Source organism: Cervus elaphus, chromosome 12 (assembly GCF_910594005.1).
Source record: "Cervus elaphus chromosome 12, mCerEla1.1, whole genome shotgun sequence".
Taxonomy (NCBI): Eukaryota; Metazoa; Chordata; class Mammalia; order Artiodactyla; family Cervidae; genus Cervus; species Cervus elaphus.
In genome coordinates, this window is record NC_057826.1 from 25084140 (window position 1) to 25327932 (window position 243793).

Sequence of the window (243793 nt, forward strand, 5' to 3'; positions counted from 1 at the left end):
CCCTCCTCTTGCTGAGAAACACAATGGTGAATGATAAAGGGAAACAGAATCCTACTTCTTGATTCATTAAAGCAAGACAGCGTTTAATAGTGCATGAATGCATGCTCAGTCGTTTCAGTCGTGTCTGACTCTTTGGGACTCTATGGACTATAGCCTGCCAATATCCTCTGTCCTTGGGATTCTCCAGGCAAGAATACTGGAGTGGGTTGCCATGCTGTTCACCAGGGGATCTTCCTGACCCAGGGATCGAACCTGAGTCTTCTGCATTTACAGGTGTATTCTTTACCAACTGAGCCACCAGGAAAGCCCTTTAATAAATAGTATTTGATGATAAAGTTTTGGCAAGACCACTCAATAACCATGATGCTGACTCTGATTCTTATTTCACTTGAGAATCTGCATAAGTCCAGATTTCTGGCTGCTATTAATAGGGGTAATGTTGTGGGCAGGCTGCCTGAAGCAGGTTGGGTGGGTATCCCTAAAAACCACAGTTATTTCAATCTAAGTCACAACATCATTGCAACCCAATTCCATTTCCCTTAGGGGCCTAGCAGACTTCCTACCGTCCTATCACTACTTCCACCTCCTAAATAAAACTTCTTTTTACCATTTTACCATATTAGAAAAGCTATATACACACTTATTCAGGAAACTCAAATAGAAGCATAAGGCCCCCATATCCTACTCAATCTTGTTGCAAATCTTCACATCCTTTTCTAGGCATATATTAATACAGTACATAAGATTTTTAAGTGAGATCAAATTGCTTCATTATATATACTGGGAATACCTCTTTATGATACCCTTATATAGCATCAACTTTAATAAATTCATGCTTTTAATTATATGAATATACCGTAACTTACTTTTGTGGTCCCCTACTGTTGGACAGCTAGATTATTTACAAATGTTACTATTATGGTATTCTCTGGAGACATTTAAAAGTAAAATGAATGCACCCCTGGATAATGGGGCTACAGTAGAGAGCTATAATGGCCAAACAGGGTAGGAAACATATGACCCAGTACAGAAAAGGGACTATAAGAAAAAAAGAGCTGTTTTCAGAAAAAAATGTTATTCCTATCTGACATCATGTAGACCACAGCTGGAATCCTGGAGTTTTTCTGGGCTTCGCTCCCAGCTCAGTGGAATTTTTTATTTGAATGACATAAAGATTTATCCATCTGGGATCCGTTGTTTCCATGTGGTAATAGTGGATTGGTCACTAATTCCATTAGCTTTGATTGTATATGTTTTAGTTAACTAGATAATAGATCACCCCAAAAATTACTGGCTTAAATCGACCATCTTATTTGCTTATGATACTGTAGGTTAGCCAACAGGGCTCTCTGTTAGGTGGTTGTCCGGCTCTATATGCCATTGGCTGGAGTCACTCATCTGGCTTCATTTACTTGGTGGCTGGGCAGATAGGACTAAAATGATCACTCACCTGAGTAGCACCTCAGCACTTTACCCCATGGTCTTTCTCTCTCCCATGGTTAGCTTGGGCTTCCTAACAGCATGGAAGTCTCAGGGTAGCCAGACTTCTTACATTTCCAGTGCACTCTGTCAAAGCCAGTCTTAGGCTCAGTCTAGATTAGACTGAGTAAGCTAGACTGAGTCTAGATAGACTCGACTCTTGATGAGAGAAGAGGCAAAGAATTTGCATCCATCTTTAACCTACCACAGTAAATATGATGAAAACAAAAGGTTATAGGGTTTATCTGTCATGAAGAAAAAAATAGAGCATTATGGTGTTGCAAATTACTAAGTCCCAAGTGTAGACTCAAGTGCTAAGAGATTTCCCCAGGGAGGCTTCTCTGGTGGTTCAGTGGCTAAGATTCTGCACTCCCAGTGCAGGGGGCCCGGATTTGACCCCTGGTCAGGGAACTAGATCCTACAAGTGACAACTAGGCATTTTCATGCTGCAACTAAAGATTCAGTGAATCACAACTAAGACTCAGTGTGGCCAAATAAATCTTTTTTTTAAATTTTAAAAGAAGAGTTTGCCCCAGTTCTGAGCAATAAGCCAAAGAGTCTATTACCAGGGTGGCCTGTGGGAAATGGAATCCCTGACAGAACTCACACTCAGGAGACAACAGTAACACTCATCCTGACCCACAGCACTGGATCTTGGATTTCTCACCCAGCTCCTCCCTCTGCTGCAGAGCTTATTTATTCCTAGGTTCTAGCAAGGCACCTGCTTCTCCTTTTGCAGATCCCTTCCTCATTTCTTAAATATAGTAATTCATTCCTTAAATACAGTAATGTGAGTTTTGAGATCTTAGTGAGAACCTTTCTTGTTGAAATTACAAATACTGGTTCTGTAAGTGTAGATACGCTTCCTTAGATTAGCAAAATAAAAGAAGGTATAAGTTACCCCATGAAAATAATGAATTTTCTATGTAACGATAATAATATTTTTAAAATAATATTTTTCCATATGGGAGCCTTGAAAAAAACTAAAATCCCCCTCAGGTCATTGGGTCCTAGAGGTCTAAGTGAATCAACCAGATGGAAGGAGCCTGGCTCGCCCCATAACATTTATTGGGATGGCACAAGGAGTTTCTTGGTCACTCCCACTTCCATCTCAGAGCTAGTTTTACAGTTTCTTATAGGTCTGTCTAGTGCTGGTCTAAATTTTATATCAAGTCATTTATTGCCTGATCCCCACTTGATTGATAAAAAATGCTGCTACTTGGTATACAGTAACTTGGAAACAAAGCCAGCCATTTGAGGTTAGTATGTGGACGAATGGGCCATGCAGTGGCAGGAAGTTGGATCCTCTATAATCTATGCACAATCTTGGGCCCAGCCATGGAGGTCTAGCTTCTCTGCAGAAACATACAGACTGTGGCCTCTTTAAAAAGGTCTTACACATAGTGTCTGCTTTTCACTCTAAATGGATCAGATTAGAGCTGACCAGCTCTTAAATATTTAAAGTTTCTTTTTCACAGTCCAGCCTGAAGCCTTGTGCCTATTTGATTTGTATAACTCATATCTGGCTGATGGTAGATTGAGACAAATATCATCTTTGCAGAACTGAAAATGACTCCATTTTTTTTTCCCTTCCCTGTGCCTCCCTCCCACCACAGGGCAGTGTTCTAAGAGCTAGGAGTCATACAGATGCCCACTTCCAGGGGCATCTATCTCTACCGTGTACCCCACTTCCACTCTACCCACTTCCATCTCTACCCCACCCATTCCTTAGGTTTTAGATTCTCTAGTTATTGTCCCTAGACCTCTGGGAAGAAATCAAGACATTATTTCATTTGATCAGGATCATTTAGAAATAGCAGAACCACTTTCTGCTTCACTGCTACTCACAGTATTGAGATGAGTGAATTAAAGTAAATGGCTATTAGAGAAAGCAGGGGAGTGAATGTTAATGCAGCCCATGGATGACCTTCCTTTGGTATCTTTCCACATCATGACCATCATGTAGACACTGGGGTATGTGCTTTGGAACTTGTAGGCCAGGTTCTTGGCCCTGGATACAAGCTCTGGATGGGCTGGACCAAATGTAGGAAGATGGAGCACAAGGCCTCACATGGTCCTCCCGTCCACATTGCCACCTTCTAAGCCTAAAGTTAGCAGGTTTCCACACACTGAGCTTCCTTCCATGGCCTCAGGGGAAGAAAGCGCCCCCTTTGGTGGAGAGATGTTCTGTCCCTCATAGAAAGGGCTCCTTTACCAGCTACCAGAGTGTTCGGAAAGATTCTACAAAATAAGAGGAAAGAGATGGGGAGGGGTGGGGAGGCATGAAAGAGAGAGAGAGAAAGAACAAGGATTCATTTCTGGGCTTTCTCACATCATAGGCTGGCTCTCAGCTCTAACTGAGCTGGGTCAGTACATCCCGCCCAGAAACCTGAAAGGAGTCATCAAGGGGCCTTTGACTTCATTCCCTAGCCGGATCTGGGCATTGTAAAATGACTTGCTCCTGGCTTCATGTTTGGCCTCTGGTGACACCCTGAGGGAGACGTTGCATTTTCCTCAATCACACACAGGCACGTACACACACCCTCCTCACACTCCCTCATTATGGCAGGATTCTCCTGCTTTCTGCAGGAACTGTGAGGACTAAACTCTATAGAGGAGGATCAGTGGGGAAAACGGGGGCAAGGAGAATGGGAAGAAAATTTACTTAAAAGGACTTTCAGTCTGGAGATGGGTTATTTTTTAATCTTTATTTTGAAATCATTTCAGACTTATAGAAAAGTATTTTTTACAGAAAAATGCAGGGAATTCCTGTAAACCACCTCATTTGCTTATCATTTTCTATCTATCTATCCATTTATCTTACATACTTTTTTCCTGAACTGGTTGAATGTAAGTTACAGATATGATGCCCTTTTATCTCTAAAGACTTGAGTGTGAAATTCCCAGGGGAGAAAATGGACATTTTCTTTTATGACATCAATACATGATCAAAATCAGGAAATTATTTTGATATAATACTAGTACCTAACCTACACATCTTTCCCAAACTTCATCAGTTTTCCTAGCAATGTTCCTTGCAGCAATAAACAGAAAAGTATTTGATCCAGAATCCAATCCAAGATCTCCTGTTGTCAGGTCTCTTTTTTTTTCAATTAGGTTAGTTCGTCAGTTTTTGTCTTTTGTGACATTGACATTTTTGAAGAATAAAAGCTGCTTATTGAATAGATTGTCCCTTACTTTTAGACCTTCTGATGTTCCTTCACAATTAGATTCAGGCTTTGCAGTTTTGTCAGGAATACCACAGAGGTGATACTGTGCCCTTCTTAGCACATCACACCCAGAGAGGCATGATACTGATGTGTCCCTTGTGATGCTAACTTGGACTGTTTGTTTCAGGTGGGGTCTGTAAAGCCTCTCCACTGCAAAGTTACTGTATTTCTTTTTGAAATCAATGCATATTTTATGAGGAGAAATTTTGAGATTATATAAAAATACTGCTTTTCATCAAATTCTTACCCACTGGCTTATACCTCCATTGATAGCTCTTGCCTGAACCAATTACTACTATGAAGGCTGCCAATTGGCAATTTGGCCAGTGGAAGCGACTTCCAGCTCTCTCTGTTGTCCTTTTGACATGTTCAGGCAGGGCTATTTTTGAAGGAGGATGTTCCAGAACTTGTCCAGAATATTCCTCCAAACTATGAAAATTTCAATATCAATCAGGAATCTCGTTTTTAACATTATGACAAAATAAACATTATGTACCAATGAATTTTAGAGCACCAATGGAATAACAAAATGCTTATTAAAGTGCATTGTATTTTCTCTCTCTGTACCAGACTCATATTTTAAGTTAAGGCTTGACTCCTCCCATCTCCTGGCCAGACCATGTCACAGTGGACCTACTGAGGAAATAACAGAGGAGAGAGAAGAGGCAGGGAAGTGGGGGAAGGAGAAAGCCAGGTGGAGAGGCGAAGGAAAGGAAGAGAGAAGGAAAGAGGCGGACTCCTCCCCTTCTCCATTCAGACCAGCCTAGTACCAACAGCCTCCTCACGTGCCCATCCAAACTGACTCCTCCAGGAAGTCAGCCCTCTGCTGCCACGGGGATTCGTGTTGGCAGGATGCAGGATGTTTTGTCAGAGGTTAGAAACAGTCACCTTCACCTCACAAAAGGCACTGGGAGACAATCTGGGTTGCAATGGAAGGAACTCAGGTTCCTTCACCACAGAAATACCACCGGAAGGGATGGAGGAGAGAAAGCACTGGATCAGTGATGTCCCCATCTCTCTCCTCACTGGGACTCCCACCACAGGCTAGAGGTGCTTCTGGCAGAACTGGGTGCTGGGGAAAGCCAGCAATAAATCAGCTCTGTCTTTACTAGCCGGGGGTTGCTATGGCAATAGGAATACACTGTAGGGTTTAAGAGATGTAATTTTCTGTGATTCACTGTATATTTTTAGCCATTTTTCTTCCTGTATTATCTCCCTGTGGCAATTGCCTATTAATGCTGGTCCACACCAAGATTGGACTAAATGGTCCCTTCTCAGAAGTGATGAAAGTCCTGGAGACCAGTAAGTACCAGGGGGTTATCGCCCTTGGACCAGGGGAAACCTAGGAGAACAGCCAGACTGGTTAAGGACCTGGGTTAACAAGCATGTGTCATGCCACATCTAAGGAAGAATCATGAAGCATGAAAGACCCCAGAAATGCAGCTCTGGGTGGCTTGGAATGGGAAACTGAGTTGCAGTACTCACTGTCGTCAGGGTGCTTACAAGGTGTCAAGGGCAAAACCTTTACCAGTCAGGAACGAAAACCCTGAGGAGGGAAGCTAGGACCCCTAGGGAAGCTAGCAAGTTCTGGACACAGAAGATAAAAGCAAACCAATCTTCTGTCAGACTAGCTCAAGTCTCACTACTGTGTGTCATTCTTTTCTTCTCTCCTTCCTTTAACGTTCTCACTTTCTCGCCAAAAACTATGGAGGACGGACTGAGAGGAGCTGGAAAACTCCATTGGTCTACTCGGCTATCTGTTAATAGTTATATGAGGAGTCTTTTCATTTCAGGCAACAGAAAATCCAACCTAAACTGTTGAAGCAGAACGAGAACTTACTGTCTCTATAACTGAAAAGTCCCAGGCTTTGGGCTAGCCTCAGGCACAGCTGTCCTCATGGAGCCAGATGACATCATCAATATCTGGGCTCTCTGTCACACCAAGTTCTTCTGATGTTTTGGTGTTTTGACTGTAATAACATAAAACTCAGCTAATAGAGCCTTCAAGGAAGTGTGGTTTGTTTTTCTCATATGAGAAATCTGGAGATAGGTTTATTTTTCTCATCTAATAAGTAGCCCAGAATAGGCATAAATGACATCACCAAGCAGCAGTTCGGTAATATCATCAAGAACTCAGCCTCTTTCTTCCTTTCTGTTCCACCATCTTTAGAGCCATAGGAGGACAATTCCAGTTTCAGACATTCAAGGCAGAAAGAAGAGACTGCACCTGATTCTTTTATCCAGGGAACAGCAAGAGGAACACAGCACGGTCAGGAAACGCCTCGGCTCTTGGGCTTCCGATCAGCCTGGCCAAGACTTTCTTGGAGCTGAGCTCCAGTCTAAGGTTCTTTCTACCCAAATCCTCTTTCCTGTCCTCTCTCCTTTGGCAAGTCTCAGGCCTGCCGTGTTGCCTGAAGGCTCTTCTCACCAACATCTGCTCCCCTGCCCTTTATTCTTCAAAGGTGTCCTGCCAGGACTTCCCTGATGGTCCAGTGGTTAAGACTCCATGCTCCCAATGCAGGCAGTCCACGCTCACTCCCTGGTCAGGGAAATAGATCCCACATGCTGCAACTAAGATCCAGCACAGCAAAATAAATAAATCAGTGTTTGTTTGTTTGTTTGTTTAAAAAAAAAAAGGTGTCCTCCCCAATTCATCTGTTGCATACTACATTCTATCCTGGTGTCTGTTTCTCAAAAGACTCAAAATGACATGCTTCTTATGCCTGCTTTGACTCACTGTATGGACTATACCACAGGTATGCATGTTTCCAAAGATTCTTGAGTGTTAAGAAACAAGCAAGCAATGAAAAGAATAATTCAAAGTTAGGGGTGGGGCAGATCAAATGTAGACCAATGAGGGGGCTCTTGGCCTGACACTCAAAAAGTGGAGCCTCCTTCCCTGAGCAGTTTCTGAATAGAAGGAAGACAATAGCCACTGCTGATCTTAAGAGAGTGGAAAATACTGCATTGCCTGTATTGGAGGTGAGGGAGGGTCTGAAACTTGCCAGGAGTCACACTGCAAGGCTGCAGACAGATTCTATTCATTCTAATTTTCATCCAGAAACTTCCAACACTACTTAAGCGAGGAATTGATTCTTTATAGAAAGAGCAGACTGCTACTTAACTCAGCCCAAGGGAGAAAATAATCAATTATGCGAAATACACTGGCTTTTGACAAGGCTCTCCAAAGGATCAGTCATGGGATTACCCTTGCTGCCCCCAGGAGCATGTGCCACAACCACCCAGCCCACCCACCTCACCCACTACCTTAAGGCTTATCCAGTGATTGCTAACTGGTAGTACAGGTGGATGCAGCCTACAAACATGTTTGACTTCATTCCTACAGTGTTTTGTTTGTGTTGCTTTTTATAAAACTTAATTCATGTCCATTGGATGGCATCATCGACTCAACGGACATGAGTTTGAGCAAACTTCGAGAGATAGTAAAGGACAGGGAAGCCTGGCAGGCTGCAGTCCATGGGGTCACAAAGAGTCAGACACGACTTAGCAACTGAACAACAACATTAGTTGACAAGATTTATCAACTAGGATATTTCACATAAAAATCTGGAGTCCTTGCTTCTCTTGAAAAATCAGATGATCTGGTTATATTCATTCTGTACATCTATTCCTGCGTCAGACAGGGCCGGAATCCCCACTGTTTCTATCTTATTACACCTGTTGGCCCTGAAGTCTTTTGAGCTCATGGTGCCAGGGTTAAACTGCTCAGGACAGGAAACCTCCTTGATTTTGAGCAATCAGGTTCAGATCATGAGGCCTGGAGGGCACTGGGCTGAAGTTAGCTGTGAGTTCCTTAAGAAAAATGAGTTACTAAGCAAATTAATAGGTAATAAACCACTTATTACCTGCAAAACAGTCTAAGTGCTTTATAAGTCTCCTCCCATTTCACACCAAGCTTGATATTCACACCAAGTCAAGCCCCAGAGTTATCCCCAAAGCACAGGAAAACTCCATGACCTGTCCAAAGTCAGAGAGTCCATAAGCAACACAGTCAGAATGTGAAGCCCAGATGCTGACTTCAGAGCCCACACATGCATCCACTACACTGTGATGCTTCCACCTCCATCACAGGGCTGTCCATGAGAATTATACAAGATGGTGTAGGCCAGGTGCTTTTTGTAAACTGTAAAGTGCTACAGCAATGTTCACTATTATCTATCACTTGATCACTGCAATTTTTTTTCAAAACTGGTGTTTCACCTAAAATTCACCCAATCAGTTGGGCCCCTTTCTGTTTCTTTCAAATTAATGATTTTTCCTTTAAAGAGAATCAGAGGGAGCTATAGGTCAAACATCATTAGTCCTAGAGTGCCCTCTGCTGACCACAGCCAGGAAAACTGTGAAATTCTAACAGGTGATAGTCATTCCCTTGGACCCCCTTCCAGAGCATGTACTTTGTCTCAGGCACTGTACAAGCTGCCGTGTGGCCTAGAGAGACTAGGAATAGAGGACACAGGAGGTCCCTTTCCAGCCAAGCCTTCCCTCTGTGATTTGGGTATAGGAAAAGGAAAGCCAAGGTCAAGGGTGACCCCATGTCCCATTGTAACATCACAGAGAGAAGCTCAGAGTCAGACATCATTGTCACTGTCTCCCTTAAAAGGCCAAAGCAAGCCCAAAACCATGAGGTAAATGGTGCCCCTATCCAGGGGAATGCAGGTAAATCAGTTCTCTGGCAGGCAGAAACTCTGATTTGTAGTGTTTGTCCATTTTCATGGTGGAAATACTCCCCCAAGACCAATTTCAAGCTGTTATCAACATGATGATTCACAAGATTCTTGAAAACAGAACAACTGGCCTCTTGAAAGCTGGCAGGAGCTGACTCTAACGCACCACTTCTTTTATCTCTTGAAAAACTAGGCTTTCTCATCTTCCTTCGCAATCAGCTGGACTTGAGAATTTTTCCAGCTGGTCCACACTGATGAGCAGGGACAGACCAGCCTCACCCCAGCGAGGCTGACACCCAACAGAGAAGGAAGGCTGCGAGCTGCAATGTTCCCTGAGCACCCTCTGATGGCTCTGCCAATGGTCCCACTTACCTTCTCTCTTTCCAGCTCTGAAAGAGAATCTGCTTCACCCTCCACCTCCCTGTCTTCATCTCTAAACTCCCTGCCTCAGCCTGGAAGCCTCTACTCCATCAGAGGGCACCTCCTGGCTCCTAGAGGAGCCCAGGACTAGGGTGTAAAGAGGCTGGCCAACACTGGATCTTGTGCCTCTCACTTTGTCCAACACAAGGAGGAAGCCCTGCCTTGGGCCCAGGAAAGGAGGAAAGTATGGGGCCATGGGTGACTGGGGGAAGCAGTTCCCTAAGTGTCTCCAACTAGAGTGGTGAGCTGCGCAAAGTAAAACCCAGCTGCTGGGAGCTCCAGAGGACCAATACCCTGAGGGCATACTTTCTACTCAGCTCAGAAATCACCACCAAAGGAAACCAGAAAAATGATGGCCCCAGTTCTCCAAAGAGCAGCCGCCAACCTCTACCTCCCATGAGGTTAGCATTTCCCTCTGCAGCCTTTCAATCCTCTTATCCCAAGATTCTGGAATCCTAATGGATGAGGGAACCTATAATAAGAAGACCAGGTTCCACTCTGGCTTGTACGTGTCCTTGAGAAAGTTTTTAAACCTCCCGAGGCTTGTGTTCTGAAGCTGAAATAGAAATCGTCATCAGAGAGTGCTGTTGAGAGGATTAAATTAGAATGTATGTGAGAAGGACTTTACAAATCAGGGTGTTCTATAAATGTTTGTTATTTTTCTACCTGAGAGAGGTAGTTATGTGGGTTTTTTTCCTCTCCTTATTAAACAAACACATATTCTCTGTGGGAATTCTGAAAAAAAAATTTAAGCATTAAAAAAAAAATTCAAATCACCTACAGTGAATCACCATGCACATTTGGTGTTTTCCCCATCTTTTCTTCTACGTGGATATAGACACACCTTTGTTAAAAGAAAGGATGCGGATATTTATGACTCAGGGGTAGTGATCTCTCCCTTCTCCAGCCCACAGGCCTGACAGCAGTGTTTCTCTCCACCCCTGAAGAAGGAAAGAGGGCAATTAGTCCCTCACTAGAAACAGGGCTTGCTGGGATCTCAAATAAGGAGACCTCGGAAACTGAACCTGTTCTTCCTGATAGAGGCTTTCAAACTTTTTGCCCTGCAAGCCATTTTGGAAAGACCACATGCCCTTAGGGGTCTCCTTGCCTGCTTACCCTGATTTGTAAAATCAATTTTTAAAAATTATCTACTGTACACGGGTTTGATCCCTGATCTGGGAAGATCCCACATGATGAAGAACAACTAAGCCTGTGATCCACGACTGTTGAGCCCAGGAGCCACAGCTCCTGAAGCCGGACTGCCCTGGAACCCGCGCTCTGCAACAAGAGAAGCCACCACATTGAGAAGTTCATGTACTACAGTGAAGAGTAGCCCCTGCTTGCTGTGGCTAGAGAAAGTCCATGTGCAATAACAAGGACCCGGTGTGGCCAAAAACAGATAACTAACTAACGAATGAATAAAATAATGTCTAGAACAGGGAACTCTACTTTAGTGCTCTGTGCTGACGTAAACGGGAAGGAAATCCAAAAGAGAGGGGATATATCAGCTGTAGAGCTGATTCCCCTTGCCTCACAGAAGGAACTAACAACATTGTAAGGCAGCTAGACTCCAATAAAAAAAAAAATTTTTTTTTAATCGGGAAGCCTATCACCTAGTAAAGCATATACTGCTGGAGCTGTGCTGTTCAAATGCTCGTTCTTGGGCTCTTTTCAATGTGGAACTGAATTTGCTGTAGGAAATACTTTTGAAAACTTCACACATTTTTCTGTGGCTGGCCCATGAATCACCAGAGGAACCCATGTAGAACATCAATGCAAATCTGTTCCGCTGGGTTCTTTCTCGGTATCAGACAAAATGTCATGCTTTCATCAACATTACCAAGACCCTATCCCTCACTTCAGCCCTAAAACAGGTATTTCTTTGGCTGTCAGAAACAACCTGGGTCTTTCCCTCTCTGTTATGATAATGCTTGGGGCCCTCTGACTGAGTCCACCTCACCATGACTTCTCCAACATTACACTGAGAAAACGAAAGTGTTAGTCATTCAGTCGTGTCCGGCTCTTTGTGACCCTGGACTATATAGACTGTAGCCCGCCAGGCTCCATGGAATTCTCCTGGGAAGAATTCTCCAGGGAATTCTCCAGGGATTCTCTGTCCATGGAATTCTCCTACTGGAGTAGGTTGCCATTTCCTCCTCCAGGGGATCTTCCCGACCCAGGGAGGGAACCTGGGTCTCCTGCATTTCAGGAAGATTCTTTACCATCTCAGCCACCAGGGAAGCCCCACAATCCACTTGGGAGTAGGAGGTAACTTCAGGTCTCTGAACCCTTGGGAGGGACCTCAGATGCTTACACAACTTAAATGCACTGAGATGAAAGAATGTGTCCTAAGAGCCACGTCCCAAATGCCACTTCTCTGTGGCTTGCAGGTACCAGAAGAGCTTATGACTAAGTATTTCCAGATGTTTCAGGCTAGATGGGGTGAAACCCAGGGCAGGCACTCTTCCCTTGAGTGCCTACGACAAGCCCAGCAGCCTCTTGCTACTGCTCCTCTCCAGACACACATAAATGCAAGGAGCAAAGGACACCTCCTCCACTGGTCCTTTCTGCTGCTGCCACAACAAAAGTCTTGGTGATTTCTGTCCCCTAAGAAAATGTGTAGCCCCACCCAGAGTGCAGGTCCTGCCATATTCCTTCAGGGTCCCTCACTGTGTATGAGAGGTCCCCTAGTGTCCATGGTAAAAACCTGGGCATGCATCCTGTCTCCACCACTTCCCAGGGAGTTTGGCCTCAGGAGAGGGTCTCTACCTTATGAGCTTGAAGAAGGGGTTGTGAGTGTGTCCAGCGGTCATTCGTGAAAGACTGCTTTGCAAGAAATGGTGATGAGAGAGACAGGGCTCCTGAAACAGGCAGCTCAACACTTCACTCCCAAACACAGCTGCAGCAGTAGGAGGCGCTGGCCAGGCTCAGCAAGGGTGGTCTCACTGCTCTCACACGCCTGTCGGCACCTGCCTGTCTCCACTGAACTTTCATAGTGCCCCCACAATCCTCCAAAGACAGCACCGACCAGTCAGGACTCTCCTCTTCTCTCCGGTTGAGCTGTGCTTATGAGTGGCCAACCCTGAGGCCTTTCCCACCTCTTAACCAGGACTCCCTTCCTCAGCAGGTAAAGGTAAAGGTGGGCTGTCTCCAGCTCTCAGGAAAGCACATCACCAATGTATGATCTCCTCTTTGTAGGCTCACTTCCCAGCACCTAAGGACAGCAATTCTCTGATTCCAGTCCAGGGTTCCAGAACCTACTGCAAAGCAGGGTTAGACCTCTCCAGCTCCCCGCTACCCACCAGCATGCCCGCAGCCTCACTTCCAGGGTCAAGAATCAATATAGACGTGGGAGCTCCAAGGCCTAAGACCATCCAGATAGCTTCAGCTCTCACCACCAGAAGCTGGGACACCTTCCCTGATCCTGACTCTCTTCACTGTAAGACTCAGATGTCACCTGTCACTAAGGCCACCCCTGAAAAAGCACACTCCCCATCATATCCCATTTCCTGTTGAACGCCAAGCCTAATTTTCCATGTGGAGAAGTTTTAGAAAAGCACTTCTCCTCCCAAATTCTCTCGAGATGTGACTCAGACAGCGTCTCCCTGCCAACTTCTCAGAGTCCTTCCTAACTCTCAGGAAGCCAGACTTCCGGCCCCTCCCCCAGCCCTGGGAGCAGCCGGAGCCCTGTGGGTGCAGTCAGATCGAGATGGGGACCAGCCATCACATCTCTGCTGGGTTCACATCTTTGGGGCCAGCACAGCAGTTACAGCAAAGCACTCTCCAAACATTCTGATCTGACAAACAGGGAGCCCCGTGGGCCTGTGGAATAGTCCCTGGGGTTAAGTCCTTGCTGGTTTCCCCACCCTAAACAGTCTCTTTGCCCCGATACAGACAGTACCGCAGGCCTGCTAATGGGAAAGCTGCAGAACCAAGGGCAGCAGCTTCTGACTGGAAAAGTGAAAGGAATCAAAAGCCAAAAGGCTCAGATTACTTGTAGAGGCTGGTCTGGGAGGCCCTTGTCCAAGCTCTCAGCTCAGAGGAGATGACGAAGAGACTGGGGACAAGGAAGGTGAAATCGAACCTGTCCTGGCAGTTGCTCATCCAGTCGCCACCCCAAGGAGGAAGTCACTGCTGCATGTGCTTCCAAAACTTCCAGCCGAGACCCAGAATCACAGAGAGGGGCCACAGCTTCTGCCAGGCCGGCCAACAGGCAGCTGGGAACCATGGGCGTCGGCAGGCTGCCCTGGAGCGGAAGGCAGGACCCCTGCACCTCAGGGCTGCCGGCAGCACCTGGAGGACTAAAGACCTTGGTAAGGACCAGGAGGCCCATCCTCTGCTGGGTTTGCCTGGACAGCTGAGCCGAGTTGAGGACTCCCACTCACATGGGCTGGCGGGTTTAAGGGAGAGGAAGGAGAAGGGAGTTTAACCTGGAGATGGACAGAGAGAGGGAAGGGAAGTGGGGGACGGATGGGGAAGGGATGGAGGAGAGAAGGGAAGAGATGGGAGGGGACCTGGAAGGCAATGCTTAGTTTTAGTGGAGTAGAATATTTTCCCAGTGTAAGCTACCACACAGCTGCCCACCATGTTCACACAGTTATCCTTAAAAGCTGTACAGGAGAGTCATTTTTTTCACATGACCTGGTAGTTAAAAGTCGGGGATCTGGAGTTAGTCATATAGATTCAAATCCATGCTCTGCTCCTTCTCCCAGGGGTTGACTTGGATAAACGCCTTAACTCTTCTACACCTCCATTTCCTCATCTATAAAATGATGACAGTAGTCCCTACCTTTAGGGTTGTTGTAAGGATTAAGTCACCTCCAACTAATAAAAGTAAATGGAAAAAAAAAAAAAAAGAATTAAGTCAGGTAATGTTTATAAAACACTTAGCACAGTGCCTGGTACATAGAAAACGCTCCCTTGCTACTATCGTCACAAGTGATAGACAAGCATCTGGATGAACAAGGTTTCCCGAAGCAAAACCTTATGGAAGATGCATGTCTAGCCCCAGGACCACAAAGATCAAAAAAAAGAAATTTCACAATAGCCAGTGGTAGGGTGCTAATGGTTCCATCTGTGGTGCTCAGTGGCTATGGCTTGATCTATGAAGTGTGTAGCCAGATTCATTGTAGACATGCTCCATTGTGACAATAGCAGACAATTTGATTTCCCTATTTCTTGTTTCTTATACTAAATTTTCTCTGCCTCCCTCCAAGATGGGATCTGCAAGGCCTGGGGACCTTATTAATTCACAGGAAGGGCCAACAGAAGCAGGGCCCAGTGCCCCCTGACCTGTTCATGACTGTAACTTGGGCCATAAGCCTTCCTGCTCCTGCACAGAGTGTGCGTGGAAGGTGTGGAGATGCCACGACACAGTCCACATCTCGGGACATAACCAGTGGTGTCAGGAAACGGACTCAGTGTAGCCAGCTTGAGGCTACAACGTTTTAGCTCAGTTTTCACAAGGTCACCTAATCTTTAAATTGGAGAGGATGGCAGGTGCTTGAGCTACCCAGGTGTGATCCTCGCTCCATGGCATGAGCTCAGAAGTGCTGCAAACCATGGCTCTCAAATCTCCCTTCTACACTCCTGTCCCAACACCTGACATCTAGACCAAGAAGGTCATTCCTTGAGTCACAGGGTTGGCAAACAAGTATTATTCCAAGTGCCAACTCCACGTTATTGACATTAGATTTTGTTTCAGAAAGATCCTCAGGCCTTTTCTGGTCTCAGCAGGATGTTTCCAATCAATTAGCAGTGTCTGCAATGGACACTGGAAAAGAAGTGCCAATGGTTTTATACAGAATTACTGTCCTTAAAAAACATTTTCTTTTTATATTTATAGTGCCACTATATGGCCAGTAGAGAACACATGAACTTGTAATGACTCACAACCATATCAGGGCCTTGAGGGCATAGGAGGCAGAACAGGGACTTCTCTTATTACTGTTATTATCATTCAAACTTTTATTTTACATTGGAATATAGTTGATTAACAGTGTTGTGATAGTTTCAGGTGGACAGCAAAGGGACTCCGTCATACATATACATGTATCCATTCTTCCCCAAACTCCCCTCCTATCCAGGCTGCCACATGACATTAAGCAGAATTTCCTGTGCTATATAGTAGGTCCTTGTTGGCTATCCATCTTAAATGTAGCAGTGTGTACATGTCCATCCCAAACTCCCTAACTATCCCTTCCCTCCAACCCCCTGGTACCATAAATTTGTTCTCTAAGTCTGTGAGTATATTTCTATTGTATAAATAAGTTCATTTGTATCATTTATTTTTAGATTCTGCATATAAGGGACATCATATGTATTTCTCTTTCTCTTACTTCACTCAGTGTGACAATCTCTAGGTTCATCATTACTGCAAATGGCATTATTTCGTTCTTTTTAATGGCTGAGTAATATTCCATTATATATATGTACAGCATTTTCCCTAGCCATTCTTCTGTTGATGGACATTTAGGTTGCTTCCATGTCTTGGCTATTGTAAATAGTGCTGCAATGAACACTGGAGTGCATGTATCCTTTCAGACCATGTTTTTCTCCAGATATGTGCCCAGGAGTGGGATTGTAGGGTCATGTGATGGCTCTATTTTTGGTTTTTTAAGGAATCTCCATACTGTTCTCCATGGTGGCTGTACCAATTTACATTCCTACCAACAGTGTAGGAGGGTTCCCTTCTCTCCATCTCTCTCCAGCATTTATTGTGTGTGGATTTCTTGATGATAGCCAATTTGACTGCTATGAGGTGATATTTTATTGTAGTTTTTTTAAATGTTTTATTTAGACATGATTTTCTTGTTTTGGGGGGGGGTGCTACGCTGAGTCTTCATTTCTCTGTGTGTGCTTTCTCTAGTTGTAGGCGGTGGGTACTCTTGTTCCTTTGTGGTCCATGGGCTTCTCATTACAGTGGCTTCTCCTGTTGTGGAGCATAGGCTCTAGGTACAAAAGCTTCAGGAGCTGCAACATATGGGTTCAGTAGTTTCGGCTCCTGGGCTCTAGAGCATGGGCTCAGTGGTTGTAGCACATAGACTTATTTACTCCATGGCATGTAGAATCTTCCAAGGCCAGGGGTTGAACTGGTATCCCTGCACTGGCAGGCAGATTCTTATCCACTGAGCCACCAGAGAAGCCCCCTCATTGTAGTTTTGATTGGCATTTCTCTATTGGTGATGTTGAATATCTTTTCATGTGCCTCTTGGCCATCTGTTTGTCTTGTTTGGAGAAATGTCTAAGAATACAGAGTTTCTTAGAGGGGATTTAAGAATGGTATGCTGCCTGAGACCTGGTATTCATGGTTGAGGAGGACAAGCCCAGATGGGGGTACAGAAGGGAAGCTGGGATGACTATGGAGCAGTAACAGACCTTGGGTTTCTTGGGAAGGGACCAAAACATAGGTAAGCACCTCCAAATGGGTCACCAAAGCAAATTCTAGTGCAGCCCTTCGAGTTCCACCCTCCTGCCAGTCTAGGGCACCCCATACCCTCTGCCCAGAGGGAAGCATCCAATTCTAACTCCAATGTAAGTAGCAGCTACCATGTACCTACCTCTGTGTTCCAGAGGCAAGCTTGGTGCCTTCACACACACTGTATACATTGAACCCACTCCCAAGTGGTAGGATTTTCCAAATTCCACAATATTATATGTTATTGATCTATTTATTATAAATATATCATGTTCTCATAGTTTTTTTTTTAATCAAATAGTACAGAAGGGTCTGAAATGAAAAGTAAGCCCAAGTCCTACTGTTCAGAGATAACTACTCCTCAAAGTCTCTTATTGGACACCCATGATTGTAGCAGCATTATTCTCAATGTCCAAAAGGTGGAAGCAACCCAAGTGCCCATCAACAAATGTGTGGATAAACAAAATGTGGCATGTATGTACGGTGGAATATTATTAGATGATAAAAAGGAATGAAATGCTGACAAATGCCACAGCATGGATCGACCTTGAAGACATTATGCTAAGTGAAATAAAACAGACACAAAAGGATTTGTCCTCGTATGAGCCCACTTATATAAGCTTACCTAGAATAGGCAAATCCATAGAGACAGAAAGAAAGGTGGTTACCAGAGGCAGGAGGAGGGGCAGAATGGGGCACTACTGATTAATGGGTACAGAGCTTCAGTCTGTGATGATGGAAGTATCCTGGAGATAATGGCTGTTCAACATTGTGAAAGTACTTCATGTAACTAAACTAAGTACTTAAAAACATTAAAATGGTTAATCTTATGTGTATTTTACCACAATTTAAAACAACAACCAAGAAATAAAAGAAAAAGAAGAAAAAAATAAATAAATAAAAATAAAACAACAACCAAAAAATGCTATTCTGTACTTTTCCATGAGGAAGTCAAGGTAATCTTGCTTTGCACAGCAGCACAGGACCATAAACATAACCATGCAAGCTGACACCATTCAAACTGACCTAAATAGTCAAAGGGAAAAATGAGGATTGTTCCATGACCTTTAAATTTGTTGTCAAAATTAAAACCTTCTTACTGTCAGTTATAAAGGTAGAGGGAAAAATAGTAACTATTATTTATATAATACATTATTATTTAAAACATTAGGAATTTTGAGAGTGTGTTCTATTTCTTGGTTTAAAAAAAAAAAACTTATCAAGAGTAGTTTGAACAGTGCTTGCCTTCTTTTTCTCTTCACATAATTCAGAATACAGGGCAAGCATCATTTACATGCCTTAGTGAATTTTCATGCTCCTTTGGACCTTTTCAACATTTATCCACTGAACTTTCAATGCTGTGAAATAGCTCTAAGGTTTTCTCTAATGTCAAATGTTTTTCAATGTCACTTTTTCTGGGACATCTTCCTCCTTTTTGTCACAACCACTTTCCTCATTTATACCAACAAATCCACCTTCACCAAATTCCTCTGTCCATACATCTAAAGTCTCAGTAATGTCAGCAGTGTCAACATTCCTGTGGCCACCTATTCTTTTTTCCTACCTTCATTTACATTAGATTCAAATCCTGCAAGGTTATTTGCACAGTGGAGTAAAAGTTACTGCCATACTGCACAGAATCCAAAGCAGAAGTAAATGCTCCATTTCAACTATGACCAGCTTTCAGTTCCTAGTGCAATTAAATTGCAAGATGTTGAAGGGACTTGTGCCTGTATTTATAATCACTGGACTTTTTCAATACAACTTGCACCATGGCTATACATTTAGATCTCATATCTTTGCTCTGATGTTGCCATTTTTCAGATCTTTTGGTCACATACAGTTCTACTTCCAGTCTTATCACTTTTCATTTATTTGCTGCACTTACGTCTTTGTTGGACAATCCTCTTTTTTGATTAACCATCTCTATAAAATGGCATGTGGGTTTATCACTGGAAGACAAGGAAGCAAATTAACCAAGTGCTTCGCTGTCTGTGCATGAACCCAATACAGGTGTGTAGTTACCACTACCTAGTAGGCTTTAAAATAAGTGGCACGACTAGTTACTCACTGATCATGGTGTGTATCTGTTGTTTAGGTGGTGATTTGTGGACTGAAGAGCTAGCAGCAAGTTTGTACTTTATGCAGTTATATTTAACATACAATGGTAACTGAAATATAATCTGTGTTACTAGGGGACTAGTGTTTCTTAAAATGTTATAACAAGTTTGTACATATTGGGGCTATGCAAAGCAAGGACTGCCTGTAGTAACAATGAGTGTTTGACAATTTGTTACATAACAGGTCTTATTCAGGGCCTCCCTGATGGCCCAGACAGTAAAGAATCTGCCTGCAATGTGGGAGAGCTGGGTTCGATCCCTGGGTTGGGAAAATCCCCTGGAGGAGGGCATGGCAACCCACTCTAGTATTCTTGCCTAGAGAATCCCCAAGGACAGAGGAGCCTGGCAGGCTAATCTCCTAACTCCCACTATTAGTTCCCACTTTACAAATGAGGAAACTGAGTCACAAAGAGATTAAAAGGCCCAAGGTCACACAGCTGGCAGTGGTGGAGCTGAGTCTGTGTTTTAAATTTATATGCTATACTTCCTTTGGTAGAGATAAGGAAGAATGATTTGGGGTAGAGATGTCATGTGGCTCATAAAAGAGGCTGTGTGTAAGCCAGTCCATCCCAGCTGCCCCTCCCTCCCAACCTACTTAGGAAGATTATTACTCCAACATGAGTGCCTTTCACCACTTGCCCTGCTCACCAAGGAAGAGAGGTACAGCCTCAAATACCACCTTTGTTTCTTCATTTTTCTCCATTTCTTTTGGAATAGGTAATACACTCATGTAAGCACAAATTCAAAAGATACAAAGGACTACATCATCCTCTCTCATCCTCTCCTCCAGCCATGATTTTCCTCCCAGAGACAACCCAACCAAGGACACCAGTGTCTTCTCCCTCCACTCCAAAACTATCCCAGAATGTCTCACACCATCTGCCCCTCATTTCCTGTATCTACTAAGACTAAAGTTTGGACAGGACCAGAATCCTGGGTTATAGAAAATCTTGGAATACAAAAACTAATAAAAGCACTAAAATTCTTTAAAAATTATTTTGGATTTGTTTGTTTCCATGGAGTTGAGAACCATTTGGATACCATGAAGAAAAAGAAAGTCTGTCTGCTTTGGAATTTGAGAAGGGAGGAGCAGTGAAGGACCAAGAACTCCTGGTAGGATGAATGGGCCCATAGGAGTGCTCAGAGAGGGCCCTGACTCCCGAGGGGAGGCGGGGGGGAGGGGAGGCAGGTGGGGCCCTACCCCACCTCGAAGTCACTAATCACTCATGTTCAGAGAGGGCTCTACATGCAGACTGTGAATCTCACACAGTCTATTTTTAAAAGGATTTAAAGGGCAAAGAAAAGAATATCTTCATCTACTATGCTGGCTTTTTCAGGATAATATTGATTTCAATGGGCTTCCCTGGTGGCTCAGTGGTAAAGAATCCGCCTGTCAATGCAGGAGATGTGGATTCGATCCCTGGGTCTGGAAGATCCCTTGGAGAAGGAAATGGCAACCCACTCCAGTATTCTTGCCTGGAGAAGTCCATGGACAGAGGAGTCTGGCAGGCTACAGTCCATGGCGCTGCAAGTCAGTCTCGACTTAGGGACTAAACAACAATAAAACTGATTGCAAATATTCTATCCTGCTGTCCCCTTGAGGTACCCCAGATGTTTTAGAAATTCCAGCTTTGGAGTCTCTAAACCATACCTTCAAAACTGCCTCTCCCCTCTAAACTTGTTACCTTCTGCAACACAGAAGCCTTTCTTTGAACATATATTTCAAATTTTCAGCTCAGATAATAAGGTAATCGTAGAATATTTGAACAGAAGGTATTGGCAATTTAAAGGAAAAAGGAGGAGTAGTCAATGTAAAAACACACCCTAACCCATCTTTATTGACAGGCTGTTTAGTGTAGCACTGATGAGCATGGCTGTTGGAGCAAGTCTATCTGGGTTCAAATCCCAGCTTTGACGCTTACTGACTGTGTGTCCTGGACACAGTGATCAGCTTCTCTGTGCTTCAGTTTCCTCATCTAGTAAAATGAGGGGATTGGTACTTGGTTCTGAGGGGCTTTGTAAGGATTAAGTATGTTAATACAGAACAGTGCCCAGGGCAGAGTATCACACTCTATGGATCTGGTCTTACCACTGGGCCTTCACCCAGGGTTGGACGCTAATCTCTTTACATGCTTGAAGTCATTTAACCCTCACACCAGCCCTCAGTATTTCTAATCAGCATTTGAGGTAACAGACCTACAGAAGCTGAGTTGCCCAAGTCACCCCCCTCAAAATAGAGAAGCCAGAATTCAATCCCAGCCCCCAGATGCAAGCTTTTGCCCCCACGCTGTACACTATTATGAACACAGTGGGTGTACTGCAAGAGAGATGTTTTTAAGTAGACCAAGGTCCTGCATCTCTGCAGCCTTGCATTTCACTGTCTGCTCAACTGGTGTTGCTCAAAACCACTTTGGTTGCCTCAATCTAGTCGCATCTCAGTATCAGCTGCTGATCAGTCCATGTCCACCTGACCCCAGTGAAACTCATCACATGGGAGAGTCAGAGGAAGACCTTCTGATAGGAACAGCATCTTCCAGCCACTTGAGGTCTGGGGGAATGAGCTTCTCGGGCTATCCTATTCTCTCTCCAGCACCATCTCCGGAAAATACTATGACAAAATATACCCACATCAGCTTCCAGGAGGGCTATGGCAATGTGGGAGGAAGAAAAGGCTGTGGGAATGTAGGATAGCTTGGTAAATGCTTTGAAGTCTTTGGAAATTGTAATTGCCCCTGTTTGGGGCCACCTTTCACTAATTAATCAATATTGCTGATTAACTGGGATCAAATTCAGGTGAGTTATTAAAACACACATAAAGTTCTCACACAGGCACTTGATGACTGTTGATAAGAATACTCATTGGACAATAAGGTAAACAGGATAACATAAAGACCACCAGACTTGGAGTTGCCCAAACAAATTTAACAAATGGGCTGCATATGGCTATACGGATGGTTAGGGGCTATGTGACTTTGGGAAAGCCACGTAATATCTCTGTGACTGAGATTCTTATTTGAAAGGAAAGGGTTTGGCCAGCCTGTCTCTTTTAGCTCATCTTTTTCTACTCAGCCCAATCCAGCCAACTGTTTGAATGTCTCTTACATGCCTGCCAGATAACACTCCTCAAAGCACCCTGTTTTTCCTCCATGACACTTCTCACAACATATAATTATGTACTTATTTTCATATTTAATAACTGTCTACCCAGCCAGACAAATTAAGGAGCACGTCTGACTCAATCACGGCACCTAGCACACTGCCTCACACAGGTGCCTGAGTGAGTTAATGAATGAAACATGGGGAAGGCTGGGCACTCTAGTCACTAGGACATAACGTGATATTTACTAGAGCAAGTATGTGAAGAGTCTGAATGTGCAAAGGGCCAGTGATTAAATGTAAGAGAGGGTAGAATTGAAAAAGATTTTCTAGAGTTTTGTTTTAGCTGCTCTGGGTCCCAGAAAATCCCTAGGCAGATGTGTATGAGTTTGTGGAGTTGGGGGGGGGGGATTCATAACTGGGAGGATGGAAAGGGGGAACCGTGTGTATTGATTATCAAGGAGAGACTTCCTTGGTGGTCCAATGGGTAAGACTCCATGTTCCCAGTGCAAAGAGCATGGGTTTGATCCCTGGACAGGGAACTATTAATAGATCCCCCAAGCTGTTACTAAAGCTCTTGTGTGCCTCAACTAAAACCCAGTGCAGTCAAATAAATAAATAATTTTTTTAAATAAAAGAGTATCAAGGAAAGGCAGGAAATATAAAAATACATGTTTGGGGGAAACTTTAAGCCATCTGATATTTCTGGAGCATAGAGTAGGAGGCAAGAAAAAGCAAGGATAAAGAGAAAGCAGCATCACTGATGATCAAGGTACCAGAGGAGACCAGGGAGTGAGGATCTGTAACATGGGGTTTTGCAAGCCCAGGGCCACATCTTGCTCTGAGGCAGGTAGTAAGGAGGGAAAGACCGGAGAAGGAGCGGCTGAACTCTGAGGGGGAACAGTTCTGAGTCTGTCCCTATGTTCCTTTGACATAGAGGTCAGCAAACTTTTTCTATAAAAGGCCAGATACCAAACCTTTTTGGCTTTATTAACCACAAGGTCTCTGTTACAACTACTCAGGTCTGCATGGGCAAGGCAAAAGCACCTACATGCAATACTTAAGGGGTTCCCTGGTGGCTCAGATGGTAAAGAATCTGTCTGTGATGTGGGAGATCCCTGGGTTCGATCCCTGAGTTGGAAAAATTCACCCAGAGGAGGGAATGGCTACCTACTCCAGTATTCTGGCCTGGAGAATTCCAAGGACAAAGGAGCCTGGTCCAATACAAGTATATGGGGTCACAAAGAGTCAGACATGACTGAGTGACTTTCATTTTCATAATACTTAAAGGATGTGCCTGTGTTCCAAATACATTTTACATATGGACACAGAAATTCGACAGATATGAGAGATACTTCAATAATAGAGCCTAACCATGGGTGCACGTGGAGCTTGAAGGGAAAAGCAAATCCCAAGTTTCTAGGCTGAGTGTGAATGGCTTCTGTCGCCTCAATGAAATAGCAGGCAAGTCAGCTGCAGAGATCTGGGTAGGAGACTCAGACTGGTTACTTGTCCACTGTGGAGCTGTTACACTGCTACACAATGACAAGGGTGAGGTAGACTTTTTTTTTTAATGTTTATTCTTTCAAGTCATTTTTACCTATCCTAAAACAGCTGTTTATCATGCTAGCTACCAAAAGTTTCAAGAAGTTGACCACCAATCTCAAGATTCTCCTCGAAGCATTATGTTCTCCAGCATTTATTGAGTGACTGCTATACGTAAGGCCTTGAAGATAAAATGAGGCATGAAAGAGACGACCTCAGTCCTCAATCTAGGAGGGTTGTATGTATGGGCTCAGTTGCGTCCGACTCTTAATGGCCCCATGACTCCTCTGCCCGTGGAATTTTTCAGGCAAGAATGTTGGAGTGGGGCGCTATTTCCTACTCCAGGGGATCTTCCCCACCCGTGAACCCATGAACTGTTGTCTCTTGCATCTCTTGCACTGGAGGGTGGATTCTTTACCACTAACGCCACCTGGGAAGCACCAACCTTGGAGGTAAAACATTTCAAATCAAAGAAATAACATTAGATATCATGCCATCAATCCCCTTCACTATTTTTATGTCTCCTGTTTGGAAAAGTGATTTATCTTAGGTTACTACAATTAACAAAATATCTAAGCAGCTTCAGTACCTTCTGGACATGGACATTTAAGAGTAAGACAAGTTTTACTATTCAGCAAAGGCCAGTAGAAATTCATTTTCTTAGACTGACTTTCTTAGACATGACTAGGTTGGGCTAGACAAGCACAGACCTGGGTTTAAATCAGAGTTCTGGCACTTACTGGCTGTATAATTGTACATAAGTGTAACTTCTCCAAGCCTCAATTTGTAAAACAGGGGATAATGGCCTGATAGAATCTATTAAGTGAGATAGTACATGAGAGTGGCATGGCAGAATGTCTGATGTCTGACAAGTGTTCAATAAATAGTGACTGATATAAAGCTGGAATCTGTGGGAGAAGGTGACGGTGGGATGATTTGAGAGAATAGCATGGAAACATGTATATCCCCATATGTGAAATAGATGACCAGCCCAAGTTCGATGCATGAAAAAGAGCACTCAAAACTGGTGCACTGGGACACCCCAGAGGGATGGGATGGGGGGAGGGGAGGGAGGAGTGGTTGGATGGGGGGACACATGTACACCCATGGCTGATGCATGTCAATGTATAGCAAAAACCACCACAATATTGTAAAGTAATTAGCCTCCAATTAAAATAAATAAATAAATAGTGACTTATCAGTCAGTCCTGATTTACTCAATGTTGTCAGCTGATCAGGTGAGAAAAATAATGGTCATTGCTTGTCTTCCCATGTTCTCCATCACTCAATTCTGAGCAAAGCCAGGTTGGCTGGGCAGAAGCAGCTCTGCTCCTCCTTGCTTTGAATTTTTGTTTCTGGAAAAGATGCATTATATATTCTTTACTTGTTAAGAGTATATCTTGGCCTATGGCCAGTTTCTCCCCCAAGTCACATGGGAGTTGAGGTATGAAGTAGAAACCACGACTTGAGTTAAGATCTATCACCATCCTTTGCTGCTGGTTTTTGTCACTGGTGATTAATAGTGATAAATTCAGGCAGCACAAGACCATAGTTAGATTTACTTCTAGCATAGGGAAATGCACGCAGTAAAAAATGGACTATTAAGTATCCTCAGATGATTTTTACATATTTTCACCATGTTCCCCATACAGCATCAGTCATACTATGGGAAACCCAAGTGTGGGCCATCTGGCTGTTTTCAAGCCTTCCAGCTGGCTCTGGTCACTTGCATGCTTGGAAACCAAAAATGTCCGCATGCTCCCAGTGGGACTGCGTTCTCACGGCCACCTCTGGTCCAATTTCTTGTTTATGCTGAAATGTGAGTCTCCCTAGCCCTGCCTCCCGACTACTGTTTTGTTCCCTCCCCTGGCAAGGACTCAAACAAGGAAATCAGTTCCTTTTGCATGTAATTTGCCAAGGCAACTGCTGACCCAACAGTTGGGTGTGGAGTGAAGGCGTGGAGTCGCTTCTTTTCAGAAAGTAGAAGTGATTAGGCTGCACCAGACCTGGCTTCACATGCCCGACCAACGCGGCCTCACAGGCACCTGTGCTCAGGGGGCCTGCGCTTCGGGTTTCATGCTTCGTGCTCACTGTCTTGAAATCCTTGAGTTTTTTCTCTGAATTTGTGCTTTTTAAGTGAAGTCTGACGGGTCAACAGAGTATGCGTCTGGGACTCACACTCAGCCCTCTTGTCAACAAGCCCTCTGCCTTCAGGGGCAGGTTGTCTTGAAGGGGGGTGTGTTGCACCCCTACCCCCTTGAACTACCTCCCACCTTTGCCTGGTACTCCAAGCCCGCTTTCCCACCCTCAACCTGTGACCTACCCGGAGCAGCTTGCCTGTCCCAGGCAGGTTGGGATGGCCAGCCCGGGGGGAACTGGACCAGTCTGGTCTGACTTTCCCACTGTGGCTTAGGCAGGGCATTTAGCCTGGGGGCTGGTGGCAGAGGGAGCTTGCAGATGGTGGGTGGCTTGCGCATGCCCAGAGCCAAATCCCAGGTGCCTACAAGGATCTGCCCTTGTGGAGTCCTTATGCCTAAGGGAACAGGAATTAAATGAATTAAAACCAGCATGACAGAGAGAGACACTGCAGTCGAAAGAAAAAAGCTTTATATTCTAGTGCCTCTAATGGCACCTTTTGCTACATGTTGAACATTTTCATTTTGCAACGGGCTCCACAAATTATAAAGTCTGTGCCCGACCCCAAACCCCAAGTTGTCCTCAGTCTACAGTGCGGAATTATTTTAACACTCTCTTTGTTTCCTTTTTCCACCTTCCAAATCGAGTTCCTGGAACCTAATTTTGCATGGCCAAATGACCTAGAAAATGTTTTATGAAACAAAAAAAATTTCCCTCTGAGAGAAATTCTACCACCAGTTTTCTAAGTAGCAGGATTTTCCCCCTTGCCTCAATTGTGTATGTATAAATCACCAATTACTTCTCATCAGTATTTACCAAGTCATGTTCCATGGAACATTAGTACCACAAAAGAGCCCTCTAAAGAACAAGAGAGAGAAAGAAAACATTCCAGGGACAATAAGTTTAGAAAACACCAAAGACTTTGCTTCTCTCTCCCCAACTCTTTTTTTTCTTTTCTTTTCTTGGTAGAGTTCTGTGTCACATTAGTTTATTAAAGAACCATTTGATTTTATTTAAAATAGCATTTGCTGATTTGTCAATGGAACTCATTTCTTGGGGAAGAGCTACTAACTGCCTAAATTGAAAGAATTTCCTTAGAGCAGGCAAATTTTCTCTTAAAAGGGCAATTAGTAAATATTTCAAGCTTTGAGGGCCAGTTAGTCTCTGCAATCATTTACCTCTGCATCCATAGACAATACATAACTGAATGAGCATGGCTGTGTGCCGATAAAACTTTATTTATGAATGCTGAGATTTGAACTTCCTATCATTTTCACAAGTTACAAAGAATTCTTTTGACTTTTCTCCACCATTTAAAAATGTAAAAACCATTCTTAGCTCAAGGGCCAAACAAAAACAGGAGGTGTGGGTGGTTCTTGGCCAGTGGGCAGTAGTTTGCCAATTCTTGACTTAGAGGAAGACCAAGAAAAAAAGTTACTTGTGAACACAAGTTGGGTACAGTTTTTCTACCTTAACAGTTATAGACTCTGAATCTTTTTTTCTAATTGAGCATTTTATATTTGGGCTATTTTTTTTTAATGTTTTTGCCAGTTGTGGTTCAGATGGTTCCAGTTCCAAATACAGTCAGCTCCTGGTAAATACTTAATTACCTCCTGTCTGCTACTGTCTCTCAGCGCACACCCTCTGGTCCGAACTGGTTAGCTATCTGAAACACTTGCCTTCTGCCTCTTAAATTCACTCTTCATTCTGCATTCTGGAGTCACTCTTATCTTGTCAAGGATGGTGTCCAGATGCAGCAGAAGTCATGTTCCTTGAACTCCTCCCATTTGCACATTTTAAGATATGTATACTTCCCCAGAGCCCAACACCAGAGCCAAGGAACTGGACCACAAAGCAGACACCCACATGCTTTACAGAGTAGCTCACTCATTCCCAGTCTTCTCATAATTACACCCACAGACACACGTTCTTGACTTCATGACATGTCCCATTCTCCCTTAGAGATACATGGGCACATCTATTTTTGAAATAAGGGTGAAGTAACATTATTTTCTGAGAGGTTCATAATTAAGATTATCCCCTAAGATCACTGAAGGTAACCTTGGAGCTGCAAAAACTTGGTTTGAAATCACATTGCATGACATACACTTTGAAGTTCTAAATACATTTATGTTTTGTCTCCCTTTTAAAATTCCTTTACAGTGGGTATGTGATGAGAATAGAATCAAACAACGAAGAAATTATAGAGCAGCATCTGTGGGCAATGATGAAAAGGAAAGATGCATGTGATTACTTCAGTGTTCGTGTGACCACTTGTCTCTATTTTAGACACAAGCAGAAACTGAATGACAAAAAGTCACCTGTAAGTTTGAGAAACTCTATCAATTCCTAGAGGACAAGGGGAAAAGCCTTCTGTCCCAACCGAGGGAGATCAACAAAGCCATTTTAAGAAACAAACATGAAAATATGAACAATGTCTTAAATGAGAAGTCACTCCTCAACTACCATAGTCAATAGAGTCTTAAGGGTGGGGTGTATCGGAGGACTGAGAATCAGGATGGTGAAGCAGGTGGGTGGGCAGCCGGTGATACTCATCCCTGGGCAGCTCCAACCATGTGGTTTGGAAGATACATGAGGAAAGCCATCAAAGCAATACTCCAGGAGGAAACCACTGGTATCGTTCATGGCTAAAAGCCCCCTAAAGACTCAGGCCTCGCTCTAAGGAAGGAGAAGTTGATTATCTGACTCCCTGGTTATCTTTGACATAACACTCTTAGGATAATTACCCCTGCAGCAGTCAGAGCCAGTGGCTGGGCATCAGGTGGCCAGTCTGTCTTCTTGGCCATGCCACAGACTTGCTGGGTGAGCTTGAATTTGCTTCTCCAAGTTCTTCTTCTGCCACAATCATTACCAGATGCTTACAAGCACATCAAGGCTTTAGAGTCAGTAGCTGAGAACAAGGGCCCTGAAGCCAGACCACATTGGAATCCTATCTTTCACCTACAAGCTGGGAGACCTGCTTCACATTCCTTAACATCTATCTCTGTGCTGAGTTTTCTCTTCTTGGCAAATGTTACTTAGTGAATGTTAGTCATTATTGGGAAGATGAAGAAATGTCCTGAACCCCTCTTAGCCCTGCCTCAGGGATTGAGAGAGAGCCAGGTCTAGCCCAGAGGGCAGTGAAGGTCTAGGGATTTGGGGAATGATAGCGGAGAACCCTCATCTGATGCAATGAGACACTGACAGTAAGGAGAAGAAATGTGATTTTTTGAGGGCTGATGATGTTCTTCGTGTGTGGTACTGTGTGCACATAACAACTCCATGAAGGCTATTATTCTGATTCTTATTAGCTCCATTTTGAAGATGAGTAAACTAAGACTTGGGCTTCCCAGGTGGTGCTAGTGGTAAAGAATCCATCTGCCAATGCAGGTGACGCAAGAGATGTGGGTTTAATCCCTGGGTCAGGAAGATCCCCTGGAGTAGGAAATGGCAACCCACTCCAGTACTGTTGCCTGGAAAATTCCATAGACAGAGGATCCTGGTGGGCTACAGTCCACAGGGTTGCAAAGAGTCAAACTTGACAGAGCGACTGGATAAACTAGAGATAGGGCAAGTTGTTCAACATCCCAGGCCTCGTAAGGGACAGAACAAATATTCCAAGTCAGTTCCTTGGCTCTAAAGTGCATAAACACTGCACAAACTAAGGATCAAAATGCCAGGAGATGGGAGGTTATTGCTCGATGGGTACAGAAATGTTTGGGTGATGAAAATGTTCTGGAAATAGTGGTGATGGTTACAGACATTGTGAAGGTAGTGAAGGCCACTGAATTGCACATTTAAAAATGCTTACAATGATAAATGATCAGTTATGTAGATTTTACACACACATGCATGAAAAATGCCAGGAGAGAGGTCAGAAGGGCCTTGAAAACTCCCTGAGGTCAAAGACAGTTATGGAAATCAGGGACCAACCTAGGAGTCAGTGATTGAGAAAAGCAAAAACTAGAATGTACTGTTGTCTCTCCCTTGCAAAGAAGATAGTTTATAAAACTCTGGAGCAATAATAAACTTGAGTTTATTCCTTGAAGAAAGCATTTTGCACCTTTGGAAGCCCACAAACTCAAACACACCACTTTTATGAGTCATTTCTAGGGCTTCACAGAGAAACTGTATCGTTAAAGCTAGAGAACCATCAAGGGGGAGAAACCCCAACTTTTAAATGAATAAAAACTGAATCAATATAATAATGGCCATTTCTGTTGGACAATATTTCTTTCTTATATGATTAAGACTTAGAACACAAAATGTTCTTCCCAAGTAATGAATGAATTTAAATAAATGTGTGAAAGAGCCAGGAAAATAGAACAGATGATACCTCTGTAAATCCCACAAGAGAGATTTACAATAAGCAGGTTATTTCCAGTCATAAAACAGCCTATAAAACAAAAGCACAGGATGAATGCTGGTCCGCTTTGTTAAGGACGCTGTGGATTATCTAGGAAGTCAGGAGCCTCATGCAGGGCTGACTTGGGCTGGCATCTGGGAATTACCTGAGTCCTCTTTTTTTTCTTTACAGAATAGTAGGCATGTCTTAAACAGGCATGTAAAGGCAGGTGGGCCAAAGGGGAAACACAGTGGTATCATCAGATGCCTTACTTATGCTTCTTTATCCAGAGAATAAAATGGTCTGAAGATAAACAATTAGCCTGGCAGGCTCTGACATAACACCACCACTCCCACCCCTGCCCATTTCCTTTCTCTACAAGGCATTTGGGTGGATCCCATAGAACCTGGGAATGGCCATTTTTTTCTGTTGGGTTAGTAGCTCCAGTTTAATACGTTGGTCATTAGCAGTTGCTGGAGGCCTGGGAGTTGGTAAGAAGGCGGTTCCCTGAGTTCCTTGTAGACTTGCATCCACGTAGCAGAGAACTCTGACCACGTTCTCCTTACCGGCCTCTTCCCTGGTGATGCAGAGCACATGGGAGGGCAAGGTCTGGGAGAAGACTCTGCATAGAAGAGGAAGGTCCTGATCGGGGGCTGGTTATTCCTGGCAGCACTGCCCTTGCACCTGATCCTGTGAAAAGTCCCCTCTCTGGCCCTTCCTCAGGGCCAAAGTAATATTTTCACAAACACACATCCAAGCCCCAGGTCCGTCTTCTAAACAACAGTCCCAGAATTTCCTGCCCAGATAGCTCTGAGCTTACCTCCAGGGCCTGCATTGTCCTCTTTTCTGGGTAATGCTCCCCAAACCGAAGGGTGGCCAAGAGTGACGTATGCATGCAGCTCAGACATGCAGCCCGGGTTGTTCACACATGTGTGCATAGGCCCCTCATAGTTCAGAGCAGAGCCATGGCAGAAAGAGAAGGGGGTGGCAGGGGTGGGGATAGGAGGAGCGAGGCAGGCACTCCCTGGACTGCGTGTCCCTGGGCAGAAGTCCAAGAATTCTCAATTTGAACTTGACCTTTTAGGTTATTATAAAAGTAAATGTATCAAGGTAGGAAGATCCACTTATTAGGCAGTTCCCTAGTTTGAGGTATGACTTTTGAAGCTATAGATCTATGATGTGTGGGCCTCCATTTGTCCCCTCATCCCAGGCCTTGCAAATGTGAGGGGCAGGCTTGACCCCAGGTTGCAACCCTCTCTTCCAGATGCCACTTTTGGGAGAAGACAGTGTACAGTTTGCCCTTCTCTTGATTATTCCTGAGAAATAAATCAATTCATCCTTGCAAAAAAAACTTGTTTATTCCTAGGAGTGAGAACATTAAGGTTAAACCATTAGTCTCCAACTTAACTAACTGGGTGAGAGAACCGATGCTTTCTCCAGGCAGGGTGAACTCAGTGACCTCCTGCACAAGTTCAAAGATGATGAGAGGTCCTGCTTCCCCTGGGTGGTTACTGTTGTTCTAGAAGCGGAGGAGGGAAGCAGCCTTCTCCCTGCGGCTGGAGAGCAGCCCTTCTCTAGTGTGGAAGGAAGATACACATGGAAAGAACCTTTTGGCTGGGAGCTCAAAGCCTTTTTCTGTCCCTAAAGAACCTGTTGACCCCCCTGGAGGAGATGGGAATAGCTCATGATAACAAGCCCGGTGAAGCATCTAAATGGGCACCAGCCGGTGTGACTAATGGAAGGGAGAGGAGATAATATGTCCGGCAAACCCTGGAGAATGAGACAGGTTTGTCAACAGTCAACTAACTTGAATGTGCAGAGAGGGCACCAGGCAAGGCCTCTGCTTACATTTCTTGTCATCTTAACGCATTTCAACACACGAAGAAAGCGTCTAGGTAGGGTTATTGTCATTCTCGTGAAGAGGGAGGAATCAGGCCTGGGAGAAGGGAACAGTGAGGGGGGGAACTGTGAGCAGTGGGTCTGGGCAAGCTGTTAGGCCAAGCTTGACCAGCGGCCTCAGGATGTCAATAAAGCTTAGGCCTAAAGAATGCCAGCTCCTCAGCACATAGCCCAGTGCTGGGAGAGAGGCCAAAAAGCAGGGAAGGGGGCATTTGCCCAACCTGAAGCTCGAGCACCTCCTTAAACTCTATGCCTTTGGCACCTCGTTCACCTCGCCCTCACCAGGCCCAGTGTGCTGACTACACACTCACCAGCAACGGGGTCACATCTGGGCCTCCCAAGTTTTCCCTGTCTTGAGAGAGGAAGAGTAAGGCCTTCCACAGATATGCAGTCCTCTAATGGCTAGTGGGCTTGCCCAAGCCTGGGGCAGGCAGGCTCCCCTTTCTTGGCAGAGATGTAAGGAGGCACCCCGCAGGCCATAGCCTTCTCTGGGTTCCAGGCGGCTTCCCCAGAAGCTTTCCTCATCCCTGCTTTCAGCATCCTGCCCAGCACTCCCTCTAGTCTCCCCTGATGATGTGACCCTGGACCCAGAAACTGCCAATCTTTACCTCCAAGCAGTAGGTAACATGAGCAGAATAAACACAGGCGAAATTATCTGTGCCTTCCAACCCAGAGAGGCTCTCCTTTCTCTGTGCCCTGGGCACTGTGGGGTTTCATCAGGCAGGCACCACGGGCATATGCAGGTGGCCTTTGTGGCTACTGGGGCCTTGGTGTGGTCAAAGAATCTGGGAAAAAGAAAAAGGGGCTTAAACCAAAACCTGAAAAAGACATCTGGGCTGTAAGGATCTATCAAAGTCACTATCAATCTTTCACCCACCTCTGCAGTGACATCTTCTTAAAAGACCCCGGAAGGTTCTAGCATCTTTGGACTATGAAGGGGGTCACGTGTTATTCCTCAATGTGGAGATTTGACTTCCATTTTGCCTTCTTAGCGTGTTTACTGAAAAAATCTTTTTTTCTGGTTGTCCTCAAAGGGGGCCAGTACAACCCTTCGTCCCTAATAGGAAGCCCTTCCTGAGCACGTGTCTTTCCAAAAAATCCAGGATGTGGGGCAGAAACAGTTGGGAGCTGCTCCTCTAGCCGTCTTTGCTGATAGCAGCAGAGCATGGGCCTTCAGCTGCTCATGGGACAGTTTGTGTGGTCGACTACACAGTAGAAATAAAATGAACAGGATCGCCTGAACCATGCACCTTATCCTATTTTTGTGTGGTAGTCAGATTTTCAGAGCTCATACTTTTCTTCCACTTCTGTCTTTATCAAGTGCCTTTAAAACTCCACTTCAGCCTCTCAAATAAAACCCAGCTCACCTGCTCTAAAGACTCTCCTCCACGCAGTAGTGAGGAGAATAGGTAAAGATAATTGTGTAGCCCCAGAAAAGCCTTTATAACAAGGGCATTATCAATAATCATATTTAATATGTACATGTTATTTCCATAGTAAGAAGTAATGGGAGGACAAAAATTATGACTCTAAACGTTCTGGATACTGTCTAAAATATATTTCAGGCTGTGCAGCATGAGTATACACCTCACAATAAAGGCTTTTCTTTCTCAGTTTCAACATATGTGCAGCTGATGTGTTCAGTGTGGCTTTTTTAAGGACTGGCAAAATTAGAGGCACTACTTCTCCCTCTGGTCCAGATGGTGCTTCCATTTCCATTTATAGCAATAAGGAAATTATAGAGCCTTAAAGACAAAGACTGACCAAAATAATCTTACTTTGCCTTCATTCCCTATTAAATGCAGTCCCAAGCAATATCCACATTGTTCCCTATGTTCTGCCTGACAGTGGGATTCTTCCATTACCTGAATGCTCTCTGACCCCCAAACTGGGCAGCTCACTGGGACTGGGGGTGGAAGACAGAGGGACCGGCCCGTACCCGTGGTGGGGCTTCTGTCAATGAGGGAAGATGGTCTGCCTGTTGTTTATCACATTCCTCAGTGCAGAAATGGTCCTCCCACGGCACTGTCCTGTCACAACGCTCACACCCTGTTGGGACCTGAGAGGATGTGAGTCCTATTCTAACATATAAAGCATGTGTGATTTCTAAACTGAGAGTTACTTTAACAGGAAATGTGTGGACTTTGTTTGTTCTCTTTATGGCAACTATCAGCCTATCTTCCGGGAAGAGTGTTCAGATCTTGGAGTTCCACTGCTTAATCCCAATAGATAAGCACCACAATGCCAAATGTGAAGAAGACTCTGAAGCCTGACCGGACTAATGCCTTCAAATCCTGATTCTGCCGCTTTGGAACTGTGAGCTTTGGGGTACATCGCTCAGCCTCTAGGTGGCTCAGTGGTAAAGAATCCACCTGCCAATGCAGGAGATTCAGGAGACATAGGTTCAATTCCTGGGTCGGAAAGATCCCCCTGGAGTAGGAAATGGCAACCTGCTCCAGTATTCTTGCCTGGGAAATTCCATGGACAGAGGAGCCTGGCAGGTTACAGTCCATGGGATCACAAAAAGTCGGACACGACTGAGCACGCATGCATGCTCAACCTCTCTGTGCCTCAGCTTTATGGGACTAATGATAGTCTTGCCTCAGAAGGCTGTTAGAAGGCTTACATGAGTTACTACTCATGGAATACTAAGCACTTAGTAAGTAAAAGAGTTTGTAAAATAAATGTAGAGTTATAAGTTGATTCATCTTATATGCCTACCAAGATGAACATAAAATCATTTCTTCGTGGTGTTAGGAGGTCTCAGGTCCCACAAGGGTCTTGCATAAAAGAAGCTCAAAGATTGATATTGGGCTGAGGCTCCACCTGAAGTAGACCCTTATCTTAAAAAAAATGTATACAAAAATCAAACTGAAATAAGCCCAGTACAAAATAAATTCCCCCCTTGGGTTGGCCCTATCCCAGGATAGCCCAAACCATGCACTTTTTCCTATTTTAGTGTGGTAGTAAGATTTTCAGAGCTCATACTTCCACTTCTGTCTTTATCAAGTGCCTTTTAAACTCCACTTCAATCTCGCAAATAAAACCCAACTCACCTGCTCTAAAGACTCTCTTCCATGCAGTAGAGAGGAAAACAGGTGAAGATAACTGTGCAGCCACAGAAAGCCTTTATAATAAGGGCATTATCAATAATCATATTTAATATGTACATGTTATTTTCATAGTAAGAAGTAATAGGAGGGCAAAAATTATGACTCTGAAGGTTCTGGATACTGTCTAAAGTATATTCCAGATAGACTGTGTAGCACGAGGGTACCACCTCATAATAAAGGTTTTTCTTTCTCAGTTTCAATGTATGTGCAGCTGATATGTTCAACATGGCTTTTTTAAGGACTGGCAAAATTAGAGGCACTACTTCTCCTTGTGGTTCAGAGAGTAATTCTATTACAAACAAAATTACTTTAACCAAAGGAATTTAAACTACTTACACATATTTTTGATTTCTTATTGGAGTATAATTGCTTTAAAATGTTGTGTTGGTTTCTGCTGTACAACAGTATGAATCAGTTACAAGTACACATATATTCTCTCCTTCTAGAGCCTCCCTCCCACCCATCCCCATCCCACCCCTCTAGGTCATCACAGAGCACTGGCTTGAGCTCCCTGTGTTATCCAGCGACTTCCCACTAGCTATCTATTTTACACTTGGTAGTGTGTGTATGGGAGAAGGCAATGGCACCCCACTCCAGTACTCTTGCCTGGAAAATCCCATGGACGGGGCAGCCTGGTAGGCTGCAGTCCATGGGGTCACTAAGAGTCGGACACGACTGAGCAACTTCACTTTCACTTTCCACTTTCATGCATTGGAGAAAGAAATGGCAACCCACTCCAGTGATCTTGCCTGGAGAATCCCAGGGACAGGGGAGCCTGGTGGGCTGCCGTCTATGGGGCCGCACAGAGTCGGACACGACTGAGGCGACTTAGCAGCAGCAGCAGCAGTGTATGTATGTCAGTGCTACTCTCCCAATTTGTCCCACTCTCCCCTTCCCCGCCTGCAGACACAATTTTTAAAAGTAATTTATTGAGGTGGAATTCACTCAATTGTTTTCTTAATCTTTAAACCACCTAATTGAGAGAATAGCCGGAAAGATGACCCCAAGCTTTCACCTGCTGCAAGGCTACTCCCAAGTCTCCCCAACATGTGCCCTCCAGGCGAGATTTTACCACCTCACTTGCTAAGTGAGAATGACCCTACTCCTGCTGTAAATGTACTAATTCATACTGTGTGAATGGTATGTTTACTATGTGGTTATTATCGGGTTGTGAAACTATAATAGGCGGATTTTACAAGACCCTTCCTTGGTGTAGGGACTCGAGTGAATCATCACAGAATGTTTCTAAAGTAGGTAGAGCCAAAGATTTAAGTAGGAAGGGCTTAAAGATGTCCAACAGCATTTCCTGAAAGCTCAGCTGTGAACTAGGTCTGCCCTTGTACTATCTTATGCTAGGAAAGAATAACAGGCGTCCAGAGGTTCCAGCAGGTTGAGTTTTAAGGAGCTGAGATTTACCCCTACATGGAACAAGATGTATTTTCTGGACCAGCTTCCCTGGAGTAGGAAACAAGATGGCACCCAAAGAACACACAGCTAAGAGGCAGGCACGGGGACCTGGGAGGATCAGAAGCCAGACCAGATGCCCGCAAATTTATGCTAAGACTTTAAGAGTTATTGTGAAATTATCTCAAGAGCAGGGAAACAGGGATATGTACAGATCTTTGATATTTCACAGAATTCTTTAGAATAAGAAACCAGATGTAGGTGGCTTAATTGTTTTTACATTGTACTGTCAGGCATTATTTTCTTTACATATTCCCTAGGTTTTTCATAAAATAACTTATTTTTATTTACCTAAGACTGTGCTGTGTGTTTGTTACCGCACAGTAGCTTTCTCTAGTTGCAGCCATCAGGGGTATTCTCTAGTTATGGTGCGCAGGCTTCTCACTACTGTGGCGTCTTGTTGCAAGGGCACTTGGGTGCATGGGCTTCAGTATTGCAGTTCATGGGCTCTGGAGTGTGAGCTCAGTAGTTGTGGCACACAGGCTTAGTTGATCCACAGCATGTGGGATCTCCCTGACCAGGGATTGAACCGGTGTCCCCTGCATTGCAAGACGGATTCTTAACCACTGGACCACCAAGTGAAAGTGAAAATGTTAGTCACTTAGTTGCGTCCAACTCTTTGCAATCCCCAGGACTATAGCCCTGGTGGGGACAGAGGAGCCTCTGTCCACAGAATTCTCCAGGCAAGAATACTGGAGTGGGTAGCCACTCCCTTTTCCAGAGGATCTTCCTGACCCAGGGATAGAACTGGGGTCTCCCACATTGCAGGCAGATTCTTACCATCTGAGGCACCAGGGAAGCCCCATCAGACCACATGGGAAGTCCTATAAACTAACTTTTGTTCACATTAACTCTATTAAGCGTGTTTTGCCAGGTAGAACTAGTGGTAATCAACCCTCCTGCCAATGCAGGAGACATAAGAGATGCAGGTTTGATCCCTGGGTCAGGCAGATCCCCTGGAAGAGGGCATGGCAACCCACTGCAGTATTCTTGCCTGGAAAATCCCATGGACAGAGGAGCCTGGTGGGTTACAGCCTTTGGGATCGCAAAGAGTTAGACATGACTGAAGTGACTTAGCACGCACATGTTTTCCTTGGAGTGAAAGGGGGGCATGTTTTACCCCTAGGTCCCTGAACAGTGGGGAAGGAGGAATCAAAAATAAGAGAAATTAAAGGAAATACAAAAACTCAGGAAAGAAAACTGCCTATCATGCCAGCTAAGCATCTCCCTCAGCTCCCTACTTGGCTTAGATCTCTGAACTAGGTACCCATTTCCCCACTCTCAGAAAACAGCCTGCCCTCGGCTTGCCATGACCCTCTCTTCTTCAAAATCCACCACACAGCCAAGACCTTCCTAGTTGTGCCCTGTTCCGTCTCCCCAGGTCCTCTAAAATCAGTCTTTCTTCTTTCTCACATCCTCATTCTTTTTTATAGCTGCAGCTTGCCTCTAAATTTGTATCTCCTCTTGCTATATGTATTCTATACCATATATGTAATTTTTACATTGTCCTATTCGTTTTGAGGTTCCTTGAAGGTGAATGACTTCTTTTTAAGTCTCTACCATATTACTTATATTAAACAATTCTTCAAAAATAAAATATCTTTATTGTGTGTTTTAATGCATCACTCTAAAAAAAATCCAAACAGTAAAGAAGAAAATTCATAATTTCATCCCAAAGAGATAATATTTTTTAACATTTTGGAATATACCCTTCACTGCACTTGGTCTTTGTGTGTATAAAAATTGATGAAGAGGGGATCTTCTATTCTATTTCACAACTTTGTTCTTTTAGTTTTGTGTCATAGAGAAGCACTTCATTCCTCTGAATAGCAATATAACATTCCAAGGCATGGGATTCCTTGGTGGCTCAGTGGTAAAGAACCTACTTGCCAATTCAGGAGACATGGGTTTAATCTTTTGATCAGGAAATTCCCAGGAGAAGAAAATGACAACCCACTGCAGGATTCTTGCCTGGGAAATCCCATGGACAGAGGAGCCTGGCAGGCTACAATCCATGTGGTCACAAAAGAGTCAGACACAACTTGGCAACTAAACAATTCCAAGGCATAGATGTTTCTTATTATCGATCCATCAGTAGATATTTAGGTTGTTTCAAATGGACTTTAACATTATAAGAAAGATATCAAGAATGAGTCTCTTATTACAAGCTTGAATTTCTGGATATATGATGGTACACCAATTAAGATGGAGAATACTAGAGAAGTAGCAGGATAAATAGCTGTTTCTGTTCTCTGATTATTTCTCTTCACAATAATCTAACCATCAAAATCAAGAACCAACATTAATACATTACCGCTATTGAATCTTCTTGCTTTATTCAAGTTTCACTAATTATACCAATGTCATCCTTTATAGAAAAAGAATTCAATCCAGGATCATGCATAGCATTTAATTGTCATGTGTCTTCAAATTGTTTCATTCTGAAATAGTTCCCCAGTCATTTCTGGTCTTTAAAAGCCTGAAAACATTTGAAGGTTATAGGCCAGTTGTTTTCTAGACATTCCTTTTTGAGGATTTGTTGTTTCCTCATGATTAAGTTTAGTTTATGCATCGTTGTCAGGAATATCACAGAAGAGCTGCTGTGTGCTTCTCATTACATTCTATCAAGAGGTGCTCGATATTGATTTGTCCCATTGCTTGTGATGTTAACCTGATCATCTGGTTAGATGATAAGTGCCTGCTTTCCCACCACAGTCACACTTTTTTCTTTTGTAACTATCAAATATTTGTTGGGAGGTACGTTGGAATTATGTAAATATTCATTCCTCATTCATCTTTTACCTACTATTACATATTCTTTTGTGCTTTTTGACTGAATTATTATTATTATTATTTTGGTGGCCAGTGTGATTTTCTAATTCTATCATCATTTCAAATTCATTTGTTAGCATCCCATGGTAAAAAATAAAGCGCTTTCTCCTCTCTCCATTTATTACTCATTTATTTCAGTATAAACTCATCAACTCTCATTTTATTAAGTGGGGTATAGTCTATAACTTGTCATTTACCTTGATGCTCAAATTATCCCAGATTTGGAAAGTGGGGTCTCCTCAAACTGTCTTCTCTATTCTTTTGACATATTTCCATTATTCTTCTATAATTTCCTTAATTTCTGACAGAAAAAGAATTCTAGGCTTATCTTGTACTTTCCTTGACCCAGCCTTGAAATCAGCCATTGCTTTAAAGAATCCTTGTTTCTTTTAGTGGAGAATGATATTTAGAAGCCAAAATCTGGGTACTGATGTGTTCAATGCTATTAGAATGCTGCTCCTCTCTGAATTTTTGAGTAAAGAGTTAAGGAGATCTATATATCTGTATAATAACTTCTTTTTCTGATAGGGTGACATCTGTTCTTAATCATTCTTGATACATTTATTTGATCAAAGCCCCTGTATGTAACCAGTCACACCCCTGCCATCATACCCCTGCTCAAATGCCCTCATCATATCACCTGGCCCACCTTCACCCCTACACTGGCATAGAGGCCCTTCTCACTCAGTTTATATCCTGACAGCCCTGCTGGGCCATCACCACACCTCCATTCATAGATTATGCTTTACTACACTTGGGTTCCTATATCTGTGACAGGCCACTGAAACTTCCACTACCCACACTTCACTGGTGCATACTTTGTTTTGGCCCAAGCTAATAGACCAAAATTATTCAGAAGGAAGGAAGGAGATAGGGGGAAATTTCTCCTGATCATTTTTCAATTAAAAAATTAATGCAAATATCATTGCAGACAGAGACTGAGGAATTTTTTTTTTAAAGAATAGAAATGGAGGAGACATGACAACTAAATGCAGTGTAGAATCCTAGACGAGAAAAAGGCCATTATTTGGCAAGTAAAATTTGAATGGCTTTCCTGGTGGCTCAGTTCTTCTGATAAAGAATTAGCCTGCCAATGAAGGAGACCTGGGTTCAGTCCCTGGGTGGGAAGATTCCCTGGAGGAGGACATGGCAACCCACTGCAGTATTCTTTTCTGGAGAATCCCATGGACAGAGGAGCCTGGTAGGCCACAGTTCACAGGGTTACAAAAGAGTTGGAATAACTTAATGACTAAACAACAACAACAAAAATTTTAATAAAATCTATAAATTCATTAATAACATTTTATCAGTGTTAATTTCCTAGTTTTGATCATTACACTATAACTATGCAAAATGTTAACATTGGAGAATCTAGGTGAAAGGTATAGGGGAACCCTCTGTATTATTATTGTACTACTAATATTTTTTATAACTATAAAATGATTTTTAAAATAGAAATTTTAAAATACAGTTGACCCTTGAACAAACTCAGGTGTTAATCTATTTATAACTTAGAGTTGGCCCTCTGTATCCACAGTGCCTCTATATTTGTGGAGTCAATCAACCATGGACCATGTAGTACTGTGGTATTTACTATTGAAAAATATTTGCATGTAATGCAAATGGACTGAGGCAGTTCACACCCACGTTGTTCAATGGTCAAAGGCATTATATTCTTTTTAGAAAAAAGTTTAAATGATATAGAAGTATTCAAGCCAAAAAATAAGAAATAGTATACACATTTACCCAGAAAATAGATTTTGCACAAATTTTACCAGGAAATTTATTTTGGACTGCAAGGAGATCCAACCAGCCCATCCTAAAGGAGATCAGTCCTGGGTGTTCATTGGAAGGACTGATGCTGAAGCTGAAACTCCAGTACTTTGGCCACCTCATGCGAAGAGTTGACTCATTGGAAAAGACCCTGATGCTGGGAGGGACTGGGGGCAGGAGGAGAAAGGGACAACAGAGGATGAGATGGCTGGATGGCATCACTGACTCGATGGGCATGAGTCTGAGTAAACTCCAGGAGTTGGTGATGGACAGGGAGGCCTGGCATGCTGCGATTCATGGGGTCACAAAGAGTCGGACACGACTGAGTGACTGAACTGAACTAAACTGAACCCAGATTTTACACAAATTTTACACAAATTTACCCAGAAAATAGAAGAGGAGAGAATACTTCTCCCCTCACTATCCTGATACCAAAATCAGAAAAAGACACCACAATTAAAAAAAAAAAAAACTGTGGACCAATATCCTTATTTCTTCTAAATGTGACAATTCTTAATAAATATTAGCAAATCAAATCCAAAAATATATAAAAAGCATAATACATCATGACCAAGTAGCATTTTTATCCCTGGAATGCAAAGTTGGTTTAACTTTTAAAGAAATCAACAGTGTAATTCCCCATGTCAGCAGACTAAAAAGAAAAACCATGTGATCATCTCAAAAGATGCAAAAAAAAGGCAGAAAACATTTGCCAAAATCCAGCATCTTTTTATGATTAAGAACACTGAGATAACTAGAATTATCAAACTGATAAAAACATCATATTTAGTGGTAAAAAAAAAAAAAAAAACTGAACCTTTTCCCTCTGAAATTGGGAACATGGCAAAATGTCTCTTCTTACTCCTTCTATACAACACTGAGCTGGTGCTCACTGCCAGTGCAATAAGGCAAGAAGTAAAAGGCATACATTTTGAAAAAAAATAAAAATACTATCATCTACATAGAAAATCCCAAAGAATTCACAATTTACACAGCAAAGAGAACAAATAAGTGAGTTTAATAAACTCATGGAATACAAGATCCATGTGCAAAAAGCATATCTTAAGATACTAACAATAAATAACTAAAATTTTAATTTTAGAAGTAACATTTAAGCATAAAAACCATGAAGTTCTTAGGAGTAAGTTTGCTAAAACATGCAAGATCTAACACTGCAAACTAAAATATTACTGAGAAAAATTAAAAACCTAAATTAATAGAAATGTATACCATGCTCATGAATCAGAAGACTCAATATGGTTAAAATGTCAGTTCTCCCTAAATTAACCTAAAGGTTCAAAGCAATCTGCATCAAAATTCCAGCAGGCTTATTTTAGAAACTCACAAGCTGATTCAAAGACTTATGTGAAACTTCAAAGGACACAAGATAGCCAGAAAAAGAAAAATAAAGTTGGTGGACTCACATTACCACATTTCAATTTTTTTTATGAGTCTATTGTAATCAAGACAGGGTGATTTTGACATCTGGATAGGCATATAGTTCAATGGAATAGAAAAGAGAGTTCAGAAATAGACTCACACATGTAAGTCAATTGATTATGGACAAAGCTGATAGAGTAGTCCAGTGGAGAAAAATAGTCTTTTCAACAAATAGAAATGCTGTAACAGTTGGACATACATGTACCAAAAATATGAACTTTAACTCTTACCTTTTTTGCCTCTTCATACTGTTCACAGGGTTCTCAAGGCAAGAAGGCTGAAGTGGTTTTACCATATATAAAAATTAACTTAATAGGCAAATCTGTAGAAACAGAAAATAGATTAGCGGTTGCCTAGAGTTGAGGGGGTGGGAGGGGAAATATGAAGTCACTACCAGAGAGTTTGAGGTTTCTTTTTGGTTTGATGAAAACGTTCAAAATTAGAGTGTGGGGATGCTTGCGCAATTTTAAATACGCTAAAAACCAGACTTGTACACTTTAAGTGGATTAAATGTGTAGCATGTGAATTATATCTAAAGCTGTTTAAAAATCAACTCAAAATGAATCATAGACCTAAATGTAAGAGGTAGAAGTATAAAGTTCTAAAACAAAATGTGGGAAAAATCTTTGTCACCTTGGGTTAGGCACAGGTTTCTTAAATAAGACACAAAAAGGAAAAACTATTAATACATAAGAAAATTAATTACATTTCATCAAAATGAAAATGCTTTGCTGTTCAAAAGACACTGTTCAGAAAAATGAAAAGATGAGTCACATACTGTGAGAAAATATTTGCAAAAATACATCTCTGATACAGAACTTATATCCAAAATATGTTAAGAAATCTTATAGATCAATATTAAAAAGAAAACCCAATTTTTTAAACGGATGAAAAGCTTGAAGACATGTCACCAGAAATAATATACAGATGGCCAATAAGTACATGAAAGGATGTTCAATATTATTCGTCATTAGGGAAATACAAATTAAAACCATAATGAGATAACACTCTCTGCCTTCTAGAATGACTCAGATCCAAAAAATCTGCCAATATCTAAAGCTGGTGAAGAGGTGGAGTGGCTGGGGTAACCATGGTGGGAATACAAAATGGTGTGGCCACTTTAGAAAATAGTTTGGCAGTTTTTTATAAAAATTAATCACATATTTAACACATGACCCAACAAACCTCCTAGGTATTTACCCAAGAGAAAACTTACATCTATACAATGACTTATACAAAAATGTGTACAACAGCTTGACTTATGATTGCAAAAAGCAGAAAACAAGCCACACTGGTAAATGAACAAACTAAGGTACAGAGGAATACTACTCAGCAAAGAAATGGAACAAACTACTACAAGCAACAACATGGATGAATCTCAAAAAATTTATGCTACACGAAAGAAACCAGGCATGAAAAGCTACCCGCTTGCTATATGATTCCATTTATTAAGATTCTAGAAAAAGCTAAGCAATAAGGACAGAAATCAGATCTGCAGTCACTTGGGGCTGGGAGTAAGGGCAGATTTCCTACAAAAGGGCAGAAGAGAATCTCTGGGGGTAATGGAAATAGTCTACATAATTATTGTGATGATGCTTACATGACTATGTACATTTGTCGAAATTCATCTAGCCATACACTTTTAAAGAGTGATTTTACAATAGTATATGTATATGTATAATTACTATATAATGATGTGCTGCCTTTACTTCAATAAATCTGACTTTTAAAAAATCATATTGTAATAAATACCAAAGAATACTGGGGGTGAGTGGAAGCAATGCATTCTCTTTAGAAAAAATCAAATAATCTCAAAGTATACATGATAAAAAAATGAAAATTCCCTCTCTGCCTTCTTCTATCCCATTTCTATTGTTTGTGTATATTGCTTTTTTTTAAAGATTTTTTTGACATGGGCCATTTTTAAAGTCTTTACTGAATTTGTTACAATATTGTTTCTGTTTCATGTTTTGGTTTTTTGGCTAAGAGGCATGTGGATTCTTAGCTCCCCAGCCAGGGATTAAACCCTGCATTGGAAAGCAAAGTCATAACCACTGAACTGCCAGAGAAGTCCCAACAGTTTGTGTATATTTTTCAGATATTTTTATGCATACTCATATTTGTAAAAATACGTAAATGGGATACCATGTTATGCATTGTTTTGTAATCTGCTTCACACGTGTCACTTTTCATTGCTGTTTACCAATACATAAAAATCTCTCATCTCCCACCTCATCACACCTTGCTGACAAGGATATAGCAGGCTTTCCATAACTGTTGTTGATCATCTTCACTAATCGTGAGTCAACTTGCCAGAGAGGGTCGGCCTGACCGGCAAGATGAACAGACTTATTCCAGCAGCTGTCAGTGTCCAGAGGACACTATGTTCCTTGGACCTATTACCAAACCAGCCAGGTCAGTTTCTCCTCCTATTTCAAAGCAAATTTCCTCTCATACTTCTTGAATGGCCACGGCATTTGGCCTGTAACTATGCTGCAGGGGTGGGGGAAGAAGGGACTCTGGCCTAGAAGAAAACTTTCCTATAAACACAGAACATCATCATTCCTCATGATTTATTTTAATCAATGTGCTTAGAGCTTAAACAACTCAATTGATCCTTGAGAGACTTGTTCGAAGTCAAACAAGCCACTGGCAGTGACGGGAAAAAAGAGGGTGAGAAGGCCGTGCTGACCGCAGCCAGCAGACAGGCTCTACCAGCACTACTATCCCTACCAAGCCCAGAGGGAAATGCCAGAGGCTCAGGGTTTGCTGTTGGCAGTTGGAAGAGACGGCTGGATTTTGGAAAAGCACAGGACAGCTTAGGCAGTGTTTTCTCCACTCACCCTAGGAAAGAGCACCTGAGTGCTCTGGACACATAACTGTCTACTCCATAGCCTGAACCTCTCAGATGACTGCCCTTCATTCCCCTAATACCCTTCCCCTCCTTGATAGTCAAGTGCATGGCAACTTCAGACTGTACTGATCACAGAAGGGTCCCACATAAGGAGTTTGCAAACCAGGGTTCTCCAACTTACTGTGCTATCAACTAGAGAGGACAGGGAGCTTATGTATCAATAACTTGGTAGAGGCAGCAGCAACTGTACTGAGCTTGGTTAAAGGAGTGGTTTGGGGCCACATGACTAGGTCATTTCCAAAGTTCCCTTCCCTTCTAAAGTTCTCTAGTATGGTCCCAGCCAAGGCAGCTGTGCCGTGCTTAAAAGCACGCATTTCAGCATCAGAGGGGCTTTCCAGGTGGGCTGTGTGCTTATGCGTGCTTAGTCGCTAGTTGGTCTGACTCTGTGACCCCATGGACTGGGGTCCCACCAGGCTCCACTGTCCATGGGTATTCCCCAGGCAAGAATCCGGGAGTGGGTTGCCATTCCCTCCTCCAGGGGATCTTCCCACCCCAGGGATCAAACCCAGGTCTCCCGCATTGCAGGTGGATTCTTTACCGTCTGAGCCACCAGGGAAGCCCCAGGTGGCAGAGTGGTAAAGAATCCGCCAGTCGATGCAAGAGACGCAACAGACGCAGGTTCAATCCCTGGGTCAGGAAGATACGCTGGAGGAGGAAATGGCAACCCACTCCAATATTGTTGCCTGGAAAATCCCATGGGCAGAGGAACCTGAGGAGCTACAGGCCATGGGGTCTCAAGGAGTCGGACACAACTGAGCGAGCACACACGCATACGGGGCATCAGAGAGGCTTGGGTTCAGATCCTGGCTCAGCCCTTTATCAGCTAAGTGATGTTGGGCAAGTGACTTGACCTTGCTCAGCCTCAGTTTCTTCATCTTCACTGGGCTATTGGGAGCTTCTGTGACACAATGCAGGACTTAGTACAGCACCTGGCATAGCGAAAATGCTCAGTACTGTGGCTGCTATGCTATGCTTAGTTGCTCAGTGGTGTCCAACTCTTTGCAAACAACCCCATGGACTGTAGCCTGCCAGGCTCCTCTGGGATTCTGGGGATTCTCCAGACAAAGATATTGGAGTGGGTCACCATGCCCTGTGGCTACCATCATTATTACTATTTTAAAATGTCTCTTTCTGGGAAAACACAAAGTTTTTCTAAAAACCAGCATCTTTCCTTTTGAAACTGAGTAGAATAAAAGAGGATGTGGCATTCTGAAGGTTCAGGTGGTTCTTTTTATTTTTTACTTTAAAAGGTCAGAGGGATAGCCATAAGGAACAATCCTCAGAGGTAATTACTGAAGGAAAGTGAGAGGGGAGGCTACATGACTGCTCAAGGTCACAAACCTAATTAATTGGCCAATCTGCTCTTAATCTCAGATTTCTCCTGTGTCCCAATCAAGCATCCTATTTGAGCACCACACTGCCTAACTCTAACTGTGCTCTGAGATACCTTGGTATTAGAAGTATCACTCAGAGTCTCTGGGTTGTATTAGTATTAAGCTACCCTGGTGGCTCAGAGGTAAAGAATCCTCCTGCATTGCAGAAGACACATGCAGGAGAGGCAGACTCAATCCCTGGGTCAGGAAGATCCCCTGGAGCAGGAAATAGCAACCCACTCTAGCATTCTAACCTGGGAAACCCTGGCAGGCTACAGTCCGTGGGGCCGCAAAGAGTAGGACACGACTTGGTGACTGAAAAATAACAATAACCATCTAGTAAGCACTTGTGATTTGCCTGGCATTGTACTTGAATTCAGTCCTATTCATTCAGTCCTTAAAACACCCCATGTATAAGCATCACGTCCCTAATTTATGACAGAGAAATTCAGGCACAGAAAGGTTAATCATGTTGCCCGAGGTGCCACAGCCAATAAGTGGCAGAGTCAGAATTCTGGCAGCGATTTAATTCAGTGGATCCAAGGGAATCAGAAGGCAACAGAGTCCCTGTCAGCTCTAAATCACACTGTATGGATCTGAGGAGTTAGGATTCTAAGGCACTCTCAGGCACCCAACATTTGAAGCACACGATAAGCCCCCTAAAACTCTGTCTCTTTGTGCTTCTGTGTGGTGTTGGGAATGACCCACATCAAAGCAAGAGCTGGAGAGAAAGAACCTGACCCGTGCTTGGCAGCAGACCCAGCCTGACCTTCTCAAACTGGAAGAGAAAGGTCATTCCATTGGACTTCCCCACATTCAATGGCAGGAGGCTTTCTTCCTAGAATATTCTCCAAATCTTCTCCAAAGACACAATGTGCAGCTTACAGCAGGATTCAGAGGAAGCCAGTAAGTCTGAGAGCTGGGAGCACAGCCTGGCAGGGTAGACTTGTGGGTTTGGATTGAAGGAACAGCAGCAGAGCTCAGGGTGAGCTGGAAGGAAGTTTCGTATCTGCCCATGTTCCAGCCTGGTGTCTGTGTGCACAGAAATGCAGAAGGTACAATCTGAGGAGCATTAATAACTAGTAGTAACTCTCAGCAGCTAAGAGGCTAGCACAGGGGAGCAGTTATAAGGGTACAGTGTCTGGAATTCAGCACACTTGGATTTTATTGCCTGTAAGGTCTCTTATGAGCTGGGTTGTAATTGGGATGTCATTACCTTCTCCGGGCCTCATGTCCTCACGTGTAAGGTGGAATCGTAACCGCAGTCAGTGTGAAGATGCATGTAAAACAGGAAGCCCAGTGCCCAGGACAGGGAAAGTGCTCAACAGATGTCTGTCCATATTAACTGGGATTCTAAATAAACACTCTCCTTTGCAGAATTGCCCCAAATACTCAGTCAACCTTCTCAGCTAATTTCTGGCCTCTGTTTGCTAGTTTGGCAAACAGATTTATTAGAGTTGTCTCTGAAAATTCCTCCCAATACTGGAAAAGTTACCTTATACTTGCCTTTAAAAGTGATGTGTAGAATTTTGATTTTTCAAAATATTGTCATACAAACTCATATATTGCTGCTGGGGATGCAAAATAGTACAGTCACTTTGAAAAACAGCCTGACAGTCTCTTATAAAATTAAACATACACTTACCATACGACCCAGCAATTCCACTCTTAGGTACTTATCCAAGTGAAATGAAAACTTATGTTCACATAAAAACCTGTATGCAAATGTTTATAGCAGCTCTATTCCGAATTGTCAAAAACTGGAAACAACCCACATGTCCTTCAGCTGGTGAATGGGTAAACAAACTAGTATATCCATCAATGGAATACCACCTCACAGTAACAAGAACGGACTGGTAACATATGCAATAACTTGAATGAATCCCAAATGCAAAGCAAAAGAATCTAGACACAAAAGGCTACATACTGCATGATGCTGTTTCTGTGATATTCTAGAACAGGTAAAATTATAGATATAGAAAATAGATCAGTTGTGGTTTTCAAAGGCTCGAGGTCATGGGGGTTGTTGACTAGAAAGAGGCACAGAAGAATTTGGGGGGATAGCAGAACAGTTCTATACTTGATTGTGGTAATAGGTTGCATGACAGTCTGCATTTGTCAAACTGGCAGAAATGTCACTAAAAACTGAAGTTTACTTTATATAAATTATACCTCAATTCTTAAAAAACAAAAGAGACTATTGGCACATGCGTAACCTCATTTTATCTGCATAGCTCCATCCCCTAGGGCAGGTTCTCTCCTGTTTGCTCTGGGACAGAGGCTTGTAGAAGCCTTGGAGCTCCAGTAGAATCAGGACCACCCCTTTACTTAGCTGCATCCACTATGATTGTGGGGGACTCCGGGGTAATAGCCCCTACAGTCATTTCTTTCTTGCATCTTTCTTTTTCCATAAATGTCTAATGTTTTGAGCCATCCATTTAAATAACACCAAGAATTAATCACTTTATTTGTTAATTAAATGTTTGGTGGTGGCTATTTAAATTCCACAAAGCTTCAGAGAGACGTATTCCTTCCACAGTCCCCAGTTTTGTCACGGGCAGGAGACAAAGGACATCTCTTTGAAGAAACCACGTGCCCTGGGGCATACATGTTCCTCTAATGTAAAAGGAAGTTAGAGTTGGTAGGCAAAATATTCTTGCCACAGTCAGCAAGAAGCCAGATCAAAGTTGCAAAATCTGTCATATTGATACTTAGTCGTGATTTCCAAATTGCCTTGAGGAATACATGTTGCTTTTGGAGAGCCTCACAATGAAGACTCTGACTGAATTATTATTTAAAATAAAAGCTGTTGTCCCATTCAACCTCAAACATCTCCATGAAAGATCTGTAATTTCTGTTTGTTTACTCTTTTTAAATTGGGCTTTGATTATATGATCAAACATATGAGAAATATTATTCCATTATACTAAAATTTCTCCTACCTAATAAACTATTGTATTCATATACCATACCAGTAGCAAAAGTGATCAGTGTAACAACTTCCACGAGCAAATACCAACGTCTATAAGGAAACTAACCCTATCAAACAAAACATCCTCTGCGGGCCCTTTCTTAAGAAAGCTATGAACAGATGCCTTTGCTTTTCTGACAAAGGAGTCAAATTAGTTCAAGGACTACAAGTAAGGCATAGGCTAAACACAGACTGGCCCTTGACTTAATCTCCTCCTCTCCATCCTGACCCCTAAGTCCTCAGAATTGTTGAAACACATTTTGAGAAGAATTCAGAGCAGGGCATTATTAGCGGGGACTGCCCTGCCAAGCGCAATATGTGGAGCAAAACCCAAACAAATAGCCTCTTTGTTTTCTATCAGCCCCAGGGGCTCAGGTCAGGTAGGGAAGCTCTACTTAGCTTTCTGGCAAAGATGAAACCATTTTCATAATTCTTTCTCCAGATACTTCTAAGAATGAATTAACATTTACTGATGGATTCTGTGGTGTTGGAGAAGACTCTTAAGAGTCCCTTGGCCTGCAAGATCATACCAGTCAATCCTAAAGGAAATCAGTACTAAATATTCATTGGAAGGACTGGTGCTGAAGCTGAAACTCCAATCCTTTGGCCACCTGATGCGAAGAACTGACTCATTGGGAAAGACCCTGATGCTGGGAAAGATTGAAGGCAGGAGTAGAAGGGGATGGCAGAGGATGAGATGGTTGGACGGCATCATGGACTTGATGGACATGAGTTTGAGTAAGCTCCAGGAGTTGGTGATGGACAGGGAAGCCTGGTGTGCTGCAGTCCATAGGGTCGCAAAGAGTCAGACATGACTGAGCGACTGAACTGACTGACTGATGGAGTCTATAAAGTATGATGGCCTTGAAATAAACAATTCTTAGGTTCAGGTTCACATTATTTATTGTGTACTTGCCACAGGCCAGCTACCATGCTAGGTGCCAGGGATATGATTAAGAGCAAAACAGGCATGGTCCCTGAACTCACAGAGTTTATGGTCTAGTGGGCTGATAGTCCATAAACAAGTAAGTAAACATCAAATAAAAACAGATGGTGATTGTCTTAGTAGATTCATGCTGCTCTAACAAAATACCACAGACAGGATGGTTTATAACCACAGACCTCTATTGCTCATGGTTCTGGAGGCTGAAAGTTCAAGGTACTGAACAGTCTACTCTATTCTGCAAAGAGAAAAAAATATAGTAGGAATACTGTGGCTTGTGCTTCCTCTTTTATTACACCCTAGAGGAGGAGTGACTCATTAGCTTGGAGAACAAGAGAAGAAACTGATTGCCTGTGGCTCACTCCATTCCCACTAATCCAGCTCTGGAGAATCCAGGAGGACTTCCTTGAGGAGGTGATGGCAAAGTCCCAAAGGATGAGAAGAAAAAGAGAATAAGTGGGAATGGTTTGGGGGAGATACTAGAATGTGGAAATTCCTGGAGGCAAAAGAAAACATGGTCATTTGGGGGAAAGGCAAAAAGTTCTGCACAGTTGGAGTATAGAGGGTAGGAGATTAGGAGCTAAGAGATAAAACTGGCAAAAAAAAAAACAAAAAAAAACAAAAAAACAGGCCAGATCATGAAGAGCATTATGTGCCAAACTATAGAGTGTAAGCTTTATCCTAAGGGCATTGAGAGGGATCGCTAGCTCAGTCTCTCAGTCGTGTCCAACTCTTTGTGATCCATGAACTATAGCCTGCCAGGCTCCTCTGTCCATGGGATTTTCCAGGCAAGAACACTGGAGTGGGTTGTCCTTTCCTTCTCCAGTGGATCTTCCCGACCCAGGGATCGAACCTGGGTATCTCACATTGCAGGCTGACTCTTTACTGTCTGAGCCACCAGAGAGGGATAGAAAGGTTTAATGAAGACAGTGAAGATATACCATTCCTAGATCAAACTGGCTGGAGGGCAGAAAACAGAAGAAAGATTGCAATTCTTCAGCCCTCTCTGAAAAAGTGAGAAAAGGAGGAAAGGGTCCTTTCCTCTGCTGTGTCAACTTCCTTTTGGCCCTCCACATCAGACTGGCCTGAGCCCCAGCTCTGAGCTCCTGTCAGAGAGCCCTCCCCACACAGCCCTTGTCCCAGCTCCAATAACCACTCCTTCCCTCTCCCCTGCAGGCCAAGCGGTGGGCACAGACTGCTCACGGTGCTGTCCGATTCCTTGTAGTTTCTTTACACCCTGCCCACATATTTGTAAACAACTTCGTTATTAATAACCCCTCAGATGATCCTAATTTGAGTATGCCAGCTGGTTCCTGCTGGTATCTTTGTGGTTACACCCTCCCTCTCCCCTGCAAATAAAGAGAAAGCAAGCGTAAGTGGCATGGAAAAGGAGGAGGCCTCTTCCTCGAGATTATGGCTTGAGAAGCTTGCTGCTTAGTAAAGATAACTGACTTACTGAGATAGTGGTTGTCTTTTAATAGCCCTACTGTTTGGGTGAGAATGATGCTGCTCACTTAAAAAGAGAAGAAAAAGAAAAATCTCCAGAAACCTCACCTCCCAGAGGCAAATGCAACTAACATTTTTGCTGAATATTCTTCTACACATTTCTCTATACGTACATACTCAGATACATGCAACTTTATATAAATGAATTCTACTCCAAATGCTGAGCCAAACCTACCTTTTCTCATTCATAAGCCTCAGGTTCTGAGTTGCCTGTGGATGATTCCAAGTAGACCTGTTGGGAAACAAACAGAATATAATAATCTAGAGTTCAAGTCTTGAGGCTGCCGTCAGAGAGAAGAAAGACAACCATGAAAGCCTCAGGAGACAGAGGATCCTGTCAGGCAGAGAGTAGGAGGCGAAGAGGTGGGGGCCACCACAGAGCCACTGGAACTCAAACACTGACAGGGCAGGAAGAACCGAAGGATACAGAGAAGGAGCAGCTAAGGAGGTAAGGGGAAGCCGGAGAGTTCTTGGCCTTTGAGAAACAGGGGCGGTCCACAGTGAAGAAGGCCGCTGTCAGCTCAAAGGACGTAAGGGCTTTGGATTTACCAATAAAAAGGTGGCTGGTAGCCTGGAGGAGAGTGATTTCAGGTGCAAATTCCCTGGCAGTACCATGGTTGGGACTCGGTGCTTTCACGGCCAGGGCCCAGGTTCGATCCCCAGTTTGGGGAAGTAAGATCCGGCAAGGAGCACAGTGTGGCAAAAATAAAAGGAAAAAGAGTGACTTTAGTCAAGTGGTAGAGTGGAAGCCAAATTGAAAAGAGCTGAGGAGAAAATGGAGGTAATCTACTCCCCAATTTGCTGTCCCCTTCCCCCTCATCAGAGCTTTTTCAGACTCTTATTAGTTTGAAACTCTGTGAATCCACCTGAGTATACTGTTATAGTTCAGATCTGACTTGGTAGGTCTGGAGTGGGCTCTATATTTCTAACAAGCTCCCTGGTGATGTGGATACCACTGAACCAAACTTGAAGTAGCAAGGAGTTAGACTGGGCTGCCGAGTCAGTGTCAAGGCCCAGTCTTGATGAGCGCCTTACCAAAGACACTCAGGTGTACAGAGATTAAAATGAATTATTAGGGTCTTACATTATTATCCACATCAGAAAAATACTAAAAAGGAAAACAAGAGGAAATTTCTGCACTCTATGTCTGGTTCTTTCCTGTATAGGTGCCATCCTCATGAAAGTCCGTTCATTTGAGTCACTTAAAACTTATTAGGATTTCTTAGTTATTATTTCTATTTTAATTGCATTAGGCTCCAGAACATGCTAAAATCGCAGTCCTTTGAAATGTGTTACTATTTGCTTCATGGTTCAAAGCATGATGAATTTTTGTAAATGCTCCATGAGTGCTTGGAAAGAAATTATTCCATAATTGAGTTCAAGGCTTTATGTCTATTAGGCCAAACTTAATAACTGGGTTTGACAGGTCTTCATAATCTATCAATTACTAAAATGAAATCTGTTAAAACCACCATTCTCTCTCTACCTGGAAAGTCTTTCCTCCTCATCTCTCCAACTCGCCCAGTCTTCCATCCAACAACTGGGGATTCATGGTGACCAAAATCTGACCAGGTCCCTGCAGAACCAGTCCTTCCCCTCCTGAAGCTGACAGTCTAAAAAGGTTTATCTGGTCAACACCACCTCCTCCACTCACCTCAGTTGTTGTCGTTCAGTCACTCAGTCATGTCTGACTCTTTGAGACCCCATGGACTGCATGCCAGGCTTCCCTGTCTTCACTGTCTCCCAGACTTTGCTCAAATTCTTGTCCATTGAGTCAATGATGCCATCCAACCATTTCATCCTCTGTTGTCCCCTTCTCCTCCTGCCTTCAGTCTTTCCCAGCATCAAGGTATTTTCCAATGAGTCGGTTCTTCACATCAGGTGGCCAAAGTATTGGAGCTTCAGCATCAATCCTTCCAATGAATATTCAGGGTTCATTTCCTTTAAAATTGACTGGTTTGATCTTTTTGCTATGCAAAGGACTCTCAAGAGTCTTCTCCAGCACCACAGTTTCAAATCACAGTTTCAATTCTTCAACATTCAGCCTTCTTCAGGGTCCAACTCTCACATCTGTACAAGACTACAGGGAAAACCATAGCTTTGACGATAATGACTTTTGTTGGCAAAGTGATGTCTCTGCTTTTTAAACACTGTCTAGGTTTGTCATCTCTTTTCTTCCAAGGAGCAAGAATCTTTCAATTTCATGGCTGCAGTCACTATCTGCAGTGATTTTGGAGCCCAATAAAATAAACTCTGTCACTGTTTCCTTTTTTTCCCCATCTATTTGCCATGAAGTGATGGGACCGGATGCCATGATCTTAGTTTTTGAATGGTGAGTTTTAAGCCAGCTTTTTCACTCTCCTCTTTCACCTTCATCAAGAGGCTCTTTAGTTGCTCTTCACTTTCTGCCATTAGGGTGGTGTCATCTGCGAATCTGGGATTATTGATATTTCTCCTGGCAATCTTGATTTGCTTCATACAGCCTGGCATTTCCCAAGATGCATTCTGCATACAAGTTAAATAAGCAGGGTAACAATATGCAGTTCTGATGTACTCCTTTCCCAGTTTTGAACCAATCTGTTTTTCCATGTCCAGTTCTAATAGTTGCTTCTTGACCTGCATACAGGTTTCTCAGGAGGAGGTCAGGTTGTCTGGCATTCCCATCTCTTGAAGAATTTTCCACAGTTTGTTGTGATTCACACAGACAAAGGCTTTGGTAATGTAGTCAATAAAGCAGAAATAGATTTTTTTTGGAACTCTTGCTTTTTCAATGATCCAACGGATGTTGGCAATTTGATCTCTGGTTCCTCTGCCCTTTCTAAATCCAGCTTGAACATCTGGAAGTTCATGGTTCATATACTGTTGAAGCATGGCTTGGAGGACTTTGAGTATTACTTTGCTAGTGTGTGAGATGAGTGCAATTGTGTAGCAGTTTGAACATCCTTTGGCATTGCCCTTCTTTGGGATTAGAAGGAAAACTGATCTTTTTCAGTCCTGTGGCCACTGCTGAGTTTTCCAAATTTGCTGGCATATTGAGTGTAGCCCTTTAACAGCATCGTCTTTTAAGGTTTGAAATAGCTCAGCTGGAATTCCATCATGTCCACTAGCTTTGTTCGTAGTGATGCTTCCTAAGGCCCACTTGGCTTCGCACTCCAGGATGTCTGGCTCTAGGTGAGTGATAGTGGTTATCTGGTTCATGAAGATCTTTTTTATATTGTTCTTCTGGGTATCCTTGCCACCTCTTCTTAATATCTTCTGTTTCTGTTAGGCCCATACTGTTTCTGCACGAAATGTTTTGTTTGTATCTCTAAATTTCTTGAAGAGATCTCTTGTCCTCCATTCTTTCCTCCCTCCTCTGAGCTCTTACATCACTCACTGCCTGTGTAGCTAATGTAACACTCAGTCTGTCTTCATTGCAATGATTTGTGTTCATAATTTACTCCAGCTTTTAAATTCCGGGTAAGCCAAGATTATCCTGTTTTCTATATAACTGCTTTATTGAACTATTGACAAACCATAAAATTCACTCTTGTAAAGTATAAAATTCATCAAAGAAGAACATCTTATTTATCTTGGCATCCTCTGTAGCAGTGGTCCTCCATCTTGGTTGCATGTTGGAATTACCTGTAGATTTTTTTTTTTTTTTTTTAAGAAACCCATGCTACCTGGTTCTCACCCCCAAGAGGTTCTGACTTAATTAGTTTGGCATGTGGCCCAGGCATCAGAATTTGTAAAACTTCAGAGTGATTTTAACTTGTAGCCTGGGTTGCCTTATGGTGCTTTGCACATAACTACCACTCAATAATTGTAATCATGAATTAGTCCTAGGTTCCAGCTAATTAACTCACCCAAGAACTACCTACCTTCCCTGTTTCCCTCTAGTCCCACAGCTCTTATAATGATCTGTTTATGTCTATCTCCTCCACTTGGTGTGAAAGGAAGACTGAGACAAAAGCATTTAGAAAAGATAAGTTTACTTGCAAAGACATGCAGACTTCAAATACAACAGATACTAAAAGGAAAAATGTAAAGATTACCATGTTTACATCTATCTCTAAAGCATAGATAATATGCTTACATGGGGAGATATATAACAAATGACATATTTCCAAATTTCTGTATTTAAAAGTCAGGAATAAAATGGTTCTCATTACAGATTCAGTAATTGATAGGGGAAAACTCAAGATTTCATTCATTTCAGGCACCAGGCATAAGAGTACTTTGGTAACTGTCTTAGGCTTGAAAGTGTCTTGCTCTTCTTCCTATTTTTTCCTCCTGTGAGACTTAATGTACACTTTTTTTTTTTTTAAGTCCTCTAGGTATGTTTTTATTTCCAAAGCAGTAATGTAACCATCCTATTTTAATTTTCAGTTGTCTCCATTGATGACATTAGACTATAACGAATTTTCACTTAATCTTTCTTTCCACACTGCAGTAAAAATAATCCTAACATACAATGAAGACAGCTTTAATATAAAACCTATTTCCAAACTGTTTTTGACAATTTAAACATTCTAAGGTTTTTAAATTAAGGATTTATTGTAAAGGTACACTTAAAATTGCAGCAGTTTTGCTTCCACAACTGTGAAATTCACAAAGAGAGGGTCCGTTCCAGTCTTACACATTATGTCATTTCCGTGCTGGCACACATTGGATGTTCAATAAATATTACGCTGAAATAGATACGATCACACCTCATGCCACAATATTTAAATAAGATTTTAACTAGATAGGGAGCTGCATCAGTTTCCCATTTTGATACTTCTTGCAATTCTTAATTATGGTACTCAACTGGGGCACTCCTTAAATTTCTTACTCTACAACAAATTTAGAAGGCGCTTTTATTTCCATGTAAACGGTTGCTGAGGGTCGGGTGTCTGAAAGGATGACCCTCAAGTGAGGAGCAAGATGGTCAGTCCCGGATGAATGGACACTAGATTCTCCTGACTGGGAGAGATCCCTCAGAGAGGCCGGTGGTCGGTCATTTTGCCAGGCCTGTATCATCATTTAACACCTGCCATTGACAACTCCCCACAGCCAGATCCCAAGGGTCTGCGTGGGCATGCGGAGCCGCGCCCCCTAATTCGCTGCTGTAGCATCCCCCAGCAGGAGGGTCACGCCCCAGGGCGCAACGCAGAGCGACTCAGTCATCTAGAAGACAGAGTAAAACCAGTCGCACCAAGGAGAGGCAGCGTTATTTAGGCAGCTGGCTACTCCTCCAGAGCCTCCACCCTATCCCCTGGGCCCGGCGCCCGGCGCTCAGCCTGTGCCGGGCTCCAGGAGCCCCAGCTCCCTCCACGTGTCCTGTCTTCCCAGCAGCCACCTCTGCCGCCTCGGGAGGAAAATCTCCTGACAACTCGCGGTCTACGGACTACGACTCCCAGCAAGCACCGCACCACTTCTCTCTCCGCCCCCTCCACGGGGCACGCAGGCGCTTTGGGCTCCGTCAACAAGCCGGGCTGGCGAAGACTGGATGCAGTTTCTTATGGGATTTGTAGTTTTTTTGGAGTTAGTTGGGCCGTAAGTCAAAGGGACAAAGACTACAAGTCTCGGCGGCCCCAGCGTGACGAGCCCGGTCACGTGGCAGGGGGCCGACCGGGCGTGCGTGCCGCCGTTGATCCGGTGCTGCAGTGAGGAGGTGGTTCTCGCCCGTGTTGTGTGTGTGTGTGTGAGTGAGAGAGCGAGTGAGTGAGTGAGTGAGTGAGTGAGTGTGTGTGGGGGGGGACTCGGCTTGTTGTTGTCGGTGACTTCCCCCTCCCCTCCACCCCTCCCCCTTCCCCGCCGCCGCTGCAGTGGCCGCTCCCTGGGCCGTAGGAAATGAGCGATAACGATGACATCGAGGTGGAGAGCGACGTGAGTCCTGGGGCTTCTTCCTTCCCTTGCGGGTTGTCAGGCGGGGACAGCGGCCGGGGTTCTCAGCAGAGCGACGGCGGCAGGGGGCCGGGCAGCCGCCGCCTCCTTCCCCTTCCCCCGCTGGGCCGGGACCCCCCCTCCGTCGCGCTCCCGGCTCGCTCTCTCCGGGCTCTTGGCCGGAGCGGCCTTCTGGGACTGGAGGTGGGGAGGAGACACGCGGCCTGTGGGACCCCAACCTCCCCCGTGGAGGAAGGTGCTGCGGCCTCCCGTTCCCATCCTATCCCGTTCAGGATCCGGGGGACAGGGACGGGGTGCCCCGGGGATCCCATTGTCCGGATCCTGGGGAGGGGGGACTGCGCTTAGGACCTGCCCCGTCCGCGCGCGACCCCTTGCTCCCGTGACCCGCGGATCCTGGGGAATGAAGGAGGGCGGAGAGGAATTGGGAGTGCCCAGATGCCATGAGCTGGGTGCGAGGAAAGGAGACAGTGCTCTGGATCCCCTTCTGTCCCAGATCGGATCCCGGAAGGAGGGGCGGCGCTCGAGACCCCCCTGTCCAGCTACCCGATCCCGCTAGGGGGGGATGGGGGCGTAGGATGGGGAAGGGGGGGTAGGGCTGACTCCCCACCCGCCACTTCCTCTGACGCCGGCATTTTCTTTCTTATTATTGAATGTGAAGTGTAAAAATAACTTCTATATTTTCTATTTTTTTTTCTCTCTTATTCCAGGAAGAGCAACCGAGGTTTCAATCTGCGGTACGTCTCCTACTCTCCATTTCATTTTCATTTCCGTTCAATTCTAGTCCTTTTTGGGGTCGGAGAGAAAAAGAGATTGTTCTGTTACTTTTAATGTTGTAGTAAACTCACCTGTTAACCGCTAAGGTGAGGTGGGGCCTAGCTCTGGGGATCTAGGTGGTGGTGGGGGGCTGGTTTGCGAATCTCATAATTCTGGATTCTCAGGTGGTGAGTTTCCGTGAATGTAGGTGAGTGAGAGAAGTTGTATGCAAGGAAATGAATCCTTCCGTAGTTTTCAGATGGGGGCTCTAGCTGTCACTATGTAAGTGGGAAATGAGAAGTGCATCATGCTAAAGTAAGTTGAAGTATTACTTCAGGGAAAAGTGGTCAGATTGACTTAGGAAGAAGTAGGTTCTAAACCATGGCTGTGTGAAGTTGAAGCCACATGCAGTAATCACCTTTAACCAAAAGTCATGTGACTGCTGTAGACCTATGGAATCTCACACAATCGGGTGTCACTCTAATGCAGACATTGGAAATGTAGAGGAGCCAAAGGTTGAATCTGAAGGTGTCACATTCAGCAGCTTATTGTGGTCTGACTGTATTTTAGTTGAAGGAGCAGTATAAAGGCAATAAAAGAATTGTTGAAGAAAAGTGGCATTGCAGAGAGAGGTTTGCTAAGAGGTGATGGTTGAGACTATACAGTGTTGTCAATAATTTCTCGAAGTTTTGTTATAAATCTTCTCAGTAGATGATTCTGTGGATTTAAGATAGACACTAATCTCATGTCCTTGAGACAGTACTATGGGTGTTCCATGAATAGAACAGAGGAAGGAAAAAAGAATAGATACAAAATAAATCAGAATCAGGGAGGAAGAGACATAAGTAAATTATGCTGTCTAACATTTGACAGATGGGAGCAGTAGGGAGTAGATAGAATGGAGCCCCAAAATTTAGATGCTTCCAGAGGATCCAGGCAGTGAGATCGTCAGGAATGAAGTAGAGAGCAGAGGTGAGAACTGGGGGACTAAAGAACATAGGCGTCTTCTGAAAAGGCAGCCACTGTAGTCCAGTGGGTTGTTATGTGAGAATCAGGCTAAGTGTTGTCTCATCTTCCTATTTTGGAAGAAAGATTAAAAATCCAGACTTTTATGTTATTTTTCTGATTTTTAAAATGATGTGTGAGACAATCAAGTTGTTTAGGGGCTTGTTAGAATTTTAAGGATGCCACTTAGAGACCTCTGGTCTAAGAATTTATCACAGAGTAAAAGCAAGCCCTCTTGTACCTGCTCAATTCTGAGGTTATCAAAGCAGTTAGATATTGAGAAAAAGTGTACTTGTTGAGAGCTGGTATTTGCGTAAAAACCCAACAATGCAGTTGTTCCAAATAGTCAGTGAAAAAGAATTTATTTTTCCTTGGAGTATTTGAAGACAATACTTTGAATATTTGCAGTATTGTTAGATACTTAATATCTCTACATACATTTGGAAATTGAATTCCTTTTATTCAGCTACTATTATCCTTAATAATGTAAACATGGAATTTCGTGTTTGAAATCTGGTCTGTTTTCCTCCAAGTCTCCAGTTATAAAATCTGCCCTCGGGCTTGATCAGAATTGGAGAATAGGGGTTGTTTAGGCTTCCATTGAAGAATTATTATTTAAATTGAAATTATATCAGCTTTCCACTGTGAGAAAAATTTTCTTTATGAAATTTTGGTGTATAGTTCCTGAGAGTTTTCTGCTTCTCAAAATATCCATGCACATGGCTGTTGATGTAAATTGTTTTATTAAATTATTAAAATGTTTCCACTCTCCTAGAGTGCTAATCTCATTGTTTTGTCTAGATAAATTTTAAGTTTGATGTTAAAGTACTTAAGCTTTTCCCTTTGATTTTGGAGGGTGGGCAGAGGGAGTGGGTTTGACCCTTTGTTTTTAATTTGACATACCTACTTGCTGAGAAGTTTAAATGTGACCTGTTGCAAGATAATCACACTGGCATAGAGAGAAGCAGCAGTAGACAAATTTTACAGCATATCAAGCAATTATTGTGAATACATAGGGTTAAAAGGATTTTTTTTTTTTCCGGATGTGACTATGTCTGTCTATCTCCTGACATTTAGTATAGATAAATATATTTTTTTAACTTGGGGGGAAACTATTAAGCTTTGCCTTAGTTCAGAAAAGGATATGGACTGTGAACAACCAAATATTTAGGACTACAGAAGAACTTTTAAGAAGTTATTTTGAAAAGGTCCTGTGGGTCCTAATACAGAAAGAGAAATTCATTCACGTTTTATAATGTAACTATAATAGCTACGGCTTTACTACATAAGAAATGTAGGATATTCATTCAGCAAGAACAGAGGCTTGAAGTAACAGAAAGTGAAACTGACTTGACGAGTATTTTTTATTGTTGCCTGAGTGCAAACGGAAAACAACTTCTTCGGTGACCAATAAAATTTGTTAAAGGAAGTAATCCCAAACAATAATTTTTATTAGTAAATTCACTATATCTCATAATGTCACTGATATTATCTTATTTTTATTATTCTTTGGAGGAAAAAAGTTGCATTTCAAAGAGTTTTATTGGGCAGGTATATTTCATGCAGGGTAATAACTTGTTTTATTTCTGTTTGGGTTTTTTTCTTTTTTTCTTTTTTTTTTTTTGAAGGAATGAAAGTATATGAGAAACATAGGGCTAGGGTTAGTGTGTTAGAAACCCACGGTCTTTTTCAGCTTATTCTTAATGACAGCTGCACGTGTTTCAGTTACAGCATACCTATCTGGGGGGTGGTTAGAAACAGATTTGTACAATTCTGTTTCTGGACCTTTCTGGTATGAAATATTTTTAACCTCTCAGAGCTCTTTGTTTTTTTAGGAATTGCAATGTATTCAGAGGGGAATGAGCTTGGTTGATCACCTTTGAGATTGAAATTTACTCAGGAAATTAGTATATTTTACCCTGAATTAGTTGCATGGCAAAAGTGCTACATGATACATGTACTTTGTGTCGGCTTAGAGTGTTCACAGTGATGTGGATGCCAAGTTTGGTTCCTAAAAATACTTACGGAAGGGTGATCTTATATTTAAGTCGTTTTCCAGGATGCCAGTAATAGTAACATCGTTGATCAAGGAAAATGGCTATAGAATGATGGCGTATTTATATGATATGTTTCCCAAGTTTTTTAAGGCACCAAGTGATTTTTTGAATACCCTGGAAAACACACATATGTATTGGATATTAAAAACGTATACCAGGCAGTTGGCCTGAAGCTGGAGAGGTGTTGGGAAGATGCCATTTATATCTCCTATTAAGGACCTTAGTGAGTTTCTCATCCAAGCTGCCCATAATTTCATGTTGCAGATTTCATGTTGATTAAAGTGAATTAAGTTGCTTAGAAGTTCAGTTTTATTTATCCTATCTACTTCCCATCAGAAATAGTAAATAGATCTTTTCTGATGAGAATTTTGAGCCTATGTATTTCCAGCATTAGTGTTTAATAAGAATACCTTATTGAGTAATCATAAGCAACACAATCTTCCTTCTAAAATATAACTTAAATTTCTTAAAGGCAGTAAATGTTTACAGATCAACTCTTAATCCCATATATGGTGGGAGTTTTCTTTATTGATTTGAGAAGACTCCCCTTATAGATGGAATTAGGTGTCAGGTAATCTGCAAGAGATGGCATTGCTCTGGAGAACCTTAGGCATCCTTGCATAATGGAACATTCATTTCCCCATGCGATTTGCCTCCCTAGAACTTGTGGGAAATAATGCTGCTGTCTGATGTAATGCCTCAAAGGAAGATGTATTCTCTATGCAGTAAGTTGGAAGGAAGTAATTTTTAAAAATTCCCTCAGTTTTGAACAGCCTTCCTTAGCTTGAATGACCTGCTGCCAGTTTAGCAACTTCTTGGCTAAGGAAATAATGTTTGCCTTCAACATTTAACAACACTTAAGATAACAAGTCCTTGTTAGTGTCAGAGATGGACAAATTGTAGGTGAAGACTCGTGTTCTGGCTGCCAGTATGGAAAGTTTGGGGGAAATAATACTGAGAGGCTGAATAAAAACCTTGGCAGAGATATCAAAGCTGGAATCGATTTGGTGTTGGAGTTCCTGTTGAGCATCTGTGGGCCACTTTTCAGTATCACACGGCCCTTTAGTGTTTCTGTTAGCCTGGGATGCCCTGAAGGAGGGCTTGTCTGGCAGAAACTGCAAATCCAGCTTGCTTAAAGAGTGACAGCATCCGGCCACTGCTCCTGTAGAAGGTATGGGGAGGTATTTGGGGGCCTGCTATACAGCCCAAGAATGCCTCTTTTGTCTTCTAGAATTTGTCTGGTAGCACCTGTTTTCATTATCAAACATCTTCCTCAGTATAGGTAAGAGAAAGCTGGCTCATCTGAGTTGAGCTCTATTTGTCCAAGACACACAATTGTGTGGCCCTTTCCCACCCCCCCCCCCCTTTTTTTTCCCTTAACTAGTTTTGAGTTTGTGGAAGGATCTCAGATACCTTATACTGGGAATCTTCACCCAGTTTTTAATTCTCAGTTCCGAAATCTTGGCCCTTTCAAAAAGGGTTGCCAGCAAGTGAAGATAGTTAACAAAGCAGTGATAAGCCTGGCAACTGGCCCTTCATTTGGGTGAATTGCAGGGGAGGGGAATTCATCTGGCTAGACATTTGAAAACTGTTTGCCAAACAGAATTCTCAGTCTCGTGTAAAGGTTTTTCATATGGTCTTTCAAGCCACTAGAGGTATTATTTAATCAGAGTTGCCTGGAATTAGGCATGTTAGTTCTGCATGTTTTTAACTTGCTCTTTCAAATGAGGCTTGAGAAGAAGAAAAAATACATTATTGACATTGTCTCAGAGAGCTCTAAAATGGCCTCTGGTTAAGTGGAGCAGCTTGGGGATGGACATGGCAGCAGGGATTGGGCTGAGATTCCACTCTTCTGCTGGTTAAATGGGCCCTGGAACCACCACAGAAATTCCATCCACTGCTTTGAGAACAACAGCCCCAGCCCAGGCTTTCTACCAGGCAGTGGACTGCTGCCTTTCCTTGTTGAGCCAGCTTCTCAAAGTTGGCCGGCTCCCCAGATGAGAAGCCAAGATTTCTGCTGATGGTCCACAGCCAAGTTCACTTACAATCCTCTAACCGAAAGACTTGTCCATTTGAGTCCTTTCAGGGCTCAGTGAATGGGAAGGGGGTAATGCATTGTGGGGATGATTTTGGTGTTAGATTATACTTAGCTCCACCCTTCTAGTGCAGGCCTGAGTGAAACCAAGTCCAACTTGATTCTAGCCATCTGAGATTTGCAGGGCTCTCCCAGAAAGAAAACAGACAATTAGAATTTTATTTGTATCAACAAGAAGGATTGTGGGTAACTGGTGTCACTGCCTCTGTGCACAGCTGGGAGAAGGGCCAGGAGTCAGGGTGGTTTAGTAGGCAGGAGTATCTTGGGCTGCTGCTGGATACCAAAGCTGGGCAGTTAATTTGCATGTAAATAAACCATCCTAGGGAGTGTGTAGCAAACACACGGGAGACAGATAGGTGCCAGATGCCATCTCTCAGCCCTCTTAAGTTTTAGGTCTAAGGACCAGCCCACCAGCCCAACTTAACTATCTTATCAATAGATGACTAGAGGGAATGGTAAGTTAGAAAAGGACTAGGTACTTAAGTATGTTTAATTCCTTCAAGCTATTCATATAACTGACAGAAGGTACCTGCAGTTCTCTTGCTCTAATGCTGTATGATACCTTCTAGGCTCAGGTGATCTGGTCATTCCCTTAGTTTCCCCGTGAATTCCACGTTATCACTGAAGTTCAGCAGACGCTCATTTTTACAGAAAATCCAGATGTAAGATGAGGAGAGCTTTAGCTGTGTTCCAGGCATCTGCCCTAAAAACGAGTGCTATGCCATGGAGAAGCGTGGCTGTGATGGGAACCATGTGTCCTGTTGAACAGAGCTGTAGGTGAGGTGTGCTTGAGAGACCAGGAAGTGACTAAAATTACCACAACTGCTCCCAGCCTCTTCTTCCTCTGTCATGACTCAGACTTTTAGGATTAGATACTAGAATTTCAAGTCCTTTCATTCCCATAACTCGTGTCTTTATAGACTTCTATCTGAACGTCTTGTCTAGTACAAAGATTCATTGGAGCCTTTCTTGTGCTAAGCCAAGTTGTTTACTCCTGTTGCTTCATTTTTAAAATTGCAGGTTCTGTGTCTGGGTAGGTTAAAGCTACCTGAGCTTCCTATGTCCAGATGTCCTCTTTAGGTTAGCTCAGCGCAACCTCATGTACTGGGGGTAAATTCTCAGAGTACAGTATTTCCACTAATTCCCGAAGTGCCGATATGACGTTCCTGCTTTAGCTTAAGTCAACATTTGTGCTCCACTGGAGGGACTGCCCCTGTAACGGGGGTCTGCCGAAGCTCCCTTGCAGCTTTCACCTGCACTGTCTTCCATCCGAAGCCAGTGTGTTTTGCCATCCCTGATTTGTTGACTGTCTCTGTCCTTCTCAGCTGATTGTTCTTTGTGATTCTCAGCAGGACAGGATAAATTCTTTGGTCTGTGGGTATTTAGCTACTGCCAAATAAGCATGACCTGCCACAGGTGCCTGAAGAAATTTATTCAGAGTATGTGGGTGTCAGAAGGTTTGCTGTCTAAGAACTACCTTTCTGGCAGCCTGTGAAGGGAAGGCCTTGGCAGAATAGCACCTTGGATGCACTTTAAAAAAAAAAAAAGGAGCTCAGAATGTAGTTGTCGTCTATATCAGCTTTGTCATGGTGATCTCAGATTGATGCATCTAGGTTTTCCAGAGGTTTTAGTTTCTCATATATGATTTGGCAAGCAGGTCTTAAAACTAGTACCCTTTAGCACGGTGGAGACCAGAGCAGACCCATGGTGATGTTTTCACATGAAAGAAGTACTGTACCAGTGACCTGACTCCTTTCCTGGGTCCCCACCAAGGGGAATCTCTTACAGTGGGGGTGATCACCTCTTAGGAAGGGGCCCACTGCAGCTTTTCCCTGGCCACCTCCTAGCCATGGGACTGGCAGCTGTTCTGTCACATAAGTAAGTTGTGGGAGAAAACTGATGTTACAGGAGTCACGCTTTGTCCCCATGAATAACTTTTATTTTACCTATGCATGAGCTGGATGCATCGAGCTACTTTGGATGTTCCTGTCGCAAGCCTTGCTCACCCCTTTCTCCCCCTTTAGCAGAGCCTAATTCTGGAGACTCCTAACTGCCCACCTCGACAAATCCTTCCCAGTCCAGTCACCTGGGACTGCGCTGACAGCATATACTTCCAGGCTGTCCCCACTCACCTGTGCGTTGCAGGAGGAGTGACTCTGCTAACGTGCTGTTTTTCCCATTCTTCCAGGCTGACAAACGGGCTCATCATAATGCACTGGAACGGAAACGTAGGGACCACATCAAAGACAGCTTTCACAGTTTGCGGGACTCAGTCCCATCACTCCAAGGAGAGAAGGTGAGTTTATTGAGAAAGCTGATGAGCCACCACGAGCTTAGAACGCACTGTGGGGCTTAGCAGGGTGCCCACCTTTCCAGAAAGAAATGGAGTCTGGGATGTTTGGGTGGCATGGTTTCCTTCATCTTTGATTCTTCAGGGAGTCATCACACACCTTACCTACTCTCTAGTTTATCCGTAACAAACCATGTCAGATGTAACGGAGCTGCTTGTTAAGACATCAGTAGGAGCTATCTTTTAAAATTAATATTACATATAATAAATTACTCATTCAAGAAATTATTATAACAAGAAGCATACAGTAGTTTGGGATAATGCTAAGGATTTCTGAGGTCAGTGATTCTCTGGACCTCCATGGGAATTCCTTTCATATGGTTCCAAGTGGTACTTATTTTAAATGAAACCTCCCAGGAATGTATGTAAACCAATCTGGACACCAGTGATCTCCCAGTCTAAGAGTAGTTATTATTCCAAAGGCATATATATAAAGAACATTTTAAATGTGAACTTGAGTAAAGAGACATGTTCACATGAAATGAAAGAGAAAAAGAACCACTCTTCTTCCCCCATCCCTCTACCCCATTGGTGGCCTTCCAGAAACTTTTTTCCCTGGAGAGGTAGGCACCAACTGTTTCTACGTTTGAAATGCAAAGTCCACAGCTTTGACTGAAAAGCCTATAGGTTAGGGTCAATCCTTGAAATTTGGAGAAAATATGTGTTTGCACACAGTTAGTTCCATCCTTGACAATATAACTGGCTGCTCTCTGCAGCTGGTCAGTGGTGTGAGTGACAAATTTGGAAGAGGACCTGTTTTTTTTTGTTTGTCTGTCTGTCTGGTTGTTTTGTTGGTTCAATAATGCAGTGTTTCAAAAAGCAACCATGTTAAGAAAAACCATTGCTCTCAGGTGTGCTTTGAATGGCTCTCCAGATTTAGCTCTATGGTAGGAGTCTTGGGTTTGTTTGGTTATCCAGAATTAAACTTGGGCCAATGAAACTGGATGCCATGATGGTTTCATTGTATTTATACTGCCACACTGGTAAGCCATGTGCTGTATAGCTTATCTAAGGTGTGACTGTGTGGTTGAAGCATGAGATGGGTCTGACCTTTATGAAAAACATAAAACAGGCCATGTAAATACCTAGTATTGCAAAACCAGAATTTGCCATGGGTTAGGCCTACTTAGTGTGGACTTGACTTAATGGCCTTGGTCCAGGTGCTTACCTGGAATAACAGCATTCCTGGGTATAGCACTGTCAAAGCACCAGAGGAAATCTGCGTGATGGGGAGAGAGGCTCACCCTTTAGTCAGAGTGCACACGTGCAGAGGATTATCTGTTGCGCTTACCTGAACTATTTAGGTACGTATTCATGTGCCATGATATCAACTAAAACGGCTTTGGTGAAATAAATGGACAAGAGCTACCTTTTTCTAAGTCTCACATCTAACCAGGAGTGGTGCCGGGACAGTATATCCCAAGAAATGGCCTGAAGACCACCTCCTTCAGAGTCACTACTGAGTCTGTCTTTCTGGAGGCAGGCCTAGAGATCTGTATTTATAACTAGCTGTCTGATAATTCTTAAATTTGGGATCACTTTGGGAGAGATCAGTTATTAAGAGCTCAACTCTACCTTTTTCTTACCTAATCTTTTTTACATTATTATAACATTCTTCCTTAGGTCCTTAAAAATCATATTACCATAATCCTGTTGTCTCATTTCTTCAAGGAAGTTGACAGTTTGAATTTGGTAACCTTACAAACCTTACAAATAGTTGTCATTCATTGTAACCCATTCATTTACTCACTGACTCCATTCACAAACACTGGGGATCTGCTGGATGCTAGGCAGTCTTAGATACTAGGAGTACAGCAGTGAACAAAGCAGGTGAAAGCAGCTCTTAGTCTGGTGAGGAAAAGATTGAAAACGAACTAATAATTAAATATATATACGTATTATGTCAGATAAGTGCTATTGAGAAAATTAAACAAGGAAAGAAGAGTTGCAGTTTTCATTGGGGCGGACCAAAAAGACACACACTGGCAAGGTAACAGACTTCAACCATGCATCTGTCTGGTGATGAGCATTCCACGCCAGGGGAGGCAAGTGGAATAGCCCAGGGGTGGAAGCCTGGGAGCATTCCTGGGCCTCTCAAGGAGACAGGCCGGGGTGGCCAGAATGGAGTGAGTGAAGGGCTAGTGGCAGGAGATGAAGTCAGAGAAGCAGCAGGAACAGGGGAGAAGAGTGGTCAAGGGGCCAGGTTTCTTCAAGCAGATGAACAGAGCACCAGTGGCAGTTCACCAGGTTCCTTCCCAATTTCAGGATGCTTCTGTGTGTTCTAGTCCACATGTTCGTGTTGAGCATGAATGAAGGAAGTGTATTACCTCTGGTTGAACCCCAGCCCTTTCCCACTAAGTGTCACCATCGTTATTGTTTTCCTTGTCTGCTGACGCTGTTCACAGGTGCTGCATTGAGTCTCACAGAATGCTGTAGTCCCTCAGACTTCCGAGTGTTCACTAAATGTTGCAATTTTTTTTTTTTAAGTGGTGTTAGAACCAAAGGAAATTGGCTAATTCTTGATTTGGATTGCAGCAGTCAAGGTTCTGACATGATGTAAATAATCCTGAACTGATCATTTTGCCCTGTGAGTTGTAGGGGTGCTTAGATCAGTTTCTTGAAGGGAAGGCCCCCAGTCTCCTTTGATGTGCGCATCTGTACGTTCCAGGTGACTTCTCTCTTAGTGTTGGGACTATTTGACCTTCGTGTTCTAAGCCTTTTGTCTTTTAAAGGGAAACTAGTACTGATTGAATTGGATCCTAACCAAGAATGGGGGATACTTGTACTAAAAAACACCCCCCGAAAAAATAAAACAGCTTTAAATGTGAGACCCAAACCCTGTCCGTTGTTTCCTATATTTTACTATAAAATATTCACCTTTTGTTTAAATAAAATGTCAGTATTAACTAATATCTGTATTGCAATATAAGATGAAGTCTGCACAGTAGTTCTCTGAGGTGAGTATTACACTGTCATAATTGGAAAGTTACTACTGCTAGCTCCTGCCATTATTACATATGAGAGATGAGGGAACAGGCTCAAGATCATGATTCCAGTCCATAGCTAGACAGGGACTAGGACTCAGGACTGCCGATTGCTGAGTTAGTCTTTCTACCACACCCTAGGGATAAACAACTTTAGAACATTTTAAAGACATTTCCTTAAATTTTTACGCCTTGTCTTCATATTGGGAGCTTCCCCTGGAAGTGTGTCATACTAGGGTTACTACTAAAATGTTCTTCCCTGAAGTAGCATATGTAGGCAACACTGAAGTGCAGAGTTAAGGGTCACTGAAGTTTATACATTTGTCTGGGTCTGTATTGCTGCTCTGAGAAATAGATGATTATGGTTGACAGACAATCCAGTTGGGTTTTGCCATAGATCGCATTGTTTGCAAGGGGCCTCTTGAGCTCACGTTGCTTGAGTCTTGTTTCCCGTAGGTTTTCAGCTGGACTTGGAGCCCACAGGAAAGATAGAATGGAATTAGGACTATAAGCCAGTCAACCAGAGTAAGGAAAGTGAGTGAAAGTGAAGTTGCTCAGTCGTGTCTGACTCTTTGTGACCCCATGGACTGTAGCCTACCAGGCTTCTCCGTCCATGGGATTTTCCAGGCAAGAGTACTGGAGTGGGTTGCCATTCCCTTCTCCAGGGGATCTTCCTGACCCAGGAATCAAACCTAGGTCTCCCACATTGCAATTGCGGGCAGACACTTTACCGTCTGAGCCACCAGGAGTAAGGAAACAAGGGCGAAAACAACTGTGGCCCCATTTTGCAAAGGAAGACACTACTGTTTCTTGAACAGAATTATTCTTTGTTTTAAGGGTCCTTAGTTGGGTCCTAGGGAGTGTTGCCCAATGGCTTGCTGGCTCTGAGCTCACCCTGTTGTATGTGTCTGGGGTGGGAGGGTGGGGCGGTGGGGAATGGTATACCTGGTGGTGAGCATGTCAGTTTGCCTTTCATGGCGCCCTAACTCTGCCCCCACCCCCAATAAGTTAGCCCCAGCCCCTGCACCAGAGAGATTACCTCCAATCACAGTGTCTGCTTGGCATGGTTGACTTCAGTGATACAAGGTTCCGTTTCAGCATTGCCATGTGTAGCTAAATGGTGGTTTATAGTAATTTCTCATCTTCTAAGTCTCTTCCTAAATGTCTGTTTATCATACTTCATTGCTCTCTTAGGCAGTGGTGCTCTGGATTTCTCCATTTTGGATAGAGCTATGTTAAAAAGAGATTATAACCTAAGATGAAAATAAAGAAAAACAGTGTTTCTTCTGCTCAACAATTGAGTGCTCTAGGCAGTGAGTCAGAGTCCCTTCTATTTGGGTGAGACTCTGAAGGCACTGCCTCTGCCAGCTGCTGTCACAGACTCGGCTCGTGGTAGGTCCCCAGAACGGAGCTGAGGAGTGAGCGCCAGAGGAAACAGTGGGCTTGCTCAGCTCTTTGACGAAAACAGCACAGCCAGCACGATTGTGCTCATGTGTTTAAGTATGAGTGTCGTAGAGGTTTAATACATGGTGTCTACTCTTGAGGATCTAGCTCTCTTGTTAGGGAAGAGGATTATACCTAACAACAATAACAACATACTGAACATCAAGTAAGAGGTCAAAACACAGAGCTAATTTGTTTCATCTTCATTAAAGCCCAGTGTCCTTAACAAGTAAATGTTGAAATCAAATAGCTCCCTTATACCAGGAAACCTAACAGTTCTTATATCTGAAGGTCAGTATCCCTGTTAAACTCACTCAGCCCTGTGGCCCAGGCACTTATCCCAGGTGTAACTGTACATGTGTTTGTGTAGTTACTTAATGGCTGTCTACCCATCCCCCATACTTCAGTATAGTAAGTACTGAAGGCCTGGAGAATATCTTTGGTCATATTTCTCCCCTTGGAGCCTTGCACACAGTAGGAAGCAGAGTGAGTGTTTATTAACTGAAGGAAGCCCCCTCTCCACCTGGCCTTGTTCCATTGGGAGGGGCTCACTCTGGTGGACACCCTTGGAGGCAGGCAGTTCATTTAGCAGCACTATTTCTACATCATATCTGGGCTGCTGAAAGGATTGTCTTTTAAGGGAGACATAAACCACAGCCCTGCCCATTTCACCTCATTACCCATGGGTTAGTATCTGACCGGACTCCAACTTGGGCATTTCTTCTTAAAATTTCTACATCTCAAGTTGTTGTCCACAGTTGCCCAGATCTCCCTTAAGCTCTGGGCTCAGTAACTGTAAATGTACAGTTTGTATTTGACTTCTTCATACTTCTGCACTGCGAAAGCCTCCAAGGGTTTTTCAGTGCCCATCGAGGTAAGGACTGGTATTCATGTTCTCTAAACAAGGTTCCCAACTTGCCCTCCTGCTTTTTCTGCCGCTTCCCTTGCTGTGGAGCAGTGCACACCCTCCTCTGTGCAGGAATGTCATCCTCAGGTTTATCTGAATTCTCTCTTTCCACCAAGGTCTCAACCCCAGCCTTACCACCCAGATGACTTTGGGATTTCACAGTGAGGAGACCCACTTACAAGGACTCCCCAGCTCCCTCGTTTCCTGCTCTTGTGCCTTCCTGTGTTTCCCCCTGCCTGGTCCTCCCCTTCCAGTCAGCCTCCACCTGCCCATTGTCACGGCCCACATTAAAGGCCTCAGCACCCTGAGAACCCTGGGGTATCACCATCCCTGACACCCCAGTGGACCTTCATGGGGCCTCTCCTCTGTCTTCTTTTTTCGTGTAACAGTCTTATCACCTAACTGAAGGGTGCACTCCCTGAGGGCAAGAACTTTGTCCATCCTTCTGGAAGTCTGTGCTACACAGTGCTAGAGGGCTCACCACATGGAGAAGACTATAGAGCCATGAAACTCAGTGACTTCAAAGGATAGGAATTGGTTACTAGGCCTTCCCTCTAGCATTTCTTTTTCTTTTTTCCCCTCTAATAAAATTGCAAAAAACTTTGGAAAAATGAGAAGAAGAGGAACAGCCCTTCCATTCCTATAATACAACTACAACCTTTGCTTTATTCTAAGATTCTAAGATAAGTGGTGTCCAGTGAAAGTTCAATGAGAGCCACAAATACATTTGAAATATAATTTAGTTTAAATACAAATAAATTTTCTAGTTGACATAGTAAAAAAAAAAAAATAGCAGATGAAATTAATTTTAATAGTCTGTTTTATTTACGCTTCCTGGGTTACTCAAATAGTAAAGAATCTGTTTGCAATGCAGGAGACCCGGGTTCAGTCCCTAGGTTGAGAAGATCCCCTGGAGAAGGGAATGGCGACCCATTCCAGTATTCTGGCCTGGAATCCAATACCACCAATTTCATGGACAGAGGAGTCTGGCGGTCTACAGTCCATGGGGTCACAAAGAGTCAGATAGGACTGAGCAAGTAACACAACACAAAAATAAGTATGACTTCCATATGTAATCTATATATTAAAAATTACTAATGGGATTTTATATTATTTTCTTGCACTGTTTTATAATCCAGTGTGTTTTATACTTATAGCATTTCTCAGTACAGACTAGTCACATTTCAGTACTCATTAGCCACACATGGCTAGTGGCTGTCATACTGGACAGTGCAGTTCAGAGATACACTCTCCCCATCCCGCACCCCATTTTAATATGACTGAAATTTGACATCTCCAACTGGGTGTCAAACAAAGCTGGCTCCTTTTTCCTATCTCCCTAAAGCTGCTATTATTCAATCCATGTGTTTACTGATGGAGTCTCAGAAGCAGGAGTAAAATGGTATGCTCCTGGTCTTTTCGTATGCATGCTTCACTTGGGTAAAGGGTGTATTTTGTTGCTTTCACATAACATGTCCTTTCCCCAAGTGATAGAATGTTCATATTTAGACATCGGGTATGTTTCTTTGGGCCATTTAGGTTGCCTCCAGTTTTTTTTTTTTTAATATATTTTTATTTTGTTTTAAGGAAGAATGTTGCTCTTTCAGTATCTCTCCAGAGTCTATTTTTAATTAACATCAACTATTAGGTTTGCTAAGTTTATATTATGAACACAAACTTTATTTCATCTACCCTGTGTAGTTAGTTAAGTCCCTCAGTCATGTCTGACTCTTTGTGACCCCCTGGACTGTAGCCCACCAGGCTCCTCTGTCCATGGGATTCTCCAGGCAGGAATACTGGAGTGCCTCCAGTTTTTTAACCTAACAAATAATGTGATGATGCACATCCTGGTGCATGTGGCTGTTTCCATAAAATAGGTTCCTACAAGTTGGGTTGTTGAGTCTAGTGGTAAGAACACCTGATTTTTTGCTGTGTGTTGCCAAAATGCTTTCCAGGAGGGTAGTTTTCATGTGTTCTTCCTTTTCTTTTTCAAGTAAATTATAAAGATTAGTCTTTTGGTATTGTTTTGAGAGTACCGATTCTACCATCAATGGATTTTTTTTTTTTTGAAGGGGGTGACTAATTTAGTAAGCCAAAGATAGTTAATTTTGTGTTTTGTCTGTTGCCTGTGAGAGTAAGTCCTTTTCCATATGTTTATCTACTAGTTGTATTTCCTCTTTGGAGGAGCCCAGTGCTCCTGTCCTACATGATCAAAGTTTGATGGGACAGTGTCACATCTTCATTTCAAACTACCACGGGCCCAAGATAAAAGAATACAGGGTTTGAAACGTGACTTGTGTTGACCCTTAAACAGATGTCTGGCTCCCAGCTTTAACCAGTCCTTTGTGGGGTGTGAGACCTTTGCCTCCTCTAGTAATCAAGAACATGGTCCCTGGGCTGGGAGGGGCTGGCACAGGAGGCCTTGGAGGGGCCTCACGGCTGTGCTGGTTCTGACCCCACAGCCTTCTAGCCTCCCTTGTTGGCACTGATGGTGGTTCCATTTTGGAATGAGCTAGTTTACTGCAGACCCAAATTTATTGTGTGGGTGCTTTAATTTTTGTTTCCAGAAAATGGCTTAATCAGTTGAAAATGTATACCAGCTTTGCCATAGCCCTCCCTTTCTTTACCATGTGTAAAAGTTTGTGCCGGTTTCAGAAAATAATGGTTTTATTTTCTTTAAAATAACTAGTGCAAAATAAAACATGTCAGCTGGTAAGTCAGCCAGTGGTTTTTCATTCCCCAGGATATGGGGTTTTGGTTCTTAGGAGAACAGGGCAGCTGTTACATCAGCCCAGTAGGGTCTGATTTTGACAGGAGGAAAAAATGATAAATTCAGCACAGATGACTGTTTCTCAGATCAGCATTAGGACCCTAGGGAACAGCAATGATGTTTCTGTTGTCAACAGTCTAGTACTTCTCTTTTCTTCCTCACCTTTTACCACCTGCTTTCTAAAACAACTTGGGCTGATATATAAACACAAAGATGTACAGCTCCAGAAATGTATGGGACTCTTGCCCTGTATGAAAAACTTCGAGAGCCACTACCTTAACTGGGATTTAATAACCGTAGATGTCATTCTAAACATCAGTGTTAAGTACTTCCAAGAATCATTTGGGACCTTTAAAAGGTACAGATTAGAATCAAACTCTTGGGTTTGGGGCCTCTGGTGAAATACGTAGCTGATTCTTGCTGCAGCGCATGAGGTGAGTATACTCTGTTCCCAAGCAGAGTTCTGTTCAAGTGGGTGCCTTTGGAGGCTGGGGTGGCCTTTTTCTCCATCTCTTTGCTGCTCTGGGCATAGATGCAAACAGGCAAGCAGCTGCGGACGAGCAGGAGGAGGCAGGACCCACTGGGCCCCTGAGCCACGCTGGGTTGTCTCCTCTGTCCATTTTAGGTTTCTCCTCTTAGGTGGTAAAGCCAGAGCAGTGTGGGGAGCCCGCATCTCCTCTAAGCCGGGGCCCAAGTCCACTCAGTTCTCTTCCAGCTAGCTTGCATCCTCTGGCTTTTCCTCTGCATTTGCTGCTTCTCTGCTAAGGAGACTCTGTGTTTCACTTGCCTCTCAAAAGAAAAAAAAAAACAATCTTCCTTCTATGCTGCTATTATTATACACTACTGTTTGTTTGTTTGTTTTTCCATTTCTTACTTTTTCAACCTCATTCTAAAAACCAGTCTTCATCTTTGCTTCAGCTTCAAGTCACTTTTGCACCTACTGACCTATATGAAGATGATTTACCTAAATTCACTTCTTCAAGGAAACCACCCTCACCAGGTTCTTCATTGATGTCCTTATAGACAAATTGGGTGATTCTTTTGTAGTCCTTGTCTTCCTGCTCTGACTCTCCAAATTTCATTGATCTTCTTCCTTAGTTCCACAGTCTCCTCTCTAGGGTGTCCTAGAGGCCTGGGTTCAAATCTTGACTGTATTACCTACTGGTTATTTAACATCAGGCGTTACAACTCTGTGCCTCAGTTTCTTCATGTATAAAATAAGGGAACTAACACATCAGAACTAACACAACAAAGGTCCGTCTAGTCAAGGCTATGGTTTTTCCAGTAGTCATGTATGGATGTGAGAGTTGGACTATAGAGAAAGCTGAGCGCCGAAGGATGGGTGCTTTTGAACTGTGGTGTTGGAGAAAACTCTTGAGAGTCCCTTGGACTGCAAGGAGATCCAACCAGTCCATCCTAAAGGAAATCAATCCTGAATATTCATTGGAAGGACTGATGTTGAAGCTGAAGCTCCAATACTTTGGCCACCTGATGCGAAGAACTGACTCATTTGAAAAGACCCTGATGCTGGGAAAGATTGAAGGCAGGAAGAGAAGGGGACGAAAGAGGATGAGATGGTTGGATGGCATCACCAACTCAGTGAACATGAGTTTGAGTCAACTCCGGGAGTTGGTGATGGACAGGGAGGCCTGGCATGCTGCAGTCCATGGGGTTGCAAAAAGTTGGACACAGCTGAGCAACTGAACTGAACTGAACACATCAGAAGCTCGTGTGAGGGCGCCTGGCATTGTGTAAGTCCTCAGCTGCTGCCATTTTCCTCATCATTGATACTGCTGTGTGCAGCCGTGGCTCTGGATCACCATCTGGCAAGGGTGTCCAGTGTCCTTTCATGTGGCTCCCAGAGGGAAAGAGAAGCCTCAGTTGCTGTACATTAACTCACACAGCTACCCAGAAGGCCCAGTGCCGCTTCGGTGCCACGGCCACAGGCCCTCCTGTGCTGGGACTGTGTCCAGACCATTGAAGGGTTCTGTTTCTGTTGAGAAAGGCAGAGTAAGAATTAGTGCCTTCTAATTGTAAAAACTAGCGGAAAGATTATTCATTCAGATCCTTCCTGGATACCCAAAGGCCAACAGTCAATCTGTGGATATGTTGATCTACCAAGTGTTATCTGCTCAGGGACACTCACATGAAGATTGCCAACTCAGCGACTGGGCACCATTTAGAAAACAGAAACCGAAAGCCCAGGGCCACTGCATAGTCCAAGCCATAAGGCCCAGGATTCTTGCTGGCTTCACATTTACTGTTCATAGTATAAACTCATAAAGGCAAGGTCCTGCCCACACCTCCCCCCTGTGGCTGGTCACACGATCTCATATGGTTTGTTAAACTGGGGGTTTGGTTTGTAGAGAGGGGGTTTTCAATGAGTCTGTCCTGTTCTGCCTTCAACCTTTTGCTTTTTCTTCCCTGGACTTCATGCACTTGTAAATTTGGGGGAATTCTGTCATTTGTCCTTCAGATTTTTTTCTTGTGGGATTTTACTTCTTGTTGAGAACACTGGAGAAGGCAAAATAAAGTTAACTGAACCATGTTTTTGGACATGCTCATGGGGGGTCAGGGACAACCTGAAGTAGCCTGGGTACTTCTGCTTAGCAAGGAGTGGGTATGGAAGAAGGGTGGTGCTTGTTAGCATTCTAGAGGGTGCTGGGTTAATTCTAATCTCTCCTTCAGTGGAGACCTCTTGATCCCAATGCGTCCTGTTTGCCGTGCAGCTATGAATTGTATTTTCATCCAGAAACTGCCCTGAGGTGGAAAGACTTCATCTCTCACAGCATCTTTCTCTTTACTTTGTTGCACTATGCTCACAGCTCACATTTCACTTTGTGATTTCATGTATGGACCCCTCGTGATTTCATGTATGAATGTGTGAAGAAGAAAGTGGTAGCACTCAGGCTGCTACTCAATGTGGTCATTTGTTAAAAATTATCACTAAGCATATGCAAGTGCTCTCCTGTTCAGAGATTTTGCTTTTTTCCCTTGTGCTAGATACAAATGAGGAGTTAAATAAGGTTAATGTTGTATTCTGGGAGCAACAGTTAGTCAGAAAAAAATAGGCAAATTTAGAGAGGCTGTGATGTAAATATGCATGGCAATTAGATCAGTGATGGAATGCATAGCATTTGGAAGGCTCAGTGGGGTCAGAGAGTTTCTCGTCAGATAAGAAATAGCCACGCGAGAGACTGTGTCTGCGGTCACAGAGCACATTAAGGACAGGACTCCAGAGGCCCCATCTGCTGGATTCCTAAACTCTGCTCCCCACCCTGCCATCCTGGCACGTATCCTACTATATGTGTTTTTAATCCCCTCTCTAGCAGCCAGAGAGGCAGGGTATTTTAATTAGTCCCTTCTAAATATGTGCCCTTTTGTCCCCCCCATTTTATCACCCAGTAATTAACCCTAATAAGTCTCCTTTGGCAGAAATGGGAAACAGCCTCTGAAGTGGCCTTGTAACCCCATCCCCCCACACCCCATTGGTAGGTGCCCTCACTCTTTCTACATCAGCTGACTTACTCAGCTGAAGACAGAGACCTGGGCCTGTCTCCACCCTCCTGCCCTTGCCCGTGCTGTTCTCCTCGCCCAGAGCAACCCTTTCCCACAAATTCCGCCTCAGTCTCACCCACCCTGACCCACTGGTTCAGATGGGAGCCTGTTTGTGCAGAGCCAAGGCTAATTTCTGGCACACACACAAGGTGACCACCCCGGCCAAAAGCCATCTTTCCCGTGGCCTTTGTAATCTGTACTACTCAAGTTACACTTGCTGGTACTGCCCTGTGATTTGTCTGTATATAGATATGTTTATCTCCTCAACTAGATAGTAAGTAAGCATCTGGGCAAAGAAGCCATGACTAATACATTTTGTTTCCCCACAGTGTCTGCTCTGTGCCCCACACATAATTCACACCAGATAAAAATGGTTGAATATGAACAGTTTCCTTTTGAGGAAATTGCCTTAAGGATGCCATAAGAGGAAAGCCTGGAGACTCTAGTACTTGTGAGAACTGGTGAATACACCTAGGCCTTCCAAACCTCTCTGATACCCAGCCATGCTGGAGTTTGTGAGTTGAGATTGTCAGGGTTTACTACAAGTGGGTATTGTTTTGCTCGCCCAAGTGTGGCTGTTTTCTTTGCCATTTAAGAAGATGATAACGATACAGATCACCAGCCCAGGTGGGATGCATGAGACAAGTGCTCGGGCCTGGTGCACTGGGAAGACCCAGAGGAATCGGGTGGAGAGGGAGGTGGGAGGGGGGATCGGGATGGGGAATACGTGTAAATCTATGGCTGATTCATATTAATGTATGACAAAAAATAAAAAATAAAAAAAAAAAGAAGATGATAACGATAACCCTATATGCAAAACAGAAAAAGAGACGCAAATGTACAGAACAGACTTTTGGACTCTGTGGGAGAAGGCGAGGGTGGGATGTTTCGAGAGAACAGCATCGAAACATGTATATTATCTATGGTGAAACAGATCACCAGCCCAGGTTGGATGCATGAGACAAGTGCTCAGGCCTGGTGCACTGGGAAGACCCAGAGGGATCGGGTGGAGAGGGAGGTGGGAGGGGGAATCGGGATGGGGAACACATGTAAATCCATGGTTGATTCATGTCAATGTATGACAAAAACCACTACAATATTGTAAAGTAATTAGCCTCCAACTAATAAAAATAAATGGAAAAAAAAAAAAAGAAGCTTTGCTCCTGCTCAGGAGCCTCAGTGGCATGACTGCCTGACTTCAGCTATTTATTAGACTAGCTTGTCTTGGGCTTCAGTTCTGTGGGCCTTGTACCATTCTGCCAGTTCAGTCTGTTGACTGCTTGGTCATGAGTAACTCAGGCCGTGTTTGCAACCCTGCAGGGAATCTCCCAGACACGTTTGACCTCCAGGGGCCAAGTAACCTGACATCCATTTTATTAGCTCATTAACTTGTTTCTCTGACAGGGCAGTGCTTAGGCTACCCCCAGCCATGGTAAAGGTGTGGTTGCTTCCTGAAATGGCCCAATCTCATGTCCTTCCTGTGTTGACACCAAGCTCTGACAGCTTTCACAAACATCTCTTTAGCCAGAGAGGTTGAAATAGTGACTCGGTCACATGGCTTAGTTGGAACTAGTTAACAACAGTCTGAGCACTTGTCTGAAATCTCGAACCTTGAGGAAAACCTTTGTACCCATCCCCATCCTGAGGCAGCTCCAGCTGAGATCTTGATCTTGTCTTTCTGGACCAGCTGCCTGCAGCCAGGCCCAGCAGTGAGTGAGTGACCTTAGCTCTCAGTTAAGTAGTCTTCTAATGTTTTCAGAACAGCCTGGTCGAAGACCTGAAAGCAATCTAAAGAACCAAAGGGGTTGTGTGGGAAACAAGTTCAGGATTGAGACAGACCTGAGTTTGAATCCAGGCTCTACACCCTTTAGCTGGTGATTTTGAATAAACCGGTAAACTTCTCTGAGTCTCGGGTTCCTGGTGGAACCACCTCTGTCAGAGTGCCAGTGAGGTAAGCTGTGGAAAGCAGCTGGTGCCTTGACCAGCATAAAGAAGATTCTCGACAGCACTTAGTGCTTCGTGCCCTTCCCCCTCCTGCTTCTGTCCCCTCGTGTGGCCCTCGCTGAAAGGAATGGTTTCCTCGCTGCATGGACTAGGTCTTTATTTTGTCCCCTCTGCTTTTTCTCATATTGCAACAGGCATCCCGGGCCCAAATCCTAGACAAAGCCACAGAGTATATCCAGTATATGCGAAGGAAAAACCACACACACCAGCAAGATATTGATGACCTCAAGCGGCAGAATGCTCTCCTGGAGCAGCAAGGTGAGCAGCGGAGCTCGTGGGGCAGCTGGCCCTGCTGTGCGCCAGCCAGGTCAGGGCCTCGCGCCGGGGCCTGCAGAGTCAGAACCAGTGACGGAGCCATGCTCCTGGGCAGCTGCAGTCGCTGCTTGGGCCTGTAGTCAGGTGTAGCCATCCTGAGGAATGACCTGAGCCTTCGGTGAGGGAGCAGTGGAGTCTAGGCTTAGCCCTCTGGAGACTTTTTTCTGACCTACTCGCTCTCCTCTTCTTGGGGCTCAGGTGTTTCGCTGGTAGTAGGGATCACAGCTGGCCTCGGGTGCCTCCAGAGAGCTGTGAGGTCCTTGGATTGGAGTGTGCTGTGGAAGTGCCAGAGACTTCAGGTGTTCAGGGACAGTGAGCGCTCCCCGAGTCAACGGTAGTCCACTCAGGGCAGCACATGGGCCAGGCCCATGCTGTTCTCCAACGCTCACACCCGCCTTTTCCTACAACCACAGGGGAAAGCGAGAGCTGATCAAGTTCTTTGTTCCTGGGGAATTCACTTCTCTTCCTCCCTCATGGAAGATGCAAGTAAAAGGAAATGCAAGTAACCGTCTGGGTTAGAACATCTCAAATAAAATAAACTAAACCAAAATAAATGGGTTGACCTTCCAGGCTCAAGACGAGCTGAACCGAGGGATGGGCAGCGGGAGGCGGCAGCGGGTTGGTTACCGGGCCGAGCAGCCTGCATGTAGGGGCTCCGTGTTGGAAAGCCCAGGTACTCTGTGTATTGGTGACTTGCGTCCAAGTGTCCAGCTTGTCTTTCCAAGTGGATCTTGTACATGAGAGCTAAACCAAAACTTTTCTTTGGCTGGTACGCCTTCTGTCGTCCTTCCCTGCTAACGTGTGACCCTCACACCCTTGTGGAGCCAGGCATTGCCGGGCCAGCTGCGCTGTTACTGCATTGCTGGGTCCCGCAGGGAGCTCGTGGTCTTCTCTCTGTGCTGGGCTTCCATGGCAGGACGGTGACAGCACACGCCTTCTCTTTAGGGTTGGGTGGCATTGCAGAGTGGCTGGCCATACCCACTGAGCGCTCGTGTCTGGCTGGGAAAGGCGAAGGGGAGTGAAGTGTGCAGGTGGACCAGCCACCAGAAGGGAGTTACTTATGAGCCACCCTGAGCCTCGGAGGCCAGCATGCCCTTCGGAAGAACAGGCTGGACCCCAACCCGAGACTCGGTTCCTCCCCCAGTCTCCAGAAGGCTGTAACCCGCTCGCTTGGTTGCCTTTCAGTCCGTGCACTGGAGAAGGCGAGGTCGAGTGCCCAACTGCAGACCAACTACCCCTCCTCAGACAGCAGCCTCTACACCAACGCCAAGGGCAGCACCATCTCTGCCTTCGATGGGGGCTCGGACTCCAGCTCGGAGTCAGAGCCCGAAGAGCCCCAAAGCAGGAAGAAGCTCCGGATGGAGGCCAGCTAAGCTCCGCGGGGCAGGCCAGCAATAAAAACTGTCTGTCTCCTCCGTCGTCTTATCCTCCTTTCAGTTCATCTTTAGAACCCTCAGAACCATTTAAGAGACTTTTTTTTTTCCTCTTTCTCCTTTTTTTTTTTAATTTTATTTTTACGTAGAAGCTCTTGGACAACAGCTCTCATTCTCCTTCCCCATTTCCACGTTTTTTTGTTTTTTTTTTTAAACGTTTCCCTTCAGGGATTCCCTGTCCCCACCAGGAATTTTTAAACCAAAACACCCCAACTTGGCAGCTTTTTCTGTGGAGGACAGACGGCCGGCCAGACCTCTGAGCACATGGTGTCCTGACCACCCACCAGCTCCTCCAGCCCCGCCGGGCACGTGCCCGGGGGACTCCTGCCCCACCCAGGCCTCTCCTTCCGGGCCATCCTCACCTCTGTTTGATAGACTTTGTGAATCTGTGGACTGCTCTACTTTCAGAAGATGACCAGTTTGGAGTAAGCAGAATTATTCCCCCTTCTTTTTAAGGATTTTTTTTCCCCCCGCTAAAAGGCTATTTATCGCTCCTATTGAAAGACCAGATCCTTGAAGAAGTTTGTGGTATAAAAGGAAGTGGGGACACACTTGCAGCGCGGAGTCTTGGCCTGTTTCACTCCTGCTTCTCTCAGCTAGCCTTAGGGAGGCCGTGTGACGCTTGTGTGGTGTGAGGGGACGGCAGCAGTGGAGCGGTAGCCGCCAGGGGGTGGTAGAGGGTGGGTGGGCCAAGGAGGGAGGATTGGGTGGGGTAGAGGTTTTGTATTGAGGGCCAGTGATGATGTTTTGATATTTATTTCCTGCTGCTGAAATTTGAACCTGAGTGAATTGTCCCTATTTCTGATGATGTCGGTATTGCAAAGCGACAGATTCATAAAGTAATGATCAAATCTTCCTTTCTTTCCGTGTGTATTTCTAAGAAATAGAGCCAACTGATTTTGTATGTAAATACCAAGAGCGGTTCACCTCTTACTAAACCCGCACCCCAGTGCGGACCCCTCCCCACCCTCACCCGCCCTCCCCTTCCGACTGTCCTGGAACCTGTCCCCATTATGTGATCCAGCCCTGGTTCTGGCTGCGGTCAGCAGATCCCAGTGAAGGGTTTTGTGTGTTTAGGCCTCATTTCTTTGTCTTTTTCCTACTCTGTTCCCGGCATTTGCTGATTTCTAGTGTATACTCTGTAGTCTCAGTCCGTGTTTGATTCCATTCCATGGAAATAAAAAGTATGTTGTACATACTGCTGAAGAATTGTCTTGCAAGTTAAGGCTTTCCCCTTTACTATAAAACTATAAATAAAAACTTATTTTATCCTTCTTGGTGGTGGTGTCTTCTTGCCCTGGCAAAGGCCAAGATGGTGGAGGCCAGTGGGCCCGTGTGGCAGCCTGAGAGAGGAGCCCGCAGGCTGGGAGCCACCATAGCTGAGTGGTTCCCTCTGTGTTTTAAGGGCTCAGCCTGGCCCAAGCAGGGCAGGGGTGGATAAACCAGTGGTGGTGACTTTGCTCATTGGATGGAAGCTTTGAAAGTTCCAGCAGGGATGGGGTTATCCAGGGCAACATTTCTGGATCCAGCTATAGCTAAATAGATGACCCTTGGGGAACTGGTAGCCCAGAGCTGTAGGTTTGGGTTTCTTCTGGTAATGAATGTCATGTCCAGTCCAGGGGTGACTGGTATTCTCTAGGACTTTCCAGTTTCTAGAGAGTTCCAACATAGTAATAGGCAGCAGGGCTGCCACGGGCTGGAAGTCAAAGAGGCTTCAACAGCATCCAGTTAGCTCTCCTCGGGCTAGGGACCAACCCTGGCTTGAACTTGTTTGACTTTGAAAGAAAGGATTTATGGCCAGAATACAGCTCAGCTTTGGTTTTCCTGTCTGGTTGACAGGAAATACTGCTGTTCCTAGACCAAGGGAGGGAGAGGAGTCAAATCATTTCTTTGATTTGTCACTCTTTCGAGTGGTGGAGCCGGGGCTCCTGTCCATTGGATGTCAGATCTGTAGCACTCCTGTTAGTTAATGGGAGTTGACAGGTTGTGGATTGTGTTTCTTTAAGAGGCATTTTTACAATGTTGTGTACAGCAAAGTGACTCAGTTATATATATTCTTATTCATATTTATAAGAGGTGTTTTGTAACGTGACAAGCCAACTCCCAAAACCATGATCTCAATAAGGAAAACAAGGATGCGGGGAGAGAGCAGAATCCTGTTTATTAATGGCGTTCCTTTTCAAGACAAAAAGAGACATGAATAAGGGAGAAAAAATAGGGAATGAGCAGTCTGGTGTTTTCTTCAGCCCTCAAAGTGAATGTGCTTTCTTCCCTTCCCTTTTATTGCCTTTTACTACATCCCTTTGTATATCCAGACTTTTAATTATAGATTCCATATTACACAGAATGGGCTTGGTCAGGGTGGGCATTAGAACCAAGCTGCAGGTGCAGCCATGTTGGTGAAGCGAACAGTCTAGCCATCCTGGAAGAGGTGACGTTCCCGAGATCCAGTCCCCGGCTCCAGGATATTGGCTGGAAAAGGAGTTGAGTTTTAGGCTTCTCGAAATTCCCATAAACCAGTTGGAAGAAAACAGCTGGAACAGGATAGCAGGTTCACCTGGGAAAATCCAAACCTGGCTGATGTGCTGACAAGCAGTGGAGAGGAGGAGGTGCTGCTGGGAGCAGCTGTCTGAAAAGGAGAACCAGGTAAGAGCCCCTGGGCTGGAGGTTGTGCTCACTGAAGGGAAACCGGTGAAATCCGTGGCTAAGTTCCTTCCGGTGTACGTATCTAGGAAGCCAGTGTATGTCCCCCAGGTCACCAAAGTGACCACGGTTCACTTCCAGCTTACTCTGTGGTTGGTTCTCAAGGCACTGCACTCTGGACAGCCCAGCACAAAGCCAGAGAAACTGCCAAGGACTTGGTCCTGTGAGAAGCCACCTCTTTCTCTTGCCATGGGGAGAGCTTGATATTTTCCTCCCTTACAATTTTCCCCAAGGGAAAGGGTATTAATGGCCCAGTTTTTAAAATTCTTAATATGCTAATCCCATCTGTAGAGTAGCTACCACTTCAGCAAAGAATTGCCTAAAGCTCACAAAGCTATAAACTCGGAAAGACTTAAAAACTAGAGCAGATGATAGCCCTGAGCTAGGACTGAAGACAGCTGAATTCCATCTCTAATATTAGAGTTGCAGTGTATTAACTCTTGGGCTCTGAAGTCTGGTTGCCTGAGTTCAAAATCCTGGCTCTTGTTCGTCGCTGGTAATTTTGGGCAAGTTACTTCTCTTAGCCTCAGTGTCCTCATATATAAAACGGAGATAATAATAGCTTTAACCTCACAATGTGGTTGTGAGAACCAGAGGAAATAATTTATAATGCACTTGATCTCAGGACCAAGGGAGACTCAGGTGCCAGCAGCCCTTATCTACACAGAACATGTGACCAGGGCTGAATCTGCAAGATGCAAAAAACCCAGCTCTTCCCTGGACTGCATGAGGGTGGACTTCGCGTCTCACAACTGCTTCCCACCCTGAGATGTGTCCTCGCCGTACAAGCCAGGGTGAATAAAGAGGGGGCACGTGACCCCAGAACTGGGGACACAGTCCAGTGTTCAAAACCAGAGAACGTACCTTAATTCTGTTGTCACCCCAAGTGAGGTGTCATCCCCTCCCTCTGGTACTCGGTGTCTCTAAACTTGGGACACTCAGTACTCTGCCTGGCAGGATTGCCCCCATGGTGGTGTTACTTAAAGTGGACCCTTGGGCCATGACCCAGGGGTGCTTGTTAAGAGGGTTCTCAGGCTCCTGCTCCCCTGATCAGCAGCCCACCATGGCCCACCAACGAGTCGGGCTATTTAACAAGATGGTTCTTGTGCACTCAGGTTTGACTCCCCAGAGCAAAATAACCCAGGGAACAAAAGGAAACTGTTGAGACAAGTATGTCAGCTGAGTTGAATTAGCCAGGTGGGTCTGAGACCAGGCTCTGAAGGCTTGGGGAAAGGGGGCGGAGAGACGCTTGTTATAAGTCCAATGGATAGACCTACCTTGACGGTGTTTCCCTTCTCCCGGTGGGGCTCAGACGCTCATGAGGGCTGCCTCGCCACTTGTTAAAGCCCCAAACAAGGGTGATATCATGGGGCAGCACCCATTTTTATGCCACACACTGACTGTTCTGTGTCACCAAGCTGGTTTATAAGCCAGCTAACTCTCAGGCCCGTTTGCCAGGCTCCATTCTGCACACCATGAAACTGAGCTTTTCTTTGCTCAAAACAGTTTTTCTAGCCTGAGGAGGAAACCCAGGTAGGCAAGAGGAGTTTGCCAGCCTCTACACTGGATGCACAGTGGAAAAATCATGTTAGGAACTAGGACCCTCTGACTCTCTGCTGGGTCATGAATGGGCAAGACAGAGCATCCTTCAATTTTGAGGTTCGATAGTTTGGGGTTTACTAAAGGCATGGGCTTAATTAATACATCCCTACACTTTCCCTGAGAAGGGGATAAACAAAAATATTTTCTAGTTTGTTTCTCAGGTAGAGAATCGAATTGGCCAACTCATTCCCAGACCAGCTTGGAGAAGCAGGCTGAGGTGGACACAGGACTGACGGCGCTGGGCAGGCCCCTGCTTGCCTTCTCTGGAGGCCTTCCCAGCAGACGTCATCACCCAGTGGGTAAGTGTCGTCATCGTTCCGTTAGGTCAAGCTAGGGACAAGGAGCCTGAGAGCTTCAGAACCAGTGCCTGGGTGGTTTAGGTCACAGGCTCTGAGCCCACCTGTCTGGACTGACTGGCTCTGGGTGACTGCCGTGGTTTCCTGAGGCATGACATGAGGACAGTAGTAGCACAAAGTGCCGCTGTGAGGCGTGGAGGCGTAAGTTGGAACGTCTGGCACTTCGGGAGGACATGCACGTTAGCAGTTCTTAGGTCTGTCTGCCAGCATAGGTCCTGGCCGTGCAGCCGTTTGAGTTTTGTTGAGGTATGGAGTCAATCAGCTCTCTCCTTCAGTATGTTAAAATTCTCACAAGGAAGGGGCAGTAAATACATGTTGAATACCAAAGGGCATGGTAACAAATAGGTTTGGTTTGATTTCTGAAGGGACTCTAGCAAAACATGGTCTGCTATCATTTGAAAATATCTCAACTTGGGAAATGAAATACACCCTTGCTGGCTGGGTCAGAACCATTAGCCATGACCTTTCTGGTTTCTTCACCCCGTTCTCCATCCTGGTTTCAGTTCATATTTCTTCAGTGCCTTCCTGATGACCTGCATTGAGCTAGCCACAGAGACACTGAGAACCATCCTGTGCCTGCCCTATGTTTCCTGCTGGGGCCTGGTTACGATAAGGGTGGAACCTTGGTATTTACAGGGCCTCTTGAGCAGGGGTGAGGTGGGGACAGACTCACCTGCTGGCTCCATGCGGTCTGATGACTGGATCCAGGGCCCACGTGCTCTGGCTCTCCCTGGCTGACGTGTGTGCCCTGCATGCGCGCACACACACACACCCCCAGCAGGACGGGTGTGTCTAGAAAAGAGCCAAACAGGTGGGCCTGGACAATTCACAACCAGCCGAGCCAGTTCCTTCCCGTGCCCATGCGGGATGCCAGCTGCACCAGCAGGCCCAGGTCTGACTGCCAGGCCCCATCTAGGGTTGTTTTCCTCTGATGTCCATTGCACGGGTGGGGCCCTTGTACACCTACAGCCTCCTCTGGACCAAATTATCCAGCACAATCTCTGCTATTAATTTTTTCTAGTAAATTAAAGGCCAGAGGGGGAAAGAAAAGGAAACAAAGAATCAAGGATCCAATGTTAAGAAACCTGTGCCAGAACCTTCCACTGCAGCGCTGAACATGGTGAGGGTTTGAGCCTCCTGCCAAGAAAAACAAAGCTGACAGCTCCACTGCAGGCCCAGAGGGAAAGGTAAGCCCTTCACAAGCCGGTTCCTGCAAGGCCTCCATGAGCCACGCAGAGTCTGGTTCAGAAAATAACCAAACAGGCGTGCGAAGCTGCCGCCCACGCCCCCGGGCACTCATCAGCAGAGAGGAGTCCAGCTGGCACTGTGGTCCCATGCACAGGCTTGAGAACCTCATTGTTTCGTATCTCCCGGAGGCATCAATGGCTGGGAGGTGGCAGGGACAGATCTGGGGCTAAAGGACAGTGGCCAAAGGCTTTGGGCCAAAAGGCCACAGCAAGGCCAGCCAGCTGAGAGGAGGAATGTCACGTCCACAGCAGATACCTACCGCAGTGGAGACTTCGGGTACAGGAACTCTGGGTCAAATGACTTGACTGTTTCCCAACCAGGAAGTGAGTCCAGGGCCCTGTCCTTCTCAGAGAGCTGCCGTGAGCCTTTCAGCAGGCCTTCTTTCTACCTGGTAGCTCCCACGAGCCCAGGTCTGGTCCTCATGTTTGCCACCACACCCCAAGCACAATGCCTGGCCTGTCACAAGTACCCCACACATACACAGGAGTGTGTGGGCCAGTGGACTCCGGCTCTCTGGTGTATGTCCATCTCTGAGCACTGATGGGTCAGTCCTGGGGTCGCCTCTGCATAAGTTCAGTCCATGGGTATTTGAGTAGCCTATATTCTCATCCCATCACTGTGTCAATCACTGGGGAGGTTCGGGGCAGCTGATGAAGACTGGTCCCTGCCTCCAAGAAGCTTAGAGTAGGTGGAGAACAGATTTATGCACATGGCACAAGTGTGCTTGTCCAGCCTACAGATGCCAACGGAGTTCAGAGGCTGGGGCCCTCAGTCCAAAGAGGGTTGGCATGTGGGAGGGGCAGGGAACAGGGCCAGGTCATCACTTCTCAAGCTCTTGCTGTGCTCTCCTTCCTGCCTTTCCCCACCACAGTGCCAGCCTTAGGCCCCCGGTGCAGCCGGCAGAGGGGCAGGGTGGAGGCTATGGGAGGAAGGAAGGTGGGCCAGAGCCTCTACCCTGCACGGGCGGCGGATGGCAACATGGAGTCCCGCATCCAAGGTAACCAGCACACGCAGTACCTTTTATTTTGAAAAGAATTTAGTTGTGACCAAAGATCGAGAAAGGAGTCTACTGAACCCTAAGGTACCCATTTTCCAATGTCGACAATTACCAACATGCAATATCTCTTGAAAGAAAAAGAATAGAAAAATGCATTATTATTAAAAGAAAGAATGGGTATGAAAGAGGGACACAGGAGCCAATTGAAAGAGCTCCTAATGGCCAAATCTGGAACAATTTGAGCAGTAAAATAAACAACACAGTATTAAAACATTGACATATAACCCAAAGTATAAAATAACTATTCATGATATAAATGATTGAATGAATAAATAAATAGAACATAGATAAACTTCCCAAACAAAAGAATTGCCAATAATTTATGTAGCTACTCCACCCTCAAGGATGTGGGGTATAACTCCCCACCCTTCAGTTGGGCTGTGTACGTGGGCTTCCTTCTAAGGGAACAGTGTGGAAAGGGGAAGAAAGAGGAGCCTTACGGGGGGGACACCTCACAAAGCTCAGCCAGGTGGCCAAGGTTAACAGCATCAGAGAGAAGTCATGTTGATAGCATGTACCATTGATAGGATGGGATGAAAAGGCACTTGACCTTTGTGGTCTTTCTCCCCAAAACCCAGTCTAATCATGAGAAAAAACTGACGCAAATCCCAGTGGGTGGGCAATCTACAAAATACTTGATGGGTCCTCTTCAAAACTGTCAAGGTCACCCGAAGCAAGGTAGGTCTGAAAATATCACAGCCAAGAGCAAGCTAAATGTCATGAGGTAATGAGGTATCTCGAATGGGATCCTGGGGCAGAGAAAGGGCATAGGTGAAAATGAAGGAATTCCAAATAAAGTATGTGCTCAATCATGTCCAACCCTTTGCAACCCCCCAAACTGTAGCCTGCCAGACTCCTCTGTCCATGCGATTTTCCAGGCAAGAAACTGGAGTGGGTTGCCATTTCCTTCTCCAGGGGAAATAAAGTATGGGCTTTAGTTAACAGATCAGTATTTGCCCTTAGTTATGTTGAATGTACTATATTAATGTGAGATGCCAACAAGAGGGGAAACTGGCTAAGGAGCAGAAGGGAACTCCGTGAAAGTTTATTATTTAAAATGTATTACTGTTGTTCTTTCTCACAGCTGTGTGTCTGCAGAGGGCAGAGAAAGCATCCCATCAACCTGAGCTGGTGATAAGCCCTCCACCCGCCTGCCTGGTTCTGCTGTTGGACGTGCCCAAAAAGCAGGAACGAGGAACAGTAGCTGCTGGGCCCCGTGCTCTGAACCTCCTGCATCAGCTGGTAAAACGCAGAGCCAAGGTTACCGCTAGGAAGTGAAAGAGGATGTCCAGGAACCAGTTAGGTGTGCCAGGCTGGAGTGGAGAGGGCTGGCTGTGGTCAGCTCCCGGGAAGACTGACTCACCATGGCCTTGCCTCTGAGTCACGCAGTGCCACACTGCACTGGGTGGCCCGCACGTGGTGCAGAGAGCGCTGCTTTATGCCAGGGACTGACAGTTGGGGGTGGCAGGGGGGCTGGTCAGAAGGGTAAGGTAAGCCTGCCCCGCTCTTCATCATCACCATCCTCATCCTGGTGAAAGACGAGAGCAGGCATGGTCGTCCACGCTGGAGGAAACTCATGCACGTTTAGTCTGCTCCCCACCCCAAGACCACCCATTTCAGAGACTGGGAGTGGTGGGAGCACGTGGCCTTTGGAGGCAGCAGACCTGGGTTCAGGTCCAGACTCCACTACTTGATGGCTGGTAAGTCCTGGGTGAGTCACTCCAGCTCTCTGACCTGTTTCTCCAGCTGTAAAATACAGATAACACACCTGCCCCACCCACCTCATGATACTGAATCAAGCCATCAAATGACGAGAGGCAGTGACCAGGAGGCTGTCTCCCTTGGGTTCTTGTTTGGATGGAGGTGGCAAGGACAATCAGCATTCTTTTTTTTTTTTTTTTGGCTGCCCTGGATCTTAGTTGCAGCATGTGGGATCTAGTTTCCTGACCAGGAATTGAACCTGGACCCCATGCATTGGGAGCACAGAATCTTAGCCACTGGATCACCAGGGAAGCCCTGACAATCAGCATTCTTCAGGCAGCAAGTGAGGGCTTCATGACTCGGGGGCTGATCTGGGATAGAGTTTTCTGTGTGTCAGGATGCTTTTGGTTGCAAGCAATAGTAAATAATCAGTCCAACTCAAATTGGCTTACCCAACTGAAAAGTCCAGAGGTAGATCCAGGCTGCAGGAGCAGTGTGACAGAGCTGTGGCCGTGTTTCTCAGTAAGTCTCTCAGGGAGTCTGTGTGGACTGGCCTCTGAGACAGGCTTCCTTCTAGGTAGGAAAATGGTTGTTGGAGTCCCAAGCCACACATTCCACCATCCCTAACAGGAGAGAGCTGCTTTCCCCAGTCATCAGATGTCTAGGGCTTCCCTCTCTTTGGTCTATTTTAGGCCACATCCTTGACTCTAAATCAGTCACTGAGGCTAGGACAAACTATGCTGATTGGCTTAGGCCTGGGTTATTATTAAACCTGAACAAGTTGCTGAAGCAGAAGGATCAATTAAAATGATTGGCTTGGGCCAGTCAGGACCTAGCCTGGACGGTGGTAGGGGGACACTCACACAAGCCTTTTGACTGCCACAGCTGGGGAGGGAAGGAATGGATGCCACAATGTCCATGACAGGCTTTTAGAATCCACCATCACGGAGAACATAGTGATTTGCATTGCTAGCATCCATCTCCCCCTTTTAAGAATCCGCCTGCAATGCAGGAGACCCTGGCTCAATTCCTGGGTCAGGAAGATCCACTGGAGAAAGGATAAGCTACCCACTCCAGTATTCTTGGGCTTCCCTGGTGGCTCAGACGGCAAACAATCCACCTGCAATGCAGGAGACCTGGGTTGGGAAGATCCCCCTGGAGAAGGGAATGGCTCCCCACTCCAGTATTCTGGCCTGGAGAATTGCATGGACAGAGGAGCCTGGCAGGTTATAGTCCATGGGGTCGCAAAAAGTCAGATACAACTAAGCAACTTTCACACACACACTGCTAATTTGTACTGAGGCTTCATTCTGTCCCCATTCTTCGTCTTTGTGCTTCTGATGGAGCCCCATTTCCCACTCATGGGAGGAGCATATGATCAGTCAGGGTACTGTAGTCTCCTGGCCATGGGATTGCGTCTCAGAAAAGCACTTGTCTTGATCAAAGCCAGTGAAATGCAGTGATGCTCACTGGGAAGGACGTGCCTGCTGCTCTTGTCTGCTGAACTTGACCCTAAGGGTACGTAAGGGCTGAAGCTGTTGCTGCTGCCATTTTAGAATCACGTGGAGAGAGCCTGAGGCCAGAGCCGATACAGAAAGATGGAGAGAAACCCACTGAAGCCACTCACAAAGCCACGCTAATTCCTGAACGTTTCAGTTTATGAGTCAACACAGTTCCTCTTTGCTTTAAGCCAGTTTGGGTCCGGTTTCCTGTCAGTTGCGACAGTTCTTTACATCATACAATTCTCCTTCCTCTTCAAGGGCAATGAATGACCTGAGCAATGCACATGGGTGGTTAAAATGTTTGGGCTGAATGTTAACAAGTACCTTTTGTCATTTAACACTAACATCATGTACATGGAAATCATCCCAGCCATGAGAGATGTGGAAGAATGTTGAATGGATGGGATTTAGTCTAGATTTAGGGGTAGGCAAATACAGCCCATGAGCCAAATCTGGCTCACTACATTTTCATAAAGTTTTATTGGTACATAACCATACTTTGCAGCTGTCTTCTACTACAATGGTAGAGCAGAGTTGAGTAGTTGCTTGCAAAGCCTAAAATATTTATCAATAGCATTTGGCCACGTGATGCGAAGAGCTGACTCATTTGAAAAGACCCTGATGTTGGGAAAGATTGAAGGCAGGAGGAGAAGGAGACGACAGAGGATGAGATGGTTAGATGCCATCACCATTCATATCAAGCCCTATTCAGGAATAGAGATGCAGAGTAGAGAATGGACTTGGGGACACAGTGGGAGAAAGAGAGTGTGCTACGAATTGAAACAGTAAGTAGCATTGACATATATACACTACCCTACTGTGTGTAAACTAGACAGCCAGGGAGCTCAGCTCAGGGCTCTGTGATGGCTTAGGGGGCGAGGTGGGGGGCAGTGGGAGGGAGGCTCAGGAGGGAGGGGGTATGTGTGTACATGCAGCTGATTCCTGTTGTTGTACAGCAGAGACTTAACATTGTAAAGCAATTATATTTCAATAATAAAAGCAAAGGGGAAAGCTCTCCAGAATAGAATGGAAAAAACATGTGATTCAAGCCCTCCCATCAGCGTTAGGAAAGCAGAGTTTCCCATATTTATCCCAGAATGATGTGTCCTGAGTCTGTTAAGATGTCAGCACTGTTATCTATACATATGACTTTTGAAGCCAACGGATTCCATGTCTACCAACAATAAGCACACTTAGGGCACTGAAGAAGCTCCATTTTTAATTCCCGGCTATCAAGCTTCTGCCAGAAGTGCAGCATAGTTAATACTGATGAAAACAGCCAGGGCTATATAAGCCATCACCCTGCCAGGAGTTTATAAACTCCACTTCTCTGCTAAGTTAAATCACCAGGAGTCAGCATATCAAGATCCAAGGCTAGACCTCCGTGGAAGGCCATCACAGAAATGTTATTTAATATTATGGCCTCTGCTTTTGTGTGAGGTTTTCCAGAGATGGGGCTTCATGGAGGACACTCCTGCATCATTACAGCACAGTGGCCATAATCCAACTTGCAACTTCTCAGAAATTATACCAGAGGGCAGTTTAAGAACACTGTTGACTTGTATTGTCATCTCAGTCAAGTTTGCACTGGCTTATCCATGAGGACCCCTTTCTGCTCATAGTAGAGTCTGGCAGGCTTCCCAATTTACATAGCATTCAAGATGGGTCTGGGATAGGTCCCAGGGGGGGTGTTGGGGCCCATCTGGAGATAAGAGATCTGTAGTCAATTTCTTTATTGATAGAGGAAATATTTGGGGCAACCTACCTTGAATGCTGTGGAAGTGCCTCTAACTTAAGGATCCATGATAAATCTGAGGACCCACTTGGAATGCTCTTTAAGTCAGGAAATCCTCCAGACCCAAACGGGAGCAGAGAGGTCTCATGGACACACCAGTCTAGACTCTCTTAAGGTAAGAATATCAGTGAACGATCCTCTTTTTTTCTACCTTGCCAAATTTCCCTACCCTTTGGGGCCTGGCTCAAATCCTCCCTCCTTGGTATAAAGCCAGTATAGACTGAAGCAATCCTTTCTCTTAACCACACCAATTACTACTGCAATTAATCTCTTAATACCTTGAGGCTACTAGTGTTAGAGGGTTGGCCTTTCGTTGTAGTGATGGGAGGGTGCATTTCAACATGTTGCTTTGTAGCCTGAACATTTGTTAGCCTGGCAAAAACAGCACAGGGACAAGAATTACAAGCCAGGATGTGGACCTGGTCGATGCTCTACCTCTGTAGGCACCTTCTTCTTTCCCATCAAGGAGGGACAGGCCACAAAGCACCCGCCTTCTTGGCTTCTCCTTGGGAAAGGCTCTCTGACCAGGTGAGGAACACCAGGTTAGCACATGATTCCAACCTGCCCCTGCAATAGCTGCCCTGCCTCTCGCCAGGATGTCACCCCCTGCCGAGTTCCTGCATGAGGACTCAGGAACAAGGTCCCTGCTCATAGCCAGGCGAAGGAGACAGACACAGGCCGTGAAACCTGTGTGTGTGGAATGCAGGACAAACCGAAGGGCTCCAGGGAGCTTGGGGCGCACAACTTCTCCCCCTCCTTGCTAGGTCCTCCCTGTCCTCGACTGGAGAAGGTGTGGGCAGGAGGAAGCCAAGTCACACCTCTTTGTAAATACTGACTCGCCCAGTCTGGAACAGGAGGAGACAGGTGACCCACAAGCAACTTGCAGAACTAACGCTGGACACTCAGAAGGAATTTTCTTGGTACCAGTCACGAATGAGAGACATCATAGAAAAGGTTATTTTTTTATTATTTCAAGGAGGTAATACATAGCTCAATACGCCAAAGCACTAGGGAATTAGAGGCAGCAGATGGCCAGAGTTTTTGAGATGAGCCTTAACGCTGCATCTCTGGGTCCCCATCAGCCCACAGCCCATGGCTGATTACAGGAAGGCCAGACCAGCCACATGGAGCTTGCTGTGACCATCGGAGTGGACAGGTGAGCCAACGCCACCCCTACTAACCGAGAAAGGATTGTTCCGTGTGGGCAGCAGGGGCCCTGCCTGTCTGAACACTCTGGGCAGCGCTCAGCCCTGCCCTGGTAGCGTCCAGCTTATCTAGCACTAGGTTTTCTTTCTCTGAGCCTGGAGTAGGCAGGATGTGAATAAATCCTGAGTCAGAAATGAAGGTGAAAGACTTAGTAGTGTTAATACTACTACTGAAAGAAGACAACACTGTCTTTCAGAAGGGTGAGCAGGGAGTTGGGGCAAGAAAGACGGAAACAGCCTGGCCAAGGGCTGCAGGCGCTGCCTTGCAGTCCTCAGAGGGGCTGTTCGGGGCACGTGATGGGGTGGCTCTGGGGCTGCTTCCTCTGGCTCAGAGTTGAACGAGAGATTCATTTTCCACTCATAATTGGTTCCTGGGTCTAAGCTACCACAACTGGGGCCGAAGCAAGTCCTGCCCACGCAGCAAGCTGGCCATGGAGATGTGTGGTCAGTGCCCAGTCTGGAGAGGGAGGGACTCACACCTCCCAAGCCCTTCTACCTCAACCCTAGCTCCTTCCACTCACAAGTAACCAGGCTGGGAGGCAAGAACCTTGGGCACCTCTGAGTGAAGCCCCACCACGTTTTTTTCCTGGAGAATTCATTTTGGTGAGACTCAAAGCCCCTGCCTAGGCATGGAGCAGACTTCTTTCCACCCACAGGAGGCCATCTTCCTGGTGACGCAGTGGTGGCACACGTGAGAATCGCAGCAAAAGCTCTGAATGCTGTAATACTCAGACGTCATTCATTTCAATGGGTCATTCATTTCAATGGACGGTCGCGCTGGCCAGCTGGCGGGGCGGGGCTGCTGTCCCAGCATGCACTGCTCCCCAGCCAACCCTGGCCGGACCAGACCTGGGTCCAGATGCTACACAGCTGGTAGGCTTCTGGTAGGATGGAAGTGGAAAGAACTTTTTAAAAAACCACACCACTGTGTTCTCTAAACCAAGAGCCATCAGTTCTGTTTAACAAAAAAGGACAAAGAACCAAGCTTCACAGCGGCCAAGGCTTATGCAGCACAGAATGCAGTATGTATCGACATGTATAAACCTTGGTCTGACTGGGGAGATGGGTAAACATAGAACTGCGGGACCCCAGGTCCCCTAGTCAGTGGCAGGTTCTGCTGATGCTTCATCCTCATGCTCCTCGAAGCCTGGAACCGGCTTATGCAGAAAGTACATGGTAGCCTGGATCACCTTGTCTGGTCCAATATTGTACACAGGGTGAGTGGGCTGCTGCAAAGAGAAGAACAGATGCCAATCAATCACCCCATGGTCCTTGGACATGTGCACGGCCTTTCCCCATTAAATGCACTTGTAAGAATTTAACAAGAAATCAGATCCGCACATGGAGATTTATCTTACAAGGCCCTAAGGTTCAACAACAGGGTACTGATAAAAACATGTTCTAGCACATGGGACACAAAGGAATTATAGAGCCATTAAAAAAATATACTTCCAAATATTTGATGGATGACATTGGCAAATACTTAACATTAAATGAGGATAACAGTATGTTTGATATCCCAAACTTACTTTTTAAAGTGTTTGTAAATGTGATGTATATGAATAGGCAAAACTGTAATATTCCAAAATAGCAGTGACATGACTATTTAAAAATTTCTAATTTATACTTTTATATATATTCTAATTATTAAAACAATGAACATGCATTTATATTTATAATCAAGAAAAAGGTACACAACCCTAACATTTAAGTAAATGTGTCAGACCACATATAAATTATTTTATCCCACTGCACCACAGAGACTCTGGTTTGAGACAGGGTCCAGTCCTAGGCCAGTATTCAGGATTCTTCCACTCTGGGACAATGAAGAAGGGGACATAATTGCAAGAGATTTAAAAACTTCAAAGAAAATACCATGACCAGCTTCATGCCAAAATATAAAAATTTTGATAACCTGAGCAGCTTTATAGAACAATATGAATTTTCAAAGTTGCTCAAGAAGAAATTCTTTAAAACCTATATGAATGAGTTAAATAACAATTGTTTATTCTGCTACAACCATCCCCCCCCACCCCACCAAATACTAGATCTACCTGTTTTCTCAAGCAAGTGTTGGCTTATAATCTCTAACTTACACAAAATTTTCCAAAGAAAAAATAGGGTAGGAAGATAGCTATTTAATTTTATGAGGCTATATTATCCTGAAACACAAACTGGAAAAGAACAGTACCATAAAACAAAAATTTAGATCAATCTTTCTCATGAACACACATGCAAAAAAAATCCTAAATAAAAACACTAGCCAAAAATACCAGCAAGGCAAATCCAGCAGTGTAATAAACCAGTGCACGCACACACACACTCTCTCTCTCTATTATGACCAAGAGGGTTTATCCTTCTAATGTAAAGTTAACATCCCAATGTGTATTAACAAAACATATAGATTAAAGGAGAAAACCTAGATGTGGAAAAAGCATTCAATAAAATTTAACACCAGATTATGATTCAAACAAAAAACAACTCAGCAGACCAGGTAAAGAGGGGAATATCCTTAACTTGACATGAAATATTTATCAAAACCTCACAGTCAGCATCTTCCTGAATGGTGAAATTATGGAAGCCTTTCCATTACAATCTGAACACTTTCTATTACCACTTCTGGTCAACACTCCATAGACGGTTTAACCAACATTACATGGCAAGATAAATAAAATTCTTAAGAATCAGGAACAAAATGGCAAAACTGTTCTTATTTGAAGGTGACATTACGGTCTAAATAAAAAAAAATCCAAGAGATTCTATAGACAAACTATTAACAACCATTAGGAGAATTCAGTGGGAATTCTCTGGTGGTCCAGTGGTTAGGACTCCCTGCTTCCACTACAGGGGGCCGGATTTGACCCATTATCAGGGAACTAAGACCCCATAAGCTGCTTGGAGCAGTCAAAAAAAGAGAATTCAGCAAGGCTGCTGGGTGCAAAATTAAACTACAATTATCAATAGCATCTCTATACATTAATAAAAGCCAATTACAAAATAGAATGGAAAAGAATACTCCAGTCACAATAGACACAAAAACTATAAATTTCTTAGACATAAATCTAATGAGATACGCTAGTCCTTTGTGGGAAATGAAAAAAGACCATTATACGTAAAAAACCTGAAAAATACTAAGGGAAGCCTTAATATTAAAGTCAACTGTCTCCCATTAATATTACATTCAATGCAATTCAATGTAAAAAAAATTCCACTAGCTTTGTGTTTGTGTGTTTGTGTGGAACTTGATAAGCTCATCCTAAAATGCACAGGAAATCCTAAAATGCAAAAGGCAAAGAATAGTGAAAACAAAAAGAATGAGGTGGGTGAGTGAGAGTTGCTTACATGCATTTAAGATTTGATAAGACAGTGAAGATAATAAAACAGACTCATGGAACAGAGTGTCCAGAAACAGAATCAACTCATAAACAGAAACTTGAGTATGTAACAAACATGTGATACACATCAGTAGGAAAGGCTGTAAACTTCAGTAAGTGGTAACTGGTCAACTGGTACCCAAAACAGGAAAAAGATAAAATTATATTCAATGCTCACTACAGATGGAAATCAATTCCAAGAGAATTTAAAAAATTAGATGGGAAAAGCAAAATTTACATTGTTTAGAAGAAAATATATTTATGACATCAGGTAGGAAAAGATTTCTTAATTAACCCCACCCCCCCCCAAACCCTTAAAAACCAAAAAGGCAAATAAAATTATTCACTTCAGAGTTAAAATCTTCTATTCAGCAAAAAACACTAATAAGAAGGTGAAAAGTCACAAACTGGAAGAGATTCACCACACACATACACACACCATTGACAAAGAATTAGTATCAAGAACACACAAAGAACTACAAAATGTTTAAGAAAAGAGCAAACAAAATTACAAATCAGTAAGAAAATGAGCAAAGGAAAAGAGTGGCTGGCAATTTACAGAAAACATAACACAAATGACCAAAAAAATGTTTGAAAAGATGCTTAGCCTCACCAGTAACTAGGGAAATGCAAAACAAAACAGAAACCACTAGTCACGTTAGCAGAAAGGAAACATCTAACTATGGCACAACTCATCTTGGTGTTGTGTGAGTGAAAAATAACCCAAGCACACAGGAGCAGGGTTCAGGGCCATCTAGAGAAGATGAAGATGGGTCTCTTCCAGAGAAACTGTAACGAGAATGTTCACTGCAACACCTTACGTCATAGCACAAGCTGAAACCATCTCGATGGCTGACCAACAGGAGACTAGAAAACTCAACTGGGGTACGCCTAGACAAGGGAGTACCATACAGTAGGTGAGATGAATAAATTAAAGCAACATACATGAAGACGGCTAAACCTCAGGGTAATGGTCAGTGAGAAAAGTGATGCAGTAGGTAACTGTTATAAAGCAACAAAAAGCATACAAGACAACTCTATTATTTTGTGGATGCATACCTCTGGAGTGATAGCACAAAAACATCTGCAGGCATGATCAGTGATGAATTTAGAATGGGGTTACAATGAGGCAGGAGGGAGGGAAAGGAATGGAAGAGGGCTGCATAGCAGGCAAACACATGAAAAAGCTGAAGGGCTGTTACTTGGATTTTCTCAATTAGTGAGGCTGAGCATCTTTTCGTCCACCTACTGGCCATCAGCGTTTCTTCTGCTGGAATATTTCATGACAGTCTGCACAGGCCCATCATCTGACGGCCATGGACAGTCTTAGTTGGAGTCATGTCTCAGGCTCCTGACTAGGTTGAGAAGCATCGCCTGTGGCCAGGCTGGCCTGGGGCTGGATGCCGCGGTGAACAGCCTGCCCACGGGGGGCTGATGGTTTTTAAGGGAAACAGACAAAACCCAGTTAAACACACACATGACAAATTGTGCTGGTGCTATGAGGGGCACAAATCATACTCTGGCCGAGCGTTTCCAGGCATCTCATTTATAGACGGTGGTCTGAGAGGGTTTCTCTGGATGCACGGCTGCACGTTGAGAGCTCCAGGAGAAGACATCAGCTACACAGGGAGGGCTGCTGCTGCAGACGCAGAAACCACTGCCCCTGAGCCGGCTTCCTCGGAGATGGGGACTAATGACAAGTGGTCCGGGTCCTAGACTCCGGGACACACCCTCCGCCGCAGGCTGGATCCCTGCTTAGAACCTCGAGTTTGCCGGTCAGGTGCTCACCAATGGGGAATGGGCTGCAGACAGGGGGTGTGGGGATGGTGAGCTCACCAGCCCGTCCATGGGGGACACTCGTGCCGTCAGTTCTGGAGGCCCCAACAGGCTGCTCTGCCCTCCTGCCAGCCCCGTCCTGGGGGCCCTGTGGAGAAGCGGTGGTAAGCCCCCCTTCCCCCCCACATCACGCCTTACCAGGGCATTTTCGGGTACACCCAGGACCACATCATGCAACATGGCTCCGCTGCCAAAGTGCTGGGCTATGGACAGGCCGCTCAGGCAGTAGCAGGTGTGGTAGAAGTCCCGGGACCTGCAAGGATGAGGCAGCTCTCAGCAGGTATCCTCTGCTCCCCACCCGCCCCAGCACAGCCTCCAACGACAAGGCCATAGATAAAGCCCAGGAAACCCGCCCTCCACACGCCTAGAAGCCTGGCTTCCCCCAGCAGCGTTTTTCAGAGCTCCATCCTTCCACCCTGCCTGACCACAGGAACTGTCCATCCTCTTGACTTCCTTCTAAGGAAGGGCTCTCCAGGGTAGTGTTGCTAACTCCATAGAGTACATTAAAAAAAAAAAAAAAAGCTATTAAAACCCACACCAAAATTTCTAGAAATGGGTCAAATTCTTTCTTCAAATGGGCCAAAATTTACAAATGGGTAAATTGCTGGGTGCCAGCCTTCAGCTGAGCCTTCCCCTGGATGCATGCAGAAGGAGGCAGGACGTGTGTGTGTGCAGGGGGCCGGGAGGGGGTCAGGGTGGGGAGTGAGCAGCAAAGGGAACAGGACTTGATTGGCTTCCCTTTTTCTTTCAGTATAGCAACTAAAGGTGTTAAATCTACTCTATGAAAGCTGTGATTATAATCTCTGTTTATGACATTCTTGAGAGTCCCTCAGACAGCAAGGAGATCAGTCAATCCTCAAGGAAATCAACCCTGACTATTCATTGGAAGGACTGATGTTGATGTTGAAGCTGAAGCTCCAATATTTTGACCACCTGATGCGAAGAGCCAACTTACTGGAAAAAACCTTGATGCTGAGAAAGTTTGGGGGCAGGAGGAGAAGGGGGCAACAGAGGATGAGATGGTTGGATGGCAGCACTGACTCGACGGACATAAATCTGAGCAAACTCCAGAAGATGGTGAAGAACAGGGAAGCCTGGCGTGTTGCAGTCCATGGGGTCGCAAAGAGTCGGACTCGACTTAGCGACTGAACAACAACATGACACCCAGGAGTTTTAAAACCCTGTGTCCTGTTCTGTTTAGGTCAGTTTGGTTAAATAAAAGAGGAAAGAAACGTTACCCACGCAGCAATCTCTTCACCTAACTGGTAAGAGCTGCAGGAGGGAGCTGGAAGCGCAGGATGGACGCATGGTGGACAGGGCTGCTCCGGGCCCGGCTGCTCCCACACCACGAGGGCCCTAAGCAGGATGGGCTGCCCCGCCCGGGGCCGAGCAGGCCTGCGTGCTCAGCGCCCCCACCCCGCCCTCCCCAGAGACCAGGCACTCACTTGCCGGGCTTGTCCAGAAGCCCCCCGGTGGGGCACTGGCAGCACATCAGGATGTACTCCTGCAGGGCCTGCTGGTGAAACATCCAGCGGCTCATGCTGAGGGCAGGGTCACCTGCAGAAGACAAAGGGTCAGCACGCCTGGGCCTGGGAGACGTCCGGCGGAGGATCAATGACTACTTTGTATTTTATGATTCAATAGGAACAGTCAAGGTTTCCCCCCATTCTGCTTGGACTAATCTTGAAAATCACCTTCTTGGGACACATCCCTTCTCCAGAACCTTAAAATGGGTCAGAGAGCAGCAGGTCAGAGCAGCACTTGGATTTGCCTGAAGAGTCTCCTCCTTACCCTGGATGGCAGTTCTAAACCACATCCCCTGCAGGCACAGGTGAGCTTTTTAGCTCAGCTTTCCATACAGACCTCTGTTACTGTGCCTGACGGGGTTCACAATTCCTCCCCTTGGGCTTCTGAAGACTTTTCCTCTAGCACATCTCTGAAACTTGTTAACCAGACTCTAATTAGCCAAGAGAACTCCAACAGGGGTAATACTGTCTGTTGCTTCCACTTCTCTTAGCCCGAATTTAATCTATCTCTAAAGGGAATTCTCCAGCTTAGTCTCTTAGCTCAGAAAGTTTCTCTAAGAAGAATTCTAATAAGTGCCCTCCTGCATCATATGATAGTCTAAGCAGAAATTGGGATTCTGGTGATAATACTAAAGTACTGGCCAGCAACTGAGCTTCTTCACTCTGAAGTTCAATCAGCAGCCAGAGAATCTGTGGACACAGTTATCAGGGGAGGAGGAGGGACAAATTACCATCCAGCAGATGTGCATGGAAACATTTATATGAGAATTGTTTTCAAAAATACACATATAGGATGTGCATTAAGTCTTCAGTCAATTTTATACTTTAATACCTGGGCTACAAAGGTAGTGAACAATCTGTAAATGGCAACTGAAAGCTAATTTTTCTGTCTTTTTTTGTTTTATGCATTTTTCTATATAGGTATGATACTTCCGTATCTTATGTCTTTCATTTAACTCTAGAGGCATGCACTTTTCTGTTCTGCTACATAACCTTCATAACCATCATTCTGAAAGCCACGGAGTATTTCATTAAGTGAACACACATAATGACATCATTATAGGCACTGGACCCAAACTCTCATATATATGAGTAGAGAATCTTCTATGGTAAAAATTCATCAAAGTTTATAGCTAATGTGGTACATAAAAAGAACTTTCCAAAAGAGTTAATTTTGGAATATTCATATACATAGACTACTACAGAAAATAATCATTTCCAGATTTCTTAAATGAGAGATGGGAGGAGAGATGGGGGCAGTCGGAAAGTGACCGCCATCTCCCGGGTTGAGCCCTGGATGACGAGCACGGTTGGCTGATATTTGGGGGCCATGTACAAAAACCACTCATCTTCAACACTCAAGTCCCGCCCAGCCCCTGAGATGCTCACACTGGAAGAGGCACACGGGAACTGAGCCTAAGGAAGAGGAGCACAGTCAGAGCCCCCCGCTTGTGCTCAGCCCAGGACACATGCTTCCTGAAGTGCTCACAGTATTGCAATTACTTTCCTCTTTGTCCTTTCTCCGCCTGTGAGCACAGCCCTGTAGGAGATACACACAGATGTGATGGGACTTCTCTCTAGTGTACTTGTTGCCAAGGCTGTTTCCAGTTCCTTGCAATCATAAAAAAATGCTGCAGTAAACACCTCTGTGAATCTTCTCAATGTTTAGGATTATTTTCTTGAAATAGATTCGAAGGAGTGGAATGATTCAGTTAAAAAAGAATAAACATTTTTTAAGGCTTTTCATAGATACTGATAAACTGCTTTGAGGCTTTATATAGCTGCCAGTAAAATTTAAGATTTTTTCTGTACTACCTCCAGCGTTGGTTACTTTTAAAAAGTTCTCAGTGAAACATGTATATGTATAACTGAATCCCTTTGCCATACACCTGAAACTAACACACACTGTTAATCAATTATGCTTCAGTATAAAATAAAAGTAAGATAAAACATCATATATGGAAGCAAGTTTTTAGCACTTAAAATGCTAAAAAGAAAGAGTACCTAATCATTTATCTTGCTTTTAACTACTAATTAGGGTGAAGTTTTTTCATAACTTGCTTACTAGTTGTGTTTCCTTTTGAAAGTATCCTCTGTCTTCTGAGATACAAGAGTCAATTTTATTAATCTAACGTTTTACTATATTTACCCTTTATCTGTATCATATGGTATCCTTATTTCTCCCTTTTTGCTCTACTTTTTGGCTAAATGGGTTTTTTAAATTACATAAATATAGTTTACCTATATGCCATAATGACACTGTTGATTTTTCCTTTGTGATTTCTTCTTTTAAGAAGCACATTGAATGCACACAGGGATTGTGGTGGGGGGTAGTGAATATTCTAAAACTGACTGCAGGGGTGGTTGCACAACTCTGAAAACACTAAAAACTACTAAATTGTACACTTCAAATCAGTAGATTGTTCAGTATGTAAATTATATCTCAAGAAAGCTGTTATTTTAAAAAGCATATTTATCAAACTTTAGGATTAACTGTATGAAACATCAGTATAAAATATACCTTTATTTCATATCCTATAATAAATAAAAGACTGTTACCTTAAGGTAAATGATAACCTACCCCTAAAACTGGAATCTGAGAAGAAAATGCTATGTTTATTATTAAATAGATTATAGTGTTGCAGTTACCTCCAACATTTCTCAAAGTTCATAAACTCAACAAGAACTTCCTGGCATCCTGAACTTGCACATCAACACACATAATCACAGAGGGATAAAAGGAAATATGATTACAGAGTGATAACAGTGCCTTTTAAATCCTTTATCCCTCTCCCTTAAAATACAGACCCCCATTATAATGTCATTTTGCATTTCAAAGGTTCCTTTTATCTGAGAAATCAAAAGTTTTTCCAACAGTAACTGACAGGTACAGCCACTCGGAGCTCAGTCTGCAGGTGGACAAATACGGAGTACGTCCCAAGCCAGCAACTCGTAACTACCAATCCAAACAGAAACTCACAGGCCTGCTGTGGTCTTATTGCTCCACACAAAAAAAGTGACTCAGTCAGCATTGGACATTTTAAATATATTAATAATAATTCATTCTTCTACTCAAATACTGTCTTCTATGCCTAAGGCAGCCACCTCATGGACTATTGATGGCCTGACGACCACTCGCCGAGTCAGGGATGGCTTGGGTTCATGTGCCACAGTGTGCTGGTCCCACATCATCATTTTAATTATCAGTGTCAGCATCACCACCTTTGAAAAACATATCTGTTCACTTACTAAAATAAAAGTAATACACAAGGTAAAAGAACTGTGGTGTTGGAGAAGACTCTTGAGAGTCCCTTGGACAGCAAGGAGATCAAACCAGTCCATCCTAAAAGAGATCAGTCCTGAATATTCACTGGAAGGACTGATGCTGAAGCTGAAACTCCAATACGCTGGCCACATGATGCGAAAAACTGACTCATTTGAAAAGACCCTGGTGCTGGGAGGGATTGAAGGTGGGAGGAGAAGGGGACGACAGAGGATGAGATGGTTGGATGGCATTACCGACTCAATGGACATGAGCTTGAGTAAACTCCGGGAGTTGGTGATGGACAGGGAGGCCTGGCATGCTGCAGTCTATGGGGTCGCAAAGAGTCGGACACGACTGAGCGACTGAACTGAACTGAACGGTAGGATATAAAACTTTAAAAGTATGTTTCCTGGGACTTCCCTGGTGAATTGCATACATACTACTTTGAAACCTAACTTTGACTACAGTATATTATGAATATCTTTCTACATCGCATCTCCTTCTGACTCCCAACATCAGCATTTTGTCTACCACTCAAATCTTCTTCCCAGATCCCTGCCTGGTCCAAGTCCACTATTTACTGAGAAGTGAGCTATAGGCCTAATATGGGCCTCCTCCCATGAAGTGAAAAAAGCTGGAAGCACCAAAATCCACAGACAACTGACTTTCTTCCACAGGCAAATGTGGAAGTAGGACCAATCCTCCAGAACTTGTGCTATAATAAGCAAAATATGAAGCAGGGACCCCATGAAGACTTGGGCAGGTAGGGTTCCTGTTACCCTCTCACCAGATTTTCCTGGCAGCTACAGAATTTTTGCATCTTATCCCTTCCAGGGACAGGCTTGTGAAAGGTGGAGGGTGTTTCCAGAGGTTTGACCTCACCAGTTCCAAAAACAGAGATCACTAAAACCCCAAGTTACTTCTTGTTTTGAAACATTGGACTCTCAGGGAATTTCTGATTTCCTACTACAGTGTTCAAAGCAGAGACCATGCAGGCTCCAGAGTCAGTGGGAGGCCACAGCTCAGCACCTTGAAACCGGGGCTCTAGGCAGAGGAATCTAGGCCGCGACAGGGAAGGTGGGGTGATGGGGACACAGGAGAGAGCCTCTGTTGACTTCAAATAAGAAACGAATGCAAGGGGCTCAGGAAAAAAACAGTCAAATAAGAGAAAGTTGTGTGTCTGGCAAGCGGGTGGCGGGAGGATGGAGGGCAGTAGAAAAGAATCGTATCTCTACATTTGAGCAAAGAATAACCCAGCTACTAAGCTTTCTTCTGGGCCAAGGGATCGTACTCCAAGACCGATCAGCACACCGCAGGGCCGCCATGACCTTCCCCTCTCCCACTGGTTTCCTTCCTGTTCTCACACAAAGTAAATGAGAAAGATGATCCAGGAAGCAACCTGAGATTTCAAGAGGTAAAACCAGGGAAGTCTCCCAGGAATTTACTATTTCCCTGCTTGGATTTGCATTCCCCTGTCTGAGGTCCCACAGAGATGACCAACCCAGGTGTCTCTACTCCAGGGTGTGGGGGTTGGGGGTGGGGAGGCAGTACTAACCTGCATCCGGGATTCTTCAATGAATCTAAACTACGGCACTTCCAATGGCAGCCACCATGCAGCCCGCCTGGCATGGTGGGTCTTTGCTCCAGGGGTTCTTCCCGCCTTTTTGGCACTGTTGTGACCATGTGCACAATACGGGTTTTCAGTCTGACATGACTCACACAAAGCTCTGCATCGGAACCTGTGGCTTCACACTCAGCTGAGGGAGCAGTCACCATGCGGCCAGGCTCCCACCGCCCCCACCTGCCACAGCCAGGGTGAAGCAGCGGTGACCTCTGAACCCAAGGACGAAACCCTAGCTGGCACACGCGTGCCTGGGGGGGTAGGGTCCACACTGGGCGCTCAAAATCCAGGATGGACAGAGCCTGTCTCAACTCCTCTAACCAAGCGCCCTGGCCTCTGACTCGGTCAGCAGCCGAGGGCAGCCGCCAGCCCCGCCAGCACCCCGGGCTCACCTTGGGCGTGCAGCGCGCGGTGAAGCAGGGGCAGGAGACCCGCCTGCCAGAAGGAGTAGCAGCCGTCCACCAGCTTGTTGCAGCGGCCCTGAAATCCACCTTCAAACCTCATCTGCCGGCTTGTCACCCATTGCTGAGCGGGAGACAGAGAAGAGAGAGGCGCCAGAGGTTAAAAGAGACACGTGATCCAGCCAGCTCTCCAGAGGCCGGTCTGGGAGGGAGCGTTCCCAGGTTCTGGCTTCTCAGCTCCCGTTCCCGCGCTTTGACCTCCAACTTCCTCGCCCTCAACGTCACAGAGGGCTCTACACTGCAACAGCACGTTTAACCCTCTGGAGGCAACCCACAGGAATTCCTGCTCGGGGCCTAACAGACAACTAACCGCCTTTCCTGGCTTCCAAGAGGGTTCTGGTGCTGAAAGAACAAAGGGGCCAACCTGGCCAGGAAGGAGACCTGCAATAACGCCTCCTAATAAACAAGGTGTAACTGGGAAGTTTCAGGCCAGACCACCAGTGGCTCATTTCTATTCACTTTCCTTGTTCAGGGAAGTTTATGAAAAGCAAATAAATGGAATTTTGTCCTACAGGTCATCAGATGATTTCACACGGTTTTTGGCAAGGAAATTCACCCCAGGTTTCTTAGCACAGCCCTCGGCCCCTGCAGAACCAGGGGCAGAAGCCACTAGCCCTGGTGAACGAGGATGGGCCTGTGCATCTAGCCGCTCTGCTGCTCCAGGGCGAACTGGCTAGCTGACAGAATAGCCTTTACTGTGAACCTATAAAATGGCTCTTGGTGTCACTCAATGGTCACACGTGATACATTCCTCCCTTATCTCCAAGTTTTCTAAACACACTCTGCTTCCAACATCAAGATAGTCAAGGGCTTGGCCTCGAGGAACGAGCAGACCAACTGGCTGAGCAGATAATATTTCCACGTCCCTCCCAGCCCCTCAAGACAGCTCCAGCCACCAGCCAGGATCTCAAGGAGCTGCTTCACCAAACTGAAAGGTACAGAGGAGGGCATTCCCCTGGACCTACGTTTTACTACGCTGAGTTCCTGAAACGAGTCACTGAGGACCCCCTTTGGAAGAACCAGTCCAGCCCTCCTTTAATTAACAATTGTAGGGTTTAGATTATATCCCTGTTCAAGGCAACACCACCCATAGAGTCACAATCCTAAAACGCTTAGAAAGACACACACAAAAAACTGCACTGCAGGTACACACACTAACATATCCCCGGTCAGTCTTACATGAACCAGTGCTTTAGGACTGATGCCATCTAAAGAAAGTAGGTGAAGCGTTACTCCAGAAAACAGGCACTAAAGTAGGGAGTCCATTCTTCATTTTTGCTTACCCCACAGATTAAGTGTTTATAAGATAGACTAAATAATTTTTTTCAGTGCCTAAGCCCATGGATTTATTCTGTTTCCCTTGGCTATGTGAATTCATAAAATCCCTCAGATATGGGCCCTAGTTCTCCCAGAGCAAACAGGAGGGAGTAGTTTGGGTAAGAAGGATGCCCCTGCTACAGACCAGGCTGTTTTATGTATATTATCTTCTCTGGCCTTCAAAGAACTATTACCTCTACCTTATGGAGAAAAAGAGTTGAAGTTAAAATGGATTAGACAATTTTCCCAAGGTCACAAGGCTATGAAGTGGCAGAGAAAGGGTTCAAATCCAGAACAGAACACTGTTACTGGAACTGAGACATCTGCTTATTTCTTATTTCTGCCTGGGAGATGGGGCTTTTATGTTTCACACCTTGTTAGTGATCAGGTTTTTAAACGTCTGATAAACTCTAAGTCTATGCATAAAGTTAGCCATTTGGGCATAAACCCTTCAGGCTTTAAGAACCTTCACGAAGAGTATGCTACAGGAGGCTTCCTAAAGGCCAAGACAAAATGCCACTGGTCATATCTGTACAGGGAAAAATATAAACTCTCTTGGGACACCATGATGGGTCTCACAAGTTTCTACAATGCAACCTGACATCTGAACTTAGGGAGAGGAGATGAATGTCAGTTGCAGCTGATTTGCTTTGAGGTCATAAGGGAGTAAAAGCTGCACCGAAGACAGCTCCTTGGTGGTTCTGTGTGTGTGTATACCAGGCCTCCAATGATAATTTAGCTACAGTCTAACAAGTCCCTGAAGCTGACTGCACCCTGGATAAAGAGTTCACTCTGAATAATGGGCAGGAGCTTGGAGTTGAGACATAAATGCCTGGGCCACCCGCTCTGTGTACCAGAGCTGGGACCAGCTCATGTAAAGGTAGCTACTAAACATTCACATAGTGCAGTGGGTAATAAAAGCTTGGCTTCAAAATGCTCAAGGCTCTTCTCATAACTTCTCCCAGGAGAATCTTCCTAAGACACGTGAAAACCTCTAGTTTTAAGAGACTGAGGCTATACTTGCCTAGAAATAAGAGGCAGGTACTGTGGCCCTCCCCAGTTGTCTGAGGGACTCAAGAAGCCTCTGGGGTTGGCCTAACACACGATGTAGAAGGTTGAGAGCAGGAGAAGGAAAGGCAGGAAGAAGGGAGCCGAGACTGAGAGCAGATGTTCACCCCTTGCACTCTCTCGTAACAGTGCTAGGCGATCCAACAACTGCATCTGAAGCTTTGTTACAGGACTGTCAGCCCAGAGCTCAAGGTAGGAACTGCTAGCTCTTCACACAGACAAACATCCCTGAAACCGGCATGTCTGAGAGGTCACATCCCAGGGGCCTGGGGCCTGAGGGGAAGACAGATCACCAAGTACTTACTAGTAAGCTCTTCAAGTTCAAGGAGCGCTCCTTCTTGAGGATGACCAGCGCAGCCAGGCCACAGAATGTGTAGCCGCCATGGGCTTCCATTCCTGGTACCCCGCCAATCCCACCTTCCCAATTCTGACACCTGGGAGGAGGTCGAGAAAACCCGACTGAGTGTCAACCAATGAGCACCCTGGATGGCACAGAGTGAAGTGGCTCAGCTTAAGGCATAAACTGCTGCAACTATATTCAGTATCTTGTGATAAACTATAATGGAAAAGAATATGCAAAAGAATATATATATATAAAATGGAATTAATTTGCTGTACACCTTAAACGTAACATTATAAATCAACCCTTCTAATTTTACTTTAAAAATTGCAACTATGAATGGAAAGATGCCAGCGAATTAACTTTTAGAAATGCCTTTTCCTCCGCCTGCAATGTGGGAAAACTGGGTTTGATCCCTGGGTCGAGAAGATCCCCTGGAGATCTTGTGATGGCTACCCACTTCAGTATTCCAGCCTGGAGAATTCCATGGACTGTATAGTCCATGGGGTTGCAAAGAGTTGGACACAACTGAGTGACTTTCACACTTTCCTCAAAAAAAAAAAAAGAAGGAAACATAGTCTACTAACAAACAAACAGTACCTCAAATCATTACTTTTTGGAAAGAGTTATAAAATCATATGTGGTGGTGGTGGTGGTGGTTTAGTCACTAAGGCGTGTCCGACTCTTGCGACCCCATGGACTATAGCCTGCCAGGCTCCTCTGTCCATAGGATTTTCCAGGCAAGAATACTGGAGTGGATTGCCATTTCCTTCTCCAGAGGATCTTCCCGAAATCATATGTACACTGTGATAACCATCAGTTTAAAATAAAATTGAAAAATAATTGCTAATTATGGTTATCTTTTAACACAAATCTATTGCTGATACCTTTCCTCTTTATTTTTCTGTGTTTTCAAAAAGATTCCAGAATGAACATATATACTTTTATAGCTATCCAAAGTAAACTTATTTTTCCAAATTAAAAGTTCTCATATTTTCAAATTATTAATAATTATTGGGATTATAAGATAATTAGATAATGTAAGCTAATATAGAAAATATGACTGTATTTTCTAGTCATAGAAACTCTTTGGCCCAGCAATACTAGGGTCATTTCTAGGAATTAAAGGGATTCCCTGATAGCTCTGTTGGTAAAGAATTCACCTGCAATGCAGAAGACCTGGGTTCGATCCTTGGGTTGGGAAGATGCCCCGGAAAAGGAAAAGGCTACTCACTCCAGTATTCTGGCCTAGAGAATTCCATGGACTGTATACTCCATGGGGTAGCAAAGAGTCAGACACGACTGAGCGACTTTCACTTTCACTTTTCACTTTCTAGGAATTAATCTTACAAAGTAAGTATGAATGTGTCCAAAGACTGGATTATAAGAATGTTTCTTTGTATCCCCATTTATAATAGTGAAATATTAGAAACAACTCAGAAACTCAATAGTAAGGGAATGGTTATATAAATTATGCTATATCCATATAACAGAATACTATATGTCATTTAAAATGACATTACAGAAGTATACTTTAAAGTGTTCCAAATACATTACATGAAAAAGTCATAAAATGATAATGTACTGCATGATTTTTCTGGAATTCTGGAAAGATAAGAAACAAACGAGTGGTTGGTGACTTTAGATTTTCTTTTTGCATGCCTTAATAAACCTGTTTTATTTGTGTGATATAAAGAAATTTTCCTTTCTGTGTATTTTCATATAACACAGAACTTTACTTCCAATGATCTACTCATATGTATATAGAGTCACATTCCCTACAGGCGTGTCTGCCTCACAAATCCTCACAGGTGTACAGGTCAATGAGCACTTAATCCAACTTTCAGGTGGAAGAAAAAGGAGTCTGTAGTACTTCCTGTCTTCCAGGCACCTCTCATTAGAGGAGAGGCCTTGGGAATTCAGAGGCCTTTTTCAGAGAGGCCTGATAACCACAGATACGCAAATGACACCACCCTTATGGCAGAAAGCGAAGAACTAAAGAGCCTCCTGATGAAAGTGAAAGAGGAGAATGAAAAAGTTGGCTTAAAACTCAACATTCGGAAAGCTAAGATCATGACATCTGGTCCCATCACTTCATGGGAAATAGATGGGGAAACAGTGGAAGACTTTATTTTGGGGGGCTCCAAAATCACTGCAGATGGTGGCTGCAGCCATGAAATTAAAAGACACTTGCTCCTTGGAAGGAAAGTTATGACCAACCTAGACAGCATATTAAAAAGCAGAGACATTACTTTGCCAACAAAGGTCCATCTAGTCAAAGCTATGATTTTTCCAGTAGTCATGTAAGAATGTGAGAGTTGGACTATAAAGAAAGCTCAGTGCCGAAAAATTGATGCTTTTGAACTGTGGTTTTGGAGAAGACTCTTGAGAGTCCCTTGGACTGCAAGGGGATCCAACCAGTCCATCCTAAAGGAAATTAGTCCTAAATATTCGTTGGAAAGACTGATGCTGTAGCTAAAACTCCAGTACTTTGGCCATCTGATGTGAAGAACTGACTCATTTGAAAAGACCCTGATGCTGGGAAAGACTGAGAGTGGGAAGAGAAGGGGATAACAGAGGATGAGATGGTTGGATGGCATCACCAACTCAATGAACATGCTGCTGCTGCTGCTAAGTCACTTCAGTCGTGTCTGACTCTGTGGGACCCCATAGATGGCAGCCCATCAGGCTCCTCTGTCCCTGGGATTCTCCAGGCAGGAATACTGGAGTGGGTTGCCATTTCCTTCTCCAATGCATGCTAAGTTGCTTCAGTGGTGTCCGACTCTGTGCAACCCTATGGACAGCAGCCCACCAGGCTCCTCTGACCATGGGATTCTCTAGGCAAGAATACTGGAGTGGGTTGCCATTTCCTTCTCCACAATGAACATGAACATGAGTTTGAGTCAACTCCGGGAATTGGTGATGGACAGGGAGGCCTGGCGTGCTGCAGTCCATGGTGTCACAAAGAGTTGGATGTGACTGAGCGGCTGAACTGAACTAAATCGAGGCCCAGCGAGTTCACAGCACAGAGTCAAAAACTGCCTGCTGCCCCCTGAATAGCTTCTTCAGCATCCTCCATCCCTCAACCCTATGGCCACCCAAAGACACACAATCCAAATTTTCTTTCCAATGCATCTGGCTTCTTGGAGCATAGCACAGCTCAACTTTGAAAGCTCTGATGAGTGAAGAATATGCAAGGGACCTCTTAATGTTTTTTCTTAACTTTTCTTAACTCAGCTTTAAAATTTTTTGAGGTTAAAAAGAAGTATAAAAGAATAAACAATAAAAAGTTATGATTCCTGCTGAGCCTGAACTCTTAGTTCCTCTTACCAGCAGTAACCACTGACAGTTTCTATGTCTCAGTCTCTTTTTCTGCACGCACATGCGCGCGCGCGCACACACACACACACACAATATGCATTTATTTACATATTCCACTTTCCATCCCTTTGTTTTCGCATGCATGAGAGCAATTTAGCAAAATTCTTTGGGAGTTTCTTCTAGCTAAGTATAATGGATTGAAAAGAGCCCAGTAAAATGAAAGAAAGTAAAGGAATTTTAAAAAAAGGATAAACCCATAAGGATAAAGAGAATAGGAGAGGATATGAATACAGAGAGGCGATAACAAAATTGTGAAAGCTGGAAAAGGATGAAGATAAGAAGTAACTGACTTAACAGAGCCGAGAAACCTACACCAGCCCTGGGAGGGAAGGAGGGATGAAGCAACAGAAAGCAAGGTGATGTTCTCCGATGACAAGCTGAGGAACGCAAGCTACCCCTAAAGTGGGAAGCTTTTTAACTGAGTTGACTGGTGGTAAATTGATAAAGAGACTCAGTTAGACCTCCAGGTACCCAGCAGATGGGAGGTTGCAGGGGCTGAATCAAGAGGTGTGAATTCCAGGATTTCCAGCACAGCTGGGAGCAGGTGGAGGTACTGTACTGAGCAGAAGGATTAAGTGGAAGTCTATGATCTGAGCAAAAGCACTCCCAACCCCTTACTCTGTTGTTGTTGGTGTTCAGTCGCTATGTCGTTGTCTGACTCTTTGCAACCCCATGGAATGCAGCCTGCCAGGCTCCTCCATCCATGGGATTTTCCAGACAAGAATACTGGAGTGGGTTGCCATTGCCTTCTCCAAAGGATCTTCTCGACCCAGGGATCAAACCCGCGTCTCCTGCATTGGAAGGTGGATTCTTTACTGCTGAGCCACCAGAGAAGCCCCCTTCCCCGATTAGAGTTCACAAAGCTGGCTGCCAGCTTCATACCATAACCAGGAATCTGGAAGGTTCTCTACATAAATAGATAAGCCCAAGGGAAAAATCCTATGGATACTGATATATGAGAATTCCCCCATGAATGGCTGGATCCCAGGCCACTCTGGCAAACATAGCTCTCCATCAGCTTTCTAGCACCTGAGTCTTAAATATGAACATCAGACATTTGAGCAAAGGCTCTTACGTGAAAAAGATTTTTATGTAAACATGACATAGAAATAAAACAAAAATAAACTGGAGGAAATAACATAAGGAGCAGAAGTAAACTTTTTAAACACTGCAAGGACAAAATATCCCTGAAACAAGAACAAGAGAGTACATAAAAAAGAAGTATTCTTTTTTTATATAAATGGAGATTAAAAATAAGCTTTGAAAATTTTTACATAGAATTACAGAAATAAAAACTCAATAGAAGGATTAGAAGATAAAAGGTAAGGGAACCTCTTAGTAAGTATGGAAGTAAAGTACATGCAATTCTAGACTGAAGATACTTGTAGAGTACCCAGCACCATGAACAACAACAAAAAGTCCTATCATGGCTCATCATCATGAATTTTCCAAACAGCAAGAATAAGAGAAATAAGGCAGAAACAGACAGTGGACTGGGAGGCAGGAACACACAGTGGATACCATAAGAAGTTTTACTACTTAAATTTCTTTGTATTTCAGCTTAATATCAAATTCAATATCTCATCATTTGACGCATATGGAGACTATGACATGGAGAATTTAAACAATTTGACCAAAGCACAAAGCTAATAAATGACAAAACTGGGTTTCAAACCCAGGCAGTCAGAATCCTGCAAACACTAATAACTACATGCTCTGGACAAAACACACTAAAACTACTTCCTGAAGTCTCAGCAAACGAAAAAAGGTTGGGATTTGAAAGTTGGAAGTCAGTCCCTCCTCTCCCCCATTCCTCCCTTTTCTTTTTTTCCTGATTTGCCCTGAGGATGGCTACAGCTGCCCAACAGTGGCAAGCAGGTCAGTGGAAAGGCAGCTGAAACTGAAAGCCCCATATTTCTGGCAAGAAGAACCAGGATGACAGAAATTGATGAGGAATCCCAGAAAGAGGAGAGTCAGAGAAGGAAAATACCAAATTCCATGTTTAAACTCCGCTCAGGTTTCTACCTGACCCTGAATCATGCATGCACTGGACCCACTGAAAGCACTTTCTAACTAAGAACTGACCCAAGAGCTGAGCCCCTGCCCACTGCAAGCAACTAACCAAGATGACTGCCTGCTAGAAGAAAAAGATCAACACTCTTTAAAGCAATCTAATGACTCCAGTTTCTACAACATAACATCACAACGTCCAGCGATGCAAGCTAAGTCATTTCAGTCATGTCTAACTCTTTGCAACCCTATGGACCAGAGCCCACCAGGCTCCTCTATCCATGAGATACTCCAAGCCAGAATACTGGAGTGAGTTGCCATGCCCTCCTCCAGGGGATCTTCCTGACCCAGGGATTGAACCCATGTGTCTTATGTCTCCTGCATTGGCAGGTGGGTTCTTCACTACTAGTGCCAACTGGGAAGCCATGATGTCCAGGGTACAAGCCAAACACCACTTGACACAGGCACTCAGGAAAACGTGACATGTCAACTCCAAGATAGCCAGATGTTGAAATTTCCAGGCAAGAATTTTAAAACAGATATTATAATTTTATATTTATCTTTATGAAGAAAAATATGCTTGTAATGAATGAAAAAATGGGAAATCTCAACTGAGAAACAGAAGGTATATAAAAAAGAACCAAACCCAGGCCACCTAGCTTAAAAGGTTATATTCTCAATGTTTAAACTAGAGCTCTCTTACTATTAAGTATTACATACCAGGTCCTCAGTAAAGGTTGGCTATCATTATGATCAGCCTTTTAAACAATGACACTGGAAGCCATAAGATAATGGAGCAATGCTTTAAAAGTCTGAAGGAATATAATTTATAGTTTTCAATTTAGAAGTCTCTAACCAAATAGCCATCAAGTGTGAGACTAGAATAAAAATAATTGCAAAATCTTAAAAATCTATCTCCCAAGTTCTCTTTTTTGGGATGGATCTGTTGGAATAAGTGATTCATTCAAATGAGTAAGTAAACCAGGAGAAAGGAGGACTGGGGCTTTAACAAAGCAGAGAAGTGAAGTGAATTTCATGCTGAAAGGAAGCTTCTGGATACCAGCTGAGCTGGTATTCTGGTGCAGCAAGCTGAGATCAATATGTCCAGACTGAAGCAGGAGGGCAGAGACCCCGGGGTAGACAACTCAAAACACACGAGCACACACATGTACACAAACACACATACACAAAAGAGAACTGATAACATTACCTGAATTGTTTGACCATATTGAGAGTAATTTTATAGCTCTGGCAGAAAATGTGTGAATTAGGAGGTAATGATTAATTCCAGAGGGAAAAAAAGTCATACAAAAAAAGGTAAATATGATCATAGTATATCATTTGATTTAGCTGAAAACTATATTTTCATAGCAGTAAGTACTACTTTGATAAAAATTAAGATATAAAAAATAAAACAATACAGCTTGGATATAATCTAATCCCTCAATAGTATGTATAAACCTACTATACCTTTTTTTTTTTTAATTATGAAATAATTGGAAGGATCCAAGAAAGTATAGCAAATAATACAAATAGACAGTTACAGATACAAGTGAAGTCTCCTGAGTACAAGTACGCACGTGTGCATGCTAAGTCACTTCAGTCATGTTCAACTCTTTGCGACCCTACAAACTGTAGTCCACCAGGCTCCTCTGTCCATGGGTTTTTCCAGGCCAGAATACTGGAGTGGGTTGCTGTGCCCTCCTCCAGGGGATCTTCCCGACCCAGGGATTGAACCTGAGTCTCCTGCATTGGCAGGTGGGTTCCTTACCACTAGCACCGTCTAGGAAGCCCGAGTAGAAGTGCAGACTTGCTATAATCTCATTTTGTTTGCTTTCTTCCCAGAAGTAACCACCATCCTAAGTTTGGTGCTTATTCTTTCCAGCATGTTTTTATATCACTACATGTGATTCTTCCCATAAACAATGCAGAATTGTTTTGCATGTTTTCAAATTTCCAGTCAATGTGCTAATCTGCGTGTTTTCTTTAACACTTTTTTTTACACTAGTTTAACACTATTAAACTCAATAGTGTTCTGAGATTCACCCATATTGATACATGCGGCTTTAGTTCATTCATTTTAATTGCTATCTTATATTCCAATGTGACTACATCACAACTCATTTATCCATCTCATGCTTATGAACGTTTAACCCGTTTCTAGCTTTATTTACTATTACAAATGTTTGTCTCTCTCATGCATGTGTGTGAGTTTCTGGAGAAGTGGAATTTTGGGGTCATCAGCAAGAACATTTTTGAGATATTTCCAAAGTTCTCTTCAAACTGGTTTAAATCCATTTAGACTCTGACTAATATTGTTTACCCAGAGTTTTGATCCTTGCCAATCACATTAAAGAAAATTGGAAAAAAGAAAACTTTTAAAGTATTTTTGAAATGTAAAATCTTTCAACCTTAAGATGTCTTTTGTAATTTGACATTCCCTTCTGGTTCTTCTGCACTTCCTTTATTTTTTAGAAGTCTTGACCGCCTGCTGTCTAAGAAAGAGGACAAATCCCAGCATCTCTCACCTTGCAATCCATTCAGCAGTGCCCTCAAATAGGTCTGGGGTGATGATGTTGGTCAACGAAGCTACCGAGGCAGCACAGTACGCACTTCTGGAAGGACAGAAATAGAGGGGCAAGTGTCACACTCTCAGAAAGAGCTCAAACAGGCTCACTGAACTTCTTGGGTGCATTGCTCTCTGCCTCATAAGCTGTAATCACCACCTGTCCTCACTCCTGTCCTCACTCTGGTCTCCAACCAGGAGCTCTGACATTCCATTTGGATCAAATTCCTCACAGCATGGTCTCAGACAAAGAACATGACATTCTATTCTCCCTACCTCCACATAGTCAAATCTCTACACCAGACAAAATAACAGCCGTATCAATTTATGTCAACAGTGAATTCAGCTCTTCTTTCAAAGATCTACAATGGCTCCCAAAATTCCATGCTGTCGTTCAGGTATTTCTGAGATGCTCATTCATTCAGCTGTCAAGACTGTTCTTAGATCCAGGACGTGCCATGATTATGGCATGGACACATTAAAGGTTAACCGTATTTCTTTCAAACAGACAACCTCCAAAGCAGGCTGCCAGACCACATGGCTGCGTAGACCAAGTAAGAGGGACCAGAATAGATGAGCTACTCAGATCCATTCCTTAGACTTCTAGAGCGAGAAAAGAGTTTTGATTTCAAGCACCCCTCCAGTACACACACACACACACACACACTTTAAATAGAAAAAAGAACATATCCTACTTGATTTAGAATAATTCTTGCCATTCTATCCTGCCAGCCCTAATTCTTCTCAGGACACATTTTATTTCAGCTTCTCCCTCTAGTATAGAACACATCTACAAACTGTCTTTTCTTTTCCACTATGGGCTTCCCAGGTGGCCCTAGTGGTAAAGAACCCGCCTGCCAATGCAGAAGATGCAACAGACACAGGTTCGATTCCTGGGTAGGGAAGATCTCCTGAAATAGGAAATGGCAACTCAATCCAGCATTCTTGCCTGCAGAATCCCATGGACAGAGGAGCCTGGCAGGCTATACAATTCATGGGATTGCAAAGAGTCAGACACGACTGAAGCGACTTAGCACATGGTCTTTTCAAACATCCAACATCCCAGTTTCATTTTATGTTGAAGACAAACCTGTTTGTTCTAATTTTCTTTCAAGATCCTTTATCTAAGGGCTCCTAAGGAATATAAAAGAAGAGTCGAGCTTCCATATTGTTCTATATGGACATAATACTAAGTCAAGCATACTGAAGCATTCCAGTGAGCTGCAGGTATTATTCCCCCAGCATTTTTTTTTTTTTTTTTTTTTTGCGACCCCACGGACGGTAGCCTACCATGCTCCTTCATCCATGGGATTTTCCAGGCAAGAGTACTGGAGTGGGTTGCCATTTCCTTCTCCATCCCCCAGCATTTTAATCAGCCTGCTCACACTGGCCAAAGGCACAGCAGAGGCTGAGTTAAACCAGCAGGCATGAGAAGCATGCAAGAGTTTTTTCTGCCAACTGTAATCATCTACCATAAGCTAACTTCGAAAGTCTGACCTAACTCCTCTCAGGCCTTGAGTCTCACAAAGGGGTTCAAAAGTGTTTGCTCTTGAATGTGAATATAACCTCTGAGGTAGGGAGGCAGTCGGCAGTGTGGTCTGTTTCATAAACGGAAGACCTCAGATCTGCTGCCAGATCTCACACTGAGACAATGAGTGAACAAAATACACTTTTCCTGAGCATCAGCTTCCTCTGTCCCTCTATCCAGTCACTGTATCTCTCAAATTTGTTAACTACCCTCTATCCTCCTGCTGTCACCCGAATCCAAGTCATCCTTAATCTGGGTCAGTTTCCTGTCCAGTCTTCTTCCCTCCAGCCTTGAAACCAGAGGATTTTCACTAAAACACCATAATGCATTCACTTGTTCGTTTTAGCCGCTAAGTCATGTCTTTGCGACCCCATGAACTGTAGCCTGCCAGGCTCCTCTGTCCATGGAATTCTCCAGGCAAGAATAGTGGAGTGGATTGCCATTTTCTTCTCCAGGGGATCTTCCCGACACAGGGATCGAACCCAGGTCTCCTGCATTGGCAGGCGGCTTCCTCACCACTGAGCTACCTGGGAAGCCCAATGTATTCACTGTAGAATTTCTAACAAAACACAAATCAGATGATGTCACTCCCTACTTAAAACTTGTCAGTGGCTTCCCGCTACCCTTAAAATAAACTCCAGACTTTTCAAGGAGACTGCAGTGCTCCTCGGGCTGCTCCCAGCCTGGACAGCCAGCTTCATTCTCTGCCTGCCCCCCTCTGCACTTCAGCAACACTGACCTCCCCCTTCCCCAAACACACGCTACACTCTGTTGCCAAAACTTTTGTAAATGCTGGGTCCCTATCTTCCCACTACCCTGCCAGAATACTCCAGGCTACATAACCTAGATTAGGAGGTCAGGAATAAATAATTGCTCCTTTCTTAAGAGCTGAGGGGAAAGACGGTGCTGGCTACAAGTTGACTTGGATTAGTGGCAGTCCATGGGAGCTGTGAATGCCTGAGTAAGCTCATCTCAGAAATGAGGAGTTGTGACAGACCTGAAATATCAAGAGATCGGTTCTAACCCAGAAGGAGACAGGCTAGCCTCCAGATGCCACAGAGTCCCCGTCAGCTGCTGCTTCTCTTCAGGTCAAATCCACCTGGCAGCACTCAGGAGCAACTGCTGATGCTCCCAGACAAAGACAATTCAAGGAAAATCAAGTGAAAAGCGATGGAACTGGGGCACGAGAAATCACGCTGAGCGGGGGAAAGGGACGCAGACTGTAGGCTGCATCCATCATTCACATCTTTAATCCTCTGTAAATGTAAAGCATGGCTCCAATGGCAGGATGTTACCAGAGGAGGTATATGGTTACAGAGCTCCTCAGAAACAAACCTATTTTATTGGAGGAGCTTCCTTGCATTTGTCTGGCAGATATGAATAAGAACACAGAAGGAAACCGGGACCGGAATGAATAAGTTAGAGAATAATCATATCTGAAAAAGGTAAGTGATGAAATGCCAAAGCTATCTTGCCAGGGTTTGCCTGCTTTCACCTATAATCTCAGGAAACATTAAAAGGCTACATTTGGAGTATCTGCAGAACAGGATGAAAGTGTAGTGAACAAGAGGGGAAAAACACCCTTTAATTTCTTTCTAAAGATGTCAACACAATACTGCTTCTCCTCAATAGTTATATTGACTTCACTGGCATCGTGATCAGTTGCTAAGTTGTGTCCAAGTCTTTGAGACTCCACAGACTATAGCTCACCAGGCTCCTTTGTCCAGGGAATTTTCCAGGCAATACTGGAATGAGTTGCCATTTCCTCCTCCAGAGGATTTTCCTGACACAGGGATCGAACCCACGTTTCCTGCATCTCCTGTATTGGCAGGTGGATTCCTTACCACTGAGCCACCCAGGACGCCCTCACTGGTATATACAGTGCTAAAAACAAGACAAGAGGCCCCAGAAGGAGTCCCTTATGCTAAACTCCACATCGCCAAACCAAGACTTCATCATGGTTTCTGCCCTCCCAGAAATGGGATCTTCAACCAGTCAGTCAGGAACCATCTGATCAGCACTAGTGAGATGCTCTGCCGGTCGACCCCTGCCGGCCCCTCAAGGAAAGTGGCTTTGCAACGGCCAACCCACGCTTTGGTAAGTGCCTGATGTTATTTCCTTGTCCCGGGCCCCTTCTGCCTCCCGAAGTCTCTCATTGTGCACAGCTCTCCTCAGGCTTCCATCCTATCTGCGAGATGGGATGCTGCCCTATTCTAATCAATTTTTGCTCAAATAAGTTATAAAATTTTTAACATGCCCCTGTTTATCTTTTAACAACAGATACTGGGGTATTGTGATATAGTAAGAAACATATATTTGGTCATTTTGGCACAGAGATCTTAAAACTAGTGGAGTTTCCTGAGTAATGGGGTGAGAGTCTTGTAATTCATAACAAGTCCCGTTCAACCATATCTGAGTTTATATTACCGAGGTGACTCCTGGAGGATGGGGGCTGGCTGCCAGAGGAACCAACCATGGGATCAGAGGGTTGGAACTTTCTGCCCCACTCCCCAGAAGACTGAGTTAGTCACCAACGGCCGATCAGTTAATCAATCATGCCTACAAAATGGCTGTGGCTGCTAAGTCGCTTCAGTCGTGTCCGACTCTGTGTGACCCCATAGACGGCAGCCCACCAGGCTCCCCTGTCCCTGGGATTCTCCAGGCAAGAACATTGGAGTGGGTTGCCATTTCCTTCTCCAATGCATGAAAGTGAAAAGTGAAAGTGAAGATGCTCAGTTGTGTCCGACTCTTAGCGACCCCATGAACTGCAGCCTACCAGGCTGCTCCGTCCATGGGATTTTCCAGGCAAGAGTACTGGAGTGGGGTGCCATTGCCTTCTCCATTACATAATGGAACCTCTATTAAAACACTCTAGATAAAGAAGTTCAGGGAGCTTTTGGGTTGGTGGACGCACCCAAGTGCCTGTCAGGAGGGTGTCACACCCCATCGTCATGGGGACAGAAGTTCTTAGACTCTGGACCTTTCCAGACCTCATCCTATATGTATGCCCCTTCATGTGGCTGTTCATTTGTATCCTTTATGATATCCTGTATAATAAATGGTATTAGAAAAATGTTCTCTGAGCTGTCCTGGAAAATTACTGAACTGAGAAGGGACCCCTGATTTACAAATCAGGCAGAATTGGTTAACCTGGGAACCCACTACTTGTGACTGCTGTCTGAAGTGCAGACAGTCTTGTGGGACTGAGCCCTTAACCTGTGGGGTCGGTGCTAACTCTGGGTACTTACTGTCATTAATATGAGGATAAACACCCCCACATTTCAGGTCAGAGGTGTTATGAGCAGAAAAACAGTTTTTCACATACCCAGGTTTCCAGATACCTAGTCTTATTTTATGGTTTGATCAGACAGGTTACAAATAGACAAAAACCATTCATGAAGGTCTCTGCAGATAAAGGTTATCTCCTTTTATCTGCAATGTGTCCTGTGCTCCACAACCTTCATGGTTTTTCTTGCCCTATACTTTCAAACCAATAAAGCCAGAGTATTTATCTACTCGTGTAGAGGACAACACATTTACAAATAGGCAATAAGATGGCTTTGCTATAAAAACCTCATAACAATTTATTTATCAGACTAAACAATAATAATTTGGTATATATCTCAATGATCCACTGCTTGTGAGAAATGACTAATTAGGTGAATTCCCTAGACATTTTATAGGGAACCTCCTGCCAGGTGAGTAAACGACTTGCCAGGTACATGAGACAATTCTTGAGAAAAAAGGATTATTTTGAACCACCTGGTTCCAATCAGTTAATGCCACAGTTTTTCATAGACTCCACTGGCCCCTAAGGGTTTCTGCACTGCCCAAAGCAGTTCTCATATAAACATTCTCACGCTTTCATCAAATACATTCAGAAAATATTTACTAAGTCCCAACTGGGCCTTCTCCTCCCTTCCCATACCAGAGAGATGAAAGATTATATTACACTATACAGTTACATCCATGGTATATCATCTCATACCAAACAAATGCAAATGTATTTTTCATTTTTAAAACAAAAGTATTTGATTTTGTTTCTGTGTTACTTGTGTTTGGCATCTACATAAAAGAAGTCAAGTGACAATGAGCCCTGATGACATCTGTCCCATTTTTGCAGGGATTATGAACCATGTCACTGACACATCTCTCTGTGTGACATTCAGTGAGACAAGGTGGCGATTTCCTGTGTCCTTCCCCGGGTTTGGCATCTCTGATGGCAGATAAGCCTGAGAATCTGCTGATGCAGCAGCCTGAGAAAAACCCCACTCACCTCACGTCCACCTCACCTCCATCGTGCATGAGAAAAGAGCCATCAGGCTGCTTCAGCGAGTACAAATACTGGAGAAGCTTCTCTCTGAGAAGACGGGGAGGGGATGGTCAGCGCGGTGTCAGCAGACGGGAGCCCAGCTGGGTGTCCGGTGCTGCTGGCTTTGGCTGTACCTGTTAATGACGTCATAGGCCTCCTCGGTGCCAATGATGCACAGCGCGTTGACCGCTGCATACGTGGGTGCAAGGTGTGGGTACTGGCCAGGGCCCCCTCCAAAGCCACCTTCTGGGCTCTGACACAACTCCAGGAACTGACACACGCTAGGTACATGGCCAAATGGAAAAACAAAGACAGCATTAATTCCAAAACACCGAATTCTACCAGAGTCCAGGCCATTCCAAGGCTCCGAAGGCCCAAAGAGAAGATACCCCCCTTCCCACCTAGTGAATATATATTGAATACATCTGCTGCTGCTAAGTCACCTCGGTCGTGTCCAACTCTGTGCGACCCCATAGACGGTAGCCCACCAGGCTCCCCAGTTCCTGGGATTCTCCAGGCAAGAACACTGGAGTGGGTTGCCATTTCCTTCTCCAATGCATGAAAGTGAAAAGTGAAAGTGAAGTCGCTCAGTCGTGCCCAACTCTTAGCAACCCCATGGACTGCAGCCCACCAGGCTCTTCCATCCATGGGAGTTTCCAGGCAAGAGTACTGGAGTGGGTTGCCATTGAATACATCTGTAAAGGACCTAATTCTCTACCCCACCTTGATCAGCTTTGTATGCCCTCCTTTCTGAGCTTTGTAGTTAAGCATTTGCCCAGTTGTGAAGCCAGGAACAGAAGGCCGGGCAGAAACATATAGCCCTTCATAGAACTGGAGTAAGTCTCATGCTTCTTGACCCACTCCTTTCCATACTTTTCTCTCAATTTGCCACCCCAGAGCTATGGAACCAGTCCCTTCTCCTTGCCTTTTGGGTAGCTCCCAGGTTTTGGATTTTGCCTAAATTGTGGTGATGCTCAATTACTTTTTCCCCCACTAACTATGCTGGTCTAGAGCCCTCACATAGGCCTATCAGAAATATCTAAAGAGTTGCCTTCTCACTCTCATTGAAGCCTAAGCCCCAGTGGGCTACTGATATTTATTCATACCACTGACAAGAACACAACCAGTAACGCTGAAGAAGCTTAAGTTGAACGGTTCTATGAAGACCTACAAGACCTTTTAGAACTAACACCCAAAAAAGATGTCCTTTTCATTATAGGGGACTGCAGTGCAAAAGTAGGAAGTCAAGAAACACCTGGAGTAACAGGCAAATTTGGCCTTGGAGTACAGAATGAAGCAGGACAAAGGCTAATAGAGTTTTGCCAAGAGAACACACTGGTCATAGCAAACATCCTCTTCCAACAACATAAGAGAAGACTCTACACATGGACATCACCAGATGGCCAACACTGAAATCAGATTGATTATATTCTTTGCAGCCAAAGATGGAGAAGTTCTATACAGTCAGCAAAAACAAGACCGGGAGCTGACTGTGGCTCAGATCATGAACTCCTTATTGCCAAATTCAGACTTAAATTGAAGAAAGTAGGGAAAAACCACTAGACCATTCAGGTATGACCTAAATCAAATCCCTTATGACTATACAGTGGAAGTGAGAAATAGATTGAAGGGACTAGATCTGATAGACAGAGTGCCTGATGAACTATGGACGGAGGTTTGTGACACTGTACAGGAGACAGGGATCAAGACCATCCCCATGGAAAAGAAATGCAAAAAGGCAAAATGGTTGTCTGAGGAGGCCTTACAAATAGCTGTGAAAAGAAGAGAAGGGAAAAGCAAAGGAGAAAAGGAAAGATATTCCCATTTGAATGCAGAATTCCAAAGAACAGCAAGGAGAGATAATAAAGCCTTCCTCAGTGATCAATGCAAAGAAATACAGGAAAACAACAGAATGGAAAAGACTAGAGAACTCTTCAAGAAAATTAGAGATACCAAGGGAACATTTCATGCAAAGATGGGCACAATTAAGGACAGAAACAGTATGGACCTAACAGAAGCAGAAGATATTAAGAAGAGGTGGCAAGAATACACAGAAGAACTATACAAAAAAGATCTTCATGACCCAGATAACCATGATGGTGTGATCACTCAACTAGAGCCAGACATCCTGGAATGTGAAGTCAAGTGGGCCTTAGAAAGTATCACTATGAATAAAGCTAGTGGAGGTAATGGAATTCCAGTTGAGCTATTTCAAATCCTGAAAGATGATGCTGTGAAAGTGCTGCACTCAATATGCCAGCAAATTTGGAAAACTCAGCAGTGGCCACAGGACTGGAAAAGGTCAGTTTTCATTCTAATCCCAAAGAAAGGCAATACCAAAGAATGCTCAAACTACCACACATCTGCACTCATCTCACACACTAGTAAAGTAATGCTCAAAATTCTCCAAGCCAGGCTTCAGCAATACGTGAACCATGAACTTCCAGATGTTCAAGCTGGTTTTAGAAAAGGCAGAGGAACCAGAGATCAAATTGCCAACATCTGCTGCATCATCAAAAAAGCAAGAGAGTTCCAGAAAAACATCTATCTATGCTTTTTTGACTATGCCAAAGCCTTTGACTGTGTGGATCACAACAAACTGTGGAAAATTCTGAAAGAGATGGGAATACCAGACCACCTGACCTGCCTCTTGAGAAACCTATATGCAGGTCAGGAAGCAACATGGAACAACAGACTGGTTCCAAATAGGAAAAGGAGTACCTCAAGGCTATATATTGTCACCCTGCTTATTTAACTTATAAGCAGAGTACATCATGAGAAACGTTGGGCTGGAAGAAGCACAAGCTGGAATCAAGATTGCCAGGAGAAATATCAATAACCTCAGATATGCAGATTACACCACCCTTATGGCAGAAAGTGAAGAGGAACTAAAAAGCCTCTTGATGAAAGTGAAAGAGGAGAGTGAAAAAGTTGGCTTAAAGCTCAACATTCAGAAAACGAAGATCACGGCATCTGGTCCCATCACTTCATGGGAAATATATGGGGAAACAACGGAAACAGTGAGAGACTTTATTTTGGGGGGCTCCAAAATCACTGCAGATGGTGATTGCAATCATGAAATTAAAAGACATTTACTCCTTGGAAGGAAAGCTATGACCAACCTAGATAGCATATTAAAAAGCAGAGACAAAGGTCCGTCTAGTCAAGGCTATAGTTTTTCCAGTGGTCATGTATAGCTGTGAGAGTTGGACTGTGAAGAAAGCTGAGCACCAAAAAATTGATGCTTTTGAACTGTGATGTTGGAGAAGACTCTTGAGAGTCCCTTGGACAGCAAGGAGACCAACCAGTCCATCCTAAAGGAGATCAGTCCTGGGTGTTCATTGGAAGGACTGATGCTGAAGCCGAAACTCCAATACTTTGGCCGCCTCATGTGAAGAGTTGACTCATTGGAAAAGACCCCGATGCTGGGAGGGATTGGGGGCAGGAGGAGAAGGGGACGACAGAGGATGAGATGGCTGGATGGCATCACTGACTCGATGGATATGAGTTTGAGTAAACTCCAGGGGTTGGTGCTGGACAGGGAGGCCTGGCGTGCTGTGATTCATGGGGTTGCAAAGAGTTGGACACAACTGAGCGACTGAACTTAACTGAACTGACAAGAAACAAGCTTCCAGTGGAGTCTGCGTCCATGGTTAGGAAAATGAGAGGTGGGCTTCTGCACACTGAGCTCACGGTGGCAGACTTCAGCACTGCCAACTCCTATCACAAGAATGCATGCCAGGGACTTCCCTGATGGTCCAGTGGCTAAGACTCTATGCTTCCAATGCAGGGGGCCCAGGTTTGAACCCCAGTCAGGGAACTAGATCCTGCACACCACAACTAAAGATCAAAGATTGTGTGTGCCACAACTAAGACTTGATGCAGCCTAATAAGCAAATACTTTTCAAAAGACAAAATAAGACAAGAATGTATCCCCAGCTATGGGCTTTTGAAGAATTTTTCAGAAACTCCAGTGTCTTCACTGAGGGAAACTGCTATATTGAGGGTTGGCCTCTAAGCCCTCCCTTCCAAGCATGGTGTCAGTTTGCCCAGAAGTTATCTTCGTGCTTTAGATGAAACCAAGAGACCCCCTCTTTGTCAGAAGGTCCTCTAAGTTCATTGGAAAGGAGACCCCAGGAGAGTTCTCAAGCTGTTTCCCCAACATAGCAGGATCCCAGCTTCCTATTAGGACAGGGCCTCAATTAAGAGCATGTGTGTGTGTGCAAGCTCAACTGCATCCCATTCTTTGTGACCCCATGGATTGTACGTAGCCCTCTAGGCTCCTCTGTCCATGGGATTTTCCAGACAAGAATACTGAGTGAGTTGCTATTTCCTCCTCCAGGGGATCTTCCAGATCTGGGGGTCGAACCTGCATCTCCTGCATTGGCAGGCGGATTCTTTACCACTGTGCCACCTGGGAAGTCCCTAATTTAAGAGAACCAGGGGCAAATCTGAGTCCTTTTAGTGCTCAGACAGCCTTCTTTTCCTGGGCTTTTCCATCTCATTCCTTCTTATCCATGATGCCAAAGAGATCACACAGTCTTCTTGATCTCAACTAAGACATGAGTTAATGACTGCTCTCCCAGGTCGTATTTGATTACTTTTGATTTCAGACCTGCTACATCACCTGGGCAGAGGCAGCCATAGAAACTGCTGCTGATTTCCTAGTAGAGTCCTGAAACTGTCACAGGTTAAAAGCAATACACACTCACTTCATGTTCCACCCACAATTTTACTGTAGGAAACACACAGATTGAAACTAAAGTTGATGATCAGAGAAGGAAGACAATTCTGTGGCATGTTTTTAATAGCCGTTAATTTTTGCAAAGAAAATGAGCTTGTCACTAACATTTCCCAAACCTTCATCAATTCTTATCCTATTTCCCAGAAACAAATGGCAAAGGAACTCCTGGTCTAACAAAAGTTGGCTGCACAAAAAGTTTTCTGTATCACAAAAACAAAATTTTTTGACTGATAGGAAATAGCACATGTTAAAAAAAGAAAAGGAAAAGGAAAAGTCATCTAGTTATCCATTCCCTTCCCCATCTCCCATTACAAAACTACACCAAATGCAATACTCCTGACCCTATAGCCTAAGTCTGGAGTAGGCTGGGATCTGAATGTACCAGAAACATCATTAAATCACCCTTCCATGCCAACTGTCCCCAGCTGACAGGCGACATCTGAGTGACTCTGAGGCTGTGTTGGGGAACTGGGCTCGGCTCTTCTGAACTCGGAGGCACTTCCGAACTACAGAACATTTTGATCCACAGGCTTTCCAACTCGTACCTTAAGGAACTGGCAGACTGACCACGAAGCTACCAGCTGTCGTGGGCACAATGCCGAGCAATTCTGAAAAGCAAAATGTGAATGACACTCTAACTCTTCAAAGGGGGAAAAAAACTTATCTTAGAGACCAGAAACGCACCAACTTAATTTTAAAAATCGCAAGCAGGAAACATTGAGCCAACACCAAGAGGGGCACACTTTGTGAAAAACAAGTATTCATAAATCACTTGTTCGGTCATATGACTAAACAATCTAGTAGATCAATTTTCTTTCAAGTCAGCAAGGCATTTCGTTCTCACTTACGTGACAATTTCCAAGAAAGTAGGAAACTATCTTCTAGATCGGGGTTCTAAATAAACCCCAAATGCGTATATTAGAATCACTGCTGCTGCTGCTGCTAAGTCACTTCAGTCGTGTCCGACTCTGTGTGACCCCACAGACGGCAGCCCACCAGGCTCCTGTCCCTGGGATTCTCCAGGCAAGAACACTGGAGTGGGTTGCCATTTCCTTCTCCAATGCGTGAAAGTGAAAAGTGAAAGTGAAGTCGCTCAGTTGTGTCCTACTCTTCGCGACCCCATGGACTGCAGCCCACCAGGCACCTCGGCCCATGGGAGTCACTGGAGGGCTAATAAAGAACACAGAGACCCAGACTTGCTGAAGCAGGAAAGAGCTGGGCCTCTGTATTTTTACCAAATGCCCAGGTGATGTGGATATACACAAAGTTTGAATACCACAAGTCTTTGTTGTGTAATTAGAATCACTTTGGGGATGTTTAAAAAAAAAAATCCCAACGCCCAGGCCACACCTACTAGCAGTTAAATCAGAATCGCTGAGGGTCGGCCCAAGCGGCAATAGTTCTAGAAATTCCCCATGTGACTCCAGTGTACAGTCAGGTTTCAGGGCTTCTCTAGCTTGAGTGTATACGGACACCACCCAAGGATCTCGTTGAACTGCAGATCTATTTCAGCAGAACTAGAAGGACCGGAGATTCTGCATGTCTAGCAAGTTCCCAGGTGATGGAGATACTGCTGGTCTGGGGACCACATTTTGGGCAGCAATGTGATACATCTGCTCTATCCAACAGGTAGCCACTAGCCACATGAGGCTATTTACATTTTAATTATATTAATTAAAATGAGCTCCTCAATCACACAAGCTGCACCGCAACTGCTCAATAGCCACATGGGATTAGGGGCTGCCACAAAACATAAAACATTTCCATTGCTTTAGGAAGTTCTATTGGACAATACTGCTCTATCACCCAGCTACTAAGAAGTACATAAAACCTATAAGAGGATCAAGTTCAAAGCAAGAGTATCAACGATTTACTCAGACTTTTAGGGGATGATCAAGGACAGATCTAAAGTGGTTGATTCTGGACATCACTGTCACCAGCGTGGATGAAGGACTTAAAAGCATGCATAGCATGTAAGCAAATATTCAAAACAAGCAGGGAAATCTCTAAGGAGAGGAAGTCCAGAATAATATAAACAAATCAGAAGTCAACAAGAACAAAACAAATGAGGGAGTTCCCTGGTGGTCCAGTGGTTGAGAATCCACCTGCCAATGCACGGGACACGGGTTTGATCCCTGGTCCAGGAGGATCCCGCATGCCTTGCAGCAACTGAGCCTGAGACCCGCAACTATAGATGCCCACATGCCCTAGAGCCCATGCTCCTCAACAAGAGAAGCCACCACAATGAGAAGCCTGAGCACTGCAACGAAGAGTAGCCACTGCTCTCTGCAACTAGAGAAAGCCCGCATGCAGCAATGAAGACCCAGTGCAGCCAAAAATAATAAATAAAGAATAAAACAAATGAAGCAGATATAAGTAGCAAGTAATGTACTCATGGATGGCAGGAGTGGGGGACAAAGTATATAAAGTGGGAAATAACTAGGAACACAGCAGAAAAAGGACCAGAAGTGAGGGTTCATGAGTTGTGAACACTAATGAAAATGCTTCTTAAAAGCATCATAAACACAGTATTGGTCAGAACTATAACTGGTTCAAGACTCCGTTTTCCAACTCAAAGGAAGTTGAGAACAGAGTTGTAAAAATGTCTCAATACAGAACTGATTCCAACGTTTACTATTACAGAATACCACAGTGAGGGAGCTACCCAGCAAAGTACCTCAAGTATACCAAGGATAGGGCTTCCCTGGTGGCTCAGATGGTAAAGAAACTACCTGCAGTGTGGGAGACCTGGGTTCGATTCCTGGGTCGGGAAGATCCCCTGGAGAAGGGAACAGCTACCCACTCCAGTATTCTGGACTAGAGAATTTCATGGACAGAGGAGCCTGGAGGCTACAGTCCCTGGGGTTGCAAAGAGTTGGACACAACTAAGCGACTTAAAAAATACAAAGGATAATTTCACAAATTTTCGGTAAAGAAACAAAAATTAAAGCTACTCTGTAGCAAGAAGAATTTAGTTTAAAGAAGAATTTAGTTTACACTTAAGAAAAACTAAAGTTGGTTACTTTAGAGCAGAGTTTCACCACTGTGGCACTATTGATACTTTGGGCTGGATGATTCTTTGTTGTAGGGACTGTCCTGTGGAGAACATTCAGCAGCATCCCTGACCTCTCCCTATTAGATGCCAGCAACACCCAGCCAAAAAATGCCCAGAAGACAAAAGAAGACACAAGCTATCTTCACTGAAAGATAAGGAAACAGACGCATTAAATTTAAAATTAAAAGGAGAGATATTTAAGGAGCTATTCAAGGGACAAGCTACTGATAAACTTCCGAAAGGGAAATAACAAAACACTGGCACATGAAAATTTAAATTTAACCTTTGGAAAAACTTTACAAATAGAAAGGTCCTAAAACAATTTTTAAGTTAAAGATAATTCTCAGATCTTATAGAAGCTAAAAGACCTAACTTAACACTGCCAAGGTTTCCCTGTGGTTTTCATTTTACTCCATGTGTTTCATTAAGTAGCTTTCAATAACGAAGCATGGGATTCTCATTTAAAAAATGCTTCCTTCAGTGCTAAAGTCATTAACAAGGCAAATGCACTTCGTGTGGCTCCAAAATATTAATTCATTTGAGGTAAACACACATGTAAATTTATGGATACAATCTCTTAAGAAGAGCACACTTAATTCCTATAAATATATTAGTATTGAATATATTATTCTTGAAATGAATGTATTATTCTTGGAAGGTCTGACACCAGCAGTAAAAGCCTGGCTTTGCTGGCTCCGGTCAGCAGTCACAGGAGCTAACAAAAGTGGTTTGTCCACTAGAGGGACCTCAGCTTGTCATATTGTTCCCAGGACAAATAGAAGCGCAAATGTGAACAAAATAGGAAAGAGAAAGAAACCCATGTGTGTGACTGTGTATGTGTTGCACACTAGCTCAGGGAGTGGGGAGAGAAGACAGTGGAAAAACACACTCCAGAGCTAAACACACCCTCTATGTCACCTTAACATTTCTATAAAGAAGAAGGAAAAAAAAAAAAACCTGACCATATTTTCAAAGCATTTCTTCTCCCTGTGCAAAATAAATAAAAAGGCAATCTCCAAAATTAGGTAGTCTTTAAAAAAAAAAAAATCCCCATATTTTAATAGAAATCATTAAAATTTCTCAATTTCTTACTAAAAAGAGTTTATCCTCTTATAAGTCAAGCTACTAGGCTCTGTTCATAACAAATATTATTGGCACCTAGAATTAATTGCCTGCTAGGCATAGAACAAAGTTCATTTATTGGAAAGTCTAAGTAATTCTTTAAACGTTTGTTAAATCGATGTTCAGAAGAACCACAGGTAAAGCTTTGAAGGTGGCTGTGAAACAGAAAATTTCAGTCATTAACTATCAAGTGGCTCTTGCAATCAGGACAAATCAGCTTTTAAATTTTAAAACATTCTTTTGATTACAAAGCAATAGATTCATTGTAGAAATTTTAGAAAATGCAAATAAGATTAGAAAAGAAAAAAAAAATTACCTTTAACCCCATCATCTACACAAATAACTCTTATCATGTGTATATATACATCCTTCTGTTTTTTCCTATGTGTAGAACCACCTTTAATTTTAATCTATAAAAAATGAATCTTTAACTACCTTTTTCCATTTAAATCATGAGTATCTCTATTAACACACACATTTTTATATATAAATATAGTACAGTATAGTGAAAGTTGCTCACTCGTGTCCAACTCTTTGCGACCCCATGGACTGTACAGTCCATGGAATTCTCCAGGCCAGAATACTGGAGTGGGTAGCCTTCCCCTTCCCCAGGGGATCTTCCCCAACCCAGGGATGGAACCCAGGTCTCCCGTACTGCAGGCAGATTCTTTACCGTCTGAGCCACCAGTGAAGCCCATATATAAATACACACAATTATGTATATATACAGATTTTTAATTGTGGTACAACTGACACATAACATTATATTAGGTTCAGGTGTACAATGTTATGATTTGATATTTGTATATACTGTGACATGATCATCATAGGCCTACCAAACACCTGCTAACTTTTTAATTTTTAAGTGGCTGCATAATATTTCACTGTATGTATCATGACATACAGACTTCACCTAAACTTTACACTTATGGCATCCCCAACTGTTGATATTTAGGTTGTCGCCAATTGTTTAGTGTGAAAAGCCCTTCAACAGGGCCCTCTCTTCCTAGCTGATATTGCCACAAAAGCTGCTCCAACATTTATTTCCTCAGAAAAGCTTTACCAATATAACACCATAAAGCACCGAAGAATTGATGCTTTGAAACTGTGGTGTTGGAGAAGACTCTTGAGAGTCCCCTGGACTGCAAGGAGATCAAACCAGTCAATCCTAAAGGAAATCATTCCTGAAAATTCACTGGAAGGACTGATGCTGAAGCTGAAGCTCCAATACTTTGGCCATCTGATGTGAAGAGCTGACTCATTAGAAAAGACCCTGATGCTGGGAAAGACTGAAGGCAGGAGGAGAAGGTGATGACAGAGGATGAGATGGTTGGATGGCATCACTGACTCGATGGACATGAGTTTGAACAAGCTCCAGGAGATGGTGAAGGACAGGGAAGACTGGTATGCTGCAGACCATGGGGTCACAAAGCGTCGGACAGGACTGAGCGACTGAATAACATACAACACCAAGTATACAACCTAGAAAAAATTCAAAATTGATGCTGATCCAAGTTCTTCTACTTCAGGAAGCCCTTTATCATCTTCCCACTTCAGATCACTTGGCATTCGCAGGAGGCCTCCATCCTGCTCCAAACTGCTGATCCTCTAGGGGGCGTCTGTACTTCACTCTCGCCGACTCCTCCCCAGTCTTTTGTCTTCTTTCACATCCGATTTTCCCATTCCATCAATCCTGACTGTGTATGTGAGGGGTGGGGGGAACTTCCCAAACAATCCACAACCCCCAACTGGTATTTCAAAAACACACAGGCCTTTATTTTGACAATTAAATTCCTGTTACTGCAGAAACTGTGTCCAACTCTACATCCAGAGCTAGAAGCAATTCGGCTTGCAGCAGCCCTGTGATGTGGAAGACAATGCATATTTCTCCTCTCCCTCTGAAAGCACTGTACACATCACAAGGGTTAATGGCCTAATTCTTTATTATCTTTCCCATCCACATTCATCACAAGACACCCTGCCCAGGAAGGCAAGAATGAGACGTTATTGTTAAGACGGAATGAATGAGACAATGTGTGGTTCTGTTCTTCTGACCTGACAGCGTGACCCAGGCAGAGGGACTGTGGCCAGGGAGGAGCACGTCTGGCCTCCATGCATCCCGGGACAGCTGCCCCTGTGCGCTGCCAGTAGACAACCCTTTATATGTATATGAAGTGTGAAAGGATGAGGAGCCACAGTAAGGACACCCTCTGCAGAAGCGCTTTGGGAAGAATCTTATTCAATAGTTGCTTAAATCTCTAATCATTAATGAGAAGTTTAGGAAAACGATGTCCTGACATCTGTACACCAAGCTGATAACACATCCACTGCCATCAAGAGTCATAACATCCCCCAGGCATTGGTGAGGAGGAACTTCTGGGCAGGTATTTACGGAAAGCAAAGGCATTTTTGTCCACTGGGTTGCCACACGCTTCCCCACAGAAGCTATTCAAATATATACTGTACTTTCTGGAAAAATCAGGTTTCTCCAGCATTGATGAAGACTTTTCTCAAAGACCAGAGCAAGAGCCCAGAGAAAAGGCCACAGAAGAAACAGAATCCTTCTCTTGGAAGTTCAAAGTCTTATTCTACCCACGAGCACACAACGGGCTTCTCAAGTGGAGGAGTTTCAGGAAGTTACTGGAGGTCAAGAGAAGGGCAACGATTTTCTTTGCAGCACTCTTGGGTTTTTCATTCAAAATAAATAAAACAGAAACTGAACAAAAAGAACCCCCGAACTCAAAACCCAATTTCAGGGGACACCCGGGGTGCCCCAAAGCCAGACTCACTCTGTGGCCACCATCTGGGGGATGGGCTCATCCAGGAGTTCCAGGCTATGCAGGATCCAGTAGCAGAGCCATGGGCGGCTGGCATCCAGACACTGTGAAAGGAGCAGGGCAGAAAACACACCCCTTATTCAGAATCGTTCCAAGACCCTGCTGACAAGGCGACATCTGTCTCCCTCCCAGCCGCCTGGCAAGGAGGAGAAGGGCCACCTCAGAGGGGTGAAGGACACTCTTCCTGGAGGCCTTAGCCCGGAGCTGCAGTGACCATATGTGAGCAAAGGACAACGGACAAAGGGGTTTAACCTCAACCCAATGGGTCCTTCCCTGGCAGGCACTGAAAGAAGCCAAGCAGAGGACTTCTCACACGGCAGAAACTCAAGTGCTACTGTTTTCTCGGTGTAGACCCAAGGAGAGCCACAATTACAGGGAAGGATTTCCTGCGTTAACTCGTTTATTGATTTAACAAATATTTAACAAGTATCTCCTCATGCCCAGCACTAGCGGCACAAGAGTGAATAAAATTCAGTTCCTTCTCTTGAGGTGCTTGGGTTAGAATGTGTGCGCTTATCTGTAGAGGAAGAGGGCATTAGACAGACACAGAAGTACAAGTGTCTTTCTGGAATAAGGCAGAACAAAACAAGTACATACACAGAGCTAGATAAATGCTACAATGGACACATGGGAGAAACTGGTTAATTCTGCCTGAGCAGTTGGAAAATGTTTCCAAAGGTGACCTGTGAACAGGTCTTGATCTTAATTCAAGCCATAAATATTAAAGCATTCAAGCCTAGGCGGGCTGGTAGCATTATTGCCCCAGTTTTATGAATCTGAAGTGTATAAATGGTGTATAAATGAGATCCAGAGAGATGAACTTTTTCCAGATGACAAAGACAGTAAATGTAAGAGACAAGAATCCAGGTTTCTAGACTCTCAATCCAGTGCTCTTTTCATTGGCCTAAGCTGCCCTCTTCATAAACGCACACATAAATATGCTTGCTCACCACCTAGGGGCAGCTGGTGTGTGGACAGAAGATGTTGCTGTGGGTTTCAGTGCTAGCTCCTTCTCCCATTAGCTACGTGGTGGTGGTGGTTTAGTCACTAAGTCATGTCCAACTGTGACGCCCATGGACTGTAGCCTGCCAGGCTCCTCTATCCATGGGATTCCCAGGCAAGAACACTGGAGTCGGTTGCCATTTCCTTCTCCAAGGCATATTCCTGACCCAGGCAACGAACCCACGTCTCCTGCTTGGCAGGTGGATTCTTTACCATTGAGTCCCTTGGGAAGCCCCTCACTAGCTATATGCCTTTGAGAAAATTAATTAATTAATCTTGCTAAGCCTATTTCCTAATCTAGAAAAAGATACTTACCTGCCTCCTGGACTAGCTGTGAGGATTAAATGAGACAATGAATGACAACTTGTAGCACACTATTCGGTGAACTGTTAGCTGTCATGGTATTAACTGTATCAGGACTGACTTGACCCTAACCATCGAGGATTGATTACTGAAAGTCCACAGGCCAGATGTAGCCCAGGGATGTGTTCTATTTGTTCCCTGTAGTGTTTTGTTTAATTAGAATTAGTTGTAACAGCTACAAGTTGAGAGATCCATAGAGAAATCTGAATTTCTGGCTTCATTTGAAAGAACAAGAAGAGATCTGGCAATCCTGGGTCTGCAATGCTGTTTGACAGCAACTGGCAGGAACACAGTAAAAACATGGCCCTCTGGTTTGCCTCAGTTCTGCTCCCCCCACCATCACCCACCACCACAACCAAGCCCACATTCCTGGCTTATGCCACCTGCTTGAGTCTATAGGCCCAAATCCCTGCCATAAATAATCAAATGTGGCCCAAATAAAAAGCAAGTTAAAAGCAGAGTTGCTCTGTGGAAAGTGGGGCAGGAAGACTGCAGCCTCTGGTTCACATTTACCCTCTGCCTGTCACTCAGCCCGTAGTCCCAGCACCCTCGCCCTCCACCTCGGCTGCCCTCCCCCGAGCCCCTTCGTGGACCCCGAGGGCTCTAAGGAATATTGACTTAAAATCCACTTCATGTCTGGGCATTTTTACCATGTTAAATTGTAGAGTACTCTCTGGGACTTATATACTGGTGCTTTGGCCAGTAGAGAAATTAGATCTGCTTACAGGGCAATGGGGTGAGGATTAACAGGTGAGGATATCTAGACTGTCTTTGAGCTAATGGTCAAAGAGCATCTAGAAGAATGCACACAAACGCCCCTCAGCCATGATGTGAGTGGAAGGAAGTCCCCCCGCCCCGAGCTGGGGGCTCCAGTGGCTCTGAGCAGGGGGAGACTAGAGGAGCTCCAGTTCTGTCCTTTCAAAAGTAGGCATCCCAGCTATGTGGGGCCAGGCGGCTGTGCACCCAGATTGTACCAGAGCCACGGGGACAGTGAGTGAATCTGCAACAGGTCAAGCTCATACATGCCTTTTACATCCCAACAGAAAAAAAGAAAAGAAAGATTAAGGCAGATAATCTGGAAGAGAGAGCTCCTGGGCAAGGTGTTTACCTCATAGGCATCTGTCAGCTGTCGGAGGCCTCTTTTCAGATAATGGAAGTGCTTCTCTCTCTGCAAAATAAGCCTGGGAAGACAAAGAGCTTTAGTAAAACCACTCTCACAGCCCCTGCTTCCCCCAGTACAGAACACACGTGTGCACATGGGCACACCCGCACACTCACACACACACTCTCACCTTCTGGTCACCCCCCACAGTCAATGAGCAGAAAACAGCAACATGTTCAGCTCCCCGGGGCACCTACACCGGAGAAAAGAGGCCAGCCTCTGAATGCCCCTCAAGTGTCTGGAAATCATGCTGATGAATGTTTGAGGGGATCCTCTCCCTTGGGGCTGGTAGCTTTGGGCGAGAAACACCACCATAAGCACACTTAGCCAGGCAGAAGAAACTACCCAGGAGGCTCCTCCGGGGTCCAGCTGAGAACAGATACGTTGCGGCACCCCATCCTGAGCCTCGCCACGTCCCTGACTTGGTTCACCTCTACCATTCCAGTCATTTCTTCTGGGCTCACTTCTCTGAAGTCTGAGGTTTGTACTCTGCCTGCCCCTCACTCATCCGTCCGTTACTGTGCTAAGTCACTTCAGTCGTGTCCGACTCTGTGACCCCATGGACCATAGTCCACCAGGCTCCTCTGTCCATGGGATTCTCCAAGCATGCATACTGGAGTGGGTTGCCGTGCCCTCCTCCAGGGGATCTTCCCAACCCAGGGGTCAAACTCGCGTCTCTCATGTCTCCTGCACTGGCGGGCAGGTTCTTTACCACTGGCACACCTGGGAAGCCCTCGGTCTATTATCCCCTCCCCACATCCCACCTCCACGCGCTGCCCCACAGTCCCAGCTGGAGGATCATGTCTGCATGCTGCAGCCAGCCGCTCTCCTTGCCCTGATGTCAGCAGCACTGGCTCTAAGACGGACTGTGTCCGCCGTGACCACCTGCACAGGCAGGCAAAGGGCAGGGTGGGGGGGGGTTGCTTTTTGCTGGGTCTTACAGAAGGGGTCTGTCTGTGTGGTCACAGAAGGAAAGAAAAAAGCAAAGAATTTGAGACATTCACTGTGCTTGCTGATTCCAGAAAAGAAACGAAAGAAGAAGCATTCTCTTCCCTAGGTATTCAATTCAACAATTGTTTATTGAACTCCCACAGTACTGAGCACAGAATAAGTAGTCTTTACTTCAAAAAGGCTTCCAGTTCAGTACTGGAAATGAGATAAAGACATAAGTTACAAGATGATGAAAAAAATGGGTAGGTTTCATAAAGAAAAAACGTTTAAAATGTTGCTGAAGCTCTAAAGTGGCTGGGGTAGGCATCTCATTCAGAAAGAAATGATCAGGGGAGGCTGCATGAACAGGTGGAACTTGAGGTGGGGGCCCTGGAAGAAGGAGAATGTTTTACAGGTAGAGGAGAAGAGGAGGTGAGGCGATGGTGGGAAGACATCAGTTCAGCCAGAAGGAAGAGAAACAAAAGGAACCAAACCAGGGCCATCCAAGAGAACTTTTAGTGATGATAGAAGAGTCTTTGGCTGTACTGTCAAATAGCAACAAGTCACATGTGGGTACTGAGCACTTGCAATGTGGCTACTGTAACTGAGCAACTAAATTTTAAACTTTATTAATAATTTTAGTTAATTTACGTTTAAATGGCTACAAGCAGCTAACAGCTTTACTACATCCTACAGATGAGTATAAAGCATGCAGGGGAGTGACAAGTTGGGGACTTGGCCTGGCTGTTAGGAATGAAAGGGGAATGGTCAAGAAGGGATCTGGGATGCCAGCTGAGAAATTTAACTCAATTTAACACTCAAAAGGAACCTGCAGTAACATGGGGAGACTTGGAGGACATTATGCTCAGTGGCATAAGTCAGACAAAAAGAAGAATACTGCACAATCTCACTTGTATGTGACACGCTAGGGCTTCCACCAAAAAAAAAAAAAGCTGTGAGCTCATGGATACAGAAGACAGACTGGTAGCTGCCTAAGGTGGGAGGTGGAAGGGGAGGGCAGTGAAATGGGTGACGGGGGTCAAAAGGTACAAAGTTCCAGTTATAAAACGAGTAAGTCATGACGATGTAACGTGCGGCATCGTGACCTTAGTTATAACACTGCATTGCGTTATGTGGCAGCCTGAATGGGAGGGGAGTCTGGGGGAGAATGGATACATGTTGATGGACAGCTGAGTTGCTCTGATGTGCACCTGAAACTATCACTACTTGTTAATCAGCTATACTTCAATATAACGTGAAGTTTTTTTTAATTTAAATAATAATACTGTATTGCATATGAAAGTAGCTACCAGAGGACGTTGAAACTTCTCATCATAAGAAAAATAATTTGTGAGTATATATAGTGCTGAGTGGGCTTCCCTGGTGGCTCAGATGATTAAGAATCTGCCTGCAATGCAGGAGACCTGGGTTCAATCCCTGGGTCAGGAAGATCAAGAAGGAAATGGCTACCCACTCCAGTATTCTTGCCTGGAGAATTTCATGGACAGAGGAACCTGGTGGGCTACAGTCCATGGAGTCGCAAAGAGTTGGACACAACTGAGTGACTTTCACTTTCACATGGGGCTGAGTGTTAATTGGACTTATTGTGGTGACCATACTGCAGCATATACAAATACTGAACCATTACGTTGCACACCTGAAATGAATATAATGTTGTCAGTTATACCTCATTAAAAAAAACTGGCATAAGAAAACTGAGGATTTTCAGCTGAGAAAAAATAACTAGAATCATGGCTTTAGAAAAATTATCTGACCCCACTAGGGATTCGGTATGTGTTTACAAACTGGACTGATGAAAGCACTAAGTGGGAAAATAGATGAAGCAGGAAGACAGGGTAAGACCCTGTTTAGAGTCAACCAGGGGGTGGTGGGGTGGGAGCTAGGTTCAAGAGGGAGGGGACATATGTATGCCTATGTCTGATTCACACTGTTCTACAGCAGAAACCAACACAACATTGTAGAGCAATTAGCCTCCAATTAAATTTTAAAACAAACAAACAAAAAAGAATCAACCAGGTGGGAAGAACTTAGTTCTTCCACCGTGTCCAGGAGAGGCTGACTGTTCAAAGCACTCGGACGTTATTCAAGTGAGGATGTCAGTTAAACCACTGGAAACACGTGTGGGACTCCAAAGAGGGATCCAGGGGACACAGATGAACTGGGACTCACTTATCTGCACAGAGATGACAGGTGAAGCTGCAGAAGCAGAAGACGGGGCAGAGAGAAACGTTTAAAGGCAGAGCCGAGGGAAGACGACACATTTAAGGGCTTGGAGGACAGGAAGCCAGAGGAGAGAAGTAAAGGGCAGCACACGCAGGGGAGGGACCGAGGCAGGGTCGTGTCACAGGCAGAGTGGGCGGAGAGCGTTTCATGCAGGTGTGGACATGTCCACGGTTGACATGTCGCACCTGCCACGGTGAGACTGAGGAGAGGACGCCCTACAGAGCGGCTGGTAAACATCAAGAGAGTTCGGGGGGTGGGGAGGGCAGATTCAGATCATACAGAAGAAACACAATTTCTTTTTTCAAGGAGGTCCCGGGTGAGAGGTGGGGTTTAAAGCACTGGCAGTGTAATCAGGTGAGGATGTCAGGAGGAGAGGTAAGGTAAGCCTGACAATAATGAATGAGGATCCATTCTCCGAAACAACGGGAGAGTGTAAAGCCAGACACAGGAGGCTGAAGTAGGGAATAGGGATGCCAATGAAACATGTGGGATGCCTCAGTTTTCTCATGGATGAAGACGCAAGACCATGGGAGAGTGTGGGATGGTCATCATGGGGAATGTGTTAGGAAATCTACCCAAGACAAATAAGGAATAATAAACAGGAGTGGAGGCCCAGCTGAAGCTGAGGAATATGAACTTCTGATGAAGCCACGCAGAAGGCACTGATGAGTAATTTTTCTTGGCAGTCCTGCTAGGACCCTTTAGCATAAGCAGCAACAATGCCATGGTGAGGGCTGGCGATCCGGGAAGAGTGGAAAGGCAGAGGTGGGAGGGAATGGAATGAGGCCGGCACACTGCTGACAGAGCTCATCACGCAGGTATGGCCAGGATGGGTGTGGTGGACAAGAAAAACCAGGAGAGTGCAACAGACCATTAACAGAGCAGGTGGGGACTCACTAGAGAACTGACAGGAGAATTAGAAGCCCAAGCCAGGTGAAGGCAAGCCCAGAATTTGCTCCCAGCAGGACCAGGTCCTAGGTCAGCCTCACTCACTCTGTTCCAAGAGCCTGGCAGGGCCTGACCCCCTAGAAACTGTTTCCAGATGGGTGAAGGAACGAATGACTTTCAATGAACATGGCAGACTGAAGGAGAGCAAACACACTCCCTCCTCCTAAACCTGGACCATCCCTGAGCATCTGTTTGTGACAGATGAGAGAACAGGGATTCGGTCCACTGTTGGCCTCTGGGAGGGTTTTGAACCCACTAAAGTCAGTGGCTTCTCCAGTCAAAAAGTACACTTCTGGCACATAAGTAATAAGTCATTCAAGGGAGGGTGGGAGGGAAGATGAACTTAATTTGTAAGGACCCTGGATAGAACAACAGTGTGAAGGACCACATCTTCTAACTGCGCAGGATTTGGGAAGTGCTAAAGCAGCATCACACACAGAAAAGGCAGAAGACATGGAAGCTGAGCAGATGCCCATGTGAGAAGTGCTTTGAGAGCTTAACCCAGAGTAGTCTGGCTTCAGAAGTACTGCCAACACTTAACCTTCAGTGCTCTGTTAGCATTACCAATTACTTCCCCCTTCCAAGCAGCAGCAAGCTACATCCCCACCACCACCACCCCCCCCAGGAAAATTGGGGTTTCTTTTCTAGTTTTTCTTTTTTTTTTTTGCCATGACACATGGCTTGAAGGATCTCAGTTCTCAGATCAGGGATTGAACCTGGGTTACTGGGTTATAGCAGTGGAAGCCCAGAATCCTAACCACTAGGTCATCATGGAACTCCCTGACAAATGAAAAATTTTATGTGACTATGTGAGTGTGTGTGTGTGGTTCATGAATTTCAGGTTTGTTACTAGAGCTAATATATAATACATGGAAGAAAGTAAATCCGTAAGCATATGAAACAGTGAGAATGACTAACCAGAGGGAAGGAAAAATTAACTTTTATGGGAAAGCAGGATGCTGATAGACAAAACTGTTCAAAGCATGGTCCAAAGGCTTCTTGGGATGGACCACCTCACTCCAGAGAAGATGCATGTTTCACAGTCTGAGAGCAAGAAAAATCATTTCTGCGATGAGGAATAAATGGTAGGATGTAACAACATTCAGCTTCAGCCTTGAATTTCAGCCAAATCTACTTGGCAGTGGCTCTAAAAGGCTGAATAGACGGATGCCTCCTCAGCATCATTCCTGACATCCCTGGACCAGGGCATGGTCAGTGGTCTCGGGAGTGTGCGTGTGTTTCTATCACATCCAATCAACATCATGACCTCAGAGACACAAATGAGCTGTGTCACCTAGATTAATCACTAATATCTGAATGCTCACTTTAGCTAACAAGGAAGGTCTGTTCCTGCAATATAATACCAGAATTTTAAAATCTGACTGATGAAATGTTAAATATATTGTAATTGTGATAGCAATTTAAAATGCTGATTAAATTTTCATATTTCTTCTTATGTCCCGGAAGTTCATTCTACAGTGAAAATTTTCGGCTCCAGCCTTATATTGATAAGCTGATTTACATTCTCAGTTACTCACCCACAATGTGTAATGTCTCTAATATTAATTAGCATGCTGTGACATAAGATGCTAATTAGCATCCTTTAAAACACTCATTTTCATAGGCAACAATGATAAAATGGGAAATGTCAGATTCCTGAAATAAACCCAGAGCTCTGATGTATTCTATATCCACAAAGGAGGAACATTTTTTGTTTTCTACCCACATCTGACCTAAAGACCTAAGAATCAGGGATTTCTCTCATTTACTGTCCTCCACTACCACTCCCCAAACACAGCTTCTTCTCAGATTATAAATTCCCATTCTCCCTCCCATCTCAGTGAGGATAAAAGGAAAGCCCAAGGCCTCTACTCTGATGGTGGGTGACAAGGGAATGTCAAATGATCAAAGGTCCTTTGGGGAACACAGAGGACATATGTCCACAGTGGACAGAGACTCAGAGAACAAGTGCAACTCTAACCACAAAACCCCCCTGGAGCCACCGTGCCCCATACCATTACCAAGTCCCACCACCTCCGGGAGAACAGCCTGTCCTGGCCAGAGGGCTCCTTCTCCCCGAGCTGTTTACATAAATGGTGTCATTTGCTAAGCTCCAGCTGCCACTCATGACAAGAGCAACAATTCATTTTCTGAGGTCGGGGCTTTGGGTTAATGCAGAGATCTAGGTTAGCAGTTTGGAAAAAGACTTCTCTGGTTAGCTGATGCTTTCCTTCTCCGGGGAAGGAAGATGAAGAGAATTTTTCCACCTAGCTTTCCCTTTTTCTGATTCTTTTCTGTCTTGGCGAATCAGAGTTTTCTAGCGAAACTTCTTTTTTAGGGAAATAGGGACAAAAAACACAGACACAAAGTTAAGTGAGGCTAGAAATATTTGTAATGCTCAGTAAGTAAAAGCACCCAGAGACTGACTTGCCAGGAGTCAGTGTGTGAGGAGGTGGCAGGAAGTCGGGAGACGTGAACAAGGTCAGGCCAGATTTTACACCAGTAAGCTTCCCAACCAGAGAGAACCAGCCAGCAGCCCAACTACTCTATGTTCAGAGACTGTCTAGGGAAAGTACTGTAACATCAAAATAAAACGATGAGCAAACACAATTTGAACTACTGATGAGGGAAGATGGCACAGCGTGGTTTCAGAGAAGCAATCTGTGATTAGAAGAGAAATGCCCTTACGAAATTCTAGTGTGATACATGACGAAACTGGGCGGGGAGAGAAAATGAAGGTTCAAATTAATAAGTTTCTGTTTGTAATCCCCCTTTTGTAATCTCTGCCTCAAAAGAGCTTAGAAGGCTTCAACTTGCTAAGCACCAAGGATAACAAAAGGCATTGTATTTCTCACTTAAAATGTGGCCCTGAGAATCTGCTGCACAGTCACCAACAAGGGCCAGGCTGGGAGAAGCTCAAACGTCCCACATTTTCCCAGTCATGTCCTAACATACACCAAAGGAATCCATCCTTTGCCATCCCCCTGACTCTATATCTGATTCAAAGTGTTATATGAAAAAGAAAACCTGAGAGTTCTGAACACCAGTGCAGAGGCTCAGAACCAAGCTGCAGGATCACAAGCTTTTCTCTCTCTCCATCCATCATCAGAGCTCAGAGTTCAGGCCCTGAGGGGGATCCCCATGCAACACCTGATGGCTCAGCTCAAGTGCACAACTCCTCCAGTCGGTATTCTAATAGCGGCAGGAGCTGAGGTCAGGAGCATCTCCAGGGAGCCGCAAGGTGAGGAAGCCCCAGCCTCACAGCTGCAACACCCCAAGGTTGGCCAAGCTCAAGGAGGAAAGAAGAAAGGCTCCCACGGGAGATGGTATTTCCCAGATCCACTCAGACTGCTAACCACAGCTTACCTTGGTACAAGGTGGTTGAACTTGTAAGAACTGAAGACCTCTTGGATCTTTTCTTCTACTTTTGCCTGGTAAGGATGTAGCAGATGGGAGAGAGAAAACAAAAACAGGTAAGACTTTTATCAACTTTTTGTTCCTCTTGCCACAAACGCCTACTGGCTAGAGTTCCTTGGTGTGGCTTGGTGCCTAACAGCAGGATATGACTGCATGCAGGAGCTCTGCAGGATGACAGGTTTGGGACAAGGACAGAAAGAATGATCTGTACCACATTAACATCACAACCCACTTCTCCAGTAAACTAACCCACAATATCCAAACTAATGGCAGTTCTGGGGTTTGGCATCCCGACACCAGTTACTCGGAGTTAAGAACAGAGCCCTTTTGCTTGAAAGATCTGTTCTTGTCTGCTCTATGAAGTTGTTTAGGTGTTCGTTAACTGGTCGTTCTCAAATACTCAATTTCTGCCAAGGGTCCTACTTCTTACCGTCAGATTTAATAATTTAGATACAGATTGAACAGTACTAAAATTCCTGAAGGGATTTACAAGAATATCGATCATGGAAACACCAAAGAAACAGCACATCTGGTCATTAGACCTGTGTCACACGCCAAATCCACAGTCCCATAAAACGTAGAATCTCAGACAGTCAAGTCACAAAGGAAATGAGATGACCACTGTCCTCTGAAGACCACACCATGATGTGGTCACCAGCTCAGCTTCTATAAGGAAAGAGCACAGTAGTGCAGGAGTGGACTGGCCAGCAGGACACAGGGTTTCACCTTCACAGCCATCCTTGCTTTGTGATTGGCTGTGTTTGTGCACTCAGCCAGTCCTTGCTGGGATTACAAGATATGTAATAATGTCCTCTCGTTGTTGTTGTTCAGTTACTAAGTCATGTCCAACTCTTCGCGACCCCATGGACTGCAGCACGCCAGGTTTCCCTGTCCTTCACTCCCGCCTGCAATTTGCTCAAATTCATGTCCATTGAGTCAGTGATGCTATCTAACCATCTTGGGAAATATAAAAAATGCATTTATTTCATATTTCTGAAACACCCACTGAGAGCTTCCAACTCCTTTGACAAGTGTGCAAGAATCAAGATGAGGGGAGCAGTGATGTGTATCAGCTAAAATGGCAGCCAATCTAAAATTCATTTATATTTGGTTTCAGGATATGCTTTGGTATTTGCCTTTGAACATGAGTTTGAGGGATTGTCTGGCTAAGAATTTACAATACTTCAAAAAACAGACTGAAGTCACTGTGAGATTGTCTCATGAGGAATAAGAAAGTTGTCCCAGACTCCTCAGGATTCTTTCTCCCTGCCAGACACTGATATGGGATTAATGCAAAGCACCAGGCTCGGCGGAACACAGACTGCATTGTCAGTCATGCCTTCCTTGGTATATGCTGAACAAGATTTAAAAAAAGGAAAGAAAGAAACATATGTCAGTAAGATCATTAAATAAAAAGATTTGTGTACCATATACTGGGGGGTTGTTGTTTTGTTTTTCTATAATATACTGCTACAGTTCAAGTGAATTGATGAATTCTGAATAAAATAAAAAGCAAGTAGGAGGAAAACTCACTTCCTGTGCCTAAACACAAGTCAATTCACATCCATATGACTTAATAATATTCCGAGGCTAATAGATGAGCATTCTAACTGACACTTAAGACCCCCAGGAGGCAAAGCTTCCAGCCAAGAACTTCTTAGGGAAGTCCCACCTTCAGTCACCATTTGGGCAACATAAGCAGCCAGGAACCAGATGACGAAAATCGAGGTTTATTTCTAAAGTAAGAGACCTGACAGAAACACAGGTACGTCATACGTGCGAAGAAGAAAATGCTTAAACCATTCCCAACATAGTCTCATTTCTCTTCTGGTTTCCTAATCACCCCTCTTCAGAATGAACAAGTGATAGTCCAATGAAGTTAGTAGCTGACCTGTGTCTGAAAATATCCGTTATAAATTCTAATAAATACCAGAATATTTCAGATAAGCTGTTCATGATAATGAACAAATAATTCACTTTATTTACTCTTAAGAATGGGTACATTTTTCCAACAGCTTTATCAAGATATAATACACAGGCCACTTAATTCACCCATTTAAAGTGTATTATTCAGAGGTTTTTAGTATATTCACAGAGCTGTGTATCATCACCATAATCAATTTTAGAACACTTTCACTACTCCAAAAAGAAACTCGGTATCCCTAAGCAATCAACCCCAATCCTCCCAGCCCCTGTCAATCACTAATCTACTTTCTTTCACTATCCATTTGGCTATTCTGAATATTTTATATAAATGGAATCAGTTGATGGGCATTTAGGTTGCTTCTACTTTTTGGCTATTATGAATAATGCTGCTATGAATATTCTTGTCCAAGTTTTTGGATGGATATATGTTTTCATATGTATATACCTAGTGAAACTTCCCAGGTGGCGCTAGCGGTAAAGAACCTCCCTGCCAATACAGGAGACATATAAGAGATACGCATGCAGTCCCTGGGTTGGGAAGATCCCCGGAGCATGAACTGGAAACCCACTGCAGTATTCTTGCCTGGAGAATCCCATGGATGGAGGAGCCTGGTGGGCCAGAGTCCACAGGGTCACAAAGAGTCAGACACAACTGAAGTGACTTAGCATGCACGCACGCATGCAACTGAGAAAGACCCTGCGTGGCTCCTGGGCACAGCAGCCTTTCTGTGCCAGCAGCCCTCACCCATGCCTTGTTTGTAGGGAACAGACACCAGCCTCCAAGATCTTCCCTGATTTCCAAAAGGCAGATTCAAACAGTTGCTAATCAGGGAAGGGAGGGGACGCGGAGACACGGAAGGGTTAGCCAGGAAACGACAGTGCAGCCTTGGGGCAGGGTCCTGGTGCTACCTCAGTTCAGTAACTCAGTCATGTCCGACTCTGCAACCCCATGAACTGCAACACGCCAGGCCTCCCGGGCCTACACCAACTCCTGGAGCTTGCTCAAACTCATGTCAAGTGAGTTGGTGATGCCATCCAACCATCTCATCTTCTGTCATCCCCTTCTCCTCCTGCCTTCAATCTTTCCCAGCATCAGGGTTTTTAACAAGGAGTTAACTCTTCACATCAGGTGGCCAAACGATTGGAGCTTCAGCTTCAGCATCAGTCCTTTCAGTGAATATTCTGGATTAATTTCCTTTAAGATTCATTGATCTCCTAGCTGAGAAAAGAAGAGAAGTTAAAGGCAAAGGAGAAAAGGAAAGATATACCCATCTGAATGCAGAGTTCCAAAGAACAGCAAGGAGAGATAAGAAAGCCTTCCTCAGTGATCAATGCAAAGAAATAGAGGAAAACAACAGAATGGAAAAGACTAGAGAACTCTTCAAGAAAATTAGAGATACCAAGGGAACATTTCAAGCAAAGATAGGCACAATAAAGGACAGGAACAGTATGGACCTAACAGAAGGAGAAGACATTAAGAAAAGGTGGCAAGAATACACAGAACTATACAAAAAAGACTGTAATGATCCAGATAATGATGATGGTGTGTGATCACTCACTTAGAGCCAGACATCCTGGAGTCTGAAGTCAAGTGGGCCTTAGGAAGCACCACTACGAACAAAGCTAGTGGAGGTAATAGAATTCCAGTTGAGCTATTTCAAATCCTAAAAGATGATGCTGTGAAATTGCTACACTCAATATGCCAGCAAATCTGGAAAACTCAGCAGTGGCCACAGAACTGGAAAAGGTCAGTTTTCATTCCAATCCCAAAGAAAGGCAATGCCAAAGAATGTTGAAACTACCACACAGTTAGTTGCACTCATCGCACACACTAGCAAAGTAATGCTCAAAATTCTCCAAGCTGGCTTCATCAGTACATGAACTGAGAACTTCCAAATGTTCAAGCTGAATTTAGAAAAGGCAAAGGAACCACAGATCAAATTGCCAACCTTTGTTGGATCATAGAAAAAGCAGAGAGTTCTGGAAAAACATCTACTTCTGCTTTATTGACTATGCCAAAGCCTTTGACTGTGTGGATCACAACAAACTGTGGAAAATTCTGAAAGAGATAGGACTATCAGACCACCTCACCTGCCTCCTAAGAAACATGTATGCATGTCAAGAAGCAACAGTTAGAACTGGACATGGAACAACAGACTGGTTCCAAATTGGGAAACGAGTACGTGAAGGCTGTATATTGTCACCCTTCTTTTCTAACTTATATGCAGAGCACATCATGTAAAATGCTGGCCTGGATGAAGCACAAGCTGGAATCAAGATTGCCGGGAGAAATATCAACAACCTCAGATATGCAGATGACACCTCCCTTATGGCAGAAAGCCAAGAGGAATTGAAGAACCTCTTGATGAAAATGAAAGAGGAGAGTGAAAAAGCTGGCTTAAAACTCAACATTCGAAAAACTAAGATCATGGCATCCAGTCCCATCACTTCATAGCAAATAGATGGGGAAACAATGGAAACAGTGAGAGACTTTATTTTCTTGGGTTCCAAAATCCCTGCAGATGGTGACTGCAGCCATGAAATTAAAAGATGTTTGCTCCTTGGAAGAAAAGCTATGACCAACCTAAAGAGCATATTAAAAAGCAGAGACATTACTTTGCTGACAAAGGTCCATCTAGTCAAAGCTATGGTTTTTCTAGTAGTCATGTATGGATGTGAGAGTTGGACAATAAAGAAAGCTGAGTGCTGAAGAACTGATGTTTTGAAATGTGGTGTTGGAGAAGATTCTTGAGAGTCCCTTGGACTGCAAGGAGATCAAACCAGTCAATCCTAAAGGAAATCAGTCCTGAAATTGGAAGGACTGATGCTGAAGCTGAAGCTCCAGTCTTTGGCCACCTGATACGAAAAACTGACTCATCTGAAAAGACCCTGATGTTGGGAAAGATTGAAGGCGGGAGGAGAAGGGGATGACAGAGGATGAGATGGTTGGATGGCATCACCGACTCAATGGATATGAGTTTGAGCAAGCTCCAGGAGTTGGTGATACACAAGGCAGCCTGGTGTGCTGCAGTCCTTGGGGTCTCAAAGAGTCAGACATGACTGAGCTACTGAACTGAACTGAACTGAACCAACCTCCTTGCTGTCCAAGGGACTCTCAAGAGTCTTCTCCAACACAATTTAAATGCATCAATTCTTTGTCACTCAACTTTTTTTTGTTTTGTTTTGTTTTTCAATTTCTCCTTTATGTCACTCAACCTTTATGGCCCAACTCTCATATCCATACATGACTTCTGGAAAAACCATAGCTTTGACTATATGGACCTTTGTCAGCAAAGTGATGTTTCTGCTTTTTACTACACTTTCCAGGTTTGTCATAGCTTTTCCAAGGACTAAGCATCTTTTAATGTCATGGCTGCAGTCACCCCAAGATCCACAGTGATTTTAGAGCTCAAGAGAATAAAATCTGTTTCCACTGTTTCCACTTTTCCCCTTCTATTTGCCATGAAGTGATGGCACCAGATGCCATGATCTTTTGAATGTTGAGTTTTTAACCAACTTTTTCACTCCCTTCTTTTACCCTCCTCAAGAGACTCTTCAGTTCCTCTTCAATTGCTGCCATTAGAGTGGTATAATCTGCATTTCTGAGGTTGTTGATATTTGTCCCAGCAAACTTGATTCCAGCTTGTAATTCATCCAGACCAGCATTATTTTCTACTTCATCCAAAACTCTGCTTCTGAGATTCAATTTGGCCCTAGTACCCAGAGGCCAAGTTTTTGGCATCACTAGGAGTGGAATTGTTGGATCATATGATATATTAATGTGTAATCATTTGAGGAACTGCCAGACGTTTCTGCAGCAGTCATACCATTTTATATTCCCATCAGCAGTATATGAGAGTTCCAATTTCTTCATATCCTCAGCAACATGCTATTATGCATTTTTGATCAAAGCCATCCTAGTGTTTGTGAAGCGATAACTCACTATAGTTTTGAATGCCTTTCCCTGATGGCTAATGATGTTGAGCATCTTTTTACAGGCTTATTGGACACTTGTAGATATTGTTTGGAGAAATGTCTACTCAGATCTTTATTCATTTTTTAAACTGGGTTATTTGTCTTTTATCAATAAACTGTAATAAATACGTATTCTAGGTACAAGTTCCCTGTCCTACTCCCATTCTGTGGGTTGTTTTTAGGAACTAGTGTATTTTTTAAGAGAAAACAATTACTTAAAAGCACAAAGTATGATTTTTAGAGTACAACTTTTAAAATAGTACTAGCAAGAAGCCTGCAGTTTTTTGAACAAATAGTAGTGGATTAACACAGAAATTAAAAACTAGTCATCTGAGGATGAGAAAATGAAAGTAATCACCAAAGCATGCAACTTCCTTTTCTGCTTCCCCTTCTCTGCATGTCATCTGCCAGTGTTATATAAATCTGAGTAATTTTGTCACTGGGAAGATATAAGCATTCTTTCAATGTTCTGATTTGCATAGCAGAAGGAAAGGAAAAAAGCTAGTTGTACATAAAAGAGTTAACATAGCAGGCCTGAGACTGCTATCCTTAGGAAGGCCTCCTTGAAAGGTAGATCCTCACTGGAGTCTGGGAGCCTAGATCATGCGAGGGTCCCCACCATTCCCAGAGCTGATAAGACTGGCTCACTGAGCCTAAACTGTATAAACAACGTAGTTTATGCTGAGCAGCTATTCTCCTTCTGGGAGCCTGAAATTATTCTAAAAAGAGGGTGCTGGTTTTTAGTGATCAGGCCCACTAAAAACCATGAGCAACAAGTCTTTAATGGGCTTCCCTGGTAGTTCTGCATGTGTGGTCACAGTTTGATACTGGAGAAATTAAACTCCTTCTCTGTGACTCCACTGGGAGAGGACTCTTAGAAACTTGTCCTAGTTTCCTGCAGCCTTCACCCCATGAGCCTTCTCCTTTGGCTGATTTGCTTTCTACCCTTTTGCTATAATAAATCATCACCTTGAGTATAGCTATATTCTGACTACTCTGTATCTTTGTGTAAGCAGAAACGGTAGAGGTCCCCAGAGAAAGAAAACCAGACATGACTTTCCTGACATAAAAGCCATTTTTGGCCTAAGCCATTCTGGGATCTAAGCCTGGCCACAATACTTGCCCTTGAACAGGTCTCAGTAATCAATGATCTTAAGAGAACAAAGAATGCAGAAACTATCAGGCAAGAAAAATAACAGTAGCAAAGATAACACATCAGTTGTGAAAATGTCTAGTTCTCTTTTAATGGTAAAGAGTAGCTTAAGGCCTCAACCACCAGATCTACTGGAACCAAAAGGCTGACAATGCTGACCTTTACTGACCATTCTGACTTTAATCACCTAAAGCTTGAACTCAAGCCTCATCACGAATATGCATGTACCCTAGCTTAAAACTTCCCCCGCTTTGCTGTTAAGGCAGACACTGCCTTGGGAAAGATTCCCCAGTGTTCTCCCTATTTGTAGTAATAAATCTTTCCTGCTTCCAATCTTTGACATGGCTGTGTCTTTTGGCTCAACATCCACCAAGAGGGAAACCCAGTTTTCAGGTAACATTAGTAGTGCTCAAAATTCTCCAAGCTGGCTTCAACAACACGTGAACCGTGAACTTCCAGATGTTCAAGCTGGTTTTAGAAAAGGCAGAGGAACCAGAGATCAAATTGCCAACATCTGCTGGATCACTGAAAAAGCAAGACTTCCAGAAAAACATCTATTTCTGCTTCAGTGACTAGGCCAAAGCATTTGACTCTGTGGATCACAACAAACTGTGGAAAATTCTGAAAGAGATGGGAATACTAGACCACCTGACCTGCCTCTTGAGAAATCTGTATGCAGGTCAGGAAGCAACACTTAGAACTGGACATGGAACAACAGACTGGTTCCAAATAGGGAAAGGAGCACGTGAAGGCTGTATATTGTCACCCTGCTTATTTAACTTATATGTAGAGTACATTATGAGAAACGCTGGGCTGGATGAAGCACAAGCTGGAATCAAGATTGATGGGAGAAATATCAATAACCTCAGATATGCAGATGACACCACCCTTATGACAGAAAGTGAAGAAGAACTAAAGAGCTTCTTGATGAAAGTGAAAGAGGAGAGTGAAAAAGTTGGCTTAAAACTCACCATTCAGAAAACTAAGATCACAGCATCTGGTCCCATCACTTCATGGCAAATAGATGAGGAAACAGTGGCAGGCTTTATTTTTTGGGCTCCAAAATCACTGCAGATGGTGATTGCAGTCATTAAATTAAAAGACACTTACTCCTTGGAAGGAAAGTTATAACCAACCTAGACAGCATATTAAAAAGCAGAGACATTACTTTGCCGACAAAGGTCCCTCTAGTCAAAGCTATGGTCTTCCAGTAGTCATATATGGATGTGAGAGTTGGACTATAAAGAAAGCTGAGTGCTGAGGAATTGATGCTTTTGAACTGTGGTGTTGGAAAAGACTCTTGAGAGTCCCTTGGACTGCAAGGAGATCAAACCAGTCCACCCTAAAGGAAATCAATCCTGAATATTCATTGGAAGGACTGATGTTGAAGCTCAAACTCCAATACTTAGGCCACCTGTTGCGAAGAGCTGACTCATCTGAAAAGACCCTGATGCTGGGAAAGATTGAAGGCGGGAGAAGAAGGGGACGACAGAGGATGAGATGGTTGGATGGCATCAATGACTCAATGGACATGAGTTTGAGTAAACTCCGGCAGTTGGTGATAGACAGGGAGAGCTGGTGTGCTGCAGTCCATGGGGTGGCAAAGAGTTGAACATGACTGAGTGACTGAACTGAACTGAACTGAACTAGTAGTGAATCAGTGAACCTAAGAGTGGTCTTGGGGGCCTCCAAACATTAGTAAAATTAGAAATTTAGCCTTTGAGACAGAATTAAGGAAAAAAGTCACATCAACTGCATGGTGTCTATAAAAGAGAATTATAACTAAATTCTTTTTTAAAATTTTATCAAAATTCTCACTTTAAATATAGGAGAATTGAGGGTAACTATTTAAAAAGAAAGTTACCTAAATCATGAAGAACTCTAACACTGTATAGCTCTCAAGTCAGAACTAAGAAGGAAGGGAGTAAGGAAGAAAGGAAGATTCAGCTTCAATATAGAGATGCTAAAGCATGTCCACTTTCCCTGGCCTCTCATTTTATCTTTAATTTTGTCTTTAATTTCCATGTCTCCTTTTTATCTCAAAGCAAGAGACTACTCTGTTCTAGTTAGTCTCTCCTTTCTGCAGGAGAGTCCCACAGGCAAGGCAGCTACCAACTGGATACAATACAAAAGGTTATTAACAGCACTACAATAAAAGATAATTTTCTCTTGTGTAAACAGCAAAAAGCTCATAGGTTCATTTCCCTTGAGCGCAAAGCACACAGTTCGTGACCATGTTAATGAAAGTCATATGGCTCTCTTTGGAGGAGGATGACATCCGAAAGCATCTGTTTCAGAAACACTGCTACATGAAATGTTACAAGAAAGGTCATCAGAATTAGTCATCAGAAAATTTAGTGCCAAGGGATTAGATCTTCAAAAATTTTAAACAACCTGAAATAAAGAATCTTTGATTGGCTCCAGATTCAAAACACACCAGAAAGATATAAAAAGAATCTTGAGAAATTGGGGAAACTGAAAAACAAATTTGAATATTAGATGGTATTAAAGAACTATTTTTAATCTTCTTAGTCAGTTCAGTCGCTCACTTGTGTCCGACTCTTTGTGACCCCATGGACTGCAGCTCACCAGGCCTCCCTGTCCATCACCAACTCCTGGAGTTTACTCAAACTCATGTCCATTGAGTCAGTGATGCCATCCAACCATCTCATCCTCTGTCGTTCCCTACCCCTCCCGCCTTCAATCTTTCCCAGCATCAGGGTCTTTTCGGATGAGTCAGTTCTTCGAATCAGATGGCCAAAGTACTGGAGCTTCAGCTACAGCATCAGTCCTTCCAATGAATATTCAGGATCGATTTCCTTCAGGACCGACTGGTTGGATCTCCTTGCAGTCCAAGGGACTCTCAAGAGTCTTCTCCAACACCACAGTTCAAAAGCATCAATTCTTTGACACTCAACTTTCTTTATAGTCAACTCTCATATCCATACATATACTGGAAAAACCATAGTTTTGACTAGAGGGACCTTTGTCGGCAAAGTAATATCTCTGCTCTTTTATATGCTGTTTAAGTTGGTCATAGCTTTTCTTCCAAGGAGCAAGCGTCTTTTAATTTCATGGTTGCAGTCACCATCTGCAGGGATTTTGCAGCCCCCCAAAATAAAGTCTCTCATTGTTTCCCCATCTATTTCCCATGAAGTGATGAGACCAGATGCCGTGATCTTAGTTTTCTGAATGGTGAGTTTTAAGCCAACTTTTTCACTCTCCTCTTTCACTTTCATCAAGAAGCTCTTTATTTATTTTTTTTTTAAGAAGCTCTTCAGTTCTTCACTTTCTGCCATAAAGGTGGTGTCATCTGCATATCTGAGATTATTGATATTTCTCCCGGCAATCTTGATTCCAGCTTGTGCTTCATCCAGCCCAGTATTTCTCATGATGTACTCTGCATATAAGTTAAATAAGCAAGGTGACAATATACAGCCTTTCCCTATCTGGAACCAGTCTGTTGTTCCATGTCCAGTTCTAAGTGTTGCTTCCTGACCTGCATACAGATTTCTCAAGAGGCAGGTCAGGTGGTCTGGTATTCCCCTCTCTTTCAGAATTTTCCAATTTATTGTGATCCACAGAGTCAAAGGCTTTGGCATAGTCACTGAAGCAGAAGTAGATGTTTTTCTGGAACTCTCTGCTTTTTCGATGATCCAATGGATGTTGGCAATTTGATCTCTGGTTCCTCTGCCTTTTCTAAATCCAGCTTGAACATCTGGAAGTTCATAGTTCACGTACTGTTGAAGCCTGGCTTGGAGAATTCTGAGCATTACTTTGCTAGCGTGTGCAATGAGTGCAACTGTGCGGGAGTTTGAACATTCTTTGGAATTGCCTTTCTTTGGGATTGGAATGAAAACTGACTTTTCCAGTCCTGTGGCCACTGCTGAGTTTTCCAAATTTGCTGGCATTTTGAATGCAGCACTTTCACAGCATCATCTTGGATTTGAAATAGCTCAACTGGAATTCCATCACCTCCACTAGCTTTATTCGTAGTCAGGCTTCCTAAGGCTCACTCGACTTCACACTCCAGGATGTCTGGCTCTAGGTGAGTGATCATACCATTGTGATTATCTGATTATTAATCTTCTTAGGTGTGATTTTATTGTCTTTATGTAGAATGTTATTCTTAAGAGATGCATGCTTTATTGTTTAGTGGTTAAACTGTCAAAATAACTTCATCTTCTTTCAAAGATCCAGGGGAAAAAACAGTCGTATACATATAGACTCATACACACGCAAACACACACACATACACGCACATATCATTTAAACATACAGACACAACCCCCAAAGGAAAACTGTGTCCTGGCAAGATGATCCATTATTGGGTTATCTCTACTAGGTTATCTCTAGTCTAGTTGTGAGACTAGACTACCTCACAACTCTGTAGAGATAGAAGTTAGTTTGCAGAAAACTGACAGTAATGCAAATAATTTCTGTCCACAGAAATGCAAATTGTATCAGTAAAGTGCAACTAGCTATCATTCTATGACTATTGACCAGTTTTGAATCCATTTGCAAATCTCTTTCCGCATTCCTATCTGACTATAAAGGTATGGCATGTTGAGTTCTTACCTGAAGTACTGGGTTCATTCATGAGGCAAATAAAATCTTTGACATCTGCTCATTTTATATTTGTATGAGTCATGATCTTATCATCTTTTAAAATCTAACCTTGAATAGTTTATGGGGGTCGGGGAAATTAGGTGGAAGGCAAACAACTATTATCAATTTTTCTGTATATTTGAAATTTTTCTTAATAAAAAGTTAGAAATTATTAAGAATCAAAACAAAACACTTAATATCAAGATTCTGGGCTTTCCAGTGGTATAAAGAACCCACCTGCCAACGCAGGAGACTGGGATTTGAGCCCTAGGTCAGGAAGATACCCTGGAAGAGGGCAAGGCAACCTACTCCAATATTCTTGCCTGGAGAATCCCATAAACAGTTGAGACTGGAGGACTATAGTCCAAAGGGTGACAAAGAGTTGGACACAACTGAAGTGACTTAGCACGCACGCACCAAGATTTTACCACAACTACTTTTTTGAAAAGTCAAATACATCTGTGCACACACACTGTACATGTATTTATATGTATAGTAGTTAAATAGATGTTGAAATCAATTAGAGACTGCTTCTGTCAATTTAGAAGCAAATATTCTACAATGTAACACTGGCAGAGACTCTATTGTTGTTGTTCAGTCACTAGAGGTGTCCAACTCTTTGCAACCCCATGGACTGCAGCATGCCAGGCTTCCCTGTCCTTCACTATCTCCCAGAGTTTGCTCAAACTGATGTCCACTGAGTCAGTGATGCCATCCAACCATCACATTCTCTGCTGTCCCCCTTTTCTTCCTGCCTTCAATTTTTCCCAGCATCAGGGTCTTTTCCAATAAGTCAGCTCTTCACATCAGGTGGCCAAAGAACTAGAGTTTCAGCTTCAGCATCAGTTCTTCCAATAAATATTCAGAGTTGATCCTCCAGGATTGACTGATTTGATCTCCTTGCTGTCCAAGAGACTCTACTTAATGAAACTTTAATTATGCTCCTCTGAATCCTCCTCCCAATCAGGCCTTGACTTTTGTACTTCTGTGTCCATCTTTGCAGTATGAAAATGCAAAAAGATAAGACACTGAAAGATGAACTCTCCAGGTCAGTAGGTGCCCGATATGCTACTGGAGATCAGCGGAGAAATAACTACAGAAAGAATGAAGAGACAGAGCCAAAGCAAAAACACCACCCAGTGGTGGATGTGACTGGCGATGTCAGTAAAGTCTGTAAAAAACAAGGAACCTGGAATATTAGGTCCCTGAATCAAGGTAAATTGGAAGTGCTCAAATAGGAGATGGCAAGAGTGAACATCGACATTTTAGGAATCAGTGAACTAAAATGGACTGGAATGGGTGAATTTAACTCAGATGACCATTATATCTACTACTGTGGGCAGGAATCCCTTAGAAGAAATGGAGTAGCCATGATGGTCAACAAAAGAGTCCAAATGCAGTACTGGATGCAATCTCAAAAATGACAGAATGATCTCTGTTCGTTTCCAAGGCAAACCATTCATATCACAGTAATCCAAATCTATGCCCCAACCAGTAATGCTGAAGAAGCTGAAGTTGAACGGTTCTATGAAGACCTAACACCCAAAAAAGATGTCCTTTTCATTATAGGGGACTGCAGTGCAAAAGTAGGAAGTCAAGAAACACCTGGAGTAACAGGCAAATTTGGCCTTGGAGTACGGAATGAAGCAGGGCAAAGGCTAACAGAGTTTTGCCAAGAGAACACACTGGTCATAGCAAACACCCTCTTCCAACAACACAAGAGAAGACTCTACACATGGACATCACCAGATGGTCAATACCAAATTCAGATTGATTATATTCTTTGCAGTCAAAGATGGAAAAGCTCTACACAGTCAGCAAAAACAAGACTGGGAGCTGACTGTGGCTCAGATCATGAACTCCTTATTGCCAAATTCAGACTTAAAGAAAGTAAGGAAAACCACTAGACCATTCAGGTATGACTTAAATCAAATCTCTTATGATTATACAGTGGACATGACAAACAAATTCAAGGGATTAGATCTGATAGACAGAGTGCCTGAAGAACTATGGATGGAAGTTTGTGACACTGTACAAGAGGCAGTGATCAAGACCATCCCAAGAAAAATAAATGCAAAAAGGCAAAATGGTTGTCTGAGAAGGCCTTACAAATAGCCGAGAAAAGAAGAGAAGCTAAAGGCAAAGGAGAAAAGGAAAGATATACCCATCTGAATGCAGAGTTCCAAAGAATAGCAAGGAGAGATAAGAAAGCCTTCCTCAGTGATCAATACAAAGAAATAGAGGAAAACAATAGAATGGAAAAGACTAGAGAACTCTTCAAGAAAATTAGAGATACCAAGGGAACATCTTCTTTATTGACTATGCCAAAGTCTTTGACTGTGTGGATCATAATAAACTGTAGAAAATTCTGAAAGAGATGGGCATACCAGACACCTGACCTGCCTCTTGAGAAACCTGTATGCAGGTCAGGAAGCAACAGTTAGAACTGGACATGGAACAACAGACTGGTTCCAGATAGGGAAAGGAACACGTCAAGGCTATACATTGTCACCCTGCTTATTTAACTTATATGCAGAGTACATCATGAGAAATGCTGGGCTGGATGAAGCACAAGCTGGAATCAAGATTGATGGGAGAAATATCAATAACCTCAGATATGCAGATGACACCACCCTTATGACAGAAAGTGAAGAAGAACTAAAGAGCTTCTTGATGAAAGTGAAAGAGGAGAGTGAAAAAGTTGGCTTAAAACTCACCATTCAGAAAACTAAGATTACAGCATCTAGTCCCATCACCTCATGGGAAATAGATGGGGAAACAGTGGAAACCGTGAGAGACTTTATTTTGGGGGGCTCCAAAACCCCTGCAGATGGTGACTGTAACCATGAAATTAAAAGATGCTTGCTCCTTGGAAGAAAAGCTATGACCAGCCTAGACAGCATATTAAAAAGCAGAGACATTACTTTGCCGACAAAGGTCCCTCTAGTCAAAACTATGGTTTTTCCAGTACATGTATGGATGTGAGAGTTGGACTATAAAGGAAGCTGAGTGCCAAAGAACTGATGCTTTTGAACTGTGGTGTTGGAGAAGACTCTTGAGAGTCCCTTGGACTGCAAGGAGATCAAACCAGTCGGTCCTGAAGGAAATTGATCCTGAATATTCATTGGAAGGACTGATGTTGAAGCTGAAACTCCAATACTTTGGCCATCTGATGTGAAGAGCTGACTCATTTGAAAAATCCCTGATGCTCAGAAAGATTGAGGGCAGGAGAATGGGATGACAGAGGATGAGATGGTTGGATGGCATCACCGACTCGATGACATGGGTTTGGGTGGACTCCAGGAGTTGGTGATGGACAGGGAGGCCTGGCGTGCTGCGATTCATGGGGTCGCAAAGAGTCAGACATGACTGAGCGACTGAACTGAACTGAAGAGAACATTTCATGCAAAGATAGGCACAATAAAGGACAGAAATGGTATGGACCTAACATAAATAGAAGATATTAAGAAGATGTGAATAAAACTCCTAGAGGAGAACATAGGCAAAACACTCTCTGACATAAATCACAGCAAGATCCTCTATGACCCACCTCCCAGAATATTGGAAATAAAAGCAAAAATAAACAAATGGGACCTAATGAAACTTAAAAGCTTTTGCACAACAAAGGAAACTATAAACAAGGTGCAAAGACATCCTTCAGAATGGGAGAAAATAATAGCAAACAAAGCAACAGACAAAGGATTAATCTCAAAAATATACAAGCATCTCCTGCAGCTCAATTTCAGAAAAATATATGACCCAATCAAAAAATGGGCCAAAGATCTAAACAGACATTTCTCCAAAGAAGACATACAGATGGCTAACAAACACATGAAAAGATACTCAACATCACTCATTATCAGAGAAATGCAAATCAAAACCACAATGAGGTACCGTTACACACCAGTCAGAATGGCTGCTATCCAAAAGTCTACAAGCAATAAATGCTGGAGAGGGTGTGGAGAAAAGGGAACCCTCTTACACTCTTGATGGGAATGCAAACTAGTACAGCCACTATGGAGAACAGTGTGGAGATTACTTAAAAAACTGGAAACAGAACTGCCATACGACCCAGCAACCCCACTCCTGGGCATACACACCGAGGAAACCAGAACTGAAAGAGACACGTGTACCCCAATGTTCACTGCAGCACTGTTTATAATAGCCAGGACATGGAAGCAACCTAGATGCCCATCGGCAGACGAATGGATAAGGAAGCTGTGGTACATATACACAATGCAATATTACTCAGCCATTACAAAGAATACATTTGAATCAGTTCTAATGAGATGGATGAAACTGCAGCCCATTATACAGAGTGAAGTAAGCCAGAAAGATAAAGACCATTACAGTATATTAACTCATATAAACGGAATTTAGAAAGATGGTAACGATGACCCTATATGCAAGACAGAAAAAGAGACACAGATGTATAGAACAGACTTTTGGACTCTATGGGAGAAGGTGAGGGTGGGATGCTCTGAGAGAACAGCATTGAAACTTATATATTATCAAGTGTGAAACAGATCGCCAGTCCAGGTTGGATGCATGAGACAAGTGCTCAGGGCTGGTACACTGGGAAGACCCAGAGGGATGGGATTGGGAGGGAGGTGGGAAGGGGGTTCAGGATGGGGAACACATGTAAATCCATGGCTGATTCATGTCAATATATGGCAAAAACCACTATAATACTGTAAAGTAATTAGCCTCCAACTACTAAAAATAAATAGGAAAAAAAAAAGAAGATGTGGCAAGAATACACAGAAGAACTATTCAAAAAAGATCTTCATGACCCAGATAACCACGATGGTGTGATCACTCACCTAGAGCCAGACATCCTGGAATGTGAAGTCAGGTGGGCCTTAGAAAGCACCACTACGAACAAAGCTAGTGGAGGTGACAGAATTGCAGCTAAGCTATTTCAAATCCTAAAAGATGATGCTGTGGAAGTGCTGCACTCAATATGCCAGCAAATCTGGAAAACTCAGCAGGGGCCACAGAACTGGAAAAGGTCAGTTTTCATTCCAATCCCAAAGAAAGGCAATGCCAAAGAATGCTATCAATTCCCAAATTTCCTTGATGTATTCAGACTTGAGCCCAATCTCTCTCCCCCACTGCAAAACACCATCATAGTAGTCCTCCTTGAATAAAGTCTTCTTTAACATGTGTCATGAACAGTTTTTTCTTTAACAATACCCGTCCACATCCACTAGGAGAATGACTAAAGTTGAAAAGAGGGACAACACCAAATGTTAGCAAGGGTGTCAAGGAACCAGAGCCCTCACACACTGCTGGTGAGAGTGTAACATGTACGATCACTCTGGAAAAGGCCAGTGGTTTCATTTAGAATTAAACATACACCTACCCTGTGATCCAACAATTCCACCTGCAGGTTTTTAACCCATGAAAGCACATGATCATAAAAAGACTTCTATGAGAATGTTTATAACAGCATTATTCATTATATCCCAAATCTGGCAACGGCCCAGTTGTCCATCATTAGGAGAATGGAGTTAAAAAACCAACAATGGAAAAAAAAAAACAGAAACCAACAACGAAGTCTTTAGAGCAAGTAGCTCAGAGGCATTGTACCTGCAACCAAGCTGAACTTGTTAAAAATATAAATTTTCAGGTCATAGATTTATAGAATCAGAAACTACTGGGATGGGGCCCACCCAGCGGATTCTTTTTAACAAGTCCTCCAGAGGATTCTGACACATGCTTATGTTTGATAGATCAAAAAGGTTTTCTTTAATAGTCACGGTGGATTTCAGCACAGAGGCTGATGCTTGAGTTTGACTCCAAATAGGACTTTCTCAATTTATAACTATCTTTTTTTTCAACTGCTCACCACACTTTTCTTCTTCTGAACTAGTAAAGGTTAAACAAAGGTGACAAGGTAAAACATTCCTCTGAACAAATATCCTAATACTTTGGGTACAAGATTCAGCGGGCAGTCAAGAGTTGACTGAGTCTCTGTAACCAGCTGGCATTCCTCTCTACCAAGGCTGAGATCCTTTATGAATCCTTTATGAACCATGGGTTCTCAACCCTGGCTGCCTATTAGAAGAGCTTAAAAATACTGATGCCTGGGTCCCACCCCCGGGGGTTCTGTTTTAATTGGTTGGGGGTACAACCCTGGAGGAGGGGATGGGGAGACCAAAACTCCCCAGGTGATTCTATTGGTCAGCCAGGTTTGAGACCCACTGCCCTCACTGCCAATTCCCTTTTTAGAAAACCTTGTTTTAACATCAGGTGTTCCAAAAGTAATGAAGGAAAATTAACTTTAAATCATAAACGAAAATGAACACTAGAAAAGAGTTCCCAGTGGCCTACAGATCCACAGCTATGTTACCAGTAGTAACCCACATCATTCAAAGGTCAGATGCACATCATTACTGTGCTATAATGTTCAGGAAATGTCCTCAAGTAGCATTTTTTTTTTTTTTTTGGCCATGCTGGGTCTTAGCTGTGTTTAGCCACGGCATGTGGAATCTAGTTCCCTGACCAGGGATTGAACCTGGGCTCCCTGCCTTGGGAGTGCAGAGTCTTAGCAACTGGACCGCCAGGGAAGTCCCCTTTGCAGCATTTTTCATTAAAGAATTCCTAACAGCCCATATACATACGAAAACTTGATTTAAGGCAGAGATGGGAAAATCCAATATTAAAGGAAAAAACATGGACAGTAAGTGTTGCTAATAAAAACTGCCTTCCAACCTCACACCCTAAAGGTAAATAAGTAAAATCCAGGTTGATTAAACTCAAACATGAAACTTGAGTCAAGTGATTAAAACAGCATATAGGAGAATATCTTTATATTCTTGGAATAGACAAAGATTTCTTCTAAAAGTCCAAACTGTAAGGAAAAAGACAAAGAAGAACAATAAAAATAAGCAAGAGTAAAGGCAAACAAGAGCCCAGGGGAAGATATTTGAAATGTATGTAAAAGATACTATTTTCCCCAAATTAAGACTGCTGACAATAAAGTCTTAGAGAGGGTGATGGCAAAATAGAACTCCACTAATTAATCACTCAGTCATGTCCATCTCTTTGCAACCCCATGGACTGTAGCCCACCAGGCTCCTCCATCCATGGGATTTTCCACCAAGAGTACTGGAGTGGGTTGCCATTTCCTTCTCCAGGGGATCTTCCTGATCCAGGGATCAAACCCAGGTCTCCTGCATTGCAGGCAGATGCTTTCCTATCTGGGCCAGCAGGGAAGTCCCACTAATTGTAGTACACCACTAGCTGCTGCTGCTGCTGAGTCGCTTCAGTCGTGTCCGACTCTGTGTGACCCCACAGACGGCAGCCCACCAGGCTCCCCCGTCCCTGGGATTTTCCAGGCAAGAACACTGGAGTGGGTTTCCATTTCCTTCTCCAATGCATGAAAGTGAAAAGTGAAAGTGAAGTCGCTCAGTCGTGTCTGACTCTTAGCGACCCCACGGTCTGCAGCCTACCACGCTCCTCTGTCCATGGGATTTTCCAGACAAGAGTACTGGAGTGGGGTGCCATTGCCTTCTCCGAGTACACCACTAATTAATGCTTAAATTGCTGAAGCCACTGTGGAGGGCAACACGGTAGCAGGTGGTAACACTGAAAAGACAGAGACCCTACAACCCAGCAATTCTAACTCTGCAATGGAGATATACCTAGAGAAACCCTTGTCTGCCCTCCCAAACCTCTTTAATGTACAACATAACTTAGTCCAACAATACATCTCTCACTTCCTCCAGTCGTGAGGCAATTGGTCACTTAGGATATGGCAAAAAGGGAGCACAAGAGTTCAGAGTTAAGTCTACTCATTTGTCAAAAGTTTACCCCTGCTTCTGACAGGGCACAGGCTAGGTGCTTCTATGGACAGAATGGTTTTAAGTTTACTGAAGTCAGATTACACATATTGAGGAGTCCCAGAATATGCCATCCCAAAATAGACATTTCTGGTATATGGATTATTTTGAGCTAAAGGCCACTGATAACCAGGAGACGAAGAAAAAGCTCTAAAAACAAGGCATTAAGTTTCCTTTTGTAAAGATGTCTCCCTCTCCATACCAGGGAGTGGAGGACTCCTAACAACTCTAATCAATGGAGAAGGCACTGACTTAAATCTGAATGGCAAACCTAACTAAACAACTCTTGCTTACCATACTTTTCCTGGATCGTTCCCATGAGTTGTCTCCCCAGCACCAAAGCCTAAAACCCTGTCTTTGTTTTATCCTAAGGTGGCATATAAGGGCATATAATTACCCTTTGGGTGACCCATCAATGGGTGTTCCCATGTGTACATACACAATGCACATGTCAATAAATTTCTGTTTATTTTTCTCTTGTTAATTTATTTTTGACCAGTCTAATTTACAGGGCCCCATCAGGAGAATCTAAGCTGGGTACTGGAAAAGATTTTTTCCTTCCCTACTATATATTTAAATGGATGTATATGCACATGTAACTTTATATAATATGAACTATTAAATATATATGTGTGTGTGCATAGTCTATGTACATGATATAAACTAATATGTGTATCAGTTTGTGGTTTTCAACAATGGAGAGACTATGTGAGAATCTAGGGGTCAGAGATGCAGTGACTGCCCCCAAGTCCCCAAGACTTAGGTGCCATGGCAATACAAATGCAGATCTAGCCATCTGCCTGCATTCTCGACAGCTCTGTCTAAAAGACAGCTCATGGAATTTTTCTAGAAGTTCAATCGGAAGCACAGAATAATTTCCATTCATAGCTGAGTGGTTAAAAAAAACAACAACTCATACATTTGGTACTTTCTCTTTCACAGCTTCTATCTAAAGCAAACCTCATGCTGCACCAACTTTCATATCATAGATCATCACTTCCCTTCTCCCTACATCTCCCCCTCTCTCCCAGAGAAGGCCCATTCCAGAAAGCAGAGTTGCTGCCTGAGATTCACACAAATGCTAAAAAAGTGGTAAAAGAATCATTAATAGATTAAATGTAAGAAAAGGATTCATCCTAAAAAAATTATCCCTCAGACAAAACAAGTCACCTTATAGGAAATACTTACAAAGTAACTCTTGCTGGGGGAAGTTCTTTCAATTCTTTATTTTGAATATGAACCAGTTGGGGTTGATACATCAGTCTAAAAGAACCTCAGTTAAGGTTGGTTTTGGCTGCCTACAGAAGTCAGCTGATGGTATCAATGAAAGAAGACAAATCAAACACAGATTTAATGCCTGGGGATATGAGCTCACATTTCCATGTGTAAATTGCCACTGTAAACCCTTTCAAAGATCCCTTTAAAAAGTAATAAAGCATTTAAATTGTGAAGATCAAAGACATGCACCAACTGGACACATTGTAAAATAAAAATAATTGTAACTTGTGATAAAATATTCAGTGTCTTTTCCATATTCAAAAGGGATGTGTCTTGAAAAACTAAAAGTGTGGCCTGCAAAAACATATTCATAGATCTAAGATGTAGCTCCAATGATAATAAAAACATTAAGGTCAAAAATGGATATGAAGAATTTGAAGACAATGTTTTATGAATATAAGGAGGAGAAAGAACAATATTTCTAAATTAGTGTTAATAATGTGATTTAAAATAGTATAGATACCTAAATTTAAAATGTAAGTCTTGTCAGTAGGCTTTTGGTTTGTTTTGTTGTTGTCCAGTTGCTAATTCGGGTCCAATTCTTGGCGATACCGTGGATAGCAGCACGCCAGGCTTCCCTGTCCTTCACTATCTCCTGGAGTTTGCTCAAATTCATGTCTCTTGTGTCAGTGATGCCATCCAATCATCTCATCCTGTCATCCCCTTCTTCTCCTGCCCTCAATCTTTCCCAGCCAGCATCAGGCTCTTTTCCAATGAGTTGGCTTATCCCATCAGGTGGCCAAAGTATTGGAGCTTCAGCTCCTACAAGTATGTGTATACAAGTATACTCCAAAAAGCACTTTAGGGAGCTTTTAAAAAGGAAAACTGGGAGATTTTGATATTTGCACTTTCTTATAGTTGAGCAACATGATATATGCTGAATTTCAATAAAATAAAATTGATTCACATAACTAGCCTACTAAGCATTGAACAAGCAAAGCTCTGGTCCCTTTTATCAGAAGCATAAAAAACTAGTTAGTTTGACCATATGTAGGAACTTGTTCCACTTCCACTTAATAATCTTTCAGAGACTAGAACTTGAAACAAGTCATCAGCAGGAGTTCAGGATTCATTCCTGGATTCCCAGTGCTCCCTCCTTCAGGATCTGCAGTAGTGCAATGCCTGTCACTTGCAGCCCGCTCTTCGGCCTGGCTCTCTTCATCCCATTCCACCTTTCCCTCTTCCCCATCTATCATTAGATCAGCCCCCCACAATCCAGTTGACTTAATTCCCTACTGCAGCCAACCTGGTGAGTCTTCCCTCTTAAGGGATCCTCAAACTGGCATGGCTGCCCCTCAAACTCCATCCTTACAGTCTGACCCCATCCACATCCTCCATGAAGTTGTTCTGACTCCCTCAGCCCACAACAGATCAGCTTCCACTCCCTGAAACCTCGCACAATGCAGTCAGAATTGAGCACTTCATTACATGCTTTTGTGAGTCATTCTATGATTGCTTCAGGAGTAATCTTTTTTTTTTCCTCTAAGAGAAAAGAATTCATCACTGACTCAACAGACATGAGTTTGCACAAACTCCAAGACATAATGAAGGACAGGGAAGCTGTATATTGTCACCCCGCTTATTTAACTTATATGCAGAGTACATCATGAGAAACGCTGGGCTGGTAGAAGCACAAGCTGGAATCAAGATTGCCAGAAGAAATATCAATAACCTCAGATATGCAGATGACACCACCCTTATGGCAGAAAGTGAAGAACGAAAGAGCCTCTTGATGAAAGTGAAAGAGGAGAGTGAAAAAGTTGGCTTAAAGCTCAACATTCAGAAAACTAAGATCATGGCACCTGGTTCGGTCCCATCACTTCATGGCAAATAGATGGGGAAACAGTGGCTGACTTTATCTTTTTGGGCCCCAAAATCACTGCAGATGGTGATTGCAGCCATGAAATTAAAAGACACTTACTCCTTGGAAGAAAAGTTATGACCAACCTAGACAGCATATTAAAAAGCAGAGATATTATTTTGTCAACAAAGGTCCATCTAGTCAAGGCTATGGTTTTTCCAGTAGTCATGTATGGATGTGAGAGTTGGACTATAAGGAAAGCTGAGCACAGAAGAATTGACGCTTTTGAACTGTGGTGTTGGAGAAGACTCTTGAGAGTCCCTTGGACTGCAAGGAGATCCAACCAGTCCATCCTAAAGGAGATCAGTCCTGGGTCTTCATTGGAAGGACTGATGTTGAAGCTGAAACTCCAATATTTTGGCCACCTGATGTGAAGAACTGACTCATTTGAAAAGACCCTGATGTTGGGAAAGATTAAGGGCAGGAGGAGAAGGGGACGACAGAGGATGAGATGGTTAGATGGCATCACCGACTTAATGAACATGAGTTTGAGTAAACTCTGGGAGTTGGTGATGGACAGGGAGGCCTGGCGTGCTGCAGTCCATGGGGTTGCAAGGAGTTGGACACAACAGAGCGACTGAACTGAACTGAACTGAGGGGAGCCTGGAGTGCTGTGGTACATGGGTTTGCAAAGCGTCGGACACAACCGAGCAATGGAACAACAACAAATAATTCTAGATTTCCCTCAGAATTGACTGTTACTTGACTGAATGTCATCTAATGACATCATGCCATTTCAAGGGGAGAATGCTTTTGCCTCTGTTCAAGGGCTGTCTAAAAGGAAAATGGGAGTGGTATCTTCAGTAGCAACTGTTTTTGGTCAGCCTGCTCCCTCTGAGACTGTACCGATACTACCCTACCAGCCTGAATTATGGAGCATTTGCAGTGGGGTGGCTGCAGGTGCCACAAAAAGGAAGACAATCACTAATAATACAACAACATCTTGCTTTGTGGTCATAAAGGGTCCTCTGAACATCAAGTTCATCAGTTTGCTGGGAAGTAAAACAGCTTGTCAAGACAGAGACCTCCAAAAGATACCCAGAATCTCAGCACTGCTCATTACCTCCACCACCACAGCCCTGAGCAAAGCCACCATCAATATTGCAATAGCCACCTAACTGGTTTCCCTGCCCCCACGCTGGCCTCCTCACAGTCTACTCTTGACAGGGACCTAAATGGGCCTGTTATAACGCTCAAAAGATTGTGGCAAAATCCTCCAGCCACAGATCGGTCTGACTCCTGGTAGGAAACAGAGGGCACATTCAAAGTGGGTGATCTAAGGAGAGTTCCTATCACGACACGGGGGCTAGCAGCATAGGGGTACCTCACCCCCTTCTAGACCTGAAGTACAAAGACAAGGCGTGGAGAAGGAGACGGAGAGCTCCATGGAGGAGACACTTAATTAGGAATTGACCTTAAGCCTAGAGACAGCCCTGCCCACACAATGCCTTGAGAAGAGAATCCATACGCCCAGCTCATCCTTCTCTCTCACTCAGCCCCGAACACTCCCTGTGGGCAAATGCAACCAGAAGTCAGAAAGCAAGGCTGCCAGTCAGTGCAGGCCCACCTCCTGGGGCACATCTACAGAGCAGGTTAGAAAAGGGTGGAGTGACTCCGGGGAGGTAAATGGAAGCTATTCAGCCAAATGGCTTCCCATCTCAACCAGAATATCTGGAAGACAAGATCCAACTTCAGCCCCTATTCCACTTGCTAACCTCTCTGCTCAGTGGCCCTCCACTCACCAGGCACACCCCTGCCTCAGCTCCCCTGTACCTGCTGCCTTCTCTGCCCAGAATGCTTTTCCCCCAAACACAGGAATCGCTTGTTCCCTCAGCCAAAACATCACATCAGCAGCAGCTTCCTTTATTACCACAGTATATAAAAACCTCCCCTGCTCCTACCCTATCCATCCCTGACACATTCTATCTCCCTTATGGTGCTTAATTTTTCTTCACAGCACTTCTCTCTAACATTAGATAGAGATGGATGGACGGACACATTTTTTTTTCCTCCTTTTTAATTGACTGCTTTCCCAGCCTAGAACAAAAGTTTCATAAAGGCATCAACTCGGCTTCTTTTGTTCACTCCCTTATGTCCAGCGTCTAGAATAGTGACAGACACAAAGAAGGCACTCAAGTATTTGTTGGGTGAATGAAAAAATGAATGAATGCAATGAAGAACTCAGAGCTAAGGACTCTTTCCACTGTTTAGAAGTTTAACTTCTCTTCTCAAATTATTGTTAAGCAAATAGTCTCCTGATAATCAGATGGGAAGCGGGTGACAAGGACTTGTTTTTACTGGCAATGGCACAAAATTGAGCTCTGTCAGTAAATCCCTAAGTATAAATGGAATCTTCAGGCAGAACCAAAGGAATAACAGTAGTATCTTCTGTAAACAACTCCTAGCAAGGTTGTTTTTTCTATGACTATATAATCATTAACCTGCCAACCTGGTCCTTCTCTAAGACTCAGTCTTCTCATCTATAAAATGCATAAGAATTGAATGATATAGTGGGTATGGAAAATATACGCCCAATAAATGGACACTATAGTGATTATTAAAACTACTGAGACAGCTATGAAAATGAGATACTATGTTATCTTCCCAGGATCTGGAACTGTTTATCCTAGACTTGAAACCTGAGCTGGAATAACAACACGGAAAAGAAACGTAAGACGCTTTATTCTCCACCACACAGTTGGGCCTAGATTTGAAAGACATCCTAATAGTACCAATGTTCCATATCAGAACCTAGTTTCCACACCTGGTCCAGACCTCAGCCAACACTTGTGTAGACCAGTACTGTGTTGCATCCATTTCTGCATCAAGCACTTAGAATGTAAGAGCTGGTTTTTCCCTGATAGAAACTAAGCAGGGGCTCAACTGAAAAAAAAAGTAGTGCAGGTAAAAGGGAAAGCACAGATCAGTAAAGTTCCTGAGAATGTTTCTTTTTTTTACTTACCCCTCTAACCATGGATGTCTCTGTTCTCCTCTGTAAATTAGACCACATTCTGATTTCCTTTTCTCCACTAACATCTTATCTATCCATAGCCTTATCTGCTGGGTCAATTCAATTAACTGCACAAAAGGTGACCCTTCTGTATAGTCTTAGGTCAGATAAAAAGAAAAAGGCTTGACCTGGGTCAATTCAACAATCCATTACTTAGGAATACTGCCAAGATCCTGGAGCTTTTTTGTTGATGGGAGATTGCTCTTCAATCTTTTGCAAAAGACTTCTGTAGGAGGACATAAGTTCCCTTTCTACCCTAAAACCCACGAAGCTTAGATCTCCAGTGAAAATATTCCCTCTCCTACTGAATGTATAAGTGTGTATTCAAACCCTTGTTTTGTTATTATAGTCAATACTATATAATACTTATCATTACTAATTTTACCAAAAATGAGGCTTCCAACCTCATGTATGAAAATCAAAAGTTAAGCCTGGAGACTAATGTTACTAAGAGATCTTATTTTAGTAAGCAGCCTGATGCTTATTTGTTGGTGCTAAAAAGAATCGTTCTGATCATTTCTAGTGACAGATGGGTAAGCATTTCCACAATAACTAACTTGGGAACAATTCCAATTGGAGGATGAGAAGAAAAACAAAACCATAGTTCACTACTCATTCCCCAAACACTTTTCAAAGTGACAGGTTCCATCTACTTTAAGGCTTCAGTGAATGGCCAAAAGTCCAAAATTCATAGTCTTATTACAGTACTTCCCAAACAGTATTCGGAGAAGGCAATGGCACCCCACTCCAGTACTCTTGCCTAGAAAATCCCATGGATGGAGGAGCCTTGTGGGCTGCAGTCCATGGGGTTGCTAAGAGTCAGACACGACTGAGCAACTTCACTTTCACTTTTCACGTTCATGCATTGGAGAAGGAAATGGCAACCCACTCCAGTACTCTTGCCTGGAGAATCCCAGGGTCGGGGGAGCCTGGTGGGCTGCCGTCTATGGGGTCACACAGAGTTGAGCACGGCTGAAGCGACTTAGCAGCAGCAGCAAACTGTATTATTCTCCAGTCTGTCCACCCTAGCCAGGCTCTGCGGTGCTCAAGATCAGTGACTATTTTATTTCTTTGTATTTCCAGCATTCAACAATTTGTCCAAGACATTACTGGTGCTCATATGATAGAAAAACTACTAAAATGCCCACCCCTGAAGCAGGCCTCAAATCTGGCACTGCAGCTCAGAAATTAAACAGAACCTGGAACTGTTAGGGAACTGTTGACCAAAATCACCCACCTTGGCCAAGCCCATTTGCCCAAGCTATCTCACAAAAGGAGGTCCCAATAAGGCACATGGTGCTTCGACCAAAAACTAACTGGGAGAATTCAGGAGGGGCCAAAAGAGGAAGGAGATGGCCAGTCTCCCAGAGTCCTTCTCCCTGGAATCCACCTTGGCTGAGAGATGCATGTGCCACCAGGAAGGACCCTAAATCAGACTACGGGGCAAGCAAAATGATTAGCCAGACAACCTGGAAACTAACCCCATGACCATAAAACCTGAGACCACGAGCCACGTGGCAGAGCAGTTCTTCTAGGTTCCTTGACCCTACTACTCTCCACCCAGATGCCTCCTCCTAATAAAGTTTCTTGCTTTGTCAGCAGATGTGCCTCCTCGAACAATTCATTTCTGAGTGTTAGATAAGAGTCCACTCTCAGGCCCTAGAAGGGATCCCCCTTCCTGTAACAACAGGCAACTCTGGTGGGACCCCTTTGCTATGATTGACAGCCTGACCACTTGGGGAACTCAGGGACCAGCTCACTCGCCCACAAACCAGACCCAGCAGCTGCTACCGGAGCCCTTTTGTCCCTGGTCTCCCCCTGATGCAGATGACTGGCCAGAGTGCCCCAACCAGGTAACAAACAAGAAATTTTGTTGACCTTTTTTCTCTTCCCTCTCTCTTTTCTCTTTTCAATCCCTCCTATCCTACCCTCCTTTCTTCTGTCCTGGTACTGGACACAGAAGTCTGTTGAAGGGCCTCAGCCTGAGCTGAGGGACGGAGCCTGATCACCTCTGGTGGGCAGAGAACTCCAATGATCTTATCTGGTTTCTGAAAGGGCCAAGTTCCCATCCTTCCTTCCTATAAGCCTAGGAAAAGTTCCTATAGTGCCTGGGCATCTGTAGGTGTCAGGAGACATCCATAAGGCCACCCCTTTCTGTCCCGCCTCCTTCCCCTCTTCTTTCAATCTGCCCTCCCTTTGAAATCTTTGACAACCTAAGATATCTCCATTTACTGTTTGTCAGTACTGAAGTTTTGGGTCTCTGCAGGAGGTTTTCTGAGATCTGAAGTTTTGTGTCTCTGTAGGAGGTTTTCTGAGAGACTGCAATCTTGTGATGAAGGAAGTGTCTGATTACGAAACTGCGCCTATGTGTGTTTTCTATTTTGTGTCCTGTGTTGTGATTTATGATGGCCATTCTGCTTTGTGACATGGGAAAGTCTGGTTCTGTCCACTGCAGAGCCCTCTTAGATGAATGCTGTCTGACTAGAAGGATTTTACCTATGAGCCTGTGAAGAAGACAATATTTTATTAAGATTTTATTTTAATTAAGATGATACTTTATTATAGTCCTGTGTAGCCACAATATTCTTCAGACTCCAGAGAAACTGGTTTAGGTGAAACTCTTAAAATTCCAGAACTGGTTACTTTTGTATATATGGTTAGAAAAAGAAAGTTTGATAAAACATCTTTTCAGAATTCTGACTTTGCAGGAACAAATTCTTCTAGGAGAACTTGCTTTTCTCACCCTGTGCCTTGAGACCATGGCTCTCAGGATTATTTATCTTATCTAGATGATCACTAATTCTTGAGACTTAGGGTGAAGAAAAAAAAGAGGAAAGAAGCTACTGAATTTTATGTTGTTAATACGTGATTCATGACTAAGTTTAAAAAACGAATCTATGAGTTCCCTGGTTGTATCTGTCTAAATGTCAGTGTACATTTTATATATATATGTGTATATATATATATATACATATATATACGTCCTTACCTTTGGATGATATTATCAAATACCATCCAAATTATCAAATGGTATCAACAAAATTAATCTGTCAATGAGCTCTACTTAATTGGCTTAAAGAAAATTAAGTGTTTATGTAAGTTCTAAAAAATACAGAAAATTACTGGTCAGAATTAATTTCAGGTTTACAAGAACTGGGAAATATTCAGTATTAAATTAGTATTGGGTATTAAACCTTGTTTGTTGATTTAATTAATACAGACAAGTCTTTTGAGTTATTAAAGTATAATGCCCCTATTGTACCTAGGTTTGATAGAAGTCAAATAAATAGTAAATAAATAATTTTTTAGTAAATATTTTAAAAAAGCAAATGTTTTTAGAAACTTTCACAGGCATTTATGTTCACCAATCTACAGAATATTAATTTAGAAGACATCATAATTGGTTACTTTCTCAGTTTTCACTAGAAATTAAGGTTTTTAAGAGTTGAGGACTCTATAATTTAAATACGTAATTAGGGAAGAATTTCAGTATATAGTAGGAAAGTAGGATGTGTGTTTTCAATGAACAAGGTATGAGGAATGGAATTGCATTTTATTAGGGGAAAAGAAAGTGAGTCTGTCTTAGAGCTGGTTGTTTCTGTACAGAGAAGAGCATGGGAAACAGACTAATATGGATACAGACCATCCTGAGGATGGTCAGGATTGGCTACGTTTAGACTGAAGTTAATTGAATTTTGTTGTTAAAAGCAAGCTGGTGCAAGACTAGATTTGCTTTTCACTCTCTATTAAGAAAACAAAGTTTCCTTTGAATCTGTTTTGATAACAGGTTGTGTGAGTTTCTGTGCCTTTAAGCAGCCTGCATTTGCTGTTGAAATCTCTTGCAACTTTGGTTAGGGAGTAAGTATTATCTCCCAGTGACCTATGCTCTTACTTGACCAAATGTTTTAAACTTTTTGATAAACTTCCCAAATACCAAATTTTGATGAAAGTTCTTTGACCTCCAGCTAACTTTGGGACATTTTAGAGGGTCTCTGAGGTATCTTGGAGATAAATATTTAACTAGTAGTATTTGATGTATTAGATTACATGGAAAGCATTGTCACATGAGTGATAAACCTACTTAGAATATACTGTATGAATAAATACTGTTAATATAGACATTCTAAAAATTGTATAATTTTTAAAAATTTGAGTATGTTCTGATATCGGGCTGCCCAGGTGGTGCTAGTGGCAAAGGACCCACCTGCCAATGTAAGAGACGTGTGTTCGGTCCCTGGGTGTGGAAGATCCCCTGGAGGAGGGCATGGCAACCGACTCCAGTATTCCTGCCTGGAAAACCCCGTGGACAGAAGACTCTGGAGGGCTACAGTCCATGGGGTCAAAAAGAGTCAGACATGACTGAAGTGACTTAGCACAACATCCTGATATCATGTTATAATTTAAGCTGTTATTTTAAAATGTGTATCACAGCAGTAACTAAGTTTCTCTCATCAATTACATTGTGATCAAATGTTTAACCATGACTTTTTAAGTCTTTCTCTCATTTATAGACAGTTATTGTACTCTGATAAATCTCAGATTATACACAGGAACTGGGTAAGAGAAAAAAACCTAATTAAAAAATCTGATGGCTTCATAAAAAGTTAACAAAAAGGATTAGTTACATAGGTTTGAGTAAACTAATTAACATCGTTATAATTTTTATGGTTTCTGTCTGAAACATTATTAGTTTTTAATCTGTGTCTTCCAGATATAAAGAAACACTCTCAGACTTCTCTGGTGGTACAGTGGATAAGAATCCGCCTGCCAATGCAGGGGACACAGGTTCAGTCCCTTGTCCGAGAGGATTCCACATGCCATGGAGCAACTAAAGCCCATGTGCCACAACTACTGAGCCTGTGCTCTAGGGCCCATAAGCCACAGCAAATAAGACCCAGCATGATCAAAAATAAATAAATTAATTTTTTAATAAGAAACTTTTTATTAAAGTTTTAAATTAAATTTTAAATTTTAAATTTAATTTAATTTTAAATTAAAAAAGAAAATTTTTAATAAAAAATAAGAAACGCTTTCAAACTAATTATGACTTAGAGCAAATTCGTAAATTATACCTTTATAAGCAGAATTAAAACACTTTTCTCTCTACCTGAGCTCTCTAGAGATTGGAAACTCTCAGGTTCCTAGCAACTTCATCAGATAAATTAGGAAGGCCACCTCCTAACAGGTGCAGGAATCTCAAGGTATTATGTGGACCTCAAAAAGGGAGGAATTCACTTAAATCTACAAGGCAAAATCTGTGACAAAAGCCCTCGGTGTGGCTTTCCTGGCCTCGGGAGGACTTTTATCAATGAATCAGATTTAATTTGAGGACAAATTAATTTTGATTTGGCTATATTTGATAAAAATGAGAGTGATTTTAGAGAAAAAGATGTTCCAATAGATACTAAATTCTGTTTATTGAGGCCTATATTCACTAAGATTCACTTATCAGATAATTCCTTGCTGTTATGTTATATTGCTGCAAAGTTTAATTGAATTATTAAAAAGGCACACTTTGTTTCTGAAGCGTTAACTCAGTAATCTATCTTTCAATGATGATTAGACGTTCCATGATCTTCAACCAGAAGGTTAACATCAGGTTATGGTCATTAAATGTAAAGGCTCCCTTATTTTGGTAACAATTAAAGGTTTCCGAGGTGGTGCAGTGATAAAAACTCTGTCTGCCAATGAAGGAAACATGGAAGATGCGGGTTTGATCCCTGGGTCAGGAAGATCCCCTGGAATAGGAAATGGCAACCCACTCCAGTATTCTTGCTTGGAAAATTCCATGGACAGAGGAGCCTGGCAGGCTACAGTCCATGGGGTCACAAAGAGTCGGACATGACTGAGCATGCACACAATGCACCACCAAACTACTAGGGATAACCAGACTAGTAATACTAGGAAATCAGGCTGGGTGCTTTATGGACAGTGCCAATATATAACTTCCCTTGAAGATAAAGACTGATACAAAGCAGATTAAATCAGATGGCCTGGGATATACTGGGCTGCACCTAATAGAAGTTCTTGACTTAAATTTTAATTTGTGACCTTATTAATACTGCTAGCTGTACTATTTTTTTATATTGCCTGTTTTACAAAACTGTTGTTTCTTGCATTTCCAAATGTGTGACTGAGCCTCTGATAAAATGATACATAGTTCCATGTGAGATCACTGATTATAAAAGTGTAACTCTAGATATAGAAAGAAGCAACAAGAAGGAATATTTTCCTGGACCATAAGAGACCTAAGGTGGTCTAGAGACTTTAGGCCACTGTTAATAAGGCCTAGTCCAATAACAGCACACTGAGTGGCCCATCAGTGAAACCTTCACCAGACCTGGAAATGAGCATTCCAAGCACTGTGGGACAAAATGGTCATGAAATGCCCCCCAAAACATGGTCGAACTTATGACCCTGAAGGGGCCCTGCCAACTGAAAATTGGCACTTGCCATCTGCCTCTGCAACAATTAGGTCAGTGAGCACTGTGGCCACTGACCTTCAACACATCCTGAAAGGAGTTCGGTGTGATCAAAGATGAGGTGCTCTGGGCTCTGGAAAAACTGACAGAACAGGCCTTCAGATAGTTATAGATTCAAGAGATTTTATGAGCCCAAATTCTTACATCATCTCATATCTAGATAACACTAAAGTTGTTATCAGTGACATCTGCTTTGGCCAATTAAGGAGAAAAATGAAACTGAAAGTCAAAATGGAGTAGCTGTGGTTAAGACACCTAAGGTTATTAGTACTAGGAGGCATTATGGACGTGATTTCAGACAAGGCCATGTACTGCTGAGAACTTGAGTTTTCTGAGCTGTGTCAGACATTGGATGCCACCGGCATTTCTCAAAACAATGTCCGCTGGTGACTGGTAGCTGCAACCTTATGGTTTCAAGGTATCCTCTTGTAACTAAAAAATGAAAGTGCTTTAGATCAGATATTAACAAAAAGAAGAAACATATGTGTAGCGGCCAATAGCTCCTGTTATGTGTATGTTAATACTACATCAGAAGTTAAAACTTACTTAGGTACAATTAGACAACTGGTTACAAGTCTCCCAAAGGTGCAAGGTCCAGAAAGGGTTTCAAGCTTATTCTGCTAAATACCTCAGGGAATGAGATTTATTTTGTCTATTCCAGCTTTCACTCCTCTAATTACTTCTAATTAGGTCTGTTACACCAGAATGGTGGACCAAAGGATTGAGATCTTAATAAAGAGAGACTCAGATCTAGTACCTGGAACTCAGAAACATTTCCAATTCAGTGTCTAGTCCCTAAATAGAGACAAGACTATGCCCCATTTCAACAGGATTTTGCCACAGTTATTGTTGTCCCATTCCCTGAAAGACTGAAGAGTATCAAAGAGGGGACTGAACCTGAGCAGGAATCTGTGGGGCTCCCGAGTACAAATCCCTTCTGTGTTTGCCGTTTCTCATTTGTAGGTTATAGGTTTCATTCAGCCTCCTTGACCTTCACTGAGTTCCAAAGGGCAGATTCAAACAGTTGCTAATCAGGGAAGGGAGAGGATGCAGAAACAAGGGAGGAACAGCCAAGTGGTGGGACAGCCTTGGGGCTTGGTCCTGGTTCCTACTTTAGGAGCATGCATAACTGTATCTTTTGAGTTCTTCTGACAAACTGCCCCCCCTACCCCGCCCACACACACCCAAGTGGAGGATGGTAACTTCAGGCTGAGCCCAAGATTTCTGGAGCACCACCCAGTTACCTCACCACCCACCAATCAGAAGAAAGTCACACACTGCAGACCTCACCCCAAATGTTGCCTTTCTTTTCTGGGCCGGGCAATGAACACCCTGTTAGGCTTCCGGTTTAGCCCCTGTCTGTTTCATCTGCTTACAAGGTTTATCTCTGACAGATACAAACAGTTTCAGGCCAAACTGTTGTTAACTATGAGAGTCGAACTCAGTTTCAGACACAGAATACCTAGATTTAGATCCGGCGGAGAGAGATTTCTACTCTACTAGATAAGACGGTGCCCACTCCCAATAGGCAGTAGCTACAGAAAAAAGAAACCTCTGCCCCAATTCCCAAGAAGTATCTTGAGTATGAAGTGTCTCAGGGGGGAGTTGTTAGGGAACTGTTGACCAAAATCACCCACCTTGGCCAACAAGAGGTCCCCATAAGGAACGTGGTGCGTCAGACAAAAACTAACCAGGAGACTTCAGGAGGGGCTCAACGATAGAGAAGACCAACCTCCCAGAGTCCTTCTCCCTGGAATCCATCTTGGCTGAGAGATGCATGCCAAAAAAAGACCCTGAGTTAGGCTATGAACCAAGCAACATGACTGGCCACAGACAACCTAGAAACTAACCCCATTACCATAAAACCTGAAACTGTGAGCCACACGTGGCAGACCAGTTCCCCTGGGTTCCGTTACCCTGCTGCTCTCCACTCAGGCACCCCTTCTCAGTAAAGTCTCTGGCTCTGTCAGCACACGTGTCTCCTTGGACAATTCATTTCCGAGGGTTAGGCAAAAGCCCACTATCAGGGCCTACAAAGGTCCCCCCCTTCCTACAACAGAACGGCATGACCACATTCTGGCCAATTCTCTTCCCCTTCTTTGTCCCACAACTACAATCAGGCTGTAGAAAGTGAACTCTCCATCAGAGAACCTCCCAATGTCAGGCAGAAAGAAGTGGGCTGTAAATCCGCTCGGGCTGCTTCAATCCTCCAGGTACAGAACAAGATTCTCTCTGCTCCCCAAGGCTTAGGTACTGTTCTCTCGCTCCAGCTTTGACATCGACCCCTCCCCAACCTGGCCCAAAAAACCTCGACTCCCCCAGCCCAAGCCTGGGCGCCCGGAGCTTCCCAAAGGGGAAGCGCCGCGGTGCACCGTGGGAGCTGTAGTTCCCAGGTGAGTTCCGCGCCCCGGCAGCCCTGAAGACTGGACTCCCGCTCCCAGAAGCCCGCGCGCGGGCGCCTCGCCCAGTCAAGCCACCTCACCTGTTCTATGGACGTGACTGTTTCCACCGAGTCGTCCTGCAACCGCTCCCGCGCGTGCTCTGGCCTCAGACTGTACAGCGGCTCTGACCAGACAGGGGAGGAAGATGGAGGGCAACAGTAGGTGAAGGAACTCGGAGAAGCCATGATCCGGAAAGCAGCGGGCGGTGTATAGGGCTCCGCTTCGGCAAACCACAACGCGCATTGAAACTCGAGCGGGCTAAGGCGCTACGGTGAGCGGGTAGAGTCAAAAGATTCTGAACGCGAATTGCTCCTGCCACCTACACATCCTCAGGGAGTGGGATGCTGCCGCCCCCCACTGGGCAGAGGCGTTGCTGCAAGAAGCTCAGTTTCCTAGCGGCAGGGAAGAACGTGCGTCCGAATTTCATTTCACACACACCCCCCTTTTCAACATTCTGCTCATTCTCACTTAATTGTTATGTCAGTAGTTTGCAGCTGCGGGTGCCCAAGAGCCCAATGAGTGTAACTCTTAAAGCATTTCTGATAGCTCTTCTGACTGTCTCAATCATGCTATTACGAATAGAATTATTGTTCACCTTTGTGTACATGACAGCCGCCCAGGAGAAGCCAGCAAGTAGCTTCTCCACAAAGGCATCGCCATCTGAGCACTCAGTGATGGAGGGAAGGGGCACTATAATTTTCTTCTATCTCACTGGGGTTACAGTGCAATAGCAGAAACTAAAACGCCGTAGAAGGAACAAGTATAAGTGAAACAACCAAGAAATATTCACTCATTTATTTAGAAATTTTAAATGAAGTACCTACTATATGTCAGGGCACTCGTGCTAGGTCCCAGGAATACAAAAGTGAGCAAAACAAATAAGGTCCTTGCCCATGGGAATCTTACAGTCTGGTAGAATTGACAGAATTAAGTGAATGAACATAATAAATACATGAAGACTTGTGATAAATTGTATGAAGGAAAATAACAGGATCTGTGAAAGTGAAGGAGGAGGGGACTAATTAGACTGGCTGGTCTGGCCAAGCCTCTCCGAGTAAGTGACATGTAGAATGAGACTTGAAGCATGACAAGGAGCCATCCACATGAACAACATCAAGAAGGGCCTCACAAGAGAAAGGAGCAGCAAGTTTGAGAGAACATGCAAGAAATATGCTCATGTGTGTTTGTATTCAATCTGACATTTAATCTGAAGGTATTCCAAATAAAAGAAATTCCCCTTAAGTGGGGTTAATCATCATATACGTCTCCATTAAATGTTCAAGTTGTGTTCTTAAGAAAACCCTGTTACCTTTGGGCAAGTAATAGAAGAGACCCTCTTTCAGGGACCCACAACAAAAAGACTACTCCAAAATTATAATACCAAGAGGTTAAACTATTTAGAGTGGGGGTGAGGGCTTGGGGGTTTGACTTGACCAGATGATAATAGACTTTCCAGATAGACTTGGACACAAGATCCATTTCCAGCTCAGAGGATTTTACTCTGTTCCCACTCAATTCCAAGTCACCTGTCTAGGACCCAGGAAACCGTGGTATGATATTTCACAACTGGCCATTCCCCTGTTCTCAACGTCTAAAGATGAGGCCGGGATGGCCCAGAGGCCCAAAATAGGTAAACACTATCACCATGTCCATTTTAGAGGTGCTGTTGTTGAGTGACGTCCTGGAGGTGCCAGAATATTTCTAAATCTGGGAATAAGTAGGACTGTGTGGCTTAGAGTCATGGATATAGCTGTACAACATGAAATGGTCTCTATCCTTCCCTCTGTATTGGCATCTTATTGCCTTTTATTTGTTTTGGAAAAAATGATCTGTTAAGGTCTGGGTCAAATCTAAGAACTCCACCATCTTTGTAAAGAGTTGTTTTGCTACCTAAAAATGTTAACTGTGCTACTGAAAGAGTAACTGGAACAATTCTGTAACAAATTGCAACATCTGTTGCAAGTGCATCTAAAGCAATTGCAAATTGTATTCAAGAAATAGAAATCTTATTTCTGAATGCAGTCTCCTCCTGCAAGAGCCTCCTGCAGGATAGTGTCTTGATGTGCTGCTCAGTGAACTAAGTGATGAGGAGACAGTGGTGAATAAGCCACACACGTGCTCAGCCCTTATGGGTCTCAAGATTTACCAGAAGAAACAGACATTAAACAGTCATTACAGAACTGACTATTATTATTGCAGTTGGGGGAAATGGCATGCGGGAGAAAAAAGCACAGGGTATGGTGAGACTGCATGGCAGGGGAGACTGAAGGTAGTCTGGAAGATCAGGAGGAAATGATCACGGTGGGAGGACAATCCCAGGCAGAGGAAACCCAGTGGCAACAAAATCAAGTGAAACAAGGAATGGAATATACGAGGAGTTTATACTCTACGTGGCATTGAGAAGACTTTTCAGCCTTGGATCGGCGATGGCCTACAAGTCATCTTTCCTCTGAGTTTAATAAAATGATTTGTTCAAGAAGCAGAATGTACATAAATATTGGCGGTATGGCAGAAAATGATATGTTTACAGGAGAAAGTCTTAGTAATGATAATAGCAACTCCAACTTGGACTACAGATGGTTTGGGTTTATTTAACTCAAATGTATGACATTCTTCTAAATTAAACTGAATTGTAATTGTTTCTTTTAAAAATAAGATGTGGATAGTGCTATTTTCTATTAACACTTCTATCTAGAGCAATAAGAAAAAAAGATTACTGGTCTAAATGAACCACTAGAGGGCCCTTCTGCCCCTAGAGTAGCTTCCAGCTGCTCCTGCTAAGTCGCTTAAGTCTTGTCCGACCCCATAGTGGGCAGCAGACCAGGCTCCCCCGTCCCTGGGATTCTCCAGGCAAGAACACTGGAGTATTCTTCTCCAATGCATGAAAATGAAAAGTGAAAGTGAAGCTGCTCAGTTGTGTCCGACTCGCAGCGACCCCAGGGACTGCAGCCTACCAGGCTCCTCCGTCCATGGGATTTTCCAGGCAAGAGTACTGGAGTGGGTTGCCATTGCTTTCTCCCAGAGTAGCTTCCAGAGAAAGCTTTAAAACTGCTCTCACTGCATTACTCACAGAAGCCCATATGTCAGCATGAATTGTTTCTTTTAATATCTTGCAAATCTATGTAATAATACATATTTTGGAAAGAACTCATCTATTATCCTCCTAGGTAATTAATTTTCTCCCCCACAATGACTTCTCTACCAGCATCTGCGGTCTTCTATTCTGCCTTCCCTGTCCCTGGCCCTCCTGTCTCCTCGGATGGAAGGGTTACCCAGCTCTTACCTAGGGCCAAACTCTCCCTCTCCCCTCATGCCCATCCTCCCTTACCTCTCGTAAGACATCTAATTGTTCCTGTACTTGATCATGTCCATCACCCACAAACAGGCTACTTCTCCATTCACTGGAGGGGTGGGTGGAGGCACTTTTAAGCCTCTTGTTTCACTCCTCCTTCAGCTACCTCCCCATTCCTCCTTCCCTCTCTACCAGTGGCTCCAGTTCCTCTCCTCCTACTGTCTCCTGAACCCATTCCAATCTGGCTTCCCCACTGGCTCTTGTCAAGTCCCCGTTAAACTTTTAATTGCTAAATCCAAGGGCCAGTCTCAGCTTTTACCCTGTCTTCCTCCCTGACCTCCTAGCAGCATGTGACAGGGTTGATCATTCCCTTCTCCTTGAAATACCTTCTTCTGACAATGTCTAGCACCAGCCTTCTCTATTTCCTCATCTTTCTCATGCTGTAACTTTGGAGTCCCTTGGGGTTCTCTGTCTACACTCGCTCACCTGTGAACTCAGTCAGGTTCAGTGTTGAAAATACTGCCAGTAGATTGAAAACACCCTCATGTACATCCCCAACCTGGATCACTCTCCTGAACTCACGTTCGTATCTAACATCCTATTTGCATTTCCACTTAGATATCTAACATGCATCTTAGCATGGTAAGTGTGTTCACAGCAGAGCTGCTGGTTTCTCTTCCAAACCCATGCCCTCAGCCTTCTCCCCTCAGTTACCGTAAGTAACTCCATCCTCCCACTTCCCTACAAATCTCTTGGAGCCATCCTTGATGCCTCTCTTCCACTCACTCCCCGTAACTCTTGGTGAAAATACATCCAGAATTTAACCCCTGCTTATGAAATCCCACAGCTGAGGTCCTGGGCCGAGCCACCACCATCTGCCACTTGGATTCTTACTCTCATCTCTTAACTGTGCTCCCTGTTTCCACCCTTGTCCTCCAATAACTTAATACAAACTCAAAAGCCAGACTGAACTTCTTCAGTGTAAGCAAATGACCCCTTCATCTGAAGACTTCTGATTATCTCAGAGTCAACCTCGAGGTTCTTAGCCTAGAAAGCCCCACAACTTGGCCTTTTCTTGCACTTGCCTGATTGCTCACTCTGCCCACCACACTGGCCGCCTGCTGTTCTGTGTGCACCCCAGGGCCAGCTGTGTGCACCCCAGGGCCAGAGCAAGGGTGGTGCTTGCTCTCGCCTCCCACACAACCAGATGTAGACGGCCTGCCCTCTCACTTCTGCTCTTTACTCGAATTTTAATACTCTGTCCCACTCTCCTGTTTTCTTTTTCTCCAGAGCACATATCGCCAGCTGACAAACTCTATACTTTATTCATTTGTTTACTGTTTGTCTTCCTCCCACTAAACTGTAAGCTCTCAGGACAGGGATTTTTATATTGTTCACCGCTTACTCTCTAGAACATAATAGGCACTGAGTAAGCTTAATGACTCAAATGATTTCCAGTCACTGTAATAAACATTTGAGTGCTTATTTGTGTAACATACTGTAAAAAATGATGACAATGAACATAATATTATATTAGCCTTATCCTTCAAGAGCTCACTAGCTAATAAATACAGAACCTGTATAAATATAAATAAATATAAACATACAAAATATAAACATAAAATATATATATATATATAGACATAAAATAGGACATAACACACACACAGAATTCAGTGAAATAAAATAGGAAAGGAATAATTCATTCTAATCTATGAAGATGGCCTTTTAATATATAACATTAGTGTTTAGTTATATTTTCAATAGAGTAAATATTCTCTGGTAAATATTTTAATAGTTAATAGTAACTATTTAATAGTTAATAGTTACATTTGAAGGTGGAAACTGTGAAGTTCTAGTTTTTATTCTTATTTCCTGTAGCACATACAACATATGGCTTCCCTGGTGACTCAGATAGTAAAGAATCTGCCTGCTGTGTGGAAGACCCGGGTTCAATCCCTGGGTCGGGAAGATCCCCTGGAGGAGGGCATGGCAACCCACTCCAGTATTCTTGCCTGGAGAACCCCCATGGACAGAGAAGCCTGGTGGGTACAGTCCATGGGGTTGCAAAGGGTCAGGCATGACTGAGCAACTAAGAACAGAAACAGGACTACAAGCTTCTTTGGTGGCACCATCGTAAAGAATACACCTGCCAATGCAGGAGACACAAGAGACATGGGTTCAGTCCTTGGGTCAAGAATCCCATGGACAGAGGAGCCTGGCAGGCTACAGTCCATAGGGTCAGAAAGAATCGGACACGACTGAAGCGACTTAGCACACACGCATACATACAACATATACAAATATTGAATCATTTTATTGTGCACCTAAAACTAATATAATGTTATATGCCAATTATACTTCAATAAAAAAAGGAAGAGAGGACGGGAGGAGGGGATCATTCTATTTACAGCACGCTGCCACTTGCTTTCTTCGGTGGTGATTATTACATTCACCTTTCCATGTCAGCCCTCCTCCCTGCTCCTAGTTCCTTCTTACCGCTTCCTGGTCTCTGTTCCATCCTAGATTTTCCATCTGCAGCAACAACATTATCCCAGCAGATGCCTGCATCTACTACTCTCTGAAATTTCGGAAGGGGAGCACTGGGGAAAAATGTTTTTCAAATCACTCCAAAAAGAATAGCTTTCTGAACAATGATTTTATGGCATTGAGAACAACTGTGAGCTTCTCAGAAATCAATGTATCATCAATTATACATACTTGTATCATTGTGTCAAATATTGAGGCAAAATTAACAACATTATATATTACTAATCATTACATAGACTCTACTACTGAAAACCTGCACAAAAGTATTGACTTTTAGTCCTACTTGGGATTTATTATGGTGAAAACTACTTTACCTGCACATACACAATTGAAGCCAATTAGCATTGTTCACATTGAGAAATCGGAGAAATGGTTTTAAAAACTGTTGAGAGGCAATGCCAGACACGTATGCTCCAGAGTTAACAAGAGACCTTCAACATCATCTGTGCCTTTAAAAATACAGATATTCCTGGGCATCCGTGCAGACCTACCCAATCAGAATCTCTGGGGCTGGGTCCCAGACACGTGCATTTTTTAAAGCTCCACACGTGACGCTGATACACAGGCAGGGTTGGGAGCCACCCCAGCCTTCTTTTTATGTGACAGAAATGCTGGCTATTCACTCGAGTCCTGCTTCCCTTCCACAGCGGGCATTGCAGCTGCAAAGTGACAAGCCAGCACTCTCCAAATGCTTGCAGGCAGAGCCTTCTGATTGAGTTCTGGCCACTGGAACATGGGCAAAAGCAACATCAACCACATCCAGACCTGGCCCTTTACCACCTTCTACTCACTCTTTCCTCTCTTCACCTCTGAGTAGGTGGCTAATGCCTAGGGCAACCTTCCCTAGGCTGTTAAAATTGAGACTTTTTAACTTTCTAGGCCCTCCCTAGAAAGTTAAAAATATCAGTTAACAAAGAGATCTTCATGTTTTACTCCACCAGATAATGGTAAAATAGATTCAAAATGATTTTCTGGATGAACGTTGTGACTTCTCTTAAATGTGTATTAATATCCCACTCCTTCCAAACAGCCTTTTTGAAGCTTGAAGCTTGTTAATTTATGACTGGGCTTCCCTGGTAGCTCAGCTAGTAAAGAGTTCGCCTGCAATGCAGGAAACCCAGTTTGATTCCTGGGTCAGGAAGATCCCCTAGAGAAGGGCATGGCAACCCACTCCAGTATTCTTGCCTGGAGAATCCCCATGGACAGAAGAGCCTGGCGGGCTACAGTCCACGGGGTTGCAAAGAGTCGGACATGACTGAGCAACTAAGCATAGCAATTTATGACTACAAGCTCCCTTGGGGGCCCTGTAGTAAAGAATCCTCCTGCAATGCAGGAGACACAAGAGACATGGGTTCAATCCTTGGGTCGGGAAGATCCTCCGGAGTAGGAAATGGCAACCCTCTCCATTATTCTTGCCTAAGAGTCAGGCATGACTGAACGACTGAGCACACAATTTATGACTATAGGATCAACTCCTACATCTGTGGAGTGTCCCAAAATTTCACCTTCCCCACCCAAGTGTCACAGAGCCCCTCCTCCCCGGTCATCTACAAGGCAACCTCAGAGGGGGTTTAGGTGTATATGCCCTTGTCTCCGACAGCTTAGCTTGCCCTGTCCCCTCTTCCCTTGTCATTTCAGAGTCTCTTCCTTTTCCTATTTCTCAGAGACAGAGAAGAAAAAGGATGTGAATAGAAGACGGTACTGAGACAATCAGGGGGTATGGTGTCTGTCTGTTTCTTCTAATCCTGAGATAAGGCAGAAATCCTTCTGCTAGGTGAGCACAGTACTTACATTCACCCAGAGCTGGGAACCCGAGTGTGAATCTGGAAGAGGCATGGGATGTTGCTAACCTGGAGTCCCACGGCCCACCTGTGTTAGTTGAGTCTCGGCAGCGGGCTACCTGTTGGCTCATTTCTCCAGTTAATTCAGCCACTGTTACAACAGATCCCACGGCGGTGCCCTTGCTGGCTGTTTAAATACAGAGCATGCTCAATGTGGCTGGGGTGGAGGTGGCGGGGAGTGGGGAAGGCACTTGTCTCCCTGGTAAAAGAATCAGTTCAATGTACTTTAGAGACTGATTCTTGGAGGCTCTTTGCAGGAGAAACATCCAGCAACCATTCCTCGAATGTCGCCCAGCTCTACTAAAGACTGCCCCAGTCCAAACTGACCTCTCCTGGAGAGGATGTCAAAATGTCCCACTGAGTGATTGCGGTAAGGGGAGAATTAAGTATTTTCTTTACAAAGACCATGGTTGAAGCAGGCTTTGTTGTCTTCACTAGTTTTGTGGTTCTTTTGCTAACACTGTTCCCAAATCTCAGCTCTTCCACCTCAGAGTGTGTGCACAAGGGCGCATGCCCATGTGTCCACACACACAGAAAATAGAGCTCTTTCTGTGACAGCTCTGAAAATAGGTGAGCTAGAAGTTTAGGCTTCTAGACTATTCCACTATTGATTCTGCTTTTTTAAAAAAGAAATGTAAGCTCCCGAATTTGAGGTCAGCCTAGTATGATGAAATCTCTTCTATTTTTTTATGAGTCTGGGCATTCATTTCCCTGGATTTGTTTAAGAAGCCGCACTCCCTTGCCTGTCTTAACCTATGCAAAGCCATTTCCTTCAAAGTGAAGTTTCTTCTTGGACAAGGAACTTACCTCAAGTTTCATTTTCCTTACTGTTCCCCTAACAGAAGCAAGCAGAGAGCCACTAACGTCCCAGTAAGGAGGTCTGTGGAAGTACTGACCATTACAGTGCCCATCCATTGATGGGAGGCCAGCTGCAGTGCTCAGAGGGGGCCAGGCTGAGCCGAACCTTTCCCCCCTCGCCGTGTGTGGTGGTATGGGTGAAAATCACAGCAGGACGATGGGAGTGCCTTGAAAACATCCCTGACCATCTGTGGGATATGCTTACCACCTACGTGGTGGCTCAGACAGTCAAGAATCTGACTGCAATGCGGTAGACTCAGGTTCAATCCCTGGGTCGGGAAGATCCTCTGGAAAAGGGAATGACAACCCACTCCAGTATTCTTCCCTAGAGAATCCCATGGACAGAGGAGCCTGGCAGGATACATGGGGTTGCAAAGAGTCAGATAAGATTGAGTGACTAACAAAAACACACAACATATGCACAGGGAAATCAAAGAAGAGTGATTTCCATTCCTCAGCATTTACTGAGTCCTGGGGTTCAATAACATGCTCAAGACTGCACAGCTGGTGAGGGGAAGAGCCAGGACTGGAACCCAAGCGGGCCCAACTCCAGAGCCCATGGCATGTACTTGAAAGCCAATGTAAAGCCAGTGACAAGAATCACACCTGAACATCTTAGAGGGTTCGGCAAAATAGGTTTCCTTGGCTTTTAATGCCATCTAAGTAACTGTCAGTTCAGGACTTCTTCCCTCTTTTTTAATTTATACCCTTTGCCTGAAATATAGCTCTTCAAGCCAAGTAAATGAACTTACTGCTTTCCTTGACCTACTACTGAAAAACACATGCCCATCCAATACTCAGCCTGAAAACAGTCAAACACACCCACTTTGGTATCACTTTTTAAAGATCTAATGGGCTAGATGTGTTCTCCCTTTGTACTTGTTCTCAGGAATAGGCCATTTTCTAGACTCCAGAGAGCATTTATTTGCCTCTCTCTGGTGCTAACACATTCAGTGGTAGTAAATTGGGTCTTGAACAGAGGTCCATTCATTCTTTGGAGCCATTGGTGTGCACCAGCAGAAATACTTAGTGGGTTGAAATAATATATTGGCATCCTGAGCACCGACCCTAAGCAGCTTAGACTCAAAACAGAGCCTTGCCTGCACAACACTTCCGAAGGATTGTGCATTTGGAAGTGTTTTTATGATCCGCTGTCTTTTCAGCCTGGTGAAGGTCAGCAGACATTTCCCCCGTTTAAAGAAAAGCTGGGATTAGTGGGGGAGGGGGAGATTGGAGGGAGGACACAGTCACGCAAGGTTATGGAGAAGCCAGATGGCAGAGAGGGAGAATTCTAGCAATACTCTCCAGGGTTTCTGGACGCCGCGACTTCTAAGGGGAGACGGGCGCTTTAATCCAGACCCAGACCAAGGCCTTCCGACCCGGGGTGAACCCAGGTGAGAACTAACCACTGTCCCTGTCGGCCCCTCTCCCCGGGCCCGGTAAGCTCCCGCGGAGGGCGGGCGCTCGGCTAGGGCGGAGCTTTCAGAGCCAGGTTCGGGATGGGATTGGGGGACAAGTGAGGAGTTTGGTGGAGGTGGGCTGGGTAGCTCATCCCAGCATCCCAGCCTCCCAGTCCACTCGGAAGGTCTATAGGAAAACAAACACGTTCCCCAACCCCCTCACCCCTGAGTCTCGGATCCCCGCCCAAAGCGGGCGGGAGGGGGTCGGGCCCCGGCCAGGGCAGCGCACCCTGGGGGCGGGGAGCGCGCACCGGCCTCGCCCTCGCCCCCGCCGAGGGGTCGCCTCCCCGGCGCGCGCTCCCCGCCTCTTCCCCGGGCGGCGGCGGCGGCGCAGGGGAAGGGGCGGGCGGGGGCCGGCTCTCTCCTCCCACCGCGCTCCCGCCGCACACGCTTCCCAGCACCGAGCCAGCGGCGGCCAGGCGGCGGGGCCAGCCCCGCTCCCTTCTCGCCGCCGGCGCCGTTCTCGGCCGGGCGGGCGCGCGCCGCGATGGCCCCGGCGGAGCAGGGCTGAGCCCGCCGCCCGCAGCCCCCGGCCCTCTCCGGCCCAGCCATGGCGAAGCAGTACGATGTGCTGTTCCGGCTGCTCCTGATCGGGGACTCTGGGGTGGGCAAGACCTGCCTGCTCTGCCGCTTCACCGACAACGAGTTCCACTCCTCGCACATCTCCACCATCGGTAAGGGGCGCTGGCCGGGGGGCGCGCCGCCCTCCCCGCCGCCACCGCCGCCTCCACCTGTCCGGGCGGCTGTGCGCCTTCTCCATCCCGGGAGCAAGGGTCCGCCCCTCCGGCTAGAGGCGGGGGCGCCAGGGGCGAGGGCGCGGGGATGAACCCCGGGGTGCGGGACCGCCCGCTGGGGATTTAAGCCTGGATTCCTGGAGGTAACAGGCCGCCTACTGCTGTCGGTGACTAGGGTAGGCGCTCGGGCCTCAGGCTGGGGCGCTTCCCCGCAGAAGCGGAGAGAATGGAGTGGCCTAGGCCTGGGTACCCCAAGGTGGGGCAGTGGAGAATCATAGCCACCAATATGACACCCCACACCCCCAGGTGCAGAGGGGGAGGGGAAGGACGAGGGGTTCAGAGTAGGGGGAGCCGAGGCACTGGGTACCCCTCAGTTCAGGGGTGACCCAGTGTGGAGCCAAAGCGGGGAAGAGAGGAGGAAGGGAGGGGCCAAAGGGGTTGAATTGACAGGGCGCAGCTGTGAAAGTAAGCCACAAGGTGGGGAACACCTGGGGGAGGGCGTAGGTAAGCTGAGAGCCCGTGCGCGGGGGGACGAGCTCCAGAAGAACGTCAGTGGAGGCGTTTTTTTTGAAGGAGGCTGAGGGGGATGAGGACCAGGAGGGTTACTCGCCAGGCCAGGGGCTCAGAAGGCAGGCGGGGTTCAGAATACATCTCTGCTCTCCAGTGCCCGAGCCCGTGCTTAGAGGGGAGGAGGCCTTGGGGCATATGCTGGACAGGGCTGTTATGGAATCACTCATTCTGGGAGGGAGTGGGTGGCCTCCCCTCTGAGCCCTCGCCTTTCGCTCTTGGGTCCTGAGTGGCCGCCTCCTCTGAGAGGCCTGAGTTGAGGGCGTTTCACCCATATCTAGCAGCTTCTCTGATGACGCCCTGGAGTGGCCTCAGCACTGCCCAGGTCCTTCTCCCGTCAGGAAGGGCCCCACACTCCGCTTCCACTTGAGACTTCCACCCTTCCTCCCCACACCCACTCCTTGCCAAGAGGGAAGAGGAGGCAGGTAGAGCCAGGAAGAACAAAGCCCCATGGTTCAGAGGCAGTCTTTGTTGTCAGACAGACCTGGGAACCTCACTTTGGGGCAGGGCGACCTTGAATATCAGGTAAGTTTCTCATCTGTAGAATGGGAAGGATAACGCATTCCTGCCTCTCCAGATGCTGTAAAGATTAGATGAGATGACGATTGTAAAAGCGCTTAGAACAGAGCCAGACACCGAACCTGGAAAAGGCTGGTCATTACTACTGCTGTCATCATCGTGGAGCTCCTAGGGTCTCATTCTCTCTTTGCTTCATTATCCTCAAGGGACTCAGGGTCGGGGACAGGTGCACTCATCTTCCTCAGGGGAGCTGTAAGCCTAGCTCCTTGGATGTCCAGGAGCTTGGGCTGGGCTGCTGTTTGAATGAGAGACAATTAGGAATGGAAAGGGTCTGGAGGCCGAGGGAGGGCTACAGGCCTCTGGGGAAGGCGCAGGGAAGAGGAGATGTTGGGGAAATGCCTGGGCGTGGCTGAGGAACCAGATGGGATGTGAGGATGGGTTGCAGCAGCTGAGGGTTTCTTGAATGCTTTCTTGTTTAAAGCTTACTGTTGGTTTTGTGATTTTGCGTTATCTTGGTCATGTTTTTCAGCTGTAACTAAGAACCTAGGGGAAAAGTTGGATGGTCAAGAAAAGCTTTCCCTTCTGTGATACAGAAAGGTCACCAGGGAGATTGCCAGGAGACAAATCAAGGAGCCACAAGGATGGGTACTACCAAGTCCTATTCATTAGTTTATCTATCCCCCTTCCCCCCCAAAAAAAATCTGTCCTGTAACTAGGCTCAACACTGCAACCTGAAGATTCTCAGATGAATAAAGCCCGGCGTCACCTCTCCCAAGCTGCTCCTTGTCTAAGACACATTCTCTTACCCTCGTGGACATTGTTCTCGGCGCCTTTCCCAGGGCTGTTTCTGTGAATAGGGAAAATGGGGCAATTCTCCAGTTACTGCCAAGACGGAGTTCAGATTCTTGGACCATGTCGATTTGTGATTCACTGTTGAGGTCACTTACTGTAAGAGCATGTGACATTCCAGAGAAGAGCCTGCAGGGGGTGACGAGGAGACCTTCCAGGTAGGCAGAGGCACTGACCACCCCTCTTTCCAGTCCGCAGGTGGGTAGGTGGCCCTGAGTTGGCATTTCTTTCCCATGCAGCTCTGCTGACCTGGAAGGGGGCCGATGCAGAGGCGGGCAGTCAGTGCCAGGCTGTTCCCTACCATTTCTTCACCTGTTAAACCAATTCATTAAGCATTCACCACGAAGTACAGTGACAGGCGTGTTAGAGACAGACTGCAGTCCACCTTTGCCTGCCCACAGAAGCCTGTGATCCAGCTGGGGAAGCAACACAGGCCAAAAAAGAGCCTTGGCCACAGGGAGAGAATCTATCTGAGAGCACGCGGTGAAGCATTCTTCAAATGTAGGGGAGGGATGACAGTCCTTATCGTTACTGGTAATGAAGGTATCACCAGCAGCTCAATAACCCTGGAAGACTTGCCTGAGGCAGCCCGCGAATGGTGAAGGGCCCGTGCATAGTGCATAAATGCTGATGCTCCCCGAAGCGCTCAATGGAGGAGGTCGCGGAAGGAGAGGAGGCCGGGTGGATGGGAAGCGGCAGGAAGGCTCAGTGGGGAGGGGAGGCTGGAGCGAGGCCTTGCAGTGTGGGCTGCTTCTCAGTTCCTCCTGCAAGGGAAGGAGCAGATGGAGTGACAGGAGCAGAGATGACAGAGGTGGGAATTCAGTGGGTGTTCACGGAGCTCTGGGCAGTCTGGCTGGAACAGAAGAGAGGGAAGGAGTGAGAACATTCCTCTGTTTATCTCTCTGTCTCCCAAACTATAGTACAGGTGCCTTGAGGGTCAGACCAAACATCATTCCTCGTTGTTTTCATCGTCCTAGTACAGGGCCGGGCACGCTCTCCATAAATGTCACACTGGTGAAGGAAGAAGGGTAGGGGGCACGGCGGGCCTGGCTGAGGAGCTGGCTGAGCCCCTTCGCAATGGTGTCAAGGGTTTCTGAGCAGGGGGATGACAGGAAGAAGGTGGCAATTAGGATGTTGGCCGGGAGACCAGTGGTAGTATCTGGGCACGTCGGGCCCTCTCAGCTCATCCTCTGGCACCCACACCTTGTTCTGGAGCCCCACACAGTCACCTGTTCTTGCTTCCCTCCAGAACTGGGGAGTAGTTCACATCCATCCACCTGGCCCCTTCCGAGAGGCCTCGTGTGGCTGTCACTGCCTGCCCAGCAGGGAGACAATGTCCCGTCCCAGTGGACATCTCCGTGCAGAGACCTTTGACTTCCTTTCTGCGTGGCGACCACATGTCAGCCACGCATGCAAACTGTAGGGATGGCCCATGAGTTGGCATTCTCCCTCCAATCCTTGGTCTTCCCTGAGTAGACCTGTCACCCGGTCTTGAGGCTGTTTTGTCTTAAAGGCCACCTACTGGGCTTGTAGGAGGCTTTGGCCTATGATTTTCCGGTTTGACTGGTTGAATGGCTGTGGCTTTGGGCCTGGTTCCTCGGCGGGCTTTGCTGATGCCATATCATCTTTCTCAGGAAGTTCTGTTCTCTCTCTGCCTGGGGCAAGGGCTTGTGGCTAACTGAAGAGGGGAGAGTGGGCTGGGGAAGGACCAGCCGGGAGAGACCTGAGCCTGCTATCGAATAGCCTAACAAACATGGGGGCCAATGCTTGGGCACCGCAGTCCTGGGGTCTCTGGGCTCCCAGACTGTAAGGCGCTGTGTATACGTGCTGTGTGAACTCTGGGAGGGTCAGGAGGGTCTCTGTGCCCCCCAGCTCCCCCAGACCCTGAAGAAGGGGAGGGGAGAAGCTGAGTTGAACAAAAAGAGCACATGTCTGAGATTCGCCATGGCCTTACAGACAGTTAACGTCTCTGTCGTTAATTTCCACATCTGTAAATTGGAGATAGTAACAGACTCTGCCTTAATGCTTGTGAAGATTACAGGAGCTAACAGATACAAAGCACTTGGCAGAGCTCTCAGAAAAAATGGCAGCTGTCCTCATTGTGTTATTATGATCATTCCTAGTTCACAAGAACGTTGGAGATGAATGATACGTGCTCTGAGGCCCTCCTGTCCATCACTCACGTGTTTGGTCATTCAGGCACTATCTGCGGAGCACCCACCACTCCAAGCCAGGTGCCAGGCAAGGAGCTGGGGAGACACCAGTGAACAACACAGGGGAGCACATGTGTAGGCTCTGGGTTTTATTACAGTTTTGGTGCCAGTTCCCCGCTTGCCCTGGCAGAGCCAGGGGCTGAGAATGAAGAGTGAGTTTGTGAGGACATGCAGAGGTGAAGGAGTGGGGCGAGAGGTGACCTTAGGGGACAGGGCGGCTCCGCCTTAAGGCTCCGACCTCAGCCAGCCACGTGTTGCTGGGCTCCCTGGCCCTGCTGCACACCCCCCTCCCCCAAGGACGTGATCCCTGAGCGCAGCTGGAAAACCCTCTTTTCGGCTGCTCTATGCACCTGTGCCAACCTGCACAGCTCTGCAGATTCACCCACGGCTTCGAGTGCCCCGGTGCCGCCTTCCTCCCCCTCTCCTCCTGCCTGCTTCCCAGACAGCTGGGTGATGAGCTTTATAACGTCCAAATCGATATTTGGCCATTACCCTTCCACCCTGATTGCCAGCTCTTCTCAGAGTGCCTTCTGCTGTAATCTAATATTTGTGCCTGTTTCCCTGTAAAACTGCCAGTTTTCTGCACAGGCCTCTGACCTCTCCTTGGCTGTTGTGCCCTGGGCAATGTGCTTTGTCAAGCGGATCACAGAGCTTCCTGGACACTTAATTCCTCCCACTGAGGAGGAAAGAATGAATCATCGCCCTATTTTATTACTAGGAAAACTGAGGCCCGAGAGAAGTGATGACTCACGTCTTACACGCAGGTGACCCCAACGTGAACCATTTCCTCTCCTCCACTTGCCCCAAACTGCACTGGACGTGCCCCTGCTCACCCCAGAAGGCCCTCCAAAGGTGCCAAGCAGAGCCTCTCTCCTGTGAGCCAAACGGGAGACAACGTGCTTCCCTCACCTGCTCTGAGTGCTCCGGGCTGGAGGGCCAGTTGTGTCTCTGCTGTTAGATGAATCTGGGGGACTGTCAGGGGTCATGATTTAGGAGTCTGGCTGGGGGCACCTCTGAGATTGAGATCTGAGTGTTGCCCTCATGTTGCTATTCTGAGAACATATTTATGGAGAACTCGGTGACTGGAGCCCCCTGTTCCACAGAGAGGGCCAACAGTTGGCTATAAAATATGGGTCATTCCCTGATCCCTCTTCTCTGATTAAAATTTTCTCTCCACTCATCTTTTCTCCTAGAACGTAGTGACTTCATTCATTCACTCATTTATTCCCTCACTCACCTATGTGTTCTTTTTTATTTTTTTTCTTTTACTTATTCAATTTTGTTGAATAATATATTACTGAGTGGACATCCTTGGTGGCTCAGACGGTAAAGAATCTGCCTGCAATGCAGAAGACCTGGGTTCGATCCCTGGGTCGGGAAGATCTCCTGGAGGAGGGAATGGCTACCCACTCCAGTATCCTTGCCTGAAGAACTCCACGGACAGAGGAGCCTGGAGGGCTACAGTCTATGGGGTCGCAGAGTTGGATACGACTGAGCAACTAACACACACACTCATGTATACTGAGGGTCTGCCTTCTGCCAGGCCATGAGAATATAGAGTGAAAAAGAGGCTGTGCTGCCCTCTGGGAGCTCACAGTGCTGTTGAGGAGTCAGACATCCAGAGAGACAACCAGGATATTGTGCAAAAGCAATATCAGAATGCTTTGGAATCACAGAGGAGTGATATATTCCCCCTGCGTTGGTTGGTGAAGGCTTCACAGAAGAAGTGACATTTGAGTGAGGCCTCTGAACTGAGCAGGGTTTCCAAAAGGATGAGGGGTGGAGGGAAAGGTGTGTGGAGAACACCTCACGACTTGGGGCTGCTGCTGTTCTGTCCGGCCGGCCCAGCGGGTAGCGGCTGGTCATGGCTTTGTCAACTAGATCCTGGCTGGGAGCCTGCTTTGAGGGCTCTGTGAGTGGACAGACATGTCTAGAGGTCCAGTCCCCTCTGAGATGTTTGCTCCTGAGGCTCCAGGCCCTTGTTTCCTCCCTGCTTTGCCTTCTGCTTCTGGGCCACATTGACAGGCCCAACCGGGAAGAGGCTTGGCAGAGGGTGGAGGAGTGGGTGGTCCGAAGCCTGGCAGACCTTGGCTGCCTCAGCAGTACCCACCGACCACTCGGCAGTCTGCTTCCAGAGCAAGGCCCAGGTCATGTGAGAGTGGGGCAGGATGGGGTTGGCTGGAGCGCACGGCACATTGCCTGGAGGCCCTATGGGGGTCTGTGCATGCAACAGTGGGGAGAGCAAGGGGACCGATGTTTCCTGCACACCCACTCTGCACAGGAATGGGGCCCTGTACACCCATGAGCCTTTCGGGTAGAAATCTCATCATAAAGTGGGCGCGAGGAGTCTCCAAGTGGGCCTTGCCAGCATTTGAGGGGTTTCTCAGTGTGTCCTTCAGTTAGAGCCTCCAGATGAGTTCCTGTGTACACGAAGGTGTGTGCGCACATGTGCATGATGAGGGTGGGTCCCAAGGAGCCCCCTTACTGAGCTTCCCCTCTTTATAACACAGAACAGAATGATGTAGCCCCTATATTTTTCCTCTTCGGAGGCACTGTGAGTTTGACTGAAATGTGTTCCAGCCTGAGGGATATTTGCCGCCTTTGCTGCCTGGGGCCCTGATCCTTCAGACCTTCTCCCGGCTGGTGCCTTCTTGTCATTCCATCCTCAGCTCAGGTGTCACCTCCTTTCAAAGGTCTTCTCTGACCAGCCAGCCTAAAGCAGGCCGCACCTGGGTGTCCTCACCCTCTACTCCACAATTCTGCTTTTGCCTCAACACGTCTCACTCTGGAATGACTGGTTTCCCTATTTGTTGTCTGTCTTCCCCACTGCAATAGAAGCCCACTGAAGACAAGGATATTTCTGTGTTATTCAAGGCTGTGTCCCCTGGCTTTTTAGTTCCTGGTAGATGAACTAATAATAACAGTTTGCTATGAATAAATGAATGAATGCATAGGACTTCCCTAGAGGGAAGCTGCAAGTGGTATTGGTTTTTTGGGGGACTCACAGACAATGAGAAACTCACTCCATACTTATGTGTTTGGGATTGTGAGAAGATGGGGAGAGTTCTGTAAGTGGTGAACAGTTTCCAGTAAGTTCTCTGCTCAGATATATGCCACAGGAGAGGCTCAGACATAGCAGGGAGCACGAAGGCAGCTCCCGTGGTCCCTGTGTGAATGGGGTCCTCTCTGATGAATGCACACTTGAGAGGTCAGTGTCTTAGACTAAGGTCAGTATTGCCTGTTGCTCAGGGTCACTGCTGGTGTCGGACAATGCCCAGCAACTTAGCCAGGCTGCTGAAGTGGCCCTCCAGGATTCTGGAGTAGGAGCTCCCTGGGCTCAGGCACTGGGGCACGCATTCCTCCCAGCATCACGGGAGTTCATGTTTGACTGGGAAACCCTTGTGTGTGGTAACAGCCCTTGGGTTCCTGCGTCTCCAGAGAATCTCAAGATCTGATGTGAAAATAGTAGCCTCCAGAGTTGTTGCCCGTATCATCACGTGCACTGCATCTGATTGTGTCTTAGAAAAGAGAGAATGTTGTTCTGACATCACCAGTCTGTCTTGTGGGTGGGGACGGGTGAACTAGGGCCTTTGATCTCAGGTTGAATCACAGCCTTGGGAGTTAGAGGATCAGGACTCTGCCAGAGGCCCTGCTTCCCATCCCTCCCGGAGTGCGATGGTTCAAATGCGGCCTGATGCCCTTTCTCAGAGAGCCTGGGGACACCTTTTCCCCAGCATGAGGGACAGTCATTCCAGATCTGGATAAGGGAAAGTCAGTGGTGTGCAGCCCCACAGACAGGGAGGCTGGAAGTCTCCAGACAGAAGGGAGAGAGGAAGGGGGATGCAGCGAGTGGCAGGTTTGGGGCAGAGAATGCTCTCCCCTGCCCTGAACCCAACTGGTGTGAGGCCCGTTGTGTGGCCTGAGCCTCTGTCTGGAACCTTCTCTCAAGCTTTGTCTCAGCTGTCCCTCGTCTTCCGCCTTTCCTTGTTCTTCCCCTCATTTGTCCCTCAGCTGGCAGGGACATGGTGTTACACTTTGCTCTCTTGCTGAGGGAAGGGCATCACTCTGGTGCCTTGTTTGGGTGGCAACGTCAGAAAGCCACAGCCCCGCAGGGTCTGCCCTTCCCTCCAGACGGCATTGGGGTTTCTCAGAGTGACCTCCTGCCCCGTCCCCGGGGAGCACCATGCGCCCAGCACATGCTGGTTTCCTGCAGGGGACGGGGCTGGGGGCCTTCCTGGGACTTGAGCTTTGTAACTGGAGCCACCACGGCTCCAGGGATTGGGTGTCTGCCTTGGGTTTCAGGTGTATTAAGTGATTCCTGTGGTGGCATCGCATTGCTGAGGAAAAGGCTCAGGTCCCCATGCTGCTGGGCCTCTGGGCTGCGGTTGATCACGATGATAGCATTTGGCACAGAAAAACCCTGTTTCCACCTGACGCCCGTGGCACCGGGCGGGCAGGCAAGCTGGCACCTGACATTAACACATGAGGTGCTGGCCTGCCAACAGGCACAGCTAACTTTGCTGGACTTCAGGTTGTAGCCAGACTCTGGGGGCCGTCTGGCTCCCACGGTGGGCAACATTTTCACTTTTTGTTGAAACGCTGCGGCTTAATGTGGCTGACTCCCCTTTTGGCACCTGTCTCCTTCCTTGTCCCAACACGAGCCCCTTCCAACTTTCTAGGGCTCTTTCTATTCCCCAATCTGGGACCCTAATCTCATCCCCTGCATAGGACACTGATAGCTTTCTCAACTAACATTTAATAAAACTCGATGTGCCAGGCTCTGTTGTGGGTTTCATAGCTTATCTCATAATCCTCACAGAAATCCTCTGACAACAGGGAGTGTCATCCCCATTTTACAGGTGGGGAAACTGAGGCAGAGAGAAGTTGAGTAGCTTTCCCAAGACCACAGAGGTAATTAGTGGTAACGGCAGGATTGGAACCAAACTCTGGCCCCACAGTTGTGTTCTTAATGGCCTCGCCAGTCTGTTTCTTGAGCTGCACACTCCTGTGCTTTCCAGGGCTTTCTCTGGAGGCAGACAGGGACAAGGAGTGCCGGTCCCCTGGATGTCCCCTGTCCCCTCCTTTGCCTGGTCTTCACAGGCCCTCTGCTGCTAGACTGGGCTGGCAGTAAGCCCCTAAGCTTGTCTTAGGAGCAGGGGCAGTGCCAGCGCCATGCCCCCGCCTGGTCCCTCTGTTCCGAGCCCCAGTACCCAGAGCAGGGCCCCCAGTCCTCTGACGGCAGCGCTGTGACTGTGCTCCAGGGCTCAGGGGGGGCTTGGCAGGCTCTGCAGTTGCTGCTGAAGGAGTGAGCCCACACCCAGGACCCGGGAGGGGCCAGAGGCCACCAGGGTGGTGAGGGCACCATCACAGGTGCGTCGGGACCTGGCACTGTCGCGTCACTGAGGCGTTTTCTTGTCGCTGACTGCGAGGTGTTCAGACAGCAGGACACACGCCCCTGCTCTTGAGCCATGGGCACCCGTCCTTCCTTCCACTCTCTGGGGCGGGGGGATGCTGCCAATGGATTGCTACTCTCTGCCTGGCACCGAGCTGGGGTGGAGGTGGAGATTTCGAAAACAGACACAGAATTTTGTCCAATACAAACTTTCTCCCCTGCCTCATAGGTACTGTGCATCTAGTGGGGGCTGGAAGACCAGAATGGGGAGATGATGAGGAGCGGGGTACATTGTCCGTTCCCGGGCCTGCAGCTGAGAAGACCGCCAGCCTAGAGGAGCCATCGGCAAGCAGAGGCTGAGGCTCTTCTGGCATCCTGAGATGTGCTCTAAGGAGAGGGGGCTGTGCTGTGAGCACACCCACCGGCTGAGACCTGGAGCCCGGCATGGACGGGTGGCTGTGCTGGGACCTACGCCGCACATCTGTCTGCCTCCTGCTCCTCTCGGTGCCAGCTGGCTGGTCCCCTCTGCACCACCCGGAAGGCACCGTGCTGGTCGGCTAAGCTAGCTCCCCTGCCCCTGTCGGCCAGGTCATGCTGTGGGTCACTGGCAAGCCCGTTGATGGCCCTCTTTGGGGTCAGACGTCCACACTGGTCCAGGCAGGAGCTGCTTCTCCACAAAGAACATGCTGCAGCCAGCCCTGCTTCCCCGAGTGGAGACTTCGGGCTGTGCAGTTCCACCCAGAACGGGATACTGGGTGTGGCAAACACCACAACTGACGGATCTGAAGTCCCGGGAGGAGACAGTCAGCTGCTTGTCATGCTTTGGACCCTTGGGTGGGAGACAACCTCATCTTCTTGACTTTCTTCTCCCTGGACCTCACGGTCTCCAAGAACCTCTGCCCACTCTGTGTGGAGGGAGCTGCTGGTTCCTTCACACCCGAGTGTCCCCTATGCCTGGGAAGGAATGTCGGCCCGCTTGAGGAAACTCTGAGTGGCCCTGTCCAGGGCAGTGCCTCTGGGCTTAATGGAATCACGAACTCTCGAGGAGCAAGGGGTTCCTTGAAAATAGGTTACGGTGGGCTTGCTCCACGTGTGCCCACTGCCTCACTGCTAGACGCGTCGTAATACAAAACAGGTGTGGGGAAGGTGGGGCTGAGACAGAAAGGCAGTGAGATTCCACAGCTCGGAGGGTGGGGAAGCCGCTGGGCAAGGGAGGTGGCCTGGGCTGGTCTTAAGCGGCTGGTTTGCAGCTCTGGCTCGGCCACAGGATGTGGGAATGGGAGCAAGTTACTTGGCTTCTCAGCACCCCACGGTGGCAACCCCCGCCCTGCCTCCTCTGTAGGGCTGGCATGAGAACCAGGGGCTCTGGGTCCTCCAGCCAGGGGCTGTGCTGTAATGCTTAGCAGTATCGTGAGCCGTGCATGTGGTTCTGCCTGGAGATGGGCTAGAGAGTGGTTCTCAAGCATTAGTGTGCCTTAAGTGTAGTAGGTCTGGGGGGCCCAGAAGACTGGCCAGGCTTCTAACAGGCTCCCCAGTGATACTGGTGCTGCCAGACAAGCAAAGGTAGAGGCGTAGCAAGAGACTGGACTGTGCTGTCTCTCCTGACAAGGTGTTCTGGGTTTGTTTTTCTGGCTCCTCCCCAGGAACCTCTATTTAGCAAAGGGAACTATCTTCTATCTACTAGGAGGTGCACATATATTATCTAATTTATATCCTACACCAACCCTTAGGAGGCCAGTGGTAGTCTCATTCTTGCTGCTGTTCAGTCGCTCAGTTGTGTCCGACTCTTTGCAAGCCCATGGACTGCAGCATGTCAGGCTTCCCTGTCCTTCTCTATCTCCTGGAGCTTGCTCAAACACAGGTCCATTGAGTCGGTGATGCCATCCAACCATCTCATCCTCTGTTGTCCCCTTCTCCTCCTGCCTTCAATCTTTCTGATGAGTCAGCTCTTTGCATCAGGTGGCCAAAGTATTGGAGTTTCAGCTTTAGCATCAGTCCTTCCAGTGAATATTCAGGATTGGTTTTCTTTAAGATTGACTGGTTGGATCTCCTTGCAGTCCAAGGAACTCCCAAGAGTCTTCTCCAGCACCAGAGTTCAAAAGCATCAGTTCTTCAGCGCGCAGCCTTCTTTATGGTCCAACTCTCTCATCCGTACATGACTACTGGAAAAATCTAACAGCTTTGACTGTATGGACCTTTGTTGGTAAAGTGATGTCTCTGCTTTCTGCAGACAAATAAACTGAGGCTCAGAGAAGTTGAAAGTTCCCCAAAGTCACATAGCAAGTGCCAGAAACAGGATTCAGACCCAGGTCTTTCTGACTCTAGTGCCGAGCATAGCTTTTCCACTAAATTAGAACCCTCAGACTTTCCTCTATCTAAAAATCACCCAGGGATTTCCCTGGTGGTCCATGTTTAAGAATCTGCCTTCCAATGCAGGGGACACAGGTTTGATCCTTGGTCAGGGAACCAAGATCCCACATGCCACAGAACAACTAAGTTGGTGTGCCTCAACTAGAGAGAAGCCTGCATGCCACAATGAAAGATCCCACATGCTGTAACTAACACCCAACACGGCCACTAAATAAATAATTTAAAAAATAAAATCACTCATAGTCCTTTTAAAAATACAAGTTTCAGCCCCTTGCTCTCAAATTCTGATTCATTAGGTCTAGGAAAGTCAAAGTATTAGGTTGGCCACAAAGTTCACTCAGATTTTTCCGTAACATCTCATGCTACCCACTAGTGTCATTTTGTTAAAAAAAAACAAAAACACACACTTCAGATGATTCTAAAGCTGGGTATCTGCAGAGTACATCTTGAGAATCAGAGAATTCCTATGCTGCCTCCCTTGCAGCAAAGGAAATGCTTCCCATGCAAAGCTTACTTCAGATGGAATCCTCAGTCTTCACTCAGCATGTACTAGAATCACCTGGAGAGCTTGTTAAACCACAGATTCCTATCCACCCCTGCCCAGAGCTTTGGATGCTGGAGATGTGAGGAACTGGCATTTCTAACAAGCCCTGGCTGATGCTGGTTCTGATGCTGCAGGTCCGGGGACCACACTTTGAGAACCACCATCCTGAGAAGCCTGCTGTCAAAAGTGTGATCCGTGGGCCAGTAATATCTTTCTTACTCACCCTGAGGCTTGTGCAGCATTTCAGTCACATCTCACACCGACTGAATCAGAATCTGCATTTCAACAGGGTCCCCACGTGATTTGCATTTAAACTTTAAAGCTTGAGATGCCTTAGAGGAGCCAGAGTGAGAACACTCTGGGGGTGGAGGCGGATGAAGAATCTGTCTTCTCCCAGGAGAGGCTGAAGATGCGACACAGGTGAAACTGTTGGGGTGTGCACCCAGAGGGGCTGAGGACAGCTGAGAGGTGAGACTCGGAGGATAGAGGACACCCCCCACCCAGGGAAGGTGGAGACGGCAGGACGGCCTGAGGAGATGATGTGGGCCTCAGGGGAAAAGCTTCATCAGGCAGCGGTCACCTTGCCCGTAAGTCAGTGGACAAGGTGTTGGACGCTTTCAGCGATAGGGGAGGGGAGAAGGGGTGGACCGGGGCTGAGCCCTTCAGCATGAAGGACAGTGGCTGTGAGGAATGTGGGGGGGGAACCACCTCGAATAAACAGCTTCTGAGCAGCAGCGAGGGCTGGCTGAGGTGGGAAGGCACGGTTTCCTGGGTGACTGAACAAGGCCCGCATTTTGACTCTGCCCAGCAGTGCTCAGCGGTGGAAAAAGCCAGCAGCCACACGGGGACAAGGAAGGGGCCGCAGACGGGCATAGGGCACTAGGGCTGACTGGAGGTGGACGTGGTGGAAGGTACAGGCGGTGGGGGAACAGCATAGAGGAGCAGGTCCCACTGGAAGATCTCTGGGCTGTTCCTTTTTCCATTTAAGAAGGAGGTGAGTGGGTGGGAGAGGAAACCCCTCAGAAGGCTTAGACTGTTTCATCCCTCGTGCAGGGGAAGAGCTGATTTTTTTTTTTTAAACTTCTCAGAGGTGTTACAGGTTTGATGGCTGGTCAGGAGGGCCTTGGTTGCAAAATGGTGGGGCGTGGGGGGTGCTGTGAGCCACCAGAATTCCGCAGACTTGCTCCCTGGCCACACGGCTGAGAAGCGAGGGAAGAGGGGAGAAGGAGGCCAAGCCCAGCGCTCACTCCCAGGGCGGCTCCCTGTCTTGTCAGCCCTGCTTCTCCTCAGACCTGCCTTCGGTCTCAGAGGGAAGCTCCCCGGCTCTGGGGGCACTTCCCCTGGCTGAGTGCTTTTCCGTTTTTCCAGAGAGAAACAGAAAAGCGTAGGTAAGACCCCTCCGCCTGGGTAACACACAGCTTTCCTCTCGTTTCCCCGAGAGACTGTACAAGGGCCCTGCCCTCAAACAGGCCTCGGCTACTTGCGGGGCCGACCTTGGACTCCTTATCTCACCTCCCGGGGCCTTTGTTTCCTTTCCAATAAACTGTAGGGGCAGGGGCCATCTGTCTTCTTGGCCACTCTGTATGCACCTAGCACTGCACAGGGCATAAAGTTCCCATAGAAGTTTGTAGAATGAAGGAAATAGACCCCTCTCTCTCAGCAGCCCCACCTGTGTGACCACTTGCGAAAGGCACTGTCCTCGGACTGAGCTGATATAAGGATGAGCCAGGTTTTTTATAAAGTAAACAGCATCACCTATTCTCCTAGGAAGACAGCACTGTACCAGGAAAGAGCAAAGGTTTCTTGATTCCTTTCCATGCCAGGTGTTGCGGAGAAGCAAAGTCTTGACAACTGTTTGTTTAGGGAGCGGGTGAGCACACTTCTGCACAATCCCCCCCCCCCCAAGGCCAGGGGCCCCCTCTCCTTCCGCTTTTCTACTTTCTGGGCACCCTCCAAAGAATGGCTGCCGGATGTCGCACATTCAGAAAAGTACAGCTCAAAAGATATGAATCAGCTTGGGCAGGTGAAAAATGATTCATGTCCGACCAACTTGATTTAGTTTAGGTTGTCCAGTCTGAGTCTTTTCCTCCTTTTTAATTAAATGATGCTTGGTCTTGATGCTGAACTGGATAAGCGGGGGAGTATTCATACCAAGCTGGAGTGGCGCTGGGGATTTCAGCACTTTGGGGGCTGTGCTGTAAAGCCCAGGGACTGTGGCCCAGAAGTCTGCCTTCACCCTGTTCCCCCCCGAACGCTGGTTAGTGGTGCCCATTCTCGACTTGTCTCCAGGGAGTGCACGAAGACTGCAGCTTAGCCACCTTACCTGGCACGAGCAGGACTGGGCAGAGGCACCCCATCTCTGCTGTCACCAGACTGACGCCTGCGTGCTGCTGGTGGCGCTGACTTCGGTCGCAAAAATCCCCGGATATATTTCCTCCCTGGGCTGGTTTGCTAGACCCCTTACGTTTCCTGTGTCTCGCGGCAGCTTAGCTCCTCAAGCCCCTGGGCAGATGAGAACCCTGTCTGTCTGTCCCTCCCTTCCCAGTGACGTGCTGTGCCACTGCCTCTTCACACGGTCACTGGCGGTCACCCAGGAGCACCTGTGTGCACCAGGGCTGAACTCGGCCCGGTGACAGCTGTGACCGAGGGAGTGGCCACCAGGTGCCAGGCACAGCATGTCATTTGGTCTTCTCAGTGACCCTCTGAAATGACTGGTAATGTCCCCATTTTACTGACGAGGAAATGGAGGCTCAGAGAAGCAAGATGCCCAGGGTCCTGGCTATGAATTATGTGGTCAGAGTCAGGACTCAAGTGCTGCCCTGACGTTCAAGCCCATGCTCCTTCTGGTAAACCACAGTGCCTCTTGTGGTGGCCAGGCCTAGTCAACAACACATGCCCTGGGCCATCTCCTTGGCGGGCCTTTGCTAGTTGCCGGCGGCTTCATACACACCAGGGGGCGAAAGTCCTCTTTTGCCACAATCTCTGCCTTTTCCACATTCATGACGGCGCTGTAACCCCTCCTGGTTGCTAATAAGGCAGAGAGAGAAACAACCCAGGCGCATGAGGTAAACTACTGTTCCTAGGGAACAGAGTTCCAGGAATACAGATGGTTCTGTGCAGAAGCAGAGACAGGAAGACTTCTCATGGGGGTAGAGTTAGACATGCTTTGGGGCAACGTAAGATAGCGATGGAGTGGATTCCGACCTGCTGTGAATCTCAGACCCTTTAGTCCTAGCAACTCAAAGCTCAGGTAGGAAGGGAAGCACCATTCAAGGCCCTGGACACTCCCCAGGGTCTGTTTTTGGTTCAAGAAGGCCTTTCCCTCTTGCCATCTTTCTGCCAAATTAAACCAAAAGGAGAACCTCCAGGTATGAGTGCCCTGGGCCACACCTCAGGTCTCAGCAGGTACCCTTGCTAACGTCCTTGCTTGCTTCCTTTCCCCAGGTGTCGACTTTAAGATGAAGACCATAGAGGTAGATGGCATCAAAGTGCGGATACAGATTTGGTGAGTTGGGCGGGAGGAGAGGCCCCAGGGCTGTACCCAAGCTGCTGCTGCCGTGTGCACAACGCCAGGGCTTCATCTGGAGAAACTGGCCACCTCTTTGATGGGAAGATGCAGGAGTCTCAGAGCCCCTCTCCTGCTCCCATGAGCCTTAATCTCTCATCTTAGTTCCCTGACCAGGGATTGAACTCAGGCTCTTGGCAGTGAAAGCACAGAGTCTTAACCACTGGACCACCAGGGAAGTCCATCGCCTCTCTTTCTTGAGAAACTTTATGGGACTGACCACAAGTCACCAAAAAGCAAGAATTAGAAGGAATTGGCAAACTAAGCACTGTGGGTTTGTCTTCGAATAAAGCTTCTGTGTTGGGGCCAAGCCCCCCACTGCACTGCACTGCAGTAGCATTAGAAAGAGGGAGAGCTATGCCCCATCCTTGCCTGAGAGTGCCTCACCGCAGCACAGTGCAGTTCCCCAAGTAGCCACACGGGGCCGCTGTGACTCTAGCCTGGTGCTCTTGGAAGCACGGCCTTTCCAGCGTTGGGAGCAGCCTTCCAGTTTCAGAGCGGTATGGGCGTTGCCCTCAGAGTTCCGGAGGGACTGGAGGTGGCGCCATTCCACCAGTCTGGCCACAGTGGCCAGATCCTAGAGACTGTTCTCTAAGGCCCAGGTATGGTTGTGGCTCCTGGTGCAGGTATAGTTGACAAGGCCCCACAAGCCCTGTCAGCACCTATGACCAGTCCTCTCTGCTTTAGAGTCAGATACATTTGGATCTACCTGGGCACCAAAGCTCCACTGATTTTTCAGCCTGCAGCTCTCCAGTTTCTCCTGCAAAGGCACAGGGTCTCCCAGCTCCTGTTCCTCCCCTCCCCACCGGCTTCCACAGTCCCTGCCTTTCTGACGGGCTGCCTTTCTACTGCAGGGACACGGCAGGGCAGGAGAGATATCAGACCATCACAAAGCAGTACTATCGACGGGCCCAGGTGAGACACTGTCCTTAGGGTTTAGAGGTGGAATGCTGCCACCCACACAGCTGGCTCTGGGTGTTTGAGATGTTTGTGCCACTGATCCCCAAGTGGGTCCTTGGATTGCCTCCTGGGGAGTGGGGCAGGGGGTGCTCAGGGCAGTCTTTCAGTCACTTATTGATCATTTATTCATTCATCAGTTCCTCTGTGGGCACTCAACTACAGGCAGGTCCTCACCCTCAACTTCCACCCTCCTCCCCTGGCCAAAGACCCATGTGCCTTCCTGCCTGAGGGAGCTCTGTGATCTAGGAAGCAGTGGCTTTGGAGGACTGAGAGGAGATTTTTCTAGGTGCTTATGGATCTTCATTATGCTAAGCAGGGAAGGGGGAGACGGCGACCCAGCATGTAAGGTGCCCCACCCCCCGCTTCTGGCCCCTTGACTGTGCAGTTTCCATGTGCGTCTGCCTCCCCCATCTCACCCTCCTCTCTCTCAGGGAATATTTTTAGTCTACGACATTAGCAGCGAGCGCTCTTACCAGCACATCATGAAGTGGGTCAGTGATGTGGACGAGGTAGGACACGCAGCCTCACTCGGGGGGGGCGGTGGGGGGAGGGAGGGCATGGCGATGCCCACACGGGAAGGGCTAAGGTGGTCAGAGTTGGCGAGCAGACACTACCAGGAACTCTCCGCTTCCTCTGCAGCCCTGGCTGCAGCCCCCATGGGTAAGACACAGGGGTGAGTCCCCAGCAGCCATGCCCTCATGCTCTGTACCCTGCCAGGCCTCCATGGCTGTGTCTTCCCCAGAAACGAGTTAGGACAGAGCCTCCACTGTGCACAGCTTCCTACCCGAAATCTCAGGACCAGGTGGAATTGGGAGATTGGGGTTCCAGTCCTGGCTCTGCCACCACAGCTGTGGAGCCTTGGGCATGCCCCTGGAACTCTTGAGTCCTCGGTTCCTCATCTGTAGAGTGAGAGGTTGGACTTAAGTCCAGGGTCCTTTCCAGCTGTCCAACCCAAGGGAGCACCAGTGTCTTCTATCCTCGACGGTCCCCATGACATCTCTCAGGGACGCCTGGGGTCAGCCGTGGTACTTGGGGGAGCCTGGTGCCTGCACTCCGTTGGCCCACTCTGTCCCTGGGGCTCTGAACTTTGGTGCTGGTGTGCACGCCCGTGGAGGCTGTATGGTGGGGAGATGGGGTGGGATGAGGAAGGCCGCACTCACTGGCGGTTCTGCCTTCCTCTGGCCCTAGTACGCACCAGAAGGTGTCCAGAAGATACTTATAGGGAACAAGGCCGATGAAGAGCAGAAACGGCAGGTGGGAAGAGAACAAGGGCAGCAGGTAAGTGAGAGTGAGCTGGCTGAATCCACCCCTGGGTTTTTCATGGGCTTCCAGGGCCAGTCCTAAGAAGTAGGGCCCAGGATTCTATCACTGTCGGGGACCCCTCCCTCCCACCTCCCACAACAGCCTAAGGCATTTGGTGAGTTGCCATCTTTGAGGACAATGACTTGGGTCTATCCTGAAACAAAGGCCTGTCTCAGCTCCAAGGCCCCCAGAGCAGGATTACCTCTGCCTGAGAGCCCATCCTGGTTAACGAGGAGGAAGGACTTCAGGTTGCTGCCTCTATAGCAGCTCCAGGAGCAGCTTTGTCCTATAGTCATCTCATCCTACCCACCAGCCCCCAACCACCATACCCACTCCCTGTCCTCCTGACACCTGGACAGAGGTTAGATGGAAAATGCGGGAATGAAGGGCCCATAGTCAGAGAAGCCATGGCGGCAGAGAGGGCAGGAGGATGATGCTGAGGGAATGTCCGAGTAAAGAGGGAGACCCTGCTCCCAGAGAACAGGAGGAACGATGGATGCCACTGAGGCCAGAGTCACCCACTTACTCTGAGGGGTCTCAGGAGCTTTTCTGTTCCTCTTCAGTCAATAGCATCCATTAACCCTGGAAATAAAATTGTTTTTTAGTATATTAATAAAAAAGACATGGTCATTGAAAAGTTTGAAAGTAGAAGCTAGCTCCTACTAGAATATTTGTATTTGTTGAGTGCTGTATGTGTGGCCCTGTGCTGAGCAAGTGCTTAGAGATAGATGCATTTAATCCTTCCACAACCTTGGTTAATAGACACACTCATCTCCTTTGAGCTGATGACAAAGCTGGGAGGCTTAAAGGGCATCAGTAAGTTGTCATCCAGCTCTTAAGTGACAGCACTGGTATTCAAGTCTGGGTCTGTTTGACCGCCAAGCCCATGTTTTTCATTAATTCGCCACAACATTTTGGGCCTCTCTGTCTTCTGATACATGATGTATGCATGTTGGGTGTGTACATGTGCACATGTGTACGTGTGTGTAGCTGGGTGGGGGTGGGGGTGCATGGGTGGAGCACCTTCTCCCAATCTCTTTTAGCCTGGTCTTCGGAGCTCGCAGTCTCATATGTGATCTACTTATGTGATGAGAAATGGTCACGACACAGCAGGGCCCTGAGCGTGGTGGCAGAAGGATGTGCCAGGTGCTGCAGGGCACCTCCCTTCCCTTGCTGACTCCCTTTCAGGAACGTTCTTCTCTTGCAGCTGGCTAGAGAGTATGGCATGGACTTCTACGAAACAAGTGCCTGCACCAACCTCAACATTAAAGAGGTGAGCACTCCTGGGCTGAGTCCAGTGGAGTGGCGAGGCAGCTGAGGGGCCAAGAGCAGATGAGCCCCGCTTGGGCAGGGGGCGGGGCGGGGGGCAGCCACAGGGGCGCCGGGGAAGAGGGGGAGACGCCCGGCTAACGATGCTGCTTGCTTTCCCAGTCCTTCACGCGCCTGACGGAGCTGGTGCTGCAGGCGCACAGGAAGGAGCTGGAAGGTCTGCGGACGCGTGCTAACCACGAGTTGGCCTTGGCGGAGCTGGAGGAAGAGGAAGGCAAACCTGAGGGCCCGGCAAACTCTTCCAAAACCTGCTGGTGCTGAGCATCCTGTGTGGAGCACCCCCGCACAACCCCCCTCTCCCCGCAGGAGGCCTGCGGGCACAAGGGAGCCTGGGCCTCACCCCGCTGCCCCTCTCCTTCGGGTGACCCTGAGGCATGTTGGCCGCTGCTCCTCCTCCCCCTGCCTGGCCCCGGGGAGCAGCCTCGCCCCCAGCCCTCCACGTGGGGGGGGCCCCACCAGCCTGTGTCCCCAGCGACAGGCCTGCTGCGAGCCCCTCGATGTGTGACAAGCACGTCTTCACTGCCTGGAGCTCCCAGGCGATGCCCGAGTCTGGAGTCAAGGCCACTGTAGGTTCCTTGTCTCTCTGCGCGTCTGGTCTCCTCTCTGCTGTTTCTCGCTTCTTCCCACTTCTCTGTCCCTTCTGCTCGGCTGTATTCGTATGGAAGCCCTCACCTCCCCACGCCTGTGTGTCCAGGTCCCTGCTGGGGCAGCGCCTTCCCCTTCCTCCTCACTCAGGCCCAGGGCCACACTCCCCCTGCTCTGCTCCCACGAGAAGCCCCACCTGCAGCCCCCGGATCTGTTTCCATCTCCCCTGGCCACCACCTGCCCCTTCTTGTGCCACGGGCCTGCCTCCCGGTGACCAGGCAGAAAGGAAAGCGAGGGAGGAAGGAAAGCCCTAACTGGTGGTCCCCACCTCAGGGCTCTCCTCCCTCCTACCCCAGTTTACCCCGTGCTTGGCTGCCCGCCCACCTGCCTCCTGGGGGACCTGAGCTCGGCCAGGTGCTTCAGAGGAGAAAAAAAAAATGAGGGGTGGCAGGGATTAAAAAGTCACCTCCATTCTCTACCTCCCGTACCCGCTGGGCTCCTGAATTTAAAGATGTGGATCAAGACCTGTGAGCACTGCAGGGGTGAGGAGAGCCTCCCCACCCTGGGGCCAATCACACACTGCAGGAAGGGGAGTGTTTGGAAGAGAAGGGCCAGCTCCTATAAGTTAAGAGCTGGGATAGCAGTTTGCAAACCAGAGAGGAATTGGGCAGTAGCAGGGATTTCTGGGCCCCATCTTCCATTTCTTATGTAAGAAGGGCATTTCCCCACCATCCCCTGGCAGGTGACGGAACAAAACCAGGCTGGTGGTCTTTCATTGAGCCCAGCCTTTGGCTCTTAAGGTTCTCCCGAGACCCAGAGTCTGTGGGAGAAGGGTGGGAGCGCGTGGGCAGGAGGCAGGCAAGCCCTGGGTAGGAATGTGTGGTGCTCTCCCTTCAGCCTTCAGGATCAAGTGCTCATCTTGTTCCTTGAGCTCCTGAGTCAGAGGCTCTTGGGTTTGCCAACTGCTCCATGGCGACAGGTGGGGGGAAGCAGATTCCCTCCTCCAGAACCCTTTGTTTCAGGAAGAAGTTTCTTTAACTCCATACAGTCCAGAGTAGTTTGCAGGAGGCCCTTTGAGCAGGGGAAACATGTCAGTTAGCAGCCCTAGGAGGGCTTCTACCTTCCCAAGATGGGAGGAGGATCGGTCATAAGCTGTGAGGCATGGCTGGTGCTGGAGCAAAAACAAAGAACTAGGCATCGCACATTCACCAGTTGTTAATAAGAACTAACGTCCAGGACACACGTGTGAAGGATTAAGAGCCCCACTGACTCCTCTGGAAAAAAGGGTGAGGGATGAAATCACCAAACCTTCCCTCCTGATTCTTAATACATCAGGAGAGGGCAGCTCAGGATGTAGGGACATGGGACAGATTCCTATGTTGGGAGGAAAAAGAAAGCCAGAGTAATCATAATTGTCGGCTGATGAGAAATGTGAAGAGCTAACTCCCTAGGATGAAGTCACCACCACAGCTGAGAATGCTTCCTTGAGGACTTGACTCCTCAAACATCTAGACATGGGCAGCATCAACTCTGGGGTGGGGGGTCGGCAGTGCCAGCCCTCGGTGTGCCCTCCACCAGGGACCTGAGGGAGGGGGTGTTTATGCTGGCCGTTGGCTCCAGCCTGTGGGTCAGTCGCCACTTCCCTGAAGATCTGGCCGAGCACCATTGCCTTCCTCTCTTAGCCCCCTCAGGAAAGGGACTGGATTTTTACTGTGCCCTAGGGGTTCTGGAAGGGAAACCTTGGGGTTGAGACTCTACAGCCTGAGAAGCCGCATCCACGGGGCCACTGCTGGGGAGAGGTATGGGGCAGGAGGGGCGCTGGGGTTTTAGGGTGCAGCTAGGCTCACCAGGTAAGAGAGGCGGCCTGGGCCCTGGCCTTAGACTGTTGAGCAGGTGCGCCTGCCTGTGGACTCCTGACCACGCCTTCACCTGCCGTCTTGAGACTCAGCGCCGCCCCGGCACCCATTCCTGAGCCCCACCTTCTCCCTGTGACGGGTGAACTTTCGTGTGCTGTGTCTCGGGTCCAGTAGAGGAATTGTGAGCAGGGTTCATCTATTTTAAACACAGATGTTTACAAAATAAAGAATATTTCCAATCACAGCTGCCTGTGTGAATCCCGGGAGTGGGTCTCCATGGGACCCTGGTGGTTCAGGGGAAGGGGCAGTGCCGGTAGAAGAGGCTCCAGAACCCTAAAGCAACAGCGGTAGAAGGACATTGCTGGCAGCAAACGTCTTCCATTTGGCGCCTCTCCTAATGCCACCTGCAGGGGAGCCCAAGCAAAGCACCCACTGCTCTGCTGTGGACACACACTGCAGAAATAAGATTGAGTTGTCACAGGTGGGGCGGGGAGTGGGGGAAATGCTGAGTATCTAAGAGCCAAGAAGGGTCTCATCTATTGGAATGGAATAGGGTCTTCCTAAAGGCATGAGGCAGGATTAAGTAATCTTTCAGAAGTTCATCTTAACCCTATGCTTGGATGGGCTTCCCTGATAGCTCAGTTGGTAAAGAATCCGCCTGCAATGCAGGAGACCCTGGTTCAATTCCTGGGTCGGGAAGATCCCCTGGGAGAAGCAATAAGCAACCCACTCCAGTATTCTTGGGCTTCCCTTGTGGCTCAGCTGGTAAAGAATCCGCCTGCAATGCGGGAGACCTGGGTTCAATCCCTGGGTTGGGAAGATCCCCTGGAGAAGGGTAAAGGCTGCCCACTCCAGTATTCTGGCCTAGAGAATTCCTTCTTGGACTCTATAGTCCATGGGGTCACAAAGAGTCAGACACGACTGAGCGACTTTCACTTCCCTTCTTCACTATGCTTAGATTCCCCCAGAGAGTAAGACAGTCTGGAGTCTAGGGGTCTGTTGCATACATACTCCGGGGTCTGGAGTTGATGGAAGAGGCAGAGAATGTTTGGAGGTAAAGCTAAAACAAGAAGGAAGGAGTAAAGCAAGGCAGGGCAATGGTAGCCTAAAATCTTAAATCTGTATTTTCCAATTTACAGAGAACTCATAAACCTTTATCTCCTCCATCTGAACAATCACTTCTTTGTGAGATAAGGAAGGTGATTATCCAGGTTCAATGGATAAGGGAATTGGTGCCTAGGGGCCCCAAGGAACAGTGGCAGAGTCAAGCTGAAAAGGACCAACTGGAACTGAAATCTCTGGAGGGGAAAGCTTGGCATTTCTATTCAGAAAAACCTCTACTTGCAATTCTCATTTGCAGCCAGAGTTGGGAGCCGCTGACCAAGGCTTTCTGCCTACTAAGCCAGTACAGTTTTCAGAACAACTGTCCTTGTGGAAAGCCGTGTTAGTGCATGTCCAAAATTACAAGCTTCTGAAAAGTGGGCCAGTTTGAGGGAAAGTTGGGAACAAAGAGCTACCTTAGCAGAGCTTCCTCAATTTTATTCAGTCATGTGAGGTGAGAGCCCGGGTGATGCAAAGTGTCCTGGAGAAAAGGGATGGCATGTACCTAAGGAAGAGAGCACCCCTACCTCTCATCTCAGGATTTGCATGGTCTTCCTGGAGAGGGTCCCAGAAGGGCAGTCAGTAAGAGGCCTGAGAGTACTCGGGGAGTGCCAGGCATGCAGGTGAATCTGGCAAGTTCATGTTAAAGTTTAGCCCACTATCAGGGCCAAGTTCTGACTCAGTGGCTTCGGGGGGACGTTTATTGCTTTTTCCCAGGAGTTCCACCCAGCCTCAGCAGGGAACATACTTCTGTGTTTCCTGCCGCCTCTTCTAGTGGCAAAAGATTCCCTCCCCACTTAGGTAATGGAGGCTTGTTTGTGGGGAGCAGCTGGTGGAGAAAATGGGCTTCCTTGTTGCCAAGAACAGCCACGAACAGGCTACAAAACACAGAAAAGCCAGGCACTGCCTGGAGAGTTGATCCATCCTCCCAGCAAATCAGATTCTCAAGACCAGCTGCTCCCCAGCCTGGTTTCTTTTTGTTCTCGGAGACAGTTCCCAAGGGACACATACCTGTGACTACACTCCCTAGTAAACAACTGCACTGTTATTGAAATTTCACTCTAAAATCACCAAACCAGGTAAAGCCTAATTGCCAACTTTACTGATGGAAAAATCCAGGCACTAAAAAATAAATAAGAAACCAAACAAACCCCTGATTTGTTGTATCCATGGGCGTTTGGAAGAATAAAGTGAAATATTAGGCCTTTTTAGTTTCTGTGGGCTTCCGGGGCTCTGCTCCCCTGAGAGCCCTAGGAGGTCCCCAGGTGTGCTGAAAACTGAGTGGCTTAGCTGGGTCTAGAACCACAGCAGCTTCAACTCCTCGTACACTTTCTTCTGTGGAGAATGACCAGCACAACTGCCTCTGGAAAGTCTTCAGGGCCGGAGCCTTTGTCTGAAAAAAGGTAAACCGTGCCCCGAGTTTACCCACCTGCTCTATGACTCCTCTCTGTTATCCCAGCCACAACCGACTGCATCCTCCTGACCCTGTGGGGGCGGGGCGAGGGGTATTAGAGGAGGTAGCCCAGAGCAGGGGCAAGGGCAGATGTACCCTCTGGGGCAGGTACCATCATTCACTGAAAGACTTTTCAAGACAAACATAGCCTCACCTCTTCAGACTGGGTGCAAGCTGAAGCACCGAAAGCCATTATTTTAGAAAATCACACACCATCCTCCCAAGGGTCCCTTTGATTTTATGCTTGTGGCAGGTAATGGCCAAAGAGAGAAATGTGAACAGTAACATGTGTATTTCGACGGTAGTCTGAGTCAAGGGGACATGCACCCAATTCCCTTCCTTATCATTCAGGCCTCGGCAGACCCTGGCCTCTCAATTGCACAGTTCACAGCTCGGCACTCAGCAGGCACGCAATAAATGTCTGTGCCAAGTGAAAACCACTTGCTGGGGCAGACAGGAGTCAGTCTTGCGTCCCTCCCTCCCTTTTTTCCTCCTCTCCGACCTTTGGGGCTCTGGTTTCCTGCAAGCAGTGAATTATTGATGTCTACTCAGAGATACCACCTTGGCCCTTCCCAGGTTGCCAATGGGGTGGGGCAGGGAGGTGGCTTTGTTCAGAGTCTGTAAATAGGAGGAGCAAGTTTCTTGTTCAAACAGCACTTACAGGTAGGTGACTGTTTTTGCTAAGTCATCCTGGGGATGCTCAGAGCCCCATTGTGAGAGCCCTCCTGGCTCCTCCTTCCTCCCCACCCCTTTAATCGACCCTTAAGTGGGCTCACAGGGCTCTGCCACTCACTCTGCACGTCCACCATGGCTTACATTGCCAAGTCCTTCTACGACCTCAGTGCTATCAGCCTGGATGGGGAGAAGGTAGATTTCAATACGTTCCGAGGCAGGGCGGTGCTGATTGAGAATGTGGCCTCGCTTTGAGGCACAACCACCCGGGACTTCACCCAACTCAACGAGCTGCAGTGCCGCTTCCCCAGGCGCCTGGTCGTTCTTGGCTTCCCTTGCAACCAATTTGGACATCAGGTGAGAGGTCCCTGGCGTTGGACTGCTGTAGCTCTAGAGGACTAAGGAGAGGGGGAGAACGACTGTGTGCTGGAGTGGCTGGAATTATGGGGTATGTTTTGTTACGCTAGGTCTATAGGTACAGGTGACTACCAGGGGGAAGTCAGTATGATCCTGTCTGTGATAGCACACCAAAGATGTGGATTTTCATGGTTTCTTGTCTTCCCACTACACTCCATGAGGCTTGGTACCTGGTCTGGTTCTCTCTCCATTGTGTCCTCGGTGCCTAGGGTATAGAAGACACTCATTACATATCTGTTGAATGAATGACTGGAAGAAACAGAAGATCAAGAATCAAATTAGGATTGAACTGACTCAGGAGACTGTTGTTCTCACTAGACTTGGTTCTGCTATTTAATGGGTCAATGCCCACTCAATTTTTCTGTTTTGGTTTCCTCATCCATAAAATAGGGATAATACCACTTGTCTCATATAGGAGGGCTTCCCTGGTGGCTCAGCAGTAAAGAATCTGCCTGCAGTGTAGGAGACAAGGATTCGATCCCTGGGTCGGGAAGACCCCCTGGAAAAGGAAATGGCAACTCATTCCAGTATTCTTGCCTGGGAAATCCCATGGACAGACGAGCCTGGTGGGCTACAGTCCATGGGGTCAGAAGAGCCGGGCACTAAGGATTATTGTGAGGTTGATAGTGTAAGAGCTACAAAAGTAACTTGGAAAATATAAAGTAATATGAAAAAGCAAGCAACTTTATTATTTAGATTGAAAGGTTTTGTTTGTTTATTTGAAACCAGCCAAGTGGAGAGTGAATTTGGGGGAAAGCAAAGGGTTTGTAAAGTGCATGTGTCTCCTCTGGGTATCATATGCTCCTCAATGTCCCTGATTAATGCATCAAGTTGTTACACATCTTTAGCCCACACACCTCAAGTTATCTTTTAGGGATTCTTCTATTTTCACTTAGGATTTTAATAGCACAAGCAGGCAGAATGTCCCTAAGTGAACCCTCCAATTATAATCCCTTTGGTTCAATTCACAGAGGCCTGAAGGCAAGGAAGAGACTGGCAGAGATACAGGCAGGAAGGCTGAAATGTCATTGGTTGTGACAAACCTGAGCCCAAACCATGAGTGCGCTCACTGTTCCTTCCCTGTCTTCATTCCATTTCTAGGCTTGGCCAGGACAAGAGAGACAGAAAAGGCAAAACCTCTTCAGAGGTGCCTCCAGCCATCACTTCAGACCAGCCAGTAGCTGGAGGGAATTCATAACGTACCAGTAGCCAGCCAGCCATGTGCATTAGGAGATAAGACTTTAATAGCCATCAACTCTGGGCTCAAGATGTCATGATGGCCTGGAACTTACTGTACTAATTGGTTCTAGTAGGTCAGAAGCAGGAACTTTTTCCCAGAGGGAGATACCTGACTCTTAGACTTGGGGGTGGGGGTGGAAAATAAGTGTTACCATGGGCCTTTGAGGGTTGTCAGGGGTGGAGAATCCTAAGCAGGGATAAGACAGGGCTGGCAGCAGGGAGGGAAGACAGGTAATAGGTTGAGAGCTAAAGCATTCTAGCTGAGGGTGAGGTCTAAGTGGAAGGAACCATAATTACACAGGCACAACTTTTGGCTCTCTTACACCTATTTCCTTAACTTCCCCTTCCCCTGGCCTATTCCAGAAGCCTAAACCCTTTATCCTATTTAATTCACGCCTGGTGGCCATGAAGTAATTTCATATACAGTACATTCATTGTTGGTGCTAACCTATTTTGTCTTTATATGGCACCTGAAAGCTAGTCTTCCTGGGATGGGGTTTTCCTTCATCAAAGTTTTCTCCTACTTGTACTTCAGATCTAGGACGAGGCAAGATGAAAGGAAGAAGCTATAAATCCCATTCTTCTAGACCTCAATTTCACCTTTAGTTTCAGGAGCTGAGTAGGGCAGAGGCCAAGGCTATATTCAACACTCACAGGTAATTAGACAAGAGGCAAAATCAGGGCAGAAGGAAAGGGAAGGTGGTGGCAAGCATGTGTGTGTGCATGCAGATGTGTGTGTGTGTGTGTGTAGGCTGTGTGTGTGTGTGTGTGCAGGCTATGTGTGTGTGTGCAGCTGTGTGTATGTGTGTGTGTGTGTGCAGGCTGTGTGTGTGTGTGCAGGTTGTTTGTATGTGTGTGTATGTGTATGTGCATGCAGATGTGTGTGTGCAGGCTGTGTGTGTGTGTGTGTGTGCACGCGCAGGCTGTGTGTATGTGTGTGTGTGTGTGCGTGCAGCTACATAAGGGGAAGAAGGGTTCTAGGCAGTGTGACCTGAGCCTCCTTTCCCTTTCTTTCTACTGCCCTGAGCTGAAGGTTCCTTGAAGATTCAGACATAGCCTAAGAACTGCTCAGGGTAGATAGGAGGGAGAAGCAACAGCTCAAAAGCGCTAAATCTTCAGAACAAGAACAGCCAAACTAGGATCTCTGAGAACTTTCAGAAACGACCCAGCAAACCATCAGGGAAACTCTGAGTCAAGAGCAGGGCAAAACGAATAAAGAGACGGAACAGGAAGCGGGAAGACACCTAGAAAGAATGACCCTGGGGAGTACAGAAGAGTGAAAGGCTTTCTAGATCCTCCATCTTCCCCTTGCCTTTTCCAAGCTCTGTCTCTTTCCTCCCCCAGGAGAACTGTCAGAATGAAGAGATCTTGAACAGCCTCAAGTATGTCCGCCCTGGGGGTGGATTCCAGCCCACCTTCACCCTTGTCCAGAAGTGTGATGTGAATGGTCAGAACGAGCATCCTGTCTTCGCCTACCTGAAGGACAAGCTCCCCTACCCTTATGACGACCCGTTTTCCCTCATGACTGATCCCAAGTTCATCATCTGGAGCCCCGTGCGCCGCTCAGATGTGTCCTGGAACTTTGAGAAGTTCCTCATTGGGCCGGAAGGGGAGCCCTTCCGCCGCTACAGCCGCACCTTCCAAACCATCAACATCGAGCCTGACATCAAGCGCCTCCTCAAAGTTGCCATATAGACACTAGCAGGTCTGTCTCCTCCCGCCCTGAGTGTCTCTCCTGAGCATGCACTGTGCCCTCAGAAGACTGCTGGGCCCGAGCTTTCCCTTCAGATCAGTCCCCTTCACTGAAGAGCCTTGCCTTTCTGGTCTGTTTCCTTCCACTCCCGCAACCTTCTGGTGACTCAGCCTGGGGCTCCAAGACGTGGGTGGGCTCTGAGTCTTCACAGAATGATGGCACCTTCCTAAATCTGTATGGGCGGTGTCTGAGAAGAGTGGAGGCCTGGAGCCAGCCTGTGGGCTGAGTCCAATAAAGGGTAGGTGTGGAAACAGCCAGGCTCTGTGTGTCTTCTTCCTTGGCCAAGTGGGGAGGGGTGCTGGGACTGCAGGTAGAACTGGGGGAGGGGGGGCAGCACACGAAAGCTGAGGAGAGGGAGCCTCTGATCAAGGGGACATCCCAATTCCTGTCCGGAAAGCAAGCTCTGGTCAAGGTCTACAGTGGCAGGCGGAGCTCTGGGAAATGTGAATTGTCTTGTTCCTTTACGGCTCTTCTTCAGGACTGGGGAAAGAAGGTGATAATGAGAAGAAAGGGGAAGAAGTGGCAGAAGCCCTGGGAAGTTGGTCAGAGGATTCGTTAGGAAGACGTCAGTTTCTCTGTGGGTACTGGGCTGACTAAACGTTGTCTGCATCTTGAGAAGGTGAATTTGGTCCACTTAACTGACAGCAAGGGCGTGGAGGGTACAGTTACAGGGAACACAAAGAGCACTTTACCCATCTCCTGACCACCTTGTGGAGTAATGTTTGTTTTGGATGCACTGTTACATGGACTCTCCCTCCTTTTTATTTTTTTTTCTCTCCCTCCTTTTTAAAGTTTACGTTCCACCCTTGTCATTCTCACACTCCCACGTTCATAAAAGGGACAAGTTTAGGCGTGAATGGTTGGTTTCATTTCCTTTCCTGTGAGGGTAGGTAGGGATGGGATAGAGCCTCCCTTCAGACAGTCAGTTTATAACCCGCTGACATGATAGCTGTTCTCTGTGAGAACAGAGTTCTGCCAAATGGCTTGGAGGGATGGTGCCCCAGATCCCTCACCTAGTGCAGGCGTTCTCAAAAGCACCACTGAGGCTGGGCTTTGTCATACTCTGGAAAAGAAGAGTCACTGCCCCCCACTTTGTCCCACAACCTCTTCCTGGAAACCTCACTTTGCCTTTCCTTCTTCGATCACTATATGGAATATTTTACTTCTCAGGGACAGTTCTCCCAGCTGGACACATTAGTTTAAGAACCCCACGCAGAGGGGAAAATGCTTTTTCTAGGATGTTCCCCATAACTTTTCCAAGCACTCACATCATCTGAAAAGTAAATGTGGAATAGAGGTTAAGGATCCCCACTGTCTGACCTTCTACTAAAGCTATGTCACCGATGGTGCTTTATTTCAAAACGGTAACCTGAGTGGTACAGTGGGAATCCCCTGGCATGTTTCTGAAGGCCTCCTGCTAAATTAAGGTCACCCTTAAGTTGACTCTTGAGAACTCAAGCCTTTTAAGATTTCCACTGTCAGAGCCAACAGCTAGGGTATGAGTTCTATTTTTTTCGTAGGGGGCAAGATTAAGCACTGATTTTAGAGTAAAAACTGATTCCCTGAAGAAATAAAATGGGACTTCCTGTGGGATGCCGGCATGATTTGTTCATCATCTTCACAGGGTCACTGCCTGCTGTGATATTCAACAGCAGAGCCAGCTTTCCTGGGTGCGGACACTATGATATAGGCAACTGGGGACCTCATATGCCAGAACAACTTGGGTCTTCCCCAGGAGGCTCAAGTTGAGAGAATTATTTAGAGAGTCCCAAAGGAACGTGAATTACACTATAAGTGATTTTGCAGAGAGTCAGAATGGACCATAATGCTAGAAGAGGGCTCCTCACTTGGGCAGGGAAATGTTGTTTGCTTCAGAAATGAGGAATTATTTTCTTTCCTTTATTCCTCATCTTGTTTGTCCCCTTTACATCCTCAGAAGTATCAGTTTATGGTCATAAACAGCCATGGCAAACCTTAATATAATCACCCACTTTCCTAGATCAACATGATGTTTTAATCAAATTTCCCCGGGGGCACTCAGGAAGCAAGAAGTCCTATAAACAGGCTTTCCCAGAAGTACTGAGATAATGCTACTTTAGAGGAGGGACAGAGAGAATCATTCCTCTAGGGCTGTTACAAAAAATACAGTTTAAAATAAGTGATTTTAGGGGTCCAGATACATAGACTGAAACTGATGGCTATTTCCATGACTATGTTCCTGTCACTAAATCTCCTCGGTTTAAGATTAAGAAAGTCCAAGCCAAACGTTTACAGATGATCTCAAATCTAGTGATTTCTTACAATCACCATCACAACCATCATCCAAATTACCATACACCATGCCCCCACACCTAGCTAAGTACTTTCTATACCCTAGGTTATTTAATCCTCATACTGATCCTAAGGAATATTTATCTCTATTTACAGAGTAGGTAATTGAGAAAGAAACTTTTCAAGGACCAAGGTCTAGCAAGGGGCAGGGTTGAAAGTTAAACCCCGGTCAATCTGACTCCAAAGCTTCTACAATTAACCGTGACACAACAGTGCTTTCTTCTATCTCAGAGTTCCTGCATTAAGACCCCTGACAGCTGCCTGTACACAGCACTCTATGACCTAATGATGCTTTCACTTAACATTATATCATGATTTTAAAACTCTGTGAAGGAGGCATGACTGTGTCTACTTTTCCACTGAAAAAACCAAGGTACAGACAGAATGACTTGCCCAATGTCCCACAATAAGCAGGTGGCAGAGCGAATTTCAAACCCAGGTCTCTTGATTTCCCTTCTACCCAACCACAGCATATCTCACAATAGAGACTTGTACTATAGTCAAGAAACATACATTTTAAAACTGAAAGCCTCAGATTCAGTGAAGTTTAACTTAGCTTTGCTTGCAAAACAGAAGAATGAAACTGAAAAGGATTCTTGTTACATTGAAATAAAGAACAGTGAATGTATACTTCTTAGTGATGACTTACAAGCTAACAAACCATATCTGGCTCTGTCTAGACTATATCACATGTCAATTAATTAGTATTTGGAGAACTCAAGACCACTTGAGTAAGACACAGCAAATTAAAGCTATAGCAAACACGCTGAGCTTTGGGTTTCAAGAGCCTCACTAGGTCGACCCCAACCTGCACATCATGAAGCAGGGAGAGAAGGAATGAGCTGCCAGCACAAGTTCATGTTTCCCACTACACTCCCACTGAGGTCCTTTCTTCTCCTCCCTACATCTCAGAGCAGGAAATAAAGAAGACAAATGCTTTTGCCTGGTTCCCCTCTACTTAAACAGAGAAACATAGAAAAAGTAGAATTGCATTTAAGAGGTCTTTATTTTCTTAGATCCACAAAAAATGCTAGAAGATATACAAGGAAGATCACCAAACACAGTAAAATGCTGGCTTAATAATAATGAAATATATAGGTAGGATCTTACGTTTAAATTTTTTGTAATATATTGTCCAAAACCAGATAATTATAGAGATGAGGATATCAGGAAGGGCATATAAATTCATACTTTTTTTTTTTTCTTGTTATCTATTCCCCCCCCCCCCAGTGGGTTTTGTCATACATTGACATGAATCAGCAATAGATTTACACGTAAATTCATACTCTTGAACTCCAAAAGACTTAAGTTGGAAGTAATAGCAAACTCCAAGAAGGGACAATTCAGAAACTGTAATGGGCTTAGTGCTGCTATTTAAAGTGATGAAACATTTTCTCTGCTTTCTGGATTCAATTCACCAAATGATTTCCTCAGCAGGTCAGATATAGATTTGCAGAAAGTGGAAAACATTTTCCAGGAATAAAACAACTGATCCCTAAGGAACAGCTGCACTAACTTTTCTGAATAATAAATCTTAGTCTGACATGCCTAGATTCCTCAGAGTGCTGTCACTGATATTCTCGACCTCTTCCTAACCTTGCCAGACTCTCACACTTCATGTGTACTGAACACTAGGACTGCGAGAGCATCACTGTACTACGTGACCTGGACTCAGCTGCTTAACCTCTTTCTGCCTTAGTTTATCTGGCTCTAAAACTGGGGTAACAATAGTACCTACCCTCATGGAATGGTTAATGAGGATGAAACAAGTGCTTAAAATGGCCTTGGCACATAGTAAGTAGTCAGTAAACCTCGGCTATTATTATTATTCCTGTTACATAACAAAGCTTTTCCCTGATATCAACAACTTGGCTCACTCCATTCAGAGGGTCTGAGATATGAACAAGAAACAATTCTGCTTTAATGCCTGACCCTTAAGTTTTGATTTCAGAATGAGAACTAACTAAAACAATCTCATCCTATCTAGTACTTTATATGCCTTCCAAAGCATTTTACATTTACATGATTTTTCGACCTTCTAACAATACCATGAAGGAAGTATATCCATTTATATTACACCAATTCTATAGAAAGGGGACAATAAAGTCTAGTATGACGCTTTGCTTAATGGTTATACTGCTACCAAATGGCAGAGGCCTAAATGCCAGGTTTTATAACACCCAAGCCAGTGTTCTTTCAACTATGCAAGGTAAGATCTCTTTGGAGCAACTGAAATCATTCTACTTTATTACCTAAAGTCTGTACTTTATTCAGATTTCCCTAGTTTTACCAAATGTCCTTTTTCTGGTGCAGGATCTCATTCAGGATACCAGATTTCATTTAATAGTCATGTGTCTTTAGGCTCTTTTTGGCTATGAGGGCTCCTCAGATTTCCTTTCTTTGATGACCTTGACAGTTTTGAGGAGTACTGGACAGGTCTTTTCCTCAGTTGGGATTTCTCTCTCAACTGGGATTTGTCTGAAGTTTTTCTCATGATTAGACTGAAGTTTTGGGTTTTGGGGAGGAAGACCCCAAAGGTAACATGTTATTCTTATCACATATCAAGGGTAATGCTATCAACATGGCTTATCATCAGAGATGTTAATCTTGATCACCAGGCTAGTGTCTGTCAGATCTCTCATTGAAATAAAAGTTAAAATTACTTTTCCCCCTTCCCATACTCTACTCTTTGGAAGGAAGTCATGCAAACCCATAGTTAAGGAGTTAGGAGTATCTACATACATTATTTGAAATTTTCCCATGTGGGGGACTTAACTATTCCCTCCAATATATGTATTTATTCAGTCATTCACGTAGGGACTCATGAATATTTATTTTATAGTTTGGGTTATAATCCAATACTACTTTATTTTGTTGCTCAGATTGTTCCAGCCTTGGTCACTGGGAGGTTCTCTGGGGGGTTCTTCTGTCCCTTTGACATACTCCCAATCATTGTGATTTCCCTTTGAGCACTTCCTTTTTTTGTGGCTCAAGATGCTCCAAGCTCATCTTGTATATTTACTGCCCCAGTCCTAGATTCAGTCATTTCTCCAAGGAGTCCTAGATTCCTTTTGTTGGAACCAAGATCTGGGCACTAGATGTGCTTTCCATCCTAGTTATTTTTCAGCCACGTAACAGCTAGCAAAGATGCCTCATCTGGCTGCACTAATATGTACTGGGAACTTCAGCAGAAGAGCTCTGCAATCTCCTAAATCACTTTTTTTTGTGGGGGCAGTGAGGCCTGCACTACATAGCTTGTGGGGTCTTAGTTTCCCAGCCAGGGACTGAACCCTGGCCACAGCAGTGAAAGTGCCAAGTCCTAGCAACTGGACTGCTAGGGAACTCTTTCTTTCAAAGAACAGGTGAGTCTAAGCAGCAAAAAATAATATGCAAATAATTTCCATTATAAACTAAGACAAATCATCAGGCTTGCTGTATTGTAAACCAACACAACAGCATTAGTACAGAACGGCAGAAGGATCCTTAGAATAACAGAGTCATTTGTCGGGGGTCGTCCGGAAGAATACTGATAGTATCTTCGGCTTTACCACATAACAGACAGAGCATGGTATATTCCTGGAACAAGAGAAAGTGCACAATTACCTTGAGGAACCAGCAGAAACAGCCTTCATAACTTTCTCTGGTAAACCTGTCCTCTGTAAATTGTCCTGGATATACTATCTGTACAATAGATCAATTTCTTCAACTTTCTTCCTGAAAGTGAAGTCTTAGGTTTAGTCTGTGTATCCCACAACATTTTGTTTATATAAATTGAATACATACTGATGTTCTATGCTCTATTTACTATGTATACAAGAATGTCATCTTGGAAAGGCATGGCTATTTACTAAATTTAGAAAACACATATACTGGGCTTACTTAGTGCTGCTATTTAAAGTAATGAAACAATTTGAGTGTGCGCCCCTGAGGACAAATTTCTGTTGAGCTGTTCCTTTCTAGGATATTCAACACTAATATGCAATGGAAACAATTTTTAAAACAAAAAAGGGGAAAAAATTTCCAAACCCAAAAGGCTACTTTTACCTACTCCAGAAAAAATAAACAGTTATGTTAAATCCACTAGTATCTCATGTCTCATATTTAGATAGCTAGTTTTCTAGAATTTGATCTTTTTAAGGAGTTTAATGTTTCCTGGGCTTAACAAATGTCCAGACTGGCGACAGAAGGTATTTTGTTTTAAGCAAAAATCCTTAGGTCAAAGTTCTGTTTTTATAGCTGTTCCTTTCTAGAATATATAATATGGTCATAAACTATAGAAACATATATCTTTCAAACCTTTTACTTTAAAACTTTTTGTCTTCTTTAGGAAAACATGCATCTATACTAAGTCTATTAGTATTTCCACACCTGACATTGAGATTGCTGGCTGCCTGGAAATTGATCAGTCAAGGCAGTTTGAGTTTCATGGGTCTGAACAGTCACTAGAGTGGGTCACAGAGGTAAACAGTGACTACTGTACAAAGACTCAGAACCAGCAACTGCCTTTCCATTTCTTGCTAGAGAGTTCAGCAGGAGGACTTAGTTATAGCAGTAGAAAGACTGTTTCTTAAAAGACCACATTTAATTTTAAAGTCTACTCCACACAGACGGTAGAATTAGAGGCCAGAGCTCAGCAAACAAACACGAGTCTCATGAATCAAAAATAGTTAAAATCCACTCTCTCCTAGGTTTTTACTGCTTTCAAATTCTGCTTTCACTCCCTAGACATTACTAGTAGAATGCCAACCTCTCACTGGAAATGAAGAAAAAAATAATAAAGCCAATATGGGAAAATGTGTGAAGCTAGACAACTATTTGAATTTTCAACCAACCTACCCAATGACAAGTTTTCATTAAGTGCATAAAGGCTCTGTAATATGCCAGGTACACTGGCAGACATGGGAAAAGCAGAGGACAAGGTCTGACCTTGCAAAATTTACAGTGCAGCTTGACAGAAAGAAAAAACCTAACATATGGTATAATTTGGAAAAACTGTTAAATCAGTAAGACTGATTATACCTATAATCTTTAATTTATAGGCAGTCTGGAATCCAAATTTCATTCCAGGCCAATTATTTGGAATGCAGAAGCAGTTTCCCACAGAAGTAACATTACACAAAGCAGTTAGGTTCCCAGGGAAATCCAGGGAGTCTTTTAAATTTATACTGCACAAGTCCTATAGAATCTAACCACACAGAGAAGTGTTTCTGTGGGAAAATATGTCCAGAATTCTCACTTGGGATGCCAGGAACATATCTTCTCATGCTGCCAGGAATATGGTGGGATCAGGACACTTTTCACCCAAATTGGCCAAGTTAGGAGAATCAGAATTCCTCTTAGTCATTCACAGAGATCTTCAAAGGCTCCACCTGGGCAAAGCCTGAGGGAAATGATCTGGAAGAAATGGTGGGATGGTGGAATCCCCTTTGGGCAAGATCTGATCCTGTGTTTTACGCTGAGGGTCCCATGGGCCTCTTCCCTCTATTGCTGCTGCTACTGCTAAGTTGCTTCAGTCATGTCCAACTCTGTGTGACCCCATAGATGACAGCCCACCAGGCTCCCCTGTCCCTGGGATTATCCAGGCAAGAACACTGGAGTGGGTTGCCATTTCCTTTTCTGGGCTTCCCCTATGGCTCAGCTGGTAAAGAATCCACCCGCAATGCAGGAGACCTAGGTTCGATCCCTGGGTTGGGAAGATCCCCTGGAGACGGGAAAGGCTACCCACTCCAGTATTCAATCCAAGGGCTGCAGAGTCGGACATGACTGAGTGACTTCCCTCTATTAGTACCTGCTAATTCTGACCCTTGGACCTCTCCTTCCCCAGTCCATAGACAAAGAAAAAGCAGTCTCAGTTTCCCTCTTCTTTCCTGAGGCAAAAATATAGCCCTTTTAATGGATTTTAGGGTAATATAAAAAATACAGGATGCTTGTAATCACAACTTATTTTCCATTTAAACTCTGTACTTATGTCTCTACTTTCCCCTCAATACTTGCCATCAGAAAACCTTATTTTAACAACATTGTTTGTTAAAAATGAATCTTTAAAATTTAAAAACAGAATCTTCATCTTTTAGAGTTCATACTGAAATATTTACAGAAGTAGGAAACGTTTGGGATTTGCTTCAAAGTAATCCTGAGAGGTACAACTCTGCCTTTTTCTCTTTTGACCACACCCCGTGGCACGCAGAACTTCCCTGACCAGGGAGTGTACCTGAGGCCCCTGCAGTGGAAGCATGGAGTCTTAACCACGGGACCTCTGGAAGTCCTAGTCTGCCTACTTCTGATTTAAATTTCTCATAAGACATTTCAAACAAAGCAAAATATTACCAATGGTGGGAATCCCACCCTGAACCTGAACTACTATTGGAGTAAGATGGGGGCTGGAGTGGGGTGAGGCTGAGGAAAGTAAGTCACAGCAGCTGAGATGAGGAGTCCTTGGGGTCACTAGGCCGAGATGGAAGTGACCAATTGGCTAGTCACGAGTTGGGGGCTGCAACGGATACAAGAAGAGTCCAAAAAAGGGTTGGATTACTAAGAAGCAGAAGGAGGCACAATTTAAGTACAGCTTAAAAGAGATAAGATTTAGTTAGCTTGAACATAGTGAAAGGGACAAGTTAAGTAAAGGAAAGAGCAGGAATACAGACAGCGATACGGAACAGGGCAAGCACATCGCGTGAGGAGTAGCAGAGCAGTGTCAGGAGATTAATTTGAGGGCGGTGTGCACAACTACAGCATAGAGACTGCTGCAGTCCTCTAGGTTTGAGTGGAATGGTCCTTCACATGGAGCGTGACACTGGAGCCAAACAAAAGAGAGAAACAAAGGGAGGAAGGAGGGCAGACAGGACATCAGGGTTAGAGGAGGAGATCTGTAGGCTTCACCAGAGACTGAGTATACGTGTGCTCGGTATCTGAGAGAGTAAAGAGAAGGTTCCTAGACCAGAGGCCAAAGCTCAGGAGAAAAGATGTTAGGGAGAAATAGGAAAGGAGACCACAGAGAAAGCAAGGGAACTTTCAAAATGATTTAAAAAGAAAGAAAAAAGTCTAGCACTATGGACCCCAGAGGATAAAATGCTCCAAAAAGACAATGGTTAACAAAATCAGATTCAGAAAGATGTTAAGAGAGATGAGAAGGCAAGGTCACAGGATTTGGCTACATTATAGGGAATCTATGAGAGAATAATTTCAGTAAAGTGAAAATGAAATTTGAAAGTAAAGTGAAATTTGAAATTCGAAAGTAAAGTGAAAACCAATTTGTGGATTGTTAGGAGAAGCAAAAGGAAATAAAGGAAAATAGGGTAAAGAGCTATTCAAGTAAAGAAGCAAAAGGAAGGAGAGAGATGATCAGAGATGAATCGAAGAAGCAACTGAGTGAAACGAAAGGATTTTAATTTACTTTTAACAAATAGAGAAGAACTAAATATATTTAATGTAAAAATGCTTTAAATCTCATTGAGAAAAAGTTAGGAGGAGAGAAGGTAACATGAAGTTCCTGAGGAAATGCGTTGTGGGGATAACAGAGAGGAAATAAAAATTTCTACAACAGGAGGGAAGGAGGAGAGACTAAAGCTGGGACAATGCTACAAATGGTGTGCAAAAGGAGAGCAGTGAGAAATGAGAGAAGGGGAGACTGCCAACCCAGTGAGAACCTTGGGATGGGAAGCTTGGACAGTATACAGGAGCTAAAGACAGCTATTCTAGACAAAGCCAAAGAGGTAGTCTGAAAGCATCATTTTAAGACAAATATGCTGATAGCAAAACAAAGAAGGGGGTGGCAGGGAGTGGATGTTGGGAAAGAGAGGACTGGAGGTGGAGTCCAGTTTAAGAGTTTTTTCCCAAGAGAATTCCACACTATCTAGGCATTGTGACTACAGCCATCTTCCCTTCTCTTCTTCCTTCCCCAAAGGAGCTTCTGGGACAGCTTTGAAAATGGCTGTGCTCAGTCATAATGGAAAATCTGCTAGGCTTTGGTCTCAGGGTGCTGACACACTATGGCTCAATTAGGGCATAAACAGGCAATCTCAAGATTCACTTAGGGACTCTAAAAACTTCACAGGAGCTTCAGGAACTGCTGGAAAATAATTATAAGCACACCTGTCCTTCCATGAATGGAGAGAGATGCTCCTTTAAGTCCTTGACATATTCACTCCCCTATTTGGTCACTACTCCTTCACTTGAGACCTTGATTTTGCCCAAAGAGACATCTATCATATAAGAATCTTTGAGGCATAATTTTTGGATGCTGGGGAGATGTGGTCAGGATGTTATTTAGATGGACCACAAGATATTAGACCAGATTCTGACAGGTGACTAAGTGCCTTCTTCCACATTGAAGTAAAAATGAAAGTGGTTCTCTTGCACTATTTTATAAGATTCTACTGTAGAAGATTTTTTCCCTAATCATAGTAGTACCAAAAAAAATTTCCCTTGACAGTAAAAAGCTCTTACCTGATGTTTATATCCTATGAACATGTAGTTCACAGGAAGTAAGTAACTCAATCTTGAAAGCGGAGGCAGTGAGGGATGGACACAGGTGAGTGTGTCCTTGGGCTTTCCAGTTTGTCTGTGGCTCTCCCCCACTGTCCAGCTTTTTTTCCTCACCATTAGATCTGTGGGTCTTCAGCAACTGCAGGCCTATACTAGCCTGTAGGATTTTGTAGAATTCTTCACATGCTCTCACAGTTGTATAAGGACTAATCTTTTAATAGATCCCTATTCTCTACCCTTACAGTGGTTCAGCTTCTCTCCTCCAACCATGATACACCTATTGTTTTACTTCTCAAATAATATTCAAATATCCTACCAAAATTGAGACCAGAGTTGCTGACTACAGTCCAAGGGAAACAAAGATAATCTCACTATCACGATTTCCATGCTCTATAAGAATGGTGGCAGTGGGCAGACCAACACTTAAAGCCAACAACTGTGCAATCAAATAACTGGGTAGAGAAAAAAGAGGCACAATGGTAACCTTATAAGAAGCCATAAGGTACTATTCTTTATAAGCAAAAATGACAGGACAGAGATATCATCTGTAAGGCATGCATTTTGCTTTGTGACTCTTGTGAAGACAGGTTTGAACAGATCCACCCACATCTAAAGTGTCTGTCTCAACTTACACAAGTGGAAGAGAGGGACAGTCTCCTCTAACATCTGTGAGCACTTCATTTACGAAGATTATACCTAGATTTGTCAAGGGTACTCTTCTTATCCCCCTTCCCCTCAATAACACACCCACATATATACATTTACCTGAAATTCATCCATGATACTGAATGTATACTCATGCCTGGCTATTACGTGATGACAATTCTTACAAAGATCTGCTGAAACAGAGAGAGACTTAAAAAATTAAATCTTAGATGGTGTCTGAAGACAGTAAAATTTCTATTCTTAGCATGGTGTTGCTTTAAAAGAATCTTAACTCTGTCAAATTTAACACAAAAGAAACCCATTGTAATGTCCACCTTGATTAAAAAAAATACAGACTCTATTACACAGCAACACTATATAATTAAGGGCCTGAACTCAGAGACTTAATGTGCAATTCCCACTAGAAGCTAAGGTAATCAATTAGCAGATATGTGTATTTTTTAAATCAGCTGGACCTACCTAATTATATAGGAGCTTTTATTCTCAGGAATGATAGAAACTGTGCTACTACCCAAACATAAACAAAAAGCTAACACAAGACATTAAAGTGAATTTAGCAGTAACAAGACTCTAGTAAAAACAGTATTATAATAACTATTATATATTGAGTGCTTATTGTGTGCCAGATACTGTTTTAAACATTTTTTATCTGCTTATTCACTTAATCTTCTCAAAAACCCAACAAGGTAGATACTATTCTTATCACCTTTGTGAAGTGAAGTGAAGTGAAGTTAAAGTTGCTCAGTCGTGTCCGACTCTTTGCGACCCCATGGACTATACATAGAATTCTCCAGGCCAGAATACTGAGGTGGGTGGCCATTCCCTTTTCCAGGGGATCTTCCCAACCCAGGGATCGGGTCTCCCACATTACAGGTGGATTCCCTACCAGCTGAGCCATCAGGGAGGCCCTTTGTAAGGATAAGGAAAGAAAGGCACACTGTGTGTAAGTAACTAGGAAGACAACGCCGAGTTAGGAAGTGTTGCAACCAGAATTCAAACCAGGCTTTCTCGCTCCAGAGCCCTTGCTTTTGACCACTCTCCTCTATCTAGAAAAATAAAAACTAAATATGCTAAAAGAAAGAAGATTCTTCTAATGTGGAACATTTTTCTATTTTCTGACTCTATTCTAAAGGCTTAGTGTCTTTTATACCCTTCTTTAAAAATGTCATTATTAACACATTTATTTCATATACTCAGAACATGCCAAAAAATCAGGAGACAATCAAAAAGGAAATGTGAATAGTTAAATCAGCTGCCACAATATCTGAGTACTAAAGTGCACATGAACATAAATTTACTCAGAGATTCTTAGTGCCAACCTCAGAACTGATTTTTTTTATTATACATAGTTATTTATTTCATTTCCCAGTATAAAGGATGAAGAACAGCACATGAAGATGGCATCCATCCTGACAGCAGCAAAAGAAACGACAGACTGACAGGAACAAAAGACACAAAAGCTATAAAAGCAGAAATAAGACTGAAAAAAACCATTTCTCACAGCCATTTAGTCTAGGGACAAACAGCCCTAAACACTTAAGAGCTGCTGAAGTACATCATTGCATCATACTATAGTACAAGGTGAAAATTCACATGGATGACCCTAAGTTTAAAAAAAGTCCCTGTATCTTGTTTCAGAAGACACAGTCTTTAAAGATAAACAAAAGAAAACTGGTGCTTAAATTATAAGCTTCAGCTATCTGCAAGTCATTTATGTGGAATATATGATGTTGCTAGATACATGAGATGTTACCTATATTCTCCTCTTAAAAAACTACTATTATGTGGTACAGTGTGATAGTAATATAGACCTCATAATACTTTGCACAATCTAATTCCCAAAAGATGACCTCTACTAACAGACTTAGATGTTAAACAGTCTACTTACGATCATAGGTAACTATTTCTTCTCCATCTTCCTCTTTCAAAGATTTGTTTGTGATCAGCATAAAATCTCGCTTACTGCACACTGCACAGCCTGTAAAGTTCAGCAAGAAAGATCCATTTTCCAGGCAGATGTTACCCTAAAATAAGAAAAATAGGGATTTAATTTTCTTTTTGGGGGGAGACTTAATTTTCTTATATTTCAAAATCCTTGGAGAAAATGATTAATAGACTTAAAGTCTCTAAAGTCAAAAAACATGACCACAATTTACTTGCTTGAAGTTTATGCCAAGTAATTTTTTTTTTTTTTTAATTTTTTTATTAGTTGGAGGCTAATTGCTTCACAACATTTCAGTGGGTTTTGTCATACATTGATATGAATCAGCCATAGATTTACACTTATTCCCCATCCCGATCCCCCCTCCCATCTCCCTCTCCACCCGATTCCTCTGGGTCTTCCCAGTGCACCAGGCTGGAGCACTTGTCTCGTGCATCCCACCTGGGCTGGTGATCTGTTTCACCATAGATAGTATACATGCTGTTCTTTTGAAACATCCCACCCTCACCTTCTCCCACAGAGTTCAAAAGTCTGTTCTGTATTTCTGTGTCTCTTTTTCTGTTTTGCATATAGGGTTATCGTTACCATCTTTCTAAATTCCATATATATGTGTTAGTATGCTGTAATGTTCTTTATCTTTCTGGCTTACTTCACTCTGTATAAGGGGCTCCAGTTTCATCCATCTCATTAGGACTGGTTCAAATGAATTCTTTTTGACGTATGCCAAGTAATTTTTGAAATTACTAGCTTTCCTCTAAAAGTATCATTCATAGTAAATAAACCTGAGGCAGTGTTAGAGCTGTAAGTCTCTGAAGTCTGCAACTGTGTTTAAGAGAGAAGACTAAACACAATTGGATATTTAGAAACAACTTAATGAAGTCTTAATATAACACATGAAAAGGAAAAGTTAGAAAATCTAATAGCCAACACCACTAAATGAGGTATCATAAAACTAGAATGAAAATTTAATCAAAATGGAAACTCTGAGCCAATAATAAAAATGACCTTATGCAATGTGATGCTCAGTTGACTGTTGAAAAAGCATTTTCTCAAGCCTTAAAAATATCAGAAAATAAATAGAGAGAAATAAACTTTCAGCTCTTATAGATATCAGTCCTTAGGATATATGTGATTCAGGCAGAGAAGGTAATTTCTGCAATTCATCAGACTGACATCGTGACATTTAAGAGAGAAAGAAACTGTAACTAAGAAACTGTAAATAACATATGTTCCTGGCTCAAATGGGGTCTTTGCTGAAGCCTTACTAGTAATTGTTCAGAACTTAATCCATAAGCAACCTAGCTAGCCTTATTTATTTTATACTGAGGTACAGTTAGCTCCAGGTGTGCAGCACAGCGATTCAGTTATACATACACATGTATCTATTCTTTTTCAAGTTCTTTTCCTAATTAGATGATTGTTGTTGTTCAGTTGCTAAGTCATGTCCAATTCTCTGTGACCCCGTTGACTATAGCATGCCAGGCTTCCCCTTCCTTCACAATCTCCCAGCGTTTGCTCAAACTCATGACCATTAAGTCGGTGATGCTATTCACCCATCTCATCCTCTGTTGCCCGCTTCTCCTCCTGCCCTTTATCTTTCCCAGCATCAGGGGCTTTTCCAATGAGTTGTCTCTTTGCATCAGGTGGCCAAAGTATTGGACCTTTAGCTTCAGTATCAGTCCTTCCAATGAATATTCAGGGTTGATTTCCTTGAGGATTGACTGGTTTGATCTCCTTGCTGTCCAAGGGACTCTCTAGAGTTTTTTCCAGCACAATTCAAAAGCATCAATTCTTTAGCACTCAGCCTTCTTTTACAGTCCAACTCTCACATCCATACCTGACTACTGGAAAAAAAACAGTTTTGACTATACAGACCTTTGTTGGCAAAGTAATGTCTCTGCTTTTTAATATGCTGTCTGGGTTTGTCATAGCTTTTCTTCCAAGGAGCAAGCATCCTTTAATTTCGTGGCTACAGTCACTGTCCACAGTAATTTTGGAGTCCAAGAAAATAAAATCTGCCTCTATTTCAACTTTTCCCCCAACTATTTGCCATGAAGTAACAGGACCAGATGCCATGATCTTAGGTTTTTTAAGGTTGAGTTTTAAGTCAGTTTTTTTCACTCTCTTTCACCTTCATCAAGAGGCTCTTTAGTTCCTCTTCACCTTCTACCATCAGAGTGGTATCAAGTGCATACCTGAGGTTGTTGACATTTCTCCTGGCAATCTTGATTCCAGCTTGTTGTTTACCCAGCCTGGCATTTCACATGATGTACTCTGCATAAAAATTAAATAAGCAGGGTGACAATATACGGCCTTGATGCACTCATTTCCCAATTATGAACCAGTCCACTGCTCTATGTCTGGTTCTAACTATTGCTTCTTGACCTTCATACAGGTTTCTCAGAAGGCAGGTCAGGTGGTCTGGTATTCCCATCTCTTTCAGAATTTTCCACAGTTTGCTGTGATCTGCACAGTCAAAGGCCTTAGTGTAGTCAATGAAATAGATGTTTTTCTAGAATTCCCTTGCTTTTTCTACAATCCAACAAAAGCTGGCAATTTGATCTCTCGTTCCTCTGCCTTTTCTAAATCCAGCTTATATATCTGGAAGTTCTTGGTTTATGTACTGTTGAAGCCTAGCTTGAAGGATTTTGAGCATTACCTTGCTAGCATGTGAAACAAGGGCAATTCAATGGTAGTCTGAACATTCCTTGGCATTGCCTTTCTGAGACTGGAATAACTGACCAGACCGGAATAAACTGACCTTTTCCAGTCCTGTGGCCATTGTTGAGTTTTCCAAATGTTCTGGCATATTGAGTGCAGCACTTTAACAGCATTATCTTTTAAGATTTTAAATAGCTCGGCTAGAATTAATAAACTTTGACAAAAAGCCTGTTGAGGTCTGAACTGGTACTGCCTTGAATCCAGAAAAGTTGACTGTCAAAGACTCCAAGATATTAAGGAATTTTAAAAAAAAACTCTTAAAAGAATAAAGATCTAAATACCATGTTCAAATAAATTATTAACAGCACTCTGAGCAGAAGTGCACACATAAACACAGGCACTTTATACAATATGGTCTAAACTCTGTAATCTGACCATATAAGCAGGCCAAATGTAAACTCTAAATACTGAAGGAAGAGAAGAGATGCATATGTACCTGTTGTGAGGTAAGGAAATAAATTCTTGAAATGGCAAAATGTAAGTAAAGTACCTAAGAAACTGATGGGGCTTTCTCTAAGGGCCCTGATCATTTGAAAGTGAGGGTAACCTTCATCAGTGAGGCATGATTATTTTACTAGATGAAGCAAGATTATTAATGTCCAAATTTGGGAAAGAAAATTAAAGAATACAGTATCCAGAGAAGTGTTTGAGGTTTTCACAGCAGGAGGAAAGAGAAGAATAAAATCTAAATCAACTTCGCAGTAATAATAGTAAGCTATAACAGTTTCAAGAAGACAGGAAAAAAGTCAAAAGTTAATCTTTAGAAAATGTGATTCAGCCAAATCCTGGTTGAAGATCTGTAAAGGTATATAAATATGCAGGAAGAAATAGTTAAATACTATGATGATAATTAGTATGAAAGTATACTATGATAAAATGTTACAAATTTGAGAAATTTGCAAAGATATTGACAAGGATTGGGCCAGTTTGTTTCTTTCAAAAAACTATTATTTCAGATGGTGTAACTTATCAGTGTATATGTTTTGACAGGGAGTACTTAAATCTGGAAAATAGTTTTTAAAGAACCAAATTTTAATTTTGCTGATTTTCTCTATTTTCTATCTCCTACTTCATTCACTGCCACTCTAATCTGTGTCATTTCTTGTGCTTGCTTTGGGTTCAGTCTGCTCTTGCTTTTTCACTCTTAAAATGGAAATTTAAGTTACTGATTCCAGATTGTTTTTATTTTTTTTTCCATATTGTTTTTAAAATATTTATTTATTTGACTGTTCCAGGTCTTAGTTGTGGCATGTAGAATCTAGTCCCCTGACCATGGTTCAAACCCGACACCCCTGCGCTGGGAGCAAGGAGTCTTAGCCGCTGGACCACCAGGACAGTCCCCTGTGTTTTGTTTTGTTTTTAATATAGACATTTTAAAATGCAGAACATCATTTTAAAGCATCCATTTCCATACAACTGCTTTACAAACTGTGTATCAGACTCCACATTTACTTAAATATGGTTTGATGCTAAACAACAATTTGGGCTTCCCAGGTGGTACAGTGGTAAAGAATCTGCCTGCCAGTACAGGAGATGACATGAGTTCGAGCCCTGGGTCAGGGAAAATTCCCTGGAGTAAACTATGGCAACTCACTCCAGTATTCTTGCCTGGAGAAACCCAAGGACAGAGGAGCCTAGCAGGCTATACTCCATAGGGTCGCCAGGAGTCAGACACGACTGAGCAAATATGTACATGCACACAACAATCCGAGTACATGAACTTTCATAGTTTAATTTTAAAGTATATAAAACATAATTTCTAATTTAAACATGTAACTAATTTACACTGATTACTTCCCTCTGATTAATCTAAATTTATGCTCTATTTCTGTATTGCTGCTACATTACTAAGAATGTTAAAGCTGCAACTTGAACTATATGAAGTATAGATTTCATTTCTAGTTTGATATAGGAATGTTTTATTACAATTTTGTGCCTAATCAGTTATTTTAGAAAATGCAGTAGAGTTCTAGTTCTAACTGGTTTGCTAAATGCTTTTCTAAATGGAAAAAAGTAATCTGGTTCATAGTTGAGTAAAAAAAGTTGAGTTCAAAAAATTAGTATGGTTCATTTCCAATTTGATTCAAGTCTGAGTTCAAGTTCTTGGTGTAATATTACACACAAGAGGGCCAGAGCTCTGTAAGAAATCTACTAGGCTGTGAAAAACATTTACCACCAAAGTCCAGACATTTTAGGAAACCAAGTGAAATCAAAGTCCCTCAGTTGTGTCCGAGTCTTTGTGACCCCATGGACTATACAGTCCATGGAATTCTCCAGGCCAGAATACCGAAGTGGTTAGCTTTTCCCTTCTCTAGGGGATCTTTCCAACCCAGGAATCAAACCCAGGTCTCCTGCATTGCAGGCGGATTCTTTACCAGCTGAGCCACAAGGGAAGCCCAAAGATAAATAATTAAATATTTATTACCTACTCATTCGGCATTTAGACCTATCTAACATGTTAGTTAACCCATTATTTTTCTCTGCCGAATTTAATAAGTGGTCTATACTTGCTACTACCACCTTAGTACCTTTACCTTTGCCAGGTTCAAGCAGAATGGCTTCTGCTCTTACTGTCCTTAAAAATATCTCATAACTTCAAAAAATCCCAGAGTTGGAGGGATCCCTGAGACTTCAAGACATCATTTAGTCTCTACTGAATGAAAGGAAGAGTTCAATTTCTCTAAGGTTACCCATTCCATTAAAAAAAAAAAAAAATCTGTTAGAAAGTTCTTTATTCTGATTTAAAGCCTATAGCCCCCTAACATCCATCCACTAATTATTTCTGAATCTGCCTTCTGGAATTTCAAATAAAAGTCCAATTCTTCCTCATGACAGTTTTTAATCATTTTAAAACAGAATAAAAATCAGAGGAAGAAAAAAAAAATCAGAGAAAACTGCTTCAGGCACTTTCCTGGTTTTCCAATCACCTCAAAGCTTTACTTTTATTTTCTTCCTATACTTTTATTTTCTTCTTCCTATACTTTTATTTTCACATTCAAAATTAATTTAATCCTTGAAGCTCTTTTATTTCTTCCTATACTTTTATTTTCACTTTCTAAGTTAATTTAATCCTTGAAACTCAGTTCTCAGTACTGGCTGCTTCTCTACATTCTTTTCCTAAGTGAACAAATTCTTCCTGACTCCTTTATTTGGCTGACTCATCTGTTTGAGTCTCTTACCCAAACTGTCTTCCTGTATTTTCACCCTACTCCTGGAATGTTACAGTTTCAACATCAGATGAAACATGATTTAAAAAAAAAAAAGCAATCTGATCATTTGCTCCCCCAATTTTGGTTCTCCTTTCCATATGGCTCAAACTTCTGTAATACTTTCAAACTTCCCAGCTGCCTAGATAGAAAACTCTTGAGATTATGAATGCTCTTCCCTTCTTCCCTCCTACATTAAATTGGTTTAGCCCTGTTAATTCTTTCTTTGATATGAAGTCTTCATCATCTCATACCTATACTACAGCTGCCATCTGGTTTCCCCAAAGGCTCTGTAGGGCTGTCCTTTTACATTTTCTCCCATCCCATCACCTCAACATACAACCATTCGATCCACTTTCCTATATAGCAGATTTCAGAGTCATTTCCTTATTTTTTTTTTTTTGATGGCTGCCCAAAGCCTAAAGTATATAGTCTAAACTTCAATATGATTTTTGTCTTTTGATGAGCTCAACTCTTAAAAATCTAACCATATATATATATATATATATTTTTTTTTTTTTTTCCTTCCCACCCTGGCCTCACCTCAGCATATGGGTCTTAGTTCCCGGACCAGGGATTGAACCTGTTTCCCCTGCAGTGGAAGCCTGGAGGCAGGGAATTACCCAATTTAATATATGATATTATCCACAGCAAACATCTTCCTCATGGTGCTTATAATGTGCAGTTTTCAGTACTGGATTCACAAAAATCTCTTTAAACTCAAAAAAAAAGTATGAAATAGACCACAATACAGAAAAGTATGTAATGTAAAGGTATGGCATAAGGCCTCTACTTATTAAATGTTAGTAGGACTGCAGTTGCAATAACCAAAAATATCTCCCGCTCTTGTCAAATGTCCCTCAGGAGGCAAAACTGCTACCAGTTGAGAGCCCCTGCTCCACTCACTCATGGCGTTCCATTCTATGACCACACCACATTTTTCCAGCCTGGCAACCCACTCCAGTATTCTTGCCTGGAGAATCCCATGGACAGAGGAGCCTGGCAGGCTATAGTCCACGGGGTCGCAAGAGTCACAGGACTTAGCGGCTAAACCACCACCAACACCACAAACAATGCTGTTATGAACATTCTTATACCAGGAACATGCATTTATTTCTCTAGAATCGGAACCACCAGGTCATTCAGCATACATCTTTTTTTTTTTTAATAGTGCTAGACCTTTATTTTCAAAGAGGTTATATCATATGAGTGTTCATGATGTATTATAAAACCCTCCCCAAAGACTAAGTATTACTCAAATTATTAAGAGACAGGAACAACTACATCTCCCAGCCTATATGAGAATCCTTGTTATTTCCCCCAGCCTTCAGTTCCTCCTTTCCTTTTCCACCCCAGTCACAACTATCCTTTAAGTCTGAAGTGAATTCCACCTTTCTTTGGGGAGAACATCACTATTTCCTATTGCTCTCCCCTTTCTCTACACCTGAATAGCATTTAGGTACTAGTCAGTTTTTGCTAGTCACGTGACCCTGTAAATGTACACTCTTCGACGGTTCGCAAGTTACACACATACAAATGTTCAGTAAGTATACGTTGAACTAAATGAGAATAAACAAGCTTCGCAATCTCCTGAACTTGAAAGAACAGCGATTTCAAAGAAAGTTAACAGCAAGGAAGCCAGAATTCCAGTCTTGCCTTTCATACTAACTAGAAAGTGAACTTTGGCAAGAGATTTCCCGCCTCCAGGCATTAATTTCATCAGCAAAACTGGGTTCTACAGATGACTTCAGAGGTCCCTTCTAGCGCTCGAATTTGGGAAGAGCACTGAATGCCATCAAATCAAGCTTAAGGATAAGACCAGGGTAGGGGTGGGGGCTTCCTCTGTTCTCGGCTAGGTTGGTGGTGGTGGTAGGGTTTTTTTTTTTTTTTCCCCCTCCCCTGGAGCTCAAGAGAAACGAAGCAACGGCTGCTCCCAGTCTCCAGGGTGGGGATATGCAGGAAACGACGGCTGCAGGCCGTACCCCTATCAGGTGCTAAATACAGCTACCGGGTCACTGGATGGGGTGCAGCGGCGGAGGCCGCCCCACGCCAGACCTCCCAGGGGTACGAGAAGCCTCAGGGGCGGCCATGGGCCAAGGGAGCGGGCAGTTCTCGGCGCCCACTCGCTCACCCGGTTGGGATATTCCTTCTCCACACAGTCCACACACATCGCGACGCCGTTAACAGCGGAGATCCTTCGGGGCTTCCGGGAAGACGAAACCTCGCGAGAGTTCAAAGAAGGTCGCCGCATGCGCCCAGAGTACTATATCATTGAGTATTTGGTCTCAGGAACCAATTCCAAGTCTCCGCCCCTTAGCAACGGTTGTTAGGGCAGAGTCTGGTCTCTCAGACAACTGAGAGCCAAGGGGACTTGGAAACCTCCCTAATAGAGCGGAAGGGACCATGGACCTTGTGGCGGGAAGGGGAAAGGGATCTTGGACCAAGCAAAATTCTAATAGGTGCCTTCCTGAGGCTAGGCTGACGGAAAGGCAAGTCACAATACTCACGAGAGGGAATTGTTTCTCACTTCCTCGACTTACTCCTTATACATAAAGCTGAAATTATAATTTGGATACATTTTTATACCATTTCATAGGGCAGTGAGAGTGATAGTTCAGATCTTGGCATGTGAATAATCAATAAATGAAGTGTTTGGGAAGAGCCACTTATATATAGCTCTGCAGAGAATCTCTTAAAAAGAATACAAAGTGTTAATAAGAAATGACCATCCCAGAGTCCTCTGGAGGAAACCAAGGAAATGAGTGGTTAAAGGTCTTATCTAGGATAACAAAGCTACTCTGCCAACCAAGATAGGATTTGGTTCCTACCCTGGGCTCTGCGCCTTTTTAATACAATAGCAAGTAGCCACATGTGGCTATAAAAGCACTTTTAATATGGCAAATTTGAACTGAAATGTGTTGTAAGTACATCCTGCACACTAGCTTTAGAAGACTTCGTATGGAAAAAAATGTGAAATATTTCATAAGTAATTTTTACATTGATTACATGTTGAAATAATGGGGCTAAATAAAAAATTATTAAAATGAATTTCACCTGTTTTTTAAATCTGGCTACTGTCAAACTGAAAATTACAGATGTAACTTGCATTATATTTCTACTACTTGGGGCTGGCCTATGCAGTTCTCTCTTGATCCATTTTTAAATGTGTCATCTGTTTTTAAAGCCTAATGCTGACAATTTTACTAACTACTGTATTTTTATTCAGTTCTATAGACATTTGTTGAATGCCTTCACTATGCAAAGAATTGTGGGGACAACAGGAAGTTGAAATATACATTGTTCTTTCCTACTATCCAGATATTCACAAGGGAGTCTGAGAGAGAAAATGAGCACAAATACGTATAATTAACTGGCAGATTGTGGTGTAGGCGCATAAAATGGACAGACTACTTCCAGGTGGATTGGGAAAGGAGTTTAGATTGTGAAGAATGTGTAAGATTTCAAAATGCAGAGAGTTTTAGTACATGAATTTCAGGTGGACCATGCCAAGGCGTTTGGATTTTATCCTGCAGGTAATAAGGAGCCACTGAAAGTTTGAGCAGGAGAGGGATAACATAATGTGATTTAGAAAGATTATTTTAGCAGCATTTTATTGGGGTTGATTAGGACTGGAAGAAATTGGACATGGAAAGGCAGACACTAACAGGAACCACCAGGGGGAGATGTATAGCTTTCTGTCTCGTCAATAATAGAAAACATGCATGATTAAAAAAAATAAAAACTTAACAAATAGAAAATTACGCTGCAGTCAAAGATCTCAAAGATTCGGTTTTTAGCATGAACTGATTTAATTTTCTGAGGCATAAAAGACAATCTTCATATTTACCAGCATCTTTTTTACCTTCCCAGCTTGAGGTAGTATCTTGTTACTAAATGAGCAAGTGAGTAAAAGGCCATCTTATTCACAGGCATAAAAATTCGAGAGCTGATGGCTATCCATCTGATCTTGGGTGGCCTCAGCCTGCAGTGCTTGAAGCAGGCTTTCAGTTCCCCAGCCAGAGACTGAAGTCAGACTGCAGCAGTGAGAGTGTAACAAGACCCAGGTCTGAACAGCTTTGCAGAAAATGAACTTCCACAAAGAAATGGAAAGTAGTGAAACAAGTGAAGTGTTTATCAGGAGAAAGAAGAGTAAATGTGGACAGACACACAGGCGAGCTCAGAGAGAGCCACACCCTCATGTGCTGTGCTTAGTCACTCAGTCGTGTCTGACTCTTTCTGACCCTATGGACTGTAGCCCACCAGGCTCCTCTGTCCATGGGGATTCTCCAGGCAAGAATACTGGAGTGGGTTGCCATGCCCTCCTCTAGGGAACCTTCCCAACCCAGGGATCGAACCCAGGTCTTCTGCATTTCAGGTGGATTCTTTACTGTCTGAGCCACCAGGTAAGCCCAGTTCTGCATCCACATGTGATTTATCTCAGGGCTTGCCCGTGTGTGCACGCATCTCTTAACCAAGATGGATTCTAACTAAAAGGCCTGTGGATAGGTTGACATCACTCCCTTTTTGAACTCCCAGGAGCCTGTCTACACATGCATAGTTAGGAAGGTCTTCTTGACTTCAAGAATGAGAAATATGT

The 243793-nt window shown here is 44.7% G+C and overlaps 5 protein-coding genes across 16 annotated transcripts; 3 read left to right on the forward strand and 2 right to left on the reverse strand.

Annotated features, from left to right (window-relative positions):
- The first annotated feature begins 58292 nt into the window (after positions 1 to 58292).
- Positions 58293 to 83520, forward strand: MAX (MYC associated factor X). Of its 3 annotated transcripts, XR_006344002.1 has the most exons (6): positions 58293 to 58554; positions 59280 to 59306; positions 66671 to 66778; positions 80633 to 80756; positions 81227 to 81311; positions 81999 to 82125. XR_006344002.1 is itself a non-coding variant. In XM_043920135.1 (5 exons), exons 1-5 carry the CDS (start codon positions 58519 to 58521, stop codon positions 82184 to 82186), a joined length of 483 nt encoding a protein of 160 aa, XP_043776070.1. In that variant the 5' UTR covers positions 58296 to 58518; the 3' UTR covers positions 82187 to 83520. The 3 variants fall into 3 exon arrangements, 2 of the variants coding, with proteins under 2 accessions (XP_043776070.1, XP_043776071.1); XM_043920135.1 differs by lacking the exon at positions 81227 to 81311 and having other exon boundaries at positions 58296 to 58554; positions 81999 to 83520; XM_043920136.1 differs by lacking the exons at positions 59280 to 59306; positions 81227 to 81311 and having other exon boundaries at positions 58296 to 58554; positions 81999 to 83520.
- An 11638-nt stretch (positions 83521 to 95158) lies between these two features.
- Positions 95159 to 180824, reverse strand: LOC122704967 (protein farnesyltransferase subunit beta). The gene is made up of 12 exons (XM_043920128.1): positions 180467 to 180824; positions 145794 to 145858; positions 138252 to 138324; positions 135731 to 135822; positions 124155 to 124301; positions 123985 to 124068; positions 118143 to 118229; positions 110188 to 110317; positions 107430 to 107562; positions 102071 to 102182; positions 100764 to 100878; positions 95159 to 96644 (listed from the first exon to the last, which is right to left on the reverse strand). The coding sequence occupies exons 1-12, from the start codon at positions 180608 to 180610 to the stop codon at positions 96513 to 96515; spliced, it is 1314 nt and encodes a 437-aa protein (XP_043776063.1). The 5' UTR covers positions 180611 to 180824; the 3' UTR covers positions 95159 to 96512.
- Positions 180825 to 190222: 9398 nt separating this feature from the next.
- RAB15 (RAB15, member RAS oncogene family) lies at positions 190223 to 213455 on the forward strand. 5 transcript variants are annotated; one of them, XM_043920132.1, is made up of 7 exons: positions 190223 to 190360; positions 207059 to 207119; positions 208034 to 208094; positions 208571 to 208648; positions 209328 to 209417; positions 210649 to 210714; positions 210873 to 213455. In XM_043920132.1, the coding sequence occupies exons 2-7, from the start codon at positions 207073 to 207075 to the stop codon at positions 211029 to 211031; spliced, it is 501 nt and encodes a 166-aa protein (XP_043776067.1). In that variant the 5' UTR covers positions 190223 to 190360; positions 207059 to 207072; the 3' UTR covers positions 211032 to 213455. The 5 variants fall into 5 exon arrangements, with proteins under 5 accessions (XP_043776067.1, XP_043776064.1, XP_043776068.1 ...); XM_043920129.1 differs by lacking the exon at positions 190223 to 190360 and adding an exon at positions 190648 to 191100; XM_043920133.1 differs by lacking the exon at positions 190223 to 190360 and adding an exon at positions 204059 to 204082.
- A 728-nt stretch (positions 213456 to 214183) lies between these two features.
- CHURC1 (churchill domain containing 1) lies at positions 214184 to 241447 on the reverse strand. Of its 6 annotated transcripts, none has more exons than XM_043920138.1 (4): positions 241328 to 241438; positions 233216 to 233351; positions 217025 to 217059; positions 214184 to 215705 (listed from the first exon to the last, which is right to left on the reverse strand). In XM_043920138.1, exons 1-4 carry the CDS (start codon positions 241364 to 241366, stop codon positions 215511 to 215513), a joined length of 405 nt encoding a protein of 134 aa, XP_043776073.1. In that variant the 5' UTR covers positions 241367 to 241438; the 3' UTR covers positions 214184 to 215510. The 6 variants fall into 6 exon arrangements, with proteins under 6 accessions (XP_043776073.1, XP_043776075.1, XP_043776076.1 ...); XM_043920140.1 differs by lacking the exon at positions 214184 to 215705 and adding an exon at positions 215715 to 215797; XM_043920141.1 differs by lacking the exon at positions 214184 to 215705 and adding an exon at positions 215811 to 216835.
- GPX2 (glutathione peroxidase 2) lies at positions 216495 to 220099 on the forward strand. The gene is made up of 2 exons (XM_043920134.1): positions 216495 to 216794; positions 219438 to 220099. Exons 1-2 carry the CDS (start codon positions 216573 to 216575, stop codon positions 219786 to 219788), a joined length of 573 nt encoding a protein of 190 aa, XP_043776069.1. The 5' UTR covers positions 216495 to 216572; the 3' UTR covers positions 219789 to 220099.
- Positions 241448 to 243793: the final 2346 nt, after the last annotated feature.

What these genes read in the sequence shown, in the direction of transcription:
- MAX (XM_043920135.1), top strand. Translation starts at nt 58,519, where the DNA reads ATGAGCGATAACGATGACATCGAGGTGGAGAGCGAC. An exon ending in AACCGAGGTTTCAATCTGCG is followed by an intron (nt 59,307 to 66,670) that starts GTACGTCTCCTA and finishes CCATTCTTCCAG; the next exon opens with GCTGACAAACGGGCTCATCA. An exon ending in TGCTCTCCTGGAGCAGCAAG is followed by an intron (nt 80,757 to 81,998) that starts GTGAGCAGCGGA and finishes GTTGCCTTTCAG; the next exon opens with TCCGTGCACTGGAGAAGGCG.
- LOC122704967 (XM_043920128.1), bottom strand. Translation starts at nt 180,610, where the DNA reads ATGGCTTCTCCGAGTTCCTTCACCTACTGTTGCCCTCCATCTTCCTCC. An exon ending in ACTGCTGAATGGATTGCAAG is followed by an intron (nt 110,318 to 118,142) that starts GTGAGAGATGCT and finishes ACCTCCTCCCAG; the next exon opens with GTGTCAGAATTGGGAAGGTG. An exon ending in CCGCGCGCTGCACGCCCAAG is followed by an intron (nt 102,183 to 107,429) that starts GTGAGCCCGGGG and finishes TGTCTTCTGCAG; the next exon opens with GTGACCCTGCCCTCAGCATG.
- RAB15 (XM_043920129.1), top strand. Translation starts at nt 190,977, where the DNA reads ATGGCGAAGCAGTACGATGTGCTGTTCCGGCTGCTCCTGATCGGGGAC. An exon ending in CTCGCACATCTCCACCATCG is followed by an intron (nt 191,101 to 207,058) that starts GTAAGGGGCGCT and finishes TCCTTTCCCCAG; the next exon opens with GTGTCGACTTTAAGATGAAG. An exon ending in AAAGTGCGGATACAGATTTG is followed by an intron (nt 207,120 to 208,033) that starts GTGAGTTGGGCG and finishes TTTCTACTGCAG; the next exon opens with GGACACGGCAGGGCAGGAGA.
- CHURC1 (XM_043920137.1), bottom strand. Translation starts at nt 241,447, where the DNA reads ATGCGGCGACCTTCTTTGAACTCTCGCGAGGTTTCGTCTTCCCGGAAG. An exon ending in AGAAGGAATATCCCAACCGG is followed by an intron (nt 233,352 to 241,327) that starts GTGAGCGAGTGG and finishes TTCTTATTTTAG; the next exon opens with GGTAACATCTGCCTGGAAAA. An exon ending in GTATCATGGATGAATTTCAG is followed by an intron (nt 225,754 to 231,426) that starts GTAAATGTATAT and finishes CTCTTGTTCCAG; the next exon opens with GAATATACCATGCTCTGTCT.